The sequence below is a fragment of the Zeugodacus cucurbitae genome, chromosome 5 (genome assembly GCF_028554725.1).
Source record: "Zeugodacus cucurbitae isolate PBARC_wt_2022May chromosome 5, idZeuCucr1.2, whole genome shotgun sequence".
Taxonomy (NCBI): Eukaryota; Metazoa; Arthropoda; class Insecta; order Diptera; family Tephritidae; genus Zeugodacus; species Zeugodacus cucurbitae.
In genome coordinates this window covers 69,728,005-70,015,404 of record NC_071670.1, presented here as the reverse complement: position 1 = coordinate 70,015,404, position 287,400 = coordinate 69,728,005, and the positions used below count along the sequence as shown (strand labels likewise).

Genomic DNA, 287,400 nt, shown 5'->3' with positions numbered 1-287,400 from the left:
TTACTTTATGGCACTTTTTGTGTGGCATGTCCAACTTTTCTGTTGCTCCATCAAAAAACGTTGCACAGATTTAGTTTGTTGTTTCCACTGTTTTATTGTTATTCCTTTAGTTCTTGTAATTTAAATAAGCATGAGTTATCGTGTGGGCGGCGTTTGCAACTCGGCGTGTGCAACACGACTATCGTGTTTTTCGTTTTCCGAGGGGAATGTGAGGGAAGGTGTAGGGTGCGCGGGTGCATTGTGGAGTCATATGTATGTACATACATGTGTGTGCACCTCAGCACTGCATCGTGTCCTAGTGGTTTTTCGCATCGGCGATTTTTGTACCAGTTATAAGTGAACTGAATTCCCATAGTTGTTTCGTGCAAAAAGCCAAAGAGCAGAGGGTGGAGTGCAAAGAGTGACAATAAGGACTCAGATTCTTTTAACTAACCAACATCTGTTGTTGTTCTTTGTCTAATTAGTGCCGGTTGGGGTTGATAAGTAAGAAGTTGTATACAGTATTCGTATTTTCGGCAACTGAATCATACACCCAAAGGAATGCTCTCTTAAAGGCTTATGATTATTGGAAACCGTCATGTTTTAAGGCTAGAGTAGGTGGTGATAGCTCCCTATAGTTCTAGGATTCTTTTAATAATTTTTCTACTTTCAAAAAAACTTCACCAGTGATCACTTTCTTAAAAAATTTAACTGATTACCTGTTATCACTTTAAAATGGTTAAAATCGGGTCATAACTTCCGGTTCAGGAATTACCTTAGCCCTCTTAGACTATATGGACTTTATGACGAATATATGGTCAAATTGTACGTTATCATAATAAAATTGCATCAATAAATTACGAGAATATGAAATGTTCGTTTGCAACCGAATTTGTCCTTTTCTTACTTGTTTCTTGTTATAATGTTTTTTTAGGGTTTAACCGAGTATTGCTCTGTGGACACCCATTTAGAGAGACTTGAAACCTTTTCAGATGCCAGTCGTCGAAATTTTGTATGAAAAGATGATGTGGAATCGTCTCAACTCCATCTTCATCAGTTGTTACGAGGCTGAGGCTTACATCTTTAATCATTCAGTTGATCTAGTTGAGGTAAACGTTCATCGCCTTCACAGGTTTTTGATATATTCAACACGACATCGACTAGTGAGAGCTTAAATCTATCTGGAGTAATTTTTTTTCCATCACGAGAAATATTTCTGCAGTTGTCCAAGTGACTGATATTGATAACAATAAAACAATAACAACAATAAATTAACTAATAGGATTAATTATGATAAAATTTCAAACGAATAAAATTTCCTCGAATTCTGCACTTCACTTCGCAAGTGGCAAGTGGCGCACAAATCAATTAATTGAAAAATGCAGTTCAACGAAAGCTTCGAAATTCAATTGTTATACGAGGGATAAGCGCGCTTAAGCGTATAAAAGTGAACGAGTTCACAATTACAACAAAAAAGCATTGGCTTAAATTCGGCAACAAAAAGTTCGACGATATAAAAAAAATACAAAAATGTATTACAAACAACAATTGAAAACACAAGGACTTAACAAAGCCAATTGCAGCGTTCGCGCAGAATCGTAAAAAAGTTCATGAAAAGCAGCGAAAAAGTGCACACAATGAATTTTATATATTCGTTTTGTATTTCGAAGCGTTTGTAATCCATGACGACCGATAGCAAGCATCGATTTATTTATATACTATATTTAGGCTATATATAAAATACTACTTAATTTGTGACCTATTTTCATTGAAATATATTTCTCAACTATAATTGTAACCAAAGGATATTTTTAAGGTCTAGTAAAAATTATGAGGCGAATTTTTCGCCAGCAAAATATTTCGTTCTAGACAAGAACAGACAGTAATCAAGTCCAGCCTATAAAATGAATACATAAGACTCTTCAAGCTCTCATATCTTCCGTCGAGTCACTATCGAAGTGTCTGGCCTGGTTATCTAAATTGTTCGTCAACCTGTGCGCTTGTGGGCGGTAGGTTTCTTCAGACGATTGCATTGTTTAGGAGTTTAGTTCATATTGTTGCAAAAAGTAGTCGATAATTGGGCCTTTATGCTGGGATTGATTCTAACCAATGGCGGCGCTAACTTCCCCGACATCATTTGTTAAACCTAATTTGGAAACCTTTATATTGGCAATGAAACAACTTTTTTTGCCATGGCATTAAAGTATATGCGTTGTATTTTTTCATGAAAACACACAAATCTAAAAACACACCATTTAGTAGATTATTCCCTGCCAGTGCCATCAAAGGCATATAAAACCATTCCGGACCGTCGATCCCGACTTGACTCCCTTTTACATCGACTCACCGCGATCGAACATGACCATTTTCGTTAGATGTTGCTTGCTTGTTGCAGACTTGGTATAATACTCTAATGATTAATATCAAAACAAATGAGAAGGTTTCCACCAGTTCGCAGAAATGAAAAATTATATAACAATATCTTAGACACAGAAATTAATCTAGACAGCTTACAGTTGAGCTTGTTTAGGAGTGTTGCCATATTTTTGAAGGGCTATACCAGTGTGAAATTAAAAAAAAATCAATTTTTTTATTTTTTTACTTATTCGGTAGTTTACACTTTCAAATATATCCTGTGAAAGATCGTATCTTGAATAGCTTTTGCATGGCAGCGTTCTAAAGAGCAACCACTCGCTGTTATAAGCAGCTATAGACGAAACTTTTTTTTTAGGACTTCGCCATTTTGTCAATTTTTGATATTTTTCAAAAATCTTAGGAAATACATTTAACTTTAATAACCTTTTTGAATTTTTTTGTTTCAGCACATGTTAATACATAATTTATGAGAATCACATATACAAATTAAATAATTAATCGGTTGAAAAACTAATTTATATTTAAGTAAATAAAAAAAATGAAAAAATCAGTATATGTTTTCTTTCCAATAATGCATATGTATATATATGTATAAATCATCGCTGATTCATAACGGTTCAAGACGGCCAGATCAAAGAGCTTTCGACGCTGCAGCAGCTAACACACACACACACACACGAATGTATGTATGTTTGTTTGCGTTGCCGCGTATAGGCATTGTCGTTTAAACAGATTTTCCAAGCGGATGTGTTTGATTTTAGTCAAACGCTACGAGTAGCAAGCGATATTGCTTTTTACAACAACGTTGCCACAAGGCAATATTGAAAGTGTCATTTCCACCAGATTTCTTACGAACAATATTTTTTTTATCGCTCTTCCCTCCTCATATGCGAGCGCGACTAAGCGCCGCAGTTGCTGTCATGGCTTCATTGAAGAAATCTAAACAAACAACAAACCATACTATTTTTTAACTCTTCAACTCCCTGTAGTTGATTCTCTTTTCGCACATATTTACATACAGGGAAATTATTATTCCTGTTGGCATATGTGAGAGGCAATGAGGATCCTTTCAGTTTACCATTTAGCTGGCTTCTATTATAGCTGCTGACGGTTGTTGCCCCGAAGCCACGCTTTTCACTTTAATTCAATTGTATAGAGAGTTTGCTCAATAGCTGGGGTTGACGTATTTACAAAGGAATGTCAGCAACCAATCTGTATCAAAATCTAACTGACAAGTGAGCGCGGTATCTTACTAATAGTGTAGTGTGATGTTGTATATGAGTTTGATATCGTCCAAGAGTTCGAAATGTTCGGTCATATTCGAAATTAACTCTTCCTTACTTGTTTTCTTGTTATTTGCATTTATGCAAATTATTTGGGTGGGAAGGAATAATGACGTTTCTGAAAAAAAAATTAGTTTCTACTCATATAGAATACTGGTTTCTCTGACTCACTCTGTAAGCATGTAATGAGGTAACTTCAATTATTTGTAAATCAGTTGTTTTAGTAATTGTAACGTTAATTCTTACAACCACCGTTTAACAAAGTTAAAGTGAGTCATACCAAGCGATTATCTCATGAGCAACAGTTAGCCTTAAATTCTCAACATTATTTACAATAGCGTAGTGAAAGGCTAATAGTAGCACCATCGCAGTGTTCGAGAGATATATCGAGTGGAACATTTTACGAGCTTTCCGACAAAGAGCTTACTATACTGTATAATAATGAACTTCAACCCAGCAATGATCTTATGTATAGCCTGAGTGAAAACACTTTTCATTTAAGTGTTCTCAATTCCATAGCAGATCATGAGAGCGATCGTCTCCGTAGCTACTCAAACGGCGACACGTATTTTATATTGCCACTTTTATAATTTGATTAAAGTGAAAGACAGGTTTTTAAAACCCCAATGCCGGAAGGAGAAATGTGTGACTTATTTACCTCCTTTGTTAGGAATTTATATTTATATGAATAAAGCGAAAGCTTCCGAAATCTACAACGAAACTTCCTTTTCTCCAGCCTTAGGTACACTAACGGCACTCACACATGAAGGTGGAGGCCTCTAAGTAAAGTGACCGGATTTTATTAAACCTGCCAGCAGCAAAACTAATTAAAATTTCAACACCAATATCTGGCCTCAGCTCAGCTCAGCAGAGCAGCTTTCACAGTTTTAACAAACATATTTCATAGAGCTTAAAGCCCCAATGACGATGACAGCGACTATTGTTTAAGGAGTTGTGAGTGTGTTTGTGCTTTGCTGATGTATGAGTGTTGACATAAGTGAAGTCCTTTATTTCCTTTTATGGCTGCAAAGTACTGCCTTTATGCTCTATATAGTATATATTCAAATATGAGTGAATGTGTGTGTGTTAGTAATTGATGTTTGTTGAGTGCTGCCCCATTGTTCGACACTAACATTTTAAATTAAGTTGGAGTGCTCTCTGGAGTGGGCATTTTAGTGGCATTTTTGATTCATTCGTTTTTTTCACCTTTGTTTCACCGAGTCTGAGTGGTGATAAAACCTCAAAATTCTACATAAACGTACAACAACAATGCCTGCGCATATGTGTTACGTTACATTCATTATAATTCTCCTGATGGCGCTAGTAAAGTTGCTAGTGTTAATATGGGACCCACAGGAAGTTGTGGCTGCACAAGCATTGTCTCGTCGTTGCCGGCGGAGAGCGCAGCGGCTCTACTGTAAGTTTTAGGCTTACATGCTGAAATATTTAACGGTATTTTCTTTCGGTACTGTGGGCGTACGCTTTGAATAACGGTACGTGCTTGCAGAAAATCAAAAAGAGTTGAAAATGAGAATTATTAGATATGACATTCGTGCTTGCTTGGAAAAAATGTGGACACTTTATATTTTGCCCTAACATGAAAATTATGTACCGCTTTCATTATGTCAAATTTAATGGCATTCGTAAGCAAACTTATAAAAATGATTTCGTTTTACTTTGATGAAAATTTTGATAATATTTTTCGCACAAGAGTGAGGTCAGTCAAGTTGGTAAGAATCTTTACCATTTTAGTAATTTTTATCGCTGCTGTATTGTTGTCAAATTAGTGTCAATGAATTTGACCAAATGACAACTACAATTTAGCCTATTAGGCTCTTTGTAGACCAGCGCCACTCTCAAAATATTCATTAGACTCCTAATCGTTGAGCCATTCAGCATCGATTAAAAATACATACTTTCTTTAAAATCTTGAAAATATGCAATATACATATAGTCGGCTTTGCGTGAGAAATATCTAAAGTCATTCATTATATGAAAATTGTTATCTTACTGGAAAATGGTTAAACAATTCAATTTCACTTTTTTGTTGTAATATATAGGTAGAAAAAGGTGTATAATTTTATAATTACCCTGACTCAGTACGAAGCAGTCACGCAACCAGTACCCTTAGTTCCGCTGATTACATAACATTTACATTAATTCCCATAAAACAGAACCAATTCTGAGTCACTCTTCGCTCATTGAATTAATACAACCAGCTATAATAAAGATGATTCTTGCGGATTCGATCGGTTATTGGGAGGGAAATAGTAAAACACATACAAATGAGTGACTACAACAACAAACTCAACAAACGCTGCATGACTAACGATCGGCTTGTGCGCATTAATGAACGAAGTGACGCTGTGAGTTTAAATGCTAGCTAACAGAGAGTTAGCTCTAACAAATACGAGTATATTCTGCTTGAGTATTATTTCACAAGATTTATTTGTTGCCAGAAAGCGAAGGTTGCAAGTAGTATTCTGTTGCACTTAAATTAATTGTCAATTCAAAGTTCTTTGCATTCAAAGTTCAGCAAGTGAATGTGAGCCAAAATGTACAGTTTTCTTTGGATTAGTTTACTATAAAGGGGAGGCAAATTAATATATAAGTATTCTTCAATTGTGGTGAAATTAAGTCATCCAACACTTCTAAAAGTAAAAGTCATCGCCTATAGAGAGTCGTAATCCAGCGAAAGCACTCAAGGAGAAACTAATTACTCACAGCATTCAGTTTCGAGATACATTTATGAGTAGAATTGAATTTACTGGCATTTTATCAAGACAAGTTGTGTCGACAAGAGCTGGTCACCGCACTCAAGGTTGTATATCTCAACGCAAATCGAGTATCCAAATGGCTTCTATACTGGACCTACCGAATGAGTGTTTGATAATGATTTGCAAAAACTTGAAGTACCATGACCTGCAGTACTGGAGCAATATATGTAAACGATTTGAACACATCTATTTCGAGTATTGTCACAATTGGATGGAAGTAAATGACAATTTAGCGAAAAATTATGGTCATCTCATTGGGACCGGCGACTTTCCGCTGCGAACTATAAAGAAACTTAATTTGTCGAAGTCAAAATGTACGAAATACTTTCTAAATAAATTACGCGAATGCCATAAGGAGATTGAAGAGGCGACACTGTATTCATTCACCGATGAGTATTTGGCGGAACTTATGCCATTACCAAATCTGAAGAAACTGGAATGTTACAACTTCTATAATTTCAGAGGTGAGTTCGATTCAAAATTGATAGTTCAGGATTTCAAATCAGGGGTCGGTTTTAGTATACCAACCCACGATTTCGGTATTAAAATGGGTATGATTGGAAAGAGGAGATTCTCCAGAATAAGAATATATATAATTAAAGTCGCCGGAAATTTGTGATTATGAATGTCTGGATTTATGGTTAATTTCTCCTTTGTATTATGCACTAATTATATACTCATACTTTACTACAATGCTTCTTCATATTTATTTTATACAGTTATTTAAATTTTGCTTAAAATAGGCATCTTACTTTTGTACACACATTTTTTATATGCACAATAACAAAAACGTTCAGTGCTGACAAATAATAAGTGTTGCCATCCCCGAACGAATGAAAATAAATAAAAAATCTCCAAATTCAGGAAATAAATACCCTCTAAAAATAGTATGTAATACATTTTCCATTTTAATAAAAGAAAAAAGGTTTAGCTCTTATTACATCTAACAATTTCACAAAAGTATCTTGATGCTGATTTGCAAAATTTTCTCCATATGTATTCCTAAACTAAATTGATTAATCTTCACTATTGTTAAAATTGTCTTTGATGGAAACCTAGGACCCAGTGACCTTCCAATCCCCGCCTTAAGATTGAATCCTTGACGAAACTGTTTTTTTCGAACCTCCGCATGCGACCAATGTAATGCACAATATTAAACAATTCATTTTGAATTGGCAAATATGAAATCAATAACAAAACGGAAAAATAAAGAATTAGCGAACTTGTTTAGTTGTTTAGTTGTAGTTATAACTGCTATAAAATAAATATGTATTTTTATATATTCTTAGTGTTAATCTGGATAACCTCCTCTTTCCAACCAGACCAATTTCCCAAACCGAAAACAAGGGGTGGTATTCTAATGTTTTCCCCAAATCAGATACCGAAGCACTGGATAGATGTAGAGTGCAGAGTTTTGTACTTAAAGTCGGTGTTGTTATCTTGGAATATCTAAGTAGACTTCTTCGGTTCCCAAAAACACTTTATGTATTACTTCTTATTGCTTATGATGGACTTATAATTGTGAAGAAGTTAGGCAGGAAAAGAATGAAGTTTCTCTGTATATATTCCGCTAAAAGTTGGAATAGCTTTAAGCAAGAGTAGAAGCCGCGTTTAATCGGAAAGTTTTTTGTAATTCTCTAGGTAGAGGCTTAATAGAACTCGACAGTCTCACGGAGCTGCACATACTCAGTAGCTCGTTTCTTGATCCGAAATACTTGCTGCAATTAACATATTTCAATCCACTGAGGATACTTGTAATGCGCAACGACCAAAACATGTTTTCGGAAAGATACGCCTTTGAAATGGTCGAAAACCTTAAAAATGTCGAGGAACTCGAAATATCATTCAACCCCAGTAAATCGTGGCAACTGGTTGGCACTCTTCCGAAATTGCAAAAGCTCCAGATCTGGCGTTTCGATAGTTATCAGTGCGAGACGTGCTTGAATGACCAAAATTTATATAAAAGATGCAAAATGCAACATGGTAAACTCTTCTTTGACGAATTACTTCGGAGGAATCAGTTAGAAGAATTGGAACTTTCAGATGGTTCCGTGTCTGAGCAACATCTCTTGAGAATTTCGAAGCTAACAAACTTGAAGCGTTTAACATTATGGCGGGCTGCCTTAACGCACTCCCTATCACTGGGTGTCTTTAAAGATTTGGTGAATTTGGAAGAGCTACAGCTTGACGACAGCAAAGTAAGAAATGCGCAGGTTTTACTAGAAATAATAAGGTGTTGTAAGAAACTGAAAGTCCTGTTTGTTGGGAGTGTTCATGCCATTGAGTACTTTCTTGCGGAGGCAAATGATATCTTGAGTCGCAGACAACCGGCACCACTTGAACCTTTGAAAACAGGATTTTCCTTTAACACTTTATCGTATGAGGTGAGTTTGTTGCAGATTTACGTAAGATTTACGTTACACTTATCGAATACTTTCATTCCGCAGCCAAACCAGTCTTTAATCCATATAATCCCAACTTTTTTCTAGAAAAAATTTGAAGGAAAGAAAGCAATTGCGGTTAGCTATGAGACACCAGTAGCCAAGCGCTTAAGGCCTTTTATTCATATCTCTCGTAGTTTTTGAGAAAATAGCCGCCCCAAAAATGGGGCGCTGGCCACACCAGGGAGCACTAAAAATATACTATGTAGTTCAGTTAATATAAGATGTGATTTCAGTTTTATTAAAGAAAATTATAAATTTAATTCAGATTCCACTTTTTAATTGATTGAATTAAAATAAATATAAATAAAATTATGAATGAAAAGCCTCAAAACAGTTTGTGTGACATCCAACATCACATTTTCGACACTTTTTAGTTGTGTTTTTATGGCACATTGCACATCTTATTTGAGTTGCATTTGAAATTATTATGTGGCCTTGACCATCAAGGCGAACTCCGTCTGGAACTCTACGTCTTTTGCAACAAGGCTTCAAGGGGCGATCCATACGTGGAAGGGAGTAATTTCCTAAGCAAAGAAGTAATTATGGCAAATAGAAACATGAATAATGAATATATTTATTGAGATAAATGCAAGATAGTCTAATGAACGATTTTCTTGACCATCTGGAGATAGTTTATAAAGTTGAAACGCATTGTTCACGGATACGTTCAAAGACCACATCATCAAGTGCCAGTACCACTTTTTACGATTGATACTGATTCGATTACATCCCACATTCTGATCTAGTCGGTCAGTACCGCCCATATATCTATTGTACTGCTGGATACATAATGGTTGTGGTATAGCTATCTTTTATATAGCTAGCTTATATATATCGACTATGTCAGCAACAGTTAACCTGAATGGTGAGTTTCAGTTATGCAATTTCCGTAAAATATAAAAAAAGCAGAAAAAAAAAATCGGAAGGAAAAAATGTGTCATACATTTACTGAAAATTAACAAATGTGAACAAAAAGTTTATGAAAAAACATGTGGGCATATGTGCTCAGCGCCCCAAAAATGGGGCGTCACAAAATATCTCTTACAAAACTTCACAGAACCAATAAAAACCACTTTTGACTTTACTTTTCCACTCAACAAAGATATATTTATAAACTTTAACAAAAAAATATCACAACTTGAAGATATAACAACATAAATTTACTCATTATTTCGCGACATCGTAAATTGTACAAAACACCAAATTTCTTTCACACGTTTGAAAAACAAAGTGAGGTTATGGTGAAAACAAAATACATGATAGTGTTGCCGCACAATCTAAAAATATGTAGCTAAAGGATTTTGTGGTAATAGACAATTACGTTTTTTAATAACTAAAATAAACTGAGCGTTTTAAAAATGGGGCGCTGGGATTATATGGGTTAACACCGCTTCCATGTCTACAATTTGTAACGAGCAACTTTGGCTATGGAACATTAAGTGACGACGATTAGATGATTCGCTAGGAGGGTAAAAATATATGTTGGTCCTCCTCGCTGGAATACAAGCCTTACTAGTGACTATTCAATAAGTATACACATACATACTTGTATTATAAATAATTGATCTTCTTCGAATTTTCATTTGGTGTGACGCTAAATTTTTCAGTAATTATAATTAAAAGTGCTAAAACTGACAACACGACAGAGAGCTTATTTATAACAAATAAAAAAAGTGGTACAATTAAAATTTCCGAAGGTACTTATTTTCTTTAAAATTTCGTCCATTATAAAATCGCCATCAGCAGCCACGCGATAGGTTTTCCGTTCGATACGAGAGATGGAGCGCTGCAACTGTGTTTGAATTCAGTTGATCGTCCAGTTTACCAAATACGACAGCCATTTGGAGGGAGGCTAACAAATTTGGTAAGCAATTTCCTCTTTATTTTCGTAATCAAACCTAGGTCGGCAAATAGCGTTTTTGTTGTTTTCTCTCCGGTGGCAGTAATCGATTTTTGAAAAAATTTAAAAATTTTAAATTTAATTAATATTTGTGCTATACAACCATATTACCATCGGAAGAATGTTTAGCTCAACTCTCTGCAGAAGCAAAATCGAGAAATATTGGGGAAGGAAGGAAAGAACCTCCTTTACTAATTGCCTCCAACTATTCTTACCACAGTTTCCTTCCCATCTCTAAGGCAAATTTGTTTTGAAACTGTTGAGGTAATATGAACAAAGTGTCCCCGCAGGCAGCAATGTTCAAGCTAATATTTACAGCGTGTAAACGCAAGTACCGTAGTACCGTTCGTATGCCCAGGAGCATACGCTTAGTTAATCATTTTTCGAGTGTCTGCATTTTATTATGGTCTTTTGCAGTTCGTCTGTCGCCCGCCGCGCTTAGGACAATTGTACCAATTTCCTTGCCTTTCATGGTGTAGTGAGTGGGTGCTTGAGGCATTTAGACATAATTGCAAAACAACAAAGGCGAGGAAGAAAGTTGGCGGGAAGGTCGTTGGTTGTACAAAAGCGATACTTTGCGTTAATTTTATTCAGTGGCAGTCAGGCTTCACGAATGAGGGAATAGAGTAAGTATGACGAAAAAAGAAAGTGAATAGAAATCAAGTGGGAGTCGCACATTGAATAGGAAAGCGCACTCTTGTTGTTGTTTGTTTGTGAAATGAGGCATAATAGAGAGAAAACAGGAAAATCAGCAAGAGCCCTCTAGAAAAATCGGCGAATTGGTTGCAGGAAAAAAGTCGAAAGTATTTCGTTGAGCATAAATTGGTGTGATCATAAAGAGATGGATCTGTTGGGTCACTTGAAGCAATTGTAGCAATTAAAGAGAATTTGAACAAAGGTTTTAAAGAGTAGAATATCCTAAGCTTAACTGTAAAAAGCGATATCTTATCCGAGAACTCCTTGTACACCACTGCGTATATGTAACCATATAATTTTTGCGTTTTTTTTGTGTAAGAAATACCACCCACACACATGAACACATTCATAAATGCTTAATATTTCGAAAGTCGTGTGTCTTTCAACTTTCTCGAACAATAACTGGCTATAATAACGGTTTCTGCATACAAAATAAAATTTGCTCAAAGCTTGGTGCAGTTTGCGATGCAACTTTCTTTCCTTTATCTTCGCTGCCGAATTTTCTTAGTAACAACTTTATATTTTAACCATAGAGCCGCACACACACACAGAGTTGCATCAACTCGGAACTTTCCTTGGCGCACTTGTCTAGACAGCTTGTTATCTGCTGGCATATGCTCGGGCAGTAAATATAATATTTTACGAGAGTGTTTTTTGGCGACTGAATTGTTACTTTCACTTTTGACATATAACGGTATAAACTACTGCGGATCAAGCGAGCTTATATTTAATTGAGTAGCCGGAAAGATGCTCGTCGCAGTACTACATCATGGAAGGGTAGAAAAAAGTGAAATTTCAATTATATATAAACGTTAAAAATGTTAAGAAGGCTTAAAGAAAGAAAAGTGGTGGCCAACTACAGTGGACCTTCCATAACTCGAACTTCTATAACTCGAAGATCTCCATAACTTGAACTTTTGAAGTAGCAATAGAAGGCAAATTCGATACAAATGTCCTTCCATAAATGGAACTTTTCGACCAGGGCATAATAAAAAATTACTATCAAGGCAGAATTTTAAAAGATAGCTCTATATCGTACGGAGGCGAACAAAAATATAATATTACATTTATGGATTGCATAAATAGTGTAACAAAGGCATGGGATACCGACGTCAAGAGCTAAACAATAACTGCAACAAACAAAATTACAGAATACATGTTTTAAAGTATTTCAATAAAACTTTTTGCGAAGTTAATAAATAAAACTGGGTAAAAATTTATATTTTACAGCTTTTTGAAATTGTATGTTTTAATGAAAATTCTATAACTCGAAGTCTCTCGATTTTTTTCTGTGGATTATGGAGATTCGAGATAGAGAAGTTTCAGTGTATTTGAAAATGTGGATTAAAAAAATATATAATCTAAAGAAAACGCAATGAATGTGAAGAAGAAAATTAAGAGAGATTTTTTTAGGCAGGGTTGCCACGTGTTTAGAAACGTTTTTTGAATGAAATTTATACTGGAGACGACTCATTTTGTTAAGTCTAACAAAATAAAAAGATTTAAGAAATTTAAAAATTAGAAATTTGTTTCAAAGTATTAGCCACCTGTATAAAAACCACATTCGCGGTATTGAATCATAATTTCATGTGGATTTCAGCTTCTACAAACAAACCAAAATTACTTACCACCCTTTATACGATGAAACCAAGCGCTAAGTTAAAATCCAATTTAATGGTTTATCTGTATAATTGAAAGGAAGTGGGAGCATAAATACAGTAATAACGGAGCGCATGAGTACAGAACCACTTGCAATACCTTTAAAGGGGAAAAAGCATGCAATTTTTTATGAAAGTACAAAAACAAGTTACAACAACAAAATTGCCTTTTCGACCGTAAGCACCCGCCATAAAAAACTGACGTGTTTGAAGAAAAATACACTCGTAGTGAGAGAGAATCCTAGTATGACACGATTACCTGTAAAACCCTCATATTTTTGTTGCTTTTTTGGCAGTGCTGTAAGAGCTCCCACTCGCTAGTCCATATTGCAAAGGCGGCGGTTTTAATAAATTCATAACTCAAATGGAAATTTTATTTTTGCGCTGCAACGATATTGGAATTGTGTGGTCGCCCATCAGTCACTACCTTGCCGAAAAACCGATCACATATGGGCGTGTGTGTGCGTGAAGAAGGGTGAGCATGGTGTTGCAGAGCCAACAACAGCGGCAGACGGACAAAAGAAGTATTTTTTAAAACATTTATATTGAATGCGGCAATTTTCTGTCACTTCTGTTTCATTGAAATGCCTTCCTTTTGCGCTTCTCGCTTTGCAAGTATGTCTTTTTGCCGCTTCGAACACAGCTTCGTGTGTGTGTCGCAGGTTTAAGCCGCAAATGCAATGGCATTGACGCGACAGAGATTAAGTTTTATAATATAACGGTAGAATAAAACGAATATGTATTGTTGTTGTTGCAATAGATTGAAAATATTAAAATACATACGGTGCACTCACGAAAACTCGAACTAATGAAAACCACACCTGTTCGAGTTAGCGAATTATTCCAGTTTTCGAGTGTTATATTTTTCTTGCATAATTCAAAATATTGGAATGTGGTTTGATGTTTAGTGATTCATAACTAGTTTATTCGAAAATTTTTATTTTTGTTTTCTTAAATAATTCAAGGAACATTTGTGTGTAAGAGGTAGGTTGTTTTCTAATTATTAGAAAAAAAATAGTGACTTCTGTTTGCCGTTTCTTATTTTCGACCGAATTCAATACGGCCTTTTCGCACAATGATTGCGGCACATTAATTTTTCTTGGGCTAACTCGTTCAGCTTTGTATACCTTTGCTAAAAATTGATACCGCTTCGGATGAACTTATGCGTTCTGATTAATTTCCACCTTCCGCCTCAAATTCATCTTCAGTATTGCTTTCTTCAACTGGTTCCTCTTCAATTAGGTCTTTATTCCTGTTATTTATTTCTTCTTTTGTAAAAGCAACCTAATAAAAATGTGTTGTTGTTAAACATGATTTTTTTATTTTGAGACACCACCATGCCTCAGTATTTAAGCCTTCGAGAATATTTGCAGCTTCTTTTTCTAATTTTTTAGCTTCTGCTTCCATTTGGATTTTCAAAAAATTAAGCGGAACAACATCATCGTCATAGTCTTCCAGGTTGGCAAAGTTTAAAATATTTTTCCAGCACTTCACCAAAGTAATTTGCCCCAATTTATTCCAAGCTCTATCCAAAAATGTAACAGCATCCATCAAGTTAATTTTTTTCATTGATTCGACCAAATCGCATTCATGAAAAATGAGATGATATGTTTTCGCGTATAAAATATGTATATAAATAGCCAATGGAGAAGAAAAAATGTTCAAGCCTCCGAAATGTTCAAGTTATTGTGTGTTCGAGTTTTAGCGAGAGCACTGTATATGCATATAATTACCTACTCACTTACCGTTCAGTAAACCACAGAGTGTGCTGTGGCCCTGTTGTGTTTATATGTACTACACATGCCAGTAACATTCAAATGCATACACATATGCTTGTGTTATGCCTTCCAGCAGTGTTCAATAATCCATATGTTTTAAAAATGTATGCCTTTTTAATAGTAGCTGACGCCAGCGGCGTGGTTTTTGACTCTTCCTTTGGAGTGGCTGAATTGGCCTGTCTACCTTTGCAGTTGCATGCGATGCCCAGAAATCTTATTAAACTGTTGTACCATTGTGGAGGAAGACTGCGCTGGCTCTCCTTTGCTTCTGCTTTGAGTTGGTATTTCGAATATTTCAAGTCATTAATTTTGCAATATTCTTTGTAAAGGCAATAAATTTGTCAACTTTTCATTCTACAAAATTCTAAAATGAGTGCAGCGGCTCTGCTGTGGAGTTCTGTGCGACTTTAAAGCTCTTCTTCCTGTGGATTTTTTACAATATATGCACACGAGTAGCTGTATAGGTTATGGAAAATATGCTTGAAATCTTCTGAAGATTTATTTCAAATGTGTGAATATGTCTTGTCTACTAACTGAAAACTTCGAGTATCAGTTATCTTTTCTCAGCATACAAAAAATAGTTCATCGCCATCATGTAGGGTTTAAAGCGACGTTTTTATCAGCAAAAAAGCCTTTTGAGTATTGGCATTTCAGGTACCTTATGAAATTTATTGTACTCTAAACGGAACACTCGTTGTCGTTTAATGTCCTGCAAGAGGACTCGTTCATAGCAACATTTTCTTAACTCATAATTACGCCGCCGTATGTTGCCTTAACGTAAAATATGCCACCGCACTCTTACACATTTGTATAATGGCATAACCTAGAGAATATCCCCCAATAAGAGACATCTGTGGCATTCGCATCAAATTCTGGCTCGCTTAAGCAGGATAAAAGGAAAACCACTAAAATTTGTTAGCTTAGCTGTTAAATTTATTGGGATAATTATGTGGCCTCCCTCCTTTACCTCATTCTGAAGTTGTAACTTGTGACTTGCGGCTTATGTCAAGTTGAAGTCAACTGCAACACACGCGTTTTTCGGTGTTAAGTATTGCAAATAATTCAAAATGCCAACCGAAGCACTCAGCACACACCAATACACAGAAATAACTGTTATGTGTGTTGGGCCTCACATGTGTCAGGGTAGTCAGTCAGCCCGACCGCTTCGATGACACAGTGACTGACTGATTTGCTGTGCGTTTGTTGTTGTTGGTCTAATCGTTGAACGGGGAATTCTGTTGGCTGTCAACAAGTTTCATTTAAGGTTGAATGGCGCTTGGCTAAGTGTACTTAACACTTTCTGCTGATGCGGCTGTTCGAGCCGAGGTTTCTGTTCCTCCGAACTCCTCGGGGTGTGTAATTTTCTTGTAAGCGGCACTTTAATTAATGGGCGAGTCAGCGCGCTAAACGAGCTAATGCGGTTTCACTTATGTGGCGATGTGTGTGTGTTTGTATAGTTATGGATATGAGTTGGTGGATTCACATAAATAAAGTGCAGAAGTGTGTGTCTGGATAGCGTTTAGGGATTACTTTGCTTCATTTGTTTGCTTCCCTAACCAATACTTTACATATTTAATCGATCCCTTGTATCCTTTCTGTTCCCAACTATGTCTCGGCCGTAGGAGTACTCTTCAATATTTAACTCGTTGCGGTTGCCTTGGGTTTGTCATTCGTTGTGGGTGTGTACCTCGAGTTTTCCCACTTGGCATGAATCCCTCCAGCGGTTGTCTTGTATCCATTAGCATATAAATTATGGCGCTTGTTGCGCAAACTGTCATAGACCTTTCGAGTGTGAGTGGAAGTTGATGAGCAAATGATACTCACATGCAGTACACGTTGTCACTTTTCATAACTTCTTGCTGTAAGCGGCATAAATATTGATTTCAATTCTAACAAATCATTTATTCATAAAAATTTCTTCAAGTCAAAATTTTAGAAAAATTTATATACACTCAGCATTTACTAAATTGGCAGTAACTTCATTAAACGGAAATATATACAAACACATTCCTTCCATATACCGTTCCACGATCTCAACTCCACATCCACTTCCACTTGCAGTCATTTCCTCATTCAATTCAGTATTCATCGTGCTTCGCTGTCAATTATCCAGCTCATTCTCGGTACTCATTCAAGTTGCATCAGTAGACCGGCACACATCCTTCCGTCTCTCTCCGTCGGTGGCGTAGCAATCGAGCGTGTGACACTTGCACCATCAATTAATTTCACTCATTGTCCTGTCTCATTGTGCACACGGACAAACGATGATGTGTCGTGCATCGACGACAACTGGCAGTTATGTGATAGTCCATGGTATCTGTAATAAGACTGCCAATCATGCTTGTGTGCGCTGGATTTCTTGTGGAGGCGTTGCGTATGAGTAACATTATACTCGGTTGTTCAAGGAAAACTATTCTAAGATCTTAGAAATAATCAGGTCTACTTAGAAATAAAAGATCTATGGATGTTAGTGTCCTTTGAAAAAGCAAATACTGTTTTTTTCAAACATTAACATTTTCGAGTGGAGCTGGTGAGAAGCTGTCCTATTTCCTGTTATGCTTGCATCTAAACCTTCTTCAACAGACTTTCTGCCTTGGAGATACTCTAAGTTTGTCTGCTTTCTTGCTCAAAAAATGTTTGTTAATGACTTAAGCATAAGTTAAATGCGTACAAAAACAACAATCTCTTAAGAATTTTGGCAACAGGAAACAATAACAATGCTACCGTTATGCTTATATGCATCTGAATATGCAATAAACAAAGTTATCAGCTTTTAAGAATCATGTTTTTTCTGAAGTGGAAACGCACACCAACAAAGACAGCTAATGACTGAAAGTCCTGCAACACATTTGTTGTATTTATAAACAAGCTTCTTCCGGAATTTCTAACTCTGAGTTCTATGACCTTCTCAGCATTTTTCTTGCTTGCTTAGTTTATTTATTTCCAGCACACAACAACCCCCTCTCGGTGTCACGAAATGCTGCAACAATTATTTGCATATGCGTCCAAAAACACATGGATATTTAACAGTTAAGGGTACCACTTGCGTTTGGAGTTTATGCTCTAATAACTGAATAATAGTTGCTTATTTACTAACATTGCTGCTATTTAAAGCAGTTAGCTAAACAATAGCTTTGCAAAAGCTCCACTGTTCGTTCACTGGTGCAAACTCGTATCTGTGGCTTGCTTCGCTTGCCTTGGTCCCCGGGTAGCAATGTAATTTATTAAAATGTCACTACCTGCATTATGCATATCTAAAAACAGATATGTATTCGTATGTGTACACTGTAATTATGAACTCTTTTATAGCTGTAGAGAATACATTCCGAAATAATTATATGGTTAGCACGTGGAAGAAATAGAAAACAGATTTGGTCTGTACTGCAGCAAATTTTGTGCTTAGTCGAGTTCATGAATTGAATTTTTTTTTTTTTAATTTTGAAAATTTTTAAGTAATATTTTATGAGAATTATACTTTTTTAATTGAGAACAAATTTTTTAAAAATATGTATACTACATTGAAAGGCTGAAACATCTCGGTAGCATTAGTCTTAGAGAACACGATTTATTTGTTCAAATGAATATGAACCGCCTTAAAAATTTGATGACAAGTTCAAATCGGTTTGAAGTTCTTGAGAATCTGTGTTACACAGAATTAGAAGTTTGCGTCATCGCAATTGACTGACTATTTAACCCATCTTCGGCCGCTACATGAAATCACAGTAAGTTTTTAATTTCCTCTCGAAGGGGTGGTTTTATGATCATAATCAAGAATAATTTATAAAAAAAAAATATTTTTTTACCAACCGTTTTCTTGATATGAACTGGTCGAAAAATCGAACGCTGGCCAAAAACCGTCAAGTATGAAAAAAATCATTTTTTTTGTTTTATTTTCTTTAAGAAAAATTTAATGATTTTAGTTCAAATTATTTGCTTTTATTTAACAGATATGTATTTTTTTTATATAATACATGTATATTGTACAGACGTAAATATAAAACTTTTGATGATATTCATCAAAACATTTAGTATGTAAATAAACGTTACACTTTTTGCAAGTAAAAATAGTATGTTTCTTGCATAACTTACAGCGCCGATATTTATTTTCAAGACTTCTCATGACGGCGTGTACCTTTTCGTTGATCCGAAAGAGGTTCGATGGATGTCCAGAGTCCTCATCTTCATCTCCATTCTCGTAATCTTCCTTATTGTCGTAAGTCAACAAATGGTTTGTGACTTCAGATCGAAAATCAATTTGTGAAAGTGGTTTCGTCTTTTGAAATTTTGCTAACATACAATGCAACTTCCATGCATTGACCATTGCCTTACCAAGAGCATTAATCCATATTGGCCACCACCATTTTTTTCCTCTTATACATATCCGGTAGTTGGCCACAGCATTGTCATGAAGATCCACTCCACCCATACCGTGATTATATTCTTGTATTACTTTGGTCTGTGGAATGGTGATAGTTTTCTTTTGCTTCCGACAATATCTTTTAGCATATACCATTGGTTCGGCTGTGGAGTTATTAGTAATAACATTGACGACAGCGTTATCGTTCCACCGTACATTCAATATTTCTTGTTGACCATCGAGTAGCTGGTCAAATGCCCCGCGTTTCTCTTTTTTTAAATTCCTCAAGGGCGATTTTGCCATCCTATTTTCACGTATAGTACCGGTTGCAAAAAATCGACGCTCATTCAATAGGCATATAAGATGATAGGATGAAAAAAATTGTCAAAGAAAATAATATGGCAGTCGGGGTCAGTTACGTTAGCAAGCAAATATAAAACAGTTTGTGCTCCTAGACCGATATTCTTATCGTGAGGGGTTGCTGCACCCCCGTATAGTATACTAGAAAATAAATATCCACATTCTGAACATAAGCACCACGACTTAAATCCAAAACGAATCGGTTTTCCTTTGATAAACATTTTGCATGAGTGTCGACCAAAGTATGGAATCATCTGTTCGTCTACGGAAAGAATATGGCTAAAAACTCCGAACTGCATAAATTTTTTATTGAAAGCATCAATAAGCGGGCGAACCTTGGCAAAACGATCTACTGTATTTAAATCGGTGTTATCAGCGAGATGTAAGAACCGTTTTATTATTTTAAACCGATTACGACTCAACGCTCGTTTTACAATTGGAATTCCCATGTCGGGCCGAACAGACCAATAATGGTCAATATGAGGCAAGGTGTAATACCCCGAAATGTACAAAATACCAATGAACCTACGTATTTCCACTGGCGTGACGTTAATGGCAGCATTGTGTTGATTATATATGAGACGAAAAGGTTACATGCGGACAGGTGATGCCAGACTTAAAACGATAAAAGTATAAAATCCCAAAAAACTAAAGAAAGGGCCATTAAATATTTGGTATTTTGAAGATATATACTTGCCTTTTACTTAATAATAACAAAAATCATGCTTGAAAAAATGTTGTCTTACTTGTTTCTGGCCAGTGGTCGATTTTTCGACCACCAAAGAGTACGTAGTTTTAAAAGTTAAAAAACTTGTAATATTGAGGTGAGTTTCTTTTAATTGTTAAAAGTTGATCTCTTGTATTCGTATACAATTAAAAATAAAAACAATTTTTTTTGTTTTCCCAATTTTTTTTTAATTAAACAAAAACACTTTAAAAAATTAAATTTTTAATGATTCTACCAAATTTTTAATTTAATGTTTTAGCTGAAAAAAACTATCCTTTATGTTTTAATAAAATTCAGAATTTAATTTTTATGCAAGCAAATCATGAAAATAGCACTTAGCTTCAGAAATATGGACCTCCAAAGTTGATGGTCGAAAAATCGACCAGCGGCCGAATATGGGTTAAGTCTTTTCTAGTTCTGTCTAAGTGGAATCACTTGGATCAGCACCTTAACTTAACCCAACCTACCTCATCGATCTTTTTCTTCGCGACTGTTTTATTTTCACCACGAGAGGTGAATAAAAGCATACCCTACACTGGATGTATTTCACAAATATTAACTTTATTGCGTGACACGCAGTCATAATCATGGTAATAATTTATAAGGCACACGAAACAGGCGAAAGAAAACATGACGATGAACACATGTCGGTAGACAGCTCAACTGTTGCTTAATTGTATACAAACTGAGGTCTCTTGTTGCTGCAATGCGACGATGCTTGCAACAGCTGACAAGTTGTTGTTGACTATGAGCCGTTCCGCTCGATTGCAGTACGCACATATGCACCACTATTGTATGAGTAGCGATAAGGCAGGAGCAAAACCATAAATTTATTGCACATTAACACATCCGCAACTGAATTTGGCAGTCCTTTGTGCGGTTAAATTGATGAACTCTCTCGTAAATACAACAAAAGAAATGAGAATTGAGCTCACAATTTTCATTTGTTGCAACGCGGAAGCATGCAAATGCCCCCAACGGGGAGGTCAGACAACTCCATGCGCCACTGGGCGTTTACGTAATTGCCAACAATGCACTTTTTCGAGCGCCCTCATACCCACATATATCTACACACAGTTCCACAGCTGCAATATTGATTATCGCACATTTCTTTTGTTAAACTTCGTTTAACGGGCTTTTGTGTTCGGCTGGACTGTGCACTCCTCGCCGTGTGTAATCACAGTAGCACGGTCATATTGTTTGCCCATCGCCCGCATATGTCTGCAACACTGGCTCAGTTATCATTGTGTGCTCGCTTACTGATAAGGTAGCTTGGTTTTCATTGTTGCTCACACGCAACCATACTTATAAATTTTTGCGAATTTTACGTTTTTTTGCTGAGTTTTTTTGTTTTGGTTGCGATTTCTCTTATCTCTCGAACGTTGCTTCTCATTTTTTATCCCTATGATTAAGCTCAAAATGAAAGGGGGGTTTATTATAGTGTTAAATGTACAGTTATTGAGCTTGTGAAACTGAAGTAACTTTTAAACTTCATTAGGCGCCTTAATCTCAGCATTTATTTGAAGGTGACTTTTTTTTTATTTTTATAAATTATTTGTACAATACTTAATATTCTACAAATAAATATCTAGCAGCACTGGCAGCAGAGGCCTTCGGCTGAACATGAAGGTGACTTAAATATTTCTAGAATACTGAGTAAATCAATGAAATAAAGCATTTATGGTGAAGGAAAAAGTTAAATGTATTTCGATGTATCTCTCGATGAAAACCGTCTGATGATATATATATAAATGTATGCCAAAAGCAGTAAAGTATACAGAAATCAAAGTTAAGGAAAGATCGAATGATACAGAAACTACTGTATAAATATGTGAGAATCGGTTCACAATGAGAAGTTGGTGGAAAATCGGGTCATAACATCCCCCATATACCTAATTAAAAAATACCGTGGACTTTATTCCGAATACATCGGTTAATATGTGAGATATCTTAGCAAAACTGAGTTAGCGTAAAAGGTTGGATATACAGCTTGACGGCGAGAACGTGTGAAATCGGCCAAGAAATTATACCAGACCCCTAACACTATATTTAATGATTTTATTTATTTGGACTCTATGCCTTTACGTCCGAACTTAGCCCTCCCTTACTTGATGGTTGTAATTTTTGTTTAATACAAAAACCTCAACATATCTCTTTAATATGAATATTCCAAATGAGAACGCGCTTCCCCTAAGTGATATTCTATTAAAAATCAGTAATCGCATTAGCACCGTATGACATGTCTAACTAGCAATGAGTGCCGTGTCGCCAAAATAAATTGATCAATAGCACCTGCATAGAAGTGCTTCAAATAACGATGATTGCATGCTAAAGTGCAGTCACAGCACCACAGCAACAAGAACTACACTAACAATGAAAAAATCGGCGGTAATGAAAAAAATGCAGTCAAACTGCGGCTTTTCGGTAGATTTAGTCAAAAAGTGAAATACAGTGGCGCTGCACATCAAATGCAAATCAGACATGCGGCTTACTATGTACAATAACTACAACAACAGCTGCAATATTAGTTGCGCAAAATACACACAACATCAATCGACTGCCTCATAACCACAACGGAGCACAAACAACAACAACTCAACTAATTTGCAGCTCTACTCAACTGCAATAGGCGGCACAGCGCCCACCATTGGGAACTTTATCATTTTCATGATTTTCTATGTTCGCAACCGCCATAAAAGCACCACACATGCGGCGAGCGCAGCATTAAATTAAATGAATTTGCATGAAAAGCAATCGAAAAAAGCTGCGCCTCTTTCGAACACAGAGTGTCGGTTGTGTACCTTTCCGGTGGTTTGCTCGCTATTGACATGCGGGTACGCCTAGAAGTAGGCTAGCAGCAAACGAGCAAACGCGATAGGGATTACAAACATGAGCGCGGTTGCGTACACTGCATGCAGTAATCGAACAGATGCCAGGTATTTGTAGCAAAAGTGTTGTTGTTGTGCGGCATTTGTTCGATATTCAGTCATAATCGGCGACGGACGCTGTGCAAAGATTTTACGAGGCTGTGCCGAATGGTCGCATTTTGAATTTGTAATTGATTTCCTTTGACTTGAAACAGTTGAGTTTCATAGTTTGTACCACTTCCACGGTTGTGGAATGTTTTGTTAGAAAACCCTTTTGTCTTAAGACCTTCGAAACTTTGTGTTTTGTATTCCTCGAGCACTTTTACCTTATTTTTCTACCCTTCCCTCCTTCTTTTGCGTATTGTGCTCTGTTACTTTGTTCCACATGCAATTGCATGTGCTCTCACGCATTAATTTCTGTGTTTAAATTCAAAGTAATAAACATGTGCTCTTGTGGCTTTAGACCTGGAAAATCAACAACAGACCAGATATTCACCATGCGCCAAATTTTGGAGAAAACCCGTGAAAATAGGATCGACACACACCATCTCTTTGTCGACTTTTACCCTCCTTTCGACAGCACAAAAAGGAGCTGCCTTTATGCCGCGATGTCTGAATTTGGTATCCCCGCAAAACTAATACGGCTGTGTAAGCTGACGTTGAGCAACACCAAAAGCTCCGTCAGGATCGGGAAGGACCTCTCCGAGCCGTTCGATATCAGACGAGGTTTCAAACAAGGTGACTTACTCTCGTGTGATTTCTTTAACCTGATGCTGGAGAAAATAATACGAGCTGCAGAGCTAAATAGAGAAGGTAGAATCTTCTATAAGAATGTACAGCTACTGGCGTACGCCGATGATATCGATATCATCGGAAACAACACCCGCGCCGTTACTTCTGCTTTTTCCAGACTATATGAAGGAAGCGAAGCGTATGGGTCTGGTGGTGAATGAGGACAAGACGAAATCTCCTGTCATCAAACAAACAGCGCACTCGCGTCTTGGCTCCCACGTCACTGTTGACAGTCATAACTTTGAAGTTATAGATAATTTCGTTTATCTGGGAACCAGCATTAACAACACCAACAATGTCAGCCTTGAAATCCAACGCAGAATCACTCTTGCCAACAGGTGCTACTATGGACTAAGTAGGCAATTGAAAAGTAAAGTCCAAACTCTAACAAAAACCAAACTCAACAAGTCTCTCATCATTCCCGTCCTACTTTACGGTGCAGAAGCGTGGACGATGTCAACAACAGATGAGACGGCACTAGGAGTTTTCGAGAGAAAGGTTTTGCGGAAGATTTATGGTCCCTTAAATATTGGCAACGGCGAATACCGCAGACGATGGAACGATGAGCTGTATGTGTTATTCGACGACATAGACATAGTCCAGCGAATAAAAAACAGCGGCTACGCTGGCTAGGTCATGTTGTTCGAATGGATGAAAGTGCTCCAGCTCTGAAAGTATTCGATGCAGTACCCGCTGGTGGAAGCAGAGGAAGAGGGAGACCTCCACTCCGATGGAAGGACGAGGTGGAGAGGGACCTGGCTTCGCTTGGAATAACCAATTGGCGCCAAACTGCCCGAAGACGGGATACGTGGCGCGCTGTTTTGGACTCGGCTATAACCGCGTAAGCGGTGTCTACGCCAGTCAAGAAAAAGAAGAAACATGTGCTCTTAATATTTATGTGCTGCTAAATGAGGCCATTAAGCCATTTTTATTGGCTTCTTTATGTGCCTTTTCAAATCGTGCAGGGTTCTTTTGGCTTCGAGTTTGTTTTCTTTATTAAAACTGAGTGGAATTAGATATTAATTTGAAAGGAGAATGGAGTGTAAAAATAAAAAAAATATTTAAATTTTAAAAGAGAGTCTTTGTCTTTTAAGTTAAGAGTACCTATATTAATATTATCTGTAGAGCTCAAAAGACTCTAATCAAAATTTGTTTCATAGACTGTTTCCAGTGATGCGAAACCATAAATACCTCATTTGGTGTCAGTTGTTGTTGAGACGAATTATTAAGAAAAAAAAAAAAAATATTAAAGATTTCGATGTTGCTGTTCAAGTTTTCTAAATATACTGATTATAACGATCTTCCAAATTTGTCGATACCATTTACCAAATTGTTTCCAGCCTCCATAATTCCTTTGCGTAAGATCGTGCAACTTTGCGTTATGGATCAGGAACTGTAGAAACTCACTGGCGGTGGAAGAGTACGTTTGATGATGAGGTAAATCCAGGTTTAACTAATCAATTATCATGGATTTTTGACACGCAGTAATCTTCCTTCAAGCTTCAGGGTTAGTTCTTTAGTAAATTTCATTTGGCATCCTCTCATAGTTATAACCAATTTGATGGTGTGTGTATTAAAAGTCTTCACAATTTACAATATGAACTCCTGCGACATTTTGAATATATTAGATTTGTCATTTCATAAACGCCTGTGTTACAAAAGAATTTGCTCTCTTCTTCTTAAATTCTGCACGCATTCCCACAAGGAACCGCAAAACTTTGTATGCAGCTATGATCAAGGGAAATAAATTAAATTTGCACGTGCGAATAAGGCAGATAAATAAATGTCAACACACGCAAACAGCAAACAGCGGCACCGCAAATTCAGCGCGGTTTTGCATGCGCACCAACGCCCTTCTCGGCGCACATTATCGCCGCCGCTCCCGGGTGGCGCTTTCGGCTGCACTCCGCACTCGGTTTGGCAAATTGTGGCCTGACACGTCATTCATTATGCACCCAGCGAGCTCTAGGTTTAAAATGAACCTTACTTACTACGCCACACAACACGAAAGCCGTAGAACAACAACAACAGCACGTACTAAAGTAACACTGGAATATGTGCATTTTTATTTCGCTGAAGCAAAATGCCATTGTAAACAGGATGCTGCGGCAACGGCAACTAAGGACTAGCTTCGAACATCTGACGGCTGACGGCAGAAAGGAAGAAGAAGCAACAAAATTTTCGAAGCCCAGCTTCCGACAGCGAAAATATTGTTGTGGCATTGCGGGTGGCAGCGCCAAATTTTAGAAAGGTTTCTGTTTTTTTTTTTTTTCACAAAGAGCGAGTGTGCGTGCGCTGAGAACGGGGGTTTGCTTTTAATGTTTTATTAATGAAGTTCGCGAATGGGTGTTTACTTCGATGAAGCATTAATACGGGGGATTAAACTTCAAACATGAGTAACAGCGGTTAAATTGATCCCTGCCGAGTGTTGTAGGTTCGTGAGAACTGCTTAGTTTTTAGCAAGTTCAAACCTAAACAAGGCTAAATAACGAAAGTTTTTATACGAAGGAAGCCGTCCAGCCCTAGATGGTACTGGGGTTGTGGGGATACTGCTGCAAAATTCAAAATTCGAGTTTTGTGTAGTAATAATAAAGAGAATTTGAAAGTCTCCCCATATGGCGCTAGACCGATTCTTCTAACTTCAGAGTGAAAATTATAGAGTTTGGCGTCAGGGATCAGATCTCTGCAGCAGCGGAAGTGGCAGTGAAGATATCAGCTGATAGACGGCTCCGTAGTGACACTTCTTTCAGGAAGATGAGCATACATTTGCAATTAAAGATCTCACTATGAATAATAGCAAACTACTTACTAGTGTCAGACTCATTTGAATTCCAGCTGAACTCGGCAGGAGTTGGCTAAAGGCCAAAGTACACATAAATGTGAGTGTGTGAACATATTGGTCTTGTGTGGTTCGCAGGTGATCTACAGTATTATTTGCTCTTAGTAAAGTTCAACTCAAAACTGTGCTATATGCCGTGAAGCTAAATATCGGTTATGAAATGCGAAAGTTGCGTGGTAGAAGGCGAGATTGAAACGTGTAGACATTATATCTTCGCTAACTTCGGCTTACTAAATAAATTGGCCAAATACATATTCGCCGCCTTAACAAATTTGCGAAATACTCAAAGCGCTTTGACGACCCTAGGGAGTTTATAGCTTATCTCTTGTGACTCTGTCGTAAGGATCAGTTCACTAACTTAGCTTAACCTAATTTTACTCCTGCAAAAGACCTCCAACGCATATCACATACATTTAATAAATACACAGATAAAACATTCAAAATTGAGCAGAACATACCGCCCTCATGCAAATCTAAATAATTCCAGCACAGCCAATAATTCAATTTTCTTCTAGAAACATGCATAGACACAAACATAGTCAATATAGAAATTCTCACGGTACACGCACAAACAGGTTGCTTTCTTTGGTAGGGAAAGCAATTCCTTTTGTGCAAATCCCAATCACAAACAAAACTCGGCAACAACTACAACTCTCAGCGAAGTCAGTGTTCATTCAGTTGTTGTTTAATGGTCCTGCTTTGTTGTTTGTATGAGAGAGATTGTGTGTGTGATAGTGTTTTCTTGCTGCTTAATATTCCGCCTGCGTCCGGCCATTCAACAAACTAAACAAGTATTTTGCGGCAATGAAATTAATTTTTATTAATATGAGTATTGCTTTATGCCACATCTGTGCCGGCACGACGAAACGAAAATAAATGAGCATAAATACTAGTAAATAACTCGGGTGAAGAGAAGAAAGGCAAATTAAGGAACCACAAAAGTATGATATGCGCTCCGGGCGAAGTGCCGCATAAATTCAGTTGTGAATGGCCCAAATTGTGTAGGCAATTTTGCCTTCAGTTAGAAGTGAGGCTGATGAGTTGCTACATTATTCTGTGTTGAATCTGAATGAATAAGCAAACTTCATGAATCTATATTTAGGGCAGGTCGGAATAATGATATATTTCAAATTGTAATGGTAGCAGTTGTGTTTAGAGATACTAATTTCATTGAGAAATACTTTTCTTAAAAGGGATATTGTTTATGTAAAGTTTCATTACAATTATTGTCAAAACATTGGGGAATTTTTTCATCTCATTATTATAATATTTCGTTAAATTGGGTTTGGTGTCTAAAAGAACTCTCGTTCTCAAGTGAATCAATGGATATTACCACGGTAGTTGAGCCTCCATAAAATCTTTATATTCTTTCAGTAGTTAAAGTACTCCTCATTGAAAGTGGTTACAATTAAATAATGGCAATAATTGTTTTACATAAGCTAGTGTATATTATTTTCTATTTTTGATCATTCTGCTTTTAAAAATAAGAATTGAAAAACATGCTTCATTAGTAATGCGGATAGATGTACTCTACACTTTGTCAACTTACAACTTGTGGATGCTTTAATATTGACAATGCTTCTCTTTAAGATTAAAAATTAAAAATAATTAAAAATGGCTTAGAGGTTTTTAAAACCTTCAATCCCAGATAGTCAACTGCAATGCGTCCCGCAGTAACAACAGTAACAACAACAAATAAAATTATGACTTCGCTAAATTCCGTTCAGTGGCGTGAAAAATCGCACTTCATTTCGGGAATAACGCAGACTAGCTTCAATAGAGTTTTTTCCTCATAACTACAATGAAAATTGGTGAAGAGGCAAAACTGGTCAAAACGTGGCTATTGAACTCAGCTTCAGCTGCAGTTGAGAGTGGCAAACTGTCCCAAAAAAGTAGCTGGCAAATAATAGGATAAAGCGGTTTAGATTAAAAAGAGGAGTGAAGCACACAGAGGTGCAGCAACTCACCATTCGCTAACGGATATATATGTATGTATTCAAGTAGGTCGAAAAACTCCGTCAGAGCGTTTGTCCGAAACCGTTTGACTCCAGTGAAATAGTACAAATGCGGCGTACAAAGTTTTAATTGCCCGAACTTTTGAGTTGTCTGCGGTGCCGGCCAATTAGGTGTGCCACGGTCAGGCAGGTTAATGAGTTGGACGGCTTGCAAATGGTTGACCTAGGCTGTGCCGCAAAAGGAGTAAAAACAGAGAGAGGGATTATATTTAAAGTCATCTTCACTTTAAATCGATCAAAATATGTAACGGAAGATTTATTATTAAAAATCTAACAATGTACCGAAATTTAAATAAGCCCTGGAATAAATCGTGAACAGTTTAGCGAAAACATGTTGCCTACATTTCGGCGCCAAGTCCAACTAACTTCTACAATGGTATTTGTCTTGTTATTTATTTAGTTTCATCTCGCATCATAACTTAGTCAAGGGCATTCATATATACCAACATTACTTTTCAACTATTTCGTTATATTTACATTAATCCACTCTTTTCATTTAAATAAAGTCGGGCATTCGGACAGCCGTCAACAACGTCGTGGCAAGGGGGTGTTCTGTAATTTCCATAATAATATGTGTGCACTGCATACTTGCAGGCGCTGTTGCGGCAGCGCAAAGGCACGACATTACACAAGGGCGAAAGGAGCTGCCAACCATATCCGCAGGTCACTGGCCGCCAATGTCGCTTGAAGTCATACTCGGCGCATGTAATGAAAGTATTTATGTACCAGCGTTATACTCGTATATGTATGTATATATGCGATGGATTGTTGGCATGTATGAAGGCAAACCGGAAACTTGAATGCAATTTTCGTGTGCTCGGTGGATTGTGTGAAGTGCGATTTTAATTTCGATTTATAAAATTTTAAATATATTTATTTGTTGAAAGTGGAGAAATTAAAATTTTAAACAAATAAATACTCTGGGGTAATAAATAACCTTTCTCTGTTCCATTATCACATGAAGAAGTGTTTAATAATCTGGCAATTTTATATATTATTCATTCTCTTATTTCCACCCCTACCGTTAAAAAATTCTTGTTTGTAATTGGTTTAAATTAAGACTCGAAGTGTATTTTTTTAGTCAAAACTTAAACTGTTGCCCACATTTAGGATGATGTTCTATGAAAATCAGAATGATAAGGTTATTAAACCTGCTAATATCAAAAGATGAGAACCCATATTAATAAGTAGAGTAGAGAAAGGTAGAATTGGCAGAACGCGTCTTTCTTAACCCGCCAAAATGACGTTGGGTCACACTGAACTGATACTAATTATTATTTCAATGCAAGTTTTTATAGAGACTGACCTCTTACATAAATACGATTAAAATAAATTGAATTGAATTGTTTGCAAAAAAATAAAGTCGTTCGTATCAATAAAATATAAATGGAAATCGAACAAATGGCAATCACAAGCTTCCTCTTTTAAATAACAATATTTAATTCCGTTCGTATTGCCACTTAAGCCCACATAGGTCCACATAACACAGACATAAATATGTTCAAGCTGCCGGAACAGCTTGTGGAATGCAATTTCTAAGGATTATTTGTGCAACATCTGACAACACCGAAGTGTTTGTCTGCCTTTCGCATGCGAATTCTTGTAAGCCGCTTACAACAGCAATATTAGGAGCAACAACAACAACATCAACACTTTAACTGGCTAGCAAACACAACAAGAGTTTCTTGGCTCCTGGACTAAGTCAATATAACGTTGACATGCAATCAAGTGCCTTTAACAGCAGCAACAATAACAACAATGTTAGTATTTTTAGGCTACTCTAAGCCAAACACTCTACTAAAGATGGCTTAGCAATAGATTTTGTGCATGCAAAGTCAAATGTCGACAGGCTGAGATGTGGCAAAAGCCTAGAAATTGGCTTCAGCCACTGACTCGCACGAAGGTTGAGCACCGAGTAGCTTAGCACGGCACAAGGCTGCTGCAATGTTGTTTACAACGAAACACAACCTACTGTTGTTGAAGTTGTGCAGATTGCCCAAGCCATGCTTAACTACACACATGCAACTATGTTCAGGGTAGAAGGAGAGAAGACGGCAGCTGCAAGACAAATGTTTTTCTCAGTTGCACAAAAAAAGAGTAGAAAATCCTTAGAAAATTTGCATAACAAATTCTTTGGCAGCGCCTCCTTCACAAATAGCCTACTCCCTTACCATACACACATGTGTGTCTTTCTCACTTTGTGTTCGAGTGCTTGACTTTGATTACAAACAAGTCGTTGAGCAACAGCAGGAGCAGCAGCTAGTAAAGAAGCCATGAATAACGTAATCGAAGGGGGTCGCCTTGTGTCCCTGTGTATGTGTCTCTGTCTGCGTGGGTAAGCAGTTTTCAATATGGTCTAAGCGCTTGAGTGATTGGCGTACAAACTCCAATGAATTGCTTAGATCCATGCTAGATGAAGATCTCCGTGTGAGATATCGGGCGTTTGTAGGGGTCATGCCAATCAGATGAAGTACAGTTCAGCAAGCAGATGTTAGACGGGTTTGACAAGCAATTTTGTACCGATATCTGTGCGCATCATCTTGCAAGAAGAAAGGACAAAAGAAAACAAAATATTATAAAGATAAAACAGTTAATTCATATTAGACTTCTATACATAACGATAGTTTTGCAGCATATTTTGCTTTTGCAAATTAATAAATGACCACGAATTGAAATCTCTTTGTATTCAACATACTGTATCTTTAGTTCTGTTTTATTAAACGCATATTTCACAATTCTTCTCTCAGGTGATAATAATTATTTTTGATTGGGGAATGAAATATTTTCCTTCTTTATTTTGTATCATAATCTGATACTAGATTTACCACAGGGGCAACAGATTTTCATATTTTTTATAATTTTTATAAAACATTTCAATTATTTTTACATTATTTCAAAAAAATCATGGATTAAACTTTAACGTTGTTGATTTTTTTCGCTTTCTCATCCACAGAAATATCCAGAATTTAATTTTACGCTTACATTTGTGCTTGCTTACTCTTACTTTTGCCATTTGAGGAACTTCCTTACCTAATTGTATTGTACTATGATTTCATTTAGACAATTCGCTTGAATTTGTGCGCAATTCCTTTTCATTTTTCTCTTTGGCTTCCATTCTTCTGTAGTACTTTGTACTAATTTGATTGGCACAAGTGATAAAATTGCTTAATGTAGTAGCGGCGCGTGACTATGGCAACGAATATTGAATAATTATATGCCACTGACAGTGTTTTGATTGTCTGCACGCGAGTACATACACAACCACATACATACAAAAGAGGCACACACACACTCATTTACACTGTTTTGTGTATAGCTCCGCGTTCTCCTTAGCTCACGAAGTTATTTGTAAGTTGTTGTAACAGAAAGAACTGACAGCGGAATTCATCGTTACACTGACAGCTTTGAGGTCATCCTCGTCACTTTTATCGCTGATTGCCACACACACCATACACACACACACACATGCATGCATGCGAACTTCTCCAGCCGTCGATGATTGCTTCGCGCTGTTGCTGTTCTGCTTTGCCTGCTTCGTCATTCATTCGTTCATGCTTTGCTGTTGTATCTGTTTTGTAAGTTTATCGTTGCACACATTTTGCATCTAGCCATTGTTGTTGTTGTTGTATCTTGGCGCGCGAAAACGATGACAATGATGTTATTGACCCGATTCCTTTGGTCTTCAGCGCACTTGATTTTCAGCAGAAAGTAAGAATTGAGGATATTTTGCGCTAAAAATAAAGACGGACAAGAATATAGGTGAACTTAATACATAAATTGAATATATTTAATAAAATTAATACCTTTTCCTGTTAAATTAAAAATATTTCACAATTTAAGTATAATTATTTAAATAATATTAATTAATAAAATTAAATTAATTTATGCTTGAAAGCTCGCAAGTGCTTTAAACATACTCTACAAAAGCTTTCACCATTTTGCTTAACCGTCGTTAATTAATTACACTTGTGCAACTGGAAACACTCATTGCCAAAAGTATGCAGAAATTCCTTGAAAGTGTCTGGTGCTCTTTTGGCGGGCAATGAAAAATGCCACTTTTGTTAGTTAGTTTAATTTTGCGCTCGTAAATGCGGCGGTTCACCAACTTTTTGGTCGGTTTTAGCTAGGCTCGGAACAAAAACAAAAATCCGCAAATACTTTTAAGTGCAATTCATAAATGTTTGGCTAAAGTAATGTAACTGCAATTAACCTCGGCGCTCTTACATGCAAATACAATATTTATATTTTCAAGTATTTGTGAAGTAGTGGCACATAGTGAGTGAAGTAGTAGTTAGTTTTAAAATTATATATAACACACACATAAATTACAGAAATTGTTCAACTTCTAAATAAACTTCTATTTGAATATACAATAATTACTACCACACTAACCATAAATATGTTACTCATACGCAGTGTTGCCTCAATGATTAACTTCTATTAAACTTTAAGCTTTTATTGTTAAAAAATCCCACTATTCACTAGTTATTATTTTGGAAATAATATCTTCAAAAATTACAATAAATAAATCTAAAATCAATTTCTAAACTATGTCACACAGCAACTTGTCAGTGCTTATTTATTTGCCACCCACAACCTTCTGGCGACACAAAATAAAAACCAAATTCAAATACATAAATAAGTCAATACAATTTATGACACTTCCGAAAGTCATAATCCTTCTAGTGCCCACCAGAGCAATAGATCATTCAAACTGCACAGTAGAAAAACAGAAGTCAACTATATGAAATATACATATGTGTATATGTGTTGGTTAGGAGAATATCATACGTCGCATGTGGCAGAAGAGGGGTGAGTTAGAGTGCCTGACACTGAAAAATATGAAAATGGAAAAAACATGAAAATGTGCAGATTTTGAATTTTATTTATGTTTATGGAGAAACAAACTCACATTTGCTGTTACTACTAAAGGCGTTTCCGTGAAGTATTGATATTCAAATTTGCTTTCAATAATCTTAGGACAATAGGACAATATTTCCGGCATTTTTTCTTTTTCTCGCACTTAATTTGTTTTGATTTTCATGTTCTACATTCTTTCATTTCCTCGATTTACTTACGAAAGCAACAGGATAATGATACTTCCTAAGTCACACTTTCGTCAAATGCAATTGCATTTCCTCTCTTCTTCTATATCCTTCTTTTTTTTTGTCATTCATTGCACCTTTGATTAGTAATATCTCTCTTCCTATGAGTTGCTTTCTGAAATGTCATCCACGCAAATTGATTTACTGTCACTTCTTTCATTGCATTTTCCACTCAATTTGAAAAAAAAATAAACCGTAAATAAAAGCAACAATAATGCAATGCAGCTAAGCGGAAGTGAAAAGGAGTGAGTGCAATACAGATCTTATTGGATTTGACAGACCTACCGTTTATAGGTATGACCCTTTACCCGCAACTGACACAGGCTAAAGACAATAAATGCTGGGTGGAAGACAACGTAGCGTTGTGATGCAGCATTTTTATGTATTTTTTATATTTTTATAGTTTTTCTTTATTTCGTGTGCTGCAGTAGATACCATTGGTCCCACGTTGAAGGCGGTGTTATGGGAACACTCTAGCGTGAGCATGCGGTTAAATCACGCTTACACCTTTGGCTCGTGATTGCTGTTTATTTATCTCTTATCTATCATTTATTCTCTATTCTGTTATTCAATTGAATAACAACAATAAGAGTATCAAAGGATAATTGAATGCAATATAAGGTGCTTAAAGCAGCAGAGGTCCAACGGCGAGACGAAGTGATGAATTATAAGGGTGTTAAGGATAATGGACATAAAACAGTGAAACGTATCGTGAAGCTGCACAGTGGTTTTTGAAATGGTATTTAGTAAGCGAAAAATACATAAATAAAAGTAAGGATTCAAAAGCTTGTATTGGAAGTCTCTTGTGTTTATGAATTACAATTACCTTTGTGTTTTGTTTGGTTGGTGGAACTATGATGAAACTAGTTTCACAGAGAAGCATTTGATAAGATGTGATAAATATAACTAGTTTGAAAAAAGTTGCATAGGAATACATTTTTTTCTTCTTCAAGATGTTATTTAAATAGTCAAAATCATAGCCTACAATTAGGCGCATTGTTAAAAAGGTTACAATACTCATAATAGTCTGAAAATCCAGATCCACAAAATTTTAATCATTTATAAAATTTGTTTGCTTTTACTGAGAAAATTGTAAATGATTTTGATATCCGAAACAAAAAAATATAAGCTGAATATTTAAATTTTATATTTTTAATAATTTCTTATTTTTAAAATTTTCATAGTTGTAAATAGTAAACCACTTATTAATGTGAAATTGAAGGTATGTATTTTAAGAAGATTGCAAAGACAACCACTGCTCATTCTCTGATTTCTATATTGTTATATGGAGCAATAAAAGACTGTCAGGGTGGTTCTAAAATATCAAATGAAGTGAAATTTTAAATAGTAATTATTTTCTCCACAAATAAGTTGAATAAAACTGTTGTTTTTTCTCAAAATCAACCGATTTGCAAATTTAAAGTGCTCTTAAGGACTCCCCTGACTCTAAAGAACAAAACATGATTTTCCAAATTCCTTCACTGCACACTTAACATAAACATATTCCAAACAACCGAGATACTTATATAATTCACGGGTTGTAGTATCGTTGGCCTAACAAGGGAAGACGCCAGCATGTCCTGGCGAAGGACAAAGCCATTAAATGAACCCAGCAATGCGACAGCCGTGAGAATAATGTTTAGAATGGCGCGCAGAGCAAACAAGCGCCGCTCCGTTGGCAAAATCAAAATCAACCAAAACGCGAAACAACTCTTGCGGCAGAAAATAGTTAACGTGGCTGTCAAATGCAGAATGGCGACGGCGAAATGTGGCAAGGCACGGCTTTGATTCTGGCACGGGAGAGGTTGTAGTGCAATATCATACAAAGAGAAGTATTACTAACGAATTGTACACACAATTTATATATACTTTATATATATTTAGATGCTATGCGCTGCAGTTGGCTGGAATTATAATGGAATAGTAAAAATATGAACAGTGAAAGCGTGAAAAGAACAATTAATATGTGACTGACATGATAGGCAGAGCGAGGTGTTATATTACGTGAGGCTGGTTAATTATACTTAATGCACTTGAAAAAATATAACATCAAACAAAAAGAAAAAGAATTTGACATATATTCTTTACGTTTTATTAAAATTACGATAAATTACACTAAAAGCAAAGTATATATATAATTTTAGTTATTGAATTTATTTTAACAGCTCGTGCTGTCACTCTTTCTCTAAAATACTGATCTCCTTCAAAATTTAATACGTTTTTAAAACTGAAACATCTGGCAACCCTTTAGAAGATATAATCCAAAACTCAATCAAAAAATCAAAAATGAATCCAATATGCAGAAATAGTTTTAGCAACATATTAATTAATTTAAAAAAAATTCAATAGGTGGCAACTCTCATAAAAGCGTTTTTAATTTTTTAGTTGGTATTTTTTCTTAAGCTTTTTTAATTATTAAGACTTTAAATTTGGCAGCATTCGTCCTTATATTTTCATCCTAAACCCACCGAGAAAATTTTAAACATCTATTTCATAACAGATTTCCCACTATTATTTGAATTGCAAAAAACTGTGACGTGATTCAAATGTATGTATGTAAATACATATAAATGCAAACGGATGCCACTGTATTAGTGTCCTTTCAAGATGCCCGCTTCAAAGGCTATGATAAGGGCGTCAAAGCGTTCGAGCGCAAACAATGCAGCAATAAAATTAACACTTTCTGTGCACCTTTGCCTTTGTTCACTCGCATTTCTTTCGCTTTCTTTGCCCACATTGCGTTGTTATCTCTGTATAATTATTGTTTAGGCAAATAGTGGCAACTACGAACAAGAGAATTGCCCGCGCAGGTGACAGTGAGGATATATTTGCCAAAGCTTTGGGAAATTAGCGCAGCGAGGAAGTCTGTTCTTGCTCCTCTACAGTGTGTGTGTGTTTGTATTTGTGTTGCCGTTATCTCTGTTTGTACTTACTTTCATTGTTTGCTTGGTCGTTAAAGTTCTTTGGCCGATATGCAAATTACGGGCAACCGAATGCCCCAGAGGAATGATAGAAATATAAATAAATGGGAGCAAAAAATGGAAAGTGGAACTAAGAGCACCGAAATGCCAGGAGAGCTTGGCATTAGATTTCTGTAAGGTTATTGTGGTGTTCTGACACGCTGGCAAAGAGATAAGAAAGAGATTAAAAATGCTCAAAGTCTGAGTTCGTTAAAGACAAATCTTTATGAAAAAGTTTTGGATGACGAGCTTTCAGCAACTTTCAAGAGCTTTCAATAACTTTCTAAGTACCTCGTTCGGGATCATGCAAATATTGGGTTATGAAGTACAATGCTCTCACAACTATTCAAATCTGAAATGAAATGTAAGTCAAGCCCTTAAAAACACTTTTTCCGAAGTTCGATAGATTTTTTGAATTTTTTTCAGAAAAGTTGAAAAGAATTAAATCACCATGAAACAATGTAAAACAAAAGAAGAGTTATTAAAATTAAAAATTTCGCAACTATCAAATCTTTCAGACCCAACAAGTTTTTCAATTTCCATCATTTTATCACACATTAGCACGTTGCGTGCCTTTTGTGAAGTGTCAAATATTACCGCTATCAAATTGACATTTCGGAACAATAAAAGGTAATACAGGAAAAAGAGAAAAATGTAGAAAAATCAAATAGCTATTCTATATATTAGCTGTCCAGCGAGAGAGTGACCCACGAAAAAGTCGACTGCATTTTTCGAAGAGCTTTCGAGCAGCAGTTGTGGCGAATCAAATGTCGTTACTATGCTATAAACTCATATGCTTTTACATATATACTGTATGTATGTATGTATGTATATGTAATTGTTTACGGCCACTGCGCAAGGAATAAACACTCGCTTATCGTGATTGCTTCGTCCTTGTGCTCTTGTGCTCGCCGTCGTCCTCTCTTGGCTTTCACATCCGCTGCTCATTGTACGTCTAATGCAATTTTCCTTCCGCTTTTACTGGCAGTTGCCTTTTCTTGCTGCTGCAATGTTAAAATGGCAACACAAGTAAAATATCACATGTCATATGTGCCATGTTCGTTGATTTCTTTAGAGTTGCCATTTTTCGAGCGCGTTTTTTGCAGTTTTTTAGAGTAATGCGAACGAGTAGAAAAATTAACAAATGACTGGCTTTAGATTAGTAGAAAAAGTTAGCTTTGACTAAAATGTGGTATAAATAATAAAAATAATAAATAACCTTTTAAATTGGAATTATAGTGTTTTTTTTTACCGGTTTTAGCTGACCCATGAGTCTCTCATCTGATCATCCGATTAATGCTCATATTGGGCAACTGTGAGTACTTTAAGCTATTGAACCAAACTTATTAGACACATTTCCCTTCAGGATCCACATCACACACCATGAAAATGGGCGAAATGGGATAATATCTACGCCCAACCCCATACAAAGGGTATGATGAAAAGAAGAAAAGAAAAATTTCACTCAAATTAGTATAAAAAATTTAAAATAGGCGTAGCGTCACCCACTTATGGTCAAAGACTATATCATTGCAACTTCTTGACCTAATGACGCCGTAAACAAACCAAAACAACCTGTGAAAAACAAATTTGAAATATTCTCAAGAAGAAATTTTTTTTTTGACATTCAACGACTCATGGAAGTTATCAAAAGCTACTAGCACGTGAACGAATAAATTCAGCTAAATTGGAGAAAAAAACTGGCAAGGGTGACAACATTACAACCAATATAAATTTAGGAGGGTGGTGAAAATGCACCTTTTACATACTCAATAATTGATTACGAAGATGCATATATATTAAAAATTTATTTCTTCATATAGTACCACAGCAACTGCTAATCATCAACAAATCTCTGATGACCATATATATATATATATATATATTTGGCGTAGGAACCGCTTTAAGCGATTATAGCCGAATCCACCAGAGCGCGCCACTCATTCCTCCTTTTTGCTTTTTGGCGCCAACTGGAAACACCAAGTGAAGCCAGGTCACTTTGCACTTGGTCTTTCCACCGGAGTGGAGGTCGTCCTCTTCCGCGGCTTCCACCAGCGGGTACTGCATCGAAAACTTTCAGAGCTGGGGCACTTTCATCCATTCGAACAACATGACCCAGCCAGCGTAGCCGCTGTCTTTTTATTCGCTGGACTATGTCTATGTCGTCGAACAACACATACAGCTCATCATTCCATCTTCTGCGGTATTCGCCGTTGCCAATGTTTAGAGGACCATAAATCTTGCGCAAAACCTTTCTCTCGAAAACCCCAAGAGTCGTCTCATCGGATGTTGTCATCGTCCACGCTTCAGCGCCATACATCAGGACGGGAATAATGAGCGACTTATAGAGTTTGATTTTGGTTCGTCGAGAGAGGACTTTACTTTTCAATTGCCTACTCAGTCCAAAGTAGCACCTGTTGGCAAGAGTGATTCTGCGTTGGATTTCAAGGCTGACATTGTTGGTGTTGTTAATGCTGGTTCCCAGATAAACGAAATTATCTACAACTTCAAAGTTATGACTGTCAACAGTGACGTGGGAGCCAAGACGCGAGTGCGCTGACTGTTTGTTTGATGACAGGAGATATTTCGTCTTGTCCTCATTCACCACCAGACCCATACGCTTCGCTTCTTTATCTAGTCTGGAAAACGCAGAACAAACGGCGCGGTTGTTGCTTCCGATGATATCAATATCATCGGCATACGCCAGGAGCTGTACACTCTTGTAGAAGATTGTACCCTCTCTATTTAGTTCTGCAGCTCGTATTATTTTTTCCAGCAATAGATTGAAGAAGTCGCACGATAGTGAGTCACCCTGTCTGAAGCCTCGTTTGGTATCGAACGGCTCGGAGAGGTCCTTCCCGATCCTGACGGAGCTTTTGATGTTGCTCAACGTCAGCTTACATAGCCGTATTAGTTTTGCAGGGATACCAAATTCGGACATCGCGGCATAAAGGCAGCTCCTTTTCGTGCTATCGAAGGCAGCTTTAAAATCGATAAAAAGATGGTGAGTATCGATTCTTCTCTCTGGGGTCTTTTCCAAGATTTGGCGCATGGTGAATATCTGGTCCATTGTGGATTTTCCAGGTCTAAAGCCACACTGATAAGGTCCAATCAGTTCGTTGACGGTGGGCTTTAGTCTTTCACACAATACGCTCGACAAAACCTTATATGCGATATTGAGGAGACTTATACCACAGTAGTTGGCGCAGATTGTGGGGTCTCCCTTCTTATGGATTGGGCAGAGCACACTAAGATTCCAATCGTCAGGCATGCTTTCTTCCGACCATATTCTACAAAGAAGCTGATGCATGCACCTTATCAGTTCTTCGCCGCCGTATTTGAATAGCTCGGCCGGTAATCCATCGGCCCCCGCCGCTTTGTTGTTCTTCAAGCGGGTAATTGCTATTCGAATTTCTTCATGGTCGGGTAATGGAACATCTATTCCATCGTCATCGATTGGGGAATCGGGTTCGCCATCTCCTGGTGTTGTACTTTCACTGCCATTGAGCAGGTCGGAGAAGTGTTCCCTCCATAATCCCAGTGTGCTCTGGACATCAGTTACCAGATTACCTTCTCGGTCCCTACATGATAATGCTCCGGTCTTGAAACCTTCTGTTAATCGCCTCATCTTTTCATAAAATTTTCGAGCATTACCCATGTCGGCCAGCTTTTCAAGCTTTTCATACTCACGCATTTCGGCCTCTTTCTTTTTACGTCTGCAAATGCGTCTCGCTTCCCTCTTCAGTTCTCGATATCTATCCCACCCCGAACGTGTTGTGGTCGATCGCAACGTTGCGAGGTAGGCAGTCTGTTTTCTCTCCACTGCGGAACGACAATTCTCATCGTACCAACTGGTTTTTTGGCGTTGCCGGAGACCAATTGTTTCGGCTGCAGCGGTATGCAATGAGTTTGAGATGCCGTTCCACAGCTCCCTTATATCGAGATGCTGATGAGTGCTCTCCGAGAGCAGGAGTGCAAGTCGAGTAGAAAATCGTTCGGCTGTCGGTTGTGATTGCAGCTTTTCGACGTCGAACCTTCCTTGTGTTTGTTGACGGGCGTTCTTTGCTGCACAGAGGCGAGTGCGTATCTTTGCTGCTACTAGATAATGGTCCGAGTCAATGTTTGGTCCTCGGAGCGTACGCACGTCTAAAACACTGGAGACATGTCTTCCGTCTATCACAACGTGATCGATTTGATTGCGCGTGTTTCGATCAGGGGACAGCCACGTTGCTTGATGAATTTTTTTATGCTGGAATCTGGTACTACAGACAACCATATTTCGGGCCCCAGCGAAGTCGATCAGCCTCAGGCCGTTTGGCGATGTTTCGTCATGGAGGCTGAATTTTCCGACTGTTGTGCCAAAGACACCTTCTTTACCCACCCTGGCGTTAAAATCGCCAAGCACGATTTTGACATCGTGGCGGGGGCAGCGCTCATAGATGCGTTCTAGGCGCTCATAGAAAGCATCTTTGGTCGCATCGTCCTTCTCTTCCGTTGGGGCGTGGGCGCAAATCAGCGATATGTTGAAGAACCTCGCTTTGATGCGGATTGTGGCAAGACGTTCATCCACCGGGGTGAATGCCAGGACTCGGCGACGTAGTCTCTCTCCCACCACAAATCCAACACCGAATTTGCGCTCCTTTATATGGCCGCTGTAGTAGATGTCACAAGGACCCACCTTCTTCCGTCCTTGTCCCGTCCATCGCACTTCTTGGACGGCGGTGATGTCAGCCTTTAGTTGTATGAGGACATCAACCAGCTGGGCAGAGGCACCTTCCCAATTAAGAGTCCGGACATTCCAGGTGCATGCCCTCAAATCATAGTCCTTTATACGTTTGCCGTGGTCGTCATCAAAAGGGGGGTTTCTCATCCGAGGCTCGGTGTTTGTTTTCATTGGGGAGATTTTTTTTATGTGGTGGGTCCCAAGCCCTACGCACAACCGCACAAGCGGGCTTCGCCTTCTCACTTTAGCTCGCCTCCAAACGGATGTCTGTTAGCTACCCAGGGGATACTTGGTCTAAAACCGGAAGTCGTGAGCTGCTTGAGTCATATGCAAAAGAATCGTTCCCGGCCACTCCCAAGTGAATGGCAATCAGAAACTTTCCTCACTTGCGTGAACTTCTACATATGACCCCATCCCCCATGATGACCATCTGCAACTATTAAATAGTCGACAAGCAATCAAAAATACTGTATAAAATGAGTTTAAAAACTTTAAACGCTCTGCTTGATGATAACAAAAAGTTACACCGAAAAGTGAAAGTCCAATTGATTTTTATGACTGCCTGGCAAACGAAACAAACACCATTCGCCATTAGGTCAATTAAGTTGCATGTAAAAGCGTTTTTGGCTTTTGTGAAAGTAGCGCAGATGGGCAACGCCAAATATGCCGATAATAAAGCGACGAAAAAGTGGAACACATAGCGAATGAATCAAATCGCATATCTCTGACGTTTTTCGCCATTGGGATTTCCTTTTTAAAATAACAACTCTTGGTTGCGATCCAAACTTTTCAAGTGTTTGGGGTGAAGCCAAGTATTAGCTCTGCACAAAGTGGGTTATACGGAAGCGATATGATGAAATTATTTTTTAAATAATATAATAGATTATTTTTGCTGTTATTAAAAGTGATACACATACACACTTGTATATTTCAAAATTAATTTGATCGTCATACAAAGATTCTTCCTTTTCTGTTTACACACACATATACACGTCTTTCTTGCAGATTGCTCTTGAGTTCATTATTTGCTGTCAGAAACAAACTCGCTTCAAGAGATTGCATTTCATATCCTTCGTGCGAATCGCACCATCTGCCGACAATGCCACTGCAATCGTGCGAATGTCACTAACAATGCCAATTAATTACATTCATTGCCCTGTCACTTTGTGGTCATACACTCAGTATATATATATATATATGGCATTTAATATGCACCAAGTCCAAGTGGAGAATATCACAAAGCAAAGCTACTGGTGAAACACACATAAATACCCACAACATTCGCTAGTGTCCATAGGTATGTGTGTGGCTAAGGCAATTATAGTGCATACAAATCCATTGCTAAATATAATTAACAGAGTTTATATTTATACAGAGAATCATATAAACCAAGTCGATTGCACAAGAAAGTGCAATTAATGGAATTAACAATGAATGGATAAAGGAAAATATTCCAGAATTAAGGAAAAATAATTGAAAGCAATTTTTTAGAACTATAAAATTATAATTAATTTTACTTTATAGTTCTACCTTCCATTTGCTGCCACAATGTTACACGAAGCAATTCGAAGTCGACTACATTGTTGCCCTCAAATTTGTCGCTTGCCAAGTAATCTCAACTTTTTCACAAAACACATTCTATTTATTGTTATAGTCGAAGTGTTGTTGCAAAGTATTCGAAATTATTTTAATACAGATTTCCGAAAGTTTTCGGGCGCTGGCTGAAATGCTCACATGGAAATTTTATTGAAATGTTTGCAAGTAAAACTTGAGTGGATTGCGAGAAAGTTTCCATATTCGTCTTATGGCGCAGAACGAACTTCGACAATATTGCAGTGTCATACGAGTACGGCGAATACGAGTGGCAGTGCTAATGCAATGAAAATGCGTTGACAAACCGAATCACACGCGCAATAAGCTGGCGCTTAGAGTGTTGTGCGCACGACGATTGAGGGAAGACTGGCTTAAGTGTAGTTGCCAGAAGGCATGGAGTTTGCAGTATTGCCTAAGCTGATTTCATCTGTTGTGCCCATATGCTGCTGTATACGCAGGCATATGGAGACGTGTATATTTCTGATGCAAATTAGCTTGAAAATATCAAGAAACTGTTTATTATTGTGTATGTTAAACTTCTGGTTCTCCGATGTACTCATATGTATGTAAGTGAGTGGTAAGTGATATCTGAATGCATCATTGGTAGTGTGCACTATATTGCATTAGGTAAATGTTTACAAAGTTGTCTTTCTATGTAAATATAGAAGGGTGGAAATTTTTGCTGCTTCAGCGAAGAAATAAAAGTCATTCGGACATGCAAGAACATATTTGTTTTTTATTGAACAGAATTAATCGCATTCCTCACTCTTGGTATATCAAGACGTATGAGAATTTTAGAGTCCTTAAATCTATTATTTTAGTTACATTATTGAAAGTTCTGGAACATATATAAAAGAGACTGTTATCCTTAAACCTCCTTTCGAACCCTTTCAAATGCAAGTTGCATGAATGGCCGAGAAATGTGAGGAAATGCATCTTATCGGAAAGCAATTCAGTTTTCGAGCACATATACCCTTGTAATGCATTAAGAGCTGAAGGAGCGGCAAAGCTCTTTTAATTTGAAGAATTAACAGAAAGCTGTGTGAGCATATGCAAATGCGTGCCGAATGTGTCTTCGCTTTCTCCAGCTCTCAATACCATAAATTCCTTCCAACCTATGGAAACCAATCAATCAAAATCCGAAGACTCCCCCCTCCGCCCGCTCGTTTGCTTGTGTACAAAGGATAAGTATCCTTTTTAATTTGCTGAATTCATAAGCGAACGCAATATCATAAGAGGCTTCCAGCAAACGCTCCCTCACTCCTACCTCGAAGTTGGTGTATCTCTCAACAGTTTTGGAAATGCTTTTCTTACCATCGCAGTTGTTGTGGTATTATGTTATTGTCATAATGTATTGCCATTCATTGCATGAAAAAGAAATGAAATGATAGATCGCAGAAGGATTCCCGCTTCTTTCTACAAAACGTTATCGTCAGCTTAAGCAGAGCGCGAAAAAAGCAGCGAACAACAACAACAACAAACATGTAGCTATAGTCGTCCGTGTGTAGGCGAGGCGAGACTGTGCTGTGAGAGAGTGTGAGACTGAAGATTATTTGAAGAAGGCGGCTGCAGTAGTGTCTTGTAAGAAATGTGACTTACTGCCGAGTTTCTTCTGTCGCTGGCTGCCGCCGAATATGAGCAACATATTTCGAAGTTAGCCGTTACAGTTGCAGAGCGCGCTTACAACCTTGCAGCTGTGTGTGTGTGTGTGTGTGGTTGTGTCTACTCCCCACCCATTTAATGTCATTCAATTTTTAATTTTTCAAATGGATTCCGACATTTACTGTATGTCTGACTTACGCCGCGCCTCTTCGGCTGACAACATGCGCTAGCTTCCTGGCAGCCGAGTGCCTTCGTGTGTGTCTGCCGCTGTGCAACTTTTGTTCTTTGCTTTTTGCGCTTTGTTCGTCTCTGCTGTAAGCGATTTTTCTTGAGCTGTTGGCTGAGGAGCTGCTGCTGTATCTGCCGCGCTGGCAGCCGCTTAGACGAGGAAACGCGCTATTTACTATTCGATAGTCTATGTATGAGTGTATGTGGGTGTGTGTGTTTGTTGCCATCACATATGTATGTGCCCACATGTTGTTGCCGCCAGCATTTTACCGTTAATGCTGATTGAGCGTGAAGGTTCGACGTGTTGATGTGCGGGCGATTTCTGGCGCTTCAGCGAATGTTTGGTTGTTTACATCGAATTCGAACAAGTGACAGCGTACAGGTGCCAACTGCAGTTCGCTAATGCCATTGCATTTGCCAACTCTGCCACGGCGATGTCATGTAAGGTATTACGCTCACTCCTTTTTTTTACCTTTCGCTGGCATCAAATGGCATAGATTAACGGCGCTGCGCCGCTACAACTCAAATAGAAAATCGCTGGGCACTCAAAGGTGTGAAGTGAGACACTTTAGTGCACTTAAGGTGTTTTTGTAGCGATATCTAAGTGAAATTTTAATATAGCTTTTAAATCATGCAAAATATATTAACACCGATCAGAAGGAAAAAAATTAAAAAATATTTATCAATACAATTTCACCCATGTTGTCTGTGAGAATTGCTTTCAAATTTATTAACCCTTTAATGGTCATGGGCAGAATTTTGGCAACAGTAGGCGCCTAGTCTGCGAATGCTTCTGATTGAAGGCAGATAGGATAATTATCCACATTTCTATGTTGGCAGAGCTTAAAATATATTTTTTTTTCGATCACCTTAGCAATATTTTGGGACGAAATGTTATTAAATTCATTAAAAGAGTATCTATGTATCAACAATTTTTTTTACTTAACCGATATTTGTTTTTGAAATCTTCCTTGGATGGATTTCTTTAAATTAACTTTTAACTATTTTTATTATAATTCATCGAATCAGTATGCTTTTTTGTGAATCCCACCCGAAAAATACAGAGAAGAAATTAAATGATGTTTGCCTGTACGCAAAAGTACTGGAAAGTATTCCATTTCCAGCAATTATATGAAGGCATTCCACTTAACATGCTTATTCTCTACATATTTCCTAAGGCTCCACATGAAAATTTTGCACTAGTGTAAGTATATATTTCTATGTATGAAGTACTCATGTGCCCCAGCTAGTATACTAGTCCACGTATAATTAATGCCTACAAACAAAAGGACAAGCACAAAGTTGTAATTTAAAAGCAAAGTTCATTTCGGTGGTTCAAGGATAATGCAAAAGTGCAGCGGGTCGCAAGAGCCTTCGTGTGTATTTTGTTGTTTCTTGCGATTTGTATGTGTGAGTATGTTTGTGCGCAGATATTTGCTGACGTTCGTTTGTTTGCGGTGCCATTTATTTGTGGACATTGTCATAGCCTCATTTACATCGGCCTTTGCCGTTGCTTTTGTTGTGCAACACTGGCACTTTGGTTGTTGTTTGTGTTTACTTATGTGTACTGTCATACGTAAGCTCACAGCATATGTGTATAACGGTGTGGCAGTTCAGTGTTGTAAGGAATGAATGTGCTTTGCAACCTGCAGTATTAGAGACAAGGCGGTCCAATGTCAGGTGAAACAAAGAGGGTAAAAAAAAGAACAAAAGCAAAGATTGGTTTCATGAAAGAATGAAAACACAAACATTACTACTATTACTGCAGACCAAAGTGTTGTTTGTATTGTAATTTTTGTTTCTCTTCTCTGTTTGGTAATTTGTTTTGGGGGCAATGAAGCGTTAACCTGCCTGTGGTGATTTTAACGAGCCGTCCAGCCTTGGCATATTATGCTCGACAAACTGTGTCACTGTAATCAGCACGCGAGAGTGGCTTCAAATATATAAACACTTGGTATGTAATTTAATTTATCATTACTGTTAATTAATGTTTATGAGTTTCTATAATTTTAATTATAATTTAGTCATCATTATTTTAATTTTCAGTGAGCATTTCATATTATTTTCTAGAATAGATAGATAGATATTGAGTTTGAGGAAAGCACCACGACCAGTTGTCTATTGTGCCCTCTCCAAGTCTCTCCATAAGACCCAGTACCCTGAAAAATTTAAGGATAGTATTCTAGAATAAAAGTGGCAGCAAACTTTTCTTTACAATAATATCAACCATTGCCTTTACTGCTATCATTAACATTGTATGTATGTGATTGGCGTTGCAACCGTTTAGCCGGTTATAGCCGAATCGACGATAGTGCGCCACCTGTCTCTCTCCTTCGCAGTTCGGCGCCAGTTGGAGATCCCAAGTGTAACCAGGTCGCTCTCCACCTGGTCCCTCCAACGGAGTGGAGGCCTTCCCCTTCCTCGGCTTCCTCCGGCGGGTACTGCATCGAACACTTTCAGGGCTGGAGTGTTTTCGTCCATTCGGACAACATGACCTAGCCAGCGTAGCCGCTGTCTTTTTATTCGCTGAACTATGTCAATGTCGTCGTATAACTCGTACAGCTCATCGTTCCATCGTCTGCGGTATTCGCCGTTGCCAATGTTCTGAGGACCATAAATCTTGCGCAAAATTTTCCTCTCGAAAACTCCTAGTGTCGTCTCATCTGATGTTGACATCGTCCAAGCTTCTGCACCGTAAAGCAGGACGGGAATGATAAGCGACTTGTAGAGCTTGATTTTGGTTCGTCGAGAGAGGACTTTACTGTTCAATTGCCTACTCAGTCCAAAGTAGCACCTGTTGGCAAGAGTTATTCTGCGCTGGATTTCGAGGCTGACATTGTTCGTGTTGTTGATGCTGGTTCCCAGGTATACGAAATTATCTACGACCTCGAAGTTATGACTGTCAACAGTGACGTGGGAGCCAAGACGCGAATGCGCCGACTGTTTGTTTGATGACAGGAGATATTTCGTCTTGTCCTCATTCACCTCCAGACCCATTCGCTTCGCCTCCTTATCCATGCGGGAAAAAGCAGAACAAACGGCGCGGTTGTTGCTTCGGGGTGTTGATATCAATATCATCGGCGTACGCCAGGAGCTGTACACTCTTGTAGAAGATTGTACCTTCTCGGTTTAGCTCTGCAGCTCTTATAATTTTTTCCAGCATCAGGTTAAAGAAGTCGCACGATAGTGAGTCACCTTGTCTGAAACCTCGTTTGGTATCGAACGGCTCGGAGAGGTCCTTCCCAATCATGACGGAGCTTTTGGTGTTGCTCAACGTCAATTTAACATTACCAATACTAAATTCAGCAGTATCACAACCATTACATTTACAAATAACCACTGTCGTTCACTATAATTATTTCCATCAATAATGCAGTAAATTTTTATATAACTTTTTTTTACCATATAGTTACTAATTTGCATTATAATTACCATTACTGATAAATGCATTGTCATTATTATAGCCTTTAAAAGTTCATTCGCAAAGTCAAAACTAAGATTACGATTACTATTATTAGAAAGATTTCCTACCATACCCAAAAATTTCGTAATTTATAAATGAAACCCACTTCCATATGAATCACTTTACAAAAATAAAACCTCCTAATTACACTAAAAAACGTTTTTATTTTAAATTTGTATGGAATGAGTATTTAATTAACGCTTATCATTACTGTTGGTCTGCACGCAAATATTTCATCGATTTACTCAGTTCAACACTGCCTCTCCCCAATGCTGCTCGACCTCTCACGTTACTAGCTGGGCTCTACTGTTTTTGTTGAGACTGCGAATTACACGCTCAGTTGCGTTTGATGACTTTACCTTGCTGTTGCTTGCTTACACCATTTCATTTATTGCATTACTCTTTATTTCTTTATTTTTGGCATAAAAATGGAAATGAAAATAAAGGAAAATATGTTGTTAATTCGTGTTACTTAATTTAGGAGAAAACTCACTTTGCTAACGGAGTGGTAAATGTCCAATTTGCGGTTGTGTGTTTAATTAAGTTACAGGTGCTTACGTGAGTCATAGAAGGGGCGTTCCACAAAAGCTGATTTTTAATTCTTTAATTCTTTATATAATTTTTTTATTTATTTATGTGAGATAATCTTGGATAAATGATGAATAACATTTCAACTCACATAAGACATAAGTCCAATCTATATCCTGATGGATCATCAATTTTTAATGTTTTCCTGTATGGAAATCTTTCAAGGCCGAACGCAGTCAAAAGCAGCGTTCAATATACCCATATATACATACATCCATACAAATCTACATCAATGAGTTGTTGACAGAGGCATTTTTGCTGAGGAAGTCTTTTCCCCAACTCGAATGTCGAAAGAGACACTCAGGCAAAAGGCAAATCACTGAAAACTGTTGGCAATTTTATTGAAACTGTTGCTGTTTTCACACAAATAAAGCTAATAACTAACACTTCTGCCAACTTGGAAGAGGAGACACCGAGAATCCCGCGTTGGTGGATGGGAGCAGAATTCTGTTACTGTAGGAGTTTTACAGTCACATACATACTCGTGTGTATATGTAAGTGTTTACATATGTGTGTAATAACCGATTTGCAACAGCAGCGCCCAAGTGACGCTGTCAGCGCGACAGCACACAAAAAGCGCCTAGAAATGCGGAAAATTCATGCCGCAATTTTGCCAATTTGGAAAAAACAAGTCAACTTTTTCCGACTTCCATTTGAGTGCAGTGAAGTACTAAAGTAAATTGCTCGGCATTGTGTCTACTAAAACACATGTGCGGAGTACCCAACTGGCAGTTTGGTTTATATGTAGTGGGAATGTATGAAGTGCAGGTGGTCTAAACTGCTTATTATTAGTAGCTTATTAAAAATAAAATATAAATATGGCAACCCTGGATTGTTCTTTCAACTTTCTTGCACTTATGAGTCATACCTTCGCCTGCTCGTTTAATGAAAATTCTAATTTAAGAGAAAGTATTCTCTGATACGTTCGGTCTTAGTCCTTTCCTGTCTCTTTTGATCCTCTGAATTTCGATATGATGTTTCGAAGTAATCATAATGATTTTGAGTGTATCATAGAAACACCAAAACGTCTGCGTCAAGATCAGCTATGATCATTGATGGAAATCAAAAATTTTAAAGAGATAGTCTTGAATTAGCTTGTTGAAAAACTTCATTCCAACTTTTGACTTCAACTTTTCTGTAGTTCCTACATTGCTTTCGATAAACTTTTTTGTTTTTTTTTGAGATTGCTAGTAAGGTTGGAGACGAAAGTATGGTCACTTGCCAATATTTTTGAGACCCCCACGATACTTCAAAAATCCCTTGAAAGACAGGGACTATGGTGAAGGAAAGGCTTATGGAGAGGAGCACATTAAGAAAAGAAATAATACTTTTTCAAGAAAAACAAAATGATGCTGAATTTCCTACTGGGTGCGCTGAATGAGTTGAAATGAGTTCATATACACCAATACGCACGCAATTGCTGTGAGTCCCACAACTGCTGTCGGCTGACCACGCAGCCATAGGCTTGTTCACCATCGACTTTGAAAAGAAATGTTTCCACTTGTCCTTTGTGGCTTGTAAGCTTTGGTACCACTTCTAAATATTTTTCGATTATTTACCCACTTTTGTGTGTATTTGTAATTTAAATTAAAAAAAAAAAAACGATTTTCGGTAAATTAACGTTCGCAAAGTGCAAGTCACACTTGACGTTTTATTTACTGCATGGATTGTATTAGGAGTTCAGAGATTTTTTTTTAATTTTTGTGAGACTAATTTATTTAGAAATATTGTCTTGAATATACTAAAGCTGCAAATTGTTTAACAGTTCATATTTGTTTGCTTATTTGCGTATTTCCTTACAAAATATGAAATATGACATTAAAAGTTATTGGAATAATTATTATAAATACAATTTCTAGTTTTTCGTACGTAAATAAAAAACGCTATTTCAATAACATCAAAATGACAAACAGTTAACTGCAACGATTTGTGCCATCGAATGTCCCTGACCAAGTGACCAATTTCCCATCAAAGCACACACCTCGCACGCTCTCTCACTGTTTATATTTGACCGTATCGCATGAGAGCTATTAGAGCAGACCGAATGGTGTTAATTGACTTTTAGCCAAATGTAATCGAAACTGCAATCACCAGCTTTCGAACACCAGCAGCGCTATAAGCAAACATAAAAGCGTAAACATGATCGTACATGTGTATACCTCTGCCGTCATTCGTTATTAGCCAACAGAGTAAATTGCATCAACGCTTTGACCTTATGTAAATCTGCGCCACAAGCTCAAGCGAAATTAAAATTGAATTGCGGTCACAGCACAAATACACACTTATGTATTTCACATATGCAACGAAATAAACTTGAATTTATGCACTTGCAGTCGGTGCTTGCCAATTGATATTGCAGTGAAGTCAAATGAAATTTTGCTGAGAATTTCGAGAATTTCTAATATAATGTGTCATTTGAATTATATTCTGACAAATGAATAACTGTTTACTGTTTCGCAAAAAAAGCCATATTAAATGTGTAGCTAAGAGTACATAATATTTATTCATTAACATCAACATTTTAATGTTACTCATACGCAGTGTAGCACCGTATTGAAAGCCTCAATACGCAACTCTCATAGACTGACTGTCCACTGATTTATTTCACCTTCTTCGACTCGCTGTTTATTGTTTTTCAGTTTCTATTATGCAAGTTCACAAAGTTTAAGGCCTGAAGGGTGAGTGAGTGAGTTGCAGCTCTCTATCATGAGCACATGTGCGCTGCCACTTAAGCTTTGGGTTGCAGTGCTCGGTGTGTGAATAAGTTTTCATTCATTATTTATTATTATATTTCTTTTTGTTTTTGTAACATTTTGTGATTGGAAATCTGTTGCTGTGTGTTAGAGTAAAGGCTGCAAAGTTGGTGTCAAGGCAAAGGTGAAAAGTTCACCGAGCGTATAATTAGCCGGACTAGTGGCCAGTTGTTACATGGCTAGGCAGCTGGAAGTTTGTTAGAGGAGAAACTTTGATTTTAGTGTGAGAGGTCCCTAAGTTGCAACGTGTAAAATTAGTTAAAAGTGTAATAAAAAAATTGGTGAGGTCACCGAACTCAGCAGTCCGAATGATTCAGGTGGTTAGCTAATTAATCATAGTATTATTAAGGCTGAAGAAAGATATTTTGAAAATATTTTAATAATACAATATGTTTCTTCTATTACTTTGAAATAATATCGTCTGTTCCTGTTTCTGCTTCTGTTTCTAAGAAATACCAAAATTCTACAAGTCGAAGTTTGTAGTAGAATTGCATCATTTATCTTATAATTGATTTAAACATCTTAATGAATTCAACCTTGAATTTGATTTTTCTTTAATTAAAGTTCTCAACTCAGCAGCCTAATCATGTCCTTGGACGTTTACTTTTTGCGAATGAATTTCCACAATTGATTGTTTGAACGCTGATTACAGCATTATTCAATTACTTGCGATGCTTCTCGCTTATTTTCTACTTTTTTTTTGCTATTTTGTTCAACAAATTGCTAATAAATTAAGATGTTTTGCAGCAACGGAAATTGAACCGTATTAATTATTCCAGTTCAGTGGTTCATTGATTATTCATTTATTTCCAATGCAACTGTTTGGACAAGCGCTTTTTTTAGTTATGTTTTACGTAATTATATTTTGTAAGCATTTAATTAAAAAGTAAATGTGTATAAATATTAATTTAAAAATTTTTTATCTTATTTTTAATATTTTCATTTATTTTTTATTAATAATGTTTATTTTTATTAAATTTTTTTTTAATTTTTTGTAATTATAAAAAATTCAAAAATTTCACAAAAATGTACCGACCAACTATTTGCATTTTCTTCACAGCGAACGGCAACAAATGCAATATCTTTCACTAAAAATTGCAATTTTTCCTGTGACGCTCGCATAAATAAATGCGAAACAATTAAAATTCATTAAATTAAATGCCGCGCTGCCGTTTAATTAGCGGCCGCCTGCGGTTATATCTCTTCACAAAAGGCCAGTTAAGGAGTTTTAAACAAATATATTCGCTTTCCCACACACGAGAAGTGAACGCGTCATTTACACGCATTTCCATGTAGATAACGGTATGTGTGCAATATGTAACGGATTCAATTTTTGCCGATTAATGCGTAATTAAATGTAAATATTTTATGAGCTTCCCGTTAATAAAGCTGCGAGCAAGCATGAGTGTGTTGTTAAAGGATGTGCCATTTGTTAATTTACTACGGTGTTGTTGTTGTTGTTGGTGGGATGTGTTACAAAATTATTATATATAGAGAGAGTTGCCACTTGTTTGACAGCTTTTACACAGGTAAATAGGCAAGAAAAAATAATTATAATATTTCTCAAGAAAGTACTTGAAAAAATTTCGAGTAGGGTTGCCATCTTTTTGACTATTTACTTCTAGTTATATATGATATTAATTTGCTTTATTATATCTATAAAAATGTATTTACACTTTTTTTCAAGGTTGCCATCTATTTGAAATAATTTATTCAGCGCAATTTATATAATTCAAAAATCCTTAATGAATATTCTAGCTTTTATACCCAATTTTGTTGCGATATTTTATTTGGATTGAATGATTTCATATTAAAACAACCATATTATTTTTATTCAGGAATTGTCTCACATTCGCCTTGACTGACAGAAATCGTTATATATTTATCTACCAACAAATTAATATCTTAACCCTACAAAAAAAAAATTCCAAAGCGCTTCCTCAGAAATCTAAAATGGTGCTGCAACCTCGCTTCGCCATTTCATTTTCAGCAAAATCTCTTTCTCGTCCTCAAGTGGATTCACTTCGCCATTTGCCCTTACTCATTTACAGTTTTATGTAGTTTTGGTTATGTTTGTCGATTTACATATGACTTACATGGAGCTGCTGTTAGTGGCCGCTATGCTAATCGCATTTGGTGAATTCGGCATGTGACCTGTGCGGGTGCCTGTGGCATTTTAGCAGGGGCTGTAGCTTCCATTTATAGCATTAGGCGCACTTGGTTTAGTGTAAGTTAAATAGAAAGCATGAATTAATGCCACTATGGGTGGACTAAATGCCTGTAGCGGTAAGGGTAAGTGGATATATAATATACTTTAGGTACATTAGATACTTTAAAGCAATATGTGGAGGATCCAAACTATTAATCAAATACACACAATAGTATCTCATTGATCCAAAAATAATTTCAGTAAAGCAAAATAACTTCAAATGATTGTATACAAAATCAAACAAATCTATTTTTATTAGATCCCGCTAGGTTTTGATCTCAACCCCTCACCTTCTGATCTATTACGTCGCATTTAAAAAATACCCTAAAATACCTCTATGTATCAGCGCATTCCTAAAATTGCGACTATTTTTTCTACGTTCTTTATATCTTGCTGCACTGCGAGTTAGTAGCAATGAGAAATCAACAACCGGAATTATCGCTTCTCAACGCACACGCCTTCTAATTTGTATCACTTAAGGGTGCCGGTGAGTGCTTCTTTGTTGAAATAGACTCTGAATTTACTTGTTTGTTGCCGTTTGCTGAACTGCCCATCCATTCAACGCGCTGCATGTTCGACCGTCGGTCGGTTGGTGCGCTGTTTGGCGTTGCAGCAAGTGGAGAGTGCTATAATTTGTTATGTTTAACGTCCGTGGAACCTGGAGTGTCTAGCAAATTAAACTTTTGGCAATCCACACACACATACACAAAAAACGAGGAGTCCACGAGCTCTACCAAAGAGAAACAAGGCGAGGCAAGCAACACCCGCGAGCGAAAGATAAAACGGATAAGAACTTTATGTACAGCCTTTCTAGCGGAAGCACACACTCACACCAACACACATACAACGACATAATGAATCGTTTTATAAGCCAATTGGTCAGCCAATTTCATTCGTAAGAGGTCCACAAGCTTGCGAAATAAATTAGCCGAGATTTGGTTGCTTGGTGAAGAAGTGCGAAAGACAAAGTCCGCAAAGCGAAAGGAGCGAAACACAAATAAGGCGTGTTGAGTGCACAAGATTGGTATTTGTGCTAATTGAGAAAAAGTGTTAATTTAGCATTGCACGAATACATGAGACAAGGTGCAGTGTGCAATGCGAGTTCATGTGGGTTTTCACTAGCATGATTCTTTATTTTGGCGAGCAAAGTTGGAAAATACAGATTTTAATGCTGAGAAAAGAAACTTAAAATTTAATGTAACAGCAGGTTATCTGGTAACTGAGTAGCAATCGAACAAGCTGTGTAAATGTTTGTCAACTGTTTGATATTTTTGTATATGTAAATTTAAAAGAATTTTTCAACTAATAATGACGATATAAATCAATTTAAAAATTCTTGACGAATATTTTGAAATTTTATCCCTAATTATATTGCAAGCCGCTGATATTTTAATTAAATTAAATTATTATTTCGTTAAAGTTTTAATATTGTTTAGATTTTCCGAAAAATCAAAAATCTCTCAACATACTACAAATCAAGATAACTTATTGTACAAGTTGTGTATTTATGACTTAAGCGTTTGTTAGAATTATTTTTCTCCAATACGCAGGCTTATATACATTTCTGGTGACTTTTGTATAGAATTATATTTAGTAAATTTCTATTATCCTAACTTCAAACTAAACAGCTCAAAATTGCTTTGCTAAGGCTTCAAATGTTTACGGTCAATTTTGTGTTGAATGCTGGTGCATAGTATAGTATACTGACTGTGCTTTTTTTAGTCGAATTTTTGAAAATATATCAGCATTTCCCTCTATTTAAATGTACAAATTGTGGAAGTAATACTTCTCTCCATTGGATGAAACTAGACAATCAAAAAATATTAATAAAAAAAGATAGTTTTTGTATTTTGACAGGAGCATATTTTCATTGTTGCATTAATCCTAATGGCTATCAGTCTCTCTCTGTATATACACATTTCTACCCACAAACCGTAGCAATGCAACATCAAAGGATAAAAGTATCATGAAATAATAAAAAAGCCATAAAAGGAAATAGAGTGGTGAAATTATTTTTAAAACAAACAAAAATTTAATTTATTTGCAGCGCCTCACACAAGAGAAGGTGGCCACAGGCGTTTATGGCTCATTTAGCAGGCACACATTCATAAATATATTATAAAGTACGGTAGCGATAAATAGCGTGTCTGCCACAGTGGCTGTGGATATACGCACTCGGTTGCGGCAAAGGTCAATAATCGCATATGTTTTAAGAATTTATACGCTTTTAATAAATGGCGAAACGGCAAATAGATAGCGGATGAGAGTGACCAACCGTTTTCGCCGGCAACCATTTGACAATTGCCAGGGTGAATTTTTTCAATTAAAAACTGCCGTTCGCTGCAAAAAGTTAATTGCAAACGTATGTATTCATGGTATGTGTTTCTAAGGTGGAATAAATATGAAACTTAATTGCCTGTAAAGTCTGCAACACAAAGCAATCGACGCATTTATTACTGGCTTATCAAATGTTATAGCAGTATTTTCGTATTTTCGCATATAATTTTGGAAGTGATTACTGGCTTATTAAACTTTATTTATGGAGAAATGTAAGGTGTATTATACTCCCACTTCAAAGAAAGTTTCAAATATGGCCATTTAGTTTTTATTAAATTTGACACCACGGCGTATACGTAACTATTTTTGACTTGTTCATGTACTTCGAAATAATGTTACTTAAACTAGTAAATTTTCGACACCAGCAGCAACTTTATTATTAAAAAATATACTGCTTCACTATATCCATTAATATTATCAAACTCAACTCCTTGGCACCTCCCACACACACACACAGAGAACACAAGCGTCGATCAGACCACACTCATATGTATACATGTGAGCACAAGCACACACACACGGTTGCGCGGCCCACATACTTTAAATAGCAAGTGGTGTTGGATACTAATATGGCAGCAGGTGCCGTTGCTGCGGTTACATGAAAATGTTGCACTCCAACTACGTTACAAGGAAATACCAAAGTTGTAGGATGCAGGAAAAAAGAAAAACATCAACAAAAACAACAACAAAACGTGCAACTTTGTTGTTTTTGGCTGCAAACAATGGTGGTTTTAAATGATTTATGAACCCAATAATGTAGTACATTTTTCATGCTGTTGTCGAAGAGTAAAAGCGAAGGCGCTTAACAATAAATTGATATTTATTTATTCAACAAGCAAAAAGATTATGCGAGAGACAGAGCGAGTGGGTGTGGGCAGAAGTAGCCGCGTTGCAAACGCAAGTCAATGCAACGAAGGGTTGTTGTAAATATATTTTGGGAATTCACTCAACATATTGCAAAAGAATATGCTCGTATTTTTAAAACATTTTGCAACTCATTTGCATACGAGCACATGGTGGGAAATATATTCATGCATATGTAGTGTATGCAATGAAAGCTTTGGTTGGAAATAATTTGAGATTTCGATTTAAAAATGTTGGAAAAATATGGATAATATTTTTTTTTGTTTTGTTAGTTTTAAAGTATAGTTTTTTCTTTAAATAAATGAATTTTTGGAAGTAGTTTAAGGGTTCATTTGGTACCTCACTGTATATGTTTCGAGTGATTTACTAGTAATTAATACTTAGTTTTGCTTAAGAACAATATTTCTATAATTACTAATTATTAAACTAAGACCCATGAATACGGCGAAATATAAATGATAATTAACGAAACGGAAAGATGAAAGGAGTAGAAGGCACATTCAAAGGACTTTAATCTCACATTAATTATACGCAGCTCAAGCTTACCAATTAACATTGCTAAATTTGAGAGAGAAAGAATTATAGCCTTCATTTTTCTCAAAAACTAGTAACAGATAATATTTCTAGAATGATGAACAAAAAGATTACTAATATAAAGACCACCGCAGAATACATAAACGTTAAGAGCGTAATTTTTGCATGATTACATGTGAATAAGTATCTCTGCCAGCCATTATGTTAATACTAGATGTAAGCAAACATTACACACACGCATGAAGATATACATATCGAAAAGCACACCAAATGTGTATGTGTGTGTGCGCCGTATTTTGGTTACACTTGACACCGCAAACATCGAGTTCAGCAAGTGGCAAGAGCTAGGCAAGTGGTGAGTGGCAAGTACTAAGCGTAAGTGGGAAGTAAGTTTATATTTCACCCACTCACGCCAAGTGCAGACGATTTATTGCAGTTGTAATTTGTTCCGTTTAATGTGTGCTCGGAATAGTTGAAATATGTTGGCAATGAAACCGCTTGAAGCGGCGTCTGTAGTGCGCTGCCTGCGCTTTTGTGTTGGCGGATTAATGGGTTTATGGTGACAAAATGGGATAATAAGCAAATGGCTGTAGAGAAAATTATGATTTTTTGTTTTTTTCAGCGCTGCTTGAAGCGTATTTAACAAAAAATATATTTTTCAATGTTTTTAAGAGCTTACTGCATCCAAATTATATTTTTATTATGCAAAAAATTATGCTATTTGATGCTCTTCTGTCTCTTGCTGTTGGTGTACTGTTAAGAATATCCTTGAAACTTCAGCGAGTCAGACATTAGCATAGAAATGCCGCGCAATCATAATTGGCACCGCCACGTATCCGAAAGAAAGGAAGCAACCGCAAAAACTTTGCTCATTAACTCGTTTGTCCAAATGCATTTTCTTCTTCTTCTTTTGTGACAACGCCGAGTAAATGACGCTTTTAAGCACACAAATGACAAATAAAAATTTGTTTTTTTTTGGAAATCATTGCAATATCATTAGACTTCCTGTTGAGTGAATGGGGTCAACGATGAGATATTTAACTCTCATTCAAATGCGTAAACGATTTAGGGGTGTGTTCAAAAAATAACGGGAATTTAAAAAATAATTTCAATTGTGACAAAGACAACTTTTTAGAAGTATATCTCTAAATAAAAATAATTTCTGACAAATATTGCTATTACAGAAATAAATTATGTACTTTGTATGACTTTTACATTAATTTCTGTGATCGTTACTCTAAGCAGATCTCATACCACAACACTCCTCTTTTGAGGTTATGTTTGCAAATAGTTTCCTTACGCATTATACACACAACTATAAACCATTTAAATGCCATTAAATTCACGCTTAGCTCACTAAACAACCTCAACGGATATTCAGATTGCAGCTGCCATTTCCGCAATTCACAAAGAACCCAGTGATTCAAGTGTTAACAAAGTCATCCACGCCCTCCTCTACCTACCACACATATTCCGCCATTTCACCACACGCCATTCAAGTGATATTCAAACACTTTTAAGTAATTTCAAATGCAGCGTCAACGACTTTTGCGGCGAGAATAGTAGAACTATTGGTCTGTTTGTGTGCGTATGTTTATTTTAGTGCTGCGTGGCAGATATCGTAGCAGATTTGTCGTGGCTGCCACGGCATTGAATGTAATAAAGTTAGTTCACGCCTTCTCAGCCGGCTGTTCTATACTGCAGTCAAAGTTCGGTTTTCGTTTTTCGCGGAATTTATATGCTCGCAGCGTGGCGTTATCGTCGTTTACTTCCAGTTTGCCATCCGGCAACCGCTTTCATTATTAGTGTCGTCAACTTGAACTTTTTGGTGCCCCCTATGCCATTGTCGGCTGCTTTTTCTTTCCCTTCCTCTGTCTTCTTTTGTGTGGACACAGGCAATTGGTTAGCGGCAGATATCATCTCAAAGGCGCAGGCGCAAGTGTGCGAGAATTTATTACTAACATATTTCAGTTATTATTTTAGCGAAGTTTGCGCAAATAGATGAGTGCAATTACTTTAAAGTTTTCCCTAGGTGTTTGAAAAAGTTTATGCTTTTGATTTAATGAGATATTTTAAGCTGGGCCATACTGAGGGGTTAGAAAATGTGTCAGCAATTCATTTAAACTATCTTACAATTGCTGAAAAAGTGTTCGAAAATATGGCCTCCCGGCTGGAGTTTATTCGAGCCATCCGCGGTGCTCACTTGCCCAGAATCATTTTTGAAACATAATGGCAAATCCTTATCTTTGTAATAGAGCTAAATCCTTGGCCATAGCATAAAATTATACTTAATTACACTTGTCTAAAAAAACACCCTTTGTATATACTAACATCAATTTTTAACATCAACAATTTATAAACATCATGTTATGCATTTCCTCACATTCAGCTGCCTTAGCAAATGCATGGAATCATATATCCATGTCTTTTGTCTCCGTCGAACAAACTTTGTGCCATCTTTTGTTTGTAAATTACCGTTGCTTTTCGTTAAGAAAAGTTACACAGCCAGATAACGACTATCACAACGGCAATATTTTGGCAACCAAATCAACACGCAATCCAACACACATTCACACTTCTATATATGCTGCCCCACTCCTCACATGGAAGTTGTCGCTGGCTGATTACTTCATCTGCTTATTCCGACAATTTGCCTACAACTTCCGTATCAGATTGCAGCAATCAGCTATTTTGGCAGGTTGAGTGTAAACATGAGCTTAATGAGTGCTGACGCCATCTTGAAACTTGCAACTGGCAAGGAAGTTGTTTATCTAATTTCGTGTCTGTGGGATTAATTTTCTTTGTTTTTGCAGCGCCATATGCATATCATCGCCATGATGAGTATTGAAAAACAAGAGGTGATCATAAAGCAAGAATCCAAAGGAAAATCAACAAAATTATATATAAAAAAGTAAATATGGTTTACGTTTACATCTTAGAGTTTTGAGAAACTGGACGCGTGAAACACGAAATTAAATACAAAATATGGTATGCAGTCAGATTGGTATAAAAAATGGAAAATGGTATTTATCCAATCATATTGTAGTTGGTCCCTTTAAAAAATGTCTAGGTCAGATGTACAAAATGAAAAAGTATTATATCAGCATTAATTTGCATAGGAAACTTTACGGCATTATCCTACTATAAATTGTAATAGAAACGGGGGTTCTTTTCGAAATGTAATTTTAATGTAAAAATTATTTTAATCCGTTCAAACTATACATTCACGGATTGTGTATTGTATGTAAATTGACAAAAGGAAAAATTTTAATTATTTCGCGCTAACAAAATAAGCGTTTGTCTGCAGGTGCCTATTTGAGTGTATGTGTGTTGGTGTTGTCACCATAAAATTTCATCAATTTACATTCATTCGATTGAGCGCATTTCAACCGAAAACTCAAATTTCGGCAATTTCAATTTAACGCTTGCCCTCATGACACCCCGTCCCTCCCTCCACCATGTGTCCAACATAAACACAAACAGAATTCACTCAAATAGCCAACAATAACAACAACAGTAAATAGGCAAACACAAAGTACCATTGAATGAGGCAGCGTGGCAGGTTAGTCAGCGCTTGTGAGTGCGCACGGCTCAGTGATGCGGTCGGCGGCTCGCTCCGCCTGCCACCGCTGATTATTACTCAATGTTCAACAACGAAATGTTCTTTTATTCATTACACAATTTGGCAGCTGTTCAATGACGGTCAGCTTACGCGTCGCGCGCCATGTCGTTGTGATAGTCTACTTTTAGGGGCGCACCGTCGCTTGTGTGGGCGGAGCACTGCGGAATGCAGACAAACAAGTTTACGCGGTTATTTTATGCAGCTTTGACTGTTTTTCATGTAAATTTAGTTAATTTATGGCTGCTCTTCGACGCAGCGCGTATAGCGCGTGGAAAAAACAGCAACAACAACGAAAGCGATATATTTGCGGAAATTTGATCAAGTTGCCAGTTGCGGGTGCAGTGGTTGGCTGGCTTGCCAACTTTATGCTTTGTGCGCGCGAAAATTAGTTTATTTGTTTGTCAGTTTTTGTTTTTGGTTTGTGTTTTTCGATTTTTTCGTGGGTTTAGAATGTTTTTCATTGAATTTGTTCAACGCATGTTGCGGTTTGGCCTGTGTTTTGCTGAGATAGGCATGTGGTGTAAGGATAATATGATGTATTGTGATGGGGAAATTGGAAATTTTTGTCTTTTATTCCCTATTTTAATTAAACTACTGTTATTCTCTTTGTGATAAAATCGAACGAAAATAAGCAGTAGCGGTAAGTGGAAGCAGACAGTGATCAATTTGCCGCAATTGCTGGAAATAATAATGTGTAAGTAGCAAGGATTAGGACCTTACACATACACCCTACTGTACAGAGTTCAGAGTTATTAAAATATCCCTTCAGAATACCATTTGTCTCTGAGCTATTCGGTGGCCTTGATAAAGTTAATCAATTCATTAAGTTTTACATGTATATATGCAAGTTCCGAGACATCGTCAAGACGATCGTGACCGTTGTGATTCTTAAACTTGTTGACCAAATCAGATCATTATTTCCACAGTGACTCAGGCAAATCTATGATTTATTTATCAATTAAGTATCTACAAGTGGCCAAGCGAGTATATTCCCTCTTTAATGGGACGTAATAATACACGCTGAGGAATGGCGAGGAATGTTGACATAAATATTTTCATTAAAGCAAAAACAGCAATAAATGAATATACTTTTATGTCTAAATTTTTATAAATAAGCAGAAAGAAGCCCGAAATTGTATAATTTTATGACGGAAAGCCTTAAGTGTCATCTGATGCCTAGTAGTCACCGGCAACCCACATCAAATCAAGGGAATGCAATTGACAAATAAAGTTAACAAAAAGTATCCAATGCCCGTCTTATGATTGCAAATTCCACTTGTTTTATCTTGGTCGTAAGAGCTAAGAGTATAATGATTTCTTTTGGTATGAAAAAGTGTGCAAATGCGCCCTGAAGTATGCTAGAAATATGCGGTTGAAGTTTAGCGGACCTTTTGAAAACATTTCTTGGAACACATATACAATTTCAAATTTTTATGCTTTTTGAAAGTCTTTTGACAAATTTAGGTTTAAATTTAATTGTAACAACAACAACGATACTATATTTACGTGTTACGTGATATTGTAATTGCTAAATTGGTGGTGTCATTAAACTTTTTTTGCCTGCTCGTTGGAAAAACATCCAAATACAAATTATACTTATGTATAATTTATTGAAAAAGCGGTATAACTCTCTCCTATGCATAACACACTTCTGTTTGAATGTAATTTTTTCCAGATTCTAGATTCCTTGCAGGTTTCCAATGGAATTAACATATTTTTTTTGTTATTTTTTAAGTACAAAAAGTTTCGTTTGTGTAATTTGCACGTCACTCATACGTCATGCTGTACCAGAGCACGTATGATTCAAACCAAGTACCACTGTAGTATAGAATAGAAGCTAAACGCTATAGAGTGTGAATTTGACATTGATTGCTGATGTTAATTGCCCGAGTACATTTAAAGGCACGCATTCATTTACATAATTACTATTGTGCGAAGGCGGAGGGCGAATGATATATTATATGAATTAATCGCCGCTTGTTTGCGGTTTTAATGGCTAATAATTGAGTTGAGTTGGGTGCTTCAGTGTAATGCGCTGAAGCAAGAAGGTATGTAAATAACAGCAATTTCATAAATTTAACATATTTAATCCCTTCAACGAACTTTCTCTGTAGTCAGTTAGTCCGTGAAACTTAGTTAGTCTTTAGTAACTGCTAACATGCATTTTAAAGTTTCGCAATGTCTCAGCAAATTTCTAAATAATTCTGTCATTAAATTATCTTGCAGTAACTTACCTACTGCCTTAAAGGCCCTTTGCATGTTTGCTCCTTCTGCTCTTTTCTCACATAGTGGCTGTGTATCTGAAAGTTTTCTTTGTCTCATGTCGTCGTTAGTGTCGCGCTTTTTCTGGAAGTTCTGGCTTCCGCTTCAGCTTCATTGTCTTTGCCACTTGAAAATTAAACTTTACGCTTTTGTGTGTTAAGCGACAAATTTAGTTGATGGAGTAGATAGTTGTGTGGGAGAAGTTTGAATTTTAAGCGCATATTTTGAATGACTGTTGTTGATGACTCTGTATTTCATATATTTAATTAATTTTTGCTTGTTAAATTAAGCTCATTAGCAAATAGTTTACAAGCAAATTGCTGTATTTATTATGCACACAAATTCAAGAAAGGAAAATATCTGTTGTAGACACCTCTAACCTCACTATAATTATCTTTGTGACAGTTGAGTTCTGCATACAGACGTTTAGTTCTACAAAAACAACAGAGAAATATACTGTCTACACTTGACTCAAACATATTAGATTTTCAATTAATGCGAAATCAAAAATATTTCATCTTGAAAGTGCTAAATTAACTGAACACACACATGTATGTTTGTATACAGAAGTAAATCCTACTGTCATTTATAAAGTGTAGGTGGCACTTGGCACAGTCAATTAATTCTCATTCATTCCTCTCGCATTCAAAGAGCATCTGGTTCGGTATGCAACAACGCACATTTATGCAACAATATTGGATATAAATAAGTAAGTCAGTCGATAAACACACGAATAAAGGTTTACATTTGAAAATGTTGAAATGTAATCAGAATACCAGCACATAATCGGTGTTCATAATTGTAGGAAGAAATCCTAGTTACGGCTATCACGATTCGTTAATTGTCGAAAATGTTCATAAAGCTTTGTTATTTAAATAAAAAAATCTTATTTTCAAAATCATCAAAATATCAATCTCTTCAGATTTCTGCATTTGAAAAAATACATTTCGAAATATTTTTTCTTGTTCTGTTTGAGAGGGTCCCTAAAAAATATGATTTTTGAGTCCTAAAATCTATCTCTAAATATTGAAAATTATGGAGAAACACTGTTCTTCTAAAATTACAAACTGAAGTTAAACCAAAAAAAAAAAAAAACGATGAAGAAACCAAAAGGCTTACAAACAAAAGGAATTGGGAAATATGGAGTCCACAGGGCATATATCCATGCGATCTAAGCTTTGGGAACAGAGAAGTAGCAGAGTGTATAAGCTGCGCTAGATCTTATTATTATCTGTTATGTCGCCTTCCCTTTCAATCACATTACTGGTGATTGTTAAGAAGCCCAACGATTTACAATTTCATTGAACAACAGAGTTTGAATTTACTTGCACTTTGATTCTGACACATTGCGAGAGTATATATTCAACAAAAGTTGAAAATATATTAACAACGACATAAAGCGATGCTAGAGATAAGGCTTCTTACAAATCGCAATCCATCCACTACAAAACTGAAAAACAATAAGTCACTACCGTGTAAAGGATCTTCCCCTCATGTATTTATTTATCTTCAACGCATTGTCAGCAGTAAAAAATCACGTTGTTTGTCGAAGGCACGCAGCGAAACATTAATTAAAGTGCTCGTGCTCAAATGCATATACACACAAGTGTAGACACATATATATACGCGCTAGTGTCGTTAAATCTTTCAAAGAAACTTTGCGAGCGGAAGCAACAAGCGATTTTTGGTAACAGAAAGCGACTGAAGCCATGTGCCTAATGATGCATAAATCTCAACAAATTTCGCAAATGATATCAGTGATGGAGATGAATTTGTAGTTCGCAATTTGTACAACTAACTGCAAGTGGGGATGTGCGTGTGTGTTTATATGCAAAAGCATTTTATTTCTACAAATTCACTAGAGCGTCAGAAATAAATGCATATACGTATATATTGAGCGGCTGACTCAAAAGGGAGTGAAATTTTAACTAGAATTATTTTGATACTGATATGTGTATTAAGGTGATTCCAAAATTATTCAGAAAAATTTGTAATAATCCCGTCGTCCTTATTTTATTTGCGAGGTGAGTTCAAAAAACAACGGGAATTTTTTTAATTTTTTTTAACAAAGCCAGGTGCATGTTTATCAACATAATAAAAAATAAAAAAAAAAGTTTGACAATTACAAATTTTAAAACACTTGTTTACTAAAAGAAATCTTGAATATCATATCTTCAATGCTTTAATATTATCGGCCTGACTTCTAACTACTTTTATGTAATAAAATTGATTTTAATTTAAGCACCACCCTAATGCGTTTACTTATGCAATTATTTGAAGCAAATGCAACCCTAATTCGCTTGGCTTCGCAATCCGTTTTTATTGCTGCTGCAACTCATTTCGGTTTTGCTATTTATCATGACTCAAGCAATTGCATACTCATGTCTGCCGGAGAAGTTGTAGTAGCAGCTTTCACAGCTATCGCAGAGAAAAAGCGTCAGGCACTAAAAAATTTGCGACTCTGTTGCTGAGTTAATTAATCCGCTTAATAATCCAAACATTTTTTAGCTATAATTCACGAGCTTTGAAAGAAGCCAAACTACTTTGCTCTACATTATTATAAGCTTGTATTAAGTTTTTGTATATCAAAATATCTTCTTTATACTCCTTATGTCATCAGCAAACATTTTCACCATTTTACATTTGCAACTTCAATGTGTCCTACACACTGTACAGTTTAATTAACAGCGTATTTGGTTACTCATACGCCGTGTCAGCACACCAACCGGAGACTCTCCTTTATTGTTACACACAATAAGCTTATTCTTGTAATGAAAAATAAATCTCAATCATCTTATTTGCATAGGCTTGCACTTCGTCTCTTCGTGTCTTCCTTGCGCCCTGCGGTGTTTGCTCTTTTGCAGCGCGTTGAATTTTAATTTCTCGGCGTTTAATTGCATTTCACCTGCGCACAATAAATTACATTTATAATGATATCTACGCCCACTGCAGCAACTCGCCGCTGCCGTTCTGTTGTGTTGTTTAGTCGCGGTAATAGCTTAATCTCATTTGTTGCTCTTGTACGGGAATAACGCTCGAAATCATTAAGCTTATTTGCTCTTTTTCAGTGTCACATGGCATGGTTGGTATTCGCACACGGGAACTCCAACAACGGAGAAGAAATTTTGAAAGTTGCAGCGAAATCTACAAATATGAAGAAGCATAAGATAAACTGTGAAACTGTGAACTGAAATGTGCAGCGTCAGCAACTCCTTTCTGGCTATGCAAAATTCAGCATTAGTCTGGCTTAGTTCTAATGGTCGAGGACACTGCAACTTGGAATAACTTTTTTGAAACTTATAATTAATTTCGTTTGTGAGTAGAGTGGCTGAGAGCTTTTGGCCAATTAGCAGTGATAGTGACTGTGTGAAATGCTGAGTTTAAACTTATTATTTTTTTAATTTTACAGTTCTAATGAGCGATTACATTTTTTTGAAGACAAAATTTCATCAAAATACTTATTAGCTCTTCTTCTTCTCTCTTATTAAAAAAATTTCGAATATGATATATTAGTAGCTGCTGAAGTGGGGTCTAACAAAATTGGCATATGACCAAACTTCCTAGCAATCTCAAAAAGAATGTATATATTATTTTATAGTAATGTGGCTATAGTAGCCACCACGATAAAAATAAAAAACTCCAAAATAGCGACTGCCTGAAAATAAAAAAAAAATAATTTTTGTTCCAATTGTTTTGACTTTTCGAATATAAAAAATAATAAAATTTAAAATTTGGGAATGAGGCGAGTAGTAGTAGAGGTCTAACTTGCGAAATCGAGGGTATCGTTTTGAAAAAGCCAGTTTCGATTAACACGTTTTTTGTTCGATAAATTCGGACCGAATTATTTTCAATGCTGTGTCAGGATACCTATATCTCCATTAAATTTAAATTTGTGATTAAAATTTTGAAAGACCTTTTGACAATTTATTACTTACTATTGACCAAAGTGTATTCAACAATGTGAACTAAGTACATATATGACATTTCATTTTTTTTACCCGAATTTGACATGTTTGTTGCCATTGATTTAACCCTTACATTTATTCAAAAATTCAAATTTTGAAATTTAAAAGTAAACAAATTTCAAACCAAAAAAAAAAATATTTTTTAAATGAATAAAAGAAAATGCCGAATACTTTCTGCTTATGCAAAACAACTCATGGAAGCAATTTACTAAAGTTTTGTGCTCCAACTGACAAATTGCAAACATTCGTTAACGTTTCATATTAACTTCATTGCTGCAATCGCACACTCACACCCGAAAACATTTATGCAAACAATTTTGCACATGATTGTGCGGCCAACACACACTCCTTTGAATGTGTGTGTGTGTGCGGGTGTGCCGCCTCACTGCCATTCATTCGCTCGTTTCAGCGCCTTTCAATTGAAAATTCAAATTCAACCATTTGAAATTCGACGCCAGTCATCAATTTCAACCTAATGTTATCATGACAACAATAATAGAAACATAGAACTCAATTGCTGTGCCGATTCATGGCGCCGCTCTCGTAATTGGCCAATGTTATCGAATTGGAAATTCAATTTCAGCTTCCCTTTTTGAATTGTTGGCAGACTCCCAAAGTGTATAGGGCTTGATGCAGAGTCATTCATATGGCTGCCGCTTTGCTTTTGCTGCCAATCAGTTGGTCGTGCTTACTGCGGGGGTTCCGGTGCCGCTGCGGATTCAGAACGTTTCAAAAAGCTAGTGCTGTTCTGTTTCGGGGCTCACGATGTCGATTTGTATGGAAAGCAATTTACGTATATGTACTTATTCGGAGTTTCGCTAAAAATATAAATTTCCTTCCATCCTTCATTCCTCTATTTCTAGAGAATTTCTATGCAACTCGGTAATTGCTCTGTGATTTCGAGATATTTAGAAAACGTATATTGAAAGATTTTCAAAATGTTTTATGTGAACATATTTATTTCACCTGTGAAATATAAATTTTTATTGAATATTCCAATTTTTGTATTTTATTGTACTAAGTCAAATGCATATTAGGAAGAGAGATCAACTAGGTCATACTTATTGTTTTAACCACCTCAAGCAGTTTCCGATTATTGAATACGGTTTATGAAATACGCGATTATACAGAAAATCTCTAATAGTTTCCAAGTTTTTTCAGCCTTCATATTAAAAAAAATCTTCTTTCACTTTTAATAAGCCAAACCACAAATATTTTTGCACGTTACTGTATATATGCGCTGTGTTTATTTTGAAGAATACTTTTAAACTATTATCCTATCCTATCCTATGAAGACCAAATTATTAGCATTTTTTCTCCTTTATTATTTGCTAAATTTTATTTGTTATTGGCTTTCATCAAAAGCTCTGATCAATCATACCTCTTTTAAATCTGCTGAGCTCCTTAGTTGTTTTCACTTTACGTAATGGCTTATAAAATGCTGATTACGTCAAGTTTACTCGCAAAATGCTGGAGTGGCGATCTAGAAATAGTAAGAGAACGTGCCATTCGATACTGCGATATTTAAGATTAATTTTATTTGGATATTCCATCTGAAGAAATATAACACTGCTGCTCATTCTCCTATCTTCCTTTTCCTATATTAACATTTAAAAATAATCATCTAAAATCACCAAAAAGTAGTTACTGTGTGAAAACGAATCAGAAATCAAAGCAAGAAGCTCCAAATCTAATTTGATAATGCAACGGAAACTTCCATTAAACTAACATTAGTAAAAGCAGCGACTAAGAAAAAATAACCAAAGTTGCGAAAGAAATACAACAGCAGCGTAGAAGGAGAAGCGTGGATAAAGAATAGCAAGAACGCATTGGCCCAAAACCAACAACAACAGCAACGTTTACAAGTAAATAATTGTGGAATAAAGAGGTTTGCACAATCAAGGAAGAAAGTGAAAAAGAAAATCATTATTTATATTTGTAAATACATATGTAAATATTTATGGAGCGAAAATAGATAAAAAAAATTGTAAGATTTGTATAATAATGTAGTTTTGTGCTTATTATAGTCTTAAGAGTTAATAATAAAGAAAGTAGATAATGGTTCAATAATTTCTAAAAATAATATCTATACTAATATTTGTACTGTTTTTCAAGTCCAGAGATGTATTTCTATTCAATTTTATAAATAAATCTTCAACTCTTGTTCCCTTAAAATCATTTCAACTAAATTATTGCAAGCTAATGTGATACCTTTAAAGGCGAATCTCCCACATTATTAAATAGCATTTAATGTGAGTGCGTACATCTAACTTTCCTTCCACTTCCACTTTCATTTTTGCTCAATTCATTTTTTTACTTAATGCAACCGTAACTTTATTCAAAATGCGGCAAATGGCTTTTTGTTGTGCCAAAGTTGTTGTGGGTATGAAAAAAGCATGGTTCTTGTGCATATTAAAGTGCTCGAGTATTTTAACTTTCATAGCAAAACAGACGTACCCTGTAGTTCTTTCTCACTGAGTCAGGAAGAAAAGTTGCCTGTCTGCAGCAACGAAAACAACTTGTTTGGGAATAAATATTTTGCCAAATCGACATTTTCAGCAGCCAGACAGGCGTGCAACTCAGTTTTTCGTACGTACGTTTTACGTTCTAGTATAGTCTTTCTTTATTATTGAGGTTGGTGGTTAGATTTGTATAGTATTTGTTAAGAATGGCATTGGTGTAGTCATTTATATGCTTAGTCGATATTTGTTTAGTGTTTGTTTATGAATGAAAATATTCTAACTTAATTGTATCAAATATTTCTTATTCTAATATTCCTTGAGAAAGTACCTAATTGAACCAATAACAAATTTAAATATATTCTACTATTATAATACTTATTTAGATATATATTTCATACCCCATATAGCATAAGTATTCCATGTTAACATTTGTTACTCATACGCTCTGACTACCCACATGAGCTTATAAATTTCACTACTCAAGTATTCTGGTTTCTCACTGATATCGAAACTTACTGCACTCCACACTAGCAATTTTCAATGCCCTTAAGTCTCAACGCAAGCCACTAAGTGTGTATCAAATTTCACACCACACAAACTCTCGTGCTTCAAGCTTACATACATATGTGCTTATATATTTATACTCGTATATGTATTTACACATACATTTATTTAAGAGAAATACTGAATTTACATTTCTATATATTCAAATAATCTTAATTAAGAAATCTATTTATTGGGTATATAATTTTGCGACAAATAATCATGTAGTGGTGCATATGCAATTGTCGTAGCTAAATTTATATAAAGAGAGACACTATATTTCTGATATTTTATTTTAAATTTCCAATATATTTTTATACACTGCATACCTTCAATCGCCTAATTTACAAAATAAACTAAGAAAGCAGTAAAAACATATTTGCTGTCGCACAAAGCTCTTGAACTCTCGATAAGCTCACGCTCACTTCGCACTCGCACAGTCACATCAAATCGAAAGAACCATTGACTCAGGCAGCTAATAGAATCCAGGTAATGGCAGAGTGTAAATGCATGCCACTACGTGACCGGTGTTGGCAAATAAATAAGCCACTTGAAGCGGTGGCAACACAAGAAAAATAGGAGTAGAATTCCAAAAGACAGCAGACGACGTGCCGAGAAATTATCAATAGGAAAGTAAGTAAGTAAGTTAAAGTGCTTAGCTTCTCGCAGTCTATACGGTCGCCAGACAGTTTGGAGCTATGTGACACAGAGAGCTTTTGGAAATCGAAAGGTTGGGGTATTACCTTGTGGTCGAAATGTTTTTACATTAAACAAGAGAAGAAAATTAGAGACCATTTACTATTAAAAATTTAAAAAAATTAATATGGAGATTGAACAGAAATAACGTTTAGATTTCAATTGATAACTGCATAAAGACTTTTCATAAACCTGAGCTTAAATTGCATATTATATTCGTGAGTTATCGTTGCTAAATAAGCTATAAGTATTGGAAATAAAAACGAAAATATATAAACCTGCCTTTACTCAATTCATATTTCTGTTGCAGTCGTTGTAGCAGGTGAATAATTTGTGACTCCACATATGCACTTGTTTATCCGCATTCGGCATCCACTTGTCGGCGACATTGCCTTTATGCTCATGCAATGCTGACCACAATAAACTCAAATTCAAGCAACACAAATTGCAATCAGCGGCAACTTACCGCAATACATTTGTGCGAAAATGAACCGAGCGACTTCTGCCCCGACTCCGTTCGGCGGCTCAATGCAGAATAGTCAACGTGATGAAGTCGACTAGTACATCATGAAATCATTTCCGCATCGTCGATGCCTAACTGTTGCTGCAGTCGCTTGATGAACTCGAACTGACACGCTGCGAATTAACCGACAAACCAAGAGATCAACCGACCATTCACATGGCAACCAATCGGCCACTCGCACACTAGTCCGGGCGCACAGCTCTTTGCAGTCCATTTCCAGTGAATTCCATATTGCTTTGTGATCTCGGTGAAGTATTGTAGCACTGTGTTCTTGTATTTGTGTGTCAGGATATGAGTTGGTAACAGGTTCCTTCGCGCTTCACTGCCAACTGGCGTTGTGTGTGCTTATGGCTTTGCTGTCTTCTGGGTCACACCAACGTCGGCCAGTAATTGGTTCACTTTTCGACTTTTATTCTTATCTTTATGGTAATCGCTGCTGGCTTTTCGACTTCTATCTGACATTGAGCCAAAGTAGGATTGGAGATTGGATAGGCAAGTCCACACATTGGAGTATGCTTCTGTCTTTGTGCGTGCGGTCAAGTGAGGGTCATGCTGTGAACAAATTATCACAACTCTTAGGTGGCGCTGAACGTGTGAGAGAGGTAATGCGTACGCGTAGTTTTGCAAATGCCAATTTCAAGGCAGCAGTGATTAGGTGACGAACCGAGATTAGCAAACGTAGTTCATACTAAGTGCTTTTAAGGTTTTTATTGAAACGTACGCTCTTTAAAAGATTGCGGATCGTTTGGGTTGAGCACGTTTTGTAGTGAGTTTAAGCTATGCCGAGAGAGATATGGTAATTTCCAAACATAAGAATGAGACGTCCATAATTATTAAAAAAAAGTTTGTACAAAAGGACATAATTCGAAACTTTCAAAATGTGTTTTTCTAGATCAAATATAGAGCTCTGGATACAAAAGAATATTTGCCATTGCTGCGTCCCGTTTAGCATTGTATTTCTCTAATATCGTTTAAAGCAATCAATACCCAAGTCATTCACCCTGATGACTATAAATCTCAACATGAAAATAAAAAACACAATTATTTATAAGCTTCAAATTTTATTACATTACATATTAAGTCGTACATTATTCAAATTCTAAACATCTAACAATTCAATCTCAAACACAGTTCTCAATTCTGTTTATTTTTGTTTTCCTTGCCCTTGAATGCTCTCGCCACGTCGGCACATTTCATGGTGATCGTTGAACGAATATCCTTCTCAGAGTAATTGAAGGTATTTCGAATGCAATGAATGATGTCAGACACTTTCTTGGCATCCAACTACCGCTTTAGCATGCGCGCATTGTTCCAATATTGTCAGCAGGTGTTGGGTTTTCTTCCGCTTCCTTTCTAACTACAGTCCCCAGCTGTTGTGCTCTTGCGGCTGCTTCGAACTGCTGTCTTAGCACATGGTATACGAATAGTTGGAGCATAAGTAAATCAATGGGCACTTCGGTGCGTTGCTTCTTGGCGACATACAAAGTAGTTTCGCATTCGCGACGACGTTTCAGCTGTTTGCTGGCTATGGATTCTTCACATAGAGTGCTAGTAGCGATATTATTTGTCAGATTATAGAACGAACGGTCTGCCATTTGTAAGTTTTTTTCAGAGTTCTTGTGAGTTGTTGTCACTTTTGTAGATCGTACAAGTTTGATGACGAAGTGCAAAGGATCTCAGGTTTTATACCCTTCTTTCTCAAATTGTAAAAGTGCCTTTCTCCTGTCGTTCTGGTAGAATCAAGTCGGACAAGTTCCTTTTTTGACCTTTGAATTTTCAGGTGACTTAGAGACAGTTACGCAATTCCTATTCTTTATTGACCATGACCGGGGGCGCGAAAAGTCGCAATTTCACCTTTGTTTTTTCAGCAGAGAGCTGAGCGGTTTTTCCAAAAAAAACTTAGTTTGGAAATTCTTACAAACAATTAATTATCAAGTTAAGAACAGCAACAGGGCGTGTTTATCTCTTGAGATATTATGAATGATTTGGAATATTTTTCGCAATTTTTCGCCTTACATATACTGAGGTTAAACAAAACAATAAATTATCTATATAGTCGAAGGAGAATGTAGGTTATACTATTTTCCACATTTTATCAGTACTGCAAGTATTCGATCGTATAAACATCGAAATCCTTCAAACTATCCCTGAAAGAATTTTTTTGTTAAAATCACCAAAATTTGAAAAATTGTATTATAGAATCACGTGTACGTGCATATTTGGCCTTTGATAACAATTTTCGGTTGAAAAAGAAAAATTCAAGGCAAGCTAAATAAATGAAAATTATTTATATTTTGAAAGATTAATGTAAAACATTTCTATTTATTTATATAAATACTAATCATTGTTTCAAAGCTTTCCTCGACAGAACTGCTCCCATTCTTTATTATATATTTATTTTTGATAATTAATACGTAAAATATTGTTCAGTTGTGAGTGGTTTTTCCTTATTTTTTTTTTTTCAAATAAACGCCACATTGTTGCATACTTCGCGTCGCAAGTTGATTAATGCATTCGCCAATATTTGTTTAGCTTTTGTTGAATGAAATAAAATCCATTGCACTCCTACACCACCAACAACCCACACTCTTGGGGCTGCATGCCGGCCTTTTTGTGGGTCACAGCAAAATTTGATAAATGGCGGACAGTTTCGCATTTCCATGATGATTTGTGCGTTTGCAGCTTTTAAGTCGCAGCTTTACAAGCGCCATCATTAACAGCGAGCGAATTGTTATGAGCGCACGAAGGATTACAACTGAATTGAGCGACTAATTGCCAACTGCAGTACACATAAAAGTCCACAATGAGATTTCCGGACCAACAATGTTGACACAGCCGTTATGAAAGCTACCAAGCGGCAATGAATTACTCAGAAATGCATTTTCGACTAATTAATGGCACGCAAACAAGGGAGCGTGGGAGAGACTTTGTACGCGGAAATGTGCAATGACACGGGATTCAATTTTGCGCAAAGATCTATTCTGATCAAAGCTTCAATGAAAAGGAATGCTTAAAGCTTTACTCAGCTTTAAAGCAGTCTCAACTCGCTAACAGAGTCTGATCGTTCGATTCGTCTGCGGTTACCCTTAACATAATTGTCTCTAGCAATAATTTCATTCATTTTTACGCCAACTGGAGAATTCCAACTCACGGACTAAAATTAAAAATGATTTACGGTAACTAAAGCTACACATCTCGTGAATCAGCTTTTCGCCTATTTTTCATACTGTCTGGAGGGCCGTTCTACTTACGTCGAAAATAAAAGAAAACAGAATATTAATAACGGAAAAAAGAGAAGGAAGTGAACCCAAATTTATGACGACATTTCCATACGCCATATTCCCAGACTTTCCTGCAGCGGCCATATATTTTGCCTCGCAATTGTCGTGTGGGTAGACAAGTGGCAGAGAGTCGGCCAAAAACTACAGTGTCGTCCGAATGGGTAGACAAAAAGGCGCACACAAATATCGTCTACGAAAATATTATCCAAAAGTGCTTACAACAATAAAAAGAAGATGCTGACATATTCTTGAAAATTGTCAATGGGTCTCAAGTGACCATGTGACCAGCCAAAAGTAGTTGCCATATTACTTTTAAACGCCTCTGCACTGCTGCGCTTGAAAAATGTGTTCACTGGCATAAGCAAGCCACAGCAAGTTCTCTGCCTCTCATTTTGTCATTTCCCTCGCTTGTCATACGTCAACTTTCACTTCCGCTTGTTGGGCGCTGCTGCCGTTTTACTTCCATTTGTCAAGCACATTTCGAAAATTTTGACATATGAATATGAAGTCGCATATGTAGACGCTTGCTTTTACTGTTATTGTGTGTTTGTAATTTTTTATGTTTGGCAATAAAATTGATATACATATTCTGTGTATTTGTTGTTACAATACATTTTTGAATTTTGATTTTTCAAATTTTTTATTGTTGCTTCAGGTCTTTTCTATGGCCGCTTGCGATAAGCGCGTCTATAATGCATGTTTAGTTGTGGCTTAAACTAAGCTGCAGCATATATTTAATTAAAATCGAATTATTTCACACTAATTAAATTATAAAATTGAAATTTGAAACCGCAAAAATGTTGTACAGAATTTTAATGAAGCATTTGAGATGACAACAGGATTAGAGTGCACTTCAGCATTCGGGTTTCAAATGGCTATAGGGGTAAATATAAATTACTCATTAAAGGCAGAAGATATTAGATGTGTTATATTGCGAGTTATTGATGTGAAAACCCCAAAACTTGACTACCGTGCTGAAAGAAATCTCACTTAAAAACTTCTTCATCTGCATATCAACAATCAATATGTTAGTTAGGGTAAATAGTAGAGTCTCTTATATCCTTAAACTAGATGACATTGTTCTATATCTTTTCTAGCACCCTTTATAGCACATGAATATGTTACGTATCCATCGCTCAGTGAAGTATACATATAAATAAAATTATTTGAGAATATTTCCTTCAGCTTAAAGTAAGTTGGTGACCCGTGCTAATCTGTTACTCAAACTCAGGTCAATAGATTAAAATTCCGACTACACCAAAGCTTAGCGCTTCCTAACATGATTTTACATAAAAATTTTGTTGACATCATCATTGAGCATCAATTACAATTCAGACATATATACATATGACAAATCTAGCGTGAAAGCAACGCAGGGTTTCCGAAAGCCACCCAATCAAATTTGATAAAAGTGCGAAATTTCGACCATATATATTAGATTCTGTCAATTCAAATAGTTGGTGGCTGAATGGTTACAATGCGATGAAATAAGTTAATTGAATCATTACATTAATTGTTGTGGACTAAATATTGGTAGTTGCTATCTTGGTGAATAAGATGTTCAATCGATATAATAGAGATGCGTACAACAGCTGTTATGATAGCTTGGCGATTATGGAGTACAACTCTTCTCACATCTGCGATGTTATGATCCACAACTGAGCTCAACAGGGCTCATGGAAATTATTGAAAGGTAAAATAGGCAGTCCCATCATCATCAGAGGACTATGCATCGTTAAAGTTGTCCTTGCTTATATCACATAAAGATATCAAATTAGTTTAATGTATTAATAAACAATCCACCAAGACACATTGATTCTCGCGAGTCCACAATCATCGTATGTTCTTCGCTATATACATACAAAAGCATCGAGTCAAGGAGAGCGAACTGCACAATCATACATGTTTATTAACAAATAAGGGGATTTATAAAGACACATATCTTTCCCTCACTTTCTGCCTTGTTTTCTACACTCTGAGTTCCACCACTGTAAGTTGTCTTCTAATGAGGTCAATGCAAAGGATGTAGACATTTACTGCAAAGGACAAAACAACGTAAAGCACAATAACAACAAAAACTGCTAGTTTTGCCATCTTTGTTCTAGCGGAGAATGTGGCAAAGCCATGGAAGATGCCAAAATGTGCCGGCGAAGGACACAGCCATTAAACGAATTTGGCTAAGCAGCAGCGCGGAATAATGTCGAAGCAAAAGCGAGGGGCGAAAACAACCAAACCAAAATACCCTAACAACCAACAACAACAACAAAGGCAAAGCTGCAGTCAACTAGTAAGCCGAATGTGCGATGTGCTTTAGGTATGTCTGTGTATGTGAGAGAGCTTAGAATATGTGCATCGAAATTATTATGGGCCGTAATGCAGGCAAAATGTGCAATCGCTGCCGCATCCAAAGCCATTTGTGGCTAAAGTCATGACAGCCCATTGCAGCGTAACGAAAATGACACAAGAAGAACCATGAACGCACGAAGGACAAATTGGAAAAAGCGTCATCGCCACTAATGCGGTTGACTTGAGCGCACTTTTTTCTCTTTGGAGAAACTAAGGACAAATGTAAAAGAAGTGAGGAATGAAGGCTTAAAAGTTGAGGATAAAGCCACAAAATGATTTTATGTTCAGCTTGTACTGCGCGACTTCAAGGGAGGTTCTATTGTTGTTGTTGAAATTAATTCAATCTAAAAGTATTCTTTAAGCAATAATTAAATATTTCTCATATTAGAAGTCATTAACCTCGCTAAGTGGTTAAGAGAGGTCTAAGTAGGGCTCAAGCGAATAAAAACTAAGAATCGAGCGAGGTTGTAATTCTAGAGGCTATGCGAAGTTAAGTTAATGGTCAAGCGGGGTCATCGCTGGTGTCCAGAAAGGTCAGCCTAGGGGTCAAGTGAGAACACGTGAAGACGGTTCGATGATATGTACTTAACTCTTTATCTATCTCAACTAGTTCTAGATTCTACACACAATCGCTAGATGAATACAACAAGTAGAACAACATGTTGTGAGAGTATATTAGACATGATAATCATTTATAATTTCAGAATTCTAAAGCCACCCAGTCCTTACCGCACATGTGCAACGGCTGATGATGAATGCGCCTGTTTGTAAGGTTATTGTTGTTCAACGTTATACCTTAATGGTAGGAACGCCAATAAAATTAAAATATTTTGCTCATATTTCAAACTAAAATTGAGGGCATGTGACATTAAGTGGGGTAATTTTCATGCTCTGCAGGATGTGCAGCTGCAGAATGTAAGAGAAAGGCAGAATAATAAAACAGTGCACATGTAAGAACATAAATTTGCATATTGTGGAGGTATTAGATTCAGATTTTTGTATTGACTACGTACTTACATATATGTATATAGAAATCTGATGAAAGTCGTCGAAGATCTGCAGCTATAACAGAAAATAGGACCAAAAAATGTCACATATCGTTTTATTTACATACAAATCTGGGCCGAAAAATACGATACTAAAATTTGGTATGCTTGTGAAGGCCGTTTTGGAATATAAATATATACGCAAAGGACAAATTTTATTTTTTAATAACATAGTTTTGGAAGAAAACAAGAAGAATTACTCCACTAGTTATTATCCATATTACTTTCGCTGTCATCACTTCATTTTTATGTGCCCCGGCTTCTTGCAACCGATCCATTTATTAAATAAAAAACGTTCATATTTTCGTATACAACTGCTAAAACAGGAAGAGGCAGGATATTTAGGGAGACTGTAGCAAATATTTTTCGCAACTGTTCGTACTTCTGTATTCTTATTTCTTTGTGTGACTCTTTATATGTTTGTGTGAGTATCTCGGAGTTCGCATATTTGCCTTTTATGTTCTGCTAGTTGCTATTAAATGAAGCGTTTCATATTCTTCGCATTTACGATTACTTTTGTTTCCATTTTTTAGTTCATAACAAATTTCGCATTCATTTTGTCCTTTTTTTGCTCAACTAATATTCCCATGTCATTACTTCACCAGCTTTTCATTACATTTCTGTAAGCGTTTCTTCCTTTTTTGTAGGAAAACAAATAAATTGGAGCCACATTGTCATTTTCCTAGAGCAGCATATTTTTTGCGTGGCACGCATTTTCCTATAAATAATTGACTACACCATAAAATCTAAGGAATTCAAAGGCTGCGTTCCGAAATTACACATAGTCGGTGCTTTATCATGACGAGAGAAAAACACTGCTTTGAAAATCCGAAAGTTTCAGACAGCCAGAATAGATTAGGACCTTGGGTCTCAGAGAAGAGTTTCAGACAGTCATATTAGATTAGGTCTTTGGGTCTTAGAGAAAGCCTTCTCAACCCTTCGCAGATAAATCGATTAGATAACCCTGCGAAAGAGCCCCAGGAAGATAAGATACCCGGGTGTAAACGAACTGGACTGGGATCGTATAAAACCTTTTCCTGTTCTTGGAGATTGTTCAGTGGAAAGAAATTTGGACACGACATATATTTCATATCATATCATATATTTAGATGACAGAGAGAAATGAAATGTCATAGTATTGAAAGTACATGAAAGTTGAAAGACCGATATAATCAAACTATAGACGGAATGCACGAATTGATTTTTTGAATGTATGTATGATTTGTGGGAAATCTCAAGATTTTTTTATGACAAATTCAAACTCACGAAGAGATAAAATTTTTGGTATATAACAACCAAGGGGTATAACATATTGGATGAAGCAATTTATTGTGCGTTGATGTACTGTGAGGAAGCTCTCAAGTGGAAGATATTACAAATTCAGAGTTATTTATTAGATTACATGTGCTGTTATTTGGATTAAGCTGTCTTTGTCAACCAGATGATTCATATTAATGCCGACTAAGCAGAAGATATTTCAGTTATAATAAAGGCAAGACGGAGACACAGCTAAAGTAGAAAACAAAACAAGTACTGTTATTCCAGTTTGTTCTTAATTTATTGCACTCACTATGAACTCTCAGAAATATTATTGGTAGGCAAATGATCTGAGAATAATAATAACCTGTTTACAATAATAAATGTTTGGTCTATAAATTCATATACACCTATATCCGATACGTAACCAGAAAAGTTAACATGTTCTTATTTGCTTGCGAATAAAGCAATGAAGTCTGTACTGCGGTACTGCCAATATTTTTCTTCACTCTATTCCATTCTATTACCACAACATAATACAGTGGACTTGCCTCTGCCACATACTACTACCGGTTGAGTGCATCTTACATCTTGCACCTGCTGGCAGCTGGTTCCTGCGGACTTGCTCATAAATGAACTCAACCGAATGTACTTCACTGCTTTCCTCACGCTTTCGCTTCAATGACCTTCACTGCGCACTTCCGTGTCTTGTAAAATCGCAGTTCGCTGCAAGTTATTGCACAATATATAGATATAACGGTATTATGCGGTAAAATCAAGTAAAAAAGGTGAGCGCAAAAGTGAGTGAGTGGCGACGGTGTTGGGTGTCATAAGAAGAAGAAAAAACAAACCAAATATTATTTACAAGTTAAGTATATCGCGGAAATAAAAGGATATAAGGGGGTGTGAGAATGCGAAATATTTTTATTTTATTATAGCTGCTGTCAATCGGTTTTTGGAGCTGTATTCTTCTCTTTTTTATGTTGTGATAAGTAAAAGGTAATTTGGATTCATATTATGTATAGATATATTTACAATGCTAAAGGAATGCTAAAAAAAAAGGTGAAGACATGAAAGAATTAGGTTTTTATGATTCTCGTTCAAAAACTATCTTGAAAAGCTCACTATCTCACCAACTATTTCACTAACATAACTTCATAAACAAACTATGACAAAAAGCTTTTTATAATCGCTTTCATTATGTCATCTGCATCGCATATGTATTCAAACGTTTTACTCTACACTTTTGCTCCACTTTCATGAGAAATTCATATGTAAAACTTGAGCTATGCTCTGTGCAAGTGAAAACATCCGTCTAAGCATAAATGGGAGATTTGAAATTCCAGCAACAAGTTTGTGGCAGCCAAAATATTTCTCTCGACGCTAAGTGCCACAACAGAGGGCTCAAAATGAACAGCAATAAATTTAAACAAATTCTTGGGATTATAGCGTAAACCTTAAGCAAGAGGCAAAAGGCATTAGACGAAATCCTACGAAATGAACTCGCAGCACTTTTAGAGTAAACATTAAATGGAGAAAAGGAAAATACTTTCGGTAGGCCTATTAACATGCATACGAACAGGCATTTGTCATCATAAAAAGTTTGTTTTGGAAATATATATGTACCATATAAAATATAGAGACTACCGTAAGGACGGCTACACCTACTCAGAAGCAATTTTTTTTTACGATTCCAAAGAATTTTCGCAATTTTTAAATGTTTTAAATAAAACAAAAAAGGGTCTTCCTTCACCTGTTAAAAAATTTACATTTAATTATTCAGGATCATTTGATATTCAGTTACAGATGACATTGCCACCTGTTCAAAAAATAATTAATCGAATTTATTATTTAATATATTACAAATTAATAGAAAAATGTATATGAAATTAAAACGTTTAGAATAAAATGCATTTTTAGCAAGTTTTAAACATTTTAAAAATTATTTGGAAAGGGGCTGCCACCCGTTTCAAATTTTATATTTAATTTTTTATTTTATTTAATTAAATTGTGAAAAACGAAAGTAATATCTTATAACCACAGACATTTCAAACCTTCATTATACATATATAATATAATATATGTGCCTTGCACATACAATTATTGCACTTAAATTAATATTATTAACTTAAATAGACATATGTACATATTTGCGCTGCTGACTGCACCTTTTACCTTAAGTGCCTTACAATTGAAAGCCTTAAGCAGATTGAATTATTAATTTCGAGAACTCATTAAAATTGAAAATCATAAATACATAAAGCGCCAGCGGCAACATGTTGCAAATAAGCAAGGTATTATCAATTTAATTAATTAAGCTAAGCGTTTGACTTTTGTAAAGGCAATGCGCCTTTTAACCTGATTTTCATATTAATGCTATTATAACGGCAACTTATCAATATAAGCACAAATTATATATGCAAAGAAATGCTGAGACCAGTGAGTACTCTTTTGAGATTCGATTGAAAATTCTTCACACTCCTTTGTGCTCTTCATGAAGCTTCGTTGATCCCACACGTCCCCGTCCCGAGTTCATTGCATTCTCAAGTTTTCTGTTTATCAATAAGACCTTTCAGCTCGTGTTTGACTGGCGCACGTAGTTTCCTGTTTTGACTACCAACTAACGGATTGCCTGTTAGGATTTCCTGCTTTTCTTTATTTCACTCAAAGCCAGGCGACAATGTACGCAAATTTTCCATACAAATAAACACTTCAGTTAATGCTTTTGCGGAGGTGTGAATGGCAAACAATGTGTGTGCAGGTGATAAGGTGACTCGGGCCATTCAAATGCATCTATGTGTCTGACATTTGCTTTGTTGACAACAAACCATTTTTGCTAGGGTGTAGATTGGACGACAATTGAATTTATTTTACCTTAAGATGAAAAAAAATATAATTAAGAAATTTAAGTAGGAATCTTTATTTTATTTATTTCAAAAGAAGTTTTGAATTTGACAAATTTTATTAAACAAAATTTTGGTGTAGATTCCCGAATTGTGTATAAGAAAAACTAAGTAAGAAAGCACTAATTTATTTTTCATCATATTAGATGATGTATGGGATTTATGCTTGAGATATTCTATATAAAGAAGTTGTTGTTATAAATATACAAACATATATATCGGTATGCTTTAAAACGTGAATTTTTTTAAGAAACGTGTAAACGTTTCAAATATTCGAGGGGAAAAAGATTTCATGTGAAATTCAAATAAACTTTTGTAGTTATTAGACGCTTAAAAATGCCAAAGAGAAGAAGTCAAATAATATAAACGGATTAAGAAAATTTCGATAGGTCTATAATTTAATTGAATGCGAAACGAATGAACTATAAATTATGGCATTAGCACTTCAATTATATTTAATTGGTCTTTAGGTAAAGATACCACTTTCCTCCATATGATTTTTTCTCCATTGTTTCAAAATTCAGAACGGTCTAATGGTTTCTTTTATACCAAAGTAAAAAGTGATTATCATTATGTATGCTTATCTCCCCGTCACATAAATTTACAAAAACAGCAGCAAAGGGCACACCAGTTTTACGCATCATTGCGACGACTCATCACACATATAATTGTGTGTGACAAAGCATACTTCTTCATTCTCGTGACGAAATACGCATCAGCAGATATGAGCGTTTGTATGTATTATTCGAGATAGGGGGAAGAAAAGTGTGGGCGAGTATACAAATTATTTGAGTTGCTTTCTTTGTTTTTTTTTTTTTTTTTGAAAAAATACATGAATGTGGAAACAAATTGTGAAAAGACCCATGTATATACATACTAGCTTTTTACCCGCGGCTTCGCCCGCAGTGGAGTCATTAAATAAGTATGAGAGATAAAGGGTAAGGGTATAATAATAGAAATGAGTCAATATGATAACTAAATTTGATTGTTTGGCTGAGATTAACAATTTTTAAAAATTACTACAGACAGAAGTTTCCACACTTTAATATATGCTTAGTTTCAATTTAAGTTTATGTGACGGTACACCCGATAGTTCAAGTGAATTTAAAAACTCCACAGGATATGAAGTACTTAGTTCCGTATCCATAATTGCATCCATTGACAAATATTCCTTCATTTCTCCCTGAACCTCCTTTAAAATGTCAGTGTTGATCCTATTAACGATTTCATTTCTTGGTGCTAATATTGCTCTTGCACACAACCACTGATCACTATACAAATTTTGTTGCTAAACGCTTGCATTCTCGCAGCACTCTACCTCGTGAACTATTTTTACTAAAATTACAAATGGGCGAATCTTCCTATGACAAATTCAATGGTAATTTTAAAACGGAATGTGCCGAACGACCGCCGTTTAATAGCATCACGGCAATACTTGACGAAGCTACGGCAACTGCTACTTTTTGGTCTTTTCTGACGGACATTAATAATAAGTTAAGTAAAAACGTTTTTCCAGTTACTCCTGGTGCATCGAGAAAGAAGAGTCCACCATTACCGATTGTTCTGGTGTTTCTATCGCTCTTCTAGTTGTCTGCAGTGCAGCTTGTCTTTCTAAACGAACTCGTGCCTGAAGAGGCGTTTCAGCTGCTCTCAAAACTCTTTGTCGCTCTGCTTGTTGTTGTCTTCTCAGCTCTGCGTGAGCCGAAGTTTCTTGATTTGAATGAATTTTTGGATAGACCAGATTTCCGCTTTCGAGGCATTTAAAAAAAAGCAGAGTAAAAATTAACATCAGCGAGTAAGATCTAAAATAATAAAGTAACAGCTAACCACAAAAATTACGGATAACCTCAAAAATTGGAATAGTTTTATACTGCATGTAACGACAGAAGAAAGTCACAATAAATATAGAAATATTATAAACAGTTGAAACTATATTCAATTAAATTAGATATTTTCGTCACCGCCATACAATGGGACGGTATTACAGTATTCAGGGTTGAAACTTCATGACTGTAAAACTTCATTACTGAAGTAGCTACATTTGACGATTTTTTGAGAAACAATTGTTTTACCTTTCGTAAATTTTTTTTTTAATATAAAGTACCCTATGTTGCTTCTAGTACCTTTAAGAGTATATGTACAAAGTTTCATGATGATCGGTTCAGTAGTTTTTGCGTGAAAGCGTAACAAACAAACTTACATTCGCATTTATAATATTAGTAGGGATGTATGTATATACTTATAAGCTTGTCTGAAATAATATAACTTGATAATCTAAGTATTATTGATAGGGATTTAATTAAACAAATGATATCAATAATTTAATATATTTTTCAACTTTAATAAATTTTATGATTGATGATCCTCTCTTATTAATTGAAGAAATGGAGATAATTATTTTCCGAGCAATTATACCATAAGTCCAAGAGGTCAACTTTATTTGAGAGGTACTGAAACATTTTTCCATATTATCAAAGCATCGTGGGGTTAAATTGTATAAATATAATTTTGAACTGTGTCTCTATTCTTCTTATATTTAGCAAAACTCAAATCAATTTTCAAAACTAATTAATTACATTTCACTCAATAAATTCAAGTTCACAAGGACCAATTTAATTAAAATGCAATTATCTGCATGAATAAGGACACCTCAATCGATGGATTAATTAATGGACTTAAATCAATAAGCGATTGGCTTGATTGCCACAAAATTTATATCCATATTATTTGTAGGTTTGTGGTGAATTAAATAGCAGAGCGCTATATTAATTTTTCACGCGTAAAGATGATGGAAGTTTCAAAGCTCAAATTATTGAAATGAATTTAGTAAATAAATTGACTATATTCAATTAAACTATGAATTCAACAAAATATTTTGGTTTTTCTTCTTTTTCTACTAATTGCACAATTAGTAAATTGCGTCAGAGTGAACAAATCAGAATTAAATTGCAGATTTTTATTTAATTGTCCAAAAATGAGTTCGTTCGGACAGAATATTAGATATTAATATTAACAAAACTATTATCTTATTAAATTAGCTATAAATATTTATTGCTTAATATCCATAGGGATCTACTAATATCGTATTTAAATCTCGTCCTTCCTTTATATGTATAGCCTCTTGTATTATCATTAAACATTTTTAATAAATAAATAAATGAATAGTAGAGTAGTAAACGCCACTTTACATACATTAAATTTATATTAGCCTCACAATCACAAACATATATTGCAAAAATGCTATAACAGCGAACTGAAAGCACGGCATGCAAATGCAAATACAAATACACTCACCTCAATCGGCGTGCGAAATGAAGCCAGTCGATATCCAATATCTACAACAATCGATTGCTCACTTTGCATATTTGACAAGTTCACCTTCCTGTTCGCATAACCTAGATTACCCGCCAAAGGTAAACACACGAGCGCGGAGTGAGTGCTAAAACAAAAACAATATGCAGAAAATTAAAATACATGGACAGAGACACACGGATACACATGTGGAGGGTATAAATACATTATTTTTGCATTCAGTAGTACCCTGATAAGTCTGTGTATTCGATTGCATTCATAAAACCATTGTATATTTAAATTCCACTCCTTTACTTCGTCTCTTCACCACCACTACCCCTTTCCCATCTGGCTTTTGGGTGCCACAGTCACACGTCGCCAATATCCTTGTGCCCAACTTTCGATTCTCGCTGCACAATTTCCTGCGCATTGCAGTTGCCGTCGCTTGACCGACTGTTCGTGGCATGCTGAAAGTTACAGTTAGCCAACAATGGCGATAACAAGTGTTGCCGTTGGACACGTTTGCGAAACAACCGCAATGTAGAGTTATAGTTTTTGTATGTTTTTGTTGTTGGTAAAATGTTGAAAAAACGGCACTCCTAATATAGAGGTACATGCAATGTATGTATGAACTAAAACATGTTTTTATATATAAACTACAAAGTACAATAAATAAATGAAAGTGAACCTTATTGCCTTTATTTTTATCTTTTGAGTAATTTGAATTTTAGCTTTCATATCTTTGATCACAATTGACCCCTTGAGGAATATTTTTGGTCTAAATATTTCGTAAAAATCTGTTCTTTTGACTTTATGATCAATATGTTCGGCCTTCAAATAAAATAATAATATTTCTAAATAGTTTAAATTCCAATATATGACAACCTTTTTCATCATATTTCAACCAAATTTGAAATTTCGAGAGTTTGGAGAGTCCATTTGCAAACTTTTTTGAAAATACTGGTATAAATGCAGTTGAAGTACAAAACACTTTTCAACTACATTTATAATTTACTTTGTCTGTTGCTGGCACTAACGTTGGACATGTTTTTAAGAGCTCGTTTGTTAAAAGCTCACACTTCATTGCTTGTTCCTGAATTCTTTGCCAAAAACAATGCTGTAATGAAGCTTGAGCCTCCATATTCGCCAAACATGGCTCCGTATGACTTTTACCCATTTTCAAAAATAAAGGGCCATCTTTTACAAGCATACGCGATGATGAAATTACTGAAAGAGCCAAAGGCTATCCCAATCGAGTTTGAGAAGTGTTTCGACGATTGGAAGAAGCGGGGGCATAACTTCATGATATCCAACAGGGACTCTTTTGAAATGGACAACATTATTCTTGACTAATAGACTAGAATAAATTATTTTTTCAAAAACCGGTGATTTATTGTTTGAACAGAATAAAAATCTACACAAATAATTTTAAGAAGTCATTGTTAAATAATACTGAAGGATAGCACTATTTCCATATATTAATATGCCAGAAACTTCATACGAGTTGCCACAATTCACGAATTTAAATGAAATTTCTGCTCGCAAAAGTTTTAAACTTGCGCAGAAAAAAATGGTAATGCTAATTACTCTACCATGTTGCGTGTACCGACCGTCTTGTGAGGGAGATCCACTCGGTCGCCGCTAATTATGCAAATGCGCAGCTAAAAGACGCGCACTGACCCTGCTCACCTTTCACTTGGGGTCACTGCGCGTACAAATTGGCAGCAAGCATGTCGGTGGACTTTAGTTTTATCGGAGAAATCGTTAAGTTTTGCTTAAGTTTCTTGGCTGAGTGCTTGCGAAAGTTTCGACAAGCAACGGAAATTATGACATGCGCTGGGTCATTAGTAGTTAAATGCCAGCCGCACTTTGCTTAGCCAAACAACTTTGAAATAATGTTCGCAAAGACACTAACGCAATGGGGGCCTGTGGAATCGCATGTAGGCGCTCATTTTAATTAATTGGTATGCACATAAAGTTTCGTAATTAAAAGCTCTGCTGCAAACTAGTGTTAAATATCTAAAATTCTTGTGGAATCAGCGGTTGTGTTATGCGATTGCCTTAAAACGAGCGGAATTTCAGAGCGTAAACAGTGAACACTTCCGCTCTGTAAAGTATGCTACTCCAAACAGTTTCCTCCAAGAAGTATATAATTTATTTTATTTTCCATTTCCGTTTTTAATTGCGAATAGCTGGTGCGGTTAAGGAAAGCTGGAGTAGTACTTCAAATTAAAGTACGCTTGGAACTTAAAATAGAAAAAAATACATAAATAATATGTACCTAATCGAATAAGTGTGGTGCATCTTTCTGAGAGCAGTTCAAATTAATTAAAAATTATCTTAAAGCTTAGTTCCACTCTCCTTATTTTCTAAAAATGTTCACCCTCTTCATCGCTATCACATTCTTTCTGCCGTATTCTCCGTCATTCAACTCTCATGCTTAGTTAAGCAATCAAAGAACGTCTTTAATAATAAAGATAGAACAAATGATTTGCTTAAGAATTCTCCAAAACTACGCCAACCACACTGCACGCCGGCTTGTGGTGTCGCCTTCAGTCCGCTCGCGTCTAAAACTTTTGCTAAACTTCACGATGAAATCCTCGCTAAGCGGCAAATACGCCCGCGGAGTTTTGTAGAGAATTGACGCCATCTTCCAAACTGCTGAAGCATTTGCATAATTTAACTGCAACGCTGCGCGAAACCCTCCCAGAGATATTGAGATTCGTCTTAATCATTGGCAATCCATTTCACCGCTGCAGATTTGCCGACGAGTGCGAAAGGAGTTAGAAGTTCTATTGCTCCAGGGCGCGTGGCCGTTTAAGAAGCGTGCAGAAATGGTTTCGTGTGAAATTCCGGCTTTGGTAGCTAATTGTTCGCTGTTTGCTGTTGTTGTTGTCGAGTTCAGTAAAGTTTTGTGCGCCCTCGTTTTCTGTGCCGCTGCCTCTCAGCCCGGGTTTCCGTTAGTATGTTTCAGAAAAGTTGTAAAGTTTTCGTTTCTGGCATTGTCCGGATGATGAGCGAATAAAAGTTATGGATTACTTAAATTTCCATGGTAATTGATATTAAAAATTTTGCATTGTCATCCTTTATTGCTTGAAAACTAGATTCGAATTCTGTATGACTTAACAATAATGCTTTCAGTGGATCATTCTTTGAGTTGGACGTACTGAAGTTATACTTTTGGATCTCTTTCCTTGATGGAATTTTGTTGTATTTTGACAGTAGACATTATGGACTTCTTCTATATGAATCGGTAGAATTATTTGTAGAATGCAATAAATCAAGTTTAAGTTTGACCGCCATCTGTCGGTATCTGACTTTGACAGTTACTGATCAGTTGATATATCTTGTTTTGAGAGTCATGACGAAATGAAAAGATAACACCCTACTTTCTCCCTCTTCTATGCTAAATCATATTAAATTTTTACTTCGAAACATATTTCTCTTTTTAATTGCCTTCTAATAAAATTTAAAGAGCTCAGGCTAAAATTATTGAAAGCCCTATTAGAAAGCCCTGAAGATATTTATTAAACCGTTATCCTTAGAAGTGCTTACATGCACTTGTTATTTACACACATATTATTTATATATATTTTATTTACCGCTCCAAGTCCTCATCACAAGCTCTGTATGTGTGTGTTTACATGCTCTCTTTGCCAGTCGGCGACGCGGAGAAGGACCAAGGGCAGTAGCCATATCTACTAGCTGTAGCTATAGTGTAGCCAGTGAACAGTGGGCAGACAATCAAACCAGGAAACTACGTGACTGCTGTTGGTTGTAAACAGGGAACTTGAGAATTCAGTGACCTCTAGCACACCGTTACTCCACCGCCGGTGCAGCAGACAATGAAAAGAATGAAGTAACACATAGTAATACATTTTATGAAGTGTTTAGAGCAGCACTGCAGCGCAGAGAAAGTTACTGTCTAAGCGGAGAAGAGCGAAAGACAACACAAATAGTTACATTAAATTGTATGTTCCAAGGAAATATGCAGTGAACCTAAGGGCAAAGTTTGTTTTTTATTTCTTCTTAGGCATTGCACCCCGGTTCAATATTAAATGGGATTCTTTTTTGGATTATGCCGTTGTTTCTGTACGCTTTTTTTGTTGTAATCATTAATTAAGTTTAGAGTTTTAGAGTTTTAGAAAAAATTATTGTATAATTAGTGACCAGTAAGTTGATCGAAGGAATTCTCAAATTATATCTGCGGTCTTCTTACCATCGACTATCAATTAAACCCTGGCGTTGTCTCATCGTAAATAATAAATTGTGCAGATTAATTCGTTTTGAACCCATCAAAGTCACGGAAACGCACCATATACATCCAGTATGAGCCAATTGTAACCTCAGTACTGTTGTTCTGATAATTTGACTATAGAAACTTTATTATTTAAAAAGAATATCCCTTTGATATGTTCAATATATTTTCTTACTTATATTTTTACTAAAATCACCAAAAATACCAATTTCATGTTACAAGTAAATAATAAAATCCACAAAACGCTTTTATACTATTTATGAAGTCTCTCAAACACTTCCCTGAAGTCAGACTACAACACTTCCATGCCAAGCCTAAGAGTATTAGAGACTTAATTAAAAATGTAATTAGTTCAGCTAGGGGAAGCGAGAACTGACGCTTGCATGCGCCACACATTATGACGAACGCCAGCGAGGTCTCCACTATAAGCGGATGTGACATACTTAGCGGCACATGCCAAAATATATTCACACACAAAAAAGTATGAACTACAAAAGAAATAAATACTGCGGAACACACAAGCCGGTCGGTCGACGGAGTGCAGCTCCAGCAGCAACAGCCGCGCCACCAGCTGATATAAAATATGCGCAGCGATTGCGCGCAAAAAAGTATGCTACGAAAGTGGTTCGCCGCAACCGCATCACCACCACCATCAGCTCCACCAAAACACAGCTGCAGCTGACACATTTCCTAATTTCTAATGCTATTTTCAATAGCCTGGCGCAGACTGATCCGGATTGTGATGCGAAGCATTTCAACTAATGCTATTTACTTAAAACGGTAGCGCTAAAATGTTGTTGAAACGCGATTATTTTCTAAAGATTTCTAAAAATGTAAAGCATTTTACATCCTCTGAAAATGATGCCTTAAAGAAACAGTGTAATTAATTCATAAATATGTGATTTTGAGTCCAGGGTTGCCATCTTTTCAGTCCAGCTTTAGCCTGAAATATTATTCTATGTTTAAAGAGAACCCTGATTTGTTTAGAAGAACTTGAGATTTTCTCTAATATTATATATTCGTCCTATATTACTGGAAAACCTCCTATAAAACATCTATCTTAACCTAACGTCAAATGATTCTTCTAACAAAAACTAACTAATGAGCACAGCAAGTACATATTACATAGAAATGTAGTAGAAGAGCATAACAAATGTACTTATATAAACAAAAACATATATTATTATTAAATTATAAATTATATCTATGAACTAGTTTTCCCACTTGACCATATAACATACTCGTACACACGCACTACTTAACTGCGAACTCTCTCTTTTATGAAGAACACACACAAACTGTGCCCACGGGATTCATAATCTCACTATCATACCATATCCGAGTGACATTTCATTTAGCTTACGGCGCTTACGTCTTTTCGAAACGTCGGTCATTTATTAGTTTGAATGTCGCCGTTGGGTCTGTCCCGTTGGCCCTTTCGTGCACACCCATACACATAAGCAGTGTAAAATTCGTTGTTGTTGTTATGGGAATGTGTGTGCCTGTGTGACCTCAAGGGTCTACGCATTGCAATTGCCAAAGAATGCATTAATTCTCTTATGTCCTATCTGAGATTTGTCTTTGGTCAAGTATTTTCTTCATAACATTGTTGTTGTTTCTTGGTTTGTGTAGGACATTGGTGTCAATGTTTATGTTGTTTTTATGATTATTTGTGTTTTGCATTAAAATAAAGAAGGTATTTAAGTAGCAAATAAATTAGGCGAGACGAAAGTGGAAAGTGGAAGTGTTCAGTTTTTGGAAACTGGTGGAAGGACATATAGTAGATGCTAGCAGATGCAGTATATATGTATGTAAATTGAAGATATTCGGTAAAAGTAGTAGGAGTAGAAGCTGATCAACAGTGTTAATAATCTAGACAACAGCCCAGTTCTTAACTAACGATAAATATGGCAAATTTATTTGTTGACTAAAATTATTTCTAATTTACAAATTTCTTTGGGTTTTCTGTTGACTTAGGCAGCTAGAATGGAAGAATGGAAGAGAGTGTAGAATATAGGAAAATGTTGCTACCCTTAATTAATTAATAAAAAAAATATTCCGAAAAGATACTTTACATGAGGGTGGATTACATTAAGAAAACTGAACTAATCAAAACTGAACGTCAACTGAAGTTAACACAACTTGACTTAACAAAACGTATTGCAAACTTAACTTAGAACATATTCACTTAAACCAAACTTAACCAAACATAACTCAGCAGTCTGAGCTGTTTTTAATAAAAAATGTCTCGACACTTCAGACCATCATACAGACACGAAAATTTCCATTTAAAATTTAAGATTATATTTCAAGCAAAAATAATTCTAGCGGTAAATTTAATTTTCTCTTCACATATGACTCCACTCTTCCCAACCATCTGACAATAGTATGTTTTATGAAAAAGTCATCGCCATTTTTATTCCGTTTTTCATATTACTGTACTTTTTGGGCAGTTGGCTACCTTTCAAGGCACAAGAAATTGACATTTACCGCAGCAATATTTTAAAAAAAGGCGTTACAGATAGAGAGGAAACACATAGCATTTGTGTCGCAATGCTGTGTTCATAAATAAGATGTTTGGATACAAGCAATACTATTTGGTAGACTAAGAAGGAGCTGTGTCTTCACAATAATTTCACTGAATATTTAATAATATTTTAATAAGAAAATATTCATTGATATAACGTTATTATATCCTCCCTGACGGACAAATTACGCGAAGATGTGTTGCAAAATTATTCATAAAATATGGAAAAATTAACAGAAATTATTCTAAATTCTAAAAACATGCAAAAATATTTGAAAACGTTTACATTGTCTCCCATTAAATTAAAATGTTTGAAGAACTGTTAAAATTAAGAGAGCGAGGTTAATTACAACATCACTACTTTAACATTCTGTTGAAGTATCTGTACAGCTGATATAACTTGTTTATATGAGAGCGCCTTTGGCATTGAAAATCAGGCGGTTAGCATAAGTAACAGCCGTACTCAGAAAATGTGATTATTTGCCGCTCATTTGCGCTCCACAAATATATAAACATTTTCTGCTATCTCTACGGTGTTAAATACAGAACACTGTTAGTGCTACAGAATGATGTTATCATCAACTAGTCTGTTAATCTCAGTAATTTTCTAAACGTGTCTCCAATATTTAAAGTAATCGAGAGCGACATCTGGCAACACCGCAACTCTCAGAGCAACAGCGCAAACAGTGTGACGGGAGCACAAAATCGTTCAATTTGAAAGTGAGCGCCAGCCACTGGCTGTAGCAGAGTCAGTCGGTGTCTGTGGCAGCTCGCAGTTGTTAGCTTTGTGAAGTGGCATTTTTGGAGCGCTCGTCGCCGTGAAACGTAAGTGGCGCGGACAATCAAAGCGAACAACATTGCTAATATCAGTTTGTTGGGGGGCTTTCTGCTAAGCCAATTTGTGAAATCAGCGTCAGATACAAAGACGTAAGCGTTTTTATTTTTTCATAACGAAATTAGCATATAATATACAAAAAGTGTGTGTGGTCAGAGAGTGTAAAATTAGAATAATTTTGGGTGAAAAAAAAAATCTCAAAACTGTTTGAAAATTATTTACGAGGCAACGCTGCGAAAACACAATGAAAACCAAAAAATAATAAAACGTGCGAATATAATTCAAAGAGGTGGATATCAGTGTGAGCGCTCGTGTGCTAAGAAAAAAATCACAACTTACGAACTAAAAACAACAACACATACATATATGTATCTATATATTCAGTGAAATCAACATTTGAAACGGCGGCGATCGTATGAGCTTCATTGTTACCGTCGCAGCAGCTGAAGCGTTGATCCGCAACGTGAATAATTAAGATTTTTCGCGTTTATATTTACAGAAAGTTCGAAAACAATCATTTCGCTTGTGATTTGCTTTTGTTGTAGTTTTCTTTGATTTTTTTTTTTTTGGTTTAAGCGTCGCGTAATTGTTTCGTGTACTTAAACTTAAAAGTGCAAACTATTATTGTTATTTCTGCGTCACTTTTACTGCAGTTGTTTGTTGTTGGTTGTTATTACTGTTATTGCCACTCGCTCTCAAGCTCCGTAATACACCTTTATTGGTTTCAATTACGTAGCACTATCGCCGCCAATTGGCGTTAAGTGTGTGGCGTTCATTACGCGGAAGACGTTATTAAACGCAATTAGTCAAACGATCATACGTAAGCGGAGTACTAATTGCGGCCTTTAGTTGCAGTGGAAAATCGAAATAAATTAATTTTTAGTACTTTAAAAATATATGGCGACATAAAGAATGTTTAAAACGATTTCTTAGATTTTATATTATTTTTATACAATTATTTTCTTATATTTCTTTATGCAAAATTTTTCTACATAATTTCTTTTATTATCAAAGTAATTAAAAATAATAATATTTTTCTTTGTACAAAATTTTTTTATTACATTTAATTTTTTATATAATTTTCGTTTATTTTAAAATAATTATTCAGTATTATTTTTATAAAATTAAAAAAAAATTATTTTTTACCAGCTTCTCAGCTACTCAGTGACTCAGTGTAAAGCGCCGGGAATAACGTTTAGTTTGCATATTTTATTACTCAAGTTCATTTTCACGATCGCATTTAAGTGTTGAGCGTGTTAAATATAATAATTCTTAATTATTTTTTAACAATAGAAATCGCGATTTGTGTAAACTCTGCATCATAAGTCTACTAAGACTAGCTAAATACTTGAAAGGTGAGTACTTTTTCAATTATTTTTTAACTTACTAGTTTTATGAAAATAAAATAATCATGAATAATTGCGGCTTTTGAAGTTATATTTGTGAGCATGAATCAGTCGCCACAGTTTGTTGATAATTAGCGGTGTGAAAATGACTAATACTTGCCCACTCTATCTGCCAAAATAAAGTGTTTCCCTCTTGGAAACTGCAACGTAGAGTTGAATATATGAGAAAATGGTGTTGGAATTTTAAATATATATTAATTTATTTAAAAACGATTTACTGAGAAAAAGACAAAGCAATTAAATTGTTCTCTCCTTAGGCAGCTCTGAATGGCTAGTATGAATAAATCTATAGGTAATGATGGGGGCTTCTATAAAAATTATTTTAATTTATTTTAGAATTATTTATTCAGGAAAAATTTTCTAATAATTAGTTATCGTGAAGCAATTCTCATTTCAAAATGATTTTTATAAATATTCTGCTCAAATTTATTTAATTATACTCTTAGTGTAATACTAAACTAGCTAAGCTCCTTCAGTAAGAAGACCGCTTAGTAAATCAGTTTTTCCACATTCAATTATCAGATTCAATTGATGCGAGTATTTATAACTAAACATACTCACTAATTATTACATATTACACACACTTGCTTTACACACATTCACATTGACAAACGTCAAAATTGTGCGCGATTAAAAGCTCATTATTATTACGAAAACAAATGCAAAACAAAGTAATTATCGTTAGAACTGCGATTCACTTCAGCTACTTAAAATGTAATTGTGACTTGACTTGTTTGTTAATGCTTACATATTTATATATTCTGTATACATAGAATATATAAATTATAACTGAAATTATCGCAGTTGCCTTTTTGCTTGATTTCAGCTGTCAAAAATTAGTTAAACCTTCAACAAGACAGACAACAAGTTAAACAATTCAGCCATACTTTCAAACATTCATTCATATATGAGTTGTATTATAGAGATATTCGCTTTGTTTTTATGCTTTCGTAATGAGTTTAAACGGAAGTTTTTATTAAGAATTTGCAAGTGAGTGAATGCAACAGCTTATTAAACAAATCTAAATGCATTTCACTGGCAAGTTGCTTTGATTTAACGGATGTATAAATACCAGATCAAAGCGCTTGCAGTAACAAAGTAGAAATTCCATGTTAAAAATGAGAATTTTACGCTGGATAGTGCTTCCGAATGACATTTGTTATAAGAAGAAAGACAATTGGTTACATAATTATATTTAAAGTGACTGACAAGCTGATTATGATTTGAGTGACACCCATTATTCCAATGTTGATAATCACAGATAATAATAGAAAAGTAAATAGACCGGTGCATATCATATTGTACCTGTTTGAGCACAATTTTAAATAATAAGCACTTCAGGGCCTTTATATCAGCATTAAACGTTGTGACATTTAGATTTTATAGCAATTGGAAATTTTAAAAATTCCCGTTACTTTTTGAACACACCTCGTAGAATATGAATAATGTTGAGTTATAAAGAGGCAACGTTTTCATCTAGAAAAGAAAACGCGTGTAACTACTTCCTTCTATATAAATAATATGTATTAATATAAGTAAATATTCCATGGATCTCTGATTTACTTAAGTCAAATATATCTCGGTATAATTTCAAATACATTTTATTTCTCCGATAGTCTTCTTTATTTTAAATTCAAAAATGAGAGTGAAGAATTTCCCCTTCCGAAAAGTGTGCTTTGCATTAATATGCTATTGTCGCACACGTCTGAATTTATAAACGATGGCAACTTGTGTTTTCGTAGGACTAAAATACCGAATGCAACACAGCATGGCAACAACAACAACAACAACAAAGTGTGTATTACTTTGCGAATGCATGAATAAGACTAGAAAATGAGATAAACGAAACAAGAAAAAGAAGAACGGCAGCGAAAGGCAAACTGCCGCTGCAGTCAGCAGCAGAGTTATACAAGCAAGCACACATACATATATGTAAATGTATATCTGTGTGTGCAACCAAACTATGTAAAATGGAAGCAAAAATGGCATCATAAACAAAGCAGAATGTATTTCAGTTTGCGGTAAGTAATGCAAGTTAAGAAAAGCGCAACAAAAGCGCACGCTGGAGACGAGAGCGGCCAGTGAGTGCGAGGCAGCTTGCGGAAGTGACATAGAAAGACAATAAAAGGTTGAAGGACACATTGTGTCGGGCGCACACACGTGTGTGGCGAGTGCAAGGCAGCAAGGCTGCGGTTGACTTGCGCTGTATTACATTACAGTGAAGAGCAGAAGAGCACCAAACACACACACTCATGTATAGTTGATGTGTATGAATAAAGACCACTGCTTGTGTGTGTTATCTGTCGCTGCTTGTTGTGACCACAAGGACACAAATAATGGCTGAAGGATGTGTGGTCGCATGAGTTGTGAGCCGCAACGCTCTAAGGGAAGGGGGGTCAGCGAGCAGAATTTTCTAACGGCAGTTTGTGGCAAAATACCGTTGGTTGGAACTCGATCAAGTTTTTTTTTGTGCTAACCAAATCGCAATTGATGCATGCAGAAGGATGCTTGATAGTCTTTAGGCTTTTAATGTAAAAGAGCAGGAGTGTGCCACGCGCCACAAATGTTGGAAGAAAAGAAGTTAGACTAAAAATACAAAATAATTTCGCAAAGTTAACACCAAATGGGGCCATTATAACGCACATTGCTTGCATTTTGCCAACACGCTGTCATTTCTGGGCTTCACACATTTCTTTGCTTTGGAGGCCATAAAACTGAGAATATGCATAAAAAAGCCATGTTTTCGCAAAGCCATAAAAGACTCTTATCAACTTCAATATTTTCTAATGGCCGAACACGTGCCGCCCAGCGGGTCCTACAGCAGTGACAACAACAACAATGAAGTCCTTTGGCTACAGTCTACGCATAATGAACATGCAGAGAGACACAACTCGGATGCGCACGAATAATTGGCTGGCATTTGGCAAATAAATGCCTCAAATGTCCAGCTCAGCGGGTATATTCGTTGAATAAGTGTACAAAAAAAACACCAACATAAACAAAAAAACATAGAAAATATTTGCTTTCCTTTTGATAAACCTGAGCTATTGAAATCTGTTGTTGTTGTGGTTGCCAAATATTGCTTTTGTTAGTGTTTGTGCTGTGGCTTCGGCTGGCTGCGTACACACTGTGCCGCCGGCAGTAAATGTTGACTTTTCGAAATGGTTCGTAAATGCTGTTGCTCGCATTGTGATTCGATGAATGCGACGATGACTCTGCAACGTGCACTCGCACACATGCACTTGTTTGCCTATGAGTAAGCAAGCCATCCATAATCAGAGTCTGAAATATGCATCACTCATGTATGGATGTGTGTGTGTGTAGGCAACTATCTTTGCAGTTACTTTGCTGCACTTAGTCTGCGTAAAAGCGTCCGCATGCAGACAGCAGAAATAGAAAATGCCCAAAAATTGTTTAGAAATTACTCATTTGGAAAGATTTGCTAGCAATCAGAAGCCCTTCTGTATGCGTGTGTGTTTATGTTACCTTGTATTTGTATTGAAAATTCATATTTGCTTCAGTATGCAATTTCAGCTTTTAAATTAGGAGGAAGAAGAAATGCAAATTTTTAAATTTCCTATTAATGCATACATTTTGAATAAGTACATAAGTAAACGGCTTGAAATATTTCATTCCAATTTTACTCGGGTAGCAAATTAATCCGCTGAGTCTTTTAAAGAATAACAAAATTTTTGAGACTAAGGGCTGGGAAAATATATAACGGGTGTTTTCTGGATGTACGGTTTTCAATGATGCTACAATGGCAGATTCGTGGTTATAATATTAAATTATATACGATTTATTTCTACTTAATGATTCAACTTAGTTTTCCATTTGACTGCTTTATAATTAAGGACCGGTTCCAAAAAGTCGGCAAATATTTTTAAATCTATCTATCTACCATTCATTCCTTTGTATGCATCTTCATTAATATGTAGGATTATAGATTGATTTCGTGGAACCATTGTTATTGTTGGTTTTATATTATTTTCTACAGAAGAGTGGAATTTCTCTTAATTAATTCTAATTAGCAGCTTAATCGTATATACATATGTACACTTTATACTCCTATACATACAGGCGACACGTTGTAGTATTTCTAAAAAACATTATCTATATAGCGAATATTATTGGTATATTAAAATTTGCATATAGAAGAAAACAACAATAAATGCAAATACTTAATGAAAAGCAAAGTAGCACCATACATACATATATGTATATGTATGTATTGTATAAGTATGTACTACCACGAATGAACACAAATAGATATTCATTAGTGCGCATCGCGCAGACTGCCAGACTTATGCGATAAAAAAGATAAGGGGAAGTGAATGAAATATAAGCAAAAAAGATGTTGTAGATAATAATAAACAATTTATTGTTTTCTTTTAAATTAAAATTCACTCTCGCTATAATTGTTTTTCTCTGTAGTTCAAAGCTATTGAAATTTTATTACGAAAAAGGAATTCAAGTGATTCATTACAAAAAAATAAAAAACTTTTTATCTGGAAAAGAAAATATATGTTTCTATTATAGCCACTAGCGCAAAGAAGTTCTCTAGGAGATTCTAGTGGTTATCTCATGTACAATAAAGAAACTGAAAAGAAATATATGACACTATAGAATTAAGTGAATGTTTTTGTGAATTCTTACATGCGGATATAAAATAAACATTTGCTCACATTTTTCTCTTTAACACAAAGACGTGTTTGAATTATCAATGAAACTAATCCTGTACCAGAGACAACTTGTGAAGTGACTGAGATGTCGTAAAATATAACCTCCCAACAGGAAGTTTTTCGGGTAGCTCCGGTCAATTATGTTGATCTCTTATTTCTCTCGACTAAACAGACCTTTCATAGACGCTACAGCAACCACACCATATCTTATACAATTAACCTTATAAGAAGACTTTTAGACGAGTCTTTCGTATATAGAATTTTAAATCTCAGCTGAGGTTGATCGCATCTCATTATTTTCGTGTCATGGTGATTGATTAAGTGAGTATGTTACAGAAAATTCTACAGAAGAAATACCTAAATTAATTCAAAATAACGGTATAAATTATTAAAATTTCTGAATAATACATTACGAAAAATATCAATATTTTTACAAATAATCAGTAGCGCGCTGATAAACTTTCCTGTGGGTCAAAAGCATGTATTTATTTATTGAAATTATTTTGAAATGCTTATCGCTGTTTGCGCATGCCGTTGCTTAGAGTAAATATATTCAAAATTGTTCACGTTCACATTTACACATACTCAGAAAAAATATTTAATATATATATACTTAGGTACATACATATATATATTAATAGTAAATAATACTCGAGATCAACTCGAAACTCGTGTCGGAATCCTACCGATTTACAATTGAACAACACAAACAGTTTTTTAAGATATTTTACTATATATCTGTAATAATTTCTTAAAACAGCCTAAGTTGATATGGTTAAGAAATTTTTCTTAATTTCTAGTAAATTTTATTTTAAATAAATTTGAACTCTCCGCTAAAAAATAAGAATATTTAAACTGCACTGAAACTTCAAAACTTAAATGAGTTGGTCAACATAACATGGATTTTCAGCAGAACTTAACTTGACTTAAAAGCTACTCCAACATGCCGGTTCAGATATTTATTACTTATAACTCTTTACTCATCTCGGCTGCTAAAGTTCATCTGTTGAGGAAACAACAATGGATATAAACTACCAGTTTCCACAACAAATAAACACATTTAAACAATTTGTATGATCAAACAGCACAACTAATACTTTTAACAATCATAAAAAGGCAAAAAAGAAATAAAAAAATATTTTTTTTCTCACCCATAAAATTAAACGTAAAACAGAGCATTCACTCATTTACGACGTTTACAAGATTGGCAAACGATAAAGTTGGCCGCAAACGGGGCGTGCATTTGCCGCCGCCATTTCCACGACCTCTTCTGCCATACTGCGCGGCTGTGAATAAATAGTTGAAAAGTGTCATTTGCACCAGACAGCGACAGCGACATTGACATTCCGCTATTTTTCCACCATCGACGGCGCGCCGCCACACAGCCGATTCCCATTAGTGGCGAGACCTCATTAACCTTCCGAAGGCAACGGATGCTGTGTGTGCGCGCGGACAGACATTGATACATATGTAACTACTTCCATAGATACTCTATAGACACTTTATATGTGGCTGTGGGGGTGTGTAGCGGTGGCGACAATTTTTAGCGATCGATATCAATGTTTTGAGAATTTCAGAAGATTTTTTTTATTGAAAAATAATATTTTTAAAATTTCATTCAAATAGGCCAGCTGTTTAGAATTGAACACATTTCAATGCAAATAAGTCTGAGAGAGCGCGTCTGCATTGATGACGAACGGAAATGATTTCAGATGTATCTGTTTTAGACTTAGTGGAATGTTTTGAGAATTTCAGAAGATTTTTTTTATTGAAAAATAATATTTTTAAAATTTCATTCAAATAGGCCAGCTGTTTAGAATTGAACACATTTCAATGCAAATACCAGAAAATAATTGATGAGTTCGCTTTGATCTGCGATAAGCCGACTTAAGGAACACCTGAATAAAAGAATTCTCCCATACACTCACAGAAAAGAAGCACATAAATGAAAGGCATACAAGATTACCTTGAGCATTAAATTTTCATTTTCGCTGTCGCCTCGCTTTGTATTTGCATTTGAAGTGAAAAATCTAAACGACTCACCACCCGCACGCCTCATTTCATATGACGCAGTGGCATTCAAGTGACAACGCTGGAATTTTCCGCCTTTTACACTTCATCACATTAGTTGAGCATCCAGTGAGTGTGTGAGGATATATATGGATTTAAGTGTGTGTGCTTGTATTGGAACATATGTGTAACGGTATGTAGTCGATGCTGCTGATTGCCACTTTGTCATTTATATGTCATATTTGAGAACCAAAGAGGAAAATATGAACAATAAGCCAAAAATGAACACACAATAATAGGCATAACAGCAATAACAACAACAAACACAACAATAATAGCAACTATGCGACACGCTTATCAGTCAACCATAATCGCTATCATCACAATTTGTTCTACTCCAGCCTCCGCTGAGCGCCTGCCGAGAATTTCTTATAAACGGAGGGAGTGGCAGAGAAGGCGTTCATTACAAGTGGCGCACACTTTGAAGAGTGGCAAATGCCATGAATGGGAGACAAATGGGAGATGACAAGGGAACGCGCTTGTGTTGTCTGACATTCGTTGATTCCTTGCTGAACTGCTACGCATTATCTTCCATCTAAATCTGTTTGTTTGCGTATGTTTGGGTGCGTAATCTTGATATTACTTATGGCTTTATTATGGAGATCAATGCTGTCATCATTAGCGAAGCAATAAAATTAATCTAAATAATTATTACTTTTGACGGCAGCAATTGGAGCGTTGCGAAGTAAATCATACTTGGGTGCTATGAAATCTCTTTGAGTTGAAGATAAGGAGGAAAAGTTAATCTGGATGAACTCTAGCTGTAAATCTTTTTGGTGTTCTTAGAGGAGATGATTATAATTTGTGAGTGATTTTATTAAGAACAGATGTAATTCAATGTTCTTGGAGTTAATTGTTGCCCGCAATATTTTGTACGAGATATGATTCTATAAACTCTTTAAATAAAATGTGAGGGTCTTGAGTCTTTAGTACTAAATATATTATTAGTTTAGGCGAGATCTTTTAATATGAATCGCATAATGATCTATTAAATAAATATTTGGAAGTCTCAATATGTCAATAAATTTAACACAGTACTGGGTTGCGTAACACATACTCAAGTTCTTTAGTGAAGAACTACATCTTTAAGCAATAAGCACTTCGTAAAAGATATTTAGAAGTGTAACTGTCTACCATCCTTTGAAGTACCTCATATTCAATATATGTTAATTTTCAATAATAATAATAATACTTGCTCTTATCATCAAATTAAGAATTTTTCTCATAGAATAAACTGTAGACTTCGAAAATCTAGAAGACTCACATTTGATCTGTCATTAGACACCTTAGAGGAAATTAAAATTTCCCGCTAATTTAGAAGAAAATGATTAATTTCAAACTAAATACGCAAACTTAAAACCGCATTGACGCTTAATAAACACAAAAGGCATTACGAACAGCTGGGGAATCACAAGTCACACGAAGCGGCTGTTCGAACTTCAACAGAAACTGGTTGCATTGGACATACATACAAACATATATCTTTGTACATATGTATATAATTGTTCATACATACTCGTATATATTGTTGGCAACGTCGATTTAACGTAAATGGTATTAACGTTAATACGCACCATATATTATAGTATATTCTCATATATCTTTCTGCAATATAATATATGTTTATATATGAGCGTGTATATGTACATATGTTTTTGTGATTTATTCGCGAATTTCAAGGACTTCCTGCAAAATCGGAAAGTGGAATTGCATTTTTACATTGAATTAGGCGCATTTTTGTATTCAATGCGGCGTGCTTATAATAGATAAATAAATATGACAACCTGTATACTAGCTATATGAATCAAATTGTTATAAATTCCGCATACAAAAAAAAAAAAAAAAAAAAAAAAACTACAGTTAAACGCAAACAACTCTTCGCTCTTATTTCTGAAAATAAAGTGATCGCTTTGTCAGCGCTGAGAAGACAAATAGCAGAGCATTATACATGTGGCTCTTCGTACTCTTATATTTCTCTAACACTGAGTTCACTGCTTCCACCTGCTCTGAGTCAATTTGATTCAAGTCTGAGAGAGCGCGTCTGCATTGATGACGAACGGAAATGATTCCAGATGTATCTGTTTTATACTTAGTGAGATTTAAAATTTGGCTAGACTAAAAGTTAACCCTAACATGCCAACTAACGGTTTTCGGTTATATACAAGGTGTGTTAAAAATATAACGGACATTTTCGATTTTTGAATAAAAAAAATTCAAAATAGTCCCCATTTGATATTACGCACATCTTCCTGGGCTTCTTCCCATCATCGAAATACCTCGTAAACGCGATTTTGGGATAGCATTTAGCTCTTTCAGCGATTTTTCGTATGCTTATAAAACGACGACGACTTAAGGCTCTTTCTCTTTATTTTTGGAAATAGGAAAAAGTCACCCGGACAGCTGATAAATTTCTCCAGGGGCATGTACATATATATATATATATAAAATAAAAAAAAATATTATATTTGGACTCTCCAAACCTGTGAACTTTTAAATTCAAATTCCCGTTATTTTCTGAACACACCACGTGAGTGAATTATTTTTGTATAGAAAGTGTAAATAAGTAAATTTTTTATACTTTCATTGACCTAAATTTTATTATTAAATTTTTGAAACAAAAATATCTAGTTGTTTACCCAAAAAAGGCAACTACACTCAAGTACAATGTGGGTAAAATTAAACAAAGCATTCCTTAGATAACTTCCGTTATGCGAATAGTGCTTAACGGCGGTGCAGCAGCAGCCGTCGCCGCTGACAGGTGCGCAGTTGCTGGTGACTCATATTGAAATATGAAATGAATTGTCAAAGCGCCACAAAATATTATTTATTTGCACCCTTTTCACCCAACACACTTTTCACTTCACACCTCCGCTCTAACTAGTTGAACGTTTGTGTTGGTGTAATTTGAGCTCTCGCTTTCACAGTACTTTTTCTGATCAAATTCATTTCCATTTCTATACAAATTTTGTGTGTGAATAAATGAATGAGTGATTTTCCGCAGCAAAAATATAAATCAGCACAGGGATGCATTGCACTGGCTTTTCCGGTGCTTGAAAAATGAATTATTTGCATTGCAAAAAGTTATGCTTGCAAAGTTTTGAAACTGAAACCCGTTCGTTTGTATGTGTGTGTATTTGTGTGACCAGCAACAGGAACAAATGAATATTCACAGTCAAATTGAAGTGATTTTCAATAGCAAACAGCGAGCGATTGCCCAATTTGCTGCATTTCGCTGCTTTGCTGTTGTTGTTATCGTTGTTGCTTTGGATATTTGCTGGTCTCACCTTCCTGTTCCAATAACCCAGATCAGTTATGGCAAACGAACAACAAGCAAAACAAACGTCGACAACCACGTGCCATGTTGCAACAACAAAAACAACATTAGGGTTCATATGTATATGTAGTTGTATTTCTTTTACGAAGGGTTGATTGCAACAATTTGCATGTACCCCATCTCCTTCGAACGCCTAACCTCACTCTCATATCCACTGCACTTGCCACCCACCTCCTGCTGCACTCACTCACTCTCTCGCCAACAAATCATTTTCTATGCTTGCCATTGTTGTTCTTGTTATTGCTTCATTGATGACCGCTTGGTGTGCTGATGGCGCTCGGCGTGTTAAGTGTTGCCAACAATTTCTGTCTCCTGGCAGTTGCCCACTGTATTGTTGGAGGAATTGTTGTGGCATATAACCGCAGTGCAAGGCGGAACTTTGCAACGGAAAGTGTTGCAACAACAAAAGCAGCAATAACAAGCGCATAGTTGTTATCTTCATCATAGTAGTTTCCACTTTTGTTTGTTACATTGGCGCCTCTATTGTTTTGACTTATGGATTATTACCGTATTTGTGTTGTTATTGTTATTATTGCTATTGTTGTTGTTGTTGCGATTACAGCGCAAAGTCAAATTGCATGGCAAATTGCTCGCATGCAAAATAATTAAAACTTTTTTTTTTTTTGAGGTTTAAAGTTGACTGGACGTTGTCAATGGCAACTGGGCACAGTGGGGTTGTGTGAGTTGAAAATGGGGCAATTAAATAATTATAAGTACATATGGTTATAGGTATGTAAATGTAGTTGAAAGGGATGTCAGTTTATGTTGTATTAATAGAGAAGGCCGCTTTGAAGTTTCTGATGATTTTGGAAAAGTAAATTTTTTTGACATTAAAAAATGATAGCGATAACAAATTATTTCTAATCCCGATTTTTATACTTTTACTCTCTTTTTATTATAAAAACTTATAATTTTGGATCTAGACAAAAGAAATGTGATTCAATGCTCAGTCCCATTAGAATGAGTTTATAATAGTGGTATGGAAGAACGATGACTTATATAAGTAAGTTCGGAGATAGTGACTTCAATTATTAGGGTGTTCCATAAATATTTTTTTGATTTTACCTCCTCAGATTTCCCGAAACTTAACCCCTATATCAGTAGTTTTGATATCGAAAATATAACATATGCATTTTTTGTTGTAAGGGTGTATTTAGACCCTGCTTGAAATGAGGGGAAATAAATTCAAACCCAACTAGTACCGGATCAACGTTACCGGAATTTTTGCAGATTTTGTCCGAACAAGGTCTTTTATTTTGGTGATCTAACCCTGTTCGGATCGGTAGATTAAAAAATATGAAGTATCAGATCAAATTTATATCTCCTCCGTAGCCTCTCAAATCGATAACTGCTATTATCGAGGTATCGTATATTGGTTTTGGTCCGGAAAATAGACGTCATTGTTGGATACTAGATGTCATATCTTAACATGCTATCCGTCCTAGGAATATCTATCTTTTGAGACACATTTTAAACATCTCAAATTGAGGTGAAATTTTTTAGTAATATATTTGACCTGATACGACTATATAGTTATAGTCGTATATATTAATGTATATTTATATGAAATATATATACAGTCTATAAATGTCTTCATGTCTTAAAATCTTATTGCTGCAACATTATATCTCAAAACCCCATTTATCAATTTTTAAATACGTCACATCCTCACAACCTCAATTAACAGATTATTGATGCAGCGTGCGACTTTACCCCAAACCAACAAAAGCCTCTCCTTTTTTGAGCATTCCTCTATCCTCTACTATACTTTGACGACAATGTGGCCACCACTCCCTGCAACCACTTTGACATTTTTCAGTTTGTCGTGTTACTGACCACTTGTGCGCCCTTGGCAAAGGTGACATCACTTTCGAAAGCGAGACTTGAGTCTAGGAGCACGGGAGGCGGCAGAGCAGAGAGACTGGAAATTGCGCAACGATAAAAACAATAAATTCATTTCTGCCGCCATAGCTATTCATTACTATATTTTCCTACTGTTATTTTTTGTTTGTTCTTTCCCTCTTCTTGTTGTTGTAGTTTTCATTTGTCGTCTGGTTCTCTGTTCTGCTTCCAAAGAGCCCATTAGGACGAGGATCAAGCGAACGGCAGAGAATACAATTAGAAAGAAATATGGCAAAAGTGGCGGCAAAAACGATGTTGCTCTTGTTGTTGTTTTTTTAAGCCGCGCTATACAGAATAATGAGAACAACGAGCGCACAACTGGTGAAGCGCCACTAATTGACTATTGTTTTAGTCATTGCGAGTTATTATTGAATTTGTATTTGTTAAGCTCCACTGGTCATCCCCTCGCCTCGCCCATGTCACGACACGCTAACAACACGATTGCATTACAGGCGAGGAGCGTGTGAGTTGAGTGGCAACCCCAACGGAATCGAAAGTGGAGTAGTACAGTGCAAAAGCCAACAATGTGGCAATATTGTTGAAGGCAATCACAGTTACGAGAACGAGCGTAGCACTAAAGGGACTGGGGAAAACGACAAACAATGCCAACAAATACTGTACTATTTATGAATTGGGTGAGGAACTCTGTGGTGAATGCCTGGGACGTGGCAAGTGGTGGTTGAGTATGTGGTTGCTCTGCGGTGAAAGTGGTGTGGAAATATTAAACTTTGTGGTAGAATATGAGGTTAGCTGGCGATTGCGCCGCGCCGATAGGTGGAAAATAAATGTTAATTTGTATGATAAAAAAAAAAAACATTTTAGTAAGTGAATTTGTTTTCAAAAAAATAGTAATAAATAACACACCATACTATATGAAAATTAACTTAATTAAATTTGATTTCATACAAGCTAAAATATAGTCTTATATTCCGAAATACATATATGCACAAATATCAAATATATGTTTGGAGTGGAGTGAGATAGCTCAGAGTCACTTTTAAACTTGTCACTGGTTGAACATTTTTAAATAAAATAAGACATACAAAATGTTATAATTTGAATATAAAATGTTAATATTTAACACTCTTTCAAATGAGTGCGGCACACATCATATTCCTGTAACTCCAGCAGGAGCATAGGATATCTCAAAGTCGTATACGCCTGGGCTTTGATTCGCTTAGTATTACGAAAATTTATTTAAAATATTAAGAGCAGTCCTTTACCTGTCCAATTTCCATCAACAATACATGTCCAAGGAAAAACTACGGAGAAATACTTGTGTTTCTAGTCTAATGGAGTTTAGTATAAAATTCCAAAGAGCGAGAAGCATTTGTGAATCCACATAGAAAATTGATGTATTCTAGTATCTTCTTCTTATAAATTATTTGAATCTTAGTTCTCATAGATAGCTTAGCTGCTACTCATAACTTAGCTGAACAAAATATGTATGTCTTCTTCATACTGTACCGTACGTGTTATATACGTAACTTTTAATCGTTTTCCCAAATATTTATAGTATATACGAATTCCTATATAAAATTAAATATTCAATTGTAGTAATCTTCAAAGCATCTTTTATAAATTCTGAATAAATTTTTATAATCTTTAAAAATTTCCTTTACTTCTCTTGCAGGTTAATCCATTAGCCGATTTATTGAAAATTGTTTACGAAGCTCTACAGTGAGGTGAGTAAAAATCAAAAATTTCATTTTAACGACAACTTAACAAGCTATTTAAATCGATTGATAGCTGCTTCTACAATATTTTGTGGAATTTTATGTAAAGTTGAATAAAAGTCTATACTATATGCAAGAAATTTCAAATGATATATTCAACGAAAAGCCTTGTCAAGCCCATTGTTGACACACACCGGCAGGATAAGTCAACACATCAATTTTGACATGCAATTGGCTTTTGTTGTTGTTTTTAAATTTTAATTAAATTTCAGGCAACTCAATTGCAAAATGCTCACTCAAAATGCTGTGAGAAGCTGATAATTGAAATCAACACAAAATAGAGTATGAACAATGAGTGCAGCTTTCAGCAAGATAAAGTGCGTATGAGGACTAAATAAGCCTTATTTTGTAGATGTTGTCACTAAATAATTCTGTGAGAATTGCATTGGCAATTAAAGTATCTTTTACTCGACTGCTTTAAAGGCAGCAGCCACTTGAACATGCAAACACTAGTGTGCCATACACTCTGCGCTTCCTTGGCCGCCAGCCGAGCTGAGTCGAGCCGAACGACACCGACTTGTGTCAATTTACATATTTATTACATCAACATATTGCGCTTTTATATGCGGACATGCCTATGCAAGTCCATATTTATTTAGATGTGTGTGCCACATATAAACAACTTTCAGCTGCAACAACAACACCAAGCGACCGCTGCAAAAAAGCAATTAATTTAAAAGTTGAATAAATTAATTTACAACAATTTATTGCATATGCATGGGCGCAACACACAAACACATACCCAAGTAGATATATATATATTTTTTAACAGTAAAGAGAAGAAGCAGAGGAGCAAACAAACGTTTCTGCATTTATGCTGGTCGGATCGAGCAAGCGAATGAATGACATAGAATCAACAGCGTTTATGTTGATGTTTACACGCTTTATGCAAGTGAACACACACTCTGATATACAGAAATTCATATGTGAAAACTGGCATAAATGCCGCTTGTAAGACTGTTAGAGCATGCGGTGAAAGCATTCAAATGAATAGGTAGGTAGCATAAAGAACTTCCGCGCACAACAACACACACGAAATCATATGTGAATGTGTACTTGTAGTGTGTAGTGCCACCACATCAACCGCGTAGTCGAAATGTGCGCTTGCCATGGCAAAACTCGTCAGCATTTAATAAGCTGTGCTCGCAAGCAGTCATTCACAACGATTGCATACTTTAGGCAGCGAGCTCTGACGAGTTGGATGCTTCAACCAACAACAACTTGCATATTGCGCAGTGTTTATTTACTAATTCATATATGTATGTGTGTATTATTGTTGTACAACAATGAACATTAGTATGAATGCGCATTTATATTATGTAGAAGACTCAACTACCTCAACTAATCTTATCTAAAGCTCTTAATGTTAATTACACTCATGTGAGTAGCAGTTACATGCGGCTTTTGTAGGTTTTGTGCTGCGATTATACTCGTACATATGCGTAGTTAGTGATAATTATATGAGTACTTAGTGGAATAGTCAAAATCACTGAGGATTTTGTTTGTAGCTACTCGAGTTGGTATGCTGGATGCGAATGATTTTGTGAGGTCCTTATGAAATAAAAAAATTATTTTTGTAGAACAACAAAACAAGTGGAAGCGCTGTATTCGGGTGCAGCTAAGCATTTTCGGCTCTTAGAATTTGCAAGGATCAATCACGAGGAAATATATTAATATGTTGAGACATTCTTCAATTGATTAAAACTACCAGAAATATGAACTTATCTCATCAATATTATGTTCTAGAAGCCTGAAAGATACCGTAAAAAAACCATAAGAAAATCATTATTTCTAAACATATTTGGAAATAATTCTGGAATTTCCTTCGGTTATATTTTAAATACATATGCGCAATCCAAAAAAAAAAATATCAAAATTGTAAAATAACAAAGATTCACTCAATTATAAAGATAATGTTATTTTCGTTAACCTTCCCTCTGTGCAAGGCGTGTTAATTATGCTCGCTTTTCCTTTCGCTCCTAACAAAAACGGGTAACAAAGTTTTAATTACCTTCATAGTTAATTGATTCATTGTTTTCGGTTAAGAAATTCGCTTTTGTTTGTTTGAAAACTTTTAAGTTTTTCCCACGAAAACAGCATTGCAAATACATAGTTGATTCTCTAGAATAAAAGAAGAGAATTGTGGCATTTCCGCGCCCTCGATCGCGGTCAATACACATTAGGTATTGTCTACCTGTTTCTAGATCACCTTAAAATACAAAGGTCAAAATAGGAACATTTTCGAAATTTCTACCTGTTCGACAGGTAAAAACCCTTTTACTATATAGGAAAAAAGGGTATAAAACCTGAGATCCTTTGCACTTCATCATCAAACTTGTACGATCTACAAACGTGTTAACAACTCCCAAGAACTCCAGAAAAAACTTAAAAATGGCAGACCGTTACTCCTGCAATAATACCGCCGGCTGCCCTCTATGTGAAGAATCCATAGCCAGCAAACAGTTGAAACGTCGTCGCGAATTCGAAGCTACTTTGAATGTCGCCAAGAAGCAGCGCACCGAAGCGCCCATCGATTTACTTATGATCCAACTATTCATATATCACGTGCTAAGACAGCAATTCGAAGCAGCTGCAAGAGCACAACAGCTAGGGACTGTAGTTAAAAAGGAACCGGAAGAAAACCCAACCCCTGCTGACAATGTTGGAACACCTACTAACACCTCGAACACAGTGAAGATCGGACCGAATGGCACTACTGTGTCCAGAGTTGACTTTGAGAAGCTGCGGGATTGCAGTGCTTCGCTGGCCACACGCAATCTGCTCGCTTCGATCTTCGATCGCCAGACACTGGCCACCCACTCGCTGAGCGGCAAACCCTCACCCGCATTCCGTTATGAAGAGCGCATGATAAAGCGGCAGTTGGATGCCAAGAAAGTGTCTGATATCATTCATTGCATTCGCAACAGATTCAAAATCTCCGAGAAGGAGATTCGCTCGACGATCACCATGAAATGTGCCGACGTGGCCAGAATGTTCAAAGGCAAAGAAAACAAAAATAAAGAGAACTGAGAACTGGTTTAGAAATAGAAATGTTAGATTTTTAAGAATTGAATAATGTACGACTTAATATTTGAAATAATAAAATTTTAATCTTGTAAATGAATTGTGTTGTTTTTAGATTTACTAGGTTCTAAGGATGTGTTTAAAAGAATCGGAAGGGTACATGCAACTAATACCACTTTGCAACCTTTTGTGTCGAACGCACGACTCTTTACACCCAGAAAACATTTACAAAAGCCAAAAAGCTAAACAGAGTGAAAGCAATAAAGTTTGGCTTGTACTTTATGGCCAGCAAGCAAGCTCATAATAAAAACATATAAAAATACTAAAAATGAAATTCTGTTTTAAACAGATACAATGGCAAAACAGATATAATAAATCGCTTCATTAAAGACAGATAAAAAGGCATTTTTTCATGTAGTGCTGACCGTATGAGGTCACACACGTGCTCGCTCGGCTCGGTGGCATTCCTACAACCGCTAAACAAATAGAAATGGAGTATAAAGCTAGAAAAAAGGGTTCCATGAAAGAGTAAACTAAAAATGTTCATGAAAAGGAATGCGAGACTCTAAACATGACTGTGGCGAACCGAAATGCACAGTGGCTGGAGCAATGAAAGAAAGAAAGGCAGGCACAGGCAAATGGCAACGAGCACAAACAGCGAAATGGCTGAGTAAACAAAATATTATTAAATTTTATGTGGTATAATTTAGGCGGCTCACAATGGTACATGGAAGAGGCGCAGCTGAGTGAGTGAGAGCTTCACTATTGTTTTTGTGAAGCGTGTGTGATGGAGTTATGTGGCTGTTTGTATAGTTGTATGAGATGGCATTTAGTTACTAGTCACTGGTGGACTGAGAACATGAAGTAGAAGTGACAAATATTTTTTTTAGTTATTGTTACTCATTAGCACAGTATGAACAGTACAGAAAAACAGGCCATAAAATATTTTTAATTTTCTATTTAAATAATTGAATTTAAAAACACAAAATGAATATATGAATATTAAAAATAAAATATTAAATACGTGCAAGCGCTTTTAATTAATGAAAACGTATTGTAGAAGTGTGGAATAAAAACACACAAAGCCAGACATTATTCCATGCCGCCATTCAAATTGCAAGCACTATCACCACTACACACACACTTTCACATTCACATATAAGCGCTTAACAGACAATGTCGCGTGAAGGACAATATCGAAAAGCAATAAATAATCAGCGACAAATTAATTTTCACGGACATGTAAAAAATGTAATTTACCTGCGTGCATTGATCCGTGAAGAGCGCTACTGTGTGTGGCATGTTGCAACAACAATGCGCCACAAAAACTGAAACAACACCGAAACAAGCAACACAAAAGCAAGTATGCACATAATATGTTATTTTAAAGTGTGTAAACACGACTTGTAACGTCTATAGCCGAACACACTCGTTCTTATGTACATTTCACGGGCCGACAACTGCACAAAGGGATGTGAATCCGCAATGTTCCTTGTTGGAAATGAAAATCAGTACGCATGACAATGGTATATCGATGGTGCATGAGGAGAGGATAGTGTTTTCAAAGAAAGCCCTCTAGACGACTTAAAGTTTCGAAATTTCTTGAAGCTATATGTAGGACTATCCTAAAATTTTCCGCCAGTATGCAGTATGTTCTCATACATACCTACTGATTCCATTGAAACCGGTACTTAGTTCAAAACACTCATCAAATGATACCAAGAAACTTAATCGATAACACTTCTTCATTAAAGCTTTTGATGCATGACATATTTTTCCTACATGGCACTCTCATTTGCAATCATATGTAGGCAACACTCCACATAGGGGAGCCTCCAAACAAATGACAATCAGGGCCGGCACTTTAATCTCCAACGCACACATAATGAACAAAACGGCCATTGTGGCAATGGGTTGAAGCGTTAAAGGAAACATTCTTGTTTGTTCGAAGAACTTGTCCTGCACACACGAGAGTGCGGAGACTATTGTATTGTTGCCTTTGTAAACAAGCGTTGGTAATGCGTTAAGCGACTGAGCGAGCGCTCAGGAAGCGTACGAAATACTATGCGGAAAGGAATACATATGTGCGAAACTTTAAACAAAAAAAGAAGGAAATTGAAAGAAAAGAGACAAAACACAGAGGAGAGAAGAAGCGCTTAACTGCCGAAGACTAAAATTCCATTGAAAGATAGTGCAAAGACATTTAATTGATGAAACATACATATTGAATTTATTTTATCAATTTTATCAGTATAAGAATTAAGTATTTTAAATAGGTGGCAACCTTTTCCAAAAACATATAGGGTTAATTAGATGCCTATATTAGGTTATAAAATTTCATCAATTTAATTGCCAAAACAAATTTAAATACTTTAATTTTGAAAATTGTAAACATGTGGCAACCTTATATAATTTTTTTTATTCTTAAATTCATTAAGCACGTTTAATTAGATATCCATATCCTTAGTAAATATATTGAATTAAAATTTCTTAACAGGTGGCAACCCTTCTCAAAATTTCTGACAGTTTACAATTTCTTAGTCAACTTCAATTTGATATCTACATTAACCTCTACTTAATCAAAATTTCTTTTCTACAAAAATAAACAAATTAACCTCAAATATTGTACCAAAATTATAAATAAACTGAATTAATCAAACATTTAATAATTGAAATGTAACATTTACATATTTTCTTGGAAATAATTAATTTCTCAAAATTTCGCCCATTAATAAATTTCCAAATTCACACCAAACACTGGAAATTTAATTTCGACTTCAACGCGAATTTATTGCCTCTCATCACATTGACAAGGGTCGGCGACAACAAAACGTCCATAGCCTCAAGAGCCCACACTACAGCCAGGCGGCTCGTAAATGCCGCTTCCTTTGCACTAAGGAATGCCACTTCACTTAAGTGTGCCCTCAAACTGAAGGCTCGTAAAGTCTACAACATCATTTCTTTTAGCACCAAACAAAAATACAACAACAATAGCAACAGTAAGCAGCCGAACGAAATCAAGTAATTGCGCCATCTTCTTTAAGCTTAAAGAAGAGAACCTACAACAAAAATACAAACACAAATGAGCAACAGTCGGCCAACGGAAGTACAAGAACAAGGGTAAAGCAAAAGCGCGAGGAGCGGTTGAGGCGCAGACCAGACAGACGACGATGACAATAAAAACAACACAAAAATTTAACAACAAAATCAATGACGAGTTGACGACCAGCGCACACACAAAGAGGGAGAGGACGACACTGAAATGTACAACAAATAATTTGAAGACTCTTTTAGACACTGGACATTTCGCTACCACTGAGAAAGAAGTGGACCAACTTATATATATTTACACGTTATAAGCAACTTCGCAGGAAACCGTTATGTGGTGCAAGGCATTGACTTTGGAAATATGTGTTTATAGAAAGTTTACTTACTTTTTCCCCCTTTCACCGCTGCCCTCTCGGTTCCACTACGGGCAGCATAATTTATTTATACACTTTGTAACGTCGCAATCAATTTAAAAAATGGCGAAAATTGCTATTTAGTAATGGACGTAATAAGTAATAAATTGAGTCTGAATGTAAAGCGAGAACGTTTGTGGACAAAGTTACAACGGCACTTTGATTGTAATGGTCTGAGATGTGGTCATTACTAGCGGAATATGAAAACGTTGCGTAAAAGAAAACTTGCAAATGGAAGTTCAAATATTTATATTTGGACAGAAGGTTCAGGGTGGAGAGCAGTGTAATATACAATCAATTTTATAAGACGAAGACAAGAGAAAATTAGTAAAAGAAAGTATATTAGAGATGATATGGCTGGTAATAAAATCTTTATATCGGAGCCAAATTAATATTTCTTATCGCACAAAATATCTTCAAAACCTTCTAGATATTCGGTTATTAGTGCTAGCTGATTTCCAATTAATAAAAACACAAAAACAGCTGACTCTCATGAGATTATTTTTTTTTATATATCGTGAGATATTTTAATATTAAAAGCTCCAAAAACTCAAAACTGCGCCAACAATTCAACAACAAATATTAAAGTCATCTTCGACCATGACTAGTCTTCTTAATCTACATATTTTGTGAGCATACAACAAAAAATTAACACTAAACTGCCACTTAACTATGACCGCTGACCCACATCATCAAGTGCCACGGCGTATGAGTAACCTGAAAACCCCCAAAAAAACTTTTTGTTCCGCACAGCTTTACAAAAATTAATTCGAAAAAAATGCATGTCCGCATAAATCTCGTAAACTCTTACGGCGCCCACATAATAATAGTACCGTAAATTGGCGCACCTAATTCACGAATCGGCGAAAGCAATTGCCTAGCTGCTCCCTTCATTATGGACACAGGCGCTGAGTGGCTTGCCAACAGCTGTATGCTGCCAAACCGTTTTTTGAAACTTATTTAAAATTCATTAAATTACCCGCCGAAACTCACACGAACACGCGCTGAAACATTTATTTACCGCACAACGCGAGCGCCAGCAGTGAGTGGGAGAAGGTATGTAACAATTGTTACGCGGGCGCCAGCACTTCTGCAGCCAAATGAAAACGAGCGAATCTCGAGCGCAAGCAAGGCAAACGAAACGCACATTTTCGGCGTGTATAAAATAAATAGAACGCTCAAACACACACTCAAATTGTTGCTATGTGAGTGAGTGAGTGCACCCTGCAGTATGGCTGGTATGAATTGGTGAATTGCACTAGTGAATTCTTGTGTTACAAGTAACTAGAGAATTCACGACAACGAGGTAATGCAGAGAAGCAATAGTACATGAGAGAGATTGAGAGAGAAGAGAGCATGATCTAGAGAACGTTGTGCTTAATTTGTACTCTCAGTAGAATATTACCGACAAATAAGGGTGGGAATGCAATTTTGAGAGATCGAAGCAAAAATAACGCAGAATAATAACGGCAGAGCATCTCGTACAGTAAGTACAAGTTGTAAATAATTATTGGATCATTATAGTATTTACGTACAAGTTGGTCATTGAAAGCATGATTTACTGTAGTAGAAAGAAAGGCATCAGCGTTTTCTTTGTAATTCTGATATTTCATTTTTCGCATAATAGTTGTTCTCTGATTGTACAATTGATCTCGCGTCGCGGGTTCTAATACGTTTATTGTTTATTAAAAGTGTTATTAAAAGGTGAATAATTAAATGAAATAATAGTGAATAAAAACAAAGAAAACATAAATATTATATGCAAAAAAATGGATTGCCCTGCACAATGAAAAGAGGTAAGAATTCCAACATTGCTGTATATGGTTTGTTCGAAAGTGTTTGCACATATTTATGAACGCATAAATATCCTTGTATGTACATTTATTTAAATTATTAACACCTTACTTATATGTATACTTGTTTCGAATTATTTTACTCATTTAAGATCAACACCAAATTTTAATGGAACTCTTAGAAATGTGACTTGGGGATATAAGTGCAGTGATATATATGGTATGTAATTTGTAATACAAATTTAATATCAACTACATTTCTTTTTAATTATTTTCTTTCTTTATCACATGTTCAACGAAGTCGCTTTTGAATCCAGCCGAAGTGCACAAAAACTTCTGACTTGACTTCTTCTGACTTGACTGATATTAACCGACCCTGTTGTTCAGATGGTAAATATAATTGTAAACAAAGAAATTTTAAATAAAAAATAATATTATTAATTATATAAAATTTAAATAAAATTTGTGTTTAATTATGTTTGGAATAAACTAGCTAGGTTGAGAGGTAGTGAAGAAAGTAGTGAAATTTAATAGTCGGTAAGTTGTGAAGTAACTAATGATATATAGTCAGTGATATGTGGTGAAGTAGCTAGTGAAATATAGGCGGTGAAATCACTCGTGAATAGTGTTAATCGGTTACCGCCAATGACATCGCCGTGTTAAATTCATGAGTGAATTGCATTGCCGGTATTATGGTGGGTAACCAGTGGTGGTTACCAGTAAGTAGTGAACTCACTAGTGTTTCACTAATGAGCCGAACTGAAGGGCATGAACTGCGATATATACACCACAGCGTATTGCTTGTGTGCGTCAGTGGATTGTGGTGGTGAAAATAATGCCGTAAGTGGCTTCCAAACAAAAGAAATGTAACAGTAAAATAATAATTTTTAATCTGCGCGTTTCATTTACAATAGTAAACTGTAGCGAATGCGCCAAAAATGTTTATTATTTCAGGAAATCGCTTCATATGCGCGCTCGGTTAAATGGTTTTTCATTTGTGGTAAATTGTTGCGAAAAATGTTATCATTGGAAAATTGAAATTATTAGATTTGCTTTGCTTAATACAAATATATTTTTTTATTTCAATAATTCTTGATATATTGAATCTTAAATCTACTCAAACTAGAGAACCTCAAAGATATAGTGGAGGCTGCATAATTTCGAATGGGAATAGTCCCCTTTGATTTTTGATAGCTTGAAGGCGAAATATTAAGGTAAACAACTGAATAAATATTGTTTTCAGAAACTTAAAATTCCCGTTATTTTTTGAACACACCGTAAAATACTATTATATGGAAATTTTGACCACACTCTGATTACTAAATATTATTCTGATTATTAAATATTTCGTTTGAAAAATTGTTATAATTTCCTTATTTTTAAACTTCCTTCTTCTAACCATGACTTCTGTATAAAAAATGTTACTGCCAACAACTGATAATTATCCCACCCATACACACAAGCATATACAATGTCCGAAATTAAGCAATTAAAAGTAAAAGACGCACTTGAGCGTCAGCAAACGATAAATAAAACGAAAAACTCCTAAATCAACCCCCACTTTATATGTAGTACACTTCCTTATCAACAACAACAACCAAGCAGTTCCATTTCAGCCGAGTAATTTGGTTACTCGCAAATTGCGCAACATAAACTTTACAACAAATTTTTATTTATAATGCTCCCTCTATTTCGCGCTGCTTTTTCGGTTTAAAATTGCATTAACTGTGCGAAGAATTTCAATTTAATATTTTATTTAGTTTTGTTTGTGTACAACACTCATAATCGCAGCGCGCATAATGTCCTCGACATCCTTAAACAGAAACAAATTTTAATATCATAAAATACCGTAATGTTTCTGGCGTGTTGCCGGGTTTTATGGGTGGGTTGGGGGTTGCTGAGCTTCTATGCGCACAGATTTCGCTTTTCAAAGATGCTTGTCTTTGTTGTTGTTGGATTTGTACGCAATATTAAAAATATTTATTGCTCCAACACGCAAAATGCGAACGGAGAATACAAAATTGGATTTTTTTTGCGATGGTAGAGAAAATCAGAGTATAAGAGGAAGGAGGTAGGAATACGTAATGAGGCGTGACGGGTATAGAACACGCAATAAAAATGTATTTTATTATATTTACAATCTGAATACAAATATTTTTATAAGATTTGGATTTATCAGCTTGAAGTGGAATTATTTAATTTAATGCTATTTATTTATATAAATGATTGAAATTTCTTAAAAATTTCCTCATCTTTCCCTTCCATATCTTTTTAAGTCGTCCGAGCAAGCGTTACAGGCTCTTATTTCATATCAACAGCACTTATTTACCACACTTCACCGCTCATTTTTATCCCACTTTTCGCCCCATTCAGAAACCACTTTGGCTTTCATTTCTTTTCATCGCGCACAAAGCTACTTTTTCCAGCTTGCTTTGTGGGCGATTGTTTGCTCCATTTCATCGTCGAAAGTCGTGCCGCTGTCGCTGCAATTATTGCCAGTTCAAAAGCCAATGTTGCCAGGCTTTTTCAATAGCGTTTATGCCTGCACGGATGCGTCGTTTGAAAAGAAACGTTTTGTATTTTCCAAAAAATTTTAAAATAATTTTAATAAGAGTGAAATTAGGCCGCTCCTCGCTCATGAACGGTTAATAAAATGAATTTGTTAAGTACTAAAGGAGAGAAGTATTAAAAGACAAGTAAGTTTTATCCAAAATTTGAAAGAAATTTTTGTCCATATAAAAAAGTGATCGAACATTATTTCAAATTTTGCAAAATTTCGCAGTATCGAATATTAAAAGCTTTAAAAAGTTAGGACAAATTTCAAATATGCTCAAAAGCCTTAAACCTTCCCCACGTATATAATCCAAACATTACCTTGTTGCTGTGCCTTGTTGCCACAATGTGTACTCGTATGCCACTTATGTTGTTTGGTTACAATAAAAACGGTTTACTGTCGCCATGGGTTACCGTTATGGCAGCGTTATAATTTTGTTTCATTAAACTTTAAAAGTTGAGAGGGGCGTCTCCCTGCGCAATATTTGCCACATGTCGTTACCCGCCGTGGTGACATTAACGGTACAGTTTGTGCAATAAATTGAAGTGGGCTCAGCACAATTTTCGAACGAAGGCATTACGAAACTTGACTGAAATTTAGAGTTTTCGAGTTTTCATTGCCATTTTGGCATGTGAGGGTTTTTGCCTTGAACTGATTTTGCTGCGAATTTTATGTGGAGAGTTGACGAAAAATACTTTTAATGATAAATCTTACTCGAAAAGTTGGCCAATTTTATAGAGAGAGTCTTCTAACGAAAGGAACTCATTCCAATATTCTGAATATTGAACCTAACCTGACAATATTTTTATATTTGAAAATGCTATTCCTTTCTAAAGTTTGCTCTCTTCATTAGAAACCTTGCATTACTGAAGTGTCAAACTCGAGTTAATCGTTTTATGTTTACGACTAGCATTCGTAAATAAAATTCTTCTAGAAAGCATTTTTATGTGAAAGAATTTTTGAAATCGGCATAGTAGTTTTTGAGTTTATTCATTACAAACATACATACAAAACTTTCCTCTTTATAATAGTATAATATATATACATACATACATACTGATGAAGATAACGGAATAAAACTTTACACCAATAAAGATAACGATTACAGGAAACGGAAGTCTCATAACGGAAGCGGATATGATGCAAACGGAGGTCTTCCATGAACAGGAAGCATTTATGTTAAGCTCTGATGCTGACGCTGCTTCCGTCACTAAGCACTTTCTGGAGAAGGGACGTTACATGTCCAGTTTCCACACCCGTCCGTCCGCTCTATATCGAACATCCGTATGGAACCATATCTGGTTCCAGTTGGCTCATTCCGTTTCCGGATGCCCCACTTCCAGTTCAGTAGTGACCAATATTCAGTCATCCTATTTCCGGTTCCGGAAACACATGTCAGGTTCTATCGTTCATATCCCGTTTCCCCATATCCGGTTGCGGCAACATATTTATCCATGTACGGTTCCGGATGCCCCATTTCCGGTTCCGGTAACATTATGTCCGGTTACCCCATGAGGTCAATGACCCCACCCTGATCACGTGATGACATTTCAAGATCACGTGATATTTTTGTTTACAGGTCAATGATCCTACCCTGATCACGTGATGACATTTCAAGATCACGCGATATTTTTGTTTATAGGTCAATGACCCTACCCTGATCACGTGATGTCATTTCAAGATCACGCGTTATTTTTGTTTACAGGTCAATGACCCTATCCTGATCACGTGATGACATTTCAAGATCACGTGATATTTTTGTTTACATATTTCAGTGAGGTCAATGACCCCCCGTGATGTCATTTCAAGGTCACGTGATTTTTTTGTTTACATATTTGAGTGAGGTCAATGACCACACTCTGACCACGTGAGGTTATTTCAAGGTCACGTGATAACGACTCCTGAACGTTTCGTTGACATATCTTTAGTGGTTTACGAGATATGTACAAAAAACTTAGTAGGGGACACGGTTACGCCCACTTTCCCAAAAAATTACATCCAAATATACCCCTTCCTAGAACAATCACTTTCATAGCTTAATTTATGGCTTAGTTATAGCTCTTTATAGGTTTTCAGTTATCACCATTTTGTGGGCGTGGCAGTGGTCTGATTTCGCCCATATTTGAACTTAACCTTCTTTTGGTACCAAGAAACACGTGCTCCAAGTTTCATTAAGATATTTCAATTTGTACTCAAGTTACAGCTTGCACGGAAGGACAGACAGACGTCCGGATTTGAACTTTACTCGGCACCTTGATAACTTTGGTATATACTATTGAACCTTATACGTAACTCGTTCAGTTTTAGGACTTACAAACAACCGTTATGTGAACAAAACTAGTATACTCTCTTTAATAACATTATTTTATTTGTAATGAGCTAAATCTTCTTTAAGACCTCTAGTCTTTGGTGTCCGATGTCTTTCTCTCCGATTATGAAGCGAGCTTGTATGTTTCTAATATTTTGACGATTTTCAGTTTCAGATGGGAACTATTTCCAGAAAGTTTAGATTGTAACAATAAATATAGCCTATGTTACTCGAGGTGAACGTAGCTTTCGAATTGTGAAAAAAATTTTGAAATTGGCAAAGTAGTTTTAGAGTTTCTTCATTACAAACATACATACAAATCTTTCCTCTTTTTAATAGTAGTATAGATATAATAATAATATCATAATATTATATATTGCTAGACTAAATCGATAGAGAATGATGTGTATTAGCATCATAATATTAAAATCTTTACTAAATATTTTAGAAAATATAAAAGTTTGCGCCTTAAACTCTATTACCGTTACATGGCGTACCAGCAACCGTAGAAAGTTGTAATGTGTCTATTTGAGTTTTTCTTCTCTTTGTGATTTTCAGCTCTTCTGCGCCGCTTTGTCACTTCCAACGGCCAGTTAAGTTGCATGTTGTGCCATTCCACTGACATCACTTCTTCGTACAACACTTGTCACTGCCGTTGTTACCAATACTTTTTTAAATTTATTGTTCTTGTTGTTGTAGCTGCTTGTTAGCGTTAAAGAGTGGCAACACAGGACGCAGAATGCTGAACTTTAGCAAACTTCTTTAAGAAATTTGCGTAAAGTTTGCGCAGGAATTAACGGGATTTCTTTAAGTATTTATTGTTGGAAGAAATTAAAGAAAGAGGAATAATGAGGAGGAATTTTGAATGTAAAACACTTCTGAAAACAATTTCATGTCCTTCTTAAATTTTGTTCTTTGACACCAGATCTATTATATTTCTTTCACTCTTTCAAATTAATTCTTTGGAAAATAAAAATTTATTGTATTTTGAGTTAGAAAATCTATATATAAACGGCGTTGCCACCTATAAATATATATCCACGAGAACCACTTCTTTAGTTATTCTCATCTTTAAGTTCGCTCATTTATTTTCACTTCGCCAAAACTGTCTCAGCCCTGTGTGTATTTAGGATTTAGTAGAGTGAAAAATTAGATGTCATAGCTGTGCACCTCCTGGTAAATTCAACAGCTTCCGGTTAAGCCTTCCCATACGTCTTCCGGGTACTCGCATATATTTTTTTGTATTTCAAAGAGTGCCGCAAGTATTTTGTTGTTGTTTTCTATACGTTTACTTCTCCATGCACCCTATTCTTTTGTTATGCCACATGTTTATTTGCGCGCACCTACTTGCAAGTACCTGCAAGAGCTCTCCACTCCATATTCGCACTCACACACCCGAAATGCCATGAAGCATGCTTTTAGGCGCCAACTTCGCGCTTCAGACACTGCGCTTCGAGTGGCCACCACATATTTTTCAATTTCACTTCACTCTATGGAATGTACTGTTAGTTCGGATTCTTGTTGTGTGGTTCCATGCATGGCATGTGGCATGTAGCAGTCACTTGTCAGACATTGTACTATTCTTCTGCATACAAACACACGCACAGTACTGTATGTAATGAGCAAATATATAGTAGAAGAAGTAGTGAAGTGAAATCCGCATTGTTGAGCTTCGGGTGATACAAATTTATGCCACTTCAATGAGCTTAATATGTCACACAAAAACAAAAAGAAGAAAAAAAGAAAAGAAGTGCTGCCGCGCAGAGAGTTCGTGCATTTTTCGTTTGCTTTTCACTAAACATTTGTTGATTATTTGAATTTATGATTAACCGAGTGTGTGGGTGTGTCTGTCTGTGCATGGGGGTGTGTGTGGCAGAGGCCAGTGACATCTCAGTGTTGGCAAGGGGTTCTTAGTTACATGTGTGGGCCGTTGGAGGCGTAAACAACTTCATGTTTGTTGTTTGTAGTTGTTGGTAAAGAAAAACACAAAAAACAATTAATAAATTTTATTTAAATATTACCTAGAAATCCTATAGAATTAAGGTATAGGGAATATTACAACCTAAAATATGAATATTCGGCGATATTCGATTAAAAGTAATAACATTTATGTTACAATTGTTTAAAATGTATGGTAATTGCTTGACTAAATTGGAAAAAGAGGTTGGAATTTTTAATAAAAATCAATTGGTAGCATTATTTTAAATCAAATATAGAAAATATATATTTTTGTTGAAAGTCGACACGTTCATCTTCCACTTTGTACCAGAAATGGCTTGTACGATGCCCGATGACCCGTAGAGTCCAGATAAAGATGTTAAGAAGTTTCCAAGAGACTGTTTAGACATACATTTTCATATCTGAATCAAGCCACTCGACTTTATTTCAAGAAAAATACTTGATATATAAATAGAAATAGACAAAAATGTCTTCCTCTTCTTCTTCAGTTTAATTGTAAATAAAAAAATTGTAAATTAAAAGTATATATTTAAACAACCTGCAGCATTTCACAAACATTTTAAGTATTATTAAAAAAGCATCAAAGAATACTTTTATGTTTTAACAGCTTAAAATGTCTCCTCCAACCACCGCACAAACACACACTCACGTACATAAGTTCAACGCTGGCATCGAAGAGTGCGCGAGTGACATTACAAAATCATCAAATTTTAATTGGTTTCGCCCCAAAAGTCCTACAAAGAAAATTGTTATTCGGTCATGAGCCTCCAAGTGGACTTTAAAACACCCCTGCTGAAATGCGCTTTACACACACACTCACACTCTACTTCAACTACTTCTTTGCCAGTTTTAATATATTTGCGCTTCAAGTATTTTCAGTGCAAGCAACATAGATTCGTGTATGAGGAGTTCAACACACACACACACTGACATTATATTAAATATATATGATAATAAATATATGTGCATTTGCAGCTTTTACCAGTGACATACATATGCGTGTGTATGTGTGCTGTTGTTGGCCACGACTGTCTGGGCATTGTTCAGCGCTTTTGTCGTTTGTTTGATGTATGTCAGTGCACTTAGTGTCCGTCGCCGTTGAAGTCGATGTCGTTGACATTGTTCTCCATGTCCGCCTTTTGCTTTGCTTTTTGCTTTCTGCTTTGTAGCGCAATATTTCCAGTGTTTTATGAAATTTTTCGTCATATTTGGCTTCGAGCTGCTCCTCGCTCTCACTCACACTCCCCCTCTCTCCACCGTCAAATTGCTTTTGTTAACGTTTGTTTTCGCTCGCTTATTTCTGCCATTTTCCTTTCGTTTATGTCATGCGAGCTCTTCGTCCTCAATATGCAAATCCGCTGCTTCAAAGTTCACTAAACGCTCAGAGAGGCAGGGGGACTTACTATAAATGTACATGTGTGTGTATGAAACTGCTATTGCAATTGTTTGAGTCTCCTCATATCTTCTGTTTGATTTGTGCGCGTGACTCTAGCATGCTTTCAGGCGTGTCTTCTTCTGCAACAGTGCCGACATTGACACACGCCGCCGCTACTGAAATCCACCCTCTATTTGACTATCGTTTTGTGAAAAAAAATGTTAGTTTTTAGCAACCGGTTATGTTTGAAATTTTTATTTGCAAATCGAAACCATTTACAATTCATTTCCAGCACTCTCACCCGATCCATCCTCTCATTGCACTCAAATTTGTAAACTGACACGACCGCTCCCCATATCATTCCGCCCTTTTCATTACCAGCGCTTGACTTCTCCTTTCTGTAACCTTTTTGTTGTTGTTTTTTTTTTCCTCACTCCTTTATCATCGTCTGTCAGTTGCCAATAGCTGTCAATTTAGCGTATTTAATAAGCCTGCTCACAAAGATTGACAGCTCTCCGGACGGCCGAAATCAAAATTGCCATTACGCTCTATTTTCGCTTGACCATTCTTCGCTGAATGATTGGCAATTTCGATGCGTTGTAAAGGCTGCCAAATTTACTGAAAGCCGGCAGCAATAAGCATGAGTAAGACATATTTCCATTGCACAGTGAAACTGAAATAGAAGGGAATTCATAGTTACAGGACTAGTTACAGTAAACTTTTATATCAAAAATGGACAAAAGTCTTCTGTTTCTTTAATCTTAGAAGATAATAAGGTGATTAGAGCTCACTCGATATTCATGACCTTTACATGCATTCGTTGTGTTTTTATACGCTTAACTATATCCATGACGCGGTAGAGCTCATGTTCGTTTCTGTTTTGTAAGAGACTCCCAAAATCTTCTCGCCAAAGCCCAGTATAATAAATACCTTCAGCTTGTAAGCTGTCTCCTCTTTTCAATGGCTTAAGAAGGCTGACACAATCAAGAAGAGAATCTCGCTCAAATAAATACCGAAGGTATACCTTGAATAATATATTCACATGTGACCGAAGAGTCCCTCATTTCTGACACTTCTCACACTCAGGGTAACTAGTACCTGATTTCCAATAACATTTGCCCTTTTGAACAAAACCATGTACATAAAACATAAAATATATTTATATAATAAAATTATTTGAAATTGCGTTCACCACATGCAGAGCCTTTCTCAATGAATTTTGGCTTAGAATTTAGTGCAGAAGCATTTTATTTGACATTTCATACGAATTTACGAGCTAAGCAACACGAAATAATGTTTACATGAAGCCCCAATACATATGTACCTAATGTGCAGCCATTCCCTTGCACGTGTGAGAAAGACATAATTCAGTCGGATATTTCAGATGCGAAATGCTGCAAGCACACAGAGCTTTACCGATTCGATGCAGGCGCGCTAGCGCAGGTGAATATATTGAAAGCAATTAAACACGAATGAATGCTCAGCTTGCATAATTGACACACATTCTTGGATATTAGAACACACACTCGTTTGTGGGTGCATATGTGTACAGGAAAATGGCGAAATCGAAAAGGACTCCAATATAGGATATACATATATTCAGTAGATGTGGAAAGTGGAGGTGAAAGAAACGTGTGGCTTGTATTTTATATGTGAATGAAGAAAATTTGTCATATTTCCTGAAGGTGTTCATGCTAAAGTGTTTATGATGGCAATCGTGCCACAGCCATGTATGTATGTATGCAATTCCGGCAGCCTGCTCGGTCAAGTGCTGCCAGCAGCCAATATCCAAAGTAATTAAAATATTTTCCACATACATCAAACGAAGAAATGAAGATTGAGAGCGAGCGGCAATAAAAGCATAAGGTTTTGTTGTTGTTGTGCGCAAGGATGCAGGATCAATAAACGATAATGCCAATAACGGAAAATGGTTGCAAAGCAAAATGACAAGTAGCACGGCTGGTTGAAGCAAAGATAATCACGTGAGAGTTTAAGCTCAGCTACTTATGAGGATGGTAGCAATAAAATTTTAGCCGGCGTTGCGCCAGAAAACTTAATTAACTCCGATGTCATTTTGTGTGTCACATTTATTTTTTTAGCAAACGAAAATTAAATAATTCGAAGCTATTTCTGTTAACTTTTCAAAGAAACTTAGCTCTCATATAACAATATTTATTTTTTCTTTCAAACTCTCCAAATACCCCACTAAGTAATTTGTGTTCACTGCAATTTTTTTACTCATCTTGTTTTCGCGAACTTAAGAAAAATTTCGCCTGCAAGTCAAGCCAAAGAGTTTACCATTGAAATCAAAGGAAATCACCAGTTCGGTCCCCGTCGCACATTAACACCGGCCGCCGCGACCATAAGGACATGACGCCCAAAATGATAATCCAAACTTTATTCATTTTCGCCGGCTTTTATGCCAGCAGGAAGGAAGAAATTGCGCGTGCATAAAACTTTATTGCAATGCAACTCGCACCGGCACTGGCAATTATTTCCGTGCAACTGTCAGGTCAAGGCGAACTTTTCCAAAGTACGAAGAATTTGTTGTTGGAAGAACATGGAGAAGTTGAAATAGTCGCTGTCGGTGTTTTAGTGGTAGTTCTCCAATGCTTTGTGACTGATTTTTGCAAATTAGCTGCGTCGCAAATATCTAGCAGTTAAAAATATAATTATTATGATTTGATGATTATGGTAAGCAATTGAGGAAGGGTTTGGTGATTTTAGTGAAGTTTTTTATTATGTATTTTTGGACTAATAACTATTTGTTTTTTGTTAGTTGAAAGGGTTTTTATTAAAAGAAAATCGTAAAATTAATATCTTAATGGCTTTTAATGTTATGTGATTCAGTATATATCTTTCAACTTATTCTTCTGCTTTTCATCAGATATATAATTTGTAAATTAAAATATTAATTTTTAATTTTAAAAGTTACTCATACCACATGTAGCACCTTAGTATTTACTACTCACACATACTGTGGTATATGTAGCCAAGATTGGAAACTATTGGTCAACCCTAATCTCAGAAACTGTCTAAACTCAAATTCTAGTGGCGTCTTGCATTACAATACTTTTGAAGACAAAATTCGAAAAATTCTGAGTGATATCAAAATTGAGTACGAAAATATGCTCTACGCAATTTCGTCGCCGTACTAATAGAATAAGATTAAAGACAAAGGTGCAGAAAAAAAATTATTCAGCTGTTTTTAGTGCTGTAATTGCACAATAAAGCAAGTTATATTGAATGAAGATGTTAATTAAAAGGATTTGAAAAAGACTGATGTTCGAAAAAATAAGTGAAGTACTTTCAAATAAAAGATGCTTGGTGTATTCAAAAACAATAAAAATAAATAAAAAAAAAAAAATGCAAAATTAAAAACCCAATTTTTCTGCAACTATTTCCTTTCCCCACAGAGATGCCTTGCATTTTTGGCAACTCCAAAATTCGTATGTTATTGCCTGCAAGGCACGTACTCGTATGTCATGCGCTGCCAAGTTTTACGAAGGTATAACCATGCAGCAGACAACAGCAGAAGGCGAAACAAAACAAATTTGTGCACACACACACACCTAATTGCCGAAATGGCAGATGCTTCGAGCACCGAAATGACATTTAAGTGAATTTGTAGAAGAGTTTGCATCCGTTTCCTGTCGGTGGCACAGAAGCAGCGGAAGTGCATGCAAATAAGCCAAGAAAATTGCCTATAGCCCTACTTGTGCTTGTCTTTTGGGTATTTTTAGTTTAGAACAACAGCTGTGACTTGCTGAATGTGTGCTGTTGCCGCAAAAAAGCAACAATTTTTGCTCACATATGCAGTTGTTGTGGGGAAGGTGATGCTTTTAAAGTGCAACCAAAAGAGTATAAACATATTTTGTTAATATAATATGACATATTTAGTTGATATGATAAAGTAATTCGGCTAATTTAGACTTTATTAACGTCCAAAATTTCTAGAGAAGAGTTCAAGCAGCCACCAGAGGCATCGTATAGTGAATAATTGTTAAACTGGCTTAACTTACCTGTGGAAGTAGCTTCCAAACACTATATTTTTCAAGAAAATTGTTACATACTAACGCTTCAGCAATTCCCTGAATACTACCATAAACATCTACCTTCAAATGAAATCCATAAAAAATAAAGATTTTATCTGCCATCATTTATCAAAATCTACAATTAAGCCTAATCACATGTGGGTAAATGCGTATTGACATCTCGACAGTTTCAATTAACGTGCTAATGTTGTTTTTTGTTTTTCATTATCTGGCCATTTTCACGCTTAATCAATAACAACAACAGCAAGCGGCTTTAGATATTAAAGCCAAATTTTTTGTGCATTCGGACGGAAAGTGCCAAATATTCAACGGCTATTGGCGCTTGAGGTCATTTATCAATGTTGTTTTGTGTTGTTTTTGCCTCTCACACATACTAATACACAAGCAAATGCTTAATTGTGAATTTTTCTTTTCGCTCGTGTAGTTTGATTGCCTCGCTTTATTCCTCGCTGATTCCTGTCACTTTATTTGATAATTTTAACAATTTTTTGTGAACTGCAGACTAATACCTCAGAGACTGCAGACTAAATATCAGAGTGATACTTAATTTTTTAAATTAAATTAAAATTTTTGATATTCATTGATATTGCAAATGCTCTTATTATACCCAAACCATTTTTAAAAATTTTGCAAAAATTTTTTTAAAACACATTGAAAGTAGCTAGATCGATAGCGAGCAACGCTAAGTAAAAACACAAAAATATTTCCAAAAGGTTCATAACTTTAATACAAATATTTTGACTGATCACAATTTCTAAGAAAGAAAAGTGTTCTTATATTGTGCACAGACTGATCACTATGTAGTTCACGAAAAAATATGGCGGTTTGGGAAGAAGCATTTATTCAATATACAAATTCCTATATCCTGAAAAGTGAGGACGAACCGTACAAATTTGAAATATCGAAGTACTAATACTGAAAATCAGTGGGAATAGTACTATCAAGCAATTGAGCTGAAGTTACATTATTAAACGGCCCTTTTTATGTCAATCCTATATTTTACTGTATCAGGGGACCGAAAAGTGGTTAGCCAGTTGAAGAATAAATGTTTAAAAAAGCATAGACCATGGAAGTGAGGTTTTCATTTATACCAATCTATATTTCTAACACAGCAACAATAATATTGCAATTAAAAAATTCTCGGAACATTTATGCTAAAATATATCAAACTTACAAAAAAGGACAATAAATGATGGTCGAAAATATTATATTCGCCCAAGTAAACCATAATTACTGATAACAATGGAAAGTTAAACAACAAATGAATTGAATTGTTCTCGATAGCAAAATTTCAATCAAGTATTGATTCGGTGGTTTAAACACGATTTTCTTATTATTCACAATATATTATTACTCAACAACAAAACAAGTGTGTGGTAAAGGTGAAATATTAAAAAATATTTGAGATATTCAATTGATATTCGCCAGCAAATAACAAGTCAGCGACCAGAGTCGCTTTGTATTCGAGAGAAATCAAACACTTTTTCATTAATTTGTTTTGTCGCAATGGCAGCGTGTCAAAGTGTCATATCAATATGGGCAAATACAAATAAAGAATGTCAAGCGCATGCGAGAACGCAAATTTTTATCAAACCCACCGCAGTAACAACAACAATAAAATCAATAACAAATAGCAGCATTGCCAAAAAGTACAATCATTCTTCCACATTTTTCATGCTTCCGAAGATTTGTGTTTACATTCTGAATATTCTTCTTTCTTTCTTATTTCTTTGATGTTCATATTTCATTGCAACTAATTTCACAAAAATATATTTGCTTTGCCTTTCATTGCAGCACTTATCGTCAGCTCTAACACCTAGAAGTAGGTTACAGTTTTCTTTCTGGTGTGGGCAGCGGGAAGAATCCGGACAGAAGATATATTGAGGCTGCAGTAATAAGTCAAAGCGGCCGCAAAAGCTGCAGTGGTCGAGATCGAAGACAACGATTTGGAGTGTAGTATAGGCGAATATGTAGCAGAGAATGTGCACCGCTGGTCTTGCTGCCGGCGTCTTATTCCTGTTGTGTGTCGTTAACAGCGTCAACTCCTTCTCAAGTATGTACCAAAACAAGCGAAGAGTTAGGTAGTAAACAGTTTTATAAGTTCAGCTCAGCAGCACCTAGTATTTCATTGCACTACAGTTATTTTAAATCTCTTCAAACTAGCACGATTGTATGCTTTGGAGTAAGATATTTGCAATTTGTGGTATGCAATACCACTACTTTCGGAGGTTGAAAATTTTTTATTAAAGTCAAAATTATCAAACAAAATCATTTTGAAAATTACATCATAAAATACAAAACAAACAAAAATATTATAAAAATCCAATTAGTTTTATTAAAAAAATTAATTTTTCATAAATTTTTCTAAGTGAAACGGTTTAATTAAATTTAAGCCTCCTTTCTGCCAATATGTGCTGAGAATGGATTCACTTCGAAAAAACAACAGAAACCTGAAATTTATTGTCAGGATGCACTCTAATTCGTAAACAAAGTCTGAAATGGGCCATATCGCAGAAGTTACTTGACTAATTCCAACGAAATTCGGTTCGAACCATTTCCTTGGAAATCCAATTCAATCTCTTGCAAATACGAGAATTCAATTCGCAACCAAACCCACTTTCACTATTCCACAATTTTGAAGTCCCACATATCTACCATAACTAATGATTTATATATAATATAAAATATTTACGCTATTTTTGTGGAGTTTATGCCGAATGTATGGCCTCATTAGTGTTTTGTCATAATAGAATTACATAAACAAAATGCGAGAGTATAAAATATTCGGTTACACCCTAACTTAGCCCTTCCTTAATTGTTTTTTATTTATTTTCAGGTACTTCGCTCATGGAACACCTGTTGAGGTCGTAGCGTCGATGCATAAATTAGGGAAGACAACAGTGCGGAATATCGTACTTGAAACATGTGAAATACTCTGGTTACATTTGTCCCCGAAATAGCTTAGAAATGCCGACTACCGCACAATATAAACACATTGCTGCTGATTAGAACCTTTTAAAACTGTGGAATGTAACCAACTGTGTTGGTGCGGTTGTCGGGAAGCATATATGTATGTATGCAGCTGTTATTCGACCACGAAAACATGCAACGTTAACCTGCGATGTAGGTTTACTTTACGTCTAGCAGCATTAGTAGCTATCGCGGATAAAGTGACGGAGGTAACATTAAATGATTTACAAAATTTCCTTATTTTATTTATATTTCAATGTGCTTTTCAGCCAACTACCTTTGGTCAAGCACTCTTGGGAAACATATTGCTACTACCACTAAGACCTCTATTATGGAATGTATACACAGCAGATTTCCACATTTTTTTGTGGCCGACGCCGCGTTTCCATTTGTCGAAGACAAACTTAATGCGATCTTACCCCGCTGCAGAAAAACATGGAAACCGTCATATTCATACATATATAGTTTAGTAGTTTAGGCAAAATTAAGAGACGTCATTCTTTAAAATATTTGATGAATGTTTTCTGCTACAACAATAACCATAATCACATACACACAGGAAAAATAAAAAAAACATACAAAATTAAAGAGTTTTAGAAACAAATTATTATATTTTTTCAATAAACAGTTTCAAAACCTTAAAACTATCATGAGAAAGTGAGATACATTGTTGTTTCATATTTCTTGGTGTAAAGTATTGAAATAAAACTAGAAACATCTGATATGCAGGTAAGGTACATCTTTATATATATAAATCTTCTACGTGTGTTAGTCATTGAATTCTTCCTAAATGGCTGGACGATTTTGATGAAATTTTTTATGTGTATTCCAGGGGAATTGAGGATGGTTTAGATTCACAATTAAGTATATAAATGCATATTTGTAATATAAATGATTTATCTCATTAGAGTTTTCATCTGGTGTGACGCTAATTTGTCAGAAATGAGTTCGGTCAAGAATAATTTCAAATTATGATTAAAAGTGTTAAAACTGACTACACGAGAAGGAGCGGACATACAATTTAACTCAAATAGTAATGGAACAAATTAAAGAAAAAAATTAGATTTTCGAAATCAATTGTTTTCTTTATAATTCGGTTGTTTAATTCGCCAATTTAGCTCTCTTGCAAGTTCCATCTTTTATGAACATTGGAGAATTTAAGTCGGACAGCTGTCAAATGTTGTTGTGGCTCCAACATTATCACCATCACATGCATGCATTAATCGGCCTTATCATCGGCATCATCGGCGATTCTTTCTACTTCTTCTGTTCACCTAATAAAACCAGCTTAACTCGAACAAATCACCACCAGCAAACATGCGCGCTGACCTATGTTTACCGTTCGATGCGATGCACTATAGGCATGGTCGTCAACTTTAGATTGTTTGAGTTCAGCTATTTGGAGTGTGAGCAATTTCTTGTTTATTTTCGTGATCCAACCTAGCTCGACAAATAACGTTGCTACGTGGTTTTATATTGTCACAACGGTGGTTGAGATTGATTTGCAGCGCATTACAACTGTATATACCGTTATGTGTGAGCAATATATGTACATAAATTGTACATTAGTCAGATTATTTATGTATGTGTTTGCATGCGAAAGAAATTGACAGGATAAGAAAAAAAACAACAACAACAATTTGCGGCAAGAAATTTACTTCACACTTGAATTGAATTATCCAAACCATTTATTCGCCGAGTTGTGTCCATTTATCGCGCATCCCACTCTCTCTTAGCCGCGCAGGGTACGTGCCACTGTTTACTTTATGGCACTTTTTGTGTGGCATGTCCAACTTTTCTGTTGCTCCATCAAAAAACGTTGCACAGATTTAGTTTGTTGTTTCCACTGTTTTATTGTTGTTGCTATTACAATTATTGTTGTTCGTTTAGTTCGTGTAATTTAAATAAGCATGAGTTATCGTGTGGGCGGCGTAAACAACTCGGCGTGTGCAACACGACTATCGTGTTTTTCGCTTTCCGAGGGGAATGTGAGGGAAGGTGTAGTGTGCGCGAGTGCATAGTAGAGACATATGTATGTACATACATGTGTGTGCACCTCAGTACTGCGTCGTGTCCTAGTGCTTTTTCGTGTCGGCGAATTCTGTGCGAATTACAAATTAACTGAATTCCAAACACACAAAACAACTATTTTTGTGCAAAAAGCAAAGAGCAGAGGGTGTAGTGAAAAGGGTGACAATAAGGACTCAGATTCTTGTAACTAACCAACATCTGTTGTTGTTCTTTGTCTAATTAGTGCCGGTTGGGGTTGATAAGTAAGAAGTTGTATACCGTTTTTGTTGGCAACTAAATCATATACTAAAGGGAATACTCTTTGAAAGGCTTATGATTTTTGGAAACCGTCATTAATAAGGCAAGAGTAGGTTGTGATAGCTCCCTATAGTTCTAGGATTCTTTCAGTAATTTTTCTTCTTTCAGAAAAACTTCACCAGTGATCACTTCATATTCTCCCAAATCTAACTGATTGCCATAAATTCTCTGTTATCACTTTAATATCCATAGATTACCATAATAATATGCGTTTTTTTAGATCGTCCGCCTGTCCATCCGTGCAACGGATAACTTCAGTAAAAATTAAGATATCTTGACGTAGGAAAATGGGCGAAATCGGTTCCCAATCACGCTCTCTTCCCCTATAACATAATTTTGTTTTCCTTCTGATTTGTTAACTTTTTTAAGAATATATATATTATGAATCAATGAAGATAGCGGAATAAAGCTTTACACAAATACTGTATTTGAGCTGAGATATCACTTGTGAAAAAATTGTCGAGATCGGACAATAACTTTTCAAGGTCCCTGATATCGAACATAAAGAACTCAGTACTTAAGCGTAATTTTTCACCGAAAACATTGGTAAATCTCTCAGATATTTTATAGAAATTCAGACGGAATATTTTTCTTCTAATTATGTGTCAATGTAAGAAATGGTTAAAATCGGGTCATAACTTCTGGTTCAGGAATTACCTCAGCCCTCATAGACTATATGGACTTTTGGGCGAATACATGGTCAAATTGTACGTTATCATAATAAAATTGCATCAATAAATTACGAGAATATGAAATGTTCGTTTGCAACCGAATTTGGCCTTTTCTTACTTGTTTCTTGTTAGGTTGTTTTTTAGGTTTTAACCAAGTATTGATCTATGGACACCCATTTAGAGAGAGTTAAAACCTTTTCAGATGCCAGCCGTCGAAATTATGTATGAAAAGACAGTGGCGGATCCACGGGGGGGAGGAAATTAGGGAAATTTTCCCCCCTTGGAACCGCAGAACCTGAAAATTTCACTTGTTTGCTAGAAAAATATTCTTTGCAATAAAAAATGAAAATACAACAGTGACACTCTTCTCGCCAAATACACTATGGAAATCACAACAAGATACTATCATAAATTGCATTATATGACCTGTCTAAACTTATTTAACCCTTTTCCGGGCGACTCACAGCGGATTTACTAAATTCTGAATTGAGAAAGAGTCGAAGTCTTGAGTACAGTATGAGACATATATGCCCGCTGACCTAGCGTCAGTTGACACCACGAACCACAAAAAAACATATAGACATGATGCCGCTTGCGACTATCGAACGCCCCATTAATTCGATATCTCTGCGGGCATATATGTCTCATACTGTACAATTGGTACTATTGAGTATAAAAACCCTCGACGCATGGCGTTTCATTTAAATCCGTTTATCTCGCCAAAAACGCCTCAACTTGACTGTCCAATAGAATCACGCTATGCCCAGCTGAGCGGAATCATCTATATAGTAACTATAAGTTGCCCAAGTTACCCATATCATTTTCGTCAGTTTCTGTGAAGTTATACCTTATTCTGGAAAATAAAGTGCCCAATTTTGAATATCTAAAATGGTAAGTATCGATGTTGTTTCTATTTTACTGTTCACTTTTGTGCGTGGTGAAATTTCACTGACATTCAAACGTGTGTTTACATAAAAACTGAGGTTAGGTTTGTTTATTCAACAATAATAGTAGCCAATTTTGCTTATAGAACCCGTGTTTTAACTTGCCCTCGTCCTCGGAACCCGGCGATTCCCGACGATAACAGCTGGTCCGGAATAAAAATCGGGAACATTTCCCGACAGAGCCGGGAAAATTTCCGTGCCAGATTTCCAGGCGTTTCCGGACCAGCTGTTATCCTCGGGAATCGCTCACCCATTCGTTCGTAGTTCTTCAAAAGGAAGCAATTGATTTGGCGAAGGCATCAAAAATGATTGGGACGTTGCTTGCCACGTTGGAAAAAAATAGGGAAAAAGTTGTTGAAATATTCCGATTGATTTATTCAGAAGCCAAGAAAATTGCGGAAAAACTCGATGTTGACGACGTGAAACCGAGAACATTTGGTCAACAAACGAAACGCGAAAATTACGACGTGAAAACTTGCGAAGATTACAACAGGGTCTCTGTCTACATACCTCTCTTGGATACCATCAAAGAAGATTTGGAAGCTCGTTTTTCACAAGAAGTTTTGGATGGTTACCAATTGAGTGTGTTGCTCCCAGAAAAAGCAAGTCTTTTAAAAGAAAACGAAATCGATGATCTAATCGGATGCTTGATAGAAAGATTCGGGAATCTTCTGGATGATGAAAAAAGCGTACAAAAATTGAAATTCAAAGGTGAATTAAGCTACTAGCAATGTCACTGGCAGCAGCAACAAAAAATTGAAGGCAGCGAAATTCCAACTTCTGCACTGGAAACATTAAAAGCATGTGATGTCGACATATTCCCAACAATCCACACCTATCTCCGAGTATTCTGTACACTTCCCGTAACAAACGCGTTACGACGTTCTTTCTCTTATCTTCGCCGCATCAAACATGGCTTAGGACGACCATGCTTTAAGAAAGACTAGTTGGATTAGCGTTGCTTCATACGCATCATGACATCGAAATCACCGCCGAAGAAGTCATCGAAAGATTCGCAAAACTTGGCAGTCATCGATTTGTGTTATGAAACACGCAATGTAAAAGGATGTTTTTGTTTGAATTTTTAATAAAATGAGCCACTATGTAATGCACTTTCAAACTTTTCGATTATAACCACTAAAAAAAAAACTTGGAATTGATAATTTTTGTTTCATAATTTGTACTGTATTTCCCTCGCAATAATGAGTTTGAAACCCAAATCGAAGGATAAATTCAATTTGCCCCCCCCCCCCCAAGAATCGTCTCTGGATCCGCCACTGGAAAAGATGATGTGGAATCGTCTCAGCTCCATCTTCATCAGTTGTTACGAGGCTGAGGCTTACATCTTTAATTATTCAGTTGATCTAGTTGAGGTAAACGTTCATCGCCTTCACAGGTTTTTGATATATTCAACACTTTTTATCGACTAGTGAGAGCTTGAATCTATCTGGAGTAATTTTTTTTTTCCATCACGAGAAACATTTATGCAGTTGTCCAAGTGGCTGATATTGATAACAATAAAACAATAACAACAATGAATTAACTAATATGATTAATTATGATATCAAATTAATAAATTAAACAACATGAGAACCCTCGAATTCTGCACTTCACTTCGCAAGTGGCAAGTGGCGCACAAATCAATTAATTGAAAAATGCGGTTCAACGAAAGCTTCGAAATTCAATTGTTATACGAGGGATAAGCGCGTTAAAGCGTATACAAGTGAGCGAGTTCACAATTACAACAAAAAAGCAGTGGCTTAAATTCGACAACAAAAAGTTCGACGAAATAAAAAAAAGAATACAAAAATGTATTACAAACAACAATTGAAAACACAAAAATTCATGAAAAGCAGCGAAAAAGTGCACACAATGAATTTTGCATTTCGGGAAATTTCCCCCGTTTTGCTTTTGCAAAGCCTTTTTCATGTATTCAATGTATTTTTTTTCATTTTGATTTTATGTTTTTTGCGCGTCGCTTTTGTATGTGTTTTGTATTTCGAAGCGTTTGTAATCTATCGGGACCGATAGCAAGCATCGATTTTGTATTGGTAATGGTTTTTGTCGAAATTCGATTAAAAGTGAATGTTGCTTGTTGGTTTATGTATTTATATATTCTATTTAGGCTACATATAAAATACTGCTTAATTTGTGATCTATTTGCACTGAAATGTATTTCTCAATTATAATTCTAACCAAAGAATATTATTAATATACACGTATGTTATTAAGGTTTAGTAAAAGTAAATCCAAATTTTGAATTCAATGGAGGTTTTGATTGAAAAAGCTTCTCATGAGGCGAATAATTCGCGGCGCTAACTTCCCCGAAATCATTTGCAAAACCTAATGGGAAACCTTTATATTGGCAATGAAACAAATTTTTTGGCCATGGCATTAAAGTATGTGCGTCGTATTTCTTCATGAAAACACACAAATCTAAAAACACACCATTTAGTAGATTATTCCCTGCCAGTGCCATCAAAGGCATATGAAACCATTCCGGACCGTCGATCCCGACTTGACTCCCTTTTACATCGACTCACCGCGATCGGCCATGACCATTTTCGTTAGACGTTGCCTTAAATGGCCAATTTATCTTCACTATTGATAATCCACTTAACGGATTCGACCTAACTATTTCCATCAATGTATCGATATTTTCGGATATTGGCCTTGGTGCTTGGCTTTTACAGTATCTGAAAAAATATTACGAATTTTTCATTCCCTATAGCTATATAACGAAACCCGAACGCTTTTAAAGAATTTCCATTCATTTTTCCATCCTTTGCGACGAGCTTTTTGGTTCTTTAGTTCGCATAGAACTCCCCCGCGCTTTATGTGATCCTATCTTTGGCTTCTTTCAACAGCATATGCACCGATTTACCTATCCTCAAAAGCCTGCGGCGACAAATCTCTGCCTCCAATCTGTAGATAAACACACACAAAAACTCATGAATTGTCAACTGCCGTCACCATAATGAAGACTTTGTATAATGCTCTAATGATTAATATCAAAACAAATGAGGTGGTTTCAACCAGTTTGCAGAAATGAAAAATTATATAACAATATCTTAGACGCAGAAATTGATCTAGACAGCTTACAGTTGAGCTTTTTTAGGAGTGTTGCCAGATTTTTAAAGGGCTATACCAGTGTGACTTTTTCAAAAAATCGATTTTTTTTATTTTTTGCTTATTACACTTTCAAAATTATCCTGTGAAAGCGCTAAGATCGTATCTTGAATAGTTTTTGAATGACAGCGTTCTAAAGACCCAACGCTCGCTGTTATAAGCAGCTATAGACGAAACTTTAAACACGTTTTTCTCGAAACGACATTTCTCAAAATTGCTGTCATCATAACTCAACGATACATTGAACGACCGACTTTTAATTTAAACTGAGTATTCTTGAATATATTTACTATACAATGACATACGATATTTTTGAGTGGTTGAAAATTGTCAAATTGGCATTTCAAAAAATACCATTTTTTACCTAAAAAAACGAAATTTTTTTTTTAGAACTTCGCCATTTTGTCAATTTTTGGTATTTTTCAAAAATCTTAGGACATTGTATAGGAAAAATATTGAACTTTAATAACCTTTTGGAATTTTTTTGTTTCAGCAACTCATTCGGCCGGAATCATGTCAGCAGTTTGGGAACTCTTTTTGGCACCTCCGAAGATTGCTTATAACTCCGTTATTTTTCAATATTTTTGTTAAGAAAAAGTTTTAAAAAGTAGCCGAAAATATACCTTAGTATGTGCAAGAAACTTCGAAACAATTGATCGAGTACTTTTTTTTTAATTCACGAAAATCGCCTAATTCTTCATGGGTTACACTGGTATAGCCTCTTAAAATTACAAAATAACTGAATCATTATAGTAAAGGTATCACCACATCTTTGAGGACTGAAATTGATTTAGAAAGCTTTCAATTGAAAATATATTTCGAGGCGGGTTGCCAGATTTTTAAGATTTAGAATTTATAACTTTTTTCATTTGTTAGTGTTTTGGGGCATCATCATACTACTATACTATACAATGTATGTATATACAATTTGTTTAAGTATTACGTCATTGTTATACTATCAATTCGCTAGTATTTAAATATATTAATTAAATTAAGTATGTAAGTAATATACGTAATTTATGAAGTCACATATAAAAATTAAAAAAAAAATTCAATTGAAACAAGAAAAAACGTTAACTTCGGCTGTACCGAAGCTAATATACCCTTCACAGGTATAATATACCCTGTTCAGGGTATAAATATAAAAAAGTCTTTCCAATAACTGCTTCATATGTGTACATAAGCTCATTGCTGATTCATAACGATTTGCCTGCGCTCCCAAAAATCAGCCGCCAGATCAAAGAACTTTCGACGCTGCAACAGCATATTGGCATTGTCGTTTAAACAGATTTCCCAATCGGATTTGTTTGATTTTAGTCAAACGCTGCGAGTAGCAAGCGATATTGCTTTTTACAACAACGTCGCCGCAAGGCAAGCAAACAATATTGAAAGTGTCATTTCCACCAGTTTCGTCCAAGAATACGCAATTCTCGGTCGCACTCGAAATTAACTCTTCCTTACATGTTTTCTTGTTATTTACATTTATGCAAATTATTTGGGTGAGAAGGTATATTGACATATCTGAATATAAAATCAGTTTCTACTCATATGGAATAGTGGTCACTCTGCCTCACTCTATAAGCATGTAATGAGGTTACTGTAATTTGTTTTAAATTAATTGTTTTTGTAATTGTGGTTGAATTAATTATAACGTTGATACTTACAACCACCATTTAACAAAGTTAAAGTGAGTGATACCAAGCGATTATCTCTTGAGCACCAGTTAGCCTTAAATTCTAAATGCTCAACATTATTTACAATAGCGTAGTGAAAGACTAATAGTAGCACCATCGCAGTGTTCAAGAGAAATATCGAGTGGAACATTTTACAAGCTTTCCGACAAAGAGCTTACTACACTGTATAATAATGAACTTCAACCCAGCAATGATCTTATGTATAGCCTGAGTGAAAACACTTTTCATTTAAGTGTTCTCAATTCCATAGCAGATCATGAGAGCGATCGTCTCTGCATTCAAAATTCGTAGACACTTAATCGGCGATACGTATTGTATATTGCCACTTTTATAATTTGATTGAAATGAAAGACAAGTTTATAAAGCCCAAATACCGAAAAGAGAAAAACGTGACATATTTAACTCCTTTATTAGGGGATGGGGTCATATGTAGAAGTTCACGCAAGTGAGGAAAGTTTCTGATTGCCATTCACTTGGGAGTGGCCAGGAACGATTCTTTTGCATATGACTCAAGCAGCTCACGACTTCCGGTTTTAGACCAAGTATCCCCTGGGTAGCTAACAGACATCCGTTTGGAGGCGAGCTAAAGTGAGAAGGCGAAGCCCGCTTGTGCGGTTGTGCGTAGGGCTTGGGACCCACCACATAAAAAAAATCTCCCCAATGAAAACAAACACCGAGCCTCGGATGAGAAACCCCCCTTTTGATGACGACCCCTGCAAACGTACTAAGGATCATGATTTGAGGGCATGCACCTGGAATGTCCGGACTCTTAATTGGGAAGGTGCCTCTGCCCAGCTGGTTGATGTCCTCATACAACTAAAGGCTGACATCACCGCCGTCCAAGAAGTGCGATGGACGGGACAAGGACGGAAGAAGGTGGGTCCTTGTGACATCTACTACAGCGGCCATATAAAGGAGCGCAAATTCGGTGTTGGATTTGTGGTGGGAGAGAGACTACGTCGCCGAGTCCTGGCATTCACCCCGGTGGATGAACGTCTTGCCACAATCCGCATCAAAGCGAGGTTCTTCAACATATCGCTGATTTGCGCCCACGCCCCAACGGAAGAGAAGGACGATGTGACCAAAGATGCTTTCTATGAGCGCCTAGAACGCACCTATGAGCGCTGCCCCCGCCACGATGTCAAAATCGTGCTTGGCGATTTTAACGCCAGGGTGGGTAAAGAAGGTGTCTTTGGCACAACAGTCGGAAAATTCAGCCTCCATGACGAAACATCGCCAAACGGCCTGAGGCTGATCGACTTCGCTGGGGCCCGAAATATGGTTGTCTGTAGTACCAGATTCCAGCATAAAAAAATTCATCAAGCAACGTGGCTGTCCCCTGATCGAAACACGCGCAATCAAATCGATCACGTTGTGATAGACGGAAGACATGTCTCCAGTGTTTTAGACGTGCGTACGCTCCGAGGACCAAACATTGACTCGGACCATTATCTAGTAGCAGCAAAGATACGCACTCGCCTCTGTGCAGCAAAGAACGCCCGTCAACAAACACAAGGAAGGTTCAACGTCGAAAAGCTGCAATCACAACCGACAGCCGAACGATTTTCTACTCGACTTGCACTCCTGCTCTCTGAGAGCACTCATCAGCATCTCGATATAAGGGAGCTGTGGAACGGCATCTCAAACTCATTGCATACCGCTGCAGCCGAAACAATTGGTCTCCGGCAACGCCAAAAAACCAGTTGGTACGATGAGAATTGTCGTTCCGCAGTGGAGAGAAAACAGACTGCCTACCTCGCAACGTTGCGATCGACCACAACACGTTCGGGGTGGGATAGATATCGAGAACTGAAGAGGGAAGCGAGACGCATTTGCAGACGTAAAAAGAAAGAGGCCGAAATGCGTGAGTATGAAAAGCTTGAAAAGCTGGCCGACATGGGTAACGCTCGAAAATTTTATGAAAAGATGAGGCGATTAACGGAAGGTTTCAAGACCGGAGCATTATCATGTAGGGACCGAGAAGGTAATCTGGTAACGGATGTCCAGAGCACACTGGGATTATGGAGGGAACACTTCTCCGACCTGCTCAATGGCAGTGAAAGTACAACACCAGGAGATGGCGAACCCGATTCCCCAATCGATGACGATGGAATAGATGTTCCATTACCCGACCATGAAGAAATTCGAATAGCAATTACCTGCTTGAAGAACAACAAAGCGGCGGGGGCCGATGGATTACCGGCCGAGCTATTCAAATACGGCGGCGAAGAACTGATAAGGTGCATGCATCAGCTTCTTTGTAGAATATGGTCGGAAGAAAGCATGCCTGACGATTGGAATCTTAGTGTGCTCTGCCCAATCCATAAGAAGGGAGACCCCACAATCTGCGCCAACTACCGTGGTATAAGTCTCCTCAATATCGCATATAAGGTTTTGTCGAGCGTATTGTGTGAAAGACTAAAGCCCACCGTCAACGAACTGATTGGACCTTATCAGTGTGGCTTTAGACCTGGAAAATCCACAATGGACCAGATATTCACCATGCGCCAAATCTTGGAAAAGACCCGAGAGAGAAGAATCGATACTCACCATCTTTTTATCGATTTTAAAGCTGCCTTCGATAGCACGAAAAGGAGCTGCCTTTATGCCGCGATGTCTGAATTTGGTATCCCTGCAAAACTAATACGGCTATGTAAGCTGACGTTGAGCAACACCAAAAGCTCCGTCAGGATCGGGAAGGACCTCTCCGAGCCGTTCGATACCAAACGAGGCTTCAGACAGGGTGACTCACTATCGTGCGACTTCTTCAATCTATTGCTGGAAAAAATAATACGAGCTGCGGAACTAAATAGAGAGGGTACAATCTTCTACAAGAGTGTACAGCTCCTGGCGTATGCCGATGATATTGATATCATCGGAAGCAACAACCGCGCCGTTTGTTCTGCGTTTTCCAGACTAGATAAAGAAGCGAAGCGTATGGGTCTGGTGGTGAATGAGGACAAGACGAAATATCTCCTGTCATCAAACAAACAGTCAGCGCACTCGCGTCTTGGCTCCCACGTCACTGTTGACAGTCATAACTTTGAAGTTGTAGATAATTTCGTTTATCTGGGAACCAGCATTAACAACACCAACAATGTCAGCCTTGAAATCCAACGCAGAATCACTATTGCCAACAGGTGCTACTTTGGACTGAGTAGGCAATTGAAAAGTAAAGTCCTCTCTCGACGAACCAAAATCAAACTCTATAAGTCGCTCATTATTCCCGTCCTGATGTATGGCTCTGAAGCGTGGACGATGACAACATCCGATGAGACGACTCTTGGGGTTTTCGAGAGAAAGGTTTTGCGCAAGATTTATGGTCCTCTAAACATTGGCAACGGCGAATACCGCAGACGATGGAACGATGAGCTGTACGATTTATACGACGACATTGACATAGTTCAGCGAATAAAAAGACAGCGGCTACGCTGGCTAGGTCATGTTGTACGGATGGAAGAAAACACTCCAGCTCTGAAAGTATTCGATGCAGTACCCGCTGGAGGAAGCCGCGGAAGAGGACGACCTCCACTCCGGTGGAAAGACCAAGTGCAAAGTGACCTGGCTTCACTTGGTGTTTCCAGTTGGCGCCAAAAAGCAAAAAGGAGGAATGAGTGGCGCGCTCTGGTGGATTCGGCTATAATCGCTTAAAGCGGTTCCTACGCCAAATATATATATATATATTAGGAAATTATGTAAGAATAAAGCGAAAGCTTCCGAAATCCTCTACGAAACTTCGTTTTCTCCAGCCTTATGTAAACTAACGGCACTCACACATGCCTTTAAGTAAAGTGACCGGATTCTATTAAACCTGCCAGCAGTTAAACAAATTAAAATTTGAACACCAATTTCTGGCCTTAGCTCAGCTCAGCAGCTTTCATAGTTTTAACAAAAACATTTCCTAGAGCTTAAAGCGCGTTTACGATGACAGCGACCATTGTTTAAGGAGTTCGTGTGAGTGTGTGTATGTATGGGTGCTTTGCAGATGTATGAGTGTTGGCATAACTGAAGTTCTTTATTTCCTTTTATGGCTGCAAAGTACTGCCTTTATTCTGAATATATATATTTACAATTATGAGTGAATGTGTGTGTATTTTAACTGTAATTTTCAATGTTTGTTGAGTGCTGCTCCATTGTTCGACACTAACATTTTAAATTAATTTGGAGTGCTCTCTGGAGTGGTCATTTTATTGGCATTTTTGATTCATTTGTTTTTTTTTTCAGCTTTGTTTCACCGAGTCTGAGTGGTGATAAAACCTCGCAATTCTACATATACGTACATTCATTACAATTCTCCTGATGGCGCTAGTAAAGTTGCTGGTGTTAATATGGGACCCAAAGGCAGTTGTGGCTGCACAAACATTGTCTCGTCGTTGCCGGCGGAGAGCGCAGAGGCTCTTCTCTAAGTTTTATGTTGTCATGCTTTCGGAGCTGTGGGCATACGCTTTAAATAACGGTATGTGCTTGCAGAAAATCAAAAAAAGTTGAAAATAAAATGATTAGTTTGACATTCGTGTGGATTTTGTACTACAATTTATTGACGGTGGAGTGGTTTTCAAAATGCATAAGGACACTTTTTGATCGAACAATATTGGTATATTCTATGATTTTTATACTCAAGCTTGGCTAATATTGTACAATTTTACTTTTGAGGAGTAACAAAGGTGTTATATTTTGCCCTAACATGAAAATTATGTACCGTTTTCATTATGTCAAATTTAATGGCATTCGTAAGCAAACTTATGAAAATAGATTCGTTTTACTTTGATGGAAAATTTTATACTATTTTTCGCACAAGAGGTCAGTCAAGTTGGTATGAATCTTTACCATTTTAGTAACTTTTATCGCTGCTGTATTGTTGCAAATTAGTGTCAATGAATTTGACCAAATTACAACTACACTTTAGCCTATTAGGTTCTTTGTAGACCAGCGCCACTCTCAAAATATTCCTGAGACTCCTAATCCTCGAGCCATTCCGCATCGATTAAGAATACATACTTTCTTTAAAATCTTGAAAATCTGCAATTTATAGTCGACTTTGCGTCAGGAATATCTAAAGTCATTCATTCTATGAACATTTTTTTAATTCTGGAAAATGGTTAAACAATTCAATTTCACTTTTTTGTTGTAATATATAAATAGAAAAGGGTGTATACCTCAATAATTACCCTGACCCAGTACGAAGCAGTCACGTAACCAGTACACTTAGTTCCGCTGATTACATAACATTTACATTAGTTAATAAAACACAAACAATTCGCTCATTAAATTAATACAATCAACTATGATAAAGATGATTCTTGGGAATTCCATCGGTTATTGGGAGGGAAATAGTAAAACACATACAAATACTTCTTTAGAGAGAAATTGCATTCACTCGTCAAACGACTGAAGTCTTTAACACGATCATAAAAAGGCTGGTCGTGACGTGCCTATTTTCAAAACTTTTGAAGGGAGCGTATTGTTAAGCTCCGCTTATGCGCTTCTCAGTGAACATTGCGACGGAGTGACTGCAACCAAAAACTCAATAAACGCTTCATGACTAACAATCGGTTTGTGCGCTTTAATGAACGAGGTGAATCATCGACGAGAGCGCTGTGAACTTAAATGCAAGCTGACAAAGAGTATAATCTGCTTGAGTATGCTTCTGTATGTTTCACAAAATTTAGTTCTAGACAGAAAGCGAAGGTTGTAAGTAGTATTCTGTTGCACTTAAATTAATTGTCAATTGAAAGTTCTTTGCATTAAAATTCGAAAAGTAAAAGTGAACCAAACAGGGGAGGCAAATTAATATACAGTGGAACTTCCATAACTCGAACTACTATAACTCGAAGTTCTCCATAATTCGAACTCTTGAATTGGCAATAGAAGTAAAATTTCATATAAATTACCTTCCGTAACTCGGAAGTCTCTAACTCGAAGCTTTTTTTTTGGATTATAGTGATTCGAGTTAGAGAAGTTCCACTGTATATGTATTCTTCAATCGTGGTGAAATTAAGACATCCAACTATTGTAAAAGTAAAAGTCATCGCCTATAGAGAGTCATAATACAGAGAAAGCACTCAAGGAGAAGCATATTACTCGCAGCGTTTAGTTCTGAAATATATTCATAAATAAAACTGGCTTTATTGTCATTTTATCAACAGAAATCTCTCAACAGCAGTCAGTAACCGCACTCAAAGTTGGATATATCTCAACAAACTATTTTCTTCCGTCAAGTAAATTAAAGTATCCAAATGGCTTCTATACTGGACCTACCGGATGACTGCTTGATACAGATTTTCAAAAAGTTGGGCTGCTTGTGGCAGGTGTCCTGGAGAGGTGTGTGTAAACGATTTAAACATATCTATATCCGATATTCTTACAATTCGATGGAAGTAAACAGCGAAATGGCGACAAATTATGGTCATCTCATGGGCACCGACGACTTTCTGCTGCGAAGTATAAAGAGACTTTATCTGACAGAGTCAAGTTGTACGAAAAACTTTCTAAATAAATTACGCGAATGCCATAAAGAGATAGAAGAGGCGAAACTCAATTCTTTCAACGATGAGTATTTGAAGGAATTGTTGCCATTACCAAATCTGAAGAAACTGATCTGCTTCGACTCTTATAATTTGAGAGGTAAGTTTGAGTCTCTATTTAGTATTTCAAATGAGGTAGCGAAGTACTGTAAGGATGTAGAGTGGATAGTTGACTAGCGAAAGGCTGTGTTTTTCTGTTGAATAATCTAGTCTTCGTCGGGTCTAAAATATCTAAAAGGGCAAATACAGAGTTGGCACTCTACACAACGCTTGAGATGGAAAAGTTTTTGTTATTACTTGTTAGCCCCTTCATATGAATGAAGATAGCCAGGAAAGGAGAGAAGTTACTCTTAAGATATTCCACAAAAGCTTCGATTAGATCTAACCGTAAGCCTTAGGTCTAAAGTTTCTGTCGTAACATTTAGTAAATAAATATGTAGAAGCTTGTAGAAGCTCGTTTAATCGGAAAGTTTTTGTAATTCTCTAGGTGAAAGCTTACTGGAACTCAACAGTCTCACGGAGCTGCACATAGACACTGATATGTTTTTTGATCCGGAAAACATGCTGCAAATAACATATTACAATCCACTGCGGACGCTTGTAATGCTCAGCGATCCACAGATGTTTTCGAATAGATACGCCTTTGAAATGTTCGAAAACCTTAAAAACGTCGAAAGACTCGTGATAGAATTTAACCCTTATAAATCCTGGCAACTGGTCGGCACTTTGCCGAAACTGAAAATACTAGAGATTTTCGATTTCGTCAGTGATAAGTGTGAGACGTGCTTAGAGGACCCGAATTTACAACAGACAGAGCAACACGCAGAGCAACATGCCACGATCTTCTTTGACGAATTGCGTCGAAGGAATCAGTTGGAAGAATTGGCATTTTATTACGGTAACGTGTCTGAGCAACATCTCTTGAGAATTGTGGAGCTGACAAACTTGAAGCGTTTAAAATTTTTCCGGGTTGATTTAACGGAATTCCTATTATTGGGTGTCTTTAAAGATTTGGTGAATTTGGAAGAGCTACACCTTCTCCAATGCGATGACATATATGCGGAGCCTTTACTAGAGCTAATAAGATGTTGTAAGAAACTCAAAGTTCTGCTTCTCAGGAGTGTTGATGGCGTAACTGCGGACTTTCTTACGGAGGCAAATGATATCTTAAGTCGCAGACAACCGACACCACTTGAGCCTTTGACAATGGAATTTGCCGAGGAAGATGAACATTTGAAGGTGAGTTCGCTGCCGTTTTACGTTAGAAATGGCACGTCTCGAATACCTTTTTTCTTCAGCTAATCAAGTTTGCAATGCCGCTTCCATTTCTACGATTTATAAGAATAAGGTTTAGTTTTGCTGGTCAAGAAGAAGTCGACTTAAGAGAGGAGGACTATCTGGTCAACATTTATGTTTCAAATGATCGCGACAAGGGATTTTTCTATGTGAGTACTCAATAAGTATACACATGCATATTTGTAATATAAATAACTTCTCTCCTTTAAATTTTTTATTTGGTGCGATGCTAATTTAGCCTGAACAGGCAGACTGTTCAAGAGGAATTTCAAATTATGATTACCAGTACTTAAACTGAGAACACGACAAGGAGCGGAGATGAATTTTAACGGTTTAAATAACGGTTCAAGAGTAATGAACAAATTAAAATAAATGTGATATGATTAAATTTTTCGAAATCAATAATTTTCTATAAAATGAAGTTGTTTTACTCATTAATACAGCTCTCACGCACGTTTCACCTTTTACATTAGAAAACTTGAGCAAGACATTTATTGTTGTCAAATGTTGTTTGTGCCTCCATCACATGCAACTTTCCCACCAACAACAAAATTGTATAAATAACAAGGTGCAAGCAAACAAATCGCCATCAGCAACCATTCGCTGATCTAGGTTTACCGTTCGATACGAGACAGGAGACGCTGTGCAACTATTGTTTGAATTCAGTTGATCGTCCAGTTGACCAAACTCGACAGTCATTTGAAGGCAAACTAGAGGACAAATTCTTTAGCTTTCACTTGTTAAATTTGAGAAAAATTTCCAAGGGAGATCTGAAGGACCTCAGATACTGCGAAGGTTTTCCATTATTGGAATTCCTTTCGTAGACCCTTCTATACCTTGTTGGTATGAAAGAAGAACTCCTTTTACTAATTGTCTCCAACTATTTCCTTCATATCTCGCAGGCTAATTTGTTTTGGAACTGTTGAGGTAATTTGTACAAAGTGTCCCCGCAGGCACCAATGTTCAAGCTAATATTTACAGCGTGTAAACGCTAATACCGCCCGATGACACGGCAGACCACGAGCATAAGCTTTGTTAATAATTTTTTCTGCACTTTGTTTTGGTCTTTTGTAGTTCGTCTCGCGCTTGCCGCGCTTAGGACATTTGTACCAATTTCCTTGCCTTTCATGGTGTAGTGAGTGGGTGCTTGAGGCATTTAGACATAATTGCAAAACAACAAAGGCGAGGAAGAAAGTTGGTTATACAAAAGCGATACTTTCCTCTACTTTTTATTCAGGCAGGCTTGACGAATGGATGGAATAAAGTTAGAATGGCGATAAACCAAAGTGAAGTGAAATGAAGTGGGATCCGCGCATTTAATAGCACAACTATGTTGTTGTTAAGGCAAAATATAGAGGAAAAGGAAAATCAGCATGAGCTCTCTGTACGAATAAGGACATTAGTCGAAAGTATTTTGTGGGGCCTAAATTGGTATAATCATAAAGAGAAGAAACTGTTGAGTCAATTGTAAAAATTAAAGAGAATTTGAACAAAGGCTTTAAAGTGTAGAATATCCTAGGCTTAACTGTAAAATTCGATAACTTAAGTGTGACTCCGAGAAATTATTGTGCACCACTGCGTACACGTAACTTGCCATACCATTTTTGAGCTTTTTTGTGTAAAAAATACCACCCAGGTACTCTTTCAGCAGTGCATAATCTTTCGAACGTCGTGTGCGAACGTCGTTATTGTTTCCCTACAATAACGGGCTATGATAACGGTACATGCATACAGAGTAAAATTTGCTCAAGTCTTGGTGCAGTTTGCGATGCAACTTTCTTTCCTTTATCTGAGCTGCCGAGTTTTCTTAGTAACAACTTTATATTTTACGTGGCGCTTAACCATAGAGACACACACACATAGAATTGCATCAACTCGGAACTTTCTTCGGCGCACTAGACTAGACAGCTTGTTATCTGCTGTCATATGCTCGGGCAGTAAATATTTTACGAGAGTCTTTTTCGCGCAAAAAGTGAGTGCGGATTTTGGCGATTAAATTATTACTTGCACTTTTGACATATAACGGTATAAACTACTACGGCTCAAGCGAATTTATATTTAATTCTGTAGGGAATAGGTGCAAACTACAGTTTTACAGCGCGGAAGGGCAGAATGAAGGAAATATACTATATACATATTCAAGTGTTATTCAAGTGTTAAAACTGAGGATGGCTTAAAAAATTTAGGTCTGAAAATTTGGTTTAAACAAATTTATAAACTAAGGACAATCTAATAAGGATACTATAAAGAAGTTTAAGAGAGCTTCTAACCGAGTTGAATTTGATAAAAGTTGCATGTTTATTTTGATGAAATTGATATTTACAAAAAAATTACGGCTATCAAACTAAAGAGATTTAAGAAGATTTTTAAAAGGAGTTGCCACCTGTATAAAAACCACATGCGCGGAATTGAATCATAATTTAATGTGGATTTCAGCTTCTATAATCAAACCAAAAATTATTACCACCCTTTGGACGATTAAACCAAGCGCTAAACTAAAATCCAATTTAACGGCCTATCTGTATAATTGAAAGGAAGCGGGAAAATAAATACAGTAATAATGGAGCAATATTTGTGGGAAAGTACAAAAACAACTTACAACAACAAAGTTGCCATTTCGACCGAAAGCACCCGCCATAAAACACTGACGTGTTGGAATGAGAAATACACTCGTAGTGAGAGAGAATCGTAGTATGAAACGAATACCTGTCAGCCCTAATATTTTTGTTGCTTTTGTTGCAGTAAGAGCGCTCACACGCTGGTCCATGCTGCAAAGGCAGCGATTTTAATAAATTCATATCTCAAACGGAAATTTTATTTTTACGCTCCAACGAAATTGGAATTGTGTGGTCGCCCATCAGGCGCTACCTTGCCGAAAAACCGATCACACATGGACGTGTGTGTGTGCAACAATTGCATTTTCATTATTGCTTTTTGATTGCGAAGAAGGGTGAGCAAAGTGTTGCAGAGCCAACAACAGCGACAGACGGACAAAATAAGTATTTTTTAAAACATTTATATTGAATGCGGCAATTTTCGGTCGCTTCTCTTTCATTGCAATGCCTTCCTTTTGCGCTTCTCGCATTGCAGTTCTGTCTTTTTGCCGTCTCGAACGCTGCTTGGAGTGTATGTCGCTTTGTCGGTTTAAGCCTCAATTGCAATGGTGTCGAGGCGACAGAGATTAAGTCTTATAATATAACGGTATAATGAAACGAATATATAGAGTAAGTTTGGGTATTGTGATATGGGTATAAGTTTTTCTACAATTATTTAAAATTTCATAAACTAATACTTACAAAAACTATGCAATACTATTCCTTGCTTCATTGCGCAATATATCTCAAAGGGATATTTCGGTATCTCAAGTACTTTGAAAGATAACTCAATTAAACTATAGATGGTCGAAAAAGCGACTTTGCCAAAATGTATGGGTAATGTGATATACTATATCAGGTAAAGTGATATACTATATCACATGTGACGAAATCTTGACGCTGCTCCATAAAATCACTTTCCTGGAAAATATTTTTATCAAAGGGATAGATACCAGTGCATTTGAACCCATTAATTGCTATCTGTGGCGTTTGAACTTTCAGATAAGCCTTTGAAACAGCTCAACTACATCAAATCGTGCCACCTTTCGGCCTTGCTCTCGCATAAATCGTCTTATTTCGTCATTGTAATATGTTTTAAGAGGACCCATAAATGCTTTATCTAAGGGTAGCATTTTGTGTGTACAATGAGGTGGCAATGATAAGATAATGACGCCATTTTGAGGAGCCTTATCCAAAACATCAACATTTCGCGTATCACTGTAGTGGCCATCTAAAATAAGCAAGATTGGGTTCTCCTTTGATGGATTAGTGAATCGCAAAAAGTGATCAAACCACGCGGTAAATATTGGTATTTGTATCCATCCCGATATGTGACAAGCAGAATCGGAACCAGGGGGAGTCTGTTTCATTAAAAGCGGAGAGGGATTATTTCTTGGAAAAATGGAAAATGGTGGAACAAAGGCTCCTCCTGCGCTCATGCAGCTTATAACTGTTATGAGAGATCCTCTTTCTGCTGAAGTCATGCAACCAATTTGCCTTTTGCCTTTTGCTGCTAAAATTTTTGGCTGCTTACTTTGCACGATAGACACTCCTGTCTCATCAACATTCCATATTCTAGTTGCAGAAAATGTATGCTTCTCAAACTCCTGCTCCAATAAGTTATAGAACTTGCTCACATTTTCCACATTGAATCCTTTGATTCTCTCGATTGAAGTACCTGTGGCAGAGCGTAAGCTTATTTCCGTTTTATGTCTATTTAGAAAGCTACGCTACCAATCTCTTCCGGCGCATTCCTTGATTATGGAAAATATTAATATTATTTCGCTTTGCTAATTGAAATGCAAGCGAACGCACATCACTTCGAGTGAGCCCCCAAAACTTTGCCTCCATTTCTCTCAAATATCTTACCAGCTCTAATTCAACATCTGGGTTAAAAACCTTCCTACGTCCAAATGGAATAGCTAATATTTCGTCGATTGTTTTATCGCTGCGGGCAGCTCTTTGCAAGGTTGCAAATAGGACACCATACGTTTTCGATGTCAGAAGTATTCCCATCTTTTCGACTCTTACAGCCTGTATGGCTTTTTTCATGTTTTCTGCATTCCACTTACGAATTTCCCCTTTCTTCGGCATTGTGAAAAACTATAATTTTAGAAGAGTATTACTTTTACCTACAAGATACGTTGTGTGATATTATGTTTGTTTAATATGATATACTATATCACAATGGACAACATTGACTATATCACATTAGCCAAACTCGAGTTTGAAATAATAAAATATTTGTTTCACAAAAAAAAATTTATTTGGACTAAAAATTACCTGAATTACGGTTAATTTTATTAACGAAAGATCAAGAAAAAATTACTAGAATTCTAAAATATGAATTAAACTCTGAATAATCCTTTGTCGAAACGCGTGTTGAAATATTGGTGACCGGACTACTATAAACTTTTTGGCACACTGAGAGCAAACGAAGCGTTCAGTAGCATGCGCAGCTTTGCAGCAACAGTTTTTTACAGTTACTTTTGTATTCTCGGAAAGATTCATGTCAAAACATGAATGGTTTACGAAATATGCTGGCATATCACATTGCACACCCATATCACAATACCCAAACTTACTCTATTGTTGTTGTTGCAATAGATTGAAAATATTAAAATACATACAGTGCACTCGCGAAAACCCGAACTAATGAAAACCACACCTGTTCGAGTTAGCGAATTATTCCAGCTTTCGAGTGTTATATTTTTCTTGCATAATTCAAAATATTAGAATGAGGTTTGATGTTTACTAGTGATTCATAAATAATACAAGGAACATTTGTGTGTAAGAGGTAGGTTGTTTTCTAATTGTTAGAAAAAAAGCAGTGATTTCTGTTTGCCGTTTCTTATTTTCGACCGAATTCAATACGGCCTTTTCGCACAATGATTGCTCGGGGTGTGTAATTTTCTTGTAAGCGGCACTTTAATTAATGGGCGAGTCAGCGCGCTAAACGAGCTAATGCGGTTTCACTTATGTGGCGATGTGTGTGTGTTTGTATAGTTATTGATATGAGTTGGTGGATTCACATAAATAAAGTGCAGAAGTGTGTGTCTGGATAGCCTTTAGGGATTACTTTGCTTCATTTCCCTTTTCATTTCATTTCACTTCCCTAACCAATACTTTACATAGTTAATCGATCCCCTGTATCCTTTCTGCTAACTCGTTGCGGTTGTCTTGAGTTTGCCATCCGTACCCAGAGGGTGTCTATGATGCTATCTCGTGCTTTCCTACTTGACATGAATCCATCCAGCGGTTGTCTTGTATCCATTAGTACTTTAATTATACTGTTTGTTGCGCAAACTGTTATGGACCTTGTGGATGTCTGTGTAGGTGTCTATGAGTGGAAGTTAATGAGCAAATGGAACTTATTTGCGGTGCACGTTGTCACTTTTCATAATTTCTTGCTGTGAGTGGCATAAATATTGATTTATATTCTCACAAATCATAAAAATTATGTGATATTGCTTTGGTGATTGCATGAAGTATTCTTAAAAATTACTTCAAATCAAAATTAAAACACAAATTTATATACACTCAGCATTTACTAAATTGACATTAACTTCATTAAACGCAAATATATACATACATATTCCTTCCATACACCGTTGTTCCACGATCTCAACTCCACATTCACTTCCACTTGCAGTAATTTCCTCATGCCATTGCGCCACTTCATCAGTATTCATTGTGCTTCGCTGTCAATTATCCAGCTCATTCTCGGTACTTATTCAAGTCCGTCTCTCTCCGTCGCTGGAGTAGCAATCGAGCGTGTGACATTTGCACCATTAATTAATTTCACTCATTGTCCTGTCTCATTGCGCACACGGACAAAGGATGATGTGTCATGCATCGGCGACAAATGGCAGTTATGGGATAGCCCGTGATATCTGCAATTAGACTGCTAATCATGCTTATTTTCGCTGGATTTCATGTGTAGGCGGGGCGTATGAGTAATATAATACTCGGTTGTTGAAGGGAAGCTATTCTATGATCTAAAACCATCTATTATATGATTGAAACCATAATTTAGAACTATTGGTATGAGCTTTAAATTATTTCAAAATCAGTGTGCTACAGTTAACCAGTAAATTATGGGAACCGAGAGACATATGGAAACCGAGATTTTCATTAGAAACAATCTGGTCTACTTAGAAATAAAACATCTATGTATGTTAGTGTTCTTTGTAAACGCAAATACTGCTAATCCTTTCAAACATTAACATTTTCGAGTGGAGCTGGTGAGAAGCTGTCCTATTTCCTGTTATGCTTGCAACTAAAACTTCTTCAACAGACTTTCTGCCGTGGAGATACACAAAGTTTGTCTGCTTTCTTGCTCAAAAAATATTTGTTAATGACTTAAGCATAATTTAAATGCGTACAAAAACAACACTCACTTAAGAATTCTGGCAAAAGACAACGATAACAACACTACCATTGTGCTTATATGCGCTTAAATGCTGCTTCAAACAAAGCTATCAGCTTTAAAAAATTATGTTTTTCTGAAGTGGAAAAGCACACCAACACAGTGACACAGTACATACAAGGTTTTTCGAGACTTTCTAACAACAATGAATTCTTCTCCGCACTTTTCTTGTTTGCTTACTTCATTTATTTTCATCACACATCAATCCCACTCCCCGCTTCTGCCACGAAATTCTGCAACAATTATTCGCATGTGCGTCCAAAAACACATGAATATTCAACAAACATGCCACATGCGTTGGGAGTATATGCTCTAATAACTGAATAAAAGTTGCTTATTTACTAACATAACTGTTATTTAAAGCAGTTAGCTAAACAATAGCTTTGCAAAAGCTCCCACTTTTCATTTGTTCGTTCACTGTTGCAAACTCTTATCTGCGGCTTGCTTCGCTTGCCTTGGTCCGCGGGCAGGCAGCAATGTAATTTATTAAAATGCCACTACCTGCATTATACATATCTGAACACACTATATTTGTATGTCTTCACTGTAAATATGGATCTTTGTGCAGCTAAAGAGCAACACATTCCGAAATAATTATATGGTTAGTACGTAGGAGAATTCGAAAACAGTTTTGGTCTGCGATGCAGCTAAAATTTTGTGCTAAGTCGAGTTCATATAATCAAGGGAATGTGATATCAAGATTTATAAGAATTGAAATTCCATAAGTTTTTAAATAATATTTCATGAGAATTATACGTTTTTAATTGAGAACAAATTCTTTAAAAATATGTCTAATATGGATATGAATATGAACCGCCTTCAAATTTGATAACAAGTTCAAAGCGCTTTGATGCTCTTGAGAATCTGTGTTATTCAAATTTGAAATCTAGATCTATTCAAGTGGAATTTCTTGGATCACCCCCTTAACTTAACCGAACCTAAATTGAAAGCTCATCGATCTTTTTCTTCGCGTCTGTTTTACTTTCACCACGAGAGGTGAATAAAAGCATACCCTGCACTGGATGTATTAGACAATTATTAACTTTATTGCGTTCCACGCAGTCATAATCATGGTAAAAATTTATAAGGCACACGAAACAGGCGAAAGCAGACATGACGATGAACACATGTTGGTAGACAGTTCAACTATTGATTAATAGTCTACATACTGAGGCGTCTTGTTGTTACAATGCAGCGCAGCTTGCAACGGCTGACAAGTTTTTGTTGACTGAGAGTCGTGCACGCACATATGCAACACAATTGTATGAGTAGCGAGAAGGCAAGAGCAGAACCATAAATTTATTGCACCAACCAATACATTCGCAACTGAATTTGGAAGTCCTTTGTGTGGTTAAGTTGATGAACTCTCTCGTAAATACAACAAAAGAAATGAGAACTGTGCACACAATTTTCATATGTTGCAACGCGGAAGCTCCTGCATGCAAATGCCCCCCAGCGGAGAGGGTAACAACTCCTAGCGCCACTAGGCATATACATAATTGCCGACAATGCACTTTTGCGAGCGCCCTCATATAGATATATATCTATATCTACACACAGTTCCACAGCGGCAATATTGATAATCGCACATTTCTTTTGTTAAACTTCGTTTAACGGGCTTTTGTGTTCGGCTGGACTGTCCCCTCCTCGCCGTGTGTTATCACTGTGGCACGGTCATATTGTTTGCCAATCGCCCGCATATGTCTGCAACACCGGGTCAGTTATCATTATGTGCTCGCCTGCTGATAAAGCAGCTTGGCTTTCATTGTTGCTCACTCCATTCGCAAACTCACACATACATTTTTGCGAATTTTAGGTTATTTTGCTGAGTTTTTGTTTTGATTGCGATTTCTTTTATCATTCGGACTTTGCATCTCCGTTTTTATCGTCTAAATTAAGCTCAGAAAGAAAGGGAAGTTTTGTGTAGTGTTAAAGGTAGAGAAACTGAACTTGTGGAGCTCAACACGTTCATTAAGCGCTTTCAGCGCATTTCAGAACAAAAGATTTGAACATTAAGATAGGGTTCAGCCGAGTGTTGAACAGTGTAAGTAACAAATATGTCTCAAATATTTTTCTTTTAATAAAACACAGTGTTATACATATATTCCAGTATTATAATATTAGAACTCGCTTCCCCTAAGTGATATTCTAAAATTAAAACCCAATAATAACATTTTCGCCGCATGCCATGTCTAACTCGCCTTGAGTGCCGTGTCGCCAAAATAAATTGATCAATATCGGCTACATAGTAGTGCTTCAAATAACGATGGTTGCATGCTAAAGTGCATTCACAGCACCACAGAAACAACAACTACACTAACAATGAAAAAATCGGCGGTAATGAAAAAATTCAGTCAAACTGCTGCTTTTCAGTAGATTTAGTCAAAAGTCAAATACAGTGGCGCTGCACAGCAAATGCAAATCAGACATGCGGTTTACTTTGTCCAACAACAACAACAACATCATCTATATTAGTTGCGCAAAATACAGAGAATACTAACCGACTGCCTCATAACCACAACCGAGCACAAACAACAAACAACTCAACTAATTTGCTGCTCAACTCAACACAACCGGGCGTGGCAGCGCCCACCATTGGGAACTTTATCATTTTCATGATTCTCTATTTTCGCAACCGCCATAAAAGCAGCACACAAGCGGCGAGCGCAGCTATAAATTAAATGAATTTGCATAAAAACAATCGAGGCTGCGCCGCAAACCAGGCGAACGGTTTGGAACACAGAGTGTTGGCTGTATACCTTTCCGGTGGTTCGCTCGCTATTGACTTGCTGGTACGCCTTGAAGTAGGCTAGCAGCAAACCAGCATATACGCTGGGGATTACAAACATAAGCTCGGTCGCGTACACCTGCATGCAGCAATCGAACAGCTGCCAGGTATTTGTTACAGAACTTTTGTTGTTGTTGTGCGGCATTTGTTCGACATTCGGTCATAATCGGCGACGAACGATGTGCAAAGGATCTACGGGGACTATTGAAACATAGGCGCGCAAAAATGACTACAATAACGGTGAGTTCTGTTTTTGGTAAGTAACGCGACTGAGCCGATACGAATAGTCGCATTTTGAATTTGTAATTGATTTCCTTTGACTTGAAACAGATGGGTTTCATAGTTTGTGCCAAATCCACGGCTGTGAAATGTTTTGTTAAGAAATCCTTTTCGTTTTAGACCTTTAAAACTTTGTTTTTTGTATTCCTCAAGCATTTTTACCCTATTTCCATTCCTTTCCTTTCCTGGTGGATGGTTTTAGAGCTTTTGTACGCTTTTGATTACACTTTCGAAGTAACAACGGTGAATTCCTCAAGCTTTCTTGTTCAACAGCTGTCACCTTTTCTATTTATTTCTTTTGCGTGTTCTGTTTTGTTGCCTTGGTAATTTAATTTGCTCTTACTCATTAATTTCTGTGTTTAAATTCAAAGTTATACACATGTGCTCTTAAGACAAAGACTCTAATCAAAATTTGTTTCATAGACTGTTTCCAGTGATGAGAAGAGAAGCCGTACCGCGTTTTAAAATACTTCATTTGGTGTCAGTTGTTGATGAGATTGCTTTCTAGATGATATACTGATTAAAACGATCTTCCAAATTTGTCGATACCATTTTCGTAGTATGGTCGTATGTTTATGACTCCAATTTGTATCCAGCCTCCATGATTTCTTTTCACAGATCGTGAAATGTTGCGCTATGGTTTAGGAACAGTAGAAACTCACTGGCCGTCGAAGAGTACGTTTAATGAGGAAGTAAATCCGGGTTTAACTAATAAATTATCATGGACTTATGACACGCAGTAATGTTCCCTCAAGCTTCAGGGTTAGTTCTTTACTCAATTGTTTATTGGCAACCTCTCATAGTGATAACCAATTTGATGGTGTGTGTATTAAAAGTCTTCCCAATTTACAATATGAACTCTTGCGACTTTTTAAATATATAAGATTTGTCATTTCATAAACGCCTGTGTTACAAAAGAATTTGCTCTCTTCTTCTTAAATTCTGCACGCATTCCCACAAGAGCCGCCAAACTTTGTATACAACTATGATACAAACTAAGGGAAATAAATTAAATTTGCACGTGCGAATAAGGCAGATAAATAAATGTCAACACACGCAAACAGCGGCACCGCAAATTCAGCGCGGTTTTGCATGCGCCCCGGCTCACATTTTCGCCGCCGCTCCCTGTTGACGTAATCATTACAGGTCTTTGCCAAGTCCTGACTGTACTTCGAGCGGCGCAGCAGCACGCAATCACAATCAAAGTGCAGCGCTCGAGGTGAGTAAATAATAGAGAAGTTTCTCCGTGGAACTGTGGAAGAGCGGTCGGAGCTTTGCATAGTTTTGCAAGTGAAGGAGGCCAAAGAATTCGCGGCGTTTGCAACAAAATATTTGCGGTGTCGCAGTCGCGCTTTCGACTGCGCTCCGCACTCGGTTTGGCAAATTGTGGTCTGACTCGTCATTCATTATGCACCCAGCGAGCTCCACGGTCTCTTCTTCCGTGTCTTCATGCAGCTAAGTTAAATTGCTGCGGTTGCGAGCGTGACAAGAAGATGTACTGCCTTCTCTGTGGCAAATGCACACGCAAACCACACACACAGAGATCAAGCCACAGCGAACGAAAGGAAGAAGTGCAACGCTGCTTTTGAAGAATCGCTGCTTCCTTTGCAGCGTTGCATTGGAAAATTAAATAAATGCTTAATTTGTTATTCGTACGTGCGGGCATCGAAATGCTCCTGCACAAAAGCACCTATTTCAGACACACGAGGGGGCTAAAGCTTTTCGTTAAGACCCCATGTGCTTGCCAAAACAAATACAACACACAGACTATTTATAACATTCCAATACAATAGTTATTGTTGTTTTTGTTTTTGCATTTGTGGTAAATAGTTTTATTGCGCTGCACCATCAACACTGATTTCATGAGCATTACACTCATTCATTCACCCAGTTGTTGTTGCATTTCGCCTCGCCTCTTCTTCGAACTGAAATATTGCTTACTCACACATAATACAAATTGGCGAAGCGAGAAGTTGTAAGCTTCCGCAAATGAAAAAATACCAAAATAAATTGAACCTTACTTACTACGCCACACAACACGAAAGCCGGAGCACAACAACAACAGCAAAAGCCAAAGCAAGAGTAACACTGAAATTTGTGCATTTTTATTTCGCCGAAACCGAAGAAGTTTGCGAAACAAGTGGTAAATGGAGCAAATGTTGGAAAATGACATTGTGAGTAGGATACTGCGGCAACGGCAACTAAAAACTCGCTTCGAACAACTGACGGCCGTGGCAGAAAGGAAGAAGAACCAACAAATCCCTGAAGCCCAGTTTCCGACAGCGGCTTGCGGGTGGCAGCGCCAGATTTAAGAATGGTTTCTGTTTTTTTTTTCAGAAGGAGCGAGAGTGTGTTCGTTGAGAACAGAAGTTTGCCTACAATGTTTTATTAATGAAGTTCGCGACTAGTTGTTTACTTCGATGAAGCATTAATTCGTGGGATTAAACTTCAAACATGAGTAACAGCGGCTAAATTGATCTCTGCCGAGTGTTGTGGGTTCGCGACTACCGCTTGGTTTTTAGCGAGTTCAAACCTAGACAAGGCTAAGGAAATCGTCCAGCCCTAGATGGCACTGCAAAATTCAAAATTCGAGTTATGTGTAGTAATAATAAAGAGAATTTGAAAGTCTGCCCATATGGCGCTAGCCCGATGCTTCTAAATTCAGAGTGAAAACTGGAGGAGTAGTCTTCTTCCAGGAGTTTGGGGTCAAGGACCAGATCTCTGAAGATATCAGCTGATAGACTGCTCCGTAGTGCCACTTCTTTCAGGAAGATGAGCATTCACTTCGATAGCTGAGCAGCAATTCTGGCCATTGGCACTCTGTCTGTACGCTGAAAGCTAGTCGCAGGTGATCTACAGTATTATTTGCTCTTAGTAAAGTTCAAAATTGAGCAGAACATACCGCCCTCATGCAAATCTTCCTCGCACAGCACAATAATTCCAGCACAGCCAATAATTCAATTTTCTTCTAGAAACATGCATAGACACAAATATAGTCAAAGTAGAAGCTCTCATGGTGCACGCATAAACAGTTTACTTTCTTTTGTAGTGAAGGCAATTCCTTTTGTGCAAAACACAATCCCAAACAAGACTCTGCAACAACGACAACTCTCAGCGAAGTCAGTGTTCATTCAGTTATTGTTTAATGGTCCTGCTTTGTTGTTTGTATGAGAGAGATTGTGTGTGTGAGAGTGTATTCTTGCTGCTTAATATTCCGCCTGCGTCCGGCCATTCAACAAACTAAACAAGTGTTTTGCGGCAATGAAATTAATTTTTATTAATATGAGTATTGCTTTATGCCACATCCGTGCCGGCACGACGAAACGAAAATAAATGAGCATAAATACTAGTAAATAACTCGGGTGAGGAGAAGAGAAGAAAATGATTGAACCACAAAAGTATGCGAAGTGATGCATAAGTTCAGTTGTGAATGGCCCAAATTGTGTAGGCAATTGTGCCTCCAGTTAGAAGTTAGGCTGATTAGTGGCTACATTATTCTGTGTTGAAACTGTATGAATAAGCAAACTTCATGAATCTATTCAGTTTAGGGCAGGTCGGAATAATGATATATTTCACATTGTAATGGGTGTAGTTGTGTTTAGAGATACTATTTTTTATTGAGAAATACTTTTCTAAAAAGGGATTTTGCCTATGTCAAATTTTATGAATATTGTAGTCAAAACTTTGATCTCATTATTATAGTATTTCCGTAAATTTCTTGGACAAATATTTTCCATAGAATTGGTGTAAAAAATTTTAACAAAATAATATTTCTCATTTGTCATTACATAAATTTGTCATTTTAGAGTCATTAAGATTGACTAGAGATTTCAATATCTATCAGATATGCTCCTAGTAATTTATGCGTTGAATATGTACGGCTAGTGAAAAGCCGTTTTCGATCCTTGTTTAATTTTTATTTCGATTATTTGATGATGTGTGAAACATAGTTCTAGCTCTATTTATCGAATATCAAACAGATTTCATCTGCAATCTCTTAACGTGTCATGTGACTTCTGCGTGTCCCTTGCACATCTCTTTATAATAATTTTGACATAAATATGCAGATAAGCATTACATTACATTTAAGTTCATAGTAAAAGGTAAAAATTTCATAATAAATAGATTATATAGCTTCTATATAAAAATACATACACACCTACATATGCAGCTGCCTATCAACTCTGCACCCACAGGACTCAAGCCCGACTCATCGTACATACATCGTATGTGTATGCAACACTTAGTGTGTGTGTTTGTCCACCCACTTTGTTGTTGATATTTCATAGTTTACTTTTGTGGTATTGTTTTTCATTGTTATTGTTGTTGCATTTGCAGATTAAAGCAGTTTACAGTGTGTGAAAAGCATTTAAATGCCAACAATCGGCTCAGCGCCATTTATTTGAACACCATCACCAAAGTCCTAAGGGACACAACGGGGCATCGATGGCGTTTAAATGCCGGTTCTATTTGCTTAGTTGCGAATGTGGTGTTCTTTTCAACGTGCGATTGTATGCGTGTGTGAGTGTGTGTTTGCATAAAATTCGTAAATTGCGTTTTTTATTTCGCATTTGTGGCTTCACCTTTGATCTTTTTATGCATATTTATTTCTATATTTCGCTCGAGACAAAGACTGGCAAAGGGAGTGTAGGCGGGGGTTATAAATGTTATATTTAATTTCACACAGACAATTTAAATTATTCCATTCTCTGTGTATTTTGAGTCGTATACTCCTCATATTCTTATATTTTAGAGCGAATTTTGAATATTTATTTATTTATTTAATTGTGAATTGCTTTCGCCATATATTTTATATCGAACTCTTAAGTCAGCAACAAGTTCAATGTTTGTTTTTAGCAACGTCATCGCTTCTGTTATTACTCAGCATTAATGTATAACATGTTTATTTGGTTTAACTCACCGGATATTGTGACTCAAAATGACAGCTAAGATTTCTTTCGACAATTTCGTCTCGCAATACATTCGGAATTAAAATATTAAAGGACATAAGTAGAATTCCTCTTGAATAATATGGTTTCTTTTATTCACAATATTTTCTGTCTTCCTTCTCTTCCTCTGCTTTTCTTTCCTGTTGACATTCATTAATTCACTCAACGAGTGATAAAGTAATTTATGTGGCTAACATGAAGTAAAGCTTTTCTAGTAAATATATTTATGTGTAAGGCAATGGAAAACACTAGAGAGAAAGCAAATTGTTTAGTCATCGCCAAAGTGGAATATAAAATCAGTAAACCAGAAAAGTGGGAGCGTGTTTGTTGTGTTAACCGCTTATAGGCGTCGCTAAGACCCTTGTCGAGCAACGCCTTCCAACAACCGTGGCGCTGTCAATAAACGACTGTTGCGTTGGCATCGTTGACACTCTTCGACACACTACTTTGGCTATCTATTATTTCCGATTGTCTTTATGTCGCTGTCATGCCTACAATTGAGTGTGACAATTGGCGATTGCTTTAGATAGGGTTTGTCTTCAGTTGTGTCACAATTCGTAATTGGGTTTGACACCTAAAGTACTCCTCATTGAAACTGGTTGCAGTTAAATAATGGCAATAATTCTTTTACGTAAGCTAGTATATATTGTTTTCTATTTTTGATCATTTTGCTTTTAAAAATAAGCATTGAAAAACATGCTTCATTAGTAATGTGGGTAGATGTAGACTACACTTTGTTAACTTACAACTTTTGGATGCTTTAATATTGACAATGCTTCTCTTTATGGTTAAAAATAAAAAAATAATTAAAAATGGCTTAGAGTTTTTTTAAACCTTTAATCCCAGGTATTTAACTGCAATGGGCGCGTTAAATATACCACATTCATTATGGTATTAATGTGCAGACATTAACAACAACAAAAAAAATTATTACTCCGCTAAATCCCGTTCGGTGGCGTGAAAAATCGCACTTCGTTTCAGGAATAACTCAGACTATCTTCAATGGAGTTTTCCTCATAGCTACAATGAAAATTAGTGTAAAGCCAAAACTGACCAAATCGCGGCTATTCGACGCAGCTGTAGCTGGAGTTGAGAGTGGCAAACTGTCCCAAAAAAGTAGCTGGCGAATAATGGTATAACCCGGTTTAGATTAAAAAGAGGAGTGAAGCAGGCAGAAGCGCAGCAACTCGCCATTCACTAACGGATATATATGTATGTATTCAAGTAGGCCCAGAAACTTTGCAAGGCTTCAGAGCGTTTGTCCGAAACCGTTTGACTCCAGTGAAATTGTACAAATGCGGCGTGCAAAGTTTTAATTGTCCGAACTTTTGAGTTGTCTGCGGTGCCGGCCAATTAGGTGTGCCATGGTCAGGCAGGTTAATGGGTTGGACGGCTTGCAAAAGGATCAATTTAAAACTATCAAAATATGGCGACGGATTTTTAATAATAACGACAATGGAATATACAAAAATTTAAATGGAGCCCTGGAATAAAACATGAACAGTTTAGCGAAACAATGTTGACTACATTTCGGCGCCAAGTCCAACTAGCTACTACAATGATATTTATCTCGTTATTTATTTAATTTTATCTCGCATCATAATTTAGTCAAGGACATTCTTATATACTATCATTATTTTACAACTATTTCGTTATACTTTAATCCATTGTCTGCATTTAAATAAATTGCAGTTTACACTACTTCATTTCCCTCTCATCCTCAAATGACAAACACATTTTCCTTTGCCTGTGCATTTATCTCAGCGGTCACCGCACCGCAGCGCCTTCACTCGTGACATTAAGTTGATTAATGCAATTGCAAATATTTGCTTTGCACTCGACTGTAAAGTGCCAGTGGTCGGGAGGCAGCTAGTCTACCGCCGCCTCAACATAGCATTCGGACAGCCATCAACAACGCCGTGACAAGAGCGTATTATGTAATTGTGTGCACTGCATACTTGCAGGCGCTGTAGCGGCAGCGCAAAGGCACGACAATACACAAGGGCGAAAGGAGCTGGCAACCATATCCGCAGGTCACTGTCCGCCAGTGTCGCTTGAAGTCATACTCGGCGCAAGAAATGAAAGTATTTATTTACCAGCGTTGTACTCGAATATCTATATATGCGATGGATTGTTGGCATGTATGAAGGCAAACCGGAAACTTGAATGCAATTTTCGATGCTCGGTAAAGCGAGTTGATTGAAAGCGGATTGTGTGAAGCTCGATTTTAATTTGAATTTATAAAATTTTAAATATATTTATTTGTTGAAAGTGGAGAAATGAAAATTTTAAACAAATAAATACTCTTCGGTAATATATGATCTTACTCTGTTCCATTATTACATGAAGAAGTGTTTAATAATCTGGCAAATTTTTTTATATTATTAATTCTCTTATTTTCACCGCTACCGTTAAAAAGATCTTGTTTGTAATTGGTTTAAATTAAGTCTCGAAGTGTATTTTTTGGTCAAAACTTAAACTGTTGCCTAAATTTAGGATGATGTTCTATAAAAATCAGAATGATAAGGTTATTAAACCTGCTAATATCGAAAGATGAGAACACATAATAATCGAAATCGAACAAATGGCAATCACAAGCTTCCTCGTTTAAATAGCAATATTTATTTCCATTCGTATTGCCACTTAGGCACACATTGGTCCACACAAGCACAGACATAAATATGTTCCAGTTGCCGGAACAGCTTGTGGAATGCAATTTCTAAGGATTATTTGTGCAACATTTGACAACACCGAAGTGTTTCTTTGCCTTTCCCATACGAATTCTTGTAACAACAACAATGAGAGTACTTTTAGGCCGCTCTAAGCCAAACACTCCACTGAAGATAGCTTAGCAATAGATTTTGTGATTGAGTTGCATTTCGACACACACACACACACGCACACAAGAGCAAAACAAATATGCAAATGCCCCGAACGCTGCAAAGTCAAATGTCGACAGGCTGAGATGTGGCAAAAGCCTAGAGTCCTTGTGTCAGTCTCTGTGTGGGTAAGCAGTTTTCAATATGGTCTAAGCGCTTGAGTGATTGGCGCACAAACTCCATTGAATTGCTTAGATCCATGTTAGATGAAGATCTCCGTGTGAGATATCGGGCGTTTGTTGGGGTCATGCGAATCAGATGAAGTTCAATTTAGCAAGCAGAGGTTAGGCGGCTTTGACAAGCAATTTTGTACCGAAATCTGTGCTAAGCATCTTGAAAGAAGAAAGGACAAAAGAAAACAAAATATTATAAAGATAAAACAGTTAATTCATATTAGACTTCTATACATAACGATAGTTTTGAAGCATATTTTGCTTTTGCAAATTAATAAATGACAACGACGTAAAATCTCTTTGTATTCAACATACTAACTTCCTTTATCTTTAGTTCTGTTTTATTAAACGAATATTTCACAATTCTTCTCTCAGGTGATATATAATTATTTTTGTTTGGGGAACGAAATATTTTATGCCGCTGTGGTACAGATTTTAATATTTTTTATAATTTTTATAAAACATTTCATTTTGTTTTACGATATTTCAAAAAAATCATGGATTAAACTTTAACGTTGTTGATTTTTTTTCGCTTTCTCATCCACAGAAATATCCAGAATTTAATTTTACACTTACATTTGTGCTTGCTTGTCTTACTTTTGCCATTTGAGGAACTTCCTTACTTAATTGTATTGTACTATGATTTCATTTAGACAATTCGCTTGAATTTGTGCGCAATTCCTTTTCATTTTTCTCTTTGGCTTCCATTCTTCTGTAGTACTTTGTACTAATTTGATTGGCACAAGTGATAAAATTGCTTAATGTAGTAGCGGCGCGTGACTATGGCAACGAATATTGAATAATTATATGCCACTGACAGTGTTTTGATTGTCTGCACGCGAGTACATACACAACCACATACATACAAAAGAGGCACACACACACACTCATTTACACTGTTTTGTGTATAGCTCCGCGTTCTCCTTAGCTCACGAAGTTAGTTGTAAGTTGTTGTAACAGAAAGAACTGACAGCGGAATTCATCGTTACACTGACAGCTTTGAGGTCATCCTCGTCACTTTTATCGCTGCTTGCCACACACACCATACACACACACACACATGCATGCATGCGAACTTCTCCAGCCGTCGATGATTGCTTCGCGCTGTTGCTGTTCTGCTTTGCCTGCTTCGTCATTCATTCGTTCATGCTTTGCTGTTGCTTCTCTTTTGTCAGTTTATCGTTGCACACATTTTGCTGCATCTAGTCATTGTTGTTGTTGTTGTATCTTGGCGCGCGAAAACGATGACAATGATGTGATTGACCCGATTCCTTTGGTCTTCAGCGCACTTGATTTTCGGCAGAAAGTAGGGATTAAGGATATTTTGCAATAAAAATAGAGACGGACAGGAATGTAGGTGAACTTAAGAAAGTATATAAATTTCCTTTTACTGTTAAATTAAAAATATTTCACAATTTAAGTATAATTATTTAAATAAAATTAATTAATAAAATTAAATTAATTTATGCTTGAAAGCTCGCAAGTGCTTTAAACATACTCTACAAAAGCTTTCACCATTTTGCTTAACCGCCGTTAATTAATTACACTTGTGCAACTGGAAACACTCATTACCAAAAGTATGCAGAAATTCCTTGAAAGTGGCTGGTGCTCTGTTGGTGGGCAATGAAAAATGCCACTTTTGTTAGTAAGTTTAACTTTGCGCTCGTAAATGCGGCGGTTCACCAACTTTTCGGTCAGTTTTAGCTAGGCTCGGTGCAAAAAGCAAAAACAAAAAGCGGCAGATACTTTTAAGTGCAATTCATAAATGTTTGGCTTAAGTTACGTAACTGTAATTAACCTCGGCGCTCTTACATGTAATTACATTATTTGTATTTTCAAGTATTTGTGAAGTAGTGGCACTTAGTGAGTGAAGTAGTAGTTAGTTTTAAAATTATATATAACACATACATACATTACAGACATTACAGACATTTTTTAACCATATACACATCTATTTGAATAATATATTACTAACATACTAACCATAAATAGGTTACTCATACGCAGTGTGGCCTAATTGATTAGCTCCAATGAAACTTTGAGCTCTTTATTGTTAACAAATCCCAAATTCACTAGTTATTATTTTGGAAATAATATCTTCTAAAATTACAATAAATAAATCTGAAATCAATTTCTAAACTATGCCACACAGCAACTCGTCAGCGCTTATTTATTGGCCACCCACATCCTTCTGGCGACACATTATAAAAACAAATTCAAATACATTAATAAGTCAACAAAATTTATGACACTTCTGAAAGCCATAATCCTTTTAGTGCCCACCAGAGCAAAAGATCATTCAAACTGCAAAGTAGAAAAACAAAAGTCAACTATATGAAATATACATATGTGTATATGTGTTGGTTAGGAGAATATCATAAGTCGCATGTGGCAGAAGAGGGGTGAGTTAGAGTGCCTGACACTTAAAAATATGAAAATGGAAAAAAACATGTAAATGAGCAGACTTTGAATTTTATTTATGTTTATGGAAAAACAAACTCACATTTGCTGTTACTACTAAAGGCGTTTCCGTGAAGTATTGATATTCAAATTTGCTTTCAATAATCTTAGGACAATAGGACAATATTTCCGGCATTTTTTCTTTTTCTCGCACTTAATTTGTTTTGATTTTCATGTTCTACATTCTTTCATTTCCTCGATTTACTTACGAAAGCAACAGGATAATGATACTTCCTAAGTCACACTTTCGTCAAATGCAATTGCATTTCCTCTCTTCTTCTATATCCTTCTTTTTTTGTCATTCATTGCACCTTTGATTAGTAATATCTCTCTTCCTATGAGTTGCTTTCTGAAATGTCATCCACGCAAATTGATTTACTGTCACTTCTTTCATTGCATTTTCCACTCAATTTGAAAAAAAAATAAACCGTAAATAAAAGCAACAATAATGCAAGTGAGCTAAGCGGAAGTGAAAAGGAGTGAGTGCAATACAGATCTTATTGGATTTGACAGACCTACCGTTTATAGGTATGACCCTTTACCCGCAACTGACACAGGCTAAAGACAATAAATGCTGGGTGGAAGACAACGTAGCGTTGTGATGCAGCATTTTTATGTATTTTTTACATTTTTATAACTCTTCGTTATTTCATGTGCAGCAGGAGGTACCGCAGATCCCATGTTATAGGCGGTGTTATGAGAACACTCTAGCGTGAGCATGCGGTTAAATCACGCTTACACCTTTGGCTCGTGATTGCTGTTTATTTATCTCTTCTCTATCATTTATTCTCTATTCTGTTATTCAATTGAATAACAACAATAAGAGTATCAAAGGATAATTGAATGCAATATAAGGTGCATAAAGCAGCAGAGGTCCAACGGCGAGTCGAACTGATGAATTATAAGGGTGTTGAGGATAATGGACATAAAACAGTGAAACGTATCGTGAAGCTGCACAGTGGTTTTTGAAATGGTATTTTGTAAGCGAAAAATACATAAATAAAAGAAAGTATTCAAAAGCTTGTATTGGAAGTCTCTTGTGTTTATGAATTACAATTACCTTTGTGTTTTGTTTGGTTGGTGGAACTATGATGAAACTAGTTTCACAGAGAAGCATTTGATAAGATGTGATAAATATAACTAGTTTGAAAAAAGTTGCATAGGAATACACTTTTTTCTTCTTCAAGATGTTATTTAAAAATAGCCAATATCTTTGGCTACAATTAGGCGCATAGTTAAAAAGGTTACACTACTTATAATAGTCTTAAAATCCAGATCCACAATTATTGTAGTTGTAAATAGTAAACCACTAATTAATGTGAGGAATTGAAGGTATGCACTTTAAGAAGATTGCAAAGACAACCACTGGTCATTCTCTGATTTCTATGTTGCTATGTGGAGCTATAAAATACTAAATAATGAGCCGTGGAGCAAATCTGTTGCGTGAATAGTACCAATTTTTTCTTGAAATTTTTATGACAACATAATTGTCTGAGTAGCGAAAAATAAAGTAATAAACAAAAATTGCTAACATAAAAATTATTATTAGCAAAACAACAATTGAGATAGTCATTTACTGTAATTATAAATAGCACGTCGTATTTTAATCCTACCCCTCAGAATAATACTCAGTATTCATTCTCAAAAATGAGCTGTCAAAAATGAAATCTGCAACTTAATGAAGGAAGCTACGTAACTCACAGCGAAACAAGTTAATTACAGTCTAATTTAGCGCTAACGGGCTGAGACAGCAAAAGAAGAAAGCACAGAAAAAAAACACACTCTAATACCGACACACTGTATGAATGAATGTGTGCCTTAAAATTTGTGGTTTTACATCATCATACTTGCTGAGGTATATGATATATGGATACCTATATACAAAATATTATAAAAACATGCAGCTAGAGAAGAATGGCGAAAAATGCAGCAGTAGGTGCAACATGCCTAACAAACATGTCGGTAGGTAGTAGTAGAGCAGTTGAAAGCGAACAGCTGTGCGTTGCGATCTCCCAGTACGAAGGAGGCGGACTTAATGAGGTCAATGCGAGGAATGTGGATGTTGCTGAAAGGCAGAAGGTATCTTTAGACAGGAGTAAGTATTAAGGACAGGATGAGTTTTTAGTAAAATTTTAAATAGTATTTATTTTCTCCACAAAGAAGTTGAATAGCCTCGAAAGTATTGTTGTTCAGTAAATGTTGAATTTTTTTATATTTTAAGGATCGAAATTAATTTGTTCTTCGCCCCTGAAATCGGAACTGGTGTTTTTTCTCAAAATCTACCGCTTTGCAAATGTAAAGTGCTTTTAAGGACACCCCTGACTCTAAAAAGCAAAACATGAATTTCTCAAATTCTTTCACTGCGTACTCAACATAAACATATTCCAAACAACCGAGATACTTACTTACATAACTGCCGTGTTGTAGTATCGTTGGCCTAACAAGGAAAGAAGCCAGTGAGTCCTGGCGAAGCACAAAGCCAATAAATGAACCCAGCAATGCGACAGGCGAGAGAATAATGTTAAGAGTGGCGCGCAGAGCAAAAAAGCGCCGCTCCGTTGGCAAAATTAAAATCAACCAAAACGCGAAACAACTCTTGCGGCAGAAAATAGTTAACGTGGCTGTCAAATGCAGAATGGCGACGAGGACATGTAGAGAGCCACGGCGGTGATGCTGCCACGCGAGAGTTTGTAGTGCAATATCATACAAAGAGTAGTATTACTAACGAATTGTACACACAATTTATATATACTTCATGTACATATAAATAGAGATGCTATGAGCTGTTGAAAAATGGTTGAGAATTATAATGGAATAGTAACAATACGGACAGTGAAAGCGAGAAAAGAACAATTAAAATGGGACTGGCACTATAGGGAGAGCAAGGGGGTTATATTACGTGAAGCTGGAATGTTTAATTAAACGATATGCACTTCAAAAAATACTCAAAAACAAAAAAACGTTACGTTTAATTAAAATTACGATATATTAAACAAAGTAAAACAAAGTAAACACATATTTTTAGATATTGAATTTATTTTAACAGCTCGTGTTATCACTCTTTCTCTAAAATACTGATCTCCTTCAAAATTTCATAATTTTTTAAAACATAATTCATCTGTGTAATTTAGAAAACTTAAACATCTGGCAACCCTTTAGAAGATATAATCTACAATAGGTTTTCTCAATCCAAATGAATCCAATATGAATAGATAGTTTTTAGAATCATATTAATTAATTTTAAAAAATTTAACAGTTGGCAACTCTCCGTAAACGCGTTTTTAATTTTTTAGTTAGTATTTTTTCTTAAGCTTTTTTAATCATTAAGACTTCAAATTTGGCAACATTCGTCCTTATATTTGATTCCTAAACCCACCGAGAATTAAAAAAAAAAAAATTTCAACTCTATTTCATAACAGATTCCCCACTTTTATGTTAATTGTAAAAAATTGTTACGTGATTCATATGTATGTATGTACATATAAATGCAAACGGATGCCACAGTATTAGTGTTCTTTTGAGCTGCCCACTTCAAAGGCTCTGATAAAGGCGTCAAAGTGTTCGAGCGCAAACAATGCAGCAATAAAATTAACACTTTCTGTGCACCTTTGCTTTTGTCACTCTCATTCCTTTGCATTTGCGCCATGCACCTTTCGTTTTCTTTGCCCACATTGCGTTGTTATCTCTGTATAATTATTGTTTAGGCAAATAGTGGCAACTACGAACAAAAGAATTGCCCGCTCAGGTGACAGTGAGGAAATATTTGCCAACGCTTTGGGAAATTAGAGCAGCGATAAAGTCTGTTGTTGTTCCTTTACAGTGTGTATGTATTTGAGTGTTTGTTTGTGCTTGCGGTGCCGTTATCACTGATTGTACTTACTTTCATTGTTTGCCTAGTCGTTAAAGCCCTTTGGCCGATATGCAAATTACGGGCGACCGAATGCCCCACAGGAATAAAAGAAATATATTTATAAATGGGTGCAAAAATATTTAAAGTGGAAGAAAGAGCACCGAATTGCCAGGAGAGCATGACTTTAGATTGTTGTAAGGTTATTGTGGTGTTCTGACACACTAGCGAGGAGATTAGAAAGAGATGTGGAGCGATGATTAAAAAGTTTAAAGTCTGAGTTTATTAATGGCAAAACTTTGTGATTTTTTTTTTTTAATGTTGAATTTTCAATAGCTTTCTGGAGCTTTCCAAGACTTTTTATAAGGACCTCGTACGGGATCATGCATATATTGGGTTATGAAGTAAAATGCTCTCACAACTATTCAAATCTGAAATGAAATACCAATAAGTGAAGAAATTAGTTAGTCAAGCTTTAAAAACGCTTTTTTCGGAGTTGAATAGATTTTTTGAATTTTATTCAGAAAAGTAGAAGAGTATTAAATCACCATGAAACAACTCAAAACAAAAAAGAGTTATCAAAACTGAAACTCTCTTAACTATCAAATCTTTCAGACTCAGCAAGTTTTTTAATTTCCGCCATTTTATCACACATTAGCACTTTGCAAGCTTTTTGTGGAGTGTCAAATATTTCCGCTATCAAATTGACATTTCGGAACAATGAAAAGTAATGCAGCAAAATGAATTAAATAGCTTTTCTAATCTTCGCCTGCAGAGTAAAGAAGCAATGACGAAAAGCGCAACCATAAGCTGTCCAGCGAGAGAGTGACCCAAGAAAAAGTTGCCCGCATTTTTCGCAGAGCTTTCATGCAGCAGTTGAGGCGTATAAAATGTCGTTACTAGTCATAAACTCATGTGCCTCCACATATATACTGTAAGTATGTGTGTATAATTGGGTATGGCCACTGCGCAAGAAATATAAGAACACCCGCTTATCGTGATCGCTTCGTCCTTGTGCTCTTACGCTCGTCGTCGTCCTCTCTTGGCTTTCACATCAGCTGCTCATTGTACGTCTAATGCAATTTTCCTTCCGCTTTTGCTGGCAGTTGCCTTTTCTTGCTACTGTAATGTCAAAATGGCAACACAAGTGAAATATCACATGTCATATGTGCCACGTTCGTTGATTTCTTTAGAGTTGCCATTTTTCGAGCGCGTGTTTTTTATAGTAATGCAAAAGTGTAGAAAAGTTAATAAATTACTGGCTTTAGATTATGAATTAGTAGAAAAATGTAGCTTTGACTAAAATGTGGTATAAAAAATAAAAATAATAAATAACCTTTTAAATTGGAATTATAGTTTTTTCACACACATTTGTATGTATGTCATGCGATTTAACTGACCAATGGGTCTCTCATCTGATCATCCGATTAATGCTCCTATTTGGCAACTGAAGTAGCCTCTTACTCCTCTCCGCATATTATTTCACATTTCGCTTCGGGATCCACATCACACAACATGAAACGGGAGAAAATGTATGTTGAAAATAACTGAAAGTGCGTTACTTCACTAAAGGCAAACGTCAGAAGCGCTAATTTAATAAAAAAAAAAAAAACTGTGTCAAATGAAATAAAAAACTTTAATTGCTCCATTTTATGATAACAAAGATTTACACCGAAAGTGAAAGTCCAACTTTATTGTATGACTGCCTGGCAAACGAAACAAACACCATTCGCCATTAGGTCAATTTAGTTGCATGTAAAAGCGATCTTGGCTTCTGTGAAAGTGGCGCAGATGGGCAACTCCAAATATGCCGATAATAAAGCGGCGAAAAAGTGGAACACACAGCGTATAAATCAAATCGCATATCTCTGACGTTTCCCGCCATTAGGATTTCCTTTTCAAAATAACAATTTTTGGTTGCGATCCAAACTTTTTAAGTGTTTGGGGTGAAGCCAAGTTATGCGGAACCGATTTGAAGCATTTTTTTTTCAAATAAAATATTAGACTATTTTTGTTGTTATTAAAAGTGTTTTAAATAAAAACAAACATATTTGAGTTTTGCAATTTAATTTGGAATTTATGACTTAATAAACATTGCTTGTGGATAGAAGACACACACACACGTGCCCACTTGAATATTTCAAAATTAATTTGATCCTCACACAAATATTCTTCCTTTTCTGTTTACACACACATGTACACGCCTTTCTTGATGCTTGCTCGAGAGTTCATTATTTGCTGTCAGAAACATACTCGCTTCAAAAGATTGCATTTCATATCCTTCGTGCGAATCGCATCATCTGCTGGCAATGCAACTGCTATCGTGCGAATGTCACTAACAATGTCAATTAATTACATTCATTGTCCTGTCACTTTGTGGTCACACACTCAGTATATGCCATGAATTGTTATCAGATGAAATCAGATCGAGTTTATTGTGTGTTGCACCGAGGCTGAGCCTGAGCGCTTTACTGTATAGCATTTGATATGCGCCAAGTCCAAATGGAGAGCATCACAAAGCAAAGCTGCTGGTCAAACACACATCAATACCTGTAACATTCGCTTGTGTGTATGTGTGGCTAAGACAAATATAATGCATGCAAATCCATTGCTAAATAGAATTTGCAGAGTCTACAAGAATGGATAAAGGCAAATTTTCAAGAATCAAGAAAAAATAATCGAAAGCAATTTTTCAGAAACCAATTGAGTAACCGGTAAGTTTGTTTAACATTTTTTCTTAATTCTTCACTTAATTGTACTTTATAGTTCTACCTTCCATTTGCTGCCACAATCTTACACGAAGTAATTCGAAGTCGACTACATTGTTGCCTTAGATGATATTTCAGCTTTTCCACAAAGCACATTCTATTTATTGTTATAGTCGGAGTGTTGTTGCAAAGTATTCGAGATTATTTTAATACAGATTTCCGAAAGTTTTCGGGCGCTGGCGGAAATACTCGCATGCAAATTTTATTAAAATGTCTGCAAGTAAAACTTGAGTGGATTGGGAGAAAGTTTCCTTATTTGCCTTATGGCGCAGAACGAACTTCGACAATAGTTAGGCAACTAAGTATATCATTGCAATGTTATACGAGTGCGGCGAATACGAGTGCGAGTGCAATGAGTATGCGTTGGCAAACCGAATTACACGCGCAATAAGTTGGCGCTCAGAGTGTTGAGCGCACGACGATTGAGGGTACACTGACTTAAGTGAAGTTGGCTGAAGGCATGAAGTTTTCGGTATTGCCTAAGCTGATTTCATCTGTTGTGCCCATATGCTGCTGAATACGTAGGCATATGAAGGCGTGTATATTTCTGATGCAAATTAGCTTGAAAGTACCAAGATGCTGTTGATTATTGTGTATATTAAACTTCTGATTCCCCGATGTACTCATATGTATGTAAGTGAGCGGTAAGTGATATCTGAATGCATCATTGGTAGTGTGCACTTTATTGCTTTAGGCGATATTTACAAAGTTGTCTTTCTATGTAAATATAGAATAGAAGGTTGGAAATTTTAGATGCTTCAGTGAAGAAATTAAAGTCATTCGGACATGCAAGAACATATTTGTTTTTTTTTTATTAAACAGAAAATTCGCTTATCCTCACTCTAGGTATATCAAGACGTATGATATATAATTGTATAGTCCTTAAATCTATTATTTTAGTTACATTATTGAAAATTGTGGAACATTTATAAAAAGAACTATTATCCTTAAACCTCCTTTCGAACCCTTTCAAATGCAAGTTTCATCAAAGACCCAGAAATGTGAATAAATGCATCTTATCGGAAAGCAATTCAGTTTTCGAACACTTATACCCTTGTAATGCATTAAGAGCTGAGGGAGCGGGGAAGCTCTTTTAATTTGAAGAATTAACAGAAAGCTGTGTGAGCATATGCAAATGCGTGCCGAATGTGTCTTCGCTTTCTCCAGCACTCAATACCATCAATTCCTTCCATCGTATGGAAATCAATCAATCAAAATCCGAAGTCCCCCGCCTGCTCGTTCGCTTGCTTGTGTACAAAGGATAAGTATTCATTTTAATTTGCTGAATTTATAGGAGAACGCAATATCATAAGAGGCTTCCAGCAAACGATCCCTCACTTCTACCTCGAAGTTGGTGTATCTCTCAACAGTTTTGAAAATGCTTTTCTTACTATTGTTGTTGTTGCATTATGCTATTGTCATAATATATTGCCATTCATTGCAGGCAAAAGAAAAGAAATGAGAGATCGCAAAAGGATTCCTTCTTCTTTCTAAAAAACGTTCTCGTTAGCTTAAGCAGAGTGCAAGAATCCCCGCGACCAACAACAACAACAAACATGTAACTATAGTCGTCCGTGTATAGGCGAGGCGTGACTGTGCTGTGAGAGAGCGGAGGCCGAAGATTATTTGAAGAAGCCGGTTGCAGTAGTGTCTTGTAAGAAATGTGATTTACTGCCGAATTTCTTCTACCGCTGGCTGCCGCCGGATGTGAGCAACATATTTCGCCGTTAGCCGTTACAGTTGCAGAGCGCGCTTACAACCTTGCAGCTGTGTTTTTGTGTGTGGTTGTGCGCTAATCCCCACCCACTTAATGTCATTCAATTTTTAATTTTTCAAATGGATTCCGACTTTTGATGTATATCTGCCTGCCGCCGCGCCCCTCGGCTGACAACATGCGCTAGCTTCCTGGCAGCCGAGTGCCTTCGTGTGTGTCTGCCGCTGTGCAACTTTTGCTCTTTGCTTTTTGCGTTTTGTTCGTCTCTGCTGTAAGCGATTTTTCTTGAGCTGTTGTCTGAGGATCTGCTGCTGTATCTGCCGCGCTGGCAGCCGCTTAGACGAGGAAACGCGCTATTTACTATTCGATAGTCTATGTATGAGTGTATGTGGGTATGTGTGCTTGTTGTCGTCACATATGTGCCCACATGTTGTTGCCGCCAGCATTTTACCGTTAATGCTGATTGAGCGTGAATGTTCGGCGTGTTGATGTGCGGGCGATTTCTGGCGCTTCAGCGGATGTTTGGTTGTTTACAACGAATTCGAAGGAGTGACAGCGCACAGGTGCCAACTGCAGCTCGCTAATGGCAATGCATTTGCCAAATCCGTAACGGCGTTGTCATGTAAGGTATTACGTTCACTTCTCTTTTACTTTTCGCTGGCATCAAATGACATAGCTTAACGGCGATGAGCCGCTACAACCCAAATAGAAAACCGCTGGGCACTCTAAGGTGTGAAGTGAGCCACTTTAGTGCACTTAAGGTGTTTTTATAGCGATATTTTAGTGAAATTTTAATACAGCTTTTAAATCATGCAAAATATATTAGCACCGATCAGAAGGAAACAAATTAAAAAAATATTTCACCCATAATGTTGCCTGTGAGAATTGCTTTCAAATTTCTTAACCCTTTGATGGTCATGGGAAGTATTTTGACAACAGTAGGCACCTAGTCTGCGAATGCTTCTGATTGAAGGGCAGGTAGGATAATTAATTATCCACATTTGTATGTTGGCAGAGCTTCAAGCGCATATATATTTTTTTTTAATTTCTGTTATTTTTGTCGATCACTTAAGCAATATTTTGGGACGAAATATTATTAAATGAGTATATATGTATGTATCAACAATTTTTTTTTTACTTAATCGATATTTGTTTTTGAAATCGTCCTTGAATGGATTTCTTTAAATAACCTTTAACAATTTTTATTATAATTCATTGAATCAGTAGGCTTTTTTGTGAATCCCACCCGAAAATACAGAGAAGAAATTAAATGATGTTTGCTTATACGCATAAGAACTCGAAAGTAAGCCGTTTCTAGCAATTATAAGAAGACATTCAACTTAATGAGCTTATTCTCTATATATTATTTCGTAAAGCCCCACATGAAAATTTTGTACTTGTGTACATAAGCATTTAAAAAGCAGATATTTCTATGTATGACGTACTCATTTGCGCCAGCTAGTACATATAGTCCACGTGCAATTAAAGCCTACAAAACAACAAAAGAACAAGCACAAAGTTGTAATTTAAAAGCAAAGTAGAAGCAAAGTTCATTTCGGTGGTTCAAGGATAATGCAAAAGTGCAGCGGGTCGCAAGAGTCTTCGTGTGTATTTCGTTGTTTCTTGCGCTTTGTGTGTGTGTTTGTGCGCAGATATTTGCTGACGTCCGTTTGTTTGCGGTGCCATTTATTTGCGGATATTGTCATAGCCTCATTTACATCGGCCTTTGCAGTTGCTTTTGTTGAGCAACACTGGCACTTTTGTTGTTGTTTGTGTTTACTTATGTGTTCTGTCATATATATACTTCGTATTGTCTGTGGCAGTTCAGCATAGTAAGGAATGAATATGCTTTGCAACCTGTAGTATTTGGGACGAGGCGCTCCAATGTCAGGTGAAACAAAGAGGCTAAGGAAAGAAGGACAACAAAGGTCGGTGTCATATGAGAATGAATGCTGACACACATTACTACCATTATTGTATACTGAAGAGTTGTTTGTATTGCAATTTTTGTTTCTCTGTTTGCTGATTTGTTTTGGGGCAATGAAGCGTTAACCTGCCTGTGGTGATTTTAACGAGCAGTCTAGCCTTGGCATATTATACGCGACAAACTGTGTCACAGTAATCAGCACGCGGTAGTGGCTCCAAAAATATAAACATTTCGTAAGTAATTAAGTTTATCATTACTGTTAATTTATATTTATGTGTTTCTATAATTTTTATTAAAATTTAGTCATCATCACCTTAATTTTCAGTGTGCATTTCATATTAATTTCTACAATAAAAGTTTCAACAGGCTTCTCTTATCATGATAACTACCACTGCCGTTTCTTCACTAGTGCATTAACCACTTTCACTACCATCATCCTCATCATTACTGCTGTAAATACTTATATAAATTCTCTCAGTGGAAGAATTACTAATTTGCATTACAATCACCAAGTACCATTACCAGTACCATTACCAATACTAATACCACCAGTACTATAACGTTTCTATTGATTTGAATGCTAACATAATAACATTTATATCTACCATTATAGTTATCATTACCATAACATACTTACATTACCATTACTAAAGCCAAACAAACGTCTTTCCCATGATTACCACTACCATTACTATGAAGAATACCATCATCACTGCCATGCCCATTATATTTCCAAATTTTAGAAGAAAATCCAGTTCCATATGAATCACTTTACAAAAATATAATCTACTAATTACACTAAAAAAAAATTTTTAATTTGTATTGAATATGTATTTAATCACCGCTTATCATTGCTGTTGGTCTGCACGCAAACATTTCATCGATTTACTCAGTTCAACACTGCCTCTCATCAATGCTGCTCTGCCTCTCACGTTGCTAGCTGGGGTCTATTGTTTTTGTTGAGACTGCGAATTACACGCTCAGTTGCGTTTGATGACTACACCGTTGCTGGCTGTTGCTTACACCATTTCATTTATTGCATTACTCTTTATTTCTTTATTTTTAGCATAAAAATGGAAATGAAAATAAAGGAAAATATGTTGAAGTGGCTGTTAATTCGTGTTACTTAATTTAGGAGAAAACTCACTTTGCTAACGAAGTGGTAAATGTCCAATTTGTGGTTGTGTGTTTAATAATGTTAAATAATAGTACATGGTTCTTATAAGGGGCGTTCTAAAAAAAGTAATTTGTGTTAGAAATATATTTTTTATTTCGAAAATAAGCTTATTAGATTTCAGGATTTGTTTATTTTTAAAATTTTTGAAATAAGTTTTTATTTTTTTAAATGAGATAATGATGGGTAAATTGTAACTTTAAGAATAATACTTCAACACACACTTAGGGGAGTATATGCCCTAATATATATCCTGCAGGATCATCAAGTATTAATTTCTTCCTGTATGGAAATCTTTCAAAGTAGAACGCAGTCAAAAGCAGCTTATATATACATACATCTAAACAAATGTACATCAATCAGTTGTTGACTGAGACATTTCTGCTGAGGCAGCCTTTTTCCCAACTCGAATGTCGAAAGAGACACTCAGACAAAAGGAAATTCACCGAAAAATGTTGCCAATTTGATTGAAACTGTTGCTGTTTTCACACAAATAAAGCTAATAACCAACTCTTCTGCCAACTTGGCTAAGGAGATAACGAGAATCGCGCGCTGGCGGATAGAATTCTCTCTCTCTACGCGTTTGACAGTCACATACATACATAGTGGTGTATATATGCAAGCGTATATGTATGTATGTAATAACCGAATTGTAACAGCAGCGCCCAACTGACGCTGTCAATGCGACAGCATAGAAAAAGCGCCTAGAAATGCGGAAAAATCATGGCGCAATTTTGCCAATTTGGAAAAAACAAGTCAACTTTTTCCGAGTTGCAGTTGAGTGCAGTGAAGTACTAGAGTAAATTGCTCGGCATTGTGTCTACAAAAAACACATGTGCGGCGTACCCTACTGGCAATTTCGCTTTAAACTATGTAGTGGAAATGTATTGAGTGGTCTAAGAAGGAAAATAGTGGCTTACAAAAATTACGTTTTCTATCTTTTACCAGCGCTGGTCACACTTTATTATTAAAAATAGATTTATTGCCGTGGTTATTGCCAATGTTTTTGACTACACTACAGTTTCAAAATGACTTGAAATTCAAGCCTCCATACCATAATACCCCTGAAACTGTTTTCCAACCACACTTTGGGACTGCAGTGCCGGAAAATGGAGTGGAGAGGGACAACTTAAGAATAGAGAAACTGATTTCTTTTTAACAGAAAAATATGAGTTTTGTTGAATTTCCTACTGGCACACACAAATTCATTTATGTTTGAGTTGAAATGAGTTCATATACACCAAAACGCACACAATTGCTGTGAATCCCACAATTACTCTCGGCTGACCACGCAGCTATAGGTTTGTTCACCATCGACTTTGAAAAGAAATATTTCCACTTGTCTTTTGTGGTTTGTACACTTTGGTAGCACTTCTAAATATTTTTCGCTTATTTACCCACTTTTTCTGTATTTGAAAATTAAAAATGAAAACGGTTTTGGTAAATTAACGGTTGCAAAATGCAAGTCACACTTGACGTTTTTTCTGCTTGGAATAGAATGAAGGGTTTATAGACTTAATTTTTTTTTAGAATTTTTTTAGGTCTAGTTTATTTAGAAATACCGACTTAAAGATATTAAAGATAAACATATTACATTTTGCTTAAAAGTTAATTTCTTTATTAACTGAATTGCTTCGATATCAAAAATATTATTAGTGTTTGGAATAGTTATTATAAATATGATTACTAGTTCTTCGATCCCAAATTAAAGAAGCTTTTAGCTATTCCAATAACATCGAAATAACAAACAGTTAACTGCAACGATTTGTGCCACCAAATGTTCCTGACCAAGTGACCAATTTCCCATCACAGCTCAACCCCCGCTGGCTCTCTCGCTGCTTACATTTCACCGCATCGCATGAGAGCAATTAGAGCAGACCGAATGGTGTTAATTGACTTTTAGCCAAATGTAATCGAAGGTGCAATCATCAGCTTTCGAACACCAGCAGCGCTATAAGCAAACATAAAAGCGTAAACATGATCGTACATGTGTATACCTCTGCCATCGTTCGTTATTAGCCAACAGAGTAAATGCAGCAACGCTGTGACCTTATGTAAATCTTCGCCACATTTCAAACTCAAGCGAAATTAAAATTTAATTGCGGTCAGAATACAAATATACACATTTCATTTCACATATGCAACGAAATAAACTTGAATTAATGCACTTGTACTAAGTGCTTGCCAATCGATATTGCTGTGAAGCCAAATGAAATTTTACTGAAAATTTCGAGAATTTCTAATATAATGTGTCATTTGAATTATATTCCGTCATATAAATAACTGTTATTTACTGTTCCGCAAATAAAATCCATATTAAATGTGCACCTGAGAGTACATAATATTTATTTATCAACATCATAATTTTAATGTTACTCATACGCAGTGTAGCACAGTATTGGAAGGCTCAATATGACTCTCACAGTCTGGCTGTGAAACTTCAACCTTTTTATTCATTATTTATTATTATATTTCTTTTTGTTTTTGTAACATTTTATGCGCTTAAAAAGCTGCTGCTGTGTGCTGGAGTAAGGGCTGCAAAGTTGGTGTCAAGGTAAAGGTGAAAAGTTCGCCGAGCGTATAATTAGCCGGACGAGTGGCCAATTGTGACATGGCTAGGCAGCTGCAAGTTTGCTAGAGAAAACTTTGATTTTAGTGTGAGAGGTCTCTAAGTTGAAAAAGGAGTTGAAATTGTAATAAATAAATATAAGGGCAGACGTTGGCGAGGTCACCGAACTCAGCAGTCTGAATGATTGAGGTGGTTAGCAACCTAATTATAGTATTGTTAAGGCAGACGAAAGATATTTTGAAAATATTTTAATATTAAAATATGATTTTTCTCTTACTTTGAAATTATATCCTCTGTTCCTGTTTCTGTTTCTAAGAAATACCAAAATTCTACAAGTCGAAGTTTGTAGTAGAATTGCATCATTTATCTTATAATTGATTTAAACATCTTAATGAATCCATTTGATTTTTCTTTAATTAAAGTCCTCAACTCATCAGCCTAATCATGTCCTTGGACGTTTACATTTTGCAAATGAATTTCTATAATTGATTGCTTGAGCGCTGATTACAGCATTATTCAATTATTTGCAATGCTTCTCGCTTATTTTCTGCTTTTTTTTGCTGTTTTGTTCAACAAATTGCAAATGAATGAAGGTGTGTTGCAGCAACGGAATTGAACCGTGTTAATTATTCAAGTTCAGTGGTTCATTTATTATTCATTTATTTGCAATGAAGCTGCTTGAACTTGGCATTTAATTGAAAAGTAAATTTGTATGAATATTAAATTTTAAAGTTATTAATTTTTTTTTTGTTTTTTTATTTAAATTTTAATTTAAAAAAATCCAAAAATTTCACAAAATTTACTGAGCAACTGCTTGCATTTTCTTTTTCTTCTGTTTCTTGCATCTTTCATTAAAAATTACAATTTTCCAGTAAAGCTCGCATAACTTAATGCGAATCAATTAAATTCATTAAATTAAATGCCGCGCTGCCGTTTAATTAGTGGCCGCCTACGGTTATCTCTCTTCAGTGTGTGGGCGATATGTAACGGTTTCAATTTTGAATTTTTTGTGAATTAAATGTAAATTTTTTATGAGCTTCGAGCAAGCGTGAGTGTATTGTTAAAGGATGTGCCATTTTTTAATTTACTATGTTGTTGTTGTTGGTGGTTGGTATATAGAGAGAGTTGCCACTTGTTTGACAGTTTTTTCACAAGTAAATAGGCAAGACAAAATAAGTATAATATTCCTCAAGAAAGTACTTGAAAAAATTTCGAATAGGGTTGCCATCTTTTTGAATATTTACTTCTAGTTATATATTCATTTTTTTTATAACATCTATGATTCTAAAATGGTGATGCAACTTCGCTTTCCCATTTCATTTTCAGCAAAAGCTATTTTTCGTCCTCAAATGAATTCTCTTTGCCATTTGCACGCACTCATTTACGCTTTTACGTAATTTTGGTTATGTTTGCAGATTTACATATGGCTTACATGGAGCTGCTCTGTTAGTGGCCGCAATACTAATCTGATTTGGTGAATTCGGTATGTGACATGTGCGGATGCCTATTGCATTTTAGCAGGGGGTTTAGCCTCCATTTATAGCCTTGGGCGCACATGGTTTAGTGTCAGTTAATAGACAGCATGAATTAGTGCCACTATGGGTGGATATGAATGCCTAAAGTGGTAAGAGAAAGTGCATATATAACTGATTTTAGGAACATTCGGTGCTTTAAAGCAATGTAAAATACACACAATAGAATTTCATTAATCCAAAATTAATTTCAGTAACGCGAAATAACTTCTCCACTCCTCACCTTCTGATCCATTACGTAGCATTTTAAAAATACCCCAAATAATTATCTCTGTGTATCAGCGCATTCCTAGAATTGCTACTATTTACTATTTACTTCTACGTTCTTTATCCCTTGCTGCGCTGCGAATTAGTGGCAATGAAGAATCAACAACCGGAATTATCGCTTCTCAGCGCACACGCCTTCTAATTTGTATCACTTAAGGGCGCCAGTAAACGCTTGTTTGTTAAAATAAACTCCGAATTTAGTTGTTTGTTGCCGGTTGCTGACTGGTTTTCCATTCAACGCACTGTCGGTTGGTGAGCTGTTCGGCGTTACGGCAAGTGGCGAGTGTTTAATTTGTTATAGCGACGCCAAGCATTTGTTTAGCGTCCGATGAGCTTCTGGCAAATTAAACTGTCGGCAATCCACATACACATACACAAACAACGAGGGAGTCCACGAGCTCTACCAAAGAGAAACAATGCGAGGAAAGCAACGCCCGCGAGCGAAAGGTAAAACGGATAAGAACTTAATGTACAGCCTTTCGAGCGAAATCACACACATACAACGGCATAATTAATCGTTTGATAAGCCAACTGGTCAGCCAATTTCATTCGTAACAAGTCCACAAGCTTGCGAAATAAATGAGCCGAGATTTGGTTTCTTGGTGAAGAAGTGCAAAAGACAATGTCGGCAAAGCGAAAGGAGCGAAACACAAATAAGGCGTGTGTAGTGCACAAAATTGGTTTTTGTGTTAATTGAGAAAAAGCGTTAATTTAGCATTGCGCGAATCGATGAGAGAAGAGCAGTGTGCAATGCGAGTTCTAGTGGGTTTGTAGTGGCATTTTTCTGTAATCTTGGAAAGCAGAGTTGAAAATAAAGATTTTAACGCTGAGGAAAGAAAATTAAAATATATTTATTTACTTTATTTCGGGTAGGGTTGCCACTTTAAAGAATTTTCAATTTTAAATTTTTTATTATTTAAAAAAATGTCTATGAAAATTGTATTTAAAATCTTTTTTGGCAAAAGGGTTACTATTTAATTCAAAAATTTTCTGAAATTAAAAATAACGATATAAATCAATTGAAAAATCCTTGATGAATATTTTGAATTTTAATACCTAATTTTATTGTAAGCCGCTGCTATTTTAATTGGATTGAATGATTATTTTCATTAAAATGTTTACATTGTTCAGATTTTCTAAAAATTAAAAATTTCTTAGCATACAAAAAACGTATTGTACAATTGGTGTGACTTTTGTATAGAACTATATTTAGTAAATTTCTATTATCCTAACATCTAATTAAACAGCTCAAAATTTCACTGCTAAAGCTTCGTTAAGCGTTTTAATAGCAAACTAATCCTAAAACACAAAGCGCGCGGGAAATTATTTAGAAGCGTATTACTCAAAAGCAAAAGAGGCTCAGAATTAAACCGTACTGAGAATATTCACTGAATAATTATTTGTCGGTCATTTTGGGGTGAAATGATTTTTTTGTAATTAAAGTCATAATTTGATGCACCAATATTAGATGGAAATATAGGTTAGTAAATTTAGGTTTGAAAACTGTGTTATAGTAAAGCATACTTCGAATGTCGAATTTTTTCGAAATATATCTTCATTTTTATTCAATTTAAATGTGAATTACCTGTGAAAATAATATTTCTTTCCATTGGATGAAACAAGATAATCTGTATATACACATTTCTACCCACAAACAGTAGCAACTCAACATAAAAGCATGAAAGTGTCATGAAAAATTAAAGAAACCATAAAAGGAAATAGAGTGGTGAAAATATTTTTAAATCAAACAAAAATTTAATTTATTTGCAGCGCCACGCACAAGAGAGGATAGCCACAGGCGTTTATGGCTCATTTAGCAGGCACACATTCATAAATATATTATAACAGTACAGTAGCGATAAATAACTTGTTTGGCACAGTGGCTGTGGCTATATGCACCCACACGCGGATGAGGCAAAGGTCAATAATCGCATATGTTTTAAGAATTTATACGCTTTTAATAGTTGGCAAACCGGCAAATAGATAGCGGAAGAGAGTGACCAACCGTTTTCGCCGGCGACCATTTGACAACTGCCTGGGTGATTTTTTTTTTTTTCAATTAAAAAATGCCATTCGGTGCAAAAAGTGAATTGCAGACACTGAATGTGTGGTATGAGTTGTGAAGGTGGAATAAATATGAAACTTAATTGGCTGTAAAGTCTGTAACACAAAGCAATTGCCGCATTTATTACTGGCTTATCAAGGGTTATAAACAGTATTTTCGTATTTTTGCATATAATTTTTGAAGTAATTACTGGCTTATTAAACTTTATTTATGGAGACATGTAAGGTATATTATACTCTCTCTTCAAAAAAAAAAGTCACAAATATCGCCATTTAGTCTTCATTAAATTTGACAACACGCCGTATACGTAACTTCTCTGCTTGTTCATGTACTACGAAGTAAAGTTACTTAAATTAGTAAATTTTCAAGACCATCAGCAATTTTATTATGCAAAAACAAAGTATTATAAACTACTGCCTTAATGTCTTCATTAATATTATCGAACTGAGCTCCTTGGCACCTCCCACATACACACACGCCAGAAGCATGCATATTGCAGACGTCCAGCGTCGATCAGACCATAGCTACCAATATATTATAGACCATAATGATATACCAAGCATATATTTCACACTCGCATACATCTCAGCAAAACACTCCTCTTCGTGGCCCGCATACTTTATATACCAAGTGGTGTTGAGTACTAATATGCCAGCAGGTGCCGCTGCTGCGGTTACATGAAAATGTTGCACTCCAACTACGTTACAAGGAAATACCAAAGTTGTAGGATGCAGGAAAAAAGAAAAACCACCAACAACAGTAACAACAACAAGACGTGCAACTTTGTTGTTTTTGGCTGCACACAATGGTGGTTTTAAATGATTTATGAGCCCAATAATGTAGTACATTTTTCATGCTGTTGTCGAAGAGTAAAAGCGAAGGCGCTTAACAATAAATTCATATTTATTTATTCAACAGCCAAAAAGTGTATGTGAGAGTGTGAGAGAGAGAGTGAGTGGGTGTGGGCGGAAGGGGCCGTTGTTGCACGATACATGCATGTAAGCTGGGCATATGCAAGTCAATGCAACGAAGTGTTGTTGCAAATTTATTTTGGGAATTCACTCAACATATTGCAAAAGAATATATTCGTATTTTTAAAACATTTTACAACTCATTTGTATGCAAGCACATGGTGGAAACTGTACTTGTATTCATATGTGGTGTATGATGTTAAAGCTTAATACAAATATATATCATGTTATTCCGAAAAATATGAATGTTTGATCATCACTAAGGCTTCTCTTCCAAAATGTCTACTCCGCATCCAAAAAACCAAAAATAGATCATAAAGTAAACGATAACACTGAAAGAAAATATGAAAAAAATAAAAGATGAGGCTGGTTCCCATTGTTGAATTTCGTAAACCAGTTCCCGTAAAAAAGTTTATTAAAGACTTCGCTGTCTAAATCTGACATTTTATATTTAATCAAATAATGGAAGTGTTTCGTGAAGTTTAGGGAAATTGATAGAGTCATTACTGATTGTCCCCTAAAAGTTCGGCTAGATGTCGCTGTGTGTATTTTATCAGAAATTTTCGTATTTTATCAGAAAACTGTAATTCTATTTCAGCAGTTTTTGATACGTATCGTTGCGAAAAAATATGTTCAAAATTTCGAAATAGAGAGATAGAGTTTGTATGTAAAACAAATTGTTTTTACTAAAATTTTTTTAAAGTAGTTTAAGGGTTCATTTGGTACCTCACTATACATGTTCCGAGTTATTTATCAGTAATTAAAACTTTGTTTTGCTTAAGAATAATATTTATATAATTGCTAATTATTAAATAATACCCACGAGAACGACGAAATATAAGTGATAATTGACGAGATGGAAAGACGAAAAGAGTGGGAGTAACATTCAAAGGACTTTAATCTCTTATTAATTATACGGAGTTCAAGCCTACCAATTAACATTTGAGAGAGAAATTTATAATTTGTTCTATTATTATAGCCTTCATTTTCCTCCAAACCTATTAATAGATATTATTTCTAGAATTGATAAACAAAAATATTATATTTCTAAATAATTTTATCCAGTCACTACTTTAACGCACTTGACTTGTTGTCTCTAACTAAAGCTAAGCTCTGCAACTAATATTTGAGGCTCTTGTAATCTCAAAACAAACCGAAAAACATTTACTAATATAAAGACCACCGCAGAATACATAAACGTTAAGAGCGTAATTTTTGCATGATTACATGTGTGTAAGTAACTGTGCAAGCCATTATGTTAATACTAGCTGTAAGCAAACATTACACACACGCATGAAGATATATATGTATATCGAAGAATACACAAAATGTGTATGTGTGTGTGTGCGCTATTTTGGCTACACTTGACACCGCAAGCTTCGAGTTCAGCAAGTGGCAAGAGCTAGACAAGTGGTAAGTGGCAAGTACTAAGCGCAGGTGGGAAATAAGTTTATATGCCACCCACACACGCCAAGTGCCGACGATGTATTGCAGTTGTAATTTGTTGCGTTTAATGTGTGCTCGGATCAGTTGAAATATGTTGGCAATGAAACCGCTTGAAGCCGCGTCTGCAGTGCGCTGCCTGCGCTTTTGTGTTGGCGGATTTATGGGTTTATGGTGACAAAATGGGATAATAAACAAATGGCTGTAGAGAATAGGATGATTTTCGGGTTTGGTTTTTTCAGCGCTGCATAAAGCTTTTTTACTAAAAATATACGTTTCAACATTTCTAAGAGCTTATTGCATCCAGATTCATTTTGTTTGTGCAAAAATTTATGCAATTTGATTTTTCATTCTTTTATCTCTTGCTGTTTGTTTTCTTTTAAAAATATCATTGAAACTTCAGCGAGTCAGATATTAGCATAGAAATGGTGCGCAATCATAATTTGCACCGCAACGTTCCCGAAAGGAAGGAAGCAACCGCAAAAACTTGGCTCATTAACTCGTTAGTCCAAATGCATTTTCTTCTTCTTCTTTTGTGGCAACGCCGAGGAAATGGCGCTTTTAAGCGCACACTTGACAAATAAAAATTTGTTGTTTTTTGAAATTACGTTGCAATATCATTTAACTTCCTGTCGAGTGAATGGGGTCACCGATGAGATATTTAATTCTCATTCAAATGCGTAAATGATTCGAATGATATATATGAAGTGTGTTCAAAAAATAACGGGAATTTAAAAAATAATGTATATTGTCACAAAGATAATTTGGGAGAAGTAAAATAAATAAAAATGATTTCTGACAAATATATCTATCACAGAAATATATAATGCAGTTTGTATGTCATTTGGAAAAATTTCTCTGATCGTTACTCTAAGCAGATCTCACACCACACCTCACCTCTTTTGAGGTTATGTTTGCAAACAGTTTTCTTACGCATTATACACACAACTATAAAGCATTTAAATGCCATTAAATTCACGCTTAGCACACTAAACCTCAACGGATATTCAGATTGCAGCTGTCATTTCCTCAATTCACAAAGAACCCAGTGATTCAAGTGGTAACAAAGTCATCCGCGCCGTCCTCTATCTACCACACATACTACGCCATTTCACCACACGCCATTCAAATGGTAATCAAACACTTTTCAATAATTTCAAATGCAGCGAAATTTTGCGTCAACGACTTTTGCAACGAGAATAGTAGAACTATTTGGGTCTGTTTGTGTGCGCATGTTTATTTTAGTGCTGCGTGGCAGATATCTTAGCGGATTTATCGTGGCTGCCACGGCATTGAATGTAATAAAGTTAGTTCACGCCTTCTCAGCCAGGCGCTTGCTTGGTGCCTTGCTGTTTTACACTTCAGTCAAACTTTTCGGTTTTCGCGAAATTGATATACTCGCAGCGTGCCGTTATCGTCGTTTACTTTCAGTTTCCCATCCGGCAACTGCTTTCATTGTCAGTGTCGTCAAATTCAACTTTTTGGTGCCCGCTCTGCCATTGTGGGTTGCTTTTTCTTTCCCTTTCCCTACTTTTAGTGTGGACGTAGACAATTGGTTGGCGGCAGATATCATCTCAAAGGTGCAGGCGCAAGTGTGCGAGAATTTATTACTAACATATTTCAGTTAATATTTTAGCGAAGTTGTCGCAAATAGATGAGTGCAATTACTTCAAAGTTTTCCCTAGGTGTTTGAAAAATGTTTTTGATTTAATGAGATATTTTAAACTGGGCCATACTGAGGGGTTAGCAATTGTTTCAGTAATCCATTTAAAATATCTTATAATGCATCTTCAAGCACACATGTTAAAGCAAAGACATACAGACTAAAATTTGGAAGACCTGTCAATATCCGCAGCCACTTCTCAAATAATGGTTCTGTTCTAACTGCTAAGAGTACAAACACTATCTGAAGTGTATTGATGGAAGCATTCCTTAACAGAGGTTGATGATATATGGGTGTTGCATCTGAATGAATTTAAGTGAAAAATCAATTCTTATAAACGGTTTCACCTATTTGAACTCAACGTCCACTCTTATTCGCGACAAATCATTTGTATACCAATTTCCCCAATTTCCCCAATTTCTGAAAAAAATGTTCGAAAATATGGTCTCTCGGCTGGAGTTTATTCGAGCCATCCGCGGAGCTTACATGCCCAGAATCATTTTTGGAACATAATGGCAAATCCTTATCTTTGTGATAAAGCTAAATCCTTGGCCATAACATAAAATTACACTTAATTACACTTGTCTAGAAAAAACACCATTTGTATAGGGATACTATAACATCATGTTTTGCATTTCCACACATGCAGCTGCCTTGGCAAACGCATGGAATCATATATCCATGGCTTTTGACTCCGACAAACAAACTTTGTGTCATCTTTTGTTTGTAAATTACCGTTGCTTTTCGTTAAGAAAAGTTACACAGCCAGATAACGACTATCACAACGGCAATATTTTGGCAACCAAATCAACACGCAATCCAACACACATTCACACTTCTACATCTATTGCTCCCACTCCCTCACATGGAAGCTGTCGCTGGCTGATTAATTCATCTGGATATCCTGACAATTTGCCTACAGCATCCGTATCAGATTGCAGCAATCAGCAATTTTGGCAGGTTGAGTGTAAACATGAGGCTAATGAGTGCAGACGCCATCTTGCACTTGCAACTGGCAAGGAAGCTGTTTATCTTACTTCGTCTCTGTGGGATTAATTTGCCTTGTTTTTGCAGAGGAGCATACAAAGGATTTTTAATGAAAGTGCTCACTGCCTTGGATATTTATATTTTCTTTATGTCCCACAAGAGAGCTTGTAGCTTCTGTTTGTGTTATTGCAATTGCTTTTTCATGTGTGAATTAGGAAAACATGGTCTCTCACTGTGATTAGTTGCCTTCCTCTATCTCTCGCTGTAGCATTCTGCTTCTAACTATTAATCGTGCAACAAAATGCTTCAATTTTTTTAATTTTTTTTTTGTTTCAAGCAAAATCTTTATTTAATAGAAGTTTAAATACTTTTTGTAGTTCGTAATCCGCTCATTTTTCTCGCTATTTGATTAAAAATTGTGACACTAATTTATTTTTATCGCCATCTCATTTCGTTGGCTGACATATTCGCCATAATTTATTTGGTTGTGGCATGCAACCGCATGCGAGACAGTTAAATAAAGCACACATGCAACACATCCAAACAAAGTAGCTGCAGCGATAAACTCAGCTGTTGCTCGCACAATTTCTTCTATACTCCTTTCAATGAAGCTCCCAACACATACACACACACATGCAACTAACTTATATTCTGTATTATATTATTTCATATGCATGTGAGTCGAGCCAAGGCGTTTTGTTGGCATTTTCTTTCCGGCGCATGGCGACTGTCTGCAGCGGCGGCACGCAGTTGGCATGCGAATGTTGCCTGCAACTTTAAGTAACGCGCGTCTCTCGGTTGGTGTGTGTGAAAAAGTTTTGTCGGCGCTGCGGGAGCTTGCAGCTTGTAAGTTACAGTCTGTTGCGGGTTAGCACGTCATAAGTTACTTTAACGCTGTTGCACAAATCGTATGGTAAAAGCATATCATCGCCATGATGAGTATTGAAATACAGAAAGTGATGAAAATGCAAGAATCCAAAGGAAAATGAAAGAAATGAAATATTCTTATAATAAATATGGTTTACACTGACATCTTGCTGTCTTGAGAAATATTATTGAAGGTGATTATTGAATTAAACAACGGTTTTTGAGTAATCAGCTAAATGAAACCAATAAAGTATAATTTCACTGTCAACAAATTTTATTCTTCGAATTAATTATTAATTTGAAGACTATAAAGTATAACTGTTGCTAGAGTTGTGAAACTGTTGCTACACTTATTTTTGGTGTGTGTCTTGGTGAGGGAATCGAGGTGCTTTCAAGTTTGTGTAAGTTGAATATGGAGAAGGAGCTTAGCTTCATATTCATTTTACATCCAATTGAAGAATTTATTTAGAAAAGTCAAAATGTTCTGATTTCGGTGAATAATGCACCAGAAAAATCATTCGCCATAGACAGGAAAATATAGCTATCACTTGACGCCAGGCGATCGCAGATATACGCGAGATACCAAGTTACTAAATCCACATATTGCAAAAATAATGTATTTCTTTTTCTAGACCTAATATATCGCATAGTTGTGTTGATAGCCTCTTTCCACTGAGTTATATCAAAAATCTAAATGATCGTTTATACTAAATTTCATTAAGATTGTTCGAGTTGTGTGTGAGTTATGAACGACGTCAACGTTTCAAAATCATTAATAATGAAGTGATTGCCCTATAATTTGCCTTTTCAGTTTAATTTTCGGGAATATTTTGTAATATGTCATCTAAAGACATTTCGAAAACCTCCCGGGCTGTGACATAAAATGAAAAGAATAAATATATTCACAGCAGAATCAATTTGCAGAGAAAATTTTTATATAAATTTTCTATAAATTGTACTAGAAACGGCGGTTCATTTCTAAATGTAATTTTAATGTAAAAATTATTTTAATCCGTTCAAACTATACATTCACGGACTGTGTATTGTATGTAAATTGACAAAAGGAAAAAATTTAATTATTTCGCGCTTTATGAATACGCGTTTGTCTGCAGGTGCTTATTTGAGTGTATGTGTGTGTGTTGGTGTTGTCGCCATAAAATTTCATCAATTTGCATTCATTCGATTGAGCACATTTCAACTGAAAATTCAAATTTCGGCAATTTCAATTCCCCGTCCATTCCTCCACAGTGTTTTCAACATAAACACAAGCAGAATTCGCTCAAATAGCCAACAATAACAACAACAGTAAATAGGCAAACACAAGTATCATTGAATGAGGCAGCGTGGTAGGTTAGTCAGCGCTTGTGAGTGCGCACGGCTCAGTGATGCGCTCGGCGGCGGCTCAGCGCCTGTCACCGCTGATTATTACTCAATGTTCAACAACGAATTGTACTTTTATTCATTACACAATTTGGCATCTGTTCAACGACGGATAGCTACTTTTAGGCGCGCACCGTCGCTTGTCAGCACGGAGCAGTGCGGACTGCGGACAAACAAGCTTAAGCGGTTATTTAACGCAGCTTTGACTGTTTTTCATGTAAATTTAGTTAATTTATGGCTGCTCTTCGACGCAGCGGGTGTTTGTTTGGTTAAGGCGCGTGGAAAAAACAGCAACAATAACAAAAAATCAATGTATTTGCGGAAATTTGATCAAGTTGCCAATTGTGGGCGCAGTGGTTGGCTGACTTGCTAACTTTATGCTTTGTGCGCGCGAAAATTAGTTTATTTGTTTGTTAGTTTTCAATTTTTTTTGGTGGGTTTAGAATGTTTTTCATCGAATTTGTGCAACGCATGTTGCGGTTTGACCTGTGTTTTGCTGAGATAGGCATGTGGTGTGTGGATAATGTGATGTATTTTGGTTGGGAAATTGGAAGTTTTTGTCTTTTATTCGCTATTTTAATTAAACTATTTTAATCCTCTTTGTGATAAAATCGAACGAAAATAAGCACTATTGGTAAATAGAAGCAGGCAGTGATCAATTTTCCGCAATTGTTGGAAATAATAATGTGTAAGTGGCAAGGATTATGACCTTACACATACACCCTACTGTTCAGAGTTATTGTAATATCCCCTCAGACTACCATGTTGTCTCTGAAACAATCTGTGGCCTTGATAAAGTAAATCAATTCATTAAATTTTACAAGTATTTATCAATGAAGTGTCTACAAGTGGCCAAGGGCGGGAATATTCACTCTCTACAACTTTGCTTCCGCCATTTTTTTTATAAATTTAAGGCTTTTTTGTATAAAAACGGTTACAAATGTCGATGAGCCTCAGCCGCACTTTTCTTGGTATTAAAACAGAAAAGCAAAAGTCGAGAATTCGGCTCAAAAGAAAGAAAAATTGTAATAAAATACTTGTATATCTACATTTTTATAAATAATCAGAAAGAAGAATAAGCGAAATTGTATAATTTTACGACGGTAACCCTTAAGTGTCATCTGATGCCTGGTAGTTACCGACAACCCTCGTCAAATCAACGGAGTGCAACTGACAAATAATGTTAACAAAAAGTGTTCACTGTATGTTTAATGATTTCCAAGTCCCACTTGATTTATCTCTCAAAAAGGAAAGAGTATTCATTATACAATATATACAATATGAGCAAATGCGCCCTGAAGTATGCTGAAAATGTGGTTGAGGTTTCACTGCCTATTTTATCACATTTTTTGGAAAATTTTGTCTCTTATACAATTTCGAATTATTTTTTGTGGTATTTTTGCGGGTCTTTTTACAAATTCTAGCTTACTTTTAACTGCAGCAACAACAATGATATAATTTCGATGTGGTACGTGATCCTGGAGCTGCTATATTTTATTGTGTCATTAATAGTTTTATTGCCTTCTAGGCTGAAAAAGCAAGCATATATATTCTACTCTCATTCATTTCACTGTAAAAGTGGATTACTATGCTCCTATTAATAACACTTGTCTTAAATTTTTTTTTTTTTACTCTTATAAGAGAATAATATAAAAATATCTGTATTGTTTCTAATAAAAAAGTTTCAAATCAATTTTTTACTGTTTAAATATTAAACAAATTAAATTGCTTAGTCTGTTGCTTCGAAATATTATACGAACCAGATGGTGGTTGTGTTTGTGGCAATTCGTTTGTGTAATTTACACGTCACTCATACGTCATGTTGTACCAGAGCACGTATGATTCAAACCAAGTACCACCGTAGTAAAGAATAGAAGCTAAACGCTATGGAGTGTGAATTTGACATTGATTGCTGATGTTAATTGCCCGAGTACATTTAAAGGCACGCATGCATTCACATAATTACTATTTTGCGAAGGCGGAGGGCGAATGATATATTAAATGAATCGCCGCTTGTTTGCGGTTTTAATGGTTAATAATTGACTTGAGTTTGGTGCTTCAGTGTTATGCGCAGAAACTAAAGCCTTGAAGGTACTAACTTGCATAAATTTCATAAATTTAAATTATTTAATCCCTTCAACGAACTTTCTCTGTAGTCAGTTAGTCCGTGAAACTTAGTTAGTCTTTAGTAACTGCTAACATGCATTTTAAAGTTTCGCAATGTCTCAGCAAATTTCTAAATAAGTCTGTCATTAAATTATCTTGCAGTAACTTACCTACTGCCTTAAAGGCCCTTTGCATGTTTGCTCCTTCTGCTCTTTTCTCACATAGTGGCTGTGTATCTGAAAGTTTTCTTTGTCTCATGTCGTCGTTAGTGTCGCGCTTTTTCTGGAAGTTCTGGCTTCCGCTTCAGCTTCATTGTCTTTGCCACTTGAAAATTAAACTTTACGCTTTTGTGTGTTAAGCGACAAATTTAGTTGATGGAGTAGATAGTTGTGTGGGAGAAGTTTGAATTTTAAGCGCATATTTTGAATGACTGTTGTTGAACGTTTGTTGATGACACTGTACATATATTAAATTAGTTTTTGCTTGTTTAATTAATCTCATTAGTAAATAGTTTACAAGCAAATTGCTGTAGACATCTGTAACCATGCCATAATTATATTTGTGACAGTTGAGTTCTGCATACAGACGTTTAGTTCTACAAAAACAATAGTGAAATATACTGTCTACACTTATCTCAAACATATTAGATTTCCAATTAATTCTAATACAAAACTATTTCATCTTGAAAGTGCCAAATTAACTGAGCATACATATGTATGTTTGGATACAGAACGGTATTATTAAAGATATATTCGTGATATACACTACAATTAACTGTAGTAAATTCTACTGTCATTTATAAAGTGCAAGTGACACTTGGCTCTGTCAATTAATTTTCATCCATTTCTCTCGCATTCAAAGAGCATCTGGTTCGGTATGCAACAACACACATTTATGCAGCAATGATGGATATAAATAAGCAAGTCAGTCGATATACACACGAAGAAAGGTTTGCATTCGAAATTGTTGAAATCTAATCAGAATACCAAGACATAATCGGTGTCCATAATTGTAGGAAAAAATCCAAGTTACGGCTATCAAGATTAATTAATTGTCGAAAATGTTCATAAAGCTTTGTTATTTAAATAAAAAAATCTTATTTTCAAAATCATCAAAATGACAATCTCTTCAGATTTCTGCATTTAGAAAACATTGATTTCGAAGTATTTTTTGTTCTGTTTGAGAGGGCTTCTAAAAAATATGGTTATGGCCTTAATACCTATTAAGGTTTTTTTTCTGACTTCCTAAAAGGACTATCCTATAGACTAAGTGTATTCCTCTTCTTGTGGGAAACAGCCATTAAACCTAACCTAAGGTATATTAACAAAACACAGTTGAAGTTTTTGGTGGAAAATCCTGATATCGTAAACAGATTTTACATAGAATGTAATGAGAAAGTGCATGTATTTTGGAATAGTAATATGATTCATGGGGCCACCATCGGAATGGATTGCAGAATAGAACGAGATTGTTAAGCTGTCCGATGTGCGTCCGTTTAAGATTTATTAAATTATCCCTTCAAATATAATATTTCATCCTTTTCCGTGGTGGAGAATGCAAGTCCGGCCAGCACTGAAAATTTTTATGAGGATAATCTATGCTTTTATGCTAAACCTTAGCTTTATAAACGGAATCTTCATTTATAGTTCCAATACGAGTAATAAAAATATCAAAACAAAAACATGTGTGACACAATGCCGAAATTCGAATATAAGTTTTTATTCACACGAAATTCATGATACGAAATTCTCTTTCGTGTGAAAATACAAATTCATCATACAAAAAACAGAAATGTGTGAGTTTTTTCATTCGGAATATCGTTTCACATGAAGTTTACAATAAGGCTGAATATTTATCTTTTTATGTGAAAGTACCTATAACCTTTGTTGGATATTGAAATAATTTAAGGATTAAATGGGCTTCGTCCAATAAAAACGACATGTTTAAAATATTTTTTCAATATGAAATATACAATAGAAAAAATGACATAAAATCATTAGCTCTTCTTCTTCTCTCTTATATCGCCTTATTATGGTGGTCAGCATTGAGAACCCCGTATTACTAATATTATTAAGAAGTTATTTGCGGAGGCATGAATTTCAAGACATTTTTGAAATGTTGCAAAAACAAAGCAAAAAGTAAAATAATAAAAACAAGTAAGGAAGGGCTAAGTTCGGTTGTGACCGAATATTTTATGCTCTCGCAATTTATTTATTTTTTTAGTTTTTTTTAGTTTTTGAACCCTAGAATCCATCTCTAAATAGCGAAAAATGTTCTTCTTATATTACATATTCAAAGTATACCACAAAAATAACGAAGAAACCAAAAGGCTTTTAAAAAGATGGTATCGAAGAAATACGCAGTCCACAGGGCATATACCCATTCGATCTGTGCTTCGGAAACAGAGAAGTAGCAGAGTGTATAAGCTGCGCTAGAGCTTATTATCAGGCATGTCGTCTTCCCTTTCAATCCAATTACTGGTTATTGTTATGAGGCCGAACGATTTACAATTTCAGTAAACAACATATTTTCATTATTTTATTGATTCTTACAAATTGCGAGAGTATATACTGAACGGCTGCCCCGAATTTACTCGTTTTATTTCCATTTATTTTTAAAAGTTGAAAATATATTAACAAAGTCATCATGAAATGTAAGAGATAAGGCTTCTTACAAATCGCAATCTTCTTCACTACAAAACTGTGAAACAAGTTGTAACTACCAGGAAGAGAATCTTCCCCTCATGTATTTATTTATCTTCATCGCATTGTCAGCAGTGAAAAAGCACGTTGTCTGTGAAAGGCACGCAGCGAAACATTAATTAAAGTGTTCGTGCATATGCATGCGCACACATAAGTGTAGACACATACATATACGGGAAGAAGCTTTGCGAGCTGAAGCAACAAGCGATTTTTCGTGACAAAAAACAACGGAAGCCATGTGACTAATGATGTATAAATCTCAAATTTCGCAAATGATATCAGTGATCGAGATGAATTTGTATTCCGTAATTTGTACAACTGACTGCAAGTGTGGATGTGTGAGTGTGTTCATTTGCAAAAGCATCTTATTTATACAAATTCAGTAGAGCGTCGGAAATTAGTGGATATACATATATATTGAGCGGCTGACTCAAAAGGGAACTCAACTATATTGATACTGATATGTATATTAAGGTGATTCTAAAATTATTCAGAAAAATTATTAATAATCCCGTCGTCCTTATTTTATTTGCGAGGTGTGTTCAAAAAATAACGGCAATTTTTTGAAAACAAAAAATTTTTAACATTAGCGGCTGCTATAGGCAAAGTAAGATAAGATTACAAAAGCACATTTTAACGTACTTCAGGTGCATGTTTATCAACATAATAAAAAATAAAAAAAGTTTGACAATTGAAAATTTTAAAATTCTTGTTATTTTTTGAACGCACCTCATATACTAAAATAAATCGTGAATATCATATCTTCATTGCCTTAATATTATCGGCTTGACCTCTAAGTGCTTTTATGTAATAAATTGATTTTAACTTAAGCACCACCCTAATGCGTCTTATGTAATTATTTGAAGCAAGTGCAACGCAAATTTGCTTGGCTTCGCAATCCGCTTTTATTGCTGCTGCAACTCATTTCGGTTTTACTATATATCATGACGCAAGCAATTGCATACTCATGGCTGCTGGGGAAGTTACAGCTACAGCTTTCAACACTATCGCAGAGCAAAAGCGTCAGGCAGTAAGAAATTTACTGCGTTGCTTTCATATTTTGATATGTTTTAATTAACCCTCTTAATAATCCAAACACTTTTTAGCTGTCATTCTCAAGCTTTGAAGGAAGCAAAACTACTTTGTTCTATATTATATTAAGCTCGTATTAAGTTTTTGTAAATCAAAATATCTTTTTTATACTCCTTACGTCATCAGCACACATTTTCACCATTTTACATTTGTTACTTTCATTTTCAATTGCATGCAATGTGTCATACACAACGCACATTTTAGCGTATTTGGTTACTCATACGCCGTGTCAGCACACCAACCGGAGTCTCACCCTTATTGTTACACATAATAAGCTCTTTCTTGTAATGAAAAATAAATCTCAATCATCTTATTTGCATGTGCCTGCACTTCGTCTCTTTGTGTGTTTTGCCTATGTGGTGTTTGTACTTTTGCAGCGCGTTGAATTTTAATTTCACGGTGTTTAATTGCATTTCACCTGCGCACAATAAATTTCATTTATAATGAGATCAACGCCCACTGCCGCAACCCACCGCTGTTTTGCAATGTCAGCAATGCGACGCCGCTAGTTAGTCGCGTTAATAGCTTAATCTCATTTGTTGCTCTTGTAATGAAGCTCTTGTACAGAAAAAGGCTCGAAATAATTAAGCTTATTTGCTCCTTTTCAGTGTCACTTGGTATGGTTGATATACGCACACGGAAACTCCAACAGCGGAGCAGCTACAAATATTGGAGGTTGCAGTGAAGGCCACGTCTATGAAGAAGCTGTGTAAGACAAACTGTTGTGTATCGTCCTCTTTCGGTGCTGGTGAAATGTGCAGCGACAGTAACTCCTTAATGGCTATGCAAAATGCAACATTTGTCTGGCTTAGTCTTCTGGTCGAGGGTGTCACCGCACCTTGGAATTACTTTTTTGAAACTTATAATTGCTTTCATTTGGGAGTAGAGCGCAGAGACCTTTGGCCAATTAGCAGTGATAGTGACTGTGTGAAAGGCTGAATTTGGTGAAAATGAAATTCAACCTTTTTCGAGGATATCCATGGCGGCAAGTTACTTATATTTAAGTATATTCCATGAGACCATTTTTTCAAATAACACCAACAAATATGAATTTATGAATATAAAAAACACAAAAAGAGATATATTTCCTCAGGATAAGTCGCTTCGATTCATTTTCTTATTGAAGGTATTGTCGTGTGTTGAAGCTTAGGGTCTATAAGCTCTTATATCTCATCAATAGTATCAACCAGATGTTTCTAGTACTTGGCTATAATTGTGAAGTGTGTCAGTAAAAAATAATCAGCCTTATTGTAAACTTCGTGTGAATAAAGCATTCCCATGAATTTTTCTTTCCACACGAAAGTAAATTTCGTATCATGAATTTCGTGTGAATGAAAACTTATATTCGATATTCTGTCACAAATATTTTTGTTTTGGTTTTTTGATGATTCGTATTGGGGCTAAATATGAAGATTCCGTTTATAAAGCCAATTACGCGACTGTTGTAAAGCATAAATTATCATTCCATATGGAAGTGATGATATGTTTCCACCTCATCTTCTTCCAGGCAACTTCCGCAGCTAGCAGCCGGTTCCAATTTTTAAAGGGACAATAACCCCTTCAACTAAGAAAAAAAAACATTACGGAGTACAAAGAGCTCCCAAGATGTCGAGAACACGTAAAATGTCAAGATTTTCCTTGGATCAGAAGGATCTTGATACTGACTAGCGCTTGTGCAGCTCAGCTGAAGCCCAACCGTAGAAAATAAAAATAGGATAGGTAGTGCTCCTATTTGTATCCATTCTCCTGTCGATAAGACTGACGCTACACTTCAAATCAGTAGATCCGCTGCTACCTTTAACGCAGCCACTTGCACTTTAAAAACGCTAAAATAGTCTTGAAGACTTTTGAAGCACCCTCCACCGCACAAGGATCATACCGAATAATAATTTCACTATGGTTTATATAGCCAAAGAACTAGCATACCGTAACTCATATTCTGCCTTATGGTAAACTTCATATAAACGGCATTTCCAATGAATAACTAACACATTTGTGTTTTTCGTATCATGTATTTCACATGGGGAAAATCTCACATCGTCGAAAATTTTCTCTTATTGTAAATGTAATTTTGTTCTTGTGAAACAGCAAAATTAGTTCGCAAAATAAATTGTTGGGAACAAGTATCAATATTAACAATTTAATTAATTTTAAAAACTTTTTTAATATGAACTAAGGTTTGCATATATTAAGTAGTTCTTTAGCTATATGAACCCAAAGTTAAATTAATATTCGGCGGGATCCTTTTGTGGTGGAGGCTTCAAAACGCTTCACGACTATTTTTGTGTTTTTAAAGGGCAAGTGCCTGCTAAAAAATAGCACTGGATCTATTACTTCGAAGCGTAGCATCCTTCGGTGAAGTGACGATTCACTCTGGTAGTAAGTGCTTGCTGACTACGCGCCCGAGGCTGGTAAAAAATGTCGTGACTGGTCACGTAGGAATCCTATGTAATAATGTAAGGCTAATGAGCTTTCAAGGCTAGGCACGTCAGCCTTAACTACAGTAGAAAGCGAATAAGTACGAGCACCCTTGTGATCTACTGGACAGTTGGGCTTCAGCTGAGCTGGATAAAAGCTGGTCAGTCACAAGTTCCTTCTGACCCAAGGAAAATCGTAAGATGTCTAGGACGCTCTTCGCCCTCAGTAATATTTCCTTTGTTATAGGGGTCATTGACCCATTAAAAATTTTATCCTTGCGAATTAGCGAATTTAGAAGCAAAAAACATATGCAGATTTGTAGTAGGTTCACTGCGCTTTTTCGAGCCTTAATACCTATTAAGGTTTTTTTTCTGACTTCCTAAAAGGACTATCCTATAGACTAAGTGTATTCCTCTTCTTGTGGGAAACAGCCATTAAACCTAACCTAAGGTATATTAACAAAACACAGTTGAAGTTTTTGGTGGAAAATCCTGATATCGTAAACAGATTTTACATAGAATGTAATGAGAAAGTGCATGTATTTTGGAATAGTAATATGATTCATGGGGCCACCATCGGAATGGATTGCAGAATAGAACGAGATTGTTAAGCTGTCCGATGTGCGTCCGTTTAAGATTTATTAAATTATCCCTTCAAATATAATATTTCATCCTTTTCCGTGGTGGAGAATGCAAGTCCGGCCAGCACTGAAAATTTTTATGAGGATAATCTATGCTTTTATGCTAAACCTTAGCTTTATAAACGGAATCTTCATTTATAGTTCCAATACGAGTAATAAAAATATCAAAACAAAAACATGTGTGACACAATGCCGAAATTCGAATATAAGTTTTTATTCACACGAAATTCATGATACGAAATTCTCTTTCGTGTGAAAATACAAATTCATCATACAAAAAACAGAAATGTGTGAGTTTTTTCATTCGGAATATCGTTTCACATGAAGTTTACAATAAGGCTGAATATTTATCTTTTTATGTGAAAGTACCTATAACCTTTGTTGGATATTGAAATAATTTAAGGATTAAATGGGCTTCGTCCAATAAAAACGACATGTTTAAAATATTTTTTCAATATGAAATATACAATAGAAAAAATGACATAAAATCATTAGCTCTTCTTCTTCTCTCTTATATCGCCTTATTATGGTGGTCAGCATTGAGAACCCCGTATTACTAATATTATTAAGAAGTTATTTGCGGAGGCATGAATTTCAAGACATTTTTGAAATGTTGCAAAAACAAAGCAAAAAGTAAAATAATAAAAACAAGTAAGGAAGGGCTAAGTTCGGTTGTGACCGAATATTTTATGCTCTCGCAATTTATTTATTTAATTATATAATAGACAATTTGAGCCACATATTCGTCTTATATATGGTATAAAGTCCATTGAAAGTTGGAAACTCTAATTTTATGTTTGAAGCACCTTGGTCCTCATGTTCGATATATGGGGTCTTGAAAACCTGTGGCCCGATTTCGGCGATTTTTAGAATGGCGTTTCTGACGTTTTTCGTTAGTGAGTTAACTCACTGTTAGTAATTTTCAACTTAACCTTTGTATGGGAGGCGGGCGTGGTTATTATCCGATTTCTTTCATTTTTGGACTGTATTAAGAAGTGGCTAAAAGAAACGACTGCAGAAAGTTTGGTTTATATAGCTTTATTGGTTTGCGAGATGTATACAAGAAACCTATATGAGGGCGGGGCCACGCCCACTTTTGGGTGTTACAAACAACCGTTATGTCAACAAAACTATAATACTCTCTTTAGCAACATATTCAAATTTCAAATATAATATATTAGTAGCTGATGAAGTGGGGGGTCTAACAAAATTGGCATGCGACCAAACTTCCTAGCAATCTCAAAAAAATGTATATATTATTTTATAGTAATGTAGCTATAGTTGCAACCACGATAAAAATAAAAAAATTCCAAAATAGCGACTGCCTGAATAAGTTTCTATGCTGCGCCAGGATACCTGTATCTCCAAAAATAATTTAAATTTTTAAAAAACTTCTTAACAATTTATTACTATTGACATATTCTTGAATAGATAAACTTTGAAACTTAAACAAAACTCGATTTTTTATGTCTACACTAGAACACCCCATTTTTCGAATTATATCTTTAAAACTATTTCTCCGATCGACTTGAACTTTTGTTCTATGAAACACCATAAGTTGTGCCAGCTTTGAACAAATTTTTTCCCAGTGTGACATTTGAATTTTTTTATTTTCAAAAATAATTTACTTAATTAGAAATATTCAACCACAATTAGTTAAATAATTATGTTAAGCACACTAAACTTTTTATGTGTTAATTAAATACACCAATACACCAATGCTGTCATGAAATAATTTTTGTTGCTAGTAACAGCTGTGTAATTGTTGTTAGTATTGTAGTAGCCACACGCTTGTCACTCATTCAGACATTCGTTCATTTATTCATTTATTCCGGTTCGTTGACGTTTCATTTTAACTTCATTGCTGCAGCCGCGTACACACACGAAAGCATTTATGCAAACAACTTTGCACATGATTGTGTTGCCAACACACACTCCTTTGAATGTATGTGTGTGTGGGTGTGCCGCCCCTCTGCCATTTATTCGCCCGTTTCAGCTCATTTCAATTGAAAAATCAAATTCAACCATTTGAAATTCGACGCCATCATCATTACCAATCCAATGTAATCATGACAACAACAACAATAACAACACAGTAACATCCATATAGAACTCAATTGCTGTGGCGATTCATGGCGCCGCTAGCGATAACTGGCCAAAGTAATGGAATTGAAAATTTAATTTCAGCTTCACTTTTTGGAATTGTTGGCAGACTCCCAATGTGCTCAGGACTTGCAGCAGAGTTTGGTCGTGCTTACTGCGGGGGTTCCGGTGGCGCTGCGGCTTCAGAACGATTCAAAAAGCTGGTGCTGTTCTGTTTTGGGGCTCACGGTGTCGTTTTGAATGGAAAGCAAATAGTGATTGCTATTATACACTCTCTACAACTCTGCACTGTGATTGCGAGACATATACAAAACGTATTTTGAAAGATTTTCAAAATGTTTTATGTGAACATATTTATTTCAACTATGAAATTTAAATTTTTATTAAATATTCACATTTTACGTTTATTGTACTAAGGCAAATGCATAGTAGGGAGAGAGATCACTACCAGGTCCTACTTAGTGTTTTAACCACCTCAAGCGATTTCCGATTATTGAATACGGTTATACAAGAAAATCTCTAATAGTTTCCAAAAGTTTTGACTTTTTTTCAGCATTCAAATTAAAAATTAAAAAAAATCCTCTTTTACTTTTAAGAAGCCAAACCACAAATATTCTTGCACGTTACTGTATATATGCGCTGAGTTTATTTTGGGGCATATTTTTAAACTATTTGCCTTCCTATGAAATACCAAATTACTTGCATTTTTTCTCCTTTATTATGTGCTTACATTTTTTTGTTATTTGCTTTCATCAAAAGCTCTGATCAATCATATCTCCTTTAATTCTGCTGAGCTCTCTATTTGTTTTCACTTTACGTAATGGTTTATGAAATGCTGATTACGTCAAGTTTACTCGCAATGTATTGGAGTGATGCAAAATCTTCGGCGATCTAGAAATAGTACGAGAACGTCCCATTCGATACTGCGATATATAAGGTTAATTTAATTTTGATATTTTATTAGTAAAAATAGAACACTGCTTAACTCATTTTGTGTTCTTCTATATCAAGGATTAAAAATAATCCTATTAAATCAGCAAAAAGTATTTGCTGTGTAAAAACGAATCAGAAATCAAAGCAAAAAATTCCAAAACTAATTTGATAATGCAACGGAAACTTCCATTAAACTAACATTAGTATAAGCAGCGGCTAAGAAAAAATAACCAAAGTTGCGAAAGAAATACAGCAGCTGCGTAGAAGGAGAAGCCTGGATAAAGAATAGCAAAAAAAAATTGGCCCAAAAGCAACAACAACAGCAGCGTTTACAAGTGAATAATTGTGGAATAAAGAAGTTTACACAATCGGCGACCTACTCCACACTCATTGTGCGCGGACTGCAATAACGGCATTAAAGCATGCTGAGCAAAGAAGAAAGTGAAAAGGAAAACCATTATTTATATTTGTGAATATTTTTTATGGAGCGAAGATGGATAGAAAATTGTAAGATTTGTTTAATAAGGTAATTTTTAGCTTATTAACGTCTTAAGTGTCTATTTCAAAGAAATTAGGGGTCCTGTTCTTTTAGTAGATCGCAGTTTTAGAATCTAAGTGTTGTCAATATTTCATAAAAACAAAATCTAACTTTTGTATAATGGTTCAATAGTTTCTAAAAATAATATCTTTACTAATGTTTGACAGTTTTTCAAGTATACCGACCACAGCGTCATCTATATGAAATGTATTATATTTCTACCAAACCAAACTGACTAATATCCAGATATGTATTTCTATCAATTTTTATAAATAAATCTTCAACTTTTGTTCCCTTAAAATCATTTCATCGAAATAATAGTATTTAAGTTAATGTAATACCTTTAAAGGCGAATCTCCCACATAATTAAATACCATTTAATGTGAGTGCCTTCTTACTTTCCTTCAACTTTAATTTTTGATTTATGCAGTTTTTTCAATTACTGCAAACGTAACTTTGTTCAAAATGCGGCAAATGGCTTTTTGTTGTGCCACAGTTGCTGTGGGTATGAAAAAAGCACGGTTCTTGTGCGTACGAAAGTCCTCGTGTGTTTGTGTGTTAGATGCACAAGCAACTTTCATAGCAAAACAGGCGTACACTGTTGTTCTTTCTCTTTCACTGAGTCATGGAGAAAAGTCGGCTGTCTGCAGCAACGAAAACAACTTGTTTGGGAATAAATATTTTGCCAAATCGACATTTTCAGCAGCCAGACAGGCGTGCAACTCAATTTTTTTACGTTCTGGTATAGTTATTCTATATTATTGAGGCTAGTAGTTAAATGTATATAGTATGTGGTAAGCATTGTAGCTGTTGGGGTAGTCATTTAGTCATCAACACTAATGCTGTTTAGTGAAAAGTGAATATGTCCTAACTTAATTATAGCAAATCTCTCTCATGCTAATATCCATTGAGAAAGAAAAATAATTGAACAAGTTATAATACTTACTTATAATTCACACTTTAATCAACACATCTAAATATCTTTTACTATTATAATACTAATTTAGATATATATTTTATACCCTCATATAGCATAAGTATTCCATGTAAACATTTGTTACTCATACGCCCTGACTACCCACTTGAGCTTATAAATTTCACTACTCAAGTATTCTGGTTTCTCACTGATACCGAAACTTAGTGCACACGAAATCCACACTAGCAATTTTCAATACTCTTAAATCTCACCGCAAGCCACTTAGTGTGTATCAAATTTCACACCACACAACCGTTCATGCTTCAAACGTCCTTTTTTTTTAATATATTTACAAATTTATGTGTATCATGCGCCATTTGTACAGACATTTATTTAAGAGAAATACTAAATTTACATTTTCGTATATTCAAATAATCTTAATTAAAAAATATATTTATTGAGTATATAATTTTGCGACAAACAACAATTGATCGGCGCATATGCCATTGTCGTAGCTAAATTTATATTGAAAGACATTATATTTCTGATATTTTATTTTCCATTTCGAATATATTTTTGTACACTTCATACCTTCAAGCGCCCAAAATAAAGTAAGAAAGCAGTATAAATATATTTGCAGCCGCACAGAACTCTTGAACTCCTGATAAACTCATGCTCACTTCGTACTCGAACAATCACACCAAATCGCATAGCCATTGACTCAGGCAGCTAATAAAATCCAGGTAATGGCAGAGTGTAAATGCATGGCACTACGCGACCGGTGTTGGCAAATATATAAGCCACTTGAAGCGGTGGCAACACAAGAAAAATAGTAGTAGAATTCCAAAAGACGGCGGACGACATGCCGAGAACCATGTGAATGGTAGTTTTAAAAGGAAACATGTGAGTAAGCAAGTAAGTAAGTTAAAGTGCTTAGGTTCTCGTAGTCTATACCCTCGCCAGACAGTTTGAAGCTATGTGACACAGAAAGCTTTTAGTAATAAACAGGTGAAGGTATTAACTTCTGTTCGAAATGTTTTTGTATTTTAAAAGAACGAAAGGGAACGGAAAGTATAGGAGATATTATTATGGTTTAGAAGCTACTTATTTATTAAAATTTTATAGTTTTTAAAAAGCAGATTTAATCAAACTGTATACACATTTTACATAAAACATAAATCAAAATCCGGTGTCCGAATATTTGTATTGAGTATAAAAAAGTGAAGTAAACAAGTAGCGCATATTTCAGCGCAATGCCTCATGATGTAAAATCGTTGCCTACATTTCAGCGCAGAGGTCTAAACATTTATTATGGAGAGAGTAAGATATGTTTAAGGGACAAGCAGCCACTTTCATAGGAGTTTGTGGGTATATGGTCAGAAATAACTCTGGGCTTTAATTGAAAATTACATCCGTGAATATCGATACACAGAATTACAAAAATGTCGTTGTTAAAATATGCTATCACTATTGAAATGAAATACTTTTTGAATGGATAATTACAATATAAAATATCATATAAAATTACTCTTTAAAGCACAATTACCTTAACTCAATACATATTACTGCTGCAGTCGTTGTAGCTGGTGAATAATTTGTGACTCCACATATGTACACGTACATCCGCATTCACTTGTCAGGGACATTTCCTTTGTGCGCCTTCAATGGTGACCACAATAAACTCAAATTTAAGCAACACAAATTGCAATCGGCGGCAACTTATCGCAATCGCAATGCATTTGTGTCAAAATGAGCTGAGCGACGGCTGCCCGGACTCCGTTCGGCAGCTCAATGCAGAGAATTCAACGTGATGAAGTCGACTAGTACATCATGAAATCATTTTCGGATCGCTCGAAGCCTGGCTGCCGCCTGATGAACTCGAACTGACACGCTGCAAATTAACCGACAATTCAAGCGGTCAACCGACCAATCACATGGCAACAAATCGACCACTCGTACACTCGTCCGGGCGCTGGGCGCGCAGCTCATTGCAGGCCATTTGCAGTGAATTCCTTTTTGCTTTGTGAACTCGGAGAAGGATTGTAGCACTGTGTTCTTGTATTTGTATGTCAGCATATGAGTTGGTAGCAGGCTCCTTCGCGCTTCACTGCCAACTGGCGTTGTGTGTGCTTGTGGCTTTGCGGTCTTCTGGGTCGCACCATCGTCGGCCAGTAATTGGTTCACTTTTCGATTTTTACTCTTATCTTTATGGTAATCGCTGCTGGCTTTTCGACTTCTGTCTGACATTGAGCCAAAATAGGATTGGAGATTGGATAGGCAAGTCCACACATCGGTGCCTTGTCACTGTGTGCGTGTGCGTGCGGTCATGTGAGGGTTAATCTGTGAACAAATTATCACAACTCTTAGGTGGCGCTGAACGTATGAGAGAGGTAAGCATACGCGTAGTTTAGCAAATGCCAATTTCAAGGCAGCAGTGATTAGGTGACCAACCGAGATTAGCAAAACATCGCTGAGTGTGTGTGCTGTGTGGCAGGTAGTTCATACTAAGTGCTTTTAGAGTTTTTATTGAAACGTATGTTCCTTATAAGATTACGATTCGTTAGGGTTGAGCATGTTTTGTAGTGAGTTTAAGCTTTGCTGAGAGATATATTATAATTTCCAAACATCAGAATGAGACTTTAAGTCCATAATTATTAAACAAAGTTTGTAAAGGTAAGTACAAAAGTTACCGGCTGAGCTATTCAAATACGGCGGCGAAGAACTGATAAGGTGCATGCATCAGCTTCTTTGCAAAATATGGTCGGAAGAAAGCATGCCTGACGATTGGAATCTCAGTGTGCTCTGCCCAATCCATAAAAAGGGAGATCCCACAATCTATGCCAATTACCGTGGGATAAGCCTCTTAAATATCGCCTATAAGGTTCTATCGAGCGTACTGTGTGAAAGACTTAAGCCCACCGTCAACAAACTGATTGGACCTTATCAGTGTGGCTTTAGACCTGGAAAATCGACAACTGACCAGATATTCACCATGCGCCAAATCTTGGAGAAGACCCGTGAAAAGAGGCTCGACACACACCAAATTTTTGTCGATTCGACAGCACGAAAAGGAGCTGCTTTTACGCCGCGATGTCTGAATTTGGTATCCCCGCAAAACTAATACGGCTGTGCAAGTTGAATGTTCTGGCCACGTCGGCACATTTCATCGTAATCGTCGAGCGAATCTCCTTCTCCGAGTAATTGAAGGTATTTCGAATGAAATGAATTATGTCAGACACTTTCTTGGCATCCAACTCCCGCTTTATCATGCGCTCTTCATAACGGAATGCGGGCGAGTGTTTGCCGCTCAACGAATGGGTGGCCAGTGTCTGGCGATCGAAGATCAAAGCGAAGCACTGCAATCACGCAGCTTCTTAGAGTTAACTCTGGACAAATTAGTGCTATTCGATCCGATCTTCACTGTGTCCGAGGTGCGCTGCTTCTTGGCGACATTCAAAGTAGTTTCGAATTCACGACGACGTTTCAATAGTTTGCTAGCTATGGATTATTAATTAATTATCAAGTTAACGACAGTAACAGAGCGTGTTTATCTCTTGAGATATTAAGAATGATTTGGAATATTTTTCGCCTTACATATACTGAGGTTAAACAAAACAATAAATTATCTATATAGTCGAAGGAGAGTGTAGGTTATACTATTTTCCTCGTTTTATCAGTACTGTCAGTATTCGATCGTATAAACATCGAAATCCCTCAAACTAACCCTGAAAGAAATTTTTTGTTAAAATCACTAAAATTTTAAAAATTGTATTATATAATCACGTGTAAGTGCATATTTAGGCTTTGATCTCAATTTTCAGTATAAAAAGAGTTCCATATCTCAAAAAAATCGAGGCAAGCTAAATATATGAAAATTATTTATTTTTTGAAAGATTAATATAACACATTTCTATTTATTTATATAATTATCATTAATCATTATCATTAATCATTTTTTCAAAGCTTCCCTCGAAAGAACTGCTCCCATTCTTTATTATATATTGTTTATAAATATTGTTCGGTTCTGTATGATTTTTCTTTATTTTTTCAAATAAACGCCACATTGTTGCATAATTCCCGGCGCAAGTTGATTAATGCATTCGCCAATATTTGTTTAGCTTTTGTTGAATGAAATAAACTCCATTGCAATCCTACACCACCGACACCGCCAACACAACCGACAGCACTCTCCATTTTGTGGGTCACAACGACATTTGATACATGGAGGACAGCTTCGCATTTCCATAATGATTTGTGCGTTTGCAGCTTTTAAGTAGCAGCTTTACAAGCGCCATCATTAACAGCGAGCGAATTGTAATGAGCGCACGAAGGATTACAACTGAACTGAGCGACTAATTGCCAACCGCAGTGCACATAAAAGTCCACAATGAGATTTCCGGACCAACAATATTGACACAGCCATTATGAAAGCTACCAAGCGGCAATGAATTACTCAGGAATGCATTTTCGGTTAATTAATGGGACGCAAACAAGGGAGCGTGGGAGAGGCTTTGGACGTGCAAATGTGTAATGACATGGGATTCAATTTTGAGCAAAGATCTATTCTGGTCAAAGCTTTAATGGAAAGGAATGCTTAAAGCTTTACTCAGCTTTAAAGCAATCTCAACTCGCTAAAGAGTCTGATCGTTCGATTCGTCTGCGGTTACCCTTAACATAAATGTCTCTAGCAAAAATTTCATTCATTTTTACGCCAACTGGAGAATTCCAACTCACCGAACTAAAATTAAAAATGATTTACGGTAACTAAAGCTACACAGCTCGTGAATCAGCTTTTCGCATATTTTTCACACTGTCTGGAGGGCTGTTCTACTTACGTCGAAAATAAAAGAAAACAGAATATTAATAACGAAAAAAATAAAAGGAAGTGAGTCCAAATTTATGACGACATTTCCATACGCCATATTCCCAGACTTTCCTGCACAGGCCATATATTTTGTCTCGCAATTTTCGTGTAGGCAGACAAGTGTCAGAGAGTCGGCCATAAACTACAGTGTCGTCCGAATGGGTAGACAAAAAGGCGCATACAAATATCGTCTACGAAAATGTTAACCAAGAGTGTTACAACAAAAAAAAGAAAATTCTGAAAAATTCTTGCAAATTGATCTCAAGTGACCATGTGACCGGCCAAAAGTAGCTGTCTTGTTACCTACAACCCCATTTGCACTGCTGGGCTTGAAAACCTCGTGCTCTGGCATAAGCAAGCTCTTTGCCCCTCATTTACAGTTACATGCATGCAGTTTTTCCCATTTCCCTCGCTTGTCATACGTCAATTTTCACTTCCGTTTGTTGGGCGCTGCTGCCGTTTTACTTCCATTTGTCAAGCATATTTCGAAAATTTTGACATGTGAATATGAAGTCGCATATGTAGACTTTAAGCTTTTACTATTATTGTGTGTTTGTAAGTTTTTATGTTTGGCAATAAAAAATGAAATATTCTGTGTATTTGTTGTTGCAATACATTTTTGAATTGTAATTTAACAATTTTTTTATTGCTGCTTCAGGTCTTTTCTATGGCCGCTTGCGATAAGCGCGTCTATAATGCATATTTAGTTGTGGCTTAAACTAAGCTGCAGCACATAATTAAAATAGAATTATTTCATATTAATTAAATAAATTGTGATTTAATTTTGTTATTATATAAAATAGTAATTTAAAACCGCAAAAATGTTGTACGGAATTTTAATGAAGCATTTCACATGACCGTGGAATTAGAGTGTACTTTAACATTCGGTGTATCCGCTTTCAAAGCACTACCAGCGCAAAATATAAATTACTCTTTAAAGGCAGAAGATATTAGATGTGTTATATTGTGAGTTATTGATGTGAAAACCCCAAAACTTGACTACCGTGCCAAAAGAAATCTCACCTAAAAAGTTCTACTTCTGCATATCAACCATCAATATGTTATTTGGGGTAAATGGCTTGGCCTCACCCAATAAAGTCTTTTCCCAAAACCTAACAAAGCTTTGTACACCAAAATCGGTGAGGACATCGCCCTGTACTGTTTCATAATAAAGTGTGAAAGTGATAGTTTTTGGGAAGCAATCAAAGCCATATCCCCTATACCGGTTAGTAGAACATAATAGAGCCTCTTATATCTGAAAACAGTCGCCTAAAACTTGATGACATTGTTCTATAGCTTTTCTAGCCCCCTTTATAGCATATGAATATGGCACGTATACATCGCTAAGTGAAGCATACATATAAATAGAATTATATGAGAATACCTGAGAAACCTGAGTTACTCAAACTCAGGTCAATAGATTGAATTTTCATGGCATGAATTAACATGATTTTACATAAAAATTTTGTTGACATCATCATTAAGCATCAATTATAATTTAGACATATATACATATGACAAATCTAGGGTGAAGGCAACGTAGTGTTTCCGCAAACCACACAATCAATTTCAATAAAAGTGCGAAATATGTTAATTGAATCATTACATTAATTGTTGCGGACTAAATATTGGTAGTTGCCATCCTGGTGAATAAGAAGTTCAATCGATATAATAGAGATGCATGCAATAGCTGTTTTGATAGCTTGGCGATTATGGAGTGCAACTCTTTTTACTTCTGCGATGTAATGATCTACAACTGAGCTCAACAGGGCTCATGAAAATTATTGAAAGGTTAAATGATAGGCAGTCCCATCATCATTAGATGATTTTGCAACGTAAAAGTTGCCCTTGCTTATATCACATAAAATATTTATTTATTATACAATTTAGATTTATATTTTATTTTAATATTTCAATAATCAATATGCGAACACTTCAAAAGTCAAATTAGTGTAATGTATTAATAAACAATCCACCAAGGCACTTCGAATCCTCCATGTCCACAATCATCGTATGTTCTTCGCTATATACAAAGCATCGAGTCAAGGACAGCGAACTGCACAATCATACATGTTTATTAACAAATAAGGGAATTTATAAAGACACATATCTTTCTCTCACTCTCTGCCTTGTTTTCTACACTCTGAGTTCCACCACTGCAAGTTGTCTTCTAATGAGGTCAATGCAAAGAATGTAGGCATTTACTGCAAAGGACAAAACAACGTAAAGCACAATAACAACAAAAACTGCTAGTTTTGCCATCTTTGTTCTAGCGGAGAATGTGGCAAAGCCATGGAAGATGCCAAAATGTGCCGGCGAAGGACACAGCCATTAAACGAATTTGGCTAAGCAGCAGCGCGGAATAATGTCGAAGCAAAAGCGAGGGGCGAAAACAACCAAACCAAAATACCCTAACAACCAACAACAACAACAAAGGCAAAGCTGCAGTCAACTAGTAAGCCGAATGTGCGATGTGCTTTAGGTATGTCTGTGTATGTGAGAGAGCATAGAATATGTGCATCGAAATTATTATGGGCCGTAATGCAGGCAAAATGTGCAATCGCTGCCGCATCCAAAGCCATTTGTGGCTAAAGTCATGACAGCCCATTGCAGCGTAACGAAAATGACACAAGAAGAACCATGAACGCACGAAGGACAAATTGGAAAAAGCGTCATCGCCACTAATGCGGTTGACTTGAGCGCACTTTTTTCTCTTTGGAGAAACTAAGGACAAATGTAAAAGAAGTGAGGAATGAAGGCTTAAAAGTTGAGCCACAAAATTATTTTATGTTCAGCTTGTACTGCGCGACTTCAAGGGAGGTTCTATTGTTGTTGTTGAAATTAATTCAATCTAAAAGTATTCTTTAAGCAATAATTAAATATTTCTCATATTAGAAGTCATTAACCTCGCTAAGTGGTTAAGAGAGGTCTAAGTAGGGCTCAAGCGAATAAAAACTAAGAATCGAGCGAGGTTGTAATTCTAGAGGCTATGCGAAGTTAAGTTAATGGTCAAGTGGGGTCATCGCTGGTGTCCAGAAAGGTCAGCCTAGGGGTCAAGTGAGAACATGTGAAGACGGTTCGATGATATGTACTTAACTCTTTATCTATCTCAACTAGTTCTAGATTCTACACACAATCGCTAGATGAATACAACAAGTACAACAACATGTTGTGAGAGTATATTAGACATGATAATCATTTATAATTTCAGAATTCTAAAGCCACCCAGTCCTTACCGCACATGTGCAACGGCTGAAGATGAATACGCCTGTTTGTAAGGTTATTGTTGTTCAACGTTATACCTTAATGGTAGGAACGCCAATAAAATTAAAATATTTTGCTCATATTTCAAACTAAAATTGAGGGCATGTGACATTAAGTGGGGTAATTTTCATGCTCTGCAGAATGTGCAGCTGCAGAATGTAAGATAAAGGCAGAATAATAGAACAGTGCACATGGATGCTTATATAGAAATATACCGAAAGTCGTCAAAGGTCTGCTGCTATTACAGAAAATAGTACCAAAAAATGTCACATATCGTTCTATTTACATACAAATCTGTGCCGAAGAATTCGATACTAAAAATAAGTATGATTGTGAAGGCCGTTTTGGAATTTAAATATAGAAGTAAAAAAATTATATTTTTCTATAACAAAGTAATGAAGAAGAAAAGAAGAACTACTCCACTAGTTATTATCCATATTACTTTCGCTATCATCACATCTTTTTTATGTGCCCCGCCTTCTTGCAACATGATTGTGAAGGCCGTTTTGGAATTTAAATATAGAAGTAAAAAAATTATATTTTTCTATAACAAAGTAATGAAGAAGAAAAGAAGAACTACTCCACTAGTTATTATCCATATTACTTTCGCTATCATCACATCTTTTTTATGTGCCCCGCCTTCTTGCAACATATCAATTTATTAAATAAAAAACGTTCATATTTTCGTATACAACTACTAAAAAGGAAGAGGCATGATATTAAGGGAGAGTGTAGCAAATATTTTTCGCAACTGTTCGTACTTCTGTTTTCTTATTTATATGTGTGACTCTTTATGTATGTGTGAGTATCTCGGAGTTCGCATATTTGCCTTTTATATCCTGCTAGTTGCTATTAAATGAAGCGTTTTCTATTCTTCGCATTTACGATTACTTTTGTTTCCATTTTTTTAGTTCATAACAAATTTCGCATTCATTTTGTCCCTTTTTTGCTCAACTCATATTCTCATGTCCTTAATTCACCAGCTTTTCATTACATTTCTGTAAGCGTTTCTTCTTTTTTTCTGAAGAAAAACAAATAAATTGGATCCACATTGTCATTTCATCTAGAGCAGCAGATTTTTTGCTTGGCACGCATTTTTTATAAATTATTAACTACAATATAAAATCTAAAGGAATTTGAAGGCCGCGTTCCGAAATTGCACCGAGTCGGTGGTTTATCATGACGAGGGCATACAATAGTTGTAAAAAAAATCTGTGAGTTTTAGACAGCCTTAATAGATTAGGTCTTTTGGTCTCAGAGAGAGCCTTCTCAACCCTTCGCAGATAAATCGATTAGATAACCCTGCGAAAGAGCCCCAGGAAGATAAGATACCCGTGTGTAAACGAAGTGGACTGGGATCGTATAAAACCTTTTCCTGTTCTTGGAGATTGTTCAGTGGAAAGAAATTTGGACACGACATATATTTCATATCATATCATATATTTAGATGACAGAGAGAAATGAAATGTCATAGTATTGAAAGTACATGAAAGTTGAAAGACCGATATAATCAAACTATAGACGGAATGCACGAATTGATTTTTTGAGTGTATGTATTACATGTATGTATGATATGTGGGTTTGCTTTTTATGACAAATTCAAACTCACGAAGAGATACAATTTTTGGTGTATAACAACCAAGGGGTATAACATACTGGATGAAGCAATTTATTGTGCGTTGATGTACTGTGAGGAAGCTCTCAAGTGGAAGATATTACGAATTCAGAGTTCTTTATTAGATTACATGTGCTGCTATTTGGATTTAGCTGTTTTTGTCAATCAGACAATTTCATATTAATGACGAGTAAGCAGAAGATATTTTAGTTATAAAAAAGGCCAGACGGAGATACAACTAAACAGAAGAAAACAAAATAAGTACTGTTATTTCAACTCACTATGAACTCTCAGAGAAATTATTGGAACACAAATGGTCTGAGAATAATAGTAACTTGTTTACAATAATAAATTTTTGGTCTATAAAGTCATATAAACCTAAACCTATACCCGATACATAACCAGAAAAGTTAACATGTTCTTATTTGCTTGCGAATAAAGCAATGAAGTCTGTACTGCGGTACTACCAATATTTTTCTTCACTCTATTCCATTTTATTACCAAAACATAATACAGTGGACTTGCCTCTGCCACATACTACTACCGGTTGAGTGCATCTTACATCTTGCACCTGCTGGCAGCTGGTTCCTGCGGACTTGCTCATAAATGAACTCAACCGAATGCACTTCACTGCTTTCTTCACGCTTTCGCTTCAATGACCTTCACTGCGTACTTCCGTGTCTTGTAAAATCGCAGTTCGCTGCAAGTTATTGCAGAATATATACATATAATATAATGGTATTCTGCGGGAAAATCAAGTAAAAAAGGTGAGCGCAAAAGTGAGTGAGTGGCGACGGTGTTGGGTGTCATAAGAAGAAGAATAAACAAATCAAATATTATTTACAAGTTAAGTATATCGCGGATATAAAAGGATATAAAAGAGAGTGAGAATGCGAAATATTTTTATTTTATTATAGCTGCTGTCAATCGGCTTTTGGAGCTGTATTCTTCTCTTTTTTATGTTGTGATAAGTAAAAGGTAATTTGGATTTACATTATGTATGGATATATTTACAATGCTAAAGCAATGCTAAAAGTTAAGTTGTCTCTTACAATGAGATCAAAGCGAAGAAAAGGTGAAGACATGAAAGAATTAGGTTTTTATGATTATCGTTCAAAAACTATCTTGAAAAGCTCAATATCTCACCAACTATTTCACTAACATAACTTCATAAACAAACTATGACAAAAAGCTTTTTATAATCGCTTTCATTATGTCATCTGCATCATATATGTATTCAAAGGTTTTACTCTACACTATTGCTCCACTTTCATGAGAAATTCATATGTAAAACTTGAGCTATGCTCTGTGCAAGTGAAAACATCCGTCTAAGCATAAATGGGAGATATGAAATTCCAGCAACAAGTTTTTGGCAGCCAAAATATTTATCTCGACGCTAAGTGCCACAACAGAGGGCTCAAAATGAACAGCAATAAATTTAAACAAATTCTTGGGATTATAGCGTAAACCTTAAGCAAGAGGCAAAAGGCATTAGACGAAATCCTACGAAATGAACTCGCAGCACTTTTAGAGTAAACATTAAATGGAGAAAAGGAAAATATTTTCGGTAGGCCTGTTAACATCCATACGGACAGGTATTTGTCATCATAAAATTTTTTTTAGAAATATATGTGTACCATATAACATATGGAGACTACCGTAGAGAAGGCTACACCTACTCAGAAGCAAAATTTTTCAAGATTCCAAAGAATTTTCGCAATTTTTAAATGTTTTAAATAAAAAAGGGCCTTTCTTCACCTGTTGAAAAATTTAAAACAGAATTTAATTATTCAGGATCATTTGACATGCAGTTAGAGATGGCATTGCCACCTGTTCAAAAATTAATTAATCGAATTTATTATTTAATATATCATAAATTAATAGAAAAATGTATATAAAATTAAAATGTTTAGAATAAAATGCTTCCTTAGCAAGTTTTAAACATTTTTAAAATTATGTGGAAAAGGGTTGCAAGCCGTTTCAATTTTTTATTTTATTTAATTAATTTGTGAAAAACGAATGTAATGTCTTATAACGACAGAAAATTCAAACCTTCATTATACATATAAAATTTAATATATGTGCCTTACACATACACTTTTTGCACTTAAATTAATATTATTAACTTAAATAAGAGTACTAGCCCTGAGTATTATCAATTTAATTATTTGAGTCAAACGTTTGACTTTTGAAAAGGCAATGCGCATTTTAAGCTGATTTTCAATTAAATGCTATTATAACGGCAACTTATCAATATAAGCACAAATTATCTTAGCAAAGCATTGATAATACCATTGAGTACACTTTTGTGATTCGAGTGAGAAATCTCTATATTCCTTAGTGCTCTTCATAAAGCTTCGTTGATCCCACATGTCCCCGTCACGAGTTCATTGCATTCTCAAGTTTTCTGTTTATCAATAAGACCTTACAGTTCGTGTTTGACTGGCGCACGTAGTTTCCTGTTTTGACTACCAACTAACGGTACATTGCCTGTTAGGATTTCCTGCTTTTCTTATTTTCACTCAAAGCGATGCGACAATATACGCAAATTTTCCATACAAATAAACACTTCAGTTAATGCTTTTGCGGAGGTGTGAATGGCAAACAATGTGTGTGCAGGTGATAAGGTGACTCGGGCCATTCAAATACACGTACACATCTGGCATTTGCTTTGTTGACAACAAACCATTTTTACTGGTGTGTAGATTGGACGACAATTGAATTTATTTTACCTTAAGATGAAAAAAAATATAATTAAGAAATTTAAGTAGGAATCTTTATTTTATTTATTTCAAAAGAAGTCTTGAATTTGACAAACTTCATAAAACAAAACTGTGGTATGAGGTTCCCGAACTCTTTATGAGAAAAACGAGATATGAAAGCATTAACTAATTTTTCATTATATAAATCTATGTTCTGCATACCAAATGTAATTTTTTCATTCAATGTCTTTGAGATATCGATTTCACTAACCGATATAAAGTCAAGGCAAGGACGGACGCCAAAGCTATGAAAAATTGAGATATTTCAACCTCTGTCTTGTAAAAACTGGTGAGAGGAGGACAAAGCGACAACTATTTCATTCACAAAACTTTGAAACTCTTGAGAAATTATCCTCTCTGGTTTATTTTAATGTAAATTAAAATATTGCTGTAATATCTTATTAACAGAGTTTTCTATGTAGCAACTCCATACAAGATAGTACAAGAGAATCGTTTTATTTATTTAGTATGCTTATGAGATTTATAACAAAAGCATTCTACTTAAAGAGTTTTATGTTATAAATATTCAAACTTAATTAAAATTATTTATAGGGACATACATTCATTTCAAATATTATCCAAACGAGAAAGAAGCCAATTTGAAATAAAATTTAATCGTTAAGCTTAAAAATGTCAGAGGGAAGCAGTTAAATAATATACACGGATTAATTTAATATAATCTGAAAGTAATGCGTTTTTAATTATAATTTATGGTATTAGTACATCAATTATGTTTAATTGGTCTTTAGGTAAAAAATAGCACGATTCTCCATAAGATTTTTTCCCCGCATACTTCAGAACGGTCCAACTGATGTTGTTTTTACACAAGAGCAAAAATCTATTATCATTATGTATGCTTATCTCCCCGTCACATAAATTTACAATAACAGCCGGCATCAAAGGGCACACCAGTTTTACGCATCACTCCGGCAACTCATCTTATCACTCAGCTATAATTGTATGTGACAAAGAATTCTGCTCGTGCCGAAATACACACCAGCAGATATGAGCGTTTGTACATATTTATATACATACTCATATGTATCATACGAGATATGGGGAAGATAGGGATGAGCAAGTATACAAATTATATGATTTGCTTTCTTTGTTTTTTTTTCTTTTTTTGGAAAAATGCATTAATGTGGAAAGAATAGTGAAATAGTCACGTAGGTATGTATATACTTATACGCTTGTATGAAATAATATGACTTGAAGTATGAGTATTATTGATATGTAGCTGGTTTCATTAAATAAACGGAACCAATAATTTAATATGTTTTTGAATTTTTGCATTTCAAATTTAGGAATATACGAATACACATACATGCGTATTTGGAATAAGAAAATTATTTTTGAGCTATATTTGTCATATTTATTGCCTCTGAATAATTAAATTTTATGACTGATGATCCTCTCTTATTAATTGAAGAAATTGAGATAGTTATTTTCCGAACAATTATACCATAAGTCCAAGAGGTCAACCTTATTTGACAGGTACTGAACCATTTTTCTATATTATCAAAGCATTGTGGAGTTAACTTGTGTAAATGTAATTTTGAACTGTGTCTCAATTCTTCATATTTGTAGCAAAACTCAAATCAATTTTCAAAACTAATTAATTACATACTAATTTCACTCAATAAATTCAAGTTCATAACGTCTAATTTAATTAACATGCAATTATCTGCATGAATAAGGACACCTCAATCGATGGATTAATTAATGAACTTAAATCAATAAGCGATTGGCTTGATTGCCACAAAATTTATATCATATATTTGTAGGTTTGTGGTGAATTAAATAGCAGAGCGCTATATTAATTTTTCACGCGTAAAGATGATGGAAGATTCAAAGCTCAAATTATTGAAATCAATTTAGTAAATAAATTGACTATATTTAACCAAACCATGAATTCAACAAAATATTTTGGTTTTTCTTCTTTTTCTACTAATTGCACAATTATTAAATTGCGTCAATGTGAACAAATCAGAATTAAATTGCAGACTTTTATTTAATTGTCCAAAAAGGAGTTCGTTCGGACAGAATATTAGATATTAATATTAACAAAACTATTAACTTTTTAAATTAGCATTAATTATTTATTGCTTAATATCCAAAGTGTTCTACTAAAATCGTATTTAAATATCGTCTTTCCTTTATATATATTGCCTCTTGTATTATCATTCAAAATTTTTATTAAATAAATAAATGAATAGTAGAGTAGTAAGCGCCACTATAAACACATTCTATTTATTTTAGCCTCACAATCACAAACATATTTTGCAAAAAAGCCATAACGGCGAACTGAAAGCACGGCATGCAAATGCAAATACACTCATCTGAATCGGCGGGCGAAATGAAGCCAGTCAATATCCAATATCCACAACAATCGATTGCTCACTTTGCATATTTGACAAGTTCACCTTCCTGTTCTCATAACCTAGATTACCTGCCAAAGGTAAACACACGAGCGCGGAGTGAGTGCTAAAACAAAAGCAATATGCAGAAAATTAAAATACATGGACAGAGACACACGGACACACATGTGGAGGGTATAAATACCTTATTTTTGCATACATTGGTACCCACGTAAGTCTCTCTCTCTGTGTGTGTTTGATTACATTCATAAAACCATTGTATATTAAAATTCCACTCATTTACTTCGACTCTTCAACACCACTATCCCTTCCCATTAAGCTTTTGGGTGCCACAGTCACACATCGCCAATATTCGTGTGCCCAACTTTCGACTTTCACTGCACAATTTCCTGCGCATTGCAGTTGACGCCGGTTGACCGACTGCTCGTGGCATGCTGAAAGTTACAGTTAGCCAACAATGGCGGTAACAAGTGTTGCCGTTGGACACGTTTGCGGAACAACCGCAGTGTAGAGTTAAAGCTCGTGTATGTTTTTGTTGTTGGTAAAATGTTAAAAAAACGGCAATCCTATCATATATGTATGCATATGTATGTATGAACTAAAATATGTTTTTATATATAAACTACAAAGTACAATAAATAAATGAAAGTGAACCTCATTGCCTTTATTTTTATCTTTTGAGTAATTTGAATTTTAGCTTTTATATTTTTTAGGGATGGCTATTGACCCCTTGAGGAATATTTTTAGACTAAATATTTCGTAAAAATCTTTTCTTTTGACTTTATGATCAATATGTTCGGCCTTCAAATATAATAATATATTTAAATAGTTTAAATTCCAATATATGACAACCTTTTTCAACATGTTTCAACCAAATTTCAAATTTCGAGAGTTTGGAAAGTTCAATTGTCAAACTTTTTTAAATTGTTTTCACTTGGGGTCACTGCGCACACATATTAGCAGCAAAGGCGGGAGCAAACAGGTCGGTGGACTTTAGTTTTCAACTGCAAAGTCGTTAAATTTTGCTTAAGTTTCTTGGCTGAGTGCTTGCGAAAGTTTCGACAAGCAACGGAAATTATGACATGCGCTGGGTCATTAGTAGTTAAATGCCAGCCGCACTTTGCATTGCCAAAAGAAATAATGTTCACAAATTGAAGACACTAACGCAAAGGGGGCCTAGGCAGGAAGTCGCTCATTTTATTAATTGGTATGCACATAAAGTTTCGTAATTAAAAGCTCTGCGGCAAACTAGTGTTAAATATCTAAAATTCTTGTGGAATCAGCGGTGGTGTTATGCGATTGCCTTAAAATGACCGGAATTTCAAAGCATAAACTGTGAACTCTTCCGCTTTGGAAAATGTGCTATACCAAACAGTTTCCTTCTAGTAGTAATTTATTTTTTTTTCGCCATTTCCGTTTTTAATTTTAAAGAAGATTGACGTCATCTTCCAAAATGCTGACGCATTTGCATATTTTAAATGCAATGCTGCGCGAAATCCTCCAAGAGATATTGAGATTCCTCTTAATCATTGGCAATCCATTTCTCCGCTGCAGATTTGCCGACGAGTGCGGAAGGATTCAGAAGTTCACTTGCTCCAGTTCCCGCAGTCGTTTAAGAAGCGTGCAAAAATGCGTTCGCGTCGTGCGAAATTTCGCCATTGATAGCTAATTGTTCGTTGTTATTGTTGTTCCAAGTTCAGTAAAGTTTTGTGCACTCGCGTTTTCTTTGTAGCTTCCTCTTATCCTCTCGGACTGGTTGATACTGGTAAGATTAAGAAAATCTAAAAAGTTTTCGTTTCTGCCATTCTTCGGATGATGAGCAAATGAAAGTTATGCATTACTTAAATTTCTGTGGTAATTGATATTAAAAATTTTGTAACGTCATCCTTTATTTCTTGAAAACAAGATTCGAATTGTGTATGACTTAACAATAACGTGGGTCATGCTTTGAGTTAGAGAAACTCGAGTTATATTTTTGGTCCTCTGTCTTTGATGGAATTGTGTTGTATATCGACAGTAGACATGATGGACTTGTTCTGTATGAATCGGTAGAACTATTTGTAGAATGCAATAAATCAAGCTTTAGAATGAAATTTTGTTGTATAACTGGTCCAAGTCTCTGGTTAGACAACTTAGTAAAAAATACGTCAGTATTCCAGAATTATGCGCCTTAATATAATCTAAAAACCAGAAACCTGACCGAAAAATTAAAGTTCGACATTTATTCCAGGACTCTCATTAGGTATTTTTTTTTGTTTAAATGGACATCAGTGAATGTTCCTGGGTACACGAAAAAGATTTTGACAGTAAAAAGTTTCAACAATAAAAGGGGCACCATATAATCTCTGCCTCTTTATGTCAAATTAATTCTTTCATCAAATCTTTACTTTCGAACATATTTTATTTTCAAGTTATCTTCTAAGAAGTAAAATTTTAAGAGCTCAGACTAAAATTACTGAAATCCCCATTTAGCAAATATATTCATTAAACGGTTATCCTTAGAAGTGTTTACATACTCTTTTTATTTACACACATATTATTCTTATACATTTTATTTACAGTTCCAAGAGCTCCTCACAAGCTCTGTATTTGTGTGTTTACATGCTCTCTCTTTACCAGTCGACACCACCAAAAGGGCAAAAAGACGGTAGCCATGTTTACTAGCTGTAGCTGTAGTGTAACCAGTGAACGGCAGGCAGGCAATCAAAACAGTGACTGCTGTTGGTTGTAAACAGGGAACTTGAAAATTCAGTGACCTCCAGCGCACACTTACTCCACCGCCGCTGCAGCAGACAATGAAAGGAATGAAGTAATACATAGTAATACAATTTATGAAGTGTTTAGAGCAGCACTGCAGCGCAGAGAAAGTTACTGTGTGAGCGAAGAAGACCGAAAGACAACACAAGTAGTTGCAGTAAATTGTATATTCCAAGGAAATGTGCAGAGAGCCTAAGGCCAAAGTTTGTTATTTGTTTCTTCTTAGGCATTGCATGCCGGTTCAATATTATATGCGATTCTTATTGGATAATGTCGATGTTTTTTACGTTTTTTTTTTGTTGTAATCATTAATTAATTGAAAGGTGGGAATAGAGTTTTAGAAATAATGATGGTATAATTAGTGACCAGTAAGTTGATCGAAGGATTTCTCAGATTATATCTGCGGTCTTCTTACCATCGACTATCAATGCTGTTGTTATGATAATTTGACTACAGCGCCACCTACCGAAAGTTTATTATTTAAAAAGAATAGCCCTTTGATATGTTCAATATGTTTTCTTACTTCTATTTTTACTAAAATCACCAAAAATACCAATTTCATGTTACAAGTAAATAATAAAATCCACAAAACGCTTTTATACTATTTATGAAGTCTATCAAACACTTCCCTGAAGTCAGACTACAACACTTCCATGCCAAGCCTAAGAGTATTAGAGACTTAATTAAAAATGTAATTAGTTCAGCTAGGAGAAGCGAGAACTGACGCTTGCATGCGCCACACATTATGACGAACGCCAGCGAGTTCTCCACTATAAGCGGATGTGACATACTTAGCGGCGCAAAAAAGTATGATCTACAAAAGAAATAAATACTGCGGAACACACAAGCCGGTCGGTCGACGGAGTGAGGCTTTATGCCAGCTCCAGCAGCAGCGACCGCGGCACCAGCTGATATAAAATATGCGCAGCGATTGCGCGCAAAAAAGTATGCTACGAAAGTGGTTCGCCGCAACCGCATCACCACCACCATCAGCTCCACCAAAACACAGCTGCAGCTGACACATTTCCCCGTTTTCTAATGCTATTTTCAATAGCCTGGCGCAGACTGATCCGGATTGTGATGCGACGCTTTTCAACACATCGTCCATTTGTAGCGTCTATTATGCTATTTATTTAAAATGGTAGCGCTCAAATGGTTGTGTAAAAGAAATTATTTTCTAAAGATTTCTAGAAATTTAAAGCATTTTACTTCCTCTGAAAATGATACCTTGAAGAAAGATTATAATGAATTCATAAATATGTGATTTTGGGTCCAAGGTTCCATCTTTTCAGTCAAGCTTTAGCCTGAAACATTATTTTATGTTTAAAGAGAAGAATCCTGATTTGTTTAGAAGAACCTGAGATATTCTCTAAAATTACATATTCGTCCTATATTACTGGAAAACCTTCTATAAAAAACCTATCTTAACCTAACCTTAAATGATTCTTCAAACAAAAACCGAGTAATGAGCACAGCAAGTACATATTACATAGAAACGATGTAGAAGAGCATAAGAAATGTACTTATATATACAAAATTACATATTATTAATATTATATAGTATATCTATGCATTTTCACACTTGACCATAGAACAAACGCACATAGTACTTAACTACGAACTCTCTCTTTTATGAAGAACACACACAAAACTGTGCCCACGGGATTCATAATCTCACTATCTTACCATATCAGGGTGACATTTCATTCAGCTTACGGCGCTTACGACTTTTCGAAACGTCGGTCATTTATTAGTTTGAATGTCGCCCGTTGATCTGTTCCGTTGGGCCCTTTCGTGCATACCCATACACATAAGCAGTGTAAAATTTGTTGTTGTTGTTATGGGAATGTGTGTATGTGTGTGCCTGTGTGACCTCAAGGGTCTACGTATTGAAATTGCCAAAGATTGCATTAACTCTCTTATGTCCTATCTGAGATTTATCTTTGGTCAAGTATTTTGTTCATGACATTGTTGTTGTTGTTTGTTTTGTGTAGGACATTGGTGTCAATGTTTATGTTGTTTTTATGATTATTTGTGTTTTGCATTAAAATAAAGAAGACATTTCAGTAGCAAATATATTAGGCGAGGCGATGTCAGCGGAAAATGGAAGTGTTCAGTTTTTGGAAACTGGTGGAAGGACAGATAGTAGATGTAGCAGATGCAGTATATATGTATGTATGTAAATTGAAGATATTCGGTAAAAGTAGTAGGAGTAGAAGCTGATCAGAAGTGTTAATAATCTAGACAACAACCGAGTGCTTAACTAACGATAAATACGGCAAAGTTATTTGTTGACTAAAAGCTTCGTACTCTTGACCCTTAACGGGAGCTTTCTAATTTACAAATTTCTATAAGTTTCTTGTTGACTTAGGCATGGAAGAATGGAAGAGAGTGTAGAATATAGGAAAATGTTGCGACCTTTAATTAACTAATAAAAAAAATATTTCGAAAATATGCTTTACATGAGTGTGGATTACATTAAGAAAACTGAACTAATCAAAACTGAACGTAAACTGAAGTTAATACAACTTGACTTAACAAAACGTATTGCAAGCATAATTTAGAACAGATTCACTTAAACCAAACTTAACGAAACTTAACTTAACAAAACATAACTTAGCAATCTAAGCTGTTTTTAATAAAACTTATTAATACTCTTAGTGACAGTGACAAAAAAAATGTCTCGACACTTCAGACCATCATACAGACGCGTAAATTTCCATTTAAAATTTAAGATTATATTTCAAGCAAAAATAATTCTAGCGGTAAATTTACTTTTCTCTTCACATATGACTCCTTCCCAACCATCTCACAATTGGATGTTTTATGAGAAAGACATCTCCATTTTTATTTTGTTTTTTTTTTTTTTTTATTACGGTACTTTTTTGGCAATTGGCTACCTTTCAAGGCACAAGAAATTGACATTTACCGCAGCAATATTTTAAAATGAGGCGTTACAAATGGAGAGGAAGCACGTAAAATGTGTGACGCAATGCTGTGTTCATAAATAAGATGTTTGGATACAAGCAATACTATTTGGTAGACTAAGAAGGACCTGTGCCATGAAATTCTTCACAATAATTCTGCTAAATTAATAATGAATTTTTATAAGAAAATATTCATTGATATACCGTTATTATATAAAATATGAAAAAATTAACATAAAAAGTATTCTAAATTTTGAAAACATGCAAAAATATTTGAAAATGTGTACATTATCTCTCATTAATTCAAAATGCTTGAATGAAATGTTAAAATTAAGAGAGCGATGTTAATTACAACATCACTACCTTAACATTATGTTGAAGTAACTGTACAGCTGATATAACTTGTTTATATGAGAGCGCCTTTGGCATTGAAAATCAGGCGGTTTGCATAAATAACAGCCGTACTCAGAAAATGTGATTATATGCCGCTCATTTGCGCTCCACAGTTATATTAACATTTTCTGTTATCTCTACGGTGTTAAATACAGAACACTGTTAGTGCTACAGAATGATGTTATCATCAACTAGTCTGTTAATCTCAGTAATTTTCTAAACGTGTCTTTAATATTTAAAATAAACGAAGCGAAATCCGGCAACACCGCAACTCTCAGAGCAACAGCGCAAACAGTGTGACGGGAGCACAAAATCGTTCAATTTGAAAGTGAGCGCCAGCCAATGGCAGTAGCAGAGTCAGTCAGTGGCTGTAGCAGCTCGCAGTTGTTAGCTGTGTGAAGTGGCATTTTTGGAGCGCTCGTCGCCGTGAAACGTAAGTGGCGCGGACAATCAAAGCGAACAACAGTGCCAATATCAGTTTGTTGGGGGCTTTCTGCTAAGCCAATTTGTGAAATCAGCGTCAGATACAAAGACGTAAGCGTTTTTATTTTTTCATAACGAAATTAGCATATAATATACAAAAAGTGTGTGTGTTCAGAGAGTGTAAAATTAGAATAATTTTGGGTGAAAAAAAAAATCTCAAAACTGTTTGAAAATTATTTACGAGGCAACGCTGCAAAAACACAATGAAAACCAAAAAATAATAAAATGTGCGAATATAATTCAAAGCGGTGGATATCAGTGTGCGCGCTCGTGTGCTAAGAAAAAAATCACAACTTACGTACTAAAAACAACAACACATACATATATGTATCTATATATTCAGTGAAATCAACATTTGAAACGGCGGCGATCGTATGAGCTTCATTGTTACCGCTGCAGCAGCTGAAGCGTTGAGTCGCCACGCGAATAATTCAGCTTTTCGCGTTTATATTTACAGAAAGTTCGAAAACAATCATTTCGCTTGTGATTTGCTTTTGTTGTAGTTTTCTTTATTTTTTTTTGTTTTAAGCGTCGCGTAATTGTTTCGTGTACTTAAACTTAAAAGTGCAAACTATTATTGTTATTTCTGCGTCACTTTTACTGCAGTTGTTTGTTGTTGGTTGTTGTTACTGTTATTGCCACTCGCTCTCAAGCTCCGTAATACACCTTTATTGGTTTCAATTACGTAGCACTATCGCCGCCAATTGGCGTTAAGTGGGTGGCGTTCATTACGCGGAAGACGTAATTAAACGCAATTAGTCAAACGATCATACGTAAGCGGAGTACTAATTGCGGCCTTTAGTTGCAGTGGAAAATCGAAATAAATTAATTTTTAGTATTTTAAAAATATATGGCGACATAAAGAATGTTTAAAACGATTTCTTAGATTTTATATTATTTTTATACAATTATTTTCTTATATTTCTTTATGCAAAATTTTTCTACATAATTTCTTTTATTATCAAAGTAATTAAAAATAATAATATTTTTCTTTGTACATATTTTATTTAATACAATACATTAAATTTTTTTGATATAAAATATTTTTTCGTTTATTGTAAAATAAATATTTTATTATTATAAAATTAAAAAATGTTATTTATTAATTTTTTTTATTTAATATTTTTTTACCAGCTTCTCAGCTACTCAGTGACTCAGTGTAAAGCGCCGGGAATAACGTTTAGTTTGCATATTTAATTACTCAAGTTCATTTTCACGATCGCATTTAAGTGTTGAGCGTGTTAAATATAATAATTCTTAATTATTTTTTAACAATAGAAATCGCGATTTGTGTAAACTCTGCATCATAAGTCTACTAAGACTAGCTAAATACTTGAAAGGTGAGGACTTTTTCAATTATTTTTTAACTTACTAGTTTTAAGAAAATAAAATAATCATGAATAATTGAGGCTTTTGAAGTTATATTTGTGAGCATGAATCAGTCGCCACAGTTTGTTGATAATTAGCGGTGTGAAAATGACTAACACTTGCCCACTCTATCTGCCAAAATAAAGTGTTTCCCTCTTGGAAACTGCAACGTAGAGTTGAATATATGAGAAAATGGTGTTGGAATTTTAAATATATATTAATTTATTTAAAAACGATTTACTGAGCAAATGACAAAGCAATTGAAGTGTTTTCTCCTTAGGCAGCTCTGAATGGCAAATATTAATAAAGCTATAGGTAATGATGGGAGCTTCATTCATCTTATACAATAAAAACTATAAAAAAAACTTTGAATTATTTTAGAATTATTTATTCAGGAAAAATATCGAATAATTAGTTATCGTGAAGCAATTTTCATTTCAAGATGATTTTCATAAATATTCTGCTCAAATTTATTTAATTATACCCTTAGTGTAATACTAAACTAACTAAGCTCCTTCAGTAAGAAGACCGCTTACTAAACCAGTTTTTCCACATTCAATTATCAGATTCAATTGATGCGAGTATTTATAACTAAACATACTAACTAATTATTATATATTACACACACTTGCTTCACACACATTCACATTAACAAACGTCAAAATTGTGCGCGATTAAAAGCTCATTATCATTCCGAAAACAAATGCAAAACAAAGTAATTATCGTTAGAACAGCGATTCACTTCAGTTACTTAAAATGTAATTGTGACTTGACTTGTTTGTTAATGCTTACGTATCTATATAAGCTGTATACATAGATTATATATGTATATGATAACTAAATTGTCGCAGTTGCCTTTTTGTTTGAATTGAGCTGTCAAAAATTAGTTAAACCTTCAATATGACAGACAACAAGTTAAACAATTCAGACAGACTTGCTAACATACATTCATATATGAGTTGTATTACAGGAATATTCGCTTTGTTTTTATGCTTTCGTAATGAGCTTAAACGGAAGTTTTTATTAAAAATTTGCAAGTGAGTGAATACAACATATTATTAAATAAATATAAATGCATTTCACTGGCATGTTGCTTTGATTTAACGGATGTATAAATACCAGATCAAAGCGCTTGCACTAACAAAGTAGAAATTCCATGTTTAAAATGAGAATTTTACGCTGGATAGTGCTTCCGAATGACATTTGTTATAAGAAGAAAGACAATTGATTACATAATTATATTTAAAGTGACTGACAAGCTGATTATGATTTGAGTGACACCCATTATTCAAATGTTGATAATCATAGATAATAATAGAAAAGTAAATAGACCGGTGCATTTCATATTGTACCTGTTTGAGCACAATTTTAAATAATAAGGACTTCAGGGCCTTGTATATCAGCACAAAAAGTTTTGACAGTTGGATTTTATAGCAATTGGAAATTTTAAAATTCCCGTTACTTTTTGAACACACCTCGTAGAATATGAATAATGTTGAGTTAGAAAGAGGCAACATTTTCATCGAGAAAAGAACACGCATTTAAATTTTGTCTTTACTTTTGAGAATTCGTTACGCTGTAACTACTTCCTTCTATAGAAATAATAGGTATTGTATGTATGTGATTGGCGTTGCAACCGTTTAGCCGGTTATAGCCGAATCGACGATAGTGCGCCACCTGTCTCTCTCCTTCGCAGTTCGGCGCCAGTTGGAGATCCCAAGTGTAACCAGGTCGCTCTCCACCTGGTCCCTCCAACGGAGTGGAGGCCTTCCCCTTCCTCGGCTTCCTCCGGCGGGTACTGCATCGAACACTTTCAGGGCTGGAGTGTTTTCGTCCATTCGGACAACATGACCTAGCCAGCGTAGCCGCTGTCTTTTTATTCGCTGAACTATGTCAATGTCGTCGTATAACTCGTACAGCTCATCGTTCCATCGTCTGCGGTATTCGCCGTTGCCAATGTTCTGAGGACCATAAATCTTGCGCAAAATTTTCCTCTCGAAAACTCCTAGTGTCGTCTCATCTGATGTTGACATCGTCCAAGCTTCTGCACCGTAAAGCAGGACGGGAATGATAAGCGACTTGTAGAGCTTGATTTTGGTTCGTCGAGAGAGGACTTTACTGTTCAATTGCCTACTCAGTCCAAAGTAGCACCTGTTGGCAAGAGTTATTCTGCGCTGGATTTCGAGGCTGACATTGTTCGTGTTGTTGATGCTGGTTCCCAGGTATACGAAATTATCTACGACCTCGAAGTTATGACTGTCAACAGTGACGTGGGAGCCAAGACGCGAATGCGCCGACTGTTTGTTTGATGACAGGAGATATTTCGTCTTGTCCTCATTCACCTCCAGACCCATTCGCTTCGCCTCCTTATCCATGCGGGAAAAAGCAGAACAAACGGCGCGGTTGTTGCTTCCGATGATATCAATATCATCGGCGTACGCCAGGAGCTGTACACTCTTGTAGAAGATTGTACCTTCTCGGTTTAGCTCTGCAGCTCTTATAATTTTTTCCAGCATCAGGTTAAAGAAGTCGCACGATAGTGAGTCACCTTGTCTGAAACCTCGTCTGGTATCGAACGGCTCGGAGAGGTCCTTCCCAATCATGACGGAGCTTTTGCTGTTGCTCAACGTCAATTTACACAGCCGTATTAGTTTTGCGGGGATACCAAATCCAGACATCGCGGCGTAAAGGCAACTCCTTTTCGTGCTGTCGAAAGCAGCTTTAAAATCGACAAAAAGGTGGTGTGTGTCGATCCTCTTTTCTCGGGTCTTTTCCAAGATTTGGCGCATGGTGAATATCTGGTCAGTTGTCGATTTTCCAGGTCTAAAGCCACACTGATAAGGTCCAATCAGCTTGTTGACGGTGGGCTTTAGTCTTTCACACAATACGCTCGATAGAACCTTGTATGCGATATTTAGGAGGCTGATCCCACGGTAATTGGCGCAGATTGTGGGATCTCCCTTTTTATGGATTGGGCAGAGCACACTGAGATTCCAATCGTCAGGCATGCTTTCTTCCGACCATATTCTGCAAAGAAGCTGATGCATGCACCTTATCAGTTCTTCGCCGCCGTATTTGAATAGTTCTGCCGGTAATCTATCGGCCCCCGCTGCTTTGTTGTTCTTCAAGCGGGTAATTGCTATTCGAATTTCTTCATGGTCGGGTAATGGAACATCTGTTCCATCGTCATCGATTGAGGGATCGGGTTCGCCATCTCCTGGTGTTGTACTCTCACTGCCATTCAGCAGGTCGGAGAAGTGTTCCCTCCATAATCCCAGTATGCCCTGGACATCGGTTACCAGATTACCACCTTGGTCTCTACATGAGGATGCTCCGGTCTTGAAACCTTCGTTAAGTCGCTTCATTTTTTCATAAAATTTTCGAGCATTCCCTCTGTCTGCCAGCTTCTCAAGCTCTTCGTACTCACGCATTTCGGCCTCTTTCTTTTTTTGTCTGCAAATGCGTCTCGCTTCCCTTTTCAGCTCTCGGTATCTATCCCATCCCGCACGTGTTGTGGTCGTTTGCAATGTTGCGAGGTAGGCAGTCTGTTTTCTCTCCGCTGCGAGACGGCACTCCTCATCGTACCAGCTTGTTTTTTGTCGTTGCCGAAAACCAATTGTTTCGGCTGCAGCGGTACGCAGTGAATTTGAGATGCCGTTCCACAGTTCCCTTATACCGAGATGCTGATGAGTGCTCTCAGAGAGCAGGAGTGCAAGTCGAGTAGAGTATTTCGTGGCTGTCTGTTGCGATTGCAGCTTTTCGACGTCGAACCTTCCTTGTGTTTGTTGACGGGCATTCTTTGCTGCACAGAGGCGGGTGCGTATCTTCGCTGCGACCAGATAATGGTCCGAGTCTATATTTGGTCCTCGGAGCGTACGCACGTCTAAAACACAGGAGACATGTCTTCCGTCTATCACAACGTGATCGATTTGGTTCCGCGTGTTTCGATCAGGAGACAGCCAAGTAGCTTGATGTATTTTCTTATGCTGGAATCTGGTACTACAGACGACCATATTTCGGGCCCCAGCGAAGTCGATCAGCCTCAGGCCGTTTGGCGATGTTTCGTCATGGAGGCTGAATTTTCCGACTGTTGTGCCAAATACACCTTCTTTACCCACCCTGGCGTTAAAATCACCAAGCACGACTTTTACATCGTGGCGGGGGCAGCGCTCATAGGTGCGTTCTAGGCGCTCATAGAAAGCATCTTTGGTCACATCGTCCTTCTCTTCCGTTGGGGCGTGGGCGCAAATCAGCGATATGTTGAAGAACCTCGCTTTGATGCGGATTGTGGCTAGACGTTCATCCACCACAAGGACCCACCTTCTTCCGTCCTTGTCCCGTCCATCGCACTTCTTGGATGGCGGTGATGTCAGCCTTAAGTCGTATGAGGACATCAACCAGCTGGGCAGAGGCACCTTCCCAATTAAGGGTCCGGACATTCCAGGTGCATGCCCTTATATCATTATCCTTAAAACGTTTGCAGGGGTCGTCATCAAAAGGGGGGTGTCTCATAATAGGTATTAATATAAGTAAATATTCCGTGGATCTCTGATTTACTTAAGTAAAATTTATCTCGGTAAAATTTCAAATACATTTTATTTCTCAGATAGTCTTCTTTATTTTAAATTCAAAGATGAGAGAGAAGAATTTCCCCTCCCGAAAAGTGCGCTTTGCAATAAAATGTCATTGTCGCACACGTCTGAATTTATAAACGATGGCAACTTGTGTTTTCGAACTAGAACTAGACTAGAATGCCGAATGCAACGCAGCATGACAACAACAACAGCAAAAACAGGATATTACTTTGCGAATACACGAATAAGACTAGAAAATGAGATAAACGAAACAAGAAGAAGAAAGAAACGAACAAGAATGTATATCTGTGTGTGCAACCAAACTATGTAAAATGGAAGCAAAAATGGCATCATAAACAAAGCAGAATGTATTTCAGTTTGCGGTAAGTAATGCAAGCCAAGAAAAGCGCAACAAAAGCGCACACTGGAGAGGAGAACGGCTAGTGAGTGCGAGGCAGTTTGCGGAAGTGACATACAAAGACAATAAAAGGTTGAAGGACACATTGTGTCGGGCGCACACACGTGTGTGGCGAGTGCAAGGCAGCAAGGCTGCGGTTGACTTGCGCTGTATTACATTATATTGAAGAGCAGAAGAGCACCAAACACACACACACACTCAAGTATAGTTGATGTGTATGAATAAAGACCACTGCTTGTGTGTGTTGTCTGTCGCTGCTTGTTGTGACCACAAGGACACAAATAATGGCTGAAGGATGTGTGGTCGCATGAGTTGTGAGCCGCAACGCTCTAAGGGAAGGGGGGTCAGCGAGCAGAATTTTCTAACGGCAGTTTGTGGCAAAATACCGTTGGTTGGAACTCGATCAAGTTTTTTTTGTGCTAACCAAATCGCAATTGATGCATGCAGAAGGATGCTTGATAGTCTTTAGGCTTTTAATGTAAAAGAGCAGGAGTGTGCCACGCGGCACAAATGTTGGAAGAAAAGAAGTTAGACTAAAAATACAAAATAATTAAATACAAAAAAATATAACGCACATTGCTTGCATTTTGCCAACACGCTGTCATATCTGGGCTTCATACATTTCTTTGCTTTGGAGGCCATAAAACTGGGAATATGCATAAAAAAGGCATGTTTTCGCAAAGCCATAAAAGGCTCTTATCAACTTCAATATTTTCTAATGGCCGAACACGTGCCGCCCAGCGGGTCCTACAGCAGTGACAACAACAACAATAAAGCCCTTTGGCTACAGTTACGCATAATGAACATGCAGAGAGACACAACTCGGATGCGCACGAATATTTGGCTGGCATTTGGCAAATAAATGCCTCAAATGTCCAGCTCAGCGGGTATATTCGTTGAATAAGTGTACAAAAAAAACACCAACATAAACAAAAAAAACATAGAAAATATTTGCTTTCCTTTTGATAAGCCTGAGCTATCGAAATCTGTTGTTGTTGTGGTTGCCAAATATTGCTTTTGTTAGTGTTTGTGCTGTGGCTTCGGCTGGCTGCGTACACACTGTGCCGCCGGCAGTAAATGTTGACTTTTCGAAATGGTTTGTAAATGCTGTTGCTCGCATTGTGATTCGATGAATGCGACGATGACTCTGCAACGTACACTCACACACATGCACTTGTTTGCCTATGAGTAAGCAAGCCATCCATAATCAGAGTCTGAAATATGCATCACTCATGTATGGGTGGGTGTGTGTGTAGGAAACTATCTTTTCAGTTACTTTGCTGCACTTAGTCTGCGTAAAAGCGTCCGCATGCAGACAGCAGAAATAGAAAATGCCCAAAAATTGTTTAGAAATTACTCATTTGGAAAGATTTGCTAGCAATCAGAAGTCCTTCTGTATGCGTGTGTGTTTATGTTACCTTGTATTTGTATTGAAAATTCATATTTGCTTCAGTATGCCATTTTAGCTTTTAAATTAGGAGGAAGAAGAAACGCAAAATTTTACATTTCTTATTAATGCATACATTTTGAATAAGCACATAAGTTAACGGCTTGGAATATTTCATTCCAATTTTACTCGGATAGCAAATTAATCAATTATATTTTAAAAAATAACAAAATTCCTCAGACCGAAAACTGGTTATATACAATACAAAATTACTACAAGGGCTACAATGTGAATGGCAACAGAGGTTGAGTACTAGAAAACTGTTTTTTTTAGGGTTTTCAGATCCAAAATAATTATTTGATTTTCTGTTGAACTACTAAAACAACGACTTCTAAACAAAAATTAAAGGAATTTTTTACCATTTCATAAAGAGAACAGATTTGCTTCAAAAAGTGGTCGAAAATTGGGTCTAATAGCTGGAATTTATCTGGTTCCTCGGTGATCATTTAATCATGTTTAAAATATAATGGCAACTCTTGTCCTCATGCAAAAGCTAAAATATTGGTCAGAATATTAAATAAATAATAAAATATTAGGTCTACAACTTTGCTTCCGCCGTTTTTTTTAATTTAAGGATTTTTTTTGTATAAAAACGGTTACAAATGACGAAGAGCCTCAGCCACACTTTTCTTGGAATTAAAAAAAGAAAAATTTCCCGCAAATGTCGAGAATTTGGCTCAAAAAGTGACTTTTTTAGTTGAGAATAAGTTTGGGGTGCAAACAGATCTCTACACATTTTTGTTGGGTTAATGTTGACACAAATGTCCAAGATCGATATAAAACGATTTATGCGATTTAATGACCCTAGAGACATCAATTGGAAAACGGCGGAGCAAAGTTGTAGAAAAAAAAGTCCAAAAATCATTTCTCTAAAAACAACATCCTTCACATTAATTAATTGTTAAAATTAGTTTTCTATTTGACAGCTTTATAATTAAAAACCGGTTTGAAAAATTGTATTTCATTCCGTTATATGCATCTTCATTTTCTGTAGAATTAAAGATCTTCTGAATTCGTGGAACCATTGTTGTTGTTGGTTTTATTATAATATAAACTAATCAATTACATATTATTTTCTACAGAAGAGCGTGGAATTTCCTTTAATTAGTTATAATTAACAGTTTCGTAAACATAAATATATATACCTTGGTAGGTTTTCAATTCAAATACACATAAACTTATACTTCGACAAAGTGGGGTGTGGACTGATAGTAGAATAGACTCCAGTCGATTAAGCCGATTATATTTTATTTAGTCGACTCTCGCAATATTTATAAAAAAGCATTTGATATTTTTAGAAAATCACCGGTATTGGTATATTGTGGAGATTCCTAGAAAGCAATTCCATATTTCTAATGACTTTTTATGAAATTAGAAGACAGCCAAAATAAATATAGTCACTTAATAAAAAGCAAAGCAAACACATTTGTGTATATGTATACGTGTATTTATGTACAGCTACCCAAAAAGACAAATAGAAATTTATTTTTGCGCATCGCAACCTCAAGAAACAGACTATTGCGTTAAAAAAAGATAAAACCTAAAAGAAGAAGAAATATAAAAAGAATAGTTTATTTGATCATAAAATATATATATACATATTTATAAGTATATATGTATGTAGAATCATTGTTTATGGTTTTGTTAGATATAAAACAAACATCTTCTGTAATTATTTTTTTTTCTAGTAGTTCAAAGCAATTGGAACTTAATTACTAATTAGCTAGTGATTCATTGAAAACATAAAAAAATGGTTCCATCTAAATGAGTAAATATATGATTGTTTATATTTTAACTACCAGCGGAAATTAGTTCACTTAGAAATGTTTTACATAATTTTTTTAAAATGTTCTTATAGTTATATTTTTGATATAAAATAAACACATTCAATTATTTAATAGAAAGATACAAACAAAATCCATAAAAGAAGTGTATTTCCATTTGAAGAGCCAATTGTTCTCAAATATTCTACTAACGAAGCACACAAGCGCCCAAATGAATTCATAAATGAATTTCGTTAAAAATTGAGAAGCGTGTTGGCATTTCAAGTTCAATTATATGTCAATGCTGGGCATTGACTTCGTAGCAATTTTCGACAATTTCAAATAAAGACAACAACAATTTGCTTTTAAGTTTAGTGACGTTATCGGCGTGAACATTTGTGAGTGGTTATTTCATGTACATTAAAGAAACTAAAAAGACATATATGAAACTATAGAATTAAGTGAATAAAGTTGTTTTTGTGAATTTTTAAATGCGGAAATAAAATGCTACAATTTTTCTCTTTAACACAAAGATGTTTTGAATTATCAATGAAACTAATATTTTACCAGATACAACTTGCGAAGTGACTGAGATGTCGTGAAATATGACCTCCCAACAGGAAGTCCAAGGAGTTTTTTCTAAATAGCATTGACTTCTAAAAGTTGATGTTAAAACACTATCTATGGCAATGAAGTGCTCCAGTTGCCCAGATAAAATAGGTCAACCCTAAACACTGCACTTAACTCTACAAATATTCTCAGTGTGTCTTAATTCTGTCAAAACAGCAAATTCTCCGGTATCTCCGGTCAATTAGATTGAGAAAATAAAAGAAATAAATAAATTAGATTTCAACTAAACAGACCTTTCATAAGAGGATTTTTCGACGAATCTCTCATTATTTTCGTGTCATGGTATCAAAAATTCATACATATATTAATTTAATTTAAAAATAACGGTATAAATTATTAAAATTTCTGAATAATACATTACGAAAAATATCAATATTTTTACAAATAATCAGTAGCGCGCTGATAAACTTTCCTCAGGGTCAAAAGCATGTATTTATTCATTGAAATTATTTTGAAATGCTTATCGCTGTTTGCGGATGCCGTTGCTTAGAGCAAATATATTTAAAAGTGTTCACGTTCATTTTTACACATACTCAGAAAAAAGATTTAATATATATACTTAGGTACATACATATATACATATTAATAGTAAATAATAATCGAGATGAACTAGAAATATGTCGTGTCATAATCCAATTGATTTGAAATTAAACAACACTAACAATTTATTTTAAAAGATGTTGTACGCTATATCTGTAATAATTTCTTAAAATAGCCTAAGTCGAAATGAGTTAAGAAATATTTCTTAATTTCTAGTAAATATAATTTTAAATAAATTTGAACTCTCTGCTAAAAAATATGAATATTTAAACTGAACTAAAACTTCAAATCTTAAGTGAGTTGGTCAACATATCATGAATTTTCAGCACAAGCTTAACTTGACTTAAAAGCTACTCCAACATACCGGCTCGGATATTTATTACTTAGGAGAATAATAACATTTGTTTACTTATTTCGACTGCTAAAGCTCATCTGTTGAGCATACAGCAATGGATATATACTACCAGTTTCCACAACAAATAAACACATTTAAACAATTTTTATGATCAAACAGCACAACTAATACTTTTAACAATCATAAAAAGGCAAATAAAAAATAAATAAATATATTTTTTCTCACCCATTAAATGAAACGTAAAACGGAGCATTCACTCATTTACGACATTTACAAGATTGGCCACACGATAAAGTTGGTCACAAACGGGACGCGCATTTGTCGCCGCCATTTCCACGCTCTCCTCCTCTGTCACAGAGCGCGGCTGTGAATAAATAGTTAAAAAGTGTCATTTGCACCAGACAGCGACAACGACATTGACATTCCGTTATTTTTCCACCATCGACGGCGCGCCGCCACACTGCCGTGCCCCATTAGTGGCGAGACCTCATTAACCTTCCGAAGGCAACGGATGCTGTGTATGCGCGCGGACAGACATTGGTACACATCTACTTCCATAGATACTCTATAGACATTTTATATGTGGCAGCGGGGGTGTGTGGCGGGCGCGACAATTTTTAGCGATCGATATCAGCTGTGCTAGCGCAACGCTCGAATCGACGTATGTGTGGAATTGACACCGACTGCCAAATTAAAATGACAAGTGGGGCGGGACGTTAGATTTGTTTGGTTCCAATGAAATGAAACGCTGGTTATAACAGCATGAAGGTCTCTGGAGCCAGAGTCGGCAGCTGCGACTTTTAATTCATTAGTGGTGACATGAAGGCGAGTTTTTGGAGCGGAAGAATGTAGGTGTATGTGAAAGGGTCTCGAATTGGAACTATGCAATGTTATCAGTTATCGACATCCATTTGGGAAGATATTGGCTGTAATATTTTAAGAATTTCAGAAGATTTTTTTTATTGAAAAATAACGTTTTTAAAATTTCATTTAAATAGGACCAGTTGTTTAGGAAGAGTTCAGTGACATTCACACGTACAGAAGAAATGCAATTCATAAATTATTCAAACAATCCAACTCACTTTATTAAAGAAAGTAAGTCAGATAATTCTTTCAAACAAAGAATTCTTTACACTTAAGTTCATTTTTCCATTTTTTTTTTCAAATTAAATTGAACACATTTCAATGCAAATACCAGAAAAAAATCTTAATTGATGAGTTCGCTTTGATCTGCGATAAGCCGACTTAAGGAGCACCTGAATAAAAAGAACTCTCCCACACACTCACATAAAAAATAGAAACACACAAATGAATGGCGTACAAAAATGCGTTGCGCATTAAATTTTCATTTTCCCTGTCGCCTCGCTTTGTATTTGCATTTGAATTGAGAAATCTAAACGACTCACCACCCGCACGCCTCATTTCATATGACGCAGTGGCATTCAAGTGACAACGCGGGCATTTTCCGCCACTTACACTTAATCACATTAGTTGAGCATCCAGCGAGTGTGTGATGATATACTACATATATAAGTATGTGTGTGTTTGTATGCTTGTATTGGAACATATGTCTAACGGTATATAGTCGATGCTGCTGATTGCCACTTTGTCATTTATATATCATATTTGAGAAGCACGAAGAAAAAATATGAAAAATACTTCAAAAATGAACACACAATAATAGACATGACAACAATAACAACAACAAACACAACAATAATAGCAACTATGCAACACGCTTATCAGTCAACTCCAGCCTCCACTGTGGCCCTGCCAAGAGTGCTCATAAACGTAGGCAGTGACAGGGGAGCCGGGCAGCGACATTACATATAGCGCACACTTTGAAGAGTGGCAAATATCGTGAATGGGAGACAAATAGGAGATGATGGGGGAACGCGCTTGTCTTGTCTGACATTCGTTGATTTGATGTGATTTGCTACGCATTGTCTTCCATGTAAATCTGTTTGTTTGCGTATGTTTGTGTGTAATCTTGATATTACTTATGGCTTTATTATGGAGATCAATGCTGTCATCATTAGCGAAGCAATAAAATTAATCTAAGTAATTATTACTTTTGACGGCAGCAATTGGAGCGTTGCGAAGTAAATCATACTTCGATGCTATGAAATCCCTTTGAGTTGAAGTTGAGGAGGAAAAGTTAATCTGGATGAACTCTAGCTGTAAATATGTTTGGTGTTCTTATAGGAGATGATTATAATTTGTGAGTGATTTTATTAAGAACAGATGTACTTAAATGTTTTTGGAGTTAATTGTTGCCAGTGATATTTTGTATGAGATTTGATTCTATAAACTCTTTAAATAAAATGTGAGAGTCTTTAGTCTTTAGTACTAAATATATTTTTAGTTTAGGCGAGATCTTTTAAGTACAGTACTGGGTTGCGTAACACATACTCAAGTTCTTTAGTGAAGAACTACATCTTTAAGCAATAAGCACTTCGTAAAAGATATTTAGAAGTATAACTGTTTACCATCCTTTGAAGTACCTCATAATCAATATATGTTAATATTCAATAATAATAATAATACTTGCAGTTATCATAAAATTAAGAATTTTCCTCGTAGAATAAACTGTAGACTTCAAAAATCTAAAAGACTCACATTTGCTTTGTCATCAGACACCTTAGAGGAAATTAAAACTTACCGCAGATTTAGAAGAAAATAATTAATTTCCAACTAAATACGCAAACTTGAAACCGCATTGACGCTTAATAAACACAAAAATCATTACGAACAGCTGGGAATCACAAGTCACACGAAGCGGCTGTTCGAACTTGAACAGATACTGGTTTCATTGGATATACATACAAACATATATCTATGTATATCGTATATATTGTTGAGATCGTCAATTTAACGTTTTTAACATTAATGCGCAACAAAAAGAATATTCTCATATATCTTTCTGTATACAATATATTTGTGTTTATATAAAGGCGTGCATATGTACATATGTTTATGTGTTTATATTCGCGAATTTCAAGGTCTTCCGGCAAAATCGGAAAGGGGAATTGCATTTTTACATTGAATTAGGCGCACTTTTGTATTCAATGCGGCATGTTTATAATAGATAAATAAATATGACTACCTGTATATTGGCTGTATGAATCAAATTGTTATAAATTCCGCATACAAAAAAAAAACTACAGTTAAACGCAAACAACTCTTCGCTCTTATTTCTGAAAATAAAGTGATCGCTTTCTCAGCGCTGAGAAGACAAAGAGCAGAGCATTACACATGTGGCTCTTCGTACTCTTATATTTCTCTAACACTGAGTTCACTGCTTCCACCTGCTCTGAGTCAATTTGATTCAAGTCTGAGAGAGCGCGTCTGCATTGATGACGAACGGAAATGATTCCAGATGTATCTGTTTTATACTTAGTGAGATTTAAAATTTGGCTAGACTAAAAGTTAACCCTAACATGCCACCTAACGATTTTTGGTTATGCACGAGGTGTGTTAAAAATATAACGTACATTTTCGTTTTTTGAAAATACAAATTTCAAAATAGTCCCCATTTGATATTATGCACATGTTCCTGGGCTTCTTCCAATCATCGAAATACTTCGTAAACGCGATTTTTGGGATAGCCTTTAGCTCTTCCAGCGATTTCTCGTATGCTTATAAAACGACGACGACTTAAGGCTCTTTCTCTTTATTTTTGGAAATAGGAAAAAGTCACCCGGACAGCTGATAAATTTCTTCAGGGGCATGTACATATATAAAAACTAAAAAAATTGATATTTGGTCTCTCCAAACCTGTGAACTTTTAAATTCAAATTCCCGTTATTTTCTGAACACACCACGTAAGTGAATTATTTTTGTATAGAAAGTGTAAATAAGTTAATTTTTACACTTTCATTGACCCGAATTTTATTATTAAATTTGTTAAACAAAAATATCTAGTTGTTTACCCAAAAAAGGCAACAGCACTCAGGTACAATGTGGGCAAAATTAAACAAAGCATTCCTTAGATAACTTCCGTTATGCGAATAGCGCTTAACGGCGGTGTGTCAACAGCAGCCATCGCCACTGACAGGTGCGCAGTTGCTGCTGACTCATATTGAAAAATTAAATGAATTGCCAAAGCGCCACAAAATATTATTCATTTGCACCCTTTTAACCCAACACACTTTTCACTTCACACCTCCGCTCTAATAAATTGCACATTTGTGTTGGTGTAATTTGAGCTTTCGCTTTCACAGAGCTTTTTCTAGCCAATAAATACGTCGATTTTTACGCAAATTTGTTGTGTGAATAAATGAATAATCACTCATTCAAATGAAAAAATTAAAATCGACACAGGGATGCATTGCACTGGCTAATAAATTCTTTTTCGGCGCTTGAAAAATGAATTATTTGCATTTCAAAAAGTTATGCTTTCAAAGTTGTGAAATTAAAACCCCCCCCTTTGTATGAGCAGCAACAGCAACAAATGAATATTCACAGTCAAATTGAAGTGATTTTCAATAGCAAACAGCAAGCGATTGCCCGTTTCGCTGCTGTGCTGTTATTGTTATTGTGGCTTTGAATATTTGCTAGTCTCACCTTCCTGTTCTAATAACCCAGATCGTTATGGCAAAAGAACAACGGACAAAAACACACACCTCGACAACAAACACTTCGCATGTTGCAACAACAACAGCAACTTGATTGCAACAATTTGCATGTACCCCCGTCTCCTTCGAAAGCTTAACCTCACTTTCATATCCACTGGACTTGCAGAACCACTCTCCTGCTGCACTCACTCACTCTATCTTCCAACAAACCATTTTCTATGGCATAGATATTGTTGTTCTTGTTATTGCTTCATTGATGACCGCTTGGTGTGCTGATGGCGCTCGGCGTGTTATGTGTTGCCAACAATTTCTGTTTCCTGACAGTTGTCCACTGTATTGGTGGTGGAATTGTTGTGGCATATAACCGCAGTGCAAGGCGAAACATTGCAACGGAAAGTGTTGCAACTACAGCAGCACTAACAACAAGCGCATAGTTGTTATCTTCATCATAGTAGTTTCAACTTTTGTTTGTTACATTGGCACCTCTAATGTTTTGACTTATGGGTTATTACGGTATTTGTGTTGTTATTGTTATTATTGTTCTAGTTGTTTCGCTTGTTATTGTTGCGATTACAGCGCAAAGTCAAATTGCATGGCAAGTTGCTCGCATGCAAAATAATTAAAACTTTTTTTTGAGGTTTACAGTTGACTGAACGTTGTCAATGGCAACCGGGCACTGTGGGATTGTATGAGTTGGAAATGGGATAATTAAATAATTATAAATACATATGGATATATGTATGTAAATGTAGTTGAAAGAGATGTCAGTTTAGGTTGTATTAATTGAATGAAATGTGATTGAAAGCTCAGCTCCATTAGAATTAGTTTATAATAATGGGATCGAAGAACATATAAGCCATCATATAAATGAGTTCAGAAATAGCGACTTCAACTTCTCTCTGTTTGACTAACACTCTCATAGCATATGTATATATTAGGGTGTTCCATAAATATTTTATGATTTTACCTCCTCAGATTTCCCGAAACTTAACCACTATAACAGCTGATATGGGAAATATAACATATGAATTATTTGTCGTAAGGGTGTATTTAGACCCTGAGAGAAAATGAATTGCCATTGAAATAAATTCAAACTCAACTAGAACCGGATCAACGTTACCGGAATTTATGCAGATTTTGTCCGAACAAGGTCTTTCATTTTAGGGATCTATCCAGGCTTGAATCGGTAGATAAAAAAATATTAGGTGTCAGAGCATATGTCTCCTCGGTAGCCTCTTAAATCGATAACTGTTATTATCGAGGTATCGTATATTGATTTTGGTCCGGAAAATAGACGTCATTAGTATCCCACTAGATGTCATATGTATCTTAACATGCTATCTGACTTAGGAATATTTTTCTCTATGACACCTTTTAAATATCTTAAATCGCCGTGAAATTTATTAGTAAAATCATTGACCTTTCTGGGATAAGACTCTGTAGTTATTCAAATTTAAATGTTCATTCTTTTACATATCTATTCATGTATATTTATGAGAAACATATATGTACATATATTCAGTAAATAAATGTCTTTAAAATAAGAATCTTATTGCTGCAACATTATATCTCAAAATCCCATTTAGCAATTTTTAATACGTCACATCCTCACAACCTCAATTAACAGATTATTGATGCAGGAGCTTTTTGGAGCATTCCTCTATCCTCTGCTATACTTTGACGACAATGTGGCCACCACTCCCCGCAACCACTTTGACATTTTACAGTTCGTCGTGTTACTGACCACTTGTGCGCCCTTGGCAAAGGTGACATCACTTTCGAAAGCGAGACTCGAGTCGGGGAGCGAGGAAGGCGGCAGAGCAGTGAGACTGGAAATTGCGCGACGATAAAAACTATAAATTCATTTCTGCCGCCATGGCTATTCATTACTATATTTTCCTACTGTTATGTTTTGCTTTTTCTTTCTCTCTTCTTGTTTTGTAATTTTCATTTTTCGTCTGGTTCTCTGTTCTGCTTCCAAAGAGCCCATTAGAATGAGGATCAAGCGAATGGCAGAGAATACAGTTAGACAGAAATATGGCAAAAGTGGCGACAAAAACAAATTTGCTTTTGTTATTTGAGCAGTGCTATTCAAAACAATGAGAGCAACGAGCGCTCAAGTGGTGAAGCGCCACCAATTGACCATTGTTTTAGTCATTGCGAGTTATTATTGTATTTGTATTTGTTAAGCTCCTCTGGTCAACGCCTCGCCTCGCCAATGACGCGACACGCTAACAACACGATTGCATTGCAGGCGAGAAGCGTGTGAGCTGAGTGAGAGGAATCGAAAGTGGAGTAGTACAGTGCAAAAGCTAACACTGAGGGCAATCACGGCAACGTGAAATGAGCGCAGCACCAAAGGGACTGGGGAAAACGACCAACAATGCCAACAAACACTGTACTATTTATAAATTGGGTGAGAAACTCTGTAGTGAATGCCTGGCACGAGGCTAGAGGTGGTTGAGGGTGTGGTTGTTCTGCGGTGAAAGTGGCGTGGAAATATTAATGCCATAAACTTTGTGGCAGAATATGAGGTTAGCTGGCGATTGGGTCTGTCCGATAGGTGGAAAATTTATGTTAATTTGTGTGATAAAAAAAAATAGTAAGTGAGTTTGTATTATATAAAAAATAGTAATAAATAACAAACACATAGGTTTTCTAGCGCATACTATATGAAAATTAACTTAATTACTTAGCTTGTAACAGCTGAAATATATCCTTATTTTCCGAAATACATAAATGTTCAAATATCAAAAACGTTTTTGAAGTGGAGTGAGAAAGCTGAGAGTCACTTTTAAACTTTCACACTGGTTGAACATTTGTCATTAAAAAAGGCATAAAAAATGTTATAATTTGGATATAAAATGTTAATATTTAACACTCTTTCAATGAGTCAGGCACACATCATATTCCTGTAACTCCAACACGAGCATAGGACATGTGAAAGTCTCATACACCAGGACTTTGATTCGCTTGGTATTAGGAAAATGTATTTAAAATAGTAAAAGCAGTTATTTACTCATCGAATTTCCATCAACATTACATGTCCAAGGAAAACCGAGGGAGAACTTTATGAAGCATTTATGAATCCACGTAAAAAATGCATATATATAGTATCTTCTTCTTCTAAAATATTTGCAGTTTAGTTCTCATATATAGCTACTACTCATAAATTCATAAATCATAAAAAAATGTGTCTTTTTCATACCGTGCCGTATGTGTGGTATACGTAACTTTTAATCGTTTTTCCAAGTAGTATATTTATATTACGAATTACTCTATAAAATTAAAAATTTCAATTGTAGTAATCTTCAGAGTGTCTTATTCATATTTTGTACAATTTTTAACAACACGTTTTACTTCTCTTGCAGCTTAATCCATCAGCCGATTTACTGAAAATTGTTTACGAAGCTCTGCATTGAGGTGAGTGAAAGTTAATAAATTTATGAAAGAACTATTAAAAAGCTTTTTCAATTTATTGATATCTGGTTTTATTGTATTTTGTAAAGTTTTATGTAATGTTAAATAAAAGACTATATACATATGTATATATGAAATTTCAAATGATATATTCAACGAAAAGACTTGTCAAACTCATTGTTGACACACACCGGCAGGATAATGACATTTACATTTTGACATGCAATCGGCTTTTGTTTTTTTTTTTGTTGTCAGACAACTGAATTGCAAAACGCTCACTCAAAGTGCTGTGAGAAGCTGATAATTGAAATCAACACAAAATAGAGTATGAACAATGAAGTGCAGCTTTCATGGAATATAAAATGCGTACGAAGGCTAAATAAACTTTATTTTGTAGATGTTGCCACTAAGTAATTCTGTGAGAATTACATTGGCAATTAAAGTATCTTTTACTCGACTGCTTTAAAGGCAACAGCTGCTTGAACATGCAAACACTGATGTCTCACACACGCTGCGCTTCCTTGGCCACCAGCCGAGCTGAGTCGAGTCGAAGGACACCGACTTGTGTCAATTTGCATATTTATTACATCAACATATTGTGCTTTTATATGCGGGCATGCCTTTGTAAGTTCATATTTATTTAGATGTGTGTGTGTATGCTCTGTGCAGCCACACATGAACAACTTTCAGCTGCAACAACAACACCAAACGAACTGCCGCTTCAAAAAAGCAATTCATTTAGAAGTTGAATAAATTAATTTACAACAATTTATTGCATATGCAACACACAAACACATACACAAGTAAATATATATGCTTTAACAGTGGAGAAGAAGCAGAGGAGCAAACAAACGTTTCTGCATTTATGCTGGTCGGATCGAGCAAGCGAATGAATGACATAGAATCAACAGCGTTTATGTTGATGGTTACACGCTTTATACAGAAATTCATATGTGAAAACTGGCGGTATAAATACCGCTTGTAAGGCTGTTAGAGCATGCGGTTTAAGCATTCAAATGAATAGGAATAGAATACGAAATCATATGTGAATGTGTACTTGTGGTGCACACTGCCACCACATCAACCGGGTAGCCGAAATGGCAAAGTGTGTGCTTGTCATGGCAAAAACTCGTCAGCATTTAATAAGCAGCGCTCGCAAGCAGTCATTCACAACGATTGCATACTTTTAGGCAGCGAGCTCTGACGAGTTAGATGCTTCAACCAACAACAACTTGCATGTTGCGCAGTGTTTATTTATTTATTCATATATGTATGTGTGTGTTATTTTTGTGCAATAATGCACATTAGTATGAATGCGCATTTATATTCTAGAGAAGACTAAACTATCTCAACTAATCTTTTCTAAAGCTCTTAATGTTAATTACACACAAGTGAGTAGCAGTTACATGCGGCTTTTGTAAGTTTTGTGCTGTGATTCTTCGCATGAAAAGCCGCCATATACTCGTACATATGCGTAGTTAGTGATAATTAGGAAATATATTCATATGTTGAAAAATTCTTCAATTTATTAAAATTTCGAGAAATATGAACTTATCTCATCAATATCTAGTTTTAAACTGCAACATTTCTTATAACAACATTAGACCTCTAGTTTTGTCGGAACCGTGGAATTTTAAAATTCCGTTATTTTCTTTGTTCTAGAATCCTGAAAGATACTGTAAAAAACCATAAGAAAATCATTATTCCTAAAAATATTTAGAAACAATTTTGGAATTTCAAGAAAATTTTTCTCCTTTTCTTTTCTAAACCTTCTCTCTGTGTAAGGCGTGTTAATTATGCTCGCTTGTCCTTTCGCTCCTAACAAAACCAGGTAAAAAAAATTGAATTAACTTCATTGTTACTTGATTCATAGTTTTCGGTTAAGAAATTCGCTTTTGTTTCATCTTTTGCGGAAATTTGAAAACTTTTAAGTTTTTCCGACGAAAACAGCATTGCAAATACATAGTTGATTCTCTAGAACAATAGAAGATGAATTGTGGCATTTCCGCGCCTTCGATCGCGGTCAATACACATTAGGGATTGTCTACCTGTTTCTAGATCACCTTAAAATACAAAGGTCAAAATAGGAACATTTTCGAAATTTCTACCTGTTCGACAGGTAAAAACCCTTTTACTATATAGGAAAAAAAGGGTATAAAACCTGAGATCCTTTGCACTTCATCATCAAACTTGTACGATCTACAAACGTGTTAACAACTCCCAAGAACTCCAGAAAAAAACTTAAAAATGGCAGACCGTTCCTACTGCAATAATACCTCCCGCTGCCCTCTATGTGAAGAATCCATAGCCAGCAAACAGTTGAAACGTCGTCGCGAATTCGAAGCTACTTTGAATGTCGCCAAGAAGCAGCGCACCGAAGCGCCCATCGATTTACTTATGATCCAACTATTCATATATCACGTGCTAAGGCAGCAATTCGAAGCAGCTGCAAGAGCACAACAGCTAGGGACTGTAGTTAAAAAGGAACCAGAGGAAAACTGGACTTATGACAATAATGGAACACCTGGAGTAGCAGCACCAACTGAGACCTCAGATACAGTCCAGATAGGACCGAATGGCACTACTGTGTCCAGAGTTGACTTTGAGAAGCTGCGTGAGTGCAGCGCTTCGCTGGCCACACGCAATCTGCTCGCTTTGATCTTCGATCGCCAGACACTGGCCACCCACTCGCTGAGTGGCAAACCCTCACCCGCGTTCCGTTACGAGGAACGCATGCTAAAGGGGCAGTTGGATACCAAGAAAGTGTCTGACATAATTCATTGCATTCGAAATACCTTCAATTACTCCGAGAAGGATATTCGTTCAACGATCACCATGAAATGTGCCGACGTGGCCAGAACGTTCAAAGTCAAGGAAAACAAAAATAAAGAGAACTGAGAACTGTTTTAGAAATAGAATTGTTAGATGTTTAGGATTTGAATAATGTATGAGTTAATATTTGATAGAATAAAACATGTAGCTTGTAAATGAATTGTGTTGTTTTTAGATTTACTAGTTTCTAAGGATGTATTTAACAAAAAACATTTACAAAAGCCAAAAAGCTAAACAGAGTGAAAGCAATAAAGTTTGGCTTGTACTTTATGGCCAGCGAGCAAGCTCATAATAAAACATATAAAAATACTAGAAATGAAATTTTGTTTTAAACAGGCACAATGGCAAAACAGATATAATAAATCGCTTCATTAAAGACAGATAAAAAGGCATTTTTTCATGTAGTGCTGACCGTATGAGGTCACATACGTGCTCGCTCGGCTCGGTGGCATTCCTACAACCGCTAAACAAATAGAAATGGAGTATAAAGCTAGGAAAAGGGTTTCATTTAATAATAAACTTAAAATGATCATGAAAAGGAATGCGAGACTGTAAACACGACTGTGGCGAACCGAAATGCACAGTTGCTGGAGCAATGATGAAAGAAAGGCAGGCACTGGCAAAATGGCAGCATGAGCACAAACAGCGAAAGGGCCGAGTAAACAAAATATGATTAAATTTTATGTGGTGTAAGTTTAGGAGGCTCACAACGGTACATGGAAGAGGCGCAGCTGAGTGAGTGAGAGCTTCACCATTGTGTTTGTGAAGCGAGTGTGATGGAGTTATGTGGCTGTTTGTATAGTTGTATGAGATGGCATTTAGTTACTAGTCACTGGTGGACTGAGAACATGAAGTAGAAGTGACAAATATTTTTTTTAGTTATTGTTACTCATTAGCACAGTATGAACAGTACAGAAAAACAGGCCATAAAATATTTTTAATTTTCTATTTAAATAAGTTAATTTAAAAAAACAAAATGAATATATGAATATTAAAAATAAAATTTAAAAGTTAACACGACTGCAGCGGATTTTGCATTCAAGCGTTTGTAATTAATGAAAACGTACTGCAAAAGTATCAAATAAAGACACACACACAGCCAGACATTATTCCACGCCATGCAAATTGCAAGCACTAACACCACCACACATACACTTTCACATTCACATATAAGAGAATGACAGACAATGTCGCGTGAAGGACAACATCGAAAAGCAATAAATAATCAACGACAAATTAATTTTCACGGACATGTAAAAAATGTAATTTGCTTGCGTGCATTGATCCGCGAAAAGCGCACAGTGTGTGGCATGTTGCAACAACAATGAACCAAAAAACGAAAAACATCACTGAAACAAGCAGCAAGCGATCAGAACGCAATGCCAAAGAACTCAAAAAAATAGTTAAACTTTAAATAACTTCACATGAGAGAGATGTAGCTATGCGCTTTTCTTTCCACAAGCATTATGTAAGCCGTTGTATGCGCATAATATGTTGTTTTAAAGTGTGTAAATACGACTTGTAACGTCTATAGCCGCACACACTCGTGCTTATGTGCATTTTCCGGGCCGACAACTGCACAAAGGGATGTGAATCCGCAATGTTCCTTGTTGGAAATGAAAATCAGTACGCATGACAATGGTATATAGATGGTACATGAGGAGAGTGTTTTTCAAATAGATACCTCTAGATGACTTAAAGTTTCCAAATTTCTTAAAGCTATATGAAGAAATATCGTCCTTATATCTACCGATTCCATTGAAACCGAATACTCGATTCACTCTGTATTCAATTTGTACTTCAACTTACCCATCAAATGATACCAAGAAACTTATTCGAAAACACTTCTTCATTAAAGCTTTTGATGCATGACATATTTTTCCAACATGGCACTCTCATTTGCAATCATATGTAGGCAACACTCCACATAGGGGAGCCTCTAAACCAATGACAATCAGGTCCGGCTCTTTAATCTCCAAAGCACACAAAATGAACAAAACGGCCATTGTGGCAATGAGTTGAAGCGTTAAAGGAAACATGCTTGTTTGTTCGGCGAACATGTCCTACACTCACGAGAGTGTGGAGACTATTGTGTTGTTGCCTTTGTAAACAAGCGTTGGTAATGCGTTAAGCGACTGAGCGAGCGCTCAGGATGCGTACGAAATGCTATGCGGAAATTTAATTTTAAACACACACACACAAAGGAATACATATGTGCGAAAGTTTGAACAAAGAATGTAGGAAATTGAAAGAAAAGTGACATAACACAGGGAAGAGAAGAAAAGCTTAACTGCCGAAGACTAAAATTCCATTGAAGGATAGTGCAAAGACATTTAATTGATGAAATATAAATGTTGAATTTATTTTATCAATTTATATCAGTATAAGAATTAAGTGTTTTAAATAAGTGGAAACCTTTTCCAAAATCATATATGATTCATTAGATGCCTATATTAGGTTATAAAATTTCATCAATTTAATTGCCAAAACAAATTTAAATACTTTAATTTTGAAAATTGTAAACATGTGGCAACCTTATTTAATTTTTTTATTCTTAAATTCCTTAAGTAAATGTATTGAATTAAAATTTATTAACAGGTGGCAACCCTATTTAAAATTTTTAACGGTTTACAATTTCTCAGCCACCTTCAATTTGAAATCTATATTATCCTCTTTTCAATCAAAATTTCATTTCAACCAAAATAAAATAAATTTACCTCAAATATTATACCAAATTCGAGGTATTTACCTCAAATATTATAAATAAAATTAATCATTAAACACACATTCAATAATTGAAATATAACATTTACATATTTTTTTGGAAATAATTAATTTCTCAAAAATTCGCCCATTAATAAATTTCCGAATTCACACCAACCACTGGAAATTTAATTTCGACTTCAACGCGAATTATTGCCTCTCATCACATTGACAAGTGGCGGCGACAGCAAAACGCCCATAGCCTCAAGAGCCCACACCACAGCCCGGCGGCTCGTAAATGCCGCTTCCACTGTACTAAGGAATGCCACTTCTCTTAAGTGTGCCCTCAAGCTGAAGGCCGGTAAGGTCAATAACATCATTTCCTTTATCACCAAACAAAAATACAACAATAATAGCAGCAGTATGCAGCCGAACGAAATCAAGTAATTGCGCCCTTCTTAACAAGCCTAAAGAAGAGAGCCTACAACAAAAACAAAAACAAACGAAGAAGCAACAGCCGACTGAAGAAAGAACAAGGATAAGGGTTAAGGCGGAGACTAGACAGACGACGATGACAATAAAAACAACACAAAATTTAACAACAAAATCAATGACAAGTTGACGACCAAGGAGGGAGAGGACGACACTGAAATGTACAACAAATAATTTGAGACTCTTTTAGACACTGGACACCACTGAAAAGAGGCGGGCCAACTTATATGTATTTACACGTTATAAGCAACTTCGCAGTCAACCGTTATGTAGTACGAGGCAATGACTTTGGAAATATGTGTTTATAGAAAGTTTACTTACTTTTTCCCCCTTTCACCGCTGCCCTCTCGGTTCCACTACGGGCAGCATAATTTATTTAACCACTTTGTAACGGAGCAATCAATTTAGAAATGGCGAAATTTGCTATTTAGTAAGGGACGTAATAAGTAATAAATTGAGTCTGAATGTAAAGCGAGAACGTTTGTGGACAAAGTTACAACGGCACTTTGATTGTAATGGTCTGAGATGTGGTCATTACTAGCGGAATATGAAAACGTTGCGTAAAAGAAAACTTGCAAATGGAAGTTCAAATATTTATATTTGGACAGAAGATTCAAGGTGGAGAGCAGTGTAATATACAATCAATTTTATAAGACGAAGACAAGAGAAAATTAGTAAAAGAAAGTATATTAAAGATGATATGGCTGGTAATAAAATCTTGATATCGGAGCCAAATTAATATTTCTTATCGCACAAAATATCTTCAAAACCTTCTAGATATTCGGTTATTAGTGCTAGCTGATTTCCAATTAATAAAAACACAAAAACAGCTGACTCTCATGAGATTATTTTTTTTATATATCGTGAGATATTTTAATATTAAAAGCTCCAAAAACTCAAAACTGCGCCAACAATTCAACAACAAATATTAAAGTCATCTTCGACCATGACTAGTCTTCTTAATCTACATATTTTGTGAGCATACAACAAAAAATTTAGCACTAAACTGCCACTTAACTATGACCGCTGACCCACATCATCAAGTGCCACGGCGTATGAGTAACCTGAAAAACCTCAAAAAAACCTTTTTGTTCCGCACAGTTTTTACAAAAATTAATTCGAAAAAAATGCATGCCCGCATAAATCTCGTAAACTCTTACGGCGCCCACATAATAATAGTACCGTAAATTGGCGCACCTAATTCCCGAATTGGCGAAAGCAATTGCCTAGCTGCTCCCTTCATTATGGACACAGGCGCTGAGTGGCTTGCCAACAGCTGTATGCTGCCAAACCGTTTTTTGAAACTTATTTAAAATTCATTAAATTACGCGCCGAAACTCACACGAACACGCGCTGAAACATTTATTTACCGCACCAAGCGAGCGCCAGCAGTGAGTGGGAGAAGGAATGTAACAATAGTTACGCGGGCGCCAGCACTTCTGCAGCCAAATGAAAACGAACAAACCTCGAGCGCAAACAAAGCAAACGAAACGCTCATTTTTGGCGTGTAACATAAATAAAACGCTCAAACACACACTCAAATTGTTGCTATGTGAGTGAGTGAGTGCATGAACTGCGATATAAACACCACAGCGTATTGCTTGTGAGTGTCAGTGGTTTGTGGTGGTGAAAATAATGCCGTAAGTGGCTTCCGAATAAAAAAAATGTAACAGTAAAATAATAGTTTTTAATCTGCGCGTTTCATTTACAATAGCAAACTGTAGCGAATGCGCCAAAAATGTTTATTATTTCAAAAAACGCTTCATATGAACACACGCTCGGTTAAATGGATTTTCATTTGTGGTAAATTGTTGCGAAAAATGTTATCATTGGAAAATTGAAATTAAGAGATTTACTTTGCTTAATATAAATATTTATAATTTAATTTTTATAATTCTTTTTTTATTATATCTTAAATCTACTTAAAGTTAAGAGATGCTCAAAGATATAGTTGAACCTGCATAATTTCGAATTGGAATAGTCCCCTTTGATTTTTGATAGTTTGCAAACGACTGAATAAGTTTTTTTAGACTTAAAATTTCCGTTATTTTTTTAACATACCGTAAAATACAAGTATATGGAAATGTTGACCACACTCTGATTACTAAATATTATTCCGAATATTATATATTTCGTTTGAAAAGTCCTTATGTTTAAACTTTCTTCTTCCATCCATGATTTTTATATACAAATATTACTGCCAATAACAGATAATTATCCCACCCATACACACAACCATATACAATGCTCGAAATTAAGCAATTAAAAGTAAAAGATGCACTTAAGCGTCAGCAAACGATAAATAAAACGAAAAACTCCTAAATCACCTCCACTTTATATGTAGTACACTTCCATATCAACAACAACAACCGAGCAGTACCATTTCTGCCAAGTCATTTGGTTACTTGCAAATTGCGCAACATAAACTTTACAACAAATTTTTATTTATAAGGGTCCTTCTTTCCGATTTAAAATTGCATTAACTGTGCAAAGAATATAATTTTTTATCTTGTTTTATTAGTGAACAACACTCATAATCGCAGCGCGCATAATGTCCTCGACATCCTTAAACAAAAACAAATTTTAATATCATAAAATACCGTAATGTTGCTGGCGTGTTGTCGGCTTTTATGAGAGAGACGCTGTGTTTCTATGCGCACAGATTTCGCTTTTCAACGATTTCCTGCCTTGTTGTTGTAGGATTTGTACGCAATATTAAAAATATTTACTGCTTCAACACAAAAAGCGAAACGGAAAATACAAAATGGATTTTTTTTGGGATGGTAGAGGAAATGAGTGTATAAGAGGAAGGAGATAGGAATATGTAACGAGGCGTGACGGGTGGAGAACATGTAATAAAAATGTATTTTATTGTATTTTACTGATGCTCAAACAGAATACAAATACTTTCATTAGATTTTGATTTTTCAGCTCTACAAGCTGAAATTATTTAATTTAATGCTCTTTATTTATATAAATGATTAAAATTTCTTGAAAATTTCCTCATCTTTCCCTCACATATCTTTTCAAGTCGTCCGAGCATATGTAACGGGCTCTTATTTAATATCAACAGCACTTATTTAGCGCACTTCAACTCTTATTTCAATCCCACTTTTCGCCCCATTCAGCAACCACTTTGGCTTTTATTTGTTTTCATCGCGCACAAAGCTACTTTATTTCGCTTGTTTTGCGGGTGTTTTTTACTCCATTTCATCGTCGAAAGTCGTGCCGCTGTCGCTGCAATTATTGCCAGTTCAAAAGCCAATGTTGCCAGGCTTTTTCAATAGCGTTTATGCCTGCACGGATGCGTCGTTTGAAAAGAAACGTTTTGTATTTTCCAAAAAATTTTAAAATAATTTTAATGAGAGTGAAATTAGGCCGCTCCTCGCTCATGAACGGTAAAATGAATTTGTTAAGTAATAAAAGAGAGAAATATTAAGAGACAAGTAAGTTGTGTCCAAATTTCGAAAGAAATTTTTGTCCAGATAAAAAGTGATTTTCGGCATTTCGAAAATTATTTCAAATTTTGCAAAACTTCGCAGTATCGAATATTAAAAGCTTTAAAAAGTATGTTCAAATTTCAAATATGCTGAAAAGCCTTAAACCTTCCCAACATATACATAACCAAACATTACCTTGTTGCTGTGCCTTGTTGCCACAATGTGGACTCGTATGCCACTTATGTTGCAATGTTTGGTTACAATAAAAACGGTTTACTGTCGCCATGGGTTACCGTTATGGCAGCGTTGTAATTTTGTTTCATTAAACTTTAAATGTTGAGAGGGGCGTCTCCCCGCTCAGAATTAACCATGCGCCGTTTCTCATCGTGGTGACATTAACGGTACAGTTTGTGCAATAAATTGAAGTGGACTCAGCAAAATTTTCGAACAAAGGCATATGTGTATGCGTGTGTAGATAAGTTTATGGAAATTTATCGCATTACGAAACTTGGCTGAAATTTAGAGTTTTCGTGTTTTCATTGCCATTTTGGCATGTGAAGGTTTTTGCCTTGAACTGATTTTGCTGCGAATTTTATGTGGAGAGTTGACGAAAAATACTTTTAATGATAAATCTTACTCGAAAAGTTGGCCAATTTTATAGAGAGAGTCTTCTAACGAAAGGAACTCGTTCCAATATTCTGAATATTGAACCTAACCTGACAGTATTTTTATATTTGAAAATGCTATTCCTTTCTAAAGTTTGCTCTCTTCATTAGAAACCTTGCATTAATGAAGTGTCAAACTCGAGTTAATAGTTTTATGTTTACGACTAGCAGACAAGAGTTTTCATTGGAATATTTTGCATTCGTAAATCAAATTCTTCTAGAAAGCATATTTATGTGAAAGAGTTTTTGAAATCGGCGTAGTAGTTTTTGAGTTTATTCATTACAAACATACATACAAAACTATAGTATAATATATATACAGTAGAATCCGTTTATTATGACTCCGCCTATATTGACCAACTGGTTACTATGACGTAATTACCCTACGAAGTTTGGTTTTCATATAAAATTCTGTATAAAAAAGTCGGATATAATGACTTCGCTTACAGTGACATGTCGCTTATTATGACCCATTTTTAATAAATTATGTCCGGTTAGAATAACTGACATGATTATTTACACCTCCCGCAATGTTCGTTGATTCCCGACGCCGTTCGGCACGTGGCTCGTTTTTGTTTTGAGTCTCAGTGAGTAATTGACACTTGAACGTCACGCATTCTTGTTTGTTTGTTACTGTGAAAAAATGTCATCACAACGACGTAAAGCATTTACAATTGAGGAGAAGGGTGCAATAATATGCAGATTAGGAAATGGAGAATCTAACGCATGTCTCGCAAAGGAATTTGGCGCGGGTCATTCGACAATCTCAATGATTTTTAAAAACAAGAACCGCATTAAGCAATCGTTCAATTCAAATGTTTTGAAACCGAAGAGGCTTCGAAAATCACGACAAGAAAATGTTGATGAAGCATTAATTCAGTGGTTTAAAAACATGAGAAACAAAGGAATACCTGTCAGCGGCCCTATGCTACAGGAAAAGGCAAATGGTTTTGCCGCGCGTTTTGGTATTCTCGACTTCAATTGTTCTGCAAGCTGGATTAGTCGTTTTAAAGTTCGACATAACATTGTGGCGGGAAAAATTGTCGGTGAATCTTCGTCTGTTGATCAAAATTCAACAACAAACTGGTTGATATCTGTGTGGCCGAATTTACGAAGACAATTTTCTGATGATGAGATATTTAATGCTGATGAAACCGGAATTTTTTACAAATTAATGCCGGATAAAACTTTAAAATTTAAAGGTGAAAATTGTAGTGGAGGTAAGTTGTCGAAAGATAGAATAACTGTCATGGTAGCAGCTAATATGAGTGGCACAGAGAAAAAGAAATTGCTCATTATTGGAAAGTCACAAAAACCAAGATGTTTTAGAAGTGTCAAATCATTACCTGTCGATTATGCTAACAATCGTTAAGCTTGGATGACGTCAGAACTTTTTGAAAAATGGCTTCGTGATTGGAATCGTGAACTCCTAAATCACCTCCACTTTATATGTAGTACACTTCCATATCAACAACAACAACCGAGCAGTACCATTTCTGCCAAGTCATTTGGTTACTTGCAAATTGCGCAACATAAACTTTACAACAAATTTTTATTTATAAGGGTCCTTCTTTCCGATTTAAAATTGCATTAACTGTGCAAAGAATATAATTTTTTATCTTGTTTTATTAGTGAACAACACTCATAATCGCAGCGCGCATAATGTCCTCGACATCCTTAAACAAAAACAAATTTTAATATCATAAAATACCGTAATGTTGCTGGCGTGTTGTCGGCTTTTATGAGAGAGACGCTGTGTTTCTATGCGCACAGATTTCGCTTTTCAACGATTTCCTGCCTTGTTGTTGTAGGATTTGTACGCAATATTAAAAATATTTACTGCTTCAACACAAAAAGCGAAACGGAAAATACAAAATGGATTTTTTTTGGGATGGTAGAGGAAATGAGTGTATAAGAGGAAGGAGATAGGAATATGTAACGAGGCGTGACGGGTGGAGAACATGTAATAAAAATGTATTTTATTGTATTTTACTGATGCTCAAACAGAATACAAATACTTTCATTAGATTTTGATTTTTCAGCTCTACAAGCTGAAATTATTTAATTTAATGCTCTTTATTTATATAAATGATTAAAATTTCTTGAAAATTTCCTCATCTTTCCCTCACATATCTTTTCAAGTCGTCCGAGCATATGTAACGGGCTCTTATTTAATATCAACAGCACTTATTTAGCGCACTTCAACTCTTATTTCAATCCCACTTTTCGCCCCATTCAGCAACCACTTTGGCTTTTATTTGTTTTCATCGCGCACAAAGCTACTTTATTTCGCTTGTTTTGCGGGTGTTTTTTACTCCATTTCATCGTCGAAAGTCGTGCCGCTGTCGCTGCAATTATTGCCAGTTCAAAAGCCAATGTTGCCAGGCTTTTTCAATAGCGTTTATGCCTGCACGGATGCGTCGTTTGAAAAGAAACGTTTTGTATTTTCCAAAAAATTTTAAAATAATTTTAATGAGAGTGAAATTAGGCCGCTCCTCGCTCATGAACGGTAAAATGAATTTGTTAAGTAATAAAAGAGAGAAATATTAAGAGACAAGTAAGTTGTGTCCAAATTTCGAAAGAAATTTTTGTCCAGATAAAAAGTGATTTTCGGCATTTCGAAAATTATTTCAAATTTTGCAAAACTTCGCAGTATCGAATATTAAAAGCTTTAAAAAGTATGTTCAAATTTCAAATATGCTGAAAAGCCTTAAACCTTCCCAACATATACATAACCAAACATTACCTTGTTGCTGTGCCTTGTTGCCACAATGTGGACTCGTATGCCACTTATGTTGCAATGTTTGGTTACAATAAAAACGGTTTACTGTCGCCATGGGTTACCGTTATGGCAGCGTTGTAATTTTGTTTCATTAAACTTTAAATGTTGAGAGGGGCGTCTCCCCGCTCAGAATTAACCATGCGCCGTTTCTCATCGTGGTGACATTAACGGTACAGTTTGTGCAATAAATTGAAGTGGACTCAGCAAAATTTTCGAACAAAGGCATATGTGTATGCGTGTGTAGATAAGTTTATGGAAATTTATCGCATTACGAAACTTGGCTGAAATTTAGAGTTTTCGTGTTTTCATTGCCATTTTGGCATGTGAAGGTTTTTGCCTTGAACTGATTTTGCTGCGAATTTTATGTGGAGAGTTGACGAAAAATACTTTTAATGATAAATCTTACTCGAAAAGTTGGCCAATTTTATAGAGAGAGTCTTCTAACGAAAGGAACTCGTTCCAATATTCTGAATATTGAACCTAACCTGACAGTATTTTTATATTTGAAAATGCTATTCCTTTCTAAAGTTTGCTCTCTTCATTAGAAACCTTGCATTAATGAAGTGTCAAACTCGAGTTAATAGTTTTATGTTTACGACTAGCAGACAAGAGTTTTCATTGGAATATTTTGCATTCGTAAATCAAATTCTTCTAGAAAGCATATTTATGTGAAAGAGTTTTTGAAATCGGCGTAGTAGTTTTTGAGTTTATTCATTACAAACATACATACAAAACTATAGTATAATATATATACAGTAGAATCCGTTTATTATGACTCCGCCTATATTGACCAACTGGTTACTATGACGTAATTACCCTACGAAGTTTGGTTTTCATATAAAATTCTGTATAAAAAAGTCGGATATAATGACTTCGCTTACAGTGACATGTCGCTTATTATGACCCATTTTTAATAAATTATGTCCGGTTAGAATAACTGACATGATTATTTACACCTCCCGCAATGTTCGTTGATTCCCGACGCCGTTCGGCACGTGGCTCGTTTTTGTTTTGAGTCTCAGTGAGTAATTGACACTTGAACGTCACGCATTCTTGTTTGTTTGTTACTGTGAAAAAATGTCATCACAACGACGTAAAGCATTTACAATTGAGGAGAAGGGTGCAATAATATGCAGATTAGGAAATGGAGAATCTAACGCATGTCTCGCAAAGGAATTTGGCGCGGGTCATTCGACAATCTCAATGATTTTTAAAAACAAGAACCGCATTAAGCAATCGTTCAATTCAAATGTTTTGAAACCGAAGAGGCTTCGAAAATCACGACAAGAAAATGTTGATGAAGCATTAATTCAGTGGTTTAAAAACATGAGAAACAAAGGAATACCTGTCAGCGGCCCTATGCTACAGGAAAAGGCAAATGGTTTTGCCGCGCGTTTTGGTATTCTCGACTTCAATTGTTCTGCAAGCTGGATTAGTCGTTTTAAAGTTCGACATAACATTGTGGCGGGAAAAATTGTCGGTGAATCTTCGTCTGTTGATCAAAATTCAACAACAAACTGGTTGATATCTGTGTGGCCGAATTTACGAAGACAATTTTCTGATGATGAGATATTTAATGCTGATGAAACCGGAATTTTTTACAAATTAATGCCGGATAAAACTTTAAAATTTAAAGGTGAAAATTGTAGTGGAGGTAAGTTGTCGAAAGATAGAATAACTGTCATGGTAGCAGCTAATATGAGTGGCACAGAGAAAAAGAAATTGCTCATTATTGGAAAGTCACAAAAACCAAGATGTTTTAGAAGTGTCAAATCATTACCTGTCGATTATGCTAACAATCGTTAAGCTTGGATGACGTCAGAACTTTTTGAAAAATGGCTTCGTGATTGGAATCGTGATTTGGTGAAGAAGAAGAAAAAAATTCTATTGCTGGTTGATAATTGCCCGGCGCATCCAAATGTTACTGATTTAAAGTCCATAACACTTGCTTTCCTTCCGCCGAATACAACATCAGTACTGCAGCCAATAGAACAGGGAATAATACGATCACTCAAAACGAATTTTAGGAAGAACCTAGTGCTCAAAATGATTAGCTGTCTTGATGCTAATGAAAACAACTCTTCTACAAAAATAACGGTGCTAGATGCAATTCTGAGGGTTAATGATGCCTGGAATAAAATGTCACAAAGTACCATTCGTAACTGTTTCAAACATGCAGGATTCATTGAAAGCCACGACGGTTTACCTGTTCAAATATCAGAACATGAATTCGATGAAGAAGATGACATTCCTTTATCTTTGTGGTCACGAAACCTAAATTCAGATTCTTTAGCAGCACCGGAAATGTGGGAAGATTATGTTGACGTCGATAGCGCTCTCCTCACATCCGAAGAACCCAACGATGAAAATATCGTACAGAACATTAGTGCTAAGAAACAACTCGAAAGTGATGGGGAAGAGGAAGTCGAGGAAGAACCATTACCTACCGCAGAAGAGGCATTAAAAGCTGCAGAATTATTATCACGATTTGTTCACAGCAATAGTGAAAATGATAACTTGACCCTAGCTATGTCTTCTATACACAATAGTATTAGAGACTGTTTTTACAATAAAATGAAAAAACAAAAGCAGACAGAAATTACAGATTACTTACAGTAAAATATACACTTGTATGTGTTATAATGTGCTGATTACGTACAATTTTGATTTCGATTTTATATGTATGTATACATATTTAATTACTATGTTTCTGTATTAAAGTACTTAAGTACATACATATTTACATAAAAAAGTTTTTCATTTCACAAAACGTTTTGTATGACGTCCGCTTATTATGACGTGTTTGTCAATTCCTTTCGATGTCATAATAACCGGATTCTACTGTACATAGTTATCCATGTCCGGTTCCGGATGTCCCATTTCCGGTTCCGGTAACATTATGTCCGGTTACCCCATGAGGTCAATGACCCCACCCTGATCACCTGAAGACATTTCAAGATCACATGATATTTTTGTTTACAGGTCAATGACCCTACCCTAATCACGTGATGACATTTCAAGGTCACGTGATATTTTTGTTTACAGGTCAATGACCCTACCCTGATCACGTGATGACATTTCAAGATCAGGTGACATTTTTGCTTACATATTTGAGTGAGGTCAATGACGCCACCCTGATCACATGATGACATTTCAAGGTCACGTGCTATTTTTGTTTACAGGTCAATGACCCCACTCTGATTACGTTATGTCATTTCAAAATCACGTGATATTTTTTGTTTACAGGTCAATGACCCTACCCTGATCACGTGATGACATTTCAAGATCACACGATATATTTGTGTCACGTGATATTTTTGTTTACAGGTCAATGACCCTACCCTGATCACGTGATGTCGTTTCAAGATCACCTGTATTATTCAAGATCACGTGATACTTTTGTTTACAGGTCAATGACCCTACCCTGATCACGTGATGTCATTTAAAGGTCACGTGATATTTTTGTTTACAGGTCAATGACCCCACTCTGATCGCGAGATGTCATTTCAAGGTCACGTACAGTTTGATCACGTGATGACACTTCAAGATCACATGATATTTTGTTTACAGGTAAATGACTCTATCCTGATCACGTGATGACATTTCAAGATCAGGTGATTTATTTGTTTACATATTTGAGTGAGGTCAATGACCCCACCCTGATCACGTGATGACATTTCAAGATCACGTGCTATTTTTGTTTACAGGTCAATGACCCCACTCTGATTACGTTATGTCAATTCAAGGTCACGTGATATTTTTGATTTGAACTTTACTCGTCACCCTGATAACTTTGGTATATACTATATAACCTTATACCTAACTCGTTTAGTTTTAGGACTTACAAACAACCGTTATGTGAACAAAACTATTATACTCTCTTTAGCAACTTTATTTTATTTGTAATGAGCTAAATCTTCTTTAAGCCTTTGGTGTCCGATGTCTTTCTCTCGGATTATGGAGCGAGCTTGTATATTTGTAATATTTTGATTTTCAGTTTCAGATGGGAAATATTTCCAGAAATTTTAGATTGTAGCAATAAATACTGCCTATGTTACTCGAGATGAACGTAGCTTTCGAATGGTGTAAGTAGTTTTAGAGTTTCTTCATTACAAACATACATACAAATCTTTCCTCTTTATAATAGAAGTATAGATATAATAATAATATTATAATATTATATATTGCTAGACTAAATCGATACAGAATGATGTGTTTCAGCATTATAATATTAAAATCTTTACTAAATATTCTAGAAAATATAAGAGTTTGTTTGAGTTCGTTCTTATTAACATTTCTTTTCCACTTCTTTTCCACATAACTATGGTGCTCATTACAAGTATATACCAGTTCCTGTAACGTATTGCAATTTCTTCACTAGTAAACCATTCAAAAACTACCACTTCCTTAGCATAATTCGCAGTACTCATACAGCTCGCAATATTACCGTTACATGGCATACCAGCAACCGTCGAAAGTTGCAATGTGTCTATTTGAATTTCTCTTCTTTTTGTGATTTTCAGCTTCTTCTGCTCCGCTTTGTCACTTCCAACGGCCTCTTAAGTTGCATGTCGTTGTGCCACTCGACTCACATCACTACTTCGTGCAACATTTGCCACTGCCGTTGTTAACAATACTTTTTTAAATTTATTGTTGTTGTTGTAGTTGCTTGTTAGCGCTAAAGAGTGGCAGCACAAGACGCAGAATGCTGAACTTTAGCACACTTCTTTAAATTGACAACAAATTGCTGGAAGTCTGCGCTGGAATTAACGGGGTTTCTTTAAGTATTTATTTTTGGAAAAAATTAAAGAAAGAAGAATAATGAGGAGGAATTTTGAATGTAAGGCACTTCTGAAAACAATTTCATGTCCTTCTTAAATTTTGTTCTTTGACACCAGATCTATTAAATTTCTTTCACTCTTTCAAATTAATTCTTGGAATAATAAAAATTTATTGTATTTTGAGTTAGAAAATGTATATAAATACGGCGTTGCCACCTATAAATATATATCCACGAAAACCACTTCTCTAGTTATTCTCAACTTTAAGTTCGCTCATTTATTTTCACTTCGCTAAAACTGCCTCAGCCCTGTGTGTATTTAAGATTTAGTAGAGTGAAAAATTAGATGTCATAGCTGTGCACCTCCTGGTAAATTCAACAGCTTCCGGTTAAGCCTTCCCATACGTCTTTCACATACTCGAATATATTGTTTTGTATTTCTAAGAGTGCCGCAAGTATTTTGTTGTTGTTTTCTATACGTTTACTACTCCATGCGCGCTATTCTTTTGTTAAGGCACATGTTTATTTGCGCGCACCTACTTGCAAGTACCTAGAAGAGTGCTTCACTCCACACTCGCAGTCGCACTCACACCCGAAATGCCATAAAGCATGCTTTTAGGCGCCAACTTCGCACTTCAGACACTGCGTTTCGAGTGGCCACCACATATTTTTCAATTTCACTTCACTCCATGGAATGTACTGTTAGTTCGGATTCTTGTTGTGTGGTTCCATGCATAGCATGTGGCATGTAACAGTCACTTGTCAGACATTGTACTATTCTTCTATTAGAAGAAGGAGTGAAGTGAAATCCACATTGTTGAGCTTCGGGTGCTACAAATTTATGCCACTTCAATGAGCTTAATAATACGTCACAAAAACAAAAACAAGGAAAAAGAAACGAAGAAATGCTGCCGCGCAGAGAGTTCGTGCATTTTTCGTCTGCTTTTCACTAAACATTTGTTGATTATTTGAATTTATGAGTAACCGAGTGTGTGGGTGTGTCTGTCTGTGCATGGGGGTGTGTGTGGCAGAGGCCAGTGACATTTCAGTGTTGGCAAGGGGTTCTTAGTTAAATGAGTGGGCAGTGGGAGACTTAAAAAACATGTTTGTTTGCTGATCGTAGTTTTTGTTAACGAAAAACAGAAGCTTCAGAAAACTTTCGAATGTCTGACAAGCGGACGCCACAAAAATCGGTAAAAAATAAACAGTTAACTGGTCTTAAAAAATCGAAATTTAAAAAAAAAAATCTTTGGTTCAGGCATGAGTTTATTATGCATTCTAAAAGTTGTATAAATTTCAATAAAATCTACCGAACGGGTTTCGAGTTACAGTTGTCACCAGTTCAAAAAACATAGTTTTAAGAAAAAAGCATTTAAAGAATTTCCCGAGCGTTCTTTGTTATTTGTCGAATAACTCTAAAAGCAATTATCGGAAAATTTTTGAAAATACTTACTACACCTAACCCCTGATATGTTTTTGTGGAAATTTTCGACATACTTCTTTCGTCTTATTTGTATCAACCCACAACACTCAATTTCACGATAAATACTCGCTAGCATAGCATAGCATTAGGCATTAATTCAACTTCCTTCAGAAATATTGCTCATAATTATCAAAAACGTCTCCCTCTAATTCTCAAGCTTAGTATATAAATTTAAAACAAACTTGAAATTTTTAAAAAGAATATATTTTATATTAAATAACCTGCAGTATTTCACAAAAATGTAAGTTTCATTAATAAGACATTAAAGAATACTTTTATGTTTTAACAGCTTAAAATTTTTCCTCTAACCACCGCACAAACACACACAAACGCACACAAGTTCAATGCTGGCATCGAAGAGTGTGCGAGTGACATCATTACAAAATCATCAAATTTTAATTTGTTTCGCCCCAAAAGTCCTACAAAGCAAATTGTTATTCGGTCATGAGCCTCCAAGTGGACTTTAAAAACCCCCTGATGAAATGCGCTTTACAAGCACACTCACTCACTCACTCTACTTCCACTACTTCTTTGCCAGTTTTAATATATTTGCGCTTCAAGTATTTTCAGTGCAAACAACATAGAGTTCAACACACACACACACTGACATTATATTAAATATATATGATAATAAATATGTGCATTTGCAGCTTTTACCAGTGACATACATATGCGTGTGTATGTGTGCTGTTGTTGGCCACGACTGTCTGGGCATTGTTCAGCGTTTTTGTAATTTGTTTGATGTATGTCAGTGCACTTAGTGTCCGTCGCCGTTGAAGTCGATGTCGTTGACATTGTTCTCCATGCCCCCTTTCGCTCGTTTATTTCTGCCATTTTCCTTTCGTTTATGCCATGCGAGTTCTTCGTCTTCAATATGCAAATGCGCTGCTCGAAGTTCACTAAACGCTCAGAGAGGCAGGGGGAGATATAGATGAAAGTTTGTCGCAAGAAAACATCGTGTGTCACTTACTATAAATGTACATGTGTCTCCTCATATTTTCTGTTTGATATGTGCGCGTGACTCTAGCATGCTTTCAGGCGTGTCTTCTTCTGCAACAGTGCCGACATTGACACACGCCGCCGCTACTGAAATCCACCATCTATTTGACTATCGTTTTGTGAAAAAAAAGTTAGGTTTTAGCAACCGGTTATGTTTGAAATTTTTATTTGCAAATCGAAACCATTTACATTTCATTTCCAGCACTCTCACCCGATCCATCCTCTCATTGCACTCAAATTTGAAAACTGACACGACCGCTCCCCATATCATTCCGCCCTTTTCATTACCAGCGCTTGACTTCTCCTTTCTGTAACCTTTTTGTTGTTGTTTTTTTTCACTCCTTTATCATCGTCTGTCAGTTGCCAATAGCTGTCAATTTAGCGTGTTTAATAAGCCTGCTCGCAAAGATTGACAACCCTCCGCTCGGCCGATCCAAAATCAAAATTACCATTAGGCTCTATTTTCGCTTGACCATTCTTCGCTGAATGATTGGCAATTTATATGCGTTGTAAAGGCAGCCAAATTTACTGGAAAACGGCAGCAATAAGCATGAGTCAGACATATTGCCATTGCACAGTGAAACTGAAATAGAAGGAAATTCATAGTTACAGGACTAGTTACAGTAAACTTTTATATCAAAAATGGACAAAAGTCTTCTGTTTCTTTAATCTTAGAAGATAATAAGGTGATTAGAGCTCACTCGGTATTCATGACCTTCACATGCATTCGTTGTGTTTTTATACGCTTAACTATATCCATGACGCGGTAGAGCTCATGTTCGTTTCTGTTTTGTAAGAGACTCCCAAAATCTTCTCGCCAAAGCCCAGTATAATAAATACCTTCAGCTTGTAAGCTGTCTCCTCTTTCGAATAACTTAAGGATGTTCACAAAATCAAGAAGAGAATCTCGCTCAAATAACTACCGAAGTTATAGTATGAAGGATATATACACATGTGAACAAAAAGTCCCTCATTTCTAACATGCCACATACTCAGGTGAACTATTTTATGGAATTTCAAATAACATTTGCACTTTTGAACAAAACCATGTATAAAAACATAAAATATATTTATATTATAAAATTATTTGAAATTGCGTTCACCACCTACAGAGCCTTTTTCAATGAATTTTGGCATAGAATTTAGTCAAAAGCACTTTGCTGCAAGCACACAAAGCTTTTCCGATTCGATGCAGGCGTGCCAGCACAGGTGAATATATTGAAAGCAATTAAACACGAAAGAATGCTCAGCTTGCATAATTGACACACATTCTTGGATATTAGAACACACAGTCGTTTGTGGGTGCATATGTGCACAGGAAAATGGCGAAATCGAAAAGGACTCCAATATAGGATATACATATATTCAGTAGATGTGGAAAGTGGAGGTGAAAGAAACTTGTGGCTATATTTTATATGTGTATGTAAATGAAGAAAATTTGTCATATTTCCTGAAGGTGTTCATGCTAAAGTGTTTATGATGGCAATCGTGCCACAGCCATGTATGTATGTATGCAATTCCGGCAGCCTGCTCGGTCAAGTGCTGCCGGCAGCCAATATCCAAAGTAATTAAAATATTTTCCACATACATCAAACGAAGAAATGAAGATTGAGAGCGAGCGGCAATAAAAGCATAAGGTTTTGTTGTTGTTGTGCGCAAGGATGCAGGATCAATAAACGATAATGCCAATAACGGAAAATGGTTGCAAAGCAAAATGACAAGTAGCACGGCAGAGGCTGGTTGAAGCAAAGGATATGAGGATGGTAGCAATAAAATTTTAGCCGGCGTTGCGCCAGAAAACTTAATTAACTCCGATGTCATTTTGTGTGTCACATTTATTTTTTTAGCAAACGAAAATTAAATAATTCGAAGCTATTTCTGTTAACTTTTCAAAGAAACTTAGCTCGCATATAACAATATTTATTTTTTCTTCCAAACCCTCCAAATACCCCACTAAGTAATTTGTGGTCATTGCAATTCTGTTACTCAGCTTGTTTTCCCGAACTTAAGCAAAATTTCGCCTGCAAGTCAAGCCAAAGAGTACCAAAGTACGGCTGCCAGAGTTTACCATTGAAATCACAGGAAATCATAAGTTCCGTCCCCGTCGCACATTAACACCGGCCGCCGCGACCATAAGGGCATGACGCCCAAAAAAGAAATCCAAACTTTATTCATTTTCGCCGTCTTTTATGCCAGCAGGAAGGAAGAAATTGCGCGTGCATAATGCTTTATTGCAATGCAACTCGCACCGACACTGGCAATTATTTCCGTGCAACTGTCAGGCCAAGGCGAACTTTTCCAAAGTGCGAATGAAATAATTTGTGCATTTTGAGTAGAATTTGTTGTTGGAAGAATAATATCTTTATGACTTAAAGTATACTGAATTATAGTATATATCTTAATACTTATTCTTCTGTTATTTTTTACGTATAAATTGTAATAAGTATTAATTTTTCATGTTACTCATACCACATGTAGCACCTTAGTATTTACTACTCACACATACAGTGGAGAATACATTGGATACTTCTTATCTCAGACATACATTGGAGACTACATTGGTCACCTCTATCTCGGAAACTGTCTAAACTCAAAAACTGTACTTTCGAAGACAAAACTCGACAAATCCTGGGAGATATCGAAGTGGAATACGAAAGTATGCTCTACTCAATTTCGTCGCCGTACTAATAGAATAAGGTTAACGACAAAGGTGCAAACTATTTTTTCCAGCTATTTTTAACGCTGGTTTGGAGTTGGCTAATTGCTGTCCATCTCTCTCAGCTTAGCACTTTGTGCTTTTCTTTTTGACATTCAAGCCAAGAGTTTCACTAAAGCGCCACTAAATTTGAACAAAAAGCAAAGCAAGAAAAGGTCGCAAAGCTTTTAATTATCTTCGAGAGCTTTCAGCAGTTCAATTGCACTCTCCATTGGCAGCTGAAAAATCATTTCTGTCTTCAACTGTCACTTAGCTGCTTTTCACAAAGTTATTGAGCAATAATGCAATTTATATTGAAGGGAGATGTTAATTAAAAAGTATTTGAAAACGACAGATGATCGAAAAGAGATTTAACTGAAGTACTTTCAAATATAAGATGCTTGGCGTATTCAAAAACAATAAAAATAAAAAAATTAAATTCAGAATTAGAAAACCCCATTTTTTCGCAACTATTTCCTTTCCCCAGTGAAATGACTTGCATTTTTGGCAACTCCAAAATTCGTATGTTATTGCCTGCAAGGCACGTACTCGTCTGCCATGCGCTGCCAACTTTTACGAAGGCCTAACCATGCAGCAGACAACAGCAGAAGGCGAAACAATACAAATTTGTGCACACACACCCAATCACCGAAATGACATTTAAGTGAATTTGTAGAAGAGTTTGCATCCGTTTCTGTCGGTAGCACAGAAGCAGCGGAAGTGCATGCAAATAAGCCAAGAAAATTGCCTATAGCCCTACTTGTGCTTGTCTTTTGGGTATTTTTAGTTTAGAACAACAGCTGTGGCTTGGTGAATGTGTGCTGTTGCCGCAACACTTTCTGAGCATATATCCAGTTGTTGTGAAGAATGTAATGCTTTTAAAGTGCAACCGAGGGTAGTTACATATGCTGTTGGGATATAAGATATGTATGGTATAAATAAGGAAATAATTGGCGTAATTTAGAGCTTGTTGATACCCAAAATTACTAGAGAACAGGTTAAGCAGTTACCAGAGGCATCGTATAGTGATTGATGGCTAGACTGCTTCAACTCACCTGAAGAAGAAGCTACCAAAAACTACAGTTTTTCAGCAAAATTTTTCTCTATTGCTTCTACTAACGCTCCACCAATTATTTGAGTATTACAACCAAGCGCCGAACTTAATGAAAGTCTATAAAAACAATTATCGGCCACCATTTGTCAAAATCTATAATTAAGCCTAATCACATGTGGGCAAATGCGTATTGACATCTCGACAGTTTCAATTAACGTGCTAATGTTGCTTTTTTGTTTTTCATTTTCTGGCCATTTTCACGCTTAATCAATAACAACAACAGCAAGCGGCTTTGGACATTAAAGCCAAATTTTGTGTGCATTCGGACGGAAATTGCCAAATATTCAACGGCTATTGGCGCTTGAGGTCATTTATCAATGTTGTTTTGTGTTGTTTTTGTCTCTCACACATACTAATACACAAGCAAATGCTTAATTGTGAATTTTTCTTTTCGCTCGTGTAGTTTAATTGCCTCGTATGGTATATTTTTCAATAAAATTAAATAGTTATTGCGCTTAATATTCGCATTTCGTGCTAAATAACAAGTGTGTATATGTGTGGTTGTAGATATGTATGCACTTATATGACAGCGAATACCGGATGCTTAATGCGAAATGAAAACAATTAGCTTCCTGTCACTTTATTTGATAATTTTAACAATTTTTTGTGAGCTGCAGACTAATACCTTCAGAGTGATACTAAATTTTTCAAATTAAATTAAATTGAATTAAATTAAAATTTTAATTTTTAATAGTCATAGATATTGAAATGCTGTTGTTATACCCAAACCATTTTTAAAATTTTTGCAGACATTTTTTTAAAACACATTGAAAGTAGCTAGATCGGAGAGTAGTCGCGCGCAACGCAAAGTAAAAACACAAACATTTTTCCAAAAGGTTCATAACTTTAATAAACATATTTTGAGTGGCATAATTTTCATGAAAAAAGTCGTTTTTAGACTGTACACTGACAGCTCACAGTGTAATACACTTAAAAATTTGACGGTTTGGGAGGAAACATTCAATATACAAAATCGTATATCTTGAAAAGTGAGGACGAACCACACTAATTTGAAATTTCGAAGTACATACTAATACTGGAAATCAGAGTACTATCAAGCAATTAAGCTACAGTTACATTATTAAACGGTCCTATATTTTACAGTATCAGGGACCAAAAAGTGGTTAGACAGTTAGTTTAGTCGTATATTTATACCAATCTACATCTCTAACACTGCAACAATAACATTGCAATTAACAAATTCTCGTAGCATTTATGCTAAAATATATACAACTTACAAAAAAGGATAATAAGCGAAGTCCGAAAGAAATATATTCGCCCATAATTACTGAAAGCTTTGAAAAATTAAGCAATATTGAACTGAATTTGTACACAAATGAATTGAATTGTTCTAGTTAGCAGGATTTCAATTAAATATTGATTCGCTGGTTTAAATATGATAAATTCAAAAACATTTGGCATATTCAACAAACCAAAATTGACATTCGCCAGCAAATAAGAAGTCAGCGAAGCGAGTCCCTTTGTATTCGAGAGAAATCAAACGTTTTTTCATTAATTTGTTTTGTCGCAATGGCGCAATCGTAAATATGGCAGCGTGTCAAAGTGTCATATCAATATGGGCAAATATAAATAAAGAAAGCCAACCGCATGCGACAACGCAAATATTTTTCAAACCGCCGCAACAAGCAAATAATAGCATTGCCAAAAAGTACAATGAAAGAGGAACACCCCAACAAAGCATCATTTTATTCGACCATTTCCAGCATTCTTCCACATTTTTCATGCTTCCGAAGATTTGTGTTTACATTCTGAATATTCTTCTCTCCTTCTTATTTGTTTGATGTTCATATTTCATAGCAACTAATTTTACAAAAATATATTTGCCTTGCCTTTCATTGCAGAAATATCCGGACAGAAGATATATTGAAGCTGCAGTAATAAGTCAAAGTGACCGCAAAAGCAGCAGAGCATAAAGTGGTCGAGCAATTGTGAAGAGTAAAGCAAAATAGAAATTGAAAGACTAGCAGACCGTAGACAACGACTTGGAGCATAGTAAAGGCGAATATGTGGCCGAGAATGGGCACCGCTGGTCTCGCTGCCGGCGTCTTATTGCTGTTGTGCGTCGTTAACAGCGTCAACTCTTTCTCAAGTATGTACCAAAACGAGCGAAGAGCGAGGCAATAAACAGTTTTATAAGTCGTTAAATGTTCAGCTCAGCACCACTGAGTATTTCATTACATTACAGTATTTATTTCGAAACTGCTCAAACTAACAGAATTTTATAAGTTTGAGTGGGAATTTGCAATTTGTGGTATGCAATATGGGGGAAAGAAAGGTCTTTGAAAGTAGTTTGCCACTGCAAATTTTTTATTATTGTTAAAAATAACAAACAAAAATATTTTTAAAAACTACTTTCAAAAATACGAAATAAAAACAATTTCATAAAATTCAAAGAAATTGCAAGTCGCAGACAATAACATCATAAAAATATAATTTTTTATAAATTATTCTAGAAAATACAAAATAAAATCATTCTCAAACGTTTAAAATTATTCTGAAATAAACATAAAAATATTAGAAAAATAGGTTAGGTTTGGGAAAATAAATTCCTTCAAATATTTTTCTAACTAAAAAAACAGTCTAAATGAATTAAAGCCTTTAGGGATTTCTACTTTGCTCCATCTTGCATACCCACTTCCACTCCGGAATGTTTAAGTCTTTAAAACTTTCAAGTGTATTTCGTGAGCGCGCATTTAAGGAGTTTACCAATTTTCATATCTCATCATCATCATTTAAATGTTCAAATCACCAACCGACACTTTTTACTTTTGCCTGAAATCCTGAAAAGCATTCCCACTTCAAGTACTCAAGTGTTTAGAGCAAACAAAGAACCCTTAAAGACACACACAGTCAGCTCTTTCATCCTATTTCCGGTCACGAACACACTCAAAAACACAACCAAACAACAGTTAGGCACAAAAAACAAACTCACATAAATACACACCCTTTCGCATACACTTCAAGGCCGCATTTTTCACGCATTTACACATTTTCATCAATTTCCGCAACATTTTGTAAATATTTGAGTAATTTTCACCCGCGTCAGTGTGTTGTCAACATGTCATAATATTATTTATTATCAGCCCATTGGCAATGCTCAGAGCACACTTAGACACCAACCTCCTTCCCCCAAACACGAAGACATGTAGCGCACACAAAACAAACAACGAGCCATTTCCATTCATCATCCTTTTCTCGCCTAAACACGCACACACTTTTTCATGTTTTACTGTCTACTCTCCTTCTTGAGTTCCGTTTTTACTATTAATTTTGTTTTTTTGTTTCATATTTTTCTCTTCTTCACTTTTTTTATTGTAACAATTTTATTTTGGTCCTGCGAAAATGTTAACAAATCAACAATCACAACAACAAAAACAACCTGTCTGCCCACGTTGGCATTGCCTTTGGCGTCACCTTTGTCGCGCCACTACAGAGTATGGACGCGGCTGCAACGACATTGGCTGCTTGCCCACCGAGGAGTGCGTCATCACCAGCGACTCGTGCAGCTACACGCAGCGCGAGGGCAAGGACTGCGGCAGCTACCCGAAATGTCAGCGCAAATCTGGCTCCAGCTCATCGTCATCGGCGCCAGTTAATCCGTCAGGTGATTATTATTTTTTTTATTTTATTTTTATTTTATTTTTACTTTTGGTGCAGAAGAAATATTGAAATTTAGTACCTGTAGGTCAACCGCAAGGCATAATTTTGACTCATTTTATTTGTTTCTATTTTTTGGGAATTAATAAAGTAGTTAACTGTCCGTTAAAAATCTCAAAAAATAAGTGGAGAAAAAATGCAAATATATTTATTAGAAGTTAAAAGTACCAATCTCGAACTCTGAACTAAATACCATACGAACTACTTCGAAATTGAATTCGAAAAATTTGAAAAAAAAAATTGTCTAAAAGCCTTTGTGATGCAATTTGTTATAAATCAATAATATGAAAGTACATGAGTTTTAAATGCAAGATTAAGATTCGTTATATTAAAATTCACCACGCTAGATTTATAAGGTCTAAAAAATCTTCACCGAAATATTTGAATTTTGCAAAACAGCTAATTCTTGTATTAATTCCCAAATATTTAGATAAAAATTCAAAACTTTTAATTTTTAAGAGCTTTAGGAGCTTAATTAGCGCTTTATAGACTATCCACAAAGCTTTCACCAAAAGCTCAAAACGAAATCGTTAAAAAGCGCTTGAATTAAATACGGCTAATCTACATTTAAGAATTGGTCTGAGAACGCTTGCAAATGTCACCGCCAAAATGGACACATCACAACACCAAAAATGTCATCAAAATCACAAAAATAATGCTAATTTATTTACACAGTGGCCACGTCAAAAGCAAATAACATACATATATTTCTTTCATTATATTTCGAAAAGTTGTTGCTTTCTTCAAAAAAATTATAATTTTCTGTTCACATATTTGGTTTTGCGAATTTTAATTTGCTGCAGTCATCGCCCAAGCATTGAAATCATAATCACAACCATTGATAATAAGCTAGTATATGGTTTTTAAACGAATAAAAAAATGTTGCTTGCACGCCTAAATGTATGCATTGTAATATTTATTGTAAATTGCACCTATTAAATCACTTTTAAAATGTATTCTTTTGAGAATTTTTGAGAATTTAATTTTTATCACGCATGTCTTTTACTATCTTGCATGAAGAGTAGCTTGCTTAACAACTAACTTAATAATAAAAATAAATATCAATAAGACATCCATCCATCCATCTCTCTAACTGCGCTCAACTAACCAAAAGCATTTTATTATCTTTCTCTCTCTTTCACTGGCGCTCTGTGGTTGCTGCATAACAAAATCAAAATATTAAATAATAAAAAAACGTAAATAAACAATTTCATTGCACCGCCTGTCCGCACCCCACATCATAACACGTATTCAATGTGCTAATCGTGTCCAGGGTCCAGTTTCAAACCTGGTCCCGAGCACGCCATCTTCTCATCCGCCTCATCCAATCCCACGCTTAACACGCACACATATTACACCGGCAATGGCGGCGGCTCCTCGTCGGCTAACGGTGGCGGCAATTCATCACCAGGTGGCAGTCATAATAACATAAATAACGGTTATGCGAGTAAGAGTAGCAACAATGTAAATTCAAATTATGGCAACGGTCACGATGGCAGCGGCAATGACAACGGCGGAAACGGCAGCGGCCAAAAGTTGCGCCCGAATAGCGGCACCGGTGGCATTGACCCGCACTATGTATTCGGCGCACCGCAGTCGGTGCCGATCTTACCCAATCTGCCCATTTTCCCCTATAATTCACCCACACAAGCACCATCATTTCAACAATTTCCTCAACCCAATCATCCAGGTAGCATGCTGAATCCCGGCTATCCGGCCGGCCTGCAGCCCGTCAACCCGTACAGCCCATCGTTCGTGTTCGGCCAGCAGCCCTACTATTCAATGCCAGGCGGCACTGGTGGCCCGCCCGGTGGCAGCAACGGCATACTTGGCGGCAGCGGCGGTGGACTGGCCCCGCCCAGCGGTTATTACGGCAACAGCAATGTGGGCTATCAAAGTCCGAATATGTACAACAAACCACCGCCGCAATACCAAAACCAGAACCCGTACAATCGCCAGACGCAGGGACATCCATCGGGCGCAGCGCAACGCGGTGGTGTGGCTAGCTGGCAGACGCTGACCATTGTTGCATGCGGTTACGCTCTATTGACGGCATTGGTGTCGCAGCGTTTGGTCTGCGGTCGCAGCACGTAATGTTGCATGCAACGTCGTTGTGGCGGAGATGTTATAGTCTTGTTATCGACGGTCAACGTTTATTGAGTGCTTAATGGGTTAAATAATATTAAATTTTGTTTTCCACTACGATTCGGTTATCTTTTTGTTGCTTTACACTTGAGTTGTTGTAGTTTTGGTACGACCATTCAAAGTGATGGAATGGAAACTTAACGGTGCGGACTATAATAATACTATAAGTAATGAACAATAATTTTTTATTGCATATGATGTGTTTGAAAAAATCCAAATTGGAAAACTGAAATCCTTTGAAAGTCTGCGAAGAAATTGAAATGATCAAAACAAAATTGTAATATTTTTCATAAAGTAAAATGCCCCCAAATGTAGGCTTTATTCATTGAAAATTTCGGAAATTCGGTTGATAGACTATTATCTGCCTGTTGTTTTGTTTTGAACTTCCTTACATCTTTTGATTGCAATATATATTTTTCGATTTAGAATCCAACCTTCTAACTCACAGCACTTGGTATTTCATACTTACAAATGTTCGTCCTGCCGCACTCTCTTTCACTACTCTAAAACGGATTTTCATTTTACATTTTCTGTTGTACTTCCATTCACCTTTCCATTGCAGCTGCTGTCAAGATTTGCGAGGATTCTTTAATGCTCTGTGAAGAAAATTCGATCGAGACCGCAAGTTCTTCCCCTCCCAATAACTCAAAGCATCGTTCAGTACGATCGCCGCAAATTTTGCTACCACCGCCACCGCTACCTGGGCCAACAATTATTAGGCCGGCTCCACCGATAGCACCAATTCCACCAGGTCCTCCAATGATACCCATCAGACCGCCAATTAATCCCTTACCACCACCTATGGTCGTACCTTCTGTAGCACTACTGCCGGCACCTGGACCACCACCACCTCCTTTTCCTCCTCTAAGTGGTGGCGGCAAAACGGTGATTGTAAAGCCGGTGGTCATCTTGCCCATCGGTAGCGGATACCTGCCACCAGGCTACACTCCTTCTTACTACGGACCGTCGGGCCTCTATCCCTATCCGGTATGGGAGCTCCTGGGAACGGACAAAGACAACAAAACGGTATGAATGGACGTGGTCAAATGGGGGGTCAAGGTGGAATTGGGATGGGAATGAACGGACGTGGTCCAATGGGAGGACAAGGTGGAATGGGGATGGGAATGAATGGGCGTAGTCCAATGGGAGGCCAAGGGGGAATGGGAATGAACGGACGTGGTCAAATGGGAGGACAAGGTGGAATGGGTATGGGAATGAATGGGCGTGGTAATATGCAAGGTGGAGGCGGAATGGGAATGGGTAGGAACGGACCTGGACAAATGGGCGGACAAGGGGGAATGGGTATGGCGAATGGGCAACGCAGAATGGGCATGCCAAATGGACAAGGCATGAATACTATGAACGGTCGCGGTTCCATGGGAGAACAAGCCGGTATGGGGATGAATGGAGGACGTCGTGGACCTGGTATGAATATGCAAGGTGGCATGGGAATGAACGGCCCCAATGGTGGTGGTTCTTATGCCCCTTGGTATGGATATGGCGGCGGAAATGGAAACCAATGGAACAGAAATGGTGGAAACAGTTATGGTTACGGACAAACCATGACCAATATCAATGGACGTCCGGTGTATGGTCAATCGTTTTATACCATGAATGGTAGGACCTATGCAATGGGCTATAGAGCCAATGGACATGTATTGACACCTCTATCAAATAACACATTTGTGGATGGCGCTGGCCACATCTATTACATTGCGGCAACGGACGATCCTAACGCCTCCACGGACAGCAGCAACTCTGACAGCACAAGCACCACCAAGGCCTCCAGTTGGCGTTAATGCTTAACAGTTAGCTTAGTCTACAACTACTAACTTGTTTCCCTCTGCAAGAACACACTTGAATAAATATTTAAAATGTTGCATTTCTCTCACCTCTTTTGATTGGAAAATTTATTTTGTTGGAAACTCAAATCTTTTGATTTTTAGAATTCGACAATCAGTTAGTGTTCACTCAGTTCTTCCGCTGCTGATTGAATTTCGCAAATGTATTCGATTGTTCTGTTATTCTGCTTTTCTACTTATTGTTGTTGTTTGAACCCTCCTTTGCTGTTGTGTTGGCATGTGGTCTTAGAAGTATTTGCATTTCTCCATTTGTCTATTTGTCCATTCTACAAAGGAAATGCAATTAAATTGTGCACACATTTGTAATCGATTTTCGGAAATTTCTTCCACTTGTTTGGAGAGATATTTAATTTTAGCAGAGAATATTCCTTTTGCATACTCTTAGGATTGCACGGCATTGTTTCCACCTACGACAAGGAAGTAAGGGAGCATTTGTATGGAATAGAAGTACCAAGTGCTGAAAATATTTAAAATTGTAAGGATTGAAATAATTAATTGTTAAAATTTCGAATATTTGAACATTATACTAAAAGAATATTATATATTCTCGGAAATTTCTTTACTAGCATACCTTTGGGAACTTCTTCGCATAACTTTGAAGTATTTCAAAAAATTGTCCCACAGCTTTTCTTAGCAAAAACTTGTGTTTAATCTTTTTCGAAAGTATTTTGAACACAACGAATTATGCAATGAAATTCATACACAAAACTTAATTTGGCATAAGTTAAAAAGTAAATATTAAAAAAAAAAACAAAAAGGTAGTCGAATAAATAATAAGTAATGATAGAAATCAACCCTGTATAGTTACTTTAAGCAAATAATAACAGTTATAGACATGAATTTGTATTTAAAGATGTAATGCCAAATAACTTAAATGAGAAAATATTTTATTTTTCAGCGAGAAATACAAAATCTCCACATAAAAAGTATTATTTTAATAAATTCCGCAATTTCGAAAGGAAATTATTCAACTGAATTGACCCACTAGAAACGTTGAACCAATGTAAGATACTATGCTATAATACGCTCTAACAGTAACAAATCTTCGGATTATCTACAGATAAAATTTAAGCAAAACAAATTTAATTCAAATTGTGCCCAAAAGTATGCAACAAAATTTTGAAAAAGCAACACTCTTTCGCGCCTTAAATAATAATTCTTTTGGGTTTTAGTAGGAAACTTTCGTTTCAATTCAGTTATTCTCAGATTTTCTTGCATGTTTTTGCAAGCTATGCTTTTTTGGCAATGATTGATATTAAAAAAGTTTAAAAAAAAGAATATCAAACAATAAAAATGTATATGGTAAAAGTAGTCAGCAATAAGAAGCAATTTAATTATTGAAAAAAATATGACTAAAATACTACGAAATATATGGCAACCACTAAATCAAAATAAAATCTCGAAATCAAAAAAGTGTAAATATGGAATAAATATCAAATATAAATATATATAAACTAAGTATATTGTTGCAAGGTGTTGGCATTTAAGAGAAGTTCTTGAACTTTCTTTTTTTTATTAAGAAACTTAGCATGTCTACAAAAAAATAAATGCATATGGCAACCCCATAAGAATGTTAAAGCATCTCTTGTATCGCATATTCTGTTTACCTCAAATATTTTTGTATGTAAATCATAAATAAACAATTATTTTACTGTTATCCAAAGCAAAAAAAAAAATAAATCTTTTTATTTTCATAGAAAATATTTCAGCTAAAATCGTAAATTTATTTTTATATTTCCGTCCGTTGTTACTCATTTGCACTCATACACATTGAAATACATACAACAACAACAACAACAATAAATGGCGAATGCGGAAACTGGTGCAAAAGCTGCCAACTGAAACTCAACAAATGCAATCAAATTAATTTATTAATTATATAAGTGATTAACATAAAAGCTACTAACATTGTTTTTTTATACGCATAACGGCATTGAAAACGCAAAACTAAAGGAAGTACATACTATAACAGATACCAGCTACTACATATATGTATATCGGTTTGCATGTATATATAGGTATATATATATATTCATATAGACTTAATGCTATTAATTATAATTAACGTCGAACTAATGGGCATTTAGTATTGAATTTAGCATTTTATGCCTTTCATAGAATTGTGTTCATTTTAACATAACCAAAAAATAACTAACAACAACAGCGAAAAATGGCATAATGTCAATGGCAATTATTACTAACAAAATTATGAAAATATTTAGCAAACCCAAAAAATAAATCTTAACACAATTTGTATATATTTAAAGTGGGAAGCATACTAAAACATTCGCATTTAGCTAAACAATAATAATTAATTAATAATTTGAAAAAAATATTAACACAACTAAAGACTTATTATATTTAGTGAACTTGAAAAGTTGTTTAGCATTTAATTACAAAAAAAAAACAGAAAATAAAAAAGCTAATAGTATAAGATTCAACCAAATTCAACGAAATAAAATTAAGTGGCAACATAACTTTGCGAGAGCGTGTGTTATTAGCGTTATGGCTTTAATTAGTAAATATAAATACAAACGATTGAGCGTAAATATGTAAGACCTAACAAAAACAAATCGAGGGTTTTAGCACTATAATTACTTGTTACTAAGTGTAAGCATATTCATACATGTAATTTAGCATTTTAATAAATACTAGTATTAATAAATATAGACCAACCAATAGACGCTTGATCAGGCATAAGAAAAAAAAACAATACATAATTAAAATGTGATGGCTTTTGGTTATTAATAATATTTTTAATGACGACGCTCTTGACCCAAATAGATCCCTTTATTTTATTATAAAATTTTAATTCACCCAAGTGAAATAAATACTCAAGGTAAATGCCCTTCCAAGTTCACAACGACAGATCCGAATGATAACAGAATCGCAATCCTAAATGAGCGGGACTAGCGGGAGAAAACTCAATTAAAATTATCTGGGTACATAGTCATATAGGTATAGAAGGAAATAAAAAGGCGGATGAGTTGGCCCGCTCAGGGGCAGCTGAGAACACAGTTCCCTTAAACTGTCCCAGACCTTTCAGTTCTCTAAAGCGCTGCATAAAACAATGGATGCTAGGGAAACATCTCAGCTCCTGGAACATGTGCAACACTGGTCGTACCGTAAAACTACAATAGGAGGAATATTGACACTGGACAGACCAAAAAACTTCTTATTTTGAGCAAAAGAGAGCTTAGCTTTATCACAGGGGTTATCATGGGGCACCTACCTGTAAGAGGCCACCTGCAGAGACTTGGTATAGTAGAATCGACGGAATGCAGGGCGAAGGTGAAGATGACGAGACACGAGAGCATTATATTTGCGAATGACCAGTCTTCTGTCGGTTAAGAAGAGATATCTTCCATAGCTCCCAATACGCTAATCTAAGAGAAATTGGACAGCTCGGATGGAAAAAACTCCGAAGCTTGGTTAAATCGACCGTGCTGTTCCGGTGATGCTTATCAGGGTACCTTCGGGGAGCACAATGGGCCTTCGCCTCCCTTTTCAACCAACCAACCATCCCACCAATTGAGCACCAAACTAATTGGAAGCTTATCCTGAAATCTCCTTACATACCCTGTCCTTCTGCACTTTCTGCTATGAAAAGGTTGAGCAATATCGGCTCAATCCTTGTAGTACCACAAATTACAGAAAATCCGAGATAAATTCACTTATAATCAGGCAGTTATGCCCAATGATTACCGATTCGAAATGGAGATGTTCCCAATATTAATCCAGAGATAATCGACCTTGTAGAGAAAAGCTGTCCTAGGGTTCAAACCAGTCATCATCAAATATTAAACATAGATTCCCTTCTAATTGAGGTTAGGTTGGATCTATGAGTTCAATTAATTCATTTTTTATAAAATTTTTTATTTAGCAATTCTTATTATATTTTCGGCATATTTTTAATGACTGAAGAATTGTAAGTAATTTTTGAAGATGAAAGAAAAATTATTTTCAAATTTTCAACCAAATCGCATCACATTTTAGACTAGTTCTTACTTATTTAGTATTCGTTCATTTTCATGCGAAATTAGTAGAGCTTTTATTATTTTTACTAATTTAAATTACATTTTGCTTTGTTGTTTTGTATTATTAGTAACGCATTTTTACATTTTGTTCTTTTCTGTTTTAATGCTTTTGTGGCTAATTATCTACTGCAACACACTACGCGCTTCCGCTCTGCTAACTTGTGGCTAAAATCAACTAAAAACTCACTAAAAATGCCGCTTCGCTTGCAAAACCCGCCAATATAAAAACAAAACACTTTCAAATCATCCTCGCACCACACACTCGTATACTTGTATACTTAATGCAAACGCGTCTGCTCATAGTGAGCACCGGCACTACACACAACTCGTACAATCCGAGCGCTCCGGTGCCCGATCTTGGTGATGGCAACAGCGGCGGCAATGCTGGTGGTGGTTTCGGTGGTGGCGGTTCCGGTGGACACAGTCTCTATCCCACTTTGCCCAATAGCCCGCCTGCAGGCGCACCCAATCCTTACGGCGGCTACCAACCACAACCGGGTGGATATCAGCCACCAGCAGGCGGCTACCAGCCACAACCGGGTGGATATCAGCCACCAGCAGGCGGTTACCAGCCTGGAGGTTATCAACCCGGCGGCTATCAACCTGGTGGCTACCAACCCGGTGGCTACAATCCCAATGCTGGTGGAGGCGGTGGTTACGTGCCAAATGCGCCAGGTTATGGTGGCGGCAGTACTCCACAGAAACCGAAAGACAAGGAAGGCGGTGGCTTCTTCTCCAGCTTCTTCTCCAATCCGGCGGTAAGTCAGGCTGTATCCGGTATTATTGCAGGCCAAATAACAAAGAGCTTGCAAGGAGGCGGCGGCGGCGGAGGTGGCGGCGCTAATGGTGGCGCAAATGGCGGTTACCAACCCAGCGGTGGCTACCAACCAAGTGGTGGTTATGGTGGAGGTGGCAGCGGCAGCTCAGGTAGCGGTTCGTCAGGCAGCAACATACTCGGTGGTCTACTAGGCAGCGTGTTGGGTGGTGGAGGCGGTACCAACGCTGGAACTAGCAGCAGCGCCAGCAACTTCTTGGGTAGTCTTCTTAGCGGTGGCGGCGGCAGCAGTGGTGGTAGTAGTGGTGGCGGTAGCAGTGCCAGCAATTTCTTGGGCAGCTTGCTTAGCGGTGGTGGCGGTGGCGGTAGCAGCGCCAACCGCGCTGGCGGCAGCAATCCGATTAGCGAAATTTTGGGATCCCGCAACTTTGGCGGTCTCTTCAGTGAGAATCCTTCATCCAGCTCCTCCGGATCATCCGGTTCGTCTTCGAGCTCTCAGGGTCCCAAAAGCTATCCCACTCAAGCGCCAATGAACTACTACGGTTAATATGACGGCGAAAAAGACGAAGCAGAGAAAGTAAAAATAAGAGAAGCTACATTTCCATTATACTCGTTGTTTCAGTTAAATGATATTCTTTTTTTACTAACAGGGCAGCTAAGATTTATTTCAATTTACACCAAATAATATATACTCTAACTAAATGTAGGCAAAAGATAATAATTTTACTAAAGAAAAGTATAAACATTAACGGTAATCAAAGAGCAAGACATTTTTCGAAATTGAGAAAACTGTGGCTGGAGTGGCACAGAAATGAGAACACCTTCAGCGAAGAGTAATGTAGTAATGTAGTAATGTATATATATACTCGCTTAAATAATAAAACAGATTTTAGAAACTAATAAATAAAGGCGAAAATACAAAATGTACTCATAGTTCGTAGAGCGAAAATGATTTTTTAACTGTAAAGCTATATTATTTGAGAACTGCTGCAATAACTCGCAAGAAGGCTAGCAAAAAGTTGACATACAATAATTTTACCAATCAATTAATATATAAAAATGTACATATAGACGAAGCATATATACAAACAAAAACGAAAATGTCTTTAGAGAAGTGTTCACTTGAATGCAATAATTTTTAATTTTCATAACTTCGTACGTAAAGAAGAGAATTGGTTTGAATATCGAAGGAATTCTGAAATGTAAATAAATAGCTGAAATCAAATAAATAAACGAAATTATATAAAACATATGTATTTAAACAAAAACCGTGGTGTTTTGATTTATGAGGCATGAGAATGAAGAAGGTGAGTACCAAATTATTTAGGTGGAATGAAAGTTATCAGAAATATTTACATTGTTTTAACTAATTACGTTACCTGAAATATTGCAGACTGTTGACACAGAAGTTTTGTACCTTTAAGAATCCACCAGAAGGCGCTAAATTTAATTTTTTCTAGAACTTGTCCATATTCCAAATATGACACTACAGCACTAATTCCAAACTAATTCTTTCCAAGAGAATGAGTCATAAAAAAAAAAGTGTATTCTCTGTTTTTCGAAGTTATCCCCCAAAATCAATATATTTCGACTCTCTGGTCCAATACCCAGAAAAAAGTCGATTTTGTTGTATAGTGTAGTGAACAAAAGAGGGCAAATCATTGATTAAATTTAAATATCGATAGATAATTAAATTATTTTTTGATTAAAAACCATTGAACTTAATATGGATGCTTCTAGTTCGACTCTAACCTAACAATATATATTTTTCTCATCAGAGGGCCGATCCATTATCTATTGATAGATATTTCGAGTAAACGCAAAAGTTGCTTAGTCTCATTTTAATTTTCTCACATTTCTCAAATAGTAACAATTTCTTTTATGATCTATGTTATTATCTAGTTAAATCCAATATACCCATGATATGCTGTAGATGCTCATGTATATCTTTTTAATAAATACCTCTTTATATTATAGCATAACTTGTTTATTCGACTCGCTGGTATACAAGGTTAGATATATCGAACTCTTAAGCTGAACAGATGTTATATTTTTATTAAATATTTTGTAGAATACAGAGTTTTTATTTACTAAAATATTAATTAACAATTTCTTACAGGAACATCATTACTAAAATAAAAATTGTTGAAGATATACAAACGCAGGTAGGTAGGTAGGAGCGCTTTTGCCAACTCGTCTGCCCATTCGTTACCGAAGATGTTCCTATGGAAGGGAACCCAGACCAATTCTAATGGCACTTTGTCTTCCAGAGTTCTCAATGCCTTGTTGCAGTTATGGACTACGCTGGAGTTAGTCAGTGGCGACGACAAGGCCTGGAGTGCCGCCTGACTATCTATATATTTCATTGTTT

At 36.0% G+C, this 287,400-nt stretch overlaps 5 protein-coding genes and 3 long non-coding RNA genes across 14 annotated transcripts; all 8 read left to right on the top strand.

Moving 5' to 3' along the window:
* Positions 1-6,101: 6,101 nt before the first annotated feature.
* LOC114805017 (uncharacterized) lies at positions 6,102-9,475 on the top strand. The gene is made up of 3 exons (XM_054232259.1): positions 6,102-6,879; positions 8,057-8,799; positions 8,863-9,475. Exons 1-3 carry the CDS (start codon positions 6,387-6,389, stop codon positions 8,902-8,904), a joined length of 1,278 nt encoding a protein of 425 aa, XP_054088234.1. The 5' UTR covers positions 6,102-6,386; the 3' UTR covers positions 8,905-9,475.
* Positions 9,476-93,600: 84,125 nt separating this feature from the next.
* LOC105215599 (uncharacterized) lies at positions 93,601-286,297 on the top strand. 6 transcript variants are annotated; one of them, XM_054232264.1, is made up of 7 exons: positions 229,334-229,506; positions 230,734-230,795; positions 248,499-248,550; positions 274,395-274,642; positions 275,987-276,157; positions 284,558-284,731; positions 284,774-286,297. In XM_054232264.1, exons 4-7 carry the CDS (start codon positions 274,558-274,560, stop codon positions 285,574-285,576), a joined length of 1,233 nt encoding a protein of 410 aa, XP_054088239.1. In that variant the 5' UTR covers positions 229,334-229,506; positions 230,734-230,795; positions 248,499-248,550; positions 274,395-274,557; the 3' UTR covers positions 285,577-286,297. The 6 variants fall into 6 exon arrangements, with proteins under 6 accessions (XP_054088236.1, XP_054088238.1, XP_054088237.1 ...); XM_054232261.1 differs by lacking the exons at positions 229,334-229,506; positions 230,734-230,795; positions 248,499-248,550; positions 274,395-274,642 and adding exons at positions 93,601-93,716; positions 94,918-94,979; positions 108,652-108,703; positions 131,078-131,336 and having other exon boundaries at positions 284,558-286,297; XM_054232262.1 differs by lacking the exons at positions 229,334-229,506; positions 230,734-230,795; positions 248,499-248,550; positions 274,395-274,642 and adding exons at positions 93,604-93,716; positions 94,774-94,979; positions 108,652-108,703; positions 131,078-131,336 and having other exon boundaries at positions 284,558-286,297.
* Positions 146,696-149,476, top strand: LOC105215602 (uncharacterized). Of its 2 annotated transcripts, none has more exons than XM_011189607.3 (5): positions 146,696-146,710; positions 147,166-147,643; positions 148,031-148,782; positions 148,842-148,988; positions 149,078-149,475. In XM_011189607.3, the coding sequence occupies exons 2-5, from the start codon at positions 147,256-147,258 to the stop codon at positions 149,135-149,137; spliced, it is 1,347 nt and encodes a 448-aa protein (XP_011187909.1). In that variant the 5' UTR covers positions 146,696-146,710; positions 147,166-147,255; the 3' UTR covers positions 149,138-149,475. The 2 variants fall into 2 exon arrangements, with proteins under 2 accessions (XP_011187909.1, XP_054088233.1); XM_054232258.1 differs by lacking the exon at positions 146,696-146,710 and having other exon boundaries at positions 146,764-147,643; positions 148,031-148,441; positions 148,553-148,782; positions 149,078-149,476.
* Positions 230,010-230,710, top strand: LOC128922299 (uncharacterized). Its single transcript, XR_008471523.1, has 2 exons — positions 230,010-230,228; positions 230,590-230,710. It is a non-coding gene; the product is annotated as an uncharacterized LOC128922299 (long non-coding RNA).
* LOC128922300 (uncharacterized) lies at positions 231,146-248,550 on the top strand. The gene is made up of 2 exons (XR_008471524.1): positions 231,146-232,430; positions 235,341-248,550. It is a non-coding gene; the product is annotated as an uncharacterized LOC128922300 (long non-coding RNA).
* LOC128922298 (protein insensitive-like) lies at positions 248,558-255,403 on the top strand. The gene has a single exon (XM_054232265.1). The coding sequence runs from the start codon at positions 250,795-250,797 to the stop codon at positions 251,443-251,445; it is 651 nt and encodes a 216-aa protein (XP_054088240.1). The 5' UTR covers positions 248,558-250,794; the 3' UTR covers positions 251,446-255,403.
* LOC128922301 (uncharacterized) lies at positions 276,164-277,141 on the top strand. Its single transcript, XR_008471525.1, has 2 exons — positions 276,164-276,566; positions 276,749-277,141. It is a non-coding gene; the product is annotated as an uncharacterized LOC128922301 (long non-coding RNA).
* Positions 279,301-280,990, top strand: LOC105215598 (PE-PGRS family protein PE_PGRS16-like). Its single transcript, XM_029042473.2, has one exon. It carries the CDS (start codon positions 279,345-279,347, stop codon positions 280,152-280,154), a length of 810 nt encoding a protein of 269 aa, XP_028898306.1. The 5' UTR covers positions 279,301-279,344; the 3' UTR covers positions 280,155-280,990.
* Positions 286,298-287,400: the final 1,103 nt, after the last annotated feature.

What these genes read in the sequence shown, in the direction of transcription:
- LOC114805017 (XM_054232259.1), top strand. Translation starts at nt 6,387, where the DNA reads ATGAGTAGAATTGAATTTACTGGCATTTTATCAAGACAAGTTGTGTCG. An exon ending in CAACTTCTATAATTTCAGAG is followed by an intron (nt 6,880 to 8,056) that starts GTGAGTTCGATT and finishes GTAATTCTCTAG; the next exon opens with GTAGAGGCTTAATAGAACTC. An exon ending in TTAACACTTTATCGTATGAG is followed by an intron (nt 8,800 to 8,862) that starts GTGAGTTTGTTG and finishes TTCATTCCGCAG; the next exon opens with CCAAACCAGTCTTTAATCCA.
- LOC105215602 (XM_011189607.3), top strand. Translation starts at nt 147,256, where the DNA reads ATGGCTTCTATACTGGACCTACCGGATGACTGCTTGATACAGATTTTC. An exon ending in CGACTCTTATAATTTGAGAG is followed by an intron (nt 147,644 to 148,030) that starts GTAAGTTTGAGT and finishes GTAATTCTCTAG; the next exon opens with GTGAAAGCTTACTGGAACTC. An exon ending in AGGAAGATGAACATTTGAAG is followed by an intron (nt 148,783 to 148,841) that starts GTGAGTTCGCTG and finishes TTTTTTCTTCAG; the next exon opens with CTAATCAAGTTTGCAATGCC.
- LOC128922298 (XM_054232265.1), top strand. Translation starts at nt 250,795, where the DNA reads ATGGCAGACCGTTCCTACTGCAATAATACCTCCCGCTGCCCTCTATGT.
- LOC105215599 (XM_011189606.3), top strand. Translation starts at nt 274,558, where the DNA reads ATGTGGCCGAGAATGGGCACCGCTGGTCTCGCTGCCGGCGTCTTATTG. An exon ending in CAGCGTCAACTCTTTCTCAA is followed by an intron (nt 274,643 to 275,986) that starts GTATGTACCAAA and finishes GCGCCACTACAG; the next exon opens with AGTATGGACGCGGCTGCAAC. An exon ending in GGCGCCAGTTAATCCGTCAG is followed by an intron (nt 276,158 to 284,557) that starts GTGATTATTATT and finishes GTCTGCTCATAG; the next exon opens with TGAGCACCGGCACTACACAC.
- LOC105215598 (XM_029042473.2), top strand. Translation starts at nt 279,345, where the DNA reads ATGGGAGCTCCTGGGAACGGACAAAGACAACAAAACGGTATGAATGGA.